At 36.3% G+C, this 234,250-nt stretch overlaps 1 protein-coding gene across 3 annotated transcripts; it reads left to right on the top strand.

Annotated features, from left to right (window-relative positions):
* Positions 1-6,381: 6,381 nt before the first annotated feature.
* LOC121414317 (testis-expressed protein 11-like) lies at positions 6,382-207,034 on the top strand. 3 transcript variants are annotated; one of them, XR_005969834.1, is made up of 32 exons: positions 6,383-6,644; positions 19,140-19,279; positions 19,814-19,898; positions 32,701-32,780; positions 36,325-36,355; positions 37,668-37,717; positions 42,792-42,923; positions 43,176-43,256; positions 46,068-46,153; positions 52,600-52,651; positions 57,213-57,308; positions 59,137-59,221; positions 74,568-74,649; positions 74,817-74,968; positions 80,280-80,359; positions 96,629-96,772; positions 98,011-98,113; positions 102,625-102,743; positions 104,221-104,306; positions 106,697-106,747; positions 111,001-111,038; positions 113,902-113,997; positions 142,850-142,920; positions 144,754-144,870; positions 146,545-146,617; positions 150,825-150,977; positions 154,977-155,085; positions 162,740-162,863; positions 177,824-177,894; positions 199,601-199,694; positions 201,660-201,864; positions 206,322-207,034. XR_005969834.1 is itself a non-coding variant. In XM_041607454.1 (31 exons), the coding sequence occupies exons 1-31, from the start codon at positions 6,605-6,607 to the stop codon at positions 201,729-201,731; spliced, it is 2,793 nt and encodes a 930-aa protein (XP_041463388.1). In that variant the 5' UTR covers positions 6,383-6,604; the 3' UTR covers positions 201,732-202,676. The 3 variants fall into 3 exon arrangements, 2 of the variants coding, with proteins under 2 accessions (XP_041463389.1, XP_041463388.1); XM_041607454.1 differs by lacking the exon at positions 206,322-207,034 and having other exon boundaries at positions 201,660-202,676; XM_041607455.1 differs by lacking the exons at positions 43,176-43,256; positions 206,322-207,034 and having other exon boundaries at positions 6,382-6,644; positions 201,660-202,676.
* The last annotated feature ends 27,216 nt before the right edge of the window (positions 207,035-234,250 follow it).

Here is a 234,250-nt window from a genome sequence, read left to right as displayed (position 1 = left end):
TTTCTTTTCTACTTCTCTTCTCCTTTCCTAGCCCTTCTTATCTTTGTATTGTATTTTTTGTTTTGTTTATATTTGTACCACAGGCGTATCTCGCCACAAGCATGTGCTTCTAGGGACATACGCCTTCCAAGTTCCTCTTTTCACATAAGTTGTTTATGTTTATATTCTTTATAGAAATTGATTTGAAGTGTATTCTTGTGAACAATAATGAAGTAATTTTGTAAAATGGAGGAAAATAAATGTTTATTTGAATTGAATTGAACATCATAATGGATCCAAATAGATATTGATATGATGCGTATAGTTAAATGTAAATGATAAAATAATAGCAACTAGTGTTAATTTTTTTTTAGAGTAATATCTCATTGCAGCTAGTCCAGTTGATATCAGGTTCCTTAACTAGTTCCTATATGGTAACTGAATTTTGAAATGTGTAGCGAATCAGGGATTTAAATTTATATAGGTGTTTCTTAGGTACCATTCTATCGACCTGTTTTGAAGGGGAAATTCACCCTGACAAAATGGTTTACTGTGAAAATACCAGAAAAAAATATACTGGTGAAGGTTTGCAGAAAACCCATCAAAGATTAAGAAATTCATTAGAAGTTTGAGCTTGTTTTATCTGTGACGCCAGATACAAGTAACTAACCCGTATTTTATGCACCAAACTGTCTACTTCATTTGTTTAATCAGTGGTTCATGATTGGTAATAAAAAAGCTTTCAGGAGGGGTATGTGAAATTATTTGTACGTGAATATACTTAAGGTACAATTAAAACCATTTTCATTTTTTTAAAATGACATTTCATTTATATTTTAATTACACCACATATATGGGAAAACTGCTCGCAAATGACGTCCCCATTAACGTAAAATTTTGTAGCTTTTACAATCTTTAATGGATTCCCTAAAACCCTCACCAATATCATTTTAATAAACTTTATGTCAGTGTGAATTTCCCCTTTAATGAATTAAGGGGGAAAATACCAACTCAAGTGTTATCGTTTTTACCTCTGCCATTATTACCGCTGCTATTTATTCTTTACCATTTTTACCTCTGCCATTTTTACCTCTGCCCTTTTTACCTTTTCCATTTTTACCTCTGCCATTTTTACCTCTGCCATCTTTACCTCTGCCATTTTTACCTCTTCCATTCTTATACCGAGCCGCGATGCAGGTGCAGGTGCGGGTGCTGTAAATAAGCAGTATAATTATTTATTATTTTCAATTTATAAGTTTATAGTTGATAATGAGGATAAATTTGAAGTATGGGATGAAGATTGAATGATATTACTTTAAAGAGTTGATTCTAAGGAGTATAATGTGGAACAAGATTTAATATTGTCTGCAAGATTATTCCAAATGTTGGACCATGATGTCGAATTGATTTTATAGGTAATTAACAGTCTCGGGTTTGTGAGATGAAAGTTTCCAGATGTACGAGTTGGGTAGGTATGGACAGAACTATCAAACTTAAACATGTCATCAAAAGACGATGGGGGTAGATTATTAATATACTTAACATAATGATCGATAGCTACTTGAAGAGTGTAAAAGTCGGCAACTTTTATTTTTTTTTCTGTTTGAAAAATAAAGGATCAGTGTGAGCCAAGTAATGCGATCCTGTACAAATGCGAATAACTCTCTAGAAGCCAGCTTTGTAGAGCCAAGTTAGCCCAAACAACGTTAAAATAGGTTATGTACGGGTGTACTAAGAAATTATACAATAGGAATAAAGTTTTAAGAGGCAAGATAAATTTTAACTTAGAAATAATTCCAAAGCTTCTTGAAATACACATTGTAATATGGTGCAGATGCTCATAAACATGCAGCTCATTCCAAGATAAAGCTTCATCTATGATAACCCCTTAAATCTGGAGTGTGTTTTACGTTCTAATGACTTGCCGTCTATCTGTAAGTGAATTCGAGTGTTAGAAATATGAGAATGATGCTGAAAATATATGCAATGAGTTTTTTGTATGTTCAGAGATAATTTGTTAGCTTTGAACCACTGTGATACTTTATTTATTTCATGATTTAAAATATTGTAAAAGGAAGTGAGATTTTTATGAGAAACAAAATGTGTGTCGACAGCGAATAATACAAAGATTAAATGGATGATGTATTAATAATGTCATTTACATATATTAAAAAATATATAGTGTATTTTCTTCTAAAATTTGAACATTCTGGGCATTGTTTGTTTCCCTGAAAAGATGTGTATGCAACTAAATAATTACTACGAACGCGAAGCACGGGCACAAATGAACTGATGGAAAAGGTACCTGTTAAAGACTGCATGCACTGAGTTAGCCATGAAGACGTCACGTATTTCAAAACTCAAATAATGCGAGCGTGAAGTGCGAGCTGAAATGTTTGACATTTATACCTAAAGAATTGTAATTCTAAGCACTTTTTGTAACTTATAACAGAATTAGTAAGAAACTAAACAATTGACGCGAGCGCGAATCGCGAGAGGAAAATTTCGAGATTTAGACCTACTGAACAAGACACTCTGTTCATGTTTTGTAAATCATTAAAAGGATGAGTAAATGGGGATATTCCTTACATTAAAAATGCGAGCTTAAAGCGCGAGCAGAATTTTTTATGTACGTTTTGAGCTGATCGAAAAAGTATACCTATTAATGACTGCTTGCACTTAGCCATGAAGACGTTACATTTTCAACAATCGAATAATGCGAGCGCGAAGCGTGAGCTGAAAATTTTTGACATTTCTACGTAAAGAATGTAAAATGTTAATCATTTTTTTAATAGTGAACATGATAGCTAAATAACTAAACGATTGATAATTTGATGCGAGAGCAAAGCGCGAGCGGAAAAAAACGAGATTTAGACCTAATAACGGGACTCTCTATTCACGTTTTGTGAATCGTGAAAAGGATGAGTAATAGGGGATCTTCAAAAATATCAAAATGCGAGCACAAAGCGTGAACAAAAGATATTGATATTGTGATCTGGAATTGGAAAATGATTAAAATTAAGAGAACAAGTTGAGTATCTGTATAAACATACGCGCGCATGTTTCATATTTAGAACTAGAACTAGGCATTCTAAATAATCTCTCTTCATGAAATCAAAGTGAGCGTGAAGCGCGAGCTTAACTATTTGATATTCCGATCTGAAAAAAAGTTTCGACATATGACGGGAATCCTTAGGACGTGTTATCTTATGAATTAAATGACTATCTTCCTATTCTTCTTACTAAGCGCGAGATGAAACGAAAGGGACAATTTAGTTATTAAATCAATATCTTATCCATTAATGCCTATACTGAGGGCGCGAAATCTGATGATATGATGGCCAGAAACTGGACATTTCAAGCACTTTTGTAATTATAAATAGGATGTATCAGTTAACATATTTAAACCATTACTGAAGCGAGCGCAAATTGCGAGCCTAGATTTGCACTGTCATGAAAAGGGGATTTTAAGTAATTTGTTGTATAATCAATATTGAGACATACTTATCTCGCCAATCAAAATGCGAGCATGCAGCGCTAGCTGATTACAATCAGACCTGAAAAGGCATATTTTGAAATTTTAAAGGAATCCACGAAAATAAAAGGTACTTGATAAATCAAAATTTGTCAGCGCGCAGCGCGAGCAGAAAATGTTAATGTTCAGACCATAAAACTAACATTTTTACTGAGCACTTTTTAAAAATCAATTTTTAAATCACACAAAATAATGAAAATTCGATTTCCGAGATGAAATATGCTTTGTATAATGAACAAGATATGAAAATCACCTAACAGGCAATGTGGACGCGAAGCGCGAGCGAAAATCTTAAATAGATCATGAAAGATTCTTTTTATTTTCACAGTCCTCCCTCGTCTTGTTTTATTTGCTCGTCTTTCTCTTCTTCTTTTTCTCCTCTAATTTCCCTCCTTTTTCTTTTCTTTCTTTCTTTTTTCTTTTCCAGGTGGGTGGGGCCCCCACCTGGATCCGCCTATGAACACTGGCGTAAATCCGTGTTGATGGGTGGGGGGGGGGATGACTGGCATTTTTTTTTGCAATCATGCTTTTAGATATGCAATGATTGTCATTGATATGTCCACAGTGGCCTACCGTGGGTCACGGCATGGGGGGGGGGGCACAAAAATTTTTAAATCACTGCACGAGCGCGCTCAGTTGCCAGGTATACTAACATAATAGAGACATTTTAAGGACAATGTCATTAAAGGGATATGCATCTCACTGATCATAATAATGCGAGCGCGAAGCGCGAGCTGATTTTTTATATTAAACCTGAAAAGGGACATTATAATCAAATTTGTGTAATCATGATAGGTACCTGTCTCACTAAACAGATCAACAGAAACAATGCGAGCGCGAGCTGAAGTTTTCGTATATTTTTACCCCAAACAGCGAGATTTTAAGGAATACATTTTGGGAATCCATTAAGAGTATGTATATCTCACCATAGTCATCTAATGCGAGTGCCAAGCGCTTGCTGATTTTATTAAGATATCTGAACACATGACACACTTTTTGTAGTCATTGCAATCATGATTATCACACCATCTCACTAATCAAATATTGCGAGCGCGAAGCGCGAGCTGAAAATTTAGATAATTCAGACCTGAAGTGGGGCATTTTGAGGACTGATTTTAGGAATTCATGAAGAGCAGACATATCTCACCAATCCATTAATGCGAACGTAATCACGGACAGGAAATGTTTCATATGTATATACGAAGACCTTAACACGGGGCAATCACTTTTGAGCCCATGAAAAAGAAGCATATGTCACTACATAAAACAATGATAACTCAAGTGCTAGGAAATATATTTGGTTTATATTGACTTGAAAACGGGATGTTTTAGTACAACGGGATTATATATCTCATAAACAGAAAATGCGAGCACCAGGAACAATGAAGACGTAGGCCCTGGGCAAATTATGTTTCATGAAGTTATGATAAAAATGTCTCTTATGTAATGCAACATAACATAATTATAATATAATATAACATTATATTAGATAGCCAAGACAGATATCCAAGCGCGATTGTTCCATAGCGCGTCACGTGATGTGATCGAAATCAATGTATTTTCCCAGCCGGTCCACCTTCGATGAATATATTGACCAACCGGTCCATGAATATATTTTTCTACGTGTATGGTGCCCTCTTGTGGATTAGATGTTACCATGCATTATAGGCCTGCCTAGGGTCCCGAACCTGGACTGGGCTCGAACTTAGATTTAGATCTAGGGCTAGGCCTAAACAAAGTTGATTTGATTAGAAAAGGGTCATTCACTGCGTAAGACTAACGTTACTTAGATATCTATAGATCAAGATAACGTTAGATCTATACCAGTTCAATCAATCACTGTGAATATCATAAACATGCTGCGCGCATCGTTAGGCCTTATCTTCATCATTAGAGGCTATCTAATATAACAGATATTGACTGATGGGATGTGTGAAAAAAAAATTCTTTGGACCACCTAAAGGATTAATATTTCCCCTCGTGATCATATTTTCCCTCAGCACTGCGCGCTTCTGGAAAATATAACCCCTCGGAAAAATACAAATCCGGAATGTTACAGTTACGCCACTGTATGTCCATATGACAAATAACCCTGCAATATTATTGTCTTTTTTACCCATGATGGTTTAATGGTTTTATTAGAGATTACATAAAAAAGTTGACATTCCATCTTAACCCCTTCCCAACATTGATGAATGGGAAGAAAAGGGGTTTCTCTTTAATGTTATAAAGGACATAAGTATTTCGTTTGGAAATGGTGAACTGCCTGGCTCTTTATTTGCATTGTATGATTCAATAATATACTTTTATTTGTTAAGCGGTATTTCAGGACGAATTTTCACCAATTAAACAATTATCTCTTTGATTTTTTTTCATTTCTTTCGTAAAAACTGGGGGGATGATTGTACAGGCCACCCCCCCCCCCCCCCTCCTCGAAAAGTGGGGCCATCCCCCTCCCCGAGATTTACGCCAGTGCCTATGAACTTCGAGTCATAAACATCTCTATGCTTCGAGTCTACTCGTAGTTGGCAATTAACGTACGCACTTTGATTGATGAAAGTTTAGCAGTTGTTGCATTGTTGTCTTTGAATCAGCCGCCTTTAGTATAACTTTTCTTTCTAAAACATTCCTTCTATGTTTAAATCGAAATGTTATTCTCATATTACATTATCTACATTGTATAGTAGTTTTAAAGGTTTCCTGACTGATATGCTGCTATAAAAAAAGAAAAAAAATTGTACGTTGCGTCGCGCTCTAATGCGAGACTAGATAGCCAGACTCGACCGATCGATAATATTTCGCGATATAATATCGAAGATTTTATGGCGCGCTAGCGGTATCATGCTGTGCATGCATGCGATGCATTTTCAGTTCAGTGAGAGCGAGCTGAGAGGCCTAGCTCCGCGGCATATCGCGGCAAGCTCGCGATAGCGATCGAGCTTGCCGCGCCGTTGCACGCGCAGCTTAGCAGCGCGCGCAGCAGTAGAGTAGGCCGGCGGCCAGACACTGAACTCGCAAACCAAACTATCCTGGTACTAGGCCTCGATCTACATGTAGAATATATTACATACGGTACCGGGAACTGCAAGCATGGTGATGGGATCGACAGATGCGGTCCATGAATTAGAAAGTAAGTCTTATTTTTAAGTTGTTATACCATGTATACGGTATTAAATCTAAACCCAGGCCCCAGGGACATGGAGCTCCCGCGGACCCGGTCCGTGAAGCGGGCCGGAGGCGGAGCCCTGGGAGCCGTTTCATAAAGCTGTTCGTAAATAAGAGCGACTCTAAGTCTAAGAACGACTGGTGATCCTTTCTTACGCGCTAAAACCATCACCTATGGTGTATACCATTATACACCTATCAATTGTAAGACGCACCCCTTGACCCCGGGGATGGTGCGTCACTTGTCAGATGTGAGTCGGATTTCCATGTACCATGGCATGACGCACCTGTGTGTCTCGACTGTGACGGACCTTTTCTTACGATGACTGTGCCTGGACGAAAAAATATGACGCACCAGTGCCAGATTTTGACTGACCATCGACTGTCTCCATGACGCACTCCGTCAAGTAAATCTCCGGCTCCGCGGGCCGGGCCGCACCAACGTGCCGCCGCTGTACTGTATACGATACGACATCCGCGTACATCTCTCGCGAAGGAACCTTGCAAAGTACTATGGAATAATAATACCCATTCAGGGGCGAATGCACGAGAGGGTCTTTGAAAGGACCGTCTTTGGTATCGCCCATTTTATGAGGCGCATTTTAATCATGAACTACCGTATTTGCCGGCGTATAGGCAGCACTATCTTTTGATGAGAAAAAGAAGCAAATTCGGGGTACGGCCTAAAGCGCGAACGCTGAATATGCGGTCAAAAACAGCACGTATGCGTACGTTTGGGACTACATACAGTGACGCTTCCATTGTAATGGTAGTTAAAACAGCGCAATTATAGGATGAAATAGTAAAAAGCACGACTTAACTAAGAAAACATTTCAGTACCGGTACGTGATAACTTACTTTTCAAATTAAATTCTATTTGGGACTAAATTTGTTTCCATAGAACGTAACAGAGCTCAGAGACCGTGCAACTCACTGACTCTGTCTGGGGCCGGCATTCCCGGCAATAGCATGTGTAATAAGTACGTTTGCAATATGTTGGTAGACTTTTGTCAACACAACCTAATTGTAATGAATGTCATTACTTTTCATGAAATTATGTGGAACATTGATTTAACACGTTATCATTTTTATCTTCCTTGCAGGAGCCAGGAAGATTAACAGCACCTCGCTCTAGATTTTTGAATTTATTTTTTACATCATCATCGATCGTAATGGAAAATAAAATGAAAATATTTACCTTTTGATCTTTTCTTTTGTTTTGCATCTCCAAGTCTCATCTCGGCCAATAAATAATAATAAAAACCTACCTTGCGATGTGTGCTGTGGTCTGCTGCGGGAAATGGCGGCAGTGGTGATGATTGGCTGGTTGGTTGTGAATACAAATTATTTTGGATGAATTATGTGATGATAATGGTGACAATAATGATATAAGTACGATTGTGTCAATGAATTGCCATAAAATGATAATTAAAGTTACAACATTGAGATGAGTGATTTAGATTTACTTGTTAGGCATTATGGATTATTATGATGGCGACGAGGATGATGATGATAGAGCACGTTTATGTTGACAATAGTAAATGATGATGCACGATTTGCGTGCGACGATAAAGATGACAAGGTGATACACGAAGTTTGCATGAAATTTGATATTCTATTGCAGGTGGAAAAATAGCGTAAGTATTAAAAAGAATCATGCCGCCTTCAATATTTTCCCGCTGAAAGAGACCGAGGGAACATGACAAGGTATGTCAATTAAAATTGCTTTGTGCGTGAATTAATAACGGTCTTTTTCAAGACCACAAACTTCCAAGAAAGATTCAGTGTTCATCTCCGGGGGGGGGGGCACTTCCATTCATGAGTGGATACCATGCGCGACCATGGGGTTTCGAAAAGCACCCTAAACACGTAATTTCCATATTCTGAAAATGCACCCCTTAACAAGTATTGGCGTGTGAAACCCTACCCTTAACAAGTATTGGAAAACGATACTCTTGGCAAATATTCCCTTAAACAATTAAGTACAGGAATGTTTTATTGTTACAGGTCCTTTGGTCGTCGGCTTTACCTAATTTGGTTTAGTACGACCCCACCTCCTACACCTCAGATCAGACTCTAAACACGAAGTGTTGGGGCAAAAAGGACATCCTTTACAAAGCATTTTAATTTTGTTTTTATCATCCCGCAAATTCGACCCTAAACACGTAATTTTCCTAGCGAAATAGATACCCTTTTTTCTTATTTTTTTGTGTTTTTGACACCCTTGTACGTAACGTGCCCTATCGTGAAAAAGACATCCTTTTTACATGTTTTTTTTTGGTCGCGCATGGTATCTACTCGTCAATGTAAGTGCCCCCCCCCCGGCTTCATCTTTATTCATAGGCGGCGGGGGGGGGGGCAGGTCCCCCCAAAAAATTGAGATGGTGGGACGATCCCCCCTAAATTTTTATTGATAACTTTTTTTATTGCTTGTCAATTTTGTTTCCTGCATCCCCCTCCCCTAAATTCTGGTGGACCCCCCTAAAATGTCTCTTGTCCCCCCCCCCTAAAATTTAGGTTGATGACCTTTTTTTTTGCTTGTCAAATTATTTTACTTACATTTGTCCATCACTAAGGTAGACACCCTCTAATTCTTTGGGCTTCCGCCGCCAATGTCTTTATTCACTTGGTCTTTACCTCTCTCTCACTCTTTATTTTTTCAATTCAATTCAATTTTGGTTTTATTGTGAAAATGATACATGACAAAAGTCCGAAGAAGCATCATATTTACAAAGTAAAAATGTACATGTATATTATTAAAAGATTACAATATATCACAATTCTAGTGCTTGACAAATAACAAAGCCAGAAAAATTAATTTGGACAATCTCAAAAAAAAGATTATTGATTGAAATTATAACATTGTAAAACTATCATCGTCAAAATCACATCAGCAAGGTTGCGAGTATTAAAAACATATATAAATAAACATTTACACTTTTAAAATATCATATTTAAAACAAGAAAAATAGGCATGTATACAAAAAAATTGTAAATAGCAAGACAAATAATAATAATATAAGTCCTATAAAAATATAAAACAAATCAATGTTGTGAATAATTGCAATTTCAAATTAGTTTGAGCCTTGTATGACAGTCATAAAACTAAAGCGATATAAATACGATGTTACAAGATTGGTATGAAGTCTGGAATTAACCATGTGATCTACTGTAGATAGTACACCACCAGTCACAATCCCAATTGACCACCCGTTTACCTGCCTAAACCAGAGAATAGCAAATTCAGTGCACTGAATCCAATGTTCTCCGGCCGAAACAGGCAAATAGGTAGTCAAAGAAATGTGACTGGTACATTATATGCTTTATAGTAAAAAAATAAATAAACGAACCAAAAAATATTGAAGCCTGTGGGCAGAATTACATATCGAATAGTCGTATTAGGTGGAACTCAAGTAAGTAAAAAAAGAACATTGGAATAAAAAGGTGACAAACCTAACATAAAATCAATAAGATTAAAGATAAACAATAAAGGGGAGTACAAAAAGTGCCCGGGGGGCCACTTCCATTCACGAGTGGATACCATGCGCGACCATGGGGTCTCGAAAAGCACCCTAAACACGTAAATTCCATTTTCTGAAAATGCACCCCTTAACAAGTATTGGCGTGTGAAAACCTACCCTTAACAAGTATTGGAAACAAAACGGCACTCTTGGCAAATATTCCCTGAAATGAACCCTAAACAAGTATATGAATGTTTATTGTTACGGGTCCTTCGGTCGTCGGCTTTACCTTATTTCGTTTAGTACGACCCCAACTTCTACACCTCGCTCAAATCGGACTCTAAACACGAAGTTTTGGGGCAAAAAGGACATCCTTTGTAAAACATTTTAATTTTGTTTTATCATCCCACATATTCGACCCTAAACACGTAATTTTCCTAGCGAAATAGATACCCTTTTTTCATTATTTATGTGTTTTTGACACCCTTATCACGTTACGTACGTAACGTGCCCTATCGTGAAAAAGACATCCTTTTTACGTGTTTTTTTTGGTCGCGCATGGTATCCACTCTCCAATGTAAGTGGCCCCCCCGGGAAAAAGTGTTACAGTTGCTAAAAAAATAAAGCTGCATATAAAATTACATTATATTACAGAGTTCAACAATTGCACAAAGTGGGGGATTAGCGACTGTTGGTATCTTTTTGTTCTAGTCCGAGGAATCTCAAGATGATGTGCATTTCTTAGGGAAAGACCAATTCTAATCCTACGGGTTTCAGGCAAGAAGTGGTGATGTCGTTTCGATTTTAGCAACGAGCGTGCAAATCCTTCAACAAGTTCACTCCGTCTGTCTTTAAGAGATGTCACATTCATACTTTGTAGAAGTTCAATGTATGTCAAGACATTTGGCCAGGCAGTGATACGCAGAGCCCTCTCCTGAACCCACTCAATGCTAGCGGATGTTGGCAGGTAATGCTAAATGCCCAAACAGGCACGGCAAACTCAATCAATGGCCTGATGTACATCTTGTAGATTATTTTATCTCATGAGACATCACCGACTTCAATAAAAAAAAAAACATTGAAACACTGCCCGTGCTTTTGTATTTATTTAAAGGACAAGTCCACCCCAACAAAAACTTGATTTGAATAAAAAAAATTCAACAAGCATAACACTGAAAATTTCATCAAAATCGGATGTAAAATAAGAAAGTTATGGCATTTCAAAGATTCGCTTCATTTCACAAAAAAGTTATATGAACGAGCCAGCTACATCCAAATGAGAGAGTCGATGATGTTATTCACTCACTATTTCTTTTGTTTTTTAGTGTTTGAAATATGAAATATTTTGATTTTCTCGTCATTAATGTGAAATGAAGTTTCATTCCTCCCTGAACACGTGGAATTCCATTATTTTAACATTTTGTGCTTCAGGTAAGGAAGTCCTAATCGTCAAATTCGTAAAAATTGAAATATTGTATAATTCAAACAATACAAAAGAAATGGTGACTGAGTGACATCATCAACTCTCTCATTTGGATGTAAGTGGCTCGTTCATATACATGTAACTGTTTTGTTAAAAATAAGCGAAACTTTGAAATGTCACAACTTTCTTATTTTTACATCCAATTTTGATGAAATCTTCAGCATTGTGCTTGTCTGATTTTTTCTCTATTGATTAAAATCAACATTTTCTGAGGTGGACTTGACCTTCAACTTTATTTGTACGAAAAGAAGACGTTAATTGAAAGAAATAAAATATATTCGCCGCGATTGTTTACCGTCGCAGCGCTTGTTTATCTCCGCCACTCTTGTTTACCTCCGCAGCGCTTGTTTACCTCCGCAGCTCTTGTTTTCATCCGCAGCGCTTGATTACCTCGATCGGCCGTTTCTTCACGTCGATGGTGGATTATTTTCTTGCGTCGCCTTGGCGAAAAAGATGAAATAGTAAGAATTACAGCATGTGTGTTTATTATTTCCCATTCCGCGGCGATTGTTGAACAATATTCCAACCAAGATTTTTCCGACTTCGCGGGAATTCTGTCATGCATTTTTTTTTTAAAAGATGATTCGCAAAATGGGGGTGCGGCCTTTACGCCGGCAAATATGGTATTATTAAGCAACGGTTTTTGTTCACCAACAAATGAATAAAATATGTTGGCAGGCATTAAAGAAAACAATGTCCTACGGCGCATCATAAATAAATCCGCAACACGAAAGACGTCCTTTGCAAAGAACACCCCCCCCCCATGAGAATCAGTTTTTGATCTGAGAGGAACGACGTACGAGACGCGCGCTGCAAGAAAAACTTGTTTTTCATCTTGAGCCATCGTGCGGGCTTGCGGGCTAGATATATAAAAATGGATCTAAAGAAAAGTGAAATAACTTCTTATGCAAGGTGACAGAAAATTCAAGACAAGATTTTAATCCAAGGATGAGCATGCAGGGTTTAAATAATTATGAACGCCCGACGACGTGAGTAAAGTGCGTGGACAGACCCGTTCGTACCATGCTGAGGCTTTATGACGCACCCCGGTAAAATGACCGACTACGACGCACCTATTCTCCGTGCTCTGACTGACCAATTGCCTCCATGACGGTACCCTGAGTCACGAATTTGTTGGTAAATGACCCACCCATGACGCACCATTCCCGGGGGTCAAGGGGTGCGTCTTACAATTGATAGGTGTATTACCAAAAGAAAGGATCACCAGTCGTTCTTAAAGTCGCTCTTATCTTACGAACATCTTTATGAAGCACCCACCAGGACTCGTCCGTGTATAGGCAGATAGTCTCCAAAATGGGGTAGAATGGGGTCGCAATAGATAGGCCTAATAGCACCCCAAATAAAAGGGAAAAAATAAATTATGCTCTTACCTCGATTACATGTCATGGATGAAGGTCTAACGTGACTCAGAATCCTGACATTGAGGCACAAACTGGACCCTGGCCTGGGCCGGCCTCAAAAAAGAGAGGAAAGTTCTGTCTCGTTCTTTCTCCTTTCAAAATTGAAAATGGTCGATCAGAACGAACGTGACATGTAGGTTGTTTTGAGGGTCCAGTTTGTGCCTCAATGTTAGGATTCTGATTCACGTCTCACGATGTTAGACCTTCATCCATCTGTCCATAGCAAAGGCCTAGATCTATTCTAGGCCTAGATCCTATTCTAGGTAAGTGCATTTAGGCCTATTTTTCCCCCTTTTCTTTGAATTGGAGTGCTATTGCGACCCCATTCCACCCTATAATTTTAGAGAGTACCCATGTCTGCCTAGACAGGAATAACCATTGTTTCTGGGGATTTATTCAACAATTTCTGACATTTTAGTCATCCCCATTCACCGACGGTAAAGTGTTAGTGTGAGCTCGCATGTGTTATCACGCCTGCCCTTTTGTCAATTGACTCCAGATTTCGATGTGATTTTTATACATCGAATTTACACTAAGGATATATCAACTAGGCCTACAAGATATCAATTCATAATTTCTAATCAATGAAAAAATGACAAAAATATATATCAAAAGGTATGAAAATGGTACTTTACCGATGTTTTCTTGAGACTTGGACGTCAGAATCTCTCCCAAAATAGCAGCCAAAATTACAAACGAACGGAGAGTGCATCGACAAGTTACGAATGTGATATCGACATTGCTTTCGATATTAATTATAATACGATCTGCTCCACATGCGAGCTAAACCCGCGCTACGATCACAGGTAGCAGACAACATTTGATATATCGAGATATTAATGATAATGACGTCATTCAAGATGGCAATTAACTTGCGAGAAAAACCGTCAGCTCAGGTGAAAATGTCTTAGATGAAAGGTGTCTAGATCATCCAGAGGATTTTTATCAATAACTCCGGTCCAAGTTACGCAATTACTTATTTCCCTGATAATGGAAACCATGAAACTGTAAATTTCGCTTAAAAAACAGTTTTAAATCCAACCTATAAAACGTTAGTTACTATACGTTGTCTGTACATACGGGCCTCCAAGCTGTTCAGTCTATGTACTATTGGTGAGTGGTAGTTCAGCGGAACAACCAAATTACAGAGACTGAAGCTTTTGGTCTATACATGGACGAGTCCTGGGCTCCGGCCCGCGAAGCAGGCTGGAGCTCTCTGGGCTAGTATAGATCTAGATCTAATGTTAACTTAGATCTGAGTATGCAGATACCTCAAGTGATGTTCGTGTAGGCTCCACTTTACTACCACTACACTGACTTAAGTTCGGGTAGGTTGAATGTAGTGTAGCGGTACTACCAGTCTTGTAGTCGAGTCACCATGGTCCGAGTCCTAGTCAACAAATTCAAATTTCATATTTTTAATTTTACTCTAAAAGCTTTAATTTAAAGTAAACAAATTAAAATACGACATACAAATCAAAATAATATATTTTAATACGTAAACAACATATTGAAGTATGACATTATTTCAATTTGTTGTTAACTTTAAAAGGTTTAAGTACACAAATTAAAATGTCATAAGTAAACAACAAATTAAAGAAGAAACATTGAGAAAAGAGGAAATGTATCGATACCATAAAGGCGACTACCAGGCAATAAATGACGCCATCATTGACATAGATTGGGATAGTGAACTGAAATCTATGAATGTAAATGAATCATGGAACTTCTTCTCAACCATCTATCAAGCAAAAATAGACCAACACATCCCTAAAACCACAGGGGTTAGGCTAAAGAAGAAGAAACTCTGGATGACAAAGGAAGCTGTCAGACAACAGAAGAAGAAACACAGATCTTGGAAAAGATTTCGTGACAGTGGAGATGATGTCGACTATCAGCGATCAAGAAAAGAGGCCATCAAACTTCGTAAAATGACGAGAAATCTACGCAGGAAATTTGAAAAGGACATTGCCAACAATATCAAGTCAAACCCCAAAGCCTTCTGGAGATATGCAAATAGCTCAAGAAGATGCAGAGCTAATTTTGGGGTCATGAAAAATGAACATGGAATCACTGCTGAGAATGACGAGGACAAAGCAGAACTCTTTAACCTCTTCTTCAACAGTGTATTTACAGACGAAGATGTGCAGCAGATTCCAACTTTGGAAGATAGACATAGGGGTAATCTCCTAACTGATCTGGACATTACCACAAGTAATGTAAAGAACAAACTGAAATTGCTGAAGAGTTCAAAATCAGCTGGACCTGATGGATTTCACCCGAGAGTTCTAAAAGAAACTGCTGAAACGATTTGCACACCTCTTGCACTTATATTCAGAAAGTCCTTGAAAGAAGGGTATCTTCCACAGTCATGGAAAGATGCAAATATCACACCAATACATAAGAAAGGAAAGAAGGATGCTGTTGAAAACTACAGACCAATAAGCCTGACTTCAGTTATTGGATAGATCATGGAATCTGTTGTGCGAGATGCCATTCTCAATCACCTTATTCAGAATGACTAATTGTGTGATGCACCACATGGATTTCTACCAGGAAGGTCTTGTGTCACACAACTGCTTGAAGTCATGGAATTGTGGACTGCCTCTCTTGATGAAGGATGTGAAGTTGATAACATCTACCTTGATTTCTGTAAGGCCTTCGATTCTGTCCCCCATGAGCAACTGATGAAGAAACTCAGATCCTGTGGTATAACAGGTTGTCTGGGAAAATGGCTTTACAGTTTCTTAACCCACCGGAGGCAGAGAGTCGACATGAATGGTAAACTTCACAGTGGTTACCTGTGAGAAGTGGAGTGCCTCAGGGTAGTGTCCTCGGACCGACAGTTTTTGTGGTATTCATCAACGATCTCCCTGACGTAGTAAGCAGTATCGTGAAGATATACGCCGATGACACCAAACTCTTCAGAGAGATCAGAATGGAGGATGACTGCGACAGGCTACAAGCTGACTTAGACAACTTAAAGGGAAATCCAACCCAAATAAAAACTTGTTTTTATAAGGAAAAGAAAAATCAGACAAGTTGATAGGTGAAAATTTGAACAATATTGGACAAACAACAAGAAAGTTATGAATTTTTAAAAGTTGTAAATATTGGTAATCACAATACCCATGGAGACTTCAAATTGGCCGCATATGGGATGTCAAGTGATGTAAGGCAAGGACTACTCTTCCATGTACTCCAATACATATTATGGCTAAAATGTCATTTTTCCCAAAAGTTTAATTTCAAATTATATTTTTCTTTCATGAGGACATACTACAATATACTACCTGGGTTATATTTAGATTACTGCCCCAGGGGAATGGGTACTTAGGAGAAAACCACAAATCCCTGATAATGAATTACATGGCCTATGGGAAAGTTGTCCTTTCCCCTTGTCATAATTTACTTACACAGTTGCCAATTTGAAATCTACATAGTATAGTGATCTCAATTTTAAAGCAGCTATAACTTTCTCATTGCTTGTCCGATTTCTTTCAAACTTTCACCATTCTGTTTAATTTATTTTTCTCCTTCCCAACATAACATTTTATGGCCAAGGCTGGATTCCCCTTTAACTGAGTGGTCCAAGAAGTGGCAGCTCCAGTTTAATACAACGAAGTGTAGCTCCCTCCATGTAGGTCATCAGAATACCCATCATCAGTATCATCTAGATGGAGATGTGCTAGAGGAAGTTTCAGAGGAAAGAGACTTGGGAGTCATTATGGACTCTCAACTGAAATTCCATTCCCAAGTAGCCAATGCAGTCTTGAAAGCTAATCGTGTGCTTGCTATGATTCGCCGCACTTTCTTGCATAGAGACAAAGAAAACATCAAAAGGTTGTACAAGTCACTTGTGAGACCAATACTTGATTATGCGAATGGAATATGGTACCCAAGATATGCTTCTGACTTGAAGGCTATCGAGAAAGTCCAGCGACGAGCGACCAAGCTGGTACCAGCCCTGAAAGATATGGACTATGGTAGAAGACTGCATGAAATGAAATTACCCTCCATCAAGTACAGACTACGAAGAGGTGACATGATACAAGTCTAGAAGATAATCCACGGCATTGATGATGTGAATAGAGACCTATTCTTCACATCAGCTACCACTCAATCAATGCGTGGCCACCCTTACAAGCTATTTTTTAAAAGGAGTAGACTGGCAGTGAGACAAAACACCTTCAGTGTTAGAGTGGTCAATGACTGGAACTCTTAGCCTGCTGAGGTACCCACAGCATCAACAATCAATGGCTTCAAGACAAAGTTAGACAAGTTTTGGTCTGTGTGGCATTATGTTCATGCATGGGAATAGTGCCTTTTTCATTTCAACACATTGGCACAGCACATTGCACAAATAGCACAGAGTCAGTTTCAAACTTATCCAAGCTAAGAAGACAACAAGTTAGACCTGGAAACTTAACTTATCCAAGCTAGGAAGACAAGTTAGACCTGGAAACTTGACTGCAGGAACAACTGTATTTTTCCAGTAGATGCGGCATAAAGGTATAAAAGGATTAAAATGTCATATTATAGTTGGTTTACTTTAAACCTTTAAAATTACTTTGACATCATACAATCAATAAAAAACAATCACTCACCCAATCAACAATTGATTCAAATCAACAAATACTTTATCAATTACAATTGAAGAGAAAAAACTAGAACTGCAATCGTTTTAGAGCGATGTACATGCATTGACGCGCGTGCTTTGATAGAGGGCAAAAAACAGAAGGAGATAGAGAGAAAACTAGATGATCATGATATATATTTTCAAATATTAGAGTGCGCTATTTCATAAAGGAATGGTCACTGATGCGGATTATGTGAAATGATACAATTGCCAAACCCTGAAAATACGAGATCAAAATAGATTAAAACAAGGAAGTATTTTCAAACTTTGCAATAGAGGGCGATATTTTTAAAGGTAATGGTCACTGATGCATAACAAACCAGTGAATTATGGAGGATATTACCAGAAGCAAAGTCTAGAAAAAAAAAGAGACCAAAATCAATGAAAACGAGGAATTTAAGACTTTTCAATAGAGGGTGCTATTTCAAAAGTTAATGGATGCATTAAACTGGATTTTACTATGGCTATATATATAGGCACGACATGCAGGCTACGGCTTTGTGGCTTGCGCCTGTAATCCAAGCTATTTGGGGATGTTACAAATTGATGCAGAGGTTTGAGCCCTGGTCACGTCTTTCGGATGGTGACGTTAAAGGTCGGTCCCAGACGTAAATAATCATATCACGTCTGACAAAACTCAAATACACACTCAGGCTACGCAGCTACGCTCGTTCATTTATTCACGTAGTGGCCGAATTCGGCTGTGCCTAGGGAAAATTGCGCAAATAATTCAGTTACCGTAATTGCAATATGCTCGTGTTAAAAACACAAATTTATAAACACTTTAATTTAATATTATTTGATATTACCGTGTTAAATATCAATGAAAATATTTTGAAAACTTCAAGATGTAAGAATCTCCGAAACAAGGATTTTACATCTTAAAAGAGAGAAAGAAACAGTTCAACTGAAGTGTGATTTATAGACTGCCGAGTTTGCCCTACGATACGGCCGAGTTACCCATGCAATCGTATACACAAAACATGCAGCTGCACAATGCAATGCGCTGTGTAGTCCGCTGCCCGTGCGCCCTGCTATAGCACAAAACTGATGTGCGCAGCTTTTAGCGTTGAGGCAAGTCATGGGCAACTCAACTTTATTATCAAGATATACATTTTCCATTAAATATTATTGGAAAATACTTTAAAATAGTGAATAATACTGACTCTTAAATTCCCTAGATTAGTATTTAGTATTAAATCTTCGGCCTCGAGCCAAGGCATCGAGGCCGCATGCTACGAGGACGAGTCCATATCACGGCATACGAGGCCGAGGACTGGCAAAGCCGGCCTCGAGACCTCCAAGACTGGGTACTACTGGTGGTGAAGACGTTGAGTGGAGCCTGCACAAACATCGCAAGTTGAGGTAGATCTTACACTAACGTTAGAGCGTAGTGTGTAGCGGTAGTGAAGTGGAGTGCAGTCAGTCGCCAGTGACACTCTTGTTTTTCATCCAGGTCTAGTTGATGTACTTTGTAAAGAAGATGAAGAAGAAAGGTGTGAGGGAATTGCTGACCAGCTAATGGAATTGTCTCATTCTCTTCATAAACTGGGTTGTGAAGTCCTTCATCAGCTTGTCAAGGAAAGAGGAGCTCAGGTATGCATCTATAACAAAATGTTGATTCGAAATATGAAAATAAAAAAAATCAAATACCAGTAATCAAACCAGTGAAAACTTTGAATCGCTATTGGATAACTATTTAGGATTTGCTTGCTTTCACTGTAACATAATATGCAAATGAGAATCATTGATTTTTATATCTTTGTTTTCTGCTTCATTGTTTTCATTAATTCAATTTTTGTAGATTTTAACAATAAAGGAGACTTTTCATCAAATAACAATGGCAATTTCATATTTTTTTATATATGATATTATTAATATGAAATTAAAAAATAATTTATATTTCTTATAAATAAGACACCACACAAATATTGAGTGGGTGACCCGTTAGTTCCCTCAGCACATAGTCATAACGACTAACTGTGAAACGGGCTTACATGATCATAAAATGCAAATTGGGAAATTTGAAAATTAAAGTCAATAAAAAAGTAACTGTACTCAGATAGGACTTGGATGTTACTGTTTTGTTCAGGACCTGTAGGCTAGGATTTTGATTTTATTTTTCTATAGATTGAGCAGTGTGCTGTTATGTTATGGAATGTAGCTGTATCCAAGAACACTGGAAATGCTATTGGAGATGTCCTCAATGCTAAAAGTAAGTCATTCATCCTATCGAATTATGTGACTCCAATGAGTGGTCATGGGGTTCGAAGTGTTAATGGGATAACAGTAAGATGAAGGGTTCAGTTTACAACATATAGGATCAGTAAAATTCTCATAGGGGCCCTATTTCGTACAACCCACACCACAGAAAAGATTTGACACCATAGGGTTGTAGTATGGACCCTCTAGATTACTGCTAGGTAGGTAGTAGTATCAAATTGTATTGCTTTTTTCTACAGTCGTACTTCAAGAGCAATGTAAAATAGCGAAAAAATTGAAAAATGCTATAACCTTTATAGCGCAAGGTGAAATGTAAGTTGCCATATCTCCGCTTGTATATATCATCAATTTGCCGTTGATGTACCAAATTAACGTTTAACGTTACATGTTACAGTAACATTTAAAAGTGAAGTTAAGATATCAAACCTTCAAAATAGGAATACCTTATACTCATGGCAAATATCCACTTTCATCACAAGTAGATATGAAAAAAATTGATAAAGTGATTTTGTGTTGTACAATGCCTACTTAGCTTGTTGCGATCAAATGGGAGGCTGAATGTCACATTTGAACTGTTGCACGTACAAGACGTACCATCCAAAATGTACCATTGCACGGCTATAAGAGGTGACGTCACAGTGCGATTTCATTGAATAAGGTGACAATGCGCGTACAGCCCGCTGGCTAAATGCGCAATGCTGCCCAAGATCATGTGCGCTTGTGGGCCCGGCTTGTGGGATTTTGCTTTTCGCTCTCAATATTTTTGCTCCCTTTTCATAGATTACTGGAGGGAAAAACTTTTTTTTCTTCATATTTTCTCTAGATTCCGAGGCGTTGTACAACACAAATAGCAAATATCCTTATTCGTGCAATGGTGCGAGATTTCGCATTCGGTGAAAGAAACCTCATGGGAAATCTCGCACCATCACACTCATGCCTATTCGCTATTTGTATATTGTTAAACATGAGGTGCTTTATAAAACTACACTGGGACTATTCGTAATAAAGTGAAATTTTAGCAATGTTTTTGAGCATTTCAGTTATGTTTTAACTACCATATATATATAGTATATGGGCTGCTATTCACAATCTTGTAGTACCGTTAGTTTGAGATCCAACGCTGCATGAATTGATTAGAATGTCTTTTTTACCTGGGATATAATCTGATCCCAACCATATTCCATTTCTTTCTTCAAACTCAATTTTTTTTTAGAATTCTTTAAATTGTGAATTATTTTTATAGCCTGGTTCATTGCCTGATAAGCCTCCGGGGGGGGGGGGGGGGGGGGTGGTGATGTGTAATAGTAAAATATATTCTTGAACATGATTTCTAACTCAATACATCACATATTAGTCGAGAAGTTGATAAATGCCTTACTTTGAAATTCAAAATGGCTGCCATAGGACCCCGAAGTAATATGTACATTCTAACTGGGAACAGATAATTTTTACAGAATTTTTACTGTAAAAATTCCTAAATTTTGATGTAAGTGTAAAGTATTGTAAAACCCAATGATTTCTAGCAAAATATATCACAGCTTGCGTCATAAAGGTGATGAATGCTTTCCACAAAAAGCATATTGCAGCCATTTTGAATTTCTAAATATAGCATATTTAACAAAGAAATTATCTATTGTCAAGGTTAAGTGTATGAATCTTACTTATTTAGAGCTTTTCTTAAAGACTGGACATCACGTCTAGGCGAAGCGCATACGTATATGTAAATTACTCGTAAAACTTTTGTTAGGCAAATGAACTACGCCCTAAAACCCGATCTGAAGGCGTCGTGTACTGTAGGCCTATTAATTTTGGTCATTACGTTTTATTGGTTTGAATGGAGCTGACATGATTTATCTCGATTTGTTTTTGCCTTAGGGGCAATATCAACTTCATTGTTTTTATTCATTTTGCTATAATTTTAGCAGACACATAATATGGATTTGTCTTATCGATGAGCTAATCGTATTTTATGCCAGGAAGGAGTTTTAGATGATTTCTATGATAGGCAGGACAACAAGAATTTCAAAATGTGTTTGTTGTCCCCAAGAATGATATCTAAAAATTTCTTAATATCTAATTTGTCATGTGAAACCACTTAAAACTTACGTAAAATTCATTTAAACTGCAAAAAAGAGCAATTTCATAGCACCAACATGGGTCGAAAAAGTCATAGACATCGCGGGTCCCTGTTAATGCACTGTCCTTACTATCGATAGTTTAAACGATCACGATGTGCTCGCTAAATGCGCGCGCCCGTCGGCGTCTGCTAGCCGTCCTCTGCTGTGACTCTCAAATAGCCCCGCATGTGCGATTTTAAGTCAGATCGTCCCATATGCTGTTTTTCATGTTAGTACATAGATGCGTGCGCGTTTTTTGCGGACGCAGATCATGCACCCATCTCCGTCGTCTGGTACGGCTCTCTATATCAGTCCCAACTTGTGAAATGTGTTTTCTGGTGTATTTTCATTTGGTCTACATGCAGTTTGCCCACTTGTCATTTGGTCTAATGCCAAATGGGCTAAACCCATTTGGTCAACTAAATTGCCATTTGGTCTACACTTGGTCTAATTCTCATTTAGTGAAATGTCCAGTTGGTCTAATTTCAGCATAACCTACATAATTATATATTTTTTTACTTTGTCAAATACTGGTACATAAAATTGGCTTTATATCATGGAGTTCCACATTGTAAATATGTATATTCATTTGGTTCACATGCAATTTGCCCACTTCTCATTTAGTCTAATGCCGAATGGGCTAAACCCATTTGGTCTACACTTGGTCTAATTCTCATTTTGTGAAATGTCCAGTTGGTCTAATTTCAGCACAACCTAGGCTACTTAATTATATTTTTTTAACTTATATACATATATTTAGTCTTTATACATATACCAAATGGGCTTGACCCATTTGGTTTTAAAAAAAAATCTAATTGCCATTTGGTCTACACTTTGTCTAATTTACATTTGGTCTACACTACACTTGATCTAATTTTGAGTCCAGTCCAGGGTCTAATTTCAACATGACCTACATCATTATGATTTTATACTTTGTGAAATATATATTTTTTCTTTATATAATTTCATTTCACCTTATAATTTTAGCATTGGTTTCCAAATAAATAATACTTGAACAGTGGCATAATCATGATAATGGAGCCAAAAGTTTTGAAAGGTGTATCGGGTAAATTTATAAAGTTGTAAGCAGAAGCAAACAACAAAAAAATGTTGAAGCGGGGGGGGGGGGGGGGGGGGGGGGGGGGGGCGGGGGGGTGTTAATTAATTTCCTTTTATTTTCCAATGCCAGATCAATCTTTGTTTTTGCTTGCTAAATTTTTTAAAAATGATATGTTCTGTTCTATCTTCAATTTTTACTAATGATCCTTTTTTTACTTTTTTTTTCAGACACATTCGCACCCGAACCGACTCTACAAGGGAAGAGAAGGAATTATTGAACCCCTTGAGAATATACAGGTCAAGGGCTGTAATAGTATACAGGGGCACTTCCTGGGAGTTTAATTTCATTTTAATTATGTGTTTTCAGGATTTTTTTTAGGATATCTAACATTGCAGTGAAAATTATTGCCCCTGCTGATAGTTTTTCAGCTGTGCATGCCCCTCCTTAATTTCAGTGAATAAGGTGTGGCACTGCCCTCTATGATTCATTTTGAATTTTAATGGGCTCCAAAATGCAGTAATTTGTAAATGATAGCATAATCTTATTTTGATAAAGCATTTTACTTAACGGGGGGGGGGGGGGGGGTGAATTTGACTACTAAACCAGCCCCCCCATGTCAAGGATTAAATTTTTGGAAAAAAAGCATATATAAAATAGATATAGTTATTGCATATCAGAATATTATTTTTTCTTGATGTTTTCTCAATAACTCTAAGCTGTTATTGATGAATTCTTTCTTGAAACAAAAATACGCAATTTATCCAAACATGTCAGTTTCATTTTGTAGACATATGCATTGAATTTACCAATTCAGAATATAAGGTATGCAATCTTTCATAAATGTTGATTTTTATCACTGGTGGATCTGGGGGAGGGCACATCTAGCTCACCCCCCCCCCTTTGAGAGCTAGAGTCAAGATGTAATGAAAATATGCAATTTTCATCAAAGAATGCCCTCCCCCGTAAGGCCCTTTTTTGCTTGACAAATTTTCATCCTGAAAATGTGCCCCCCCCCAGGATAAATCCTGGATCCACCACCCTGGTTTTGATTAAGTTTACATGTATTTTCATTTTGAAAAAAAAAATTCCTAGAGATTTATAAACAGCATGATTTACACTGAGCATTTCATACAATTTGTGCAGAAGAAATATTATCTTGAGAAATTATGGAAGATATCTTTTGGAAATGAAATTACTTTATTGCAGTTATGTCTTACATTGTATTGTCATTTTACTTGATAGAAATTCATTATTTTTTATAACCATGACAGTGTTATAAATTCATATTTGCTAAATTGTAATAATCATTTTGATGTTCCTTCATCTTCATGAAAGTATGAATTCTAGTCATCTGCTTCAGTCTGCCCAATGAAATGGTTACAAAGGGCCTAAGCATCCCTTGTCATTTTTCAATAACTAGTTAAGTCAGTAGTCAAGTAAGGGGTCAGACAGTTTGGCTGTATTATATTTGTTTAATTGTCTTACTAGTATCAATTTACTAAACTTTTTCTGCTTGTGATTGAACCACCAAATTGCCAGATAGTACCATTTTGTTGGGCAGACATTAATATTGACTAGAGGACTTACTTTCCAAACCAACCTAAAGATAATATGATACTTCATGTATTACAGGGGTATATTGCCTCCATTCCATTGTTGGGATGTATGCTATGGGCTGGGTTAATATCATCTAACTTGTCCTGGAATAATCATTCTCTATAACAAGTTCACAGACAAACGGAGATTCCACTTCAGCAACTCTCAGTTGAACATCAACATTCCTGGCATTGGTGGGGGAAGCCAAAAATTTTAGGGGGGAACCGCCAAAATCTTTTGACCCCCCCCGAAAAAAAAGATAGTGACCAAATAATATCATGGGGGGGACACAGGAAACAAAATTTAAAATTGACAAGCCAAAAAAAATTAAAAAATAAGGTTATCAACAAAAAATCGAAGGGGGATGGAATCGTCCCTCCCCACCTCAAATTTAGGGGGATACTCCCCCCCCACTTCCGCCGCCTATGATTCCTGGTGCTTGGAGATCTGCGAAAGGCATGCTATAACATCCACGTAAGTTCCATTTCCTTTCATGTTTTTTCCTCTTCTTAGTGAGCATCTCCAAGTGTTCATATTTTTTCAGTGTCCTTTTTTTAGATTTATCAAACTCAGTTTTATTACCTGATAAAATTCTATCCCAAGAATTGAACACTTTGATCAAATTTGGAAGTTCAACTTAATGTAACTGACAATATATAACTGAAATTATATAATAAAAGGCAAAATAATAATTATGAGAAAAATAATAAAGAAAAACAGTTACTCAAATCAAATTCACTCAAAACCATACACTAATGTACTCTCCTCAAAAATCAGTTCTCACTTTTAGGTATTGATCATTCATTCAGTCAATAAAATAATAAAAACAGAGTCAGGAGGTCCTCCTCAAAATAAACACAAACACAGTGTCTCACATACACACTACACATTAAGAGTAAAATCAGTTTGTATCTTTCGTGGGATTTGTTTTTATGTAAATCTGGATTCTTCTCGTTAGTAGGGCTTAGGTCACTCTGACTTGAACTTAAAACTTCCAATCTCAAGAAGGCAAGATATCTCAGTAGATAGTCATTGTCAAGATGTTTAGGAGTTCAATCTGGAGGTGAGGTTATTCATGATGGCATCTGATATTCTGGCAGAAAGAATGAGAAATAAAAAAGTGCATAAATACAATTATTTATTTTTTCAATGCAAATTAAATAAACGAGTCATTCAAGATAGTGTGTATTTTTTAGAGGGGGGGGGGGGGGGGGGGGGGGGGGGTGATGGCATATTTTTAGTCCAAATTATTTTTTATCTTCATTTTTTTCCACTTTGTATTACCATTTATTCAAAAATTGCAATAAACATATTAATAAATGAGTTTTAATCTAGTTTGCAAAAGAAAAACCAGTGGCGGCGGCAGTGCAAAGAAAATGCCAGTAAAAGGCAGTAAAGCACTGTGTCTGAGTGACTGACACCACGGCACTGACAGTGAGGTGAATGTACTTCATTTTCCAGTGCATGCACATTATTGCCCCATCATATTCACTCGTTTTCAGAAAATATTTAGTTATTCCTCATATGACCATGATTATCTCCTTCATGTCATTACTCTGGTGTTTATTCATGATTTTAAATTCAGGAAATCATTTAGCAAACAAAGAAAACAAAGCATTTCTTGACTGTGATTCCGTGTGATTCAAGTTCTATTTCATTTCTGTCTATCACACGTACGCACGTACGTGACGTAATCTTGATCTCTAATCTGCTAATTGTTATGTTAATTAATCATCCCGTGCGCGCGATTAAAATGGCTCGAAATTCGACCAAATTCAAGGGCAGCTCAGCTTGTAAACCTCACTGAGAAGGGCTTCCACAGCCCTTGCGATTCCCCGCGCTGCAATTTAACTGCAAGACACAGAAAGGAAATCAATTCAAGTTTCACAATCAACGGAAAATCCAGAACCCTTCGAGACCCATTTTGCAAGAAATACAACTAAATAAGGTAAGAATTGAGAGCAACTCACGACACTTTTGACTTACCGACACTTTCATGGTTATTTTTGGAAGATTTCATGGAATTTGGGGCACAAAAATTGCTTCGGTAGCTCGCGAAAGTCCTATGCATTACGATGACATATTTTTCATCGCACGGGAGGACAATCACAAAGAGAAAATATATTCATCCGCGCTGACAGGGGCTTAATTTTGACGATATCGCATCGCTATGCGATTTCACTCATTGACAAGCGGACGAAGCTTACGTACAAATTTTGAGCACTTCCGCGACAGCGCCATCTAGTGACTACGGCCGTGCCTATCTATGATGTATTTCTTAACCCACATACGTGGTAAGTAAAAATTACTTCATACAAGGATATTTTGATAATCTTTAAAACTAAGACGGAAATTTGCACGAAATATGGTGTTAACTTAATTGCAGATTATGTGGAACTTATTTAATGTTGAATCTTGCAAATTAAAACAATTTAAAGGATTTTCGACATTACATCCGTTTAATGGGGTTGTTTACATACTATACCTGTACATGGTTGCATGTTTGACAATTATGAAGTTTATTCTATAAGGGATTGGCATAACTAATTTGTAATGCATTTGTAAGATTGAACGTATTTTGGAAGATTACTTTATGGATATTTTGAAATGAATTTCCATCAATCAAACGTGGACACTTATTGACAACTAATTATGCAAAGTTAATTAATGAATCAATTGCGTGATTAGATCAATGTATTAGAAGTGTGGTTCCATGTTTACTATTTATCGTAGGGTTTTTAGTACTGAGATTCCAAAGGCAGAGCCGTAGCAACAGTGAGTACTGAGGGTGCGTACGGGAACTCCGGACGGGACAGAAGTCTCGGGAATCGCCCTCCAGTGTGACGTCATAGTGATGAGTCATCGACGTTCGGATTCTCCACTGATCGCGATACACAGTTTTCTTCGATGGGCCCAAAGAAATGATAACAGCTAAGGACTTTATGTTATTCGAATTTAACTTTCATTATTAATTTATTCTTTGATGCTATGCCATATTACTGACAGATGTGAACGTGTTGAATTTGATTATAATTAAAGATATTTCATTTGATTGTAATTCCAATCCATTTTCTTTTTCGTGATTTGTTGTGTAAACAGTACATAGGCAATTATCTTTTCTCTAGAGTATTTTTGTCCTTTGCTTTTGCACTGGGCCTGTGACATCTATTTCATTAGAAATCATATTTTCAGACAATATTTCACTCATTCATGCAACAATATTTAGTCAAGCAAAGCCAAATTCTGTTATTAGTAGTACATAATAGGCTTTTATACCGTTAGGGCCTGTAGCGGCCATTTTGACTTCCAAAATATATTATTTATCACCTACCTGGCAGAATAAATTATCTTGGTAGAAATTATGTTTTCAGACAATATTTTACTCTTAGATCACAATTATATGCATTTTATGGTGCTTACTCCTGTGAAAATTGGTTTCCCAGACCGATTGTACATAATACAGTCAATGTCTTTGATAGCCATTTTGAAAGTCAAAATAGTAAGACTCTATATATGACGAAAAATTCAGCAAAATTGATTCAGCCAATTCTGAGAGAAATTGGCAACAAACATACATGTAGGTGCGAAAAATAAAGAAATAAAGAAAAACAGACCACCTAAAAAGGTGCTTCACTAAAATATGCATTAAATCTTCTGTGCATCATAAGTTCATTCCCTTATCCTACTTGCTTGCTCGCCTCTCTATGCTCTTTTCTTCTCTCTTCCATTCCTTTTTTATCTCGCCAACCAGAGGTGAAGGCGAGACTTAGGGATCCAAATGTTGTCCGTCCGTCTTCCTTCCGTCACAAACCTTATGACACATAACTCCACAAACATAAGTTACTTTTTAACCAAACTTGGATGGTAGATGGACTTGGCGGACCTGAATGTTATGCTGTAGTCAGAGATCACATGGTAAGGTCAAAGGTCATTTTCAGGTTAATGTTAAAGTTTACATGCAACACTCTCTTATGACACCTAACTCCGCAACCGTAAGTCACTTTTCAACCAAACTTGAATGGTAGATGGACTTGGGGAACCTGCATGTTATGCTGCAGTCGGAGGTAACATGGTGAGGTCAAAGGTCATTTTTAGGTCAATGTTAAATTTTACGTGCAAGACTCTCTTATGACACACAACTCCGCAACTGAAAGTCACTATTCACCCCAACTTTGGTTAATGTACTTGGGGGACCTGCATGTTATGCTGCAGTCAGAGGTCATATGGTAAGGTGAAAGGTCATTTTCAGGTCAACATTAAAGTTTACATGCAAGACTCTTAATATGACAAATGTTATTCCATCCCAGTCATTTCACAATTAAGTTTTTATACAGTTCTGTTGCGTGCCCTTGCAAATCACAATATTTCTGGTGATTTCCATTAGTGGGCGAAACGCAAAATCGCTTATGCCTAGCGCCTTGTTTAATTGTCTGTGTGTTATGTCAATGGGAGCTCAAGTGGGGTATTTATCACCCCACTTTCAAAATTTGGGAGAGTTTTTATTTCTCTGGTTTAAACTAGGGATGGGTGGACTGACAGCTGATAAGAGCTGATAACACACTGCAACCACCAGCAACAGGCTGATGACCACAGCAGTGAAGTTGGATTGCAGCTGTCCATCTTACGTAATACTACAAACAAACTTTTGAGAGTTTCCTTGCAACACGCTTTCCGTTTCGTGATTCTGTTTTCGGACATTCGCATTGCAAACATCAAAATTGACATTGGCTCTCTGATTTCTGATTTGCTTTTCGTTCATCAATATTAAAGAGTGCCATCTACATCAACAAAATGTTTAAAGGGCCATATTTTTAATAATTATCTTGATATAATTCAAAGTGAATCACCGTTCTAGCATACATGAATAAACTGGCAAGCTACGGTTGTCGTTCTAGTCATCCTTGGGGACTGTTTCGTTCTCTTGTGAGGGATCTTTTTGTATTTTATTATTTTTGATAGCCTTCATTTTATTATTTTTTAGTCTGGGTGGAAGTCAGTGGCATAATGGGTCTAAAGTTTTTGAGGCAAGACATGACAAATTGGCAAAATTAATCATAAATTTAGTGAGCAAGGGAAGCGAGCAAGCCAAGAATAGCTTTTTGATACATAAATCAATTTGTTATGATGAATTTTGTCATGATGTTTAAAACTTATATCAAAATCTGTTGCAAAAATTTGATTTAATTATTTAAAAGGCCATTTTTGGCTCAGTCGCTTCCCTCGCTTATGGCATTTGAAATTACTTTAGCCCTGTATGCCATGTCTTGCCCCCAAAACTTAAGTATAATTACGCCACTGACCTCTGCCCAAACTAAAAAAAAACAAAAGCTATAGAAATAAAAAAAGATCCCTCACAAGAGGACAAAGCAGCCCCCAACCATGAATACAGATCGACACCCATAGCTTGCCAGTATGTATGCTAGAACGGTGGTTTACTTTGAATTATATCAAGATAATCATGTATGGCCCTTTAACTTTTTTGGGAGTAGATGACGCTCTTTAGTATTGTTGAACGAAAAGCAAATCAGAAATCAGAGAGCCGACATCAAGTTTGATGATTTTGGTGCGATTGTCTGAAAACAGAATCACGGAGAGGAAAACGTGTTGCGATTTGCTTTTTGTGTTTTTGCAAACAGAACCACGGAGCTAAAACCATATTCTGATTTTGTTTTTGAGATATAAAAACAAAAATTTAGAATGAGAAATCAGCAAAAGCCCAAAAGTATTTAATTTCAATTTTCTGTTTTTGATCTACAAAAATAAAATCACAACATGTTTTTGTCGTTGTGATTTTGTTTTTGTGTTTTCAAAATCCAAACCATGGGGCTGATTTCTGTTTTCGCTTCTTCATGATTGGAACAGAGAAAACAAATTATCCATTAGAACCTTGATTCTGCAGTCCTTGTAAACATGATAACTTCAGTTAAACTTAACCAAGGCTATAATTTGGTGTGTATGATACTAGCATGGATCACAGGGAAGCCTATTGATTTTGAGGTCAAAAGGTCAAAGGTCAAGATCACAGAGACATGTTTTTACCTTACCTTACCCTTCTGCAGTCCTTGTTAACACAATAACATTAGTTGAACTTAACCTAGGTCACATTGACATATTTTCATCTTGCCGTTCTGCAGTCCTTGTAAACGCGATAAATTCAGTTTAACTTAACCTAGGCTCATATAATTTGGTGTGTATGATACCAGCACAGATCCCAGGAAGCCTTTTTTTTAGTTTGAGGTCAAAAGGACAAAGGTCAAGGTCACACTGACATGTTTTCATTGTACCCTTTTGAAAGCCTTGTAAATGCAAAAACTTTAAACCTAGGCACATATAATTTGATATGTATGATACTAGCATGGATCCCAGGAAGCCTATTGATTTTGAGGTCAAGGTCACAGTGACATATTTTAATCTTACCCTTCTGCAGTCCTTGTAAACGCGATAAATTCAGTTTAACTTAACCTAAGCTCATATAATTTAGTGTGTGTGATACTGGCATGGATCACAGGGAAGCCTATTGATTTTGAGGTCAACAGGTCAAGATCACAGAGACATGTTTTCACCTTACCCTTCTGAAGTCGTTAACACAATAACATTAGTTGAACTTAACCTAGGCTCATATAATTTGGTGTGTATGATACTAGCATAGATCTCAGCAATTCTATTGATTTTGAGTTCAGAAGGTCAAAGGTGAAGTCGCCACCTTCCTCTTTTCTTGCTTGACCAATAACTCCATTTTCTATGTTACAGGTGGGCGTATTATGTTCTCACCTTAGCAACGCTATTGTTGCTATTTTATAAATTCAACGGTAGAAAAAAGTGATACCAGAATTTGAGATTACTACCTACATGTATATGTATCTAGCAGTGATCTAGAGGGTCCTATGGTGTCAAACCTTCTCTGTGGTATGGGTTGTACCATGGACCTATCACAAATGGACATTCAACGAATCCCCTCCTTTGGGCCAAAGACCATCACCGCTAATACTTTTATAAAGAGAGCGCTGGGAGCTGACGCCAATCAAGCCGGTCGTAAAACACGCTATTACTAAAGGACAGGGAAATCAATTGCAATGTTGTTTGTTCACTTTATCGAAAGTAACGCACAGCAGCGAACGTTAGCGCTATGAAAATGATTGCAGAGACAAGAAAACGCATGCATAAACATATTTCTTACGTACATCACAAATAACCGCACATAAAATGCATTGACATCACCTTGCAGATCAGTATATTTACGGCAAAGATCCAGTTGAAATTTGACAGAGAAATGTGCGGAAAATTTTTTTAAAAATGCATCTATTTTGGACAATATTGGTGTGGATAGTAGCGCTTACCTTCGGTCAGAAGTTGATTTTCATTTGGGCGTAAAATTCCACAGGATTTATGAAATTTAACGGGATTTTATTTTGATGGTCAGACGACAATCGCACATTATAGACAGCCTAAAATCATGTACTGAAAAACCGGATATGAATTGCGCATTGCATTCTAGGTAATGTAGGGACTTTCCCTTTTGGCAATCGGGGCTAAAACATGACCGTCTTTGGTCGAAAGAGGACCAGTGATTGATCGGGGACAATCAATGGCCGAAAGGTAAACAATCGCCCAGGGGCAGTCGTCGTAAAAAACGCATAAAGAGAAAGTTAAGGGTTAGACAGCGATTTTGACAGCTGGAAACAGGTGGTGGTCATAAAATGCTCTTGTTGAATGTCCATTCGTAATAGGTCCATGGTTGTACCAACTCATTTTTCACAGGTCCTTGCTCCCTGACTATTAGAGCTTTATTAAACTGATCCTGCAGGATCACAAATTTGTGTCTCTGTAAAATCTTCTCTTTCAGATTCAATGATATTCACGTACTTGATGATTGTGTCAATATTGTCTTGTGATTGTAGTTTACATTTACCCAGAGGTTAGCATGTTGAATATCCCATAGCAGCCTTACACTTCAAATTACTAGTTTGATCATCTTCATTCAGTCTTGGAACAAATAAAATTTTTGCCATTCATTTCCTCAGTACGCCATCTAGCCAGTAACCTTGCATTTACCAGTGGACTATCAGCGAAGAACTTCACAGTACAGAAACGCCATGTGATGGTAATTCTGAGCATTTTTTTTGTATAAATCTAAAAAATAGCAATTTATGTTTTATGTATATAAACACAACAAAAAAATAAAGGCCCCCCTTAAACAAACATCCATAATTTCTGAACTACTGGGAGTTGTTAATATATTGTTACATGAGAGTGTAGGTAATTTGATAGCCTACCCTCTTAGTGAATGTTATGGACATATTTTATGTTATGCTTTAGTGAGCACAGGTAGAAGGCAAAATTGTCACTTTTTAAAAGTCACACGCAAAATATCATGACTTTGATTCCAGTTTATAGGAACGAATTCCACATTCTCATCATGAAAAATTGTCAGAAGGCTTGTAAAAGGTACTTTCTTTAAGGACGATGCAGCTTTTTTTGCTAAATTTCAGGGTTGAATAAACACAGTCAAAATTTTCGATTAATGGAATTTTTACACATTTCTATCAATGAAAATGATTGAATATGATGACAAGTATTTTTGGGAAGAGTATCTTCAACAATATTCATCATTTCACGGCTCAATGAGCATAAGTAATGCTTCAATTTGGTAACTGAAATTATATTTTCTTAACCTTTTTCGTGATGTTCATGACCAATTGACATGTTTCAATGATTCAAATGCGTTTAGTTAAGCATTTACGCTTGAATAAACATCTGGAATGTAATAAGCTCTTTTTTACGTTATTGGAAAAAATGAAATTGCTAACTATGGATATCTGTCACAAACCTTCTTGCAAAGTTAATTTGATTGGATTTTTATGAAAATCCCAATATTTAATGCTTCAGTGAGCACACAATATTCGAAAATTATGCAAATAAGAAGAAAGTTCTAGGCCTTGGCCCCTCTCTGTGCCATATCGATTGTTATTTGAATGTGCGAGCCCTTTGGATAGTGTCACTCTGAAGCCATTTGCAAAGTTTCATGAGAAAATTATTGCCAGAAATAAAAAAAAACATCTATGAAACAAACCCTTATTTCACTTTAGATTAAATTTTGACTTCCCCTCTCATAGACATTGTGTACACCATGTGTGCAGATTTAAGTAACCCCTTATTCAATATGGTGGAACTGTTTTTTAAAGCTATCTTTAGCACTATCATTTGGCAGTAATGTTTATCAGCCTATGGGCAGAATTCTATGCAAAAATGAAATTGATTTGTTTGTTTATGAATGAGTGAGCACGCCTCAAAGTGGGAAAAGGGGCATGTTTAATGTCACAGACTCATTTTGAGGGGTTATAAAGTGAATAATGGGGGCAAATTCGGTTTCAGATGTGATAATTGATGTTGTTTTTATCATTTATCATTTTTATCACCACACACTTTCTGAACTTTTACACTGTCATGGTGGAGTGAGCACACTCAAACTTGGGAATTAATTCTAAATTTACTGCATAAATGTATTCTTTTTCCTAACAATTTTTCAGGATCAGTTAAATTAATGGACAAATAAGTGGTGGATCCAGAATTTTAAAGTGGGGAGGTGTTGAGATATTGGGGGAGAGGAACCATTAACATCTTCCAATTTTAATATGTTTAACAAGTTACAGAGGATACTACCATAAACCCGTATGAGAGGATTCGTCATCACAAAACAATGTGCTCACTCAACCATGAACATATGTTATCAGGATTTTGTGTGGAATGGGTAAATGATGGATGGTAAAACGACATTTATTGCCATAAAATTCACCCCAAAACAATCTTTGCCCAACTTTGTATTTACACAATCTGAAAAACTACTCTTGTGACTTTCAAAATTGGTCATTTTGTCTCACCTGCATAGCAGAGTGAGACTATAGGCGCCGCTTTTTCGACGGCGGTGGCGTCAACATCAAATCTTAACCTGAGGTTAAGTTTTTGAAATGACATCATAACTTAGAAAGTATATGGACCTAGTTAGTAAAAATTGGCCATAAGGTTAATCAAGTATTACTGAACATCCTATCAGAGTTTCATGTCACATGACCAAGGTCAAAGGTCATTTAGGGTCAATGAACTTAGACCATGTTGGAGGAATCAACATCGAAATCTTAACCTGAGGTTAAGTTTTTGAAATGTCATCATAACTTAGAAAATATATGGACCTAGTTCATGAAACTTGGACATAAGGTTAATCAAGTATCACTGAACATTCTGCATGAGTTTCACGTCACATGACCAAGGTCAAAGGTCATTTAGGGTCAATGAAGTTTGGCCGAATTGGGGATATCTGTTGAATTCCCATCATAACTTTGAAATTTTATGGATCTGATTCATGAAACTTGGACATAATAGTAATAAAGCATCACTGAACATTTTGTGCAAGTTTCAGGTCTCATGATTAAGGTCAAAGGTCATTTAGGGTCAATGAACTTTGGCCGAATCGGGGGTATCTGTTGAATTACCAGCATGACTTTGAAAGTTTATTGGTCTAGTTCATTAAGCTTGGACATTAGAGTAATCAAGTATCACTGAACATCCTTTGCACGTTTCAGGTCACATGACCAAGGTCAAAGGTCAATGAACTTTGGCCGCATTGGGTGTATCTGTTGAATTATCATCATAACTTTGAAAGTTTATGGATCTGATTCATGAAACTTGTAATAAAAGAGTAATCAAGTATCACTTAACATCCTGTACGAGTTTCAGGTCACATGATCAAGGTCAAAGGTCATGTAAGGTCAATGAACTTTGGCCATGTTGGGGTTTTTTGTTGAATAACCATCATATCTCTGTAAGTTTATTGGTCTAGTTCATAAAAAGTGGACATAAGAGTAACCATGTATCACTGAACATCTTGTGCGAGAGTAGTATTCAAAGTCAGCACTGCTGCTATATTGAACCGCGTGATGCAGGTGAGACGGCCAGAGGCATTCCACTTGTTAATTTAATCTTTGATTACTCATGCATGACCCAACGGATCTCATTTTCCCCAGGAGTTGCCCAATGAGTGTAAGAAACCACCTACAGAATATTATGTCTCAAAATTATTCCGTTCGAAAGCTACAGCAATTTGATTTAGGAAGGACTTACTTTTTTTGTTGTGTATAGATGAAAGAAGAACCCCTATTGTTGAATAAAACAAAAACTCTTTGAAATAGAATCTTTGTTTTCAAGATCCCGATAATTTCACTTCAGATTTCATGGCATACCCACCCCCCCCAAAAAAAAAAGAAACAGAAATAAGGAGAACTGAGATATTTTGGTCAAAGATTCGTATGGATTTGGCTCTTTATAATTTGGGTTTGAATGTATTGGTTTATTTTATTTCTACATTTACAGTACATACAATATAAATAAATCATTATTATTATGATGATGATTCTTTTCAATGCATGCATTTTTTGTAGTGCATGTGCACATTTGGGTCAGAAATTAATGAATCTGTTACATACCATTAAAAAATCATGGGCTCATTATTAGTATATACATGCACATGTAGCTTTATGAAATGTTCAAACAATTGCCCATTGTATCTTCTTATTTCTACTGATGCCATATTTTCATTTAACTATTTAAGTGCATTCATGCTGTGGATAAAGACTACAATTTGTTTTTTACAGATGGCAAGTAAAGCAGCAAGTGCTTGGATAGGTGAGATGCTTAATTTATGTTAAATTTATTTTGGTATGATTCAATACATGACCTAGGTGAATGATCTGATAACTTCAATTATATTTCAATTTGAAAGTTCCCCTCCATGTCCCCATTTTTGTCTCACCTACGTAGCAGAGCGAGACTGTTTAGGTGCCACTTTTTCAACAGCATCGACGGCGGCGTCAACATCAAATCTTAATCCATGGTGAAGATTTCGAAATGTCATCTTAAAAAGTATATAGGCTTAGTTCATGATACTTTAACATAATGGTTATCATCTATCACATCTTGCTAGAATTTGATGTAACATGACCAATTTCAAAGGTCATTTAGGGTCAATGTACTTAGACCATGTTTGGAGAATCAATATCAAAATCTTAACGGAAGGTGAGGTTTTTGAAATGTCATTGTAACTATTATGGGCCTATTTCATGAAACTCGAATATAAGGGTAATGAAGTATTACTTAACAATCTGACAAAATGAAAGGACATTTACTGTCAATGAACTTTGGCCATATTGGGGTGTTTTTTAATTTCCATCATAATAAAGTTTATGAATCTGGTTCATTACACTTGGACATAAGAGTTATCAAGCGTCAGTGAACATTCTGCATGAGTTTTAGGTCATACGACCAAGTTCAATAAACTTTGCCGGTGTTGGGGTATTCGTTGAATTGCCATCATAACTTTGAAAGTTTATGGATCTATGATGTGGTAGAGGTTCATCATGGTGTTGTCTCACGATATATCAAACATAGTTGGAAAGTGACGTTCCATCTGCAAGCTGCTAAACTTCATCAGGTGATGAGCAAAGACAAAAGACGCTGCTGTGCATGGGTTATATAGCATCGGCGAGGGGCCAGCGTGCCTGGCTGCATGCTATTGTCTGGCTCCACTCGGTTGTGAGTCCAGCTGTGATTGGATCTAGTTCATGAAATGTGTACATTAGGATAATCAAATATCACTGATCGTTTTGGACAAATCATTGGTCACATGATCAAGGTCAAATGTCAGTGAACGTAGTATTTTATCATCATATGAATGGTGTTTTGTGAATGATTATTCTGCAGTCGTTTTCAAAGTCAGCACTGCTGCCATATTGAATGGCATAATGCAGTTGAGACTGCAAGAGGTTCTCCACTTGTCCAATTATGTTAGGCTACCTTTGTATTGAGTCTATGTTACCTTCCAGGTTCCTTTCTCTACTACATAATGAATTTCTTGTTGATTATTTGTGTCATGTCACTGTATAGAAGAAGGAATTCTAACTGAACTTCGTAATCTGGTAATTTTCATATTCTATTCCAGATTGCTGTCAGTTTTCAATGGCGGAGCAATGCCTTAGCCTTGCATTAGAGGTAAGATCATTACATTTACTGAAGACAAATCAATCTATACATATCTACGCACTACTTACTTTGAATTTTAGAGGAGATTATGACATTTAGACTATGAATTATACAATATCAAAGAACTTTCTAGGAAGTTTGCAAAGGAATGTGCAATCAGTAGCAAATATTCATCTTGTACAACAATTAATTACAACTTGATATTGATTATAGCTGATGTGCACGAATGAATGAATGAATATAGAAATTCAATTTGAATTCAATTCAGAATTGATATTATTCATGGGCGTCAATCCTAGGGAGGGGGGGGGGGGGCAGGGTTGGCACGTTTTAAACGGTGTGTTTTAAAACACATGTTTTTTTTTTACAAAAAAACATGTTTTAAAACACCCCATAGGCTTGTGTGTTGTAAATTTGCATGGATGTGATTTTAGCTGAATGTTTTTTTTTCATACTTTTATTTCTGAGGTGGTGTACTATTTTCTTCTAACTAATGAAAACTCTTTCTCAACACCACTCTTTTTCTCTTTCCCTTTATTCTCCCTTTCTCCATTGCTTTGTCATGTTACTTTCTTCCCTGTTCAATTGTGTACATCAATCCATATGAAGAATATTCTCATTTCAACAAAAATATCTGAGTGTTGTGCTCACTTTTTGGACAGAGAAAGAAACACTTTTTAAAGCTCAAATACATAGTAGTACTTGAAAGAAATAAAAATGTTGCACAAGAATAATATATTTTACAAACCGCCGCCTTCCCACATAAGGGCCGTTAGCGCAGAATGCGCACCGCCTTTCTGTTGGAAATTCAGTAACAAAAATTGCAGTCTTCTCTTACTTCAAAAATGTATTTAAAACATCAAGAGCTTAAACCAGACTGTATAATTTAATTGATTTATGGAAAATTGCATAATTCGATGGAAAAAAAGTTTAAAAACAATTTTAAATGTTTTAAAACAATAAAAAAATGTTTTTTTTAAATAAAAAAACATTTTTTATAACAACCGGGGGGGGGGGGGAGGGGGATGCGACCCCCACAAATTTTCAGCAAGTGAAATGTCCCCCATGATTTTGGTGTTACATGTAAATTATGTTTATTTTTCTTTCTTTCTTTCTTTCATTCCGTGTTTTCTCTTTGGATTTGCTCAATGAAACCTATGATAGACATTTAACTCGCTTTGTCTACTTGAATTGCGTTGGATCATAGAGGTGGATTATATCCACCTCTATGCACTGGACTCTGCATGCCAGCCACGATCCAGCATTCAGTGCCGCTCTGCGTGCCAGCTGGCCAAATTCCGAGTTTTTCCCTGTTATTTGTCTTATTCCGGGTTTCAGCTTTTTGATGTTTTCTGTATAAAAGAAAAAGCTGGAATATCCTCCTTTCTATCCCCTCACTCTCTCTCTCTTAATTGCTCTGTATGTTGATTGACTGAATGAGAGATGTATACATGCAGATCAATGGACGTACGCATGCTTAAATTTCCTCTCCAAACCAACTGGCACCATCTGCCATCCCTGCCATGTGCCGGGGCAGCGATGTAGTTTGCTCAGCATCGCGCTAACTTGCTGCGCTGGCCATGTGACTTTCGACCGTATTCGGTACGTCGTAAGTGCAGGTTATACAGGGCTCGGGCTAATTTTTCTGACTGGATATTTTTTGTGAACTATCATCAAACTTTGGATTGAATTTGACATATTCGTGGGAAAATGCTTGTGACCATCATCAACAGAGTCTTTGAATTAAAATTCTTTGCCTCTGCACCGCGTATAAACAGCCAAGATGAATACAAAAGTGATAAAGAGGACGGACAATATCAAGGCAGCCATTGGAACTATAGTCAGTCTTTCAAACCTTGTCTTCAAAATCATTGATAATCACGAGGTAAGAAGCCAGTTTTGAAAAACACACAAACATAAAAATGAAGAACTAAAACAGTGCGATTGTCCGAGGGATCTATCTAGTCTCAAGATGGGTTATTATCCCCACTGCCTCTCCACTATCCACTGTATGCTGCCATGTGATGTCCCCTGCTAAGAATTCCAGGGTTTTTGAAGGACACCTAGTGGCACCCTTTTGATATGTGCCGCTCATGCACATTGGTCAAAAGGTTAGTAAAAGCTAAGACCGTAACTAAAATTACAAATTTTCTCTTGTTATCTAAGATTAAATTTCCTCTTCTTATTTTGACTACGAATGTCAAAAATGGTGTTGGAAGAATTTATACACAATTGATCTTCACTTTTAAGTTTTAGTTGCAAATTTAATGGATTGAAGTAGACCTCGAACTATAGATCAAAGTAGTAAAGTTAAAGCAAATCACTTTATAGATGTACTTCCTTCTCTGAGGACTATATTTCATTAGATGATTTGTGTCTTTTTGAGTAATATTCTGCTTTATCAGGATAAAAAAATAATCAGGGGCATGTTGCATAAAGAGTCACAACTGTTCAACGTTGCCATTATGGCAACTACCATGGAAACAGGGTTCAGCAGCCAATCAAATACAAGGATACCATGGTAGTTACCATAATGGCAAAGTTACAACAGTTGCAACTCTTCATGAAACGGGCCCTACAATGCATTGGGGTTTTTTTGCGGATGTTTTCATTTCACTGGATAATCTTTTTAAGTATCGCTTGATATTCTGCATTATCAGGATATCAAAATCATCACAATGCATTGCTGTGCCTATCAAAGTCACAAGTGTTTGTTTTTAGCCTTTCGTGAATTCTTACAGGTCTTTAAAGGGGTTAATAGAACTCTATTCTGAGTTTCTTTCAATTAAGATAACCCATGCTGTCAAATCCCCTTTGGCAGAATGTTATTAAGGATGTACAAGGATAGATAAAGGAATAGAAGGAAAGACATACAGTATGTAGAGAGAGATAGAGGGAGAAAGACAGAGTTTAAAGAGAAAGAGAGGGAGATATAGAGTGAGAGATACAAGTAAATGGAAGATAAAATATTGGTGAGAGATAGACATAAAGATATACAGAGACGGAGAGATAGATGGATAGAATAGAAGGAGAGTGATATATATATTTGAGATCAAGAGTATGGAGAGGGCCGTAGCAAGGTCAATACCCGTCTTCATCAAGCTTTCGGGCACAAGCCCTTCATCAGGATCTAAACCAATATATAAATACAAAATATCAGCCTAACAATGATAGATACAATACAGTGCAATATACTACAGAGATAAGTAATCCATAAATATTTATATATGGTTATGGTGAGTCAATATGTAACAAAGAATATATAGTTACCGTAAGGTCTGTAAGTATAGTGTATTGTTGACAGTAAAGTTAAGTGTGAAGTGAGGTCAGGTGTGTGGGGATGAGTTCATTAAAAGGTGAAGAGGGTCATTTATTGGTCGGCGTTTATACCATGTGGTCTTAATGTTTTGAGTTTGTGTATCCAATGAGATTTCCTTTTCATGATGATGTCGTGTTTCTTGTTTTTACTATTTCGATGGCAGTGTCTGTTAATGTTTACTGTATGCCCGGGAAGGTTTAAATGTATCACCTTGATGTTATGTTGCGTATATTATCTTGAATGCAGAAATAAATAAAATCAAATCAAATCTGTTGCCTTGTTGTATATTTCTGTATGAAGTGTGCCATCTTTGTTTTGAAGGAGTGTGTCCAGAAAGCAGACTTCTGAATTTGAGGATTCGATTGTGTAATTATAGTGGAATGTCAAGTGTTGATGGTGTCCTGGAATACTCTTGATCTCAAATATAATTATGAAGGAGACCCGTTCACCTACATCACCAAGATATAGAGGAAGACGTACGTCCACTCCATTATTTTCTCAAAATGTATTGATGAAACAGCTGAACGGGTCTGTTGTGACGGGTTCTTATGAAACCAAGATGAACAGGCTTTGCGGTCCTAGCTTTCTTACCTTTTGGATAAAAAATATTTAGATATGGATATTCTGATGAAGTAAGTTGTGCATTATTGAACATTTTCGCTTTTTAGGAAACAATGCAAACATTTAACCTTTTGTTTACTCTTGTTTCATTCAGCCTTTTATTTCTGATATTTGATGTATATTGGGAGGGTTGGGATATTATGCCACACACCTTGTAAACACTGCTCATCCTCGCTGAACTTGTGTCCCCCCATTTCGGATTGATGCCCATGATATCAGTTATGATTGATATTTTAATCCCTCACAATGTATGATGTCCTAATAGGTATTTATTTTCTCATGTCTCTTTCCTCCAGAGTAAAAATCTTCCTGTGTATTTCATATACTACTTGTTAAATTATTTCATGTTGATATTTATTACAAATATATACTTCACGCACACATTTTCTTGTTTGCTAATAAAATTTACAACGAGTATCCCACACTGCATATCATATTCCTTTCACCTTCATCTTGAATGACATTAATAGTCATGACTTTGTTCAAAATTATAATGTATAATATACATAATCATATTTAATGTGATGTGTCAATAAAAAGATGAATATTACATTTGATTAAAGGGTTTATCTTTCATTATTTAAAACTGGAACATACATGTACATATTTGTTGGGTTATGATGCAAAATGTTGTGTAATACCCCTTTCATAAACCTATCTTCCAATTAGCTGCCTAAGAGTAATGCGGATAATTCAATAAAAATTGCGTTCATAAACTCCGAAAATAATCCACACTATTTTTACGAGCGCCCGTCCTGAAAAAGGAGGATAATCATCATGGCAACCGCACACACCCCCTCCGATGCAATTGCGTTGGAAAAGGGTGACCTTGTGACCGCTCCATGGCAATTATCCGCATTACTTTCTGGTCCCGATGCTGCTATTATGCAGATAATTGCAGCAGATCAAAATAATGCAGATAACTCTGGTCCTCCTCCGATTTTACGACCAAATTATGCTGCTATTAGCCGCATCATTGGGTTTATGAAAGGGTTATAAGTTTCTTATGCAATGTTGGGAAAAAAATTCTGCTTGCGACTGTATATCTTGTATAAACATGCAAACTAATATTTTTACTCATTATATTGTCATTTTAATAAAAAGCTGATTTAAAGTGAATACACAAAACTTAATTCAAATTAGGGTCTTGAGAAACTGAGGAACCAAGTCCAAGCTCCAATCAACTCTCTTCCTGAGAAGAAAGATTGGGCAGATGAAAAGAAAAAAGAAGTCGATAGAGAAGCATTCAAGATATTTTGCTTCAAAGCAAAAGCAGTAAGTTTTTTAAATAGGTTTTATCTCTTTGCATGCTGGATCAAAGATAATTTACTTAAAATTATGATTACTTTTAATAGACAAGAATTGGTATTTGAACTTCACCTGAAATGATTAATTTGTGTATTAGACAGGGCTGCTTTCAATGTAAAACCAATGTGATATCATGCATAATTGATCTGTTTGGTTTAAATCACTGAATTGATTAGCCAGTGGCTTAACATTCAGATTATCTTTGATTTTGTTGTAAAGGCTGTTGGCCAGAAGCAGCATACACATGGCCTACAATGGGTTGAGAGAGCTAGACCACTTCTTAATACACTTATCACAGAGGTAAGATACACAATTATATTACAGTATTAACCCACTTTTATATCTAATTACTGACCTGTCTCAAATCTTCCATTTTTGTTCAGAATATATATACTTAAAAGAATTGTATTCTCTAGGTTTTGGATATGTATTGATGACTTACTTGACCCAATCGGCATAACGCCCTCAGCATAGAGTAGCCCCTCTTCATAATGGATGTGGGTTCTATTCTCCCTGGAATGGATGCGGGTTCCATTCTCAATGGAATTGATGTGGGGTCTATTCTCAATGGAATTGATGTGGGGTCTATTCTCCATGAAACGGATGTAGGTTCCATTTTCGGTTACACTTCATAATCCCGAGGCTCGTAATTCCGAAAGACATAAATTGCCTATACCTTGATGTTCGTTAATACGAAAACGTAAAAGGGTTCATTAATCGGAACATTTGTGGCGTTATTCCATGGAGAATGGCGCATGCATTCGTAATTCCGAAGCTTCGTTATACCAAAGGTTCGGATATTCCGAAGGTTCATTATTCCGAAGGTTCGATGTTCTGAAGGATCGTTAGTCTGAAAACGAAATAAGGTTCGTTAATCATTACGTTTTCGGACTAACGAACCTTTGGAATTACAAACCTCACTTTGTTTTTGGACGAACGAACCTTCGGAATTACGAACCTCCTTTCGTTTTCGGACTTACGAACCTTTGGAATAATGAAGCTTTGGAATTACGAATGCATGCGCCATTCTCCATGAAATGGCCATAATGTTGATTAAGTATTACTGAACATAATAATAATAGGCATTTATAAAGTGCCATCTATCTAGAAATATTCTATTCCGAGGTGCGTTGTTATTATTATTATTACCCCGGCTTTAGCTCGAGCTGCCTTTCAGCGCTCATGCATTCAAAGAATTAATCCTGCCTGGTACCCATTCATCTCACCTGGGTCGAATGCAGCACAATGTGGATAAATCTCTTGCTGAAGGAAGTTACGCCATGGCTGGGATTCGAACCCATGACCCTCTGTTTCAAAGTCTGAAGACTTATCAACTGGGCCACAACGCTCCACAACATCCTGCCTTAGTTCCATGTCACATGGCCAAAATCAAAGGTCAATGAACTCAGACAACTTTTTTGGGCACCAACATCAAAATCTTAACCTAAGGTTAAGTTTTTGAAATGTCATCATAACTTAAAAACTATATGGACCTACTTCATTAAACTTAGACATAAGGTTAATCAAGTATCACTAAACATCCTTCATGAGTTTCACGTCACATGACCAAGATCAAAGGTCATTTAGGGTCAATGAACTTTGGCCTAATTGGGGGTATCTGTTGAATTACCATCATAACTTTGAAAGTTTATGGATCTGATTCATGAACTTGGACATGATAGTATAAATCAAGTATCACTGAACAACCTGTGAAAGTTGTAGGTCACATGATTAAGGTCAAAGGGTATTTAGGGTCAATGAACTTTGGCCAAATTGGGGGTATTTGTTGAATTACCATCATAACTTTGATAGTCCGTTGGTCTAGTTCATAAAACTTGGACATAAGAGTAATCAAGTATCACTGAACATCCTGTGCGAGTTTCAGGTCACATGATTGAGGTCAAAGGTCATGTAAGGTCAATGAACTTTGGCCATGTTCGGGGTCTTTGTTGAATTACCATCATACATGTACCCCTGTAAGTGTATTGGTCTAGTTCATAAAACATGGACATAAAAGTATCACCAAGTATCAATGAACATCTGTGCGAGTTATAGTACTTCTTAAAGTCAGCACTGCTGCTATATTGAATCGCGTGATGCAGGTGAGACCGCCAGAGGCATTCCACTTGTTATTATTATTATATCTATGCCGGTGACATTCAGATTTGTACATCCTTCAAACCCAATTCAGATACAGCTGCTATCAGCAATCTGGAGGATGGATGTACATATGAGTGTTTTCTTAAATTATTTAATAGCTGTTTTTAAAGTCAGCACTGCTGCTGTAATGAATTGTGTAATGCAGGCGAGACTGCCAGAGGTACTCCGCTTGCTAATGTTCACATCTCGTCATTTTACCTTTTTCTATAACCATGCAAAAGTTGGTGCAAATGACAAATTCTCAAATTTGTTATATGAATTTCCAATTTTTAGATAAGTTTAATTCATTTTATGTATTTATTTATTCTTATATTCACATTCCACAAATTCTCAAAGCTCAATTCATAATAAATCATTTACGTTAGCTTGTATGATTTAGACCCCCTATCGAAATTTTATAAGGGTAATATATGATATGAATCTTGTAAAATAATCAGCAAAATTCTATAAATTAAGATAGATATAAATACTGTAACATGAATGTATATACACTATATACAAAATTATATAATAACTTTAAAATATTCAACGCTACCGTGGATAGGATTAAATCAGTATGAATTCAGAAGAAATTTTTTTGTAAACGTACTTAAAAAAGTTCCTTCGGAATTCATACTGATTTAATCCTATCCACGGTTCTTGTCACCTTATGATTAGAATTGAAAGTGCTAGTAAGAGCAAACAAATAGCAATATGAGTGGTTTCTTTATCTTAAGTATGTAATTTAGAACTATAATGTAAAATTTTGTGAAATTTAGATGGATTTTGACTAAGTTATAGAGGTTTACACCCAACGTTGTGATCTTGTGCAAACATTACATGAGCTCAGCAGGTTCAAACAAATGATTTGCAAATTAATGTTTAATTGTCTATATATAAAACTGTAATCACATTATACACTTTATTATCAACAGGACTTAATGATATTATTTACGTGTGTCAATTTGTCAGGTGTCTGTGCTTGCAAGAATGTGCTACAACTTTGGTGTGGATGCTGTCAAGAGTAAATTACCACAACATGCTGTAGAATGGTTAAGGTCAGAGTTTAATTTTCATTTTTTTTTCAAGGAGAAGTAAAAGAATTGCTTTGGTTCAAAAACTTGGTATTTTTTAATGATAATAATAAGAATGATTGGGTAATAAAACAAACATACATGTACACTTACCAGACCTGCCAACCAGTACGTTTTTGGTGTATTAAGTATGTTTTTTTGTGAGATATGGCAATGCACATGTTTAAATGTTTTTTTTGTTTCATCTGCAAGAGCAGTGCGCATTTTAGCTTGCATGCAACTTGAGCGTCACAAAGAGCGAGTGCGCCATGCATTTTATTATAGTCCAGTGACGGTCTCATAGGCCATGTACAAGACCTGGAAAAGTTTTTAAGTACAAGGTTTTTTTGTTGATTCGTGTTCTAGATGGGAATTGAAGTAAATTCAGCTTGGTTGCCACCTTGGCAACCTTGAGCATTTTTTTTAATTAGCCTAATTAGCATATGTACGATATGTAATATACTAGCTCTCTTAAATCAGAAAGACTAAAAACATAAACAATATTATTTTTCTAAGAGGTCCTCTGACATTGAATCCATGCATGATAATATTTTAAGTATCTAAGTTATGCAATTATCGTAATCAACCTAATTAGCATAATGAGCTAATTAGCATAAGTGTCATACACTATATATGTATTTGTGGATGTCTATCCAGAAAATTCCCAATACGTAAATAATACAACCCTTTTATGGTTTTCTATAGCAAGGAGGAATTCATTTATGACATTATTTTTCAATTTTTACCAATGTAATATCGCTGTAATTAGCATAATTAGCATAATGCACTAATTAACATATATGTGTGTAATATTTATAAAATACATATTTCTTTGTCATTTCATATCGAGAATGCCCGAAAAATGAATAATACAGCTATTCTATGGTTTTTCTATGACGAGGAATTCATTTATGGCATTATTTTTCACATTTTAACCAATGCAGTCCCTGTAATTAGCATAATTAGCATAATCAACCTAATGCACTATACATATAGATATATTTTGTCAAAGTACTACAACAGCCTGAAAACATAAATAATACAGCTATCCTATGGTATTATTCTATGAGGAAATCTTTTGTGAAATTATTTTTCCCGTTTAACAAATGGTATTTCTAATTAGGGTAATTAGCATAATCCGCTAATTAACTTATGAGCAATATTCTACATATGAATATATATATTCCTTTGTCATTTTTTATCAAGAATGCCCGAGAACATGAATAATACAGCTCTCCGATGATTAAATTCACTTATGACATTATTTCTACCTTTTATTAATGTAATTTTCGTAATTAGCATAATGCGCTAATTAACATATATGTGCAATATATATATATATATATATATTCCTTTGTCATTTTATATTGAGAAAGCCTGGAAACATAAACAATTACAGCTATCCAATGGTTTTCTATGATGAAGAATTCTTTTGTGACATTATTTTCCGCGTTTAACAAATGTTGTTGTGTAATTAGTGCAATCAGTATACTGCGCTAATTAACATAATAAACAATATAATTACATATATATATATATATTCTTTTGTGATTTTATATTTAAAAAATGCCAGAAAAGATGAATAATACAGCTATTTCATAGTTTTCTATGACGGGGAATTCATTTATGATATCGTATTTCACTTTGTTAATGGTGTAATTTGCTTAATTGGCATGAGCTAATCAAAGTGGAACGCCTCTGGCAGTCTCGCCTGCATTGCGCGATTTTATATAGCAGCAGTTTTTACTTTGAAAACAGCTATTGCATAAAATATTCAGGTAAGAACAACTCATATGATGTCCATTGATCCAAAATGGTCTTAGACCATGATCAAATGACCTACTATGTGTGCAAAACAATCCTTCATCCTTGATTACCCATATGTTTATGTTTCATGAACTAGATCCATAAACTTCTAAGATATGATGCCAAGTTAAAAAAATACCCCTAACATGGCCAAAGTTCATTGACCTTACATTACCTTTGATCTTGGTCATTTGACCTGACATGCGCACAGGATATACAGGGATAGGCCTACATGGTTGCATTTATGTCCAAGTTTCATGAACTGCATGTGGATTCATTAACTTTTAAAGTTATGACAATTCCACAAATACCCCCAACATGGCCAAAGTTCATTGACGCTAAGTGACCTTTGACCTAGGTCATGTGACCTGAAACTCCAACAGAATATTCAGTATTACTTGATTACCCTTATGTTTAAGTTTCGTGAACTAGGTCCATACACTTTCTATGTTATGACGACATTTCAAAAACTTATCCTTGGTTAAGATTTCGATATGTATTCCCCCAACAAGGTCCCCCAATAGTTCATTGGCTGTAAATGATCATTGACCGTAGTCATGGGACCTGAAACTAAGGCAACATGTAAGTAATGCTTGATTACTTTTATGTCCCAGTTTCATGAACTAGCTTCATATACTTCCTAAGTTATGACATTGACATTGCATGGTTTATGATATCAATGTTGACGACGCTGCCATCGCTGCCACCGTCGGAAAAGCGGCGCCTATAGTTTCCCTCTGCTATGCAGGCGAGACAATAACTGCAGTGACAACGAAATATATGTATTGCACCTGTATTTTAATTACCACTAACCATAGGATAGCTGTATTATTAATGTTTTCAGGCACACTCGATATAAACTAACATAGAAAAAAAATGAAAATCCATAATTTAATTGTTCGAAATAGACATGAAATGAAATACTCTGAAAATTTGCTTTGCCCAATTGACCGTGGGCCCGGCAGCCGCTGAGCAGGGCCAGATCGACGAGGCTCTATCCCTTTAATCGTTGAACGTCAAACAGGGTAGCAGCAACTCCCATCTTTTAACGTCTTTTGGTCTGACGCGGCCGGGGTTTGAACCCCCGACCTCCCGGTTGTGAGACGGACGCTCTACCAATGAGCCAACACACTGGTCATAGGAATATACTTGATATATTGCACATAGATGTTAATTAGTGCATTGGGCCAGTAATTCTAATTAAGGCATTGACATTGGTTAAAATGGAAAATTACTGTCATAAATGAATTCATCAACATAGAAAATATTAGAAGAGCTGTATTATATATGTTTTCAGGCCGATGTAGACAGTACTTTGACACAGAAATCAATTTCTTGCAAATATATATTAATAAGCGCATTTTTCTTATTAAGCTAATTATAACAATATCATCATTTAAAGGAAAAAGATAATGTCACAAAAGAATTCCTCATCGAAAAACTATAGGATAGCTGTATTATTTTAGGGAATTCTCACTCAGTATAAAATGACAAAGGAATATATATATTGCACATATATGTTAATTAGCGCATTATGCTAATTTTACTAATTACGACAATTACATTGGTAAAAAGGGGAAAAATAATGTCATAGAAAACCATGTGATAGCTGTATTATTTATGTATTCCGACATTTTTTATATAAAATGACAAATGAATATATGTATTGCACATATATGTTAATTAGCGCATTATGCTAATTATACTAATTACATTGGCAAAAAGGGGAAAAAATAATGTCAGAAATTAATTCCTCGTCATAGAAAACCATCGGATAGCTGTTTTATTTATGTATTTGGCATTTTTTATATAAAGTGACAAAGGAATGTATATATTGCACATATATGGTACTTAGCGCATTATGCTAATTACGACAATTACATTGGTAAGAAGGGAAAATAATGTCATTAATGAATTCCTCGCCATAGAAAATAAGCATAGGGTAGCTGTATTAATCATGATTCCAGACATTCTCAATATGAAATGACAAAGAAATAAATATTTATATATGTATTACACATATACACGTATATGTGTTAATTTGTGCATTATGCTAATTATGTTAATGTCAGTATAAAATGACAAAGGAATATATATATTGCACATATATGTTAATTAGCGCATTATGCTAATTTTACTAATTACGACAATTACATTGGTAAAAAGGGGAAAAATATGTCAGAAATTGATTCCTCGTCATAGAAAACCATGTGATAGCTGTATTATTTATGTATTCCGGCATTTTTTATATAAAATGACAAATGAATATATGTATTGCACATATATGTTAATTAGCGCATTATGCTAATTACGACAATTACATTGGTAAGAAGGAAAAAAATAATGTCATTAATGAATTCCTCGCCATAGAAAATAAGCATAGGGTAGCTGTATTAATCATGATTTCAGACATTCTCAATATGAAATGACAAAGAAATAAATATTTATATATGTATTACACATATACACGTATATGTGTTAATTAGTGCATTATGCTAATTATGTTAATTACAGCAATTACATTGGTTAAAATTGAAAAATAATGTCATAAATGAATTCCTCGCTAAAGAAAACCCTAAAAAGATGCATTATCTACATATTGGGCATTTTTGGGATAGACATCCACAAATCCGTATATATTACACTTATGCTAATTAGCTCATTATGCTAATTAGGCTGATTACGATAATTGCATAACTTAAATATTTAAATTATTGGTATTAATTGATTCCTCGTCACAGGACCTCTTAGTAAAATGACATTATTTATGTTTTTTAATCCTTCTGGTTTAAGAGAAGTAGCATATTACATATCGTAATATGCTAATTAGGCTGATTTAAAAAAATGCTCAAGGTTGCCAAAGTGGCAACCAAGCTAAATTTACTTCGATACCCATCTAGAACGCAAATAAAAAAAAAAAACCTTGTACTTAACGACTTTTCCAGGTATGTAAAATATCTACTGGACTATTATGAAATCCACTTTTGGGGGAAAAATACACTTTTTTATCACAGAAAACACTTTTTCATTCCCAGAGGTTGGCAGGTCTGCACTTCAGTAATTAAACAATTTCTGATGTACTTTTTTATGCCTCTCTCCTAAGACCAGAGGAGGAAGACCTTTAAATTTTGTTGATTTTGTTGAATTAAATTCTTGCATTTCTGCTTTGGTTGCAAAGTAGTATTTTTGTCTCACCTGTATAGCAGAGTGAGACTATAGGCGCCGCTTTTCCGACAGCGGAGGCGTCAACATCAAATCTTAACCTGAGGTTAAGTTTTTGAAATGACGTCATAACTTAGGAAGTGTATGAACCTAGTTAATAAAACTTGGCCATAAGGTTAATCAAGTATTACTGAACATCCTATCAGAGTTTCATGTCACATGACCAAGGTAAAAGGTCATTTAGGGTCAATGAACTTAGACCATGTTGGAGGAATCAACATCGAAATCTTAACCTGAGGTTAAGTTTTTGAAATGTCATCATAACTTAGAAAATATATGGACCTAGTTCATGAAACTTGGACATAAGGTTAATCAAGTATCACTAAACATCCTGCATGAGTTTCACGTCACATGACCAAGGTCAAAGGTAATTTAGGGTCAATGAACTTTGGCCGAATTGGGGATATCTGTTGAATTCCCATCATAACTTTGAAAGTTTATGGATCTGATTCATGAAACTTGGACATAATAGTAATCAAGCATCACTGAAAATTTTGTGCAAGTTTCAGGTCTCATGATTAAGGTCAAAGGTCATTTAGGGTCAATGAACTTTGGCCGAATCGGAGTATCTGTTGAATTACCATCATAACTTGGAAAGTTTATTGGTCTAGTTCATTAAGCTTGGACATTAGAGTAATCAAGTATCACTGAACATCCTGTCACATTTCAGGTCACATGACCAAGGTCAAAGGTCAATGAACTTTGGCCGAATTGGGTGTATCTGTTGAATTACCATCATAACTTTGAAAGTTTATGGATCTGATTCATGAAACTTGTAATAAAAGAGTAATCAAGTATCACTGAACATCCTGTTCGAGTTTCAGGTCACATGATCAAGGTCAAAGGTCATGTAAGGTCAATGAACTTTGGCCATGTTGGGTTTTTTTGTTGAATAACCATATCTCTGTAAGTTTATTGGTCTAGTTCATAAAAAGTGGACATAAGAGTAACCATGTATCACTGAACATCTTGTGCGAGAGTAGTATTCAAAGTCAGCACTGCTGCTATATTGAACCGCGTGATGCAGGTGAGACGGCCAGAGGCATTCCACTTGTTTTTTTTAGATATTTCTATCAATCATTAGATACTAATACACCAATTAAACTTATTAAATACAAAGTTATCATATAATTTGTGAAATATTTGTTATTGCTTTAATTTGAGGGCCATGCTATTAATTATACCTTGATCGCAAATCATACATTTTTTTATTCAAGTGATGCATATTTTAATTATATCCAATTCATGTATGTTAGGGTGAATAGTTAAAAAAAAATGGAAGGTAAGTTGGGTACTGTATGCTAAAAAGACTTTCAGTGAAGTCTCAAAAATTTTCTTTTTGTAATCGACGGCAAAATTTAATTGTATCATTGAAAAGAGTATCTTGTTCTGTTTCCTTTTAGGACAAGCTTTGAGCTGGGGAAAGAATGCCATGATTTTGACAACAAGTTACAGGTAGTGAGAATAATCTACTTTGTCTTGTTTAAGGAAAAAAAAGGGTTTGAAATGGAGACTAATGCTGTTATTTATCACTGTTATTGTTGTTTGAGTATTTGTCCTAAAATCATGAAGAATTTGAATATTTCCACGGAGGGAGCATTTTGGATATGAGTTGGGAGTTTATTCCACAGGGTGGGAGGAATAATGAATGATCACCATATCGGGTCTTAGTGCGAGGGCCATGAAATAAATTATTGGTATGATGAATGTAGGGATCTGACCGAAGAGGAAGAACAGAGGTAAATAGGGTCCTTGGAGATATTTGGGTGACATATTATGGGTAATTTTGTATACAAAATGCGAGAGTGAACCGGAAGCCAATGAAGTGATTGGAGAATAGGTGTGATGTGTTCATGTTTCTTGCTCAAGTTCACAAGGAGTACTATATACAATTATGAAGGAAGTTGCATTCCCATTGTGCAAAAAAATTACTATGATATTGTTTTGTACATGCACTTACCAAGTACCTAATTGTTGGTATCAGACAATTTTTTGTTTGGCTTTCAGAGGGGGGGGGGGGGGGGGGGGGTAGGGGGTACTTTTCCCAACCTATTCCCTAAATCTGCAACATTTGATAAGATTAACATTGTGATGAATGGGGGTTTCTAGGGCCCCTTTTTAGTTTCTAGGATTCTTTTGAGCATTGCCAGGCTAAAAGTATATTCCTGGTTTTTCTGTTAACTAGTAGTGTAGATGTGTGATACGTTTTTTGTTGTCTCACCTGCATAGCAGAGTGAGACTATAGGCGCCGCTTTTCCGACGGCGGCAGCGGCGTCAACATCAAATCTTAAAGCTAAATGAACGTAATTGCAGTAAAACACTAATTTCGTGACAAAGTCTGTAAAACCAAGGTTAAGTATAACTATATCATCGTGGATCTAGATCTGGTACAGTTACATAAACTGAACTTTGTGAAATTATAAAATCTAAGCTGAAATACGATCACACTGAAGATCGCCAACACAGATAGCCACACGTGGGACAGTGTATTATTATTGCCGGAAAAAAGACCCGACGGAAGTGACCGAATCCGCGCTTATTTTGCTTATTTCTCAGCAATCACACAATTTCTTCCAGAATCCTTCGGGACATATTTTTTATTTCATACAAACAGACACTTTGGTGGTCATTATATTAGATTCTGTAAAAAGTCATTTTCAGATCGTAACCAGAACTGGAATTTATCTTTAACCTGAGGTTAAGTTTTTGAAATGACATAATAACTTAGAAAGTATATGGACCTAGTTCATGAAACTTGGCCATAAGGTTAATCAAGTATTACTGAACATCCTATTAGAGTTTCATGTCACATGACCAAGGTCAGAAGTCATTTAGGGTCAATGAACTTAGACCATGTTGGAGGAATCAGCATCGAAATCTTAACCTGAGGTTAAGTTTTTGAAATGTCATCATAACTTAAAAAATATATGGACCTAGTTCATGAAACTTGGACATAAGGTTAATCAATTATCACTGAACATCCTGCATGAGTTTTATGTCACATGACCAAGGTCAAAGGTAATTTAGGGTCAATGAACTTTGGCCGAATTGGGGGTATCTGTTGAATTCCCATCATAACTTTGACAGTTTATGGATCTGATTCATGAAACATGGACATAATAGTAATCAAGCATCACTGAACATTTTGTGCAAGTTTCAGATCTCATGATTAAGGTCAAAGGTCATTAGGGTCAATGAACTTTGACCGAATTGGGGGTATCTGTTGAATTACCATCATAACTTTGACAGTTCATTGGTCTAGTTCGTTAAACTTGGACATTAGAGTAATCAAGTATCACTGAACATCCTGTGCGCATTTCATGTCACATGACCAAGGTCAAAAGTCAATGAACTTTGGCCGAATTGGGTGTATCTGTTGAATTACCATCATAACTTTGAAACTTTATGGATCTGATTCATGAATCTTTAACATAAGAGTAATCAAGTATCACTGAACATCATGTGTGAGTTTCAAGTCACATGATCAAGGTCAAAGGTCATGTAAGGTCAATGAACTTTGGCCATGTTGGGTTTTTTTGTTGAATAACCATCATATCTCTGTAAGTTTATTGGTCTAGTTCATAAAAAGTGGACATAAAAGTAACCATGTATCACTGAACATCTTGTGCGAGTTAGAGTAGTTTTCAAAAGTCAACACTGATGCTATATTGAACCGCGTGATGCAGGTGAGACGGCCAGAGGCATTCCACTTGTTTTTGTTTACAAGTATAGATGAAAATTTAAATTTGACAGTGCTGATCAATGTTGCAGTTCTAAAACTATGTCTTTTTTCCAATTAACAAATAGTTCAATTTCAGTTTAGAAGCTGAATTTTATTTTTGTTGACAACAAAAAAAATTAGCAAAGAGAATGATTATTATAACTTATGAAAAACAATTTAAATCCAACAGATATGAACAAGCATTGCTTGCACTGACCAGAATAGAAATATATATATCTGCATGGGTGCATGAGATTCGGGGGAGGGGTAGCCTAAGGGAGGAGACCCTTATTCAATGTGCCTTTTTTTTAAGGGAGGGGGAGTTTGGAGAAGGAAAAGGTTTAAAAAGTCAATATAGAACTGATGAATATATGTAAATGGGTGTATAGTCAAGAAAAATCCATGTGTACAGTCAATGCAATATTAAATTATTATAGGAACACATGTAGCTGCAATGACCCCCCCACGAGTAATTAAAAACATACATTGTTTATTTTTTTATAATTTAAAATGTGAAATATTATATAACTTTTATGATTTTAAAAAGCCTTACATATAAGTATCAAGAAAGTTGTGCCTTTGAAAATCATATAGCACTGGTAAATGTTAATGTGTATTGTCAGTTACCAACAAGTAATAAAATGTTCAAATGAAAGAAAAGGAATTAAGAAAAAGATTTTTTTTTTCATTTAAATGTTCCTAGAAACTCAGATATACTTCCACATCAAGCTCACTTTCATGTGAAGCCCTGCACAGAAGATACAATGCAATGAGTCCATACATTTGACTTTCATTTGTTATCTCTAAGGCAATTTAAATTTAATGTCAGTTACCAAAAGACGAAAACAAATTATTTGATATTTGACACATTTTAACCTAGTAATGAAGGTACTTGTATATTTTCATATTCAAATTATTAATCTACATGTATCTACTCAGGGACATGAGATATTTCAATTTTGCTGAACACCCTGAAATTCTATGTCCTTTTTGCGTAATGTCAGTTATCAACACATTTTTGCATGTATTTAGAAAAGTTTTTCACATAAAATATATATATGTAGGCCTTTGAAATAAGATTACCATCTTAAACAATATCAAAAGAAATAGGGACGATATAAAAAAGCCAAAATTAGAGTTTGTCAAGAAATGTGTGCATTAATCAGTCGGTGAGCCCCCCAAAAAGTAGCTTCTTTTATCCAAGTGATATTCACGATTAAAGGGTTTTTGCATTGTTATGAAGTTGGTGTGGACGAAAACAACTCTTTTTATTCGGCCTTTGCTGCTCTAAATATTGACCAAATTTCATTTTTTGGGAACCATTATGAAGAAGAAATATTCCTTCAGGTCATGTGTCTGGATTTTTAAAAAGATTATGTAACATAGGTGAGACATTAGATCTAAAACATGAAACAAAATAATTATCTTCATGCAACAAAACTTGTTTGTTTTTACACATAATTTCTGGTTGGGCCAAAATGATTTAAGATTATAATAAAGCTGAAGATCTAAGCTTTAATGTATAATTGTTAGAAGAAGAGATATCTTAGATGGGTCAGCAGCTAGCCTTTTATAGGAAAAGTACATTTAGCAGATGGAAAACAAGAATACTGCGCTCTGATTGGTCATAGAGACCACACACCCACGCAAATTCCAATGTTTTAATACTGGGCCTCTGCAAGGTGGCACTCACCATGTGGTAATCTCTTAAAATTACCCGCACCTGTTGTTTTGAAAACACTATTCAACCAATCAGAACTCCTGATTTTATGCTACTCAGAAAATTCAGAAATCTCATCTTGCATTTTGTTGGAAAAAGCTGGCTGCTGACCCATCTAAAAGGTGCCACATAGTCGAAAAGTATTGAGTTTGAGATTTCTGATGATATAAATAATGTTTGTGCCTAAAACACAAGATTTCGCACAATTTGCAAGAGAAACAAGCGGAAGAAAATTTTGTTTGAGGCATCTATTCATGCCTAAAATTCACTTAATTATCAAAATATTTTATTCAAAAGAAATAATCAGTATAAAATAGTAACATGTACTCTTTCATATGGTACAGAATGAAGGAGAAAGTGGTTAAATTCTTTGAGAAACAAAGTCTCGCAATTCACGAGATTTTGCAAGGACATGAATTCAGCCACGAGAGGACTTGGATAAATCTTGCTCATTTGCTCATTAACACAGGGGCTTGCAGACTGACTGTAATAGCATTTTTAAATGACTTTTATTTTTTTAGTCTGACCTAACTCTTTGTAAACACTTGTCTGATTTACTATTTGCTTTGTTGAAGGCAAAAAGCCTACGTCTTCTGGCCGCTGCCTACTTAGATTGGGATGCTGTTGAGTACTGTCAGAAAGCACTGAATGCTGTCAGTTTGGCTAATGCGGTAAGTATATCATATTGATAGTTACATATTTACACATGTATATTGCGCTTGAAAATTGGTGCTTTTACCTGATCATCGAATCATGACACATCCGCACATACCAACTACTAGTTGCAAGACTCAGTACATGTAGCTAGGCATACTACATGCATTCTACCGGGTTCCCTTTAACACCAACGTGGAGAGTGGCGAAGTGTGGGTTGATGCCTTGGTGTGATTCACACACACTACAGCACACCAAAATACTTCTACCTCTATGCTTTATTTGAATAAGGCCCAGTCACATTGTTTTGTGAAAGATCAAGTAAGTATAAAATCAAGTGAGTATTAGATCAAGTGAGTGTTAGATCAGGTGAGTATTAGATCAGATGAGCATTAGATCAGGTGAGCATTAGATCAGGTGAGTATTAGATCAGGTGAGTATTAGATCAAGTAAGTATAAGATCAAGTGAGTGTTAGATCAAGTAAGTATAAAATCAAGTGAGTGTTAGATCAAGTGAGTATTAGATCAGGTGAGTATTAGATCAAGTAAGTATAAAATCAAGTGAGTGTTAGATCAAGTAAGTATAAAATTAAGTGAGTGTTAGATCAAGTGAGTATTAGATCAGGTGAGTATTAGATCAGGTGAGTATTAGATCAAGTGAGTATTAGATCAGGTGAGTATTAGATCAAGTAAGTATAAAATCAAGTGAGTGTTGGATCAAGTGAGTATTAGATCAAGTAAGTATAAAATCAAGTGAGTGTTAGATCAAGTAAGTATAAAATCAAGTGAGTGTTATATCAAGTGAGTATTAGATCAGGTGAGTATTAGATCAAGTAAGTATAAAATCAAGTGAGTGTTGGATCAAGTGTGTATTAGATCAGGTGAGTATAAAATCAAGTGAGTGTTAGATCAAGTGAGTGTTAGATCAGGTGAGTATAAAATCAAGTGAGTGTTAGATCAAGTGAGTATTAGATCAGGTGAGTATTAGATCAAGTAAGTATTAGATCAAGTAAGTATAAAATCAAGTGAGTTTAGATCAAGTGAGTATTAGATCAGGTGAGTATTAGATCAAGTAAGTATAAAATCAAGTGAGTGTTAGATCAAGCCAATATTAGATGAGGTGAGTATTATTTCATGTGAGTAGTCAAGTGAGTATTAGATCAAGTCAATATTTGTTCAAGATCAAGTATGTATTAGTACAAGTATTAAATCAAATGAGTACTTTATTAGATAAAGTAAGTATTAGATCATATGATTATTAGATCAAGCGAGTATTAGATAAAGTGAGTATTATATAAAGTGAGTTTCAGTTCAAGTGAGTAGTAGATCAAGTAAGTATTAGATCATATGAGTATTAGATCAAGCGAGTATTAGATAAAATGAGTATTCGATAAAGTGAGTTTCAGTTCAAGTGAGTAGTAGATCTAGTAAGTATTAGATCAAGTGAGCATTAGATCAAGCAAATATTAGATCAAGTGAGTATTAGGTCAAGTAAGTATTAGATCAAGTGAGTATTAGATCAAGTAAGTATTAGATCAAGTAAGTATTAGATTAAGTGAGGAGATCAAGTGAGTATTAGATCAAGTGAGTATTAGATCAAGTAAGTATTAGATCAAGTAAGTATTAGATTAAGTGAGGAGATCAAGTGAGTATTAGATCAAGTATTAGTTCAAGTGAGGATAAGACAAAGTTTTAGATCAAGTGTAGTAAAGATTTAATCAGAAAATGTTTATTTATATCAAAGCCCATGTGGTATATTAAGATTATCTGAGAACTAGACCAACTGTTTTAAGACCCAGTGAATGTAAACCAAAATTTTTATTTTTTTTAATTATTTCTTTCTAGGAACACACTCACCCCTTCGGACTTCACCTCAAAGTCAAGATTCTTTTGCTTGGAGACAGTGCTGACCACAAAATATTGCAAGCAGGTATGTCGTAAGCACAGGGATGCCAAGAATTCCAGGTTGCCAGTACTTAATACGCTTTCATGCGCCGTTTTCCTTGGAAAAGCTAAAACACAGGAAGTGTTCTGGTCAATACTGTACAAGCTGTTAATTTGAGTACAGAAGTTTTCGCGAATCACGGGGGTCCTGACATTTTTGCAGGTTGTTGACTTCGCCGCTGATCTGCAATAACAGCTTGTACAGTGATCATTCTACATTATGCTAGCATTGTAAATGCTAGCATTTATTTATTTATCCTACATATAGATTGGTACATTTGCAAACTCGCTAATCACCTTAGTCACGGATGCCATGTCTACTGCATACAAAAACATGTGGTTGCTGTCAGTCTTTTTCCTTTTTTCTGAATTTTGGGGTTAACCATATATGAGGTTTGCGCAATACACAAGAAGATAAAACATCATCTGTTCACCGAATGAAATTGAAGTGCTAGACAGTGCATACCTATTGTATCCCCCGGGCAAAGTGGCCCGGGGCCTGGTCACCTTAGTGTGTTGGTTTATTCGTTGTGCATGAATGTAGCTATGTTGGTAGTGTTATAACTTGAATATTTGAACCTGTGGTGTATTTGATTTTTAATAGGTTCGTTCAAAAGAGCGTGTACTAGAGATGGATCTGGTCATTCAAAAAAAAAATTAAATTTAAATGGGTACTCCAGGCTGATACAGAAAAATAAAAAAAAATGAAAAATTGATTAAAATCAGAGTTATGACATTTTAATGATTGCATTATTCTGTGACACAGTTTATGCATGTCTTCATATATATTGAATGAGCAAATCAATTATGTAATATCTTGTCTTGTTCTTTTGTAGTTTATTATATGACATTTTGTTCAAATTTTGTCATCCAAGAATTATATTATATTGGATGGCTCAGAATGGAATACCAGAAATATTCCCAGACCAATAGTTTGTGGAAATATTCCACAAATTGTAGATGAGCAAACTCATCTACAATTTGTGGAATATTTCCACAAACTCTTGGTCTGGGAATATTTCTGGTATTCCATTCTGAGCCATCCAATATAATTTAATTCTTGGATGACAAAATTTGAACAAAATGTCATATAATAAAACTACAAAAGCCTTGGTCTTGTGTTTTCTTATTGGATTTATCTTGGATACACATAAGTACCATAGGAGAGGATGATTCTGATTCTGGGCCCGTATTCCATAAACAAGATAAGCTTTTTGCTTAAGTCTTAGCAATTTGTCTTAGCATTTTGCTTGTCTAAGAAATCTTCCCTAACAATATTCTATAAACTTTAAGACATTTGTCTAAAGTTAGGCGATATGGCTAAGCCAAAGTCTCAAATTCTATGACCTTCAGTGACCTTCTTAATGATGAATTGCTGCAAAGGTCACTGCAACAAACTTGCAAAAATGTGACTAAAGTTGATTTTTCTTAAAAATTTGGATTTTATTGAAACTAATTACAACTATTATAGTAAGAGAAGAGCATTCATCACACATATATGGTAAGAATGTTTAATTCAAATTATCTATATATTTGTTAATTACCCAAACATTTCAATCCCAAACCGAGTGACTTGCACAGTTTTTTTGTGTATCAGTCCCATATATTACTTTTCATGTATTGTTTGTCAAAATATAAATTGAATATATTCCTCTCGACATCTTTACTCTAACTTCAGTTTAAGTAGACCTAGGCCCTTTTGTAACTTTTGAGACTAGTCTTGGGTCTAACATTAGGCCTAGATCTAGCCCCAATTAGATCTATAATATTCGTCTGTTTGCAGGAGTATTAAACATTGTCATTGTTTTTTACTTTTTTTACTAGTTTCATGAAGGCTGCAAAACGTAACTTTGTTAGTCTAGTAGTGGCATGCCATAGTGGAACGAGCAACCGAGACTGAATCTATATAAATTATAATAGTATATATCATATAGACCTATATTAGTATTGGTCTAGGCCTAGAACAACATTCAGGACTTAGCCTGGCTTAGCCTTACTTCAGAGATGCCAAGTTCAAAGACCAGCTATGCGTGAGATTTTCTGTGAATCTGGGTGAGATCCCAGACATTGTGTACAATGTATATGGGGATAGGCTGTGATAGTTGCGTGAGACAGAGATTTGAGGGGATGAACAAGAGTCCAAAATGCTTGAGTATCACGCATAATGCGTGAGACTTGGTAGCTCTGTTACTTAGGACAGAGATAGATTTACATGTAGGGCCTAGGACTAGAATAGATCTGACTTAGAGTTACTAGTTAGGCCTAGATCTAGCCCTAGACCAAAAGCTTCTGTCTCCGACTGTATTTTGGTTTTTCTGCTAAACTACGAGTACGACACTCGACAGTCTAACAACATTACGTTGGACTAGACCCTAATCTCACCAATGTGATATGACAGTAAATGTCAGAAATTTTTAAATAAATTCCCAGAAACGACGGTTATTCCTGTCTACAGTGCTACTGCTAGGCCTATCGCTATGGCATATGCATTGCTTGCCAACTACGGTCTACGCCTAAAGTTAGATCTAGGCCTAGTCCTGACCTAGACATCTAGGCCTATGTAGATTCTAAGTAGATCTAGGCCTAGGTCTACTTCTCTTTTAGGCTAGGTCCATATGTTTGTTTGGAGGAGTTCTTAATTTATACATTTTGGGGAGTTTAGATCTAGGTTTCTAGAAAACAGGCCTAAAGTAAAGCCTAGACCAACAGCTCAGTCTAGACTGGGGCCTACATTTATATAAAAATTTACTTTAGGTCTAGGTAGCCTAGCTTATAGTATTATGGATATAGGCCTACTTTCTTCTATTCATTCTAGATTCTATTTCTAGCCTAGCCGGTAGCCCAAACGTTAGGACTGGCTGATCTAGTCAGACTAGTCTGTTTGATCTAGAATCTCTAACGTAGGCCTAGTCAAATCTAGAAGAAAAATAAGACTAAAAGCTAGACCCTATCTAGATCTAGTAGAAGTAGAACTATAACAATCTAGGTGTTAATAATTATAGGTCGAGATCTAAAGTAGAGACTTGTAGACTCTATCAAAATATAGATTCTAGTTCTAAAAAATAGTAAATGTAGGATAGTCTAGATCTATTCATCTTACAGTAGGCCTGAAAAAGGAAGCAGGCTAGGGATCTAGCATTAAGTTGAATCCAGCCAAATGTGAATTTCTTCTTTCTAGCTCCAAAGTACTGGTACATCTTACTCTTAGTAAAATCCACATCGACTCAATCTCATTTTCTGGCCTCACTGTAAATCTGTCAAGTTCTTGTCGCAATCTCGGTATAGTTTTTGATTCTCACATGTCTAATCACATTTCTTTTATTTGTAGATCAGTTCGCTACCAATTGCGAAATATTGGTTTTATTAGGAAATACTTGTCTCGACCGGCCACAGAAAAATTGGTTCATGTAACAAATTTTCCAATATAGACTATGTCTTGCAGATCTATACCTCAAAATCAATGTGTGAGCCAACTTTTATAAGAATTGGTTGAAAACTAAAAAGGGTTTCAGACCACAAGATTTTCACCTAATTATAATATGTTGTTACCTTGGCAACATGATTTCTGATACAGACAAAAAATATTCTTGCACATTTTCAACTCAAGACTGATGTGTGTGCCAAATTTCATGAGCATTGGTTGAAAAAGATGAAAGAGTTTGAACTACAAGATTTTCGTTATATAATATTTCGTTACCATGGCAACACGATTTTTGATATAGGCAAAAATTTGTCTTAGACAGCTTCAACTCAAGACTAATGTGTATGCCAAGTTTTTAGGAGAATAGACCAGTTGAAAACTGATAAAGTATTTCAATTACAAGATTTTCATTTATTTTTGTATTTTTTTTGTTACCATGGCAACACAATTTTTGTCTCACCTGCGAAGCAAGTGAGACTATAGGCGCCGCTTTTCCGACGGCGGCGGCGGCGGCGGCGGCGTCAACATCAAATCTTAACCTGAGGTTAAGTTTTTGAAATGACATCATAACTTAGAAAGTATATGGACCTAGTTAATAAAACTTGGCCATAAGGTTAATCAAGTATTACTGAACATCCTATTAGAGTTTCATGTCACATGACCAAGGTCAAAGGTCATTTAGGGTCAATGAACTTAGACCATGTTGGAGGAATCAACATCGCAATCTTAACCTGAGGTTAAGTTTTTGAAATGTCATCATAACTTAGAAAATATATGGACCTAGTTCATGAAACTTGGACATAAGGTTAATCAAGTATCAATGAACATCCTGCATGAGTTTCACGTCACATGACCAAGGTCAAAGGTCATTTAGGGTCAATGAACTTTGGACGAATTGGGGATATCTGTTGAATTCCCATCATAACTTTGAAAGTTTATGGATCTGATTCATGAAACTTGGACATAATAGTAATCAAGCATCACTGAACATTTTGTGCAAGTTTCAGGTCACATGATCAAGGTCAAAGGTCATTTAGGGTCAATTAACTTTGGCCGAATTGGGGATATCTGTTGAATTCCCATCATAACTTTGAAAGTTTATGGATCTGATTCATGAAACTTGGACATAATAGTAATCAAGCATCACTGAACATTTTGTGCAAGTTTCAGGTCTCATGATTAAGGTCAAAGGTCATTTAGGGTCAATGAACTTTGGCCGAATCGGGGATATCTGTTGAATTACCATCATAACTTTGAAAGTTTATTGGTCTAGTTCGTTAAACTTGGACATTAGAGTAATCAAGTATCACTGAACATCCTGTGCGTGTTTCAGGTCACATGTCCAAGGTCAAAGGTCAATGAACTTTAGCCGAATTGGGTGTATCTGTTGAATTACCATCATAACTTTGAAAGTTTATGGATCTGATTCATGAAACTTGTACATAAGAGTAATCAAGTATCACTGAACATCCTGTTCCAGTTTCAGGTCACATGATCAAGGTCAAAGGTCATGTAAGGTCAATGAACTTTGGCCATGTTGGGGTTTTTTGTTGAATAACCATCATATCTCTGTAAGTTTATTGGTCTAGTTCATAAAAAGAGGACGTAAGAGTAACCATGTATCACTGAACATCTTGTGCGAGTCAGAGTAGTATGCAAAGTCAGCACTGCTGCTATATTGAACCGCGTGATGCAGGTGAGACGGCCAGAGGCATTCCACTTGTTTATGTAGGCATAAAATATGTTTTGCACATCTTCACATCAAGAATAATGTTTGTGCCACATTTAATGAAAATTGGTTAAAAACTGAGGAAGTAGTTAGAACAGCAAGATTTATACATAATTTTTGCCAATATATACCGTTACCATGGAAACACAATTTCCGACACTTGCATAAATGTGTCTTGCACATCTTTTCCTCAAATCCAATGTGTGAGCCATCTTTCATGAGAATTGGTAGAAAATTAATGAAGTATTTTTAACGGCAAAATTTTGGCCATAATATACTGTTACCATGGCAACACAATTTCTGAAAAAGAAAAACATCTTCCACCTCCTTACCTTAAGACCAATGTGTGTTCAAATTTTCATGAAAATCGGTTTAAAAAATGAGGCAGGAGCTCGAAATGCAATATAGGTATAAATTCTAAAATTTTGTTGGCTGAATTACCTTGAAACTAATACAATTAAGACAACTCACAGCTGTCTTAAAGTTAGGGCTAAATTCTTAGCCATGTTGTATTTATGGAATACAGAATCTGCATTTTTAAGAAAAGTTACTTAGCCATTCATCCTATATCTGTCTTAGTTGCGCAAAACCTCTTAGCCAAATTCTAAGACAAAATTCTTAGCCAATTCTTTATGGAATACGCGTTTTGGCTAAGAATTTTATCTTAGACAGAAAATAAGACAAAATGCTTAGATTTTTTGACTTAAGCATGCTTATCTCGTTTATGGAATACGGGCCCAGGTCCTTAAATGAAGGGAAAATCCAATATAAATTGAGGTTATTCAGCAGAATGGCTTGTGTTGATACCAATCTTTAAAGCAAGTTTATATACGTATATACCATAACAAGTAGCTCTACTTTGATCATGTCCTGATTTTTTTTCTTAATAAGATTGAAGACAAAAGAAGGATGGTGTACTCTGATGATGGGAAGATTAATTTTTGTAAAGGTTGTATGTGATTTAAATATCTGAACATTTTCACATTGTGTCAAATTGAAAGTTGATATTAGGGATCAACTTTAATGACATAAAACTTGACAATGATACAGATCCTTTGAGTCTGCAAACATCTTTATTTTTAAACATGTCTTTAGTGCAAATCTTTATCTTGAAATCAGTCAAAAGTTTGTAATGCCCCCATCTCACTAGGATGGCGATCATGGCGACCATGGCGATCTGTCTAAATCCCGCAAAGCGTAGCAGAATCGTCCTCGAATTCTATTTTTAGCCTGCGAGGCGATTGCACTACAACTTCACTGCGACGGACCTGCGCTGAAGGCGATGGTAATATGCTGGTAGTACGACGCTGCCACTCTCTTGCCACGAGGTAGATGTGATGCGCTGCTTCTGCGATCAAAGCGACCGTACAACGAGGACCATACGCTAATTAGGACCTCGGTACGGTGGTGCTACGAATGGAACGATTGTGTTACGTTCATGATGGGCTCTTGAAACGATTTCAAGCAATCGGCATATTGATCGCGGCACATGAGACATTTTTCAGTCGATTGCCAACCTCCGACCAAGATGGATGTCCAGAATTTGGTTGGACTTATACATCTTAGCATTATACAACAACTTCAATTAGAAGTTGAATACGAGGACCTGATACGAGGACAGTAGAAGGAGGAGGCCAAAAAGATACTGGGTCCGATTCTGGCTGTCACTTAAGTCATAATATACAATATATATAAAAATTTCACTCAAAAGATGTCGATGAGCCTAATAGTTAATATGAGGGATGCATCCAGAATTTCATAAAAGAGCATAAAAATGTTTTATATTTTGTTTCTTTTTTCCACAAAAGTTTGTCACTCAAAATTGTTAGGTAAATTCCTTTCAAATTTGCTTTCAAGAAGTAGTCTACTGATGTGAGAGCACTCATAAGGGGGGGGGGGGGCACAATGCCAGAATCCCCATAAAGTGTGCTTTCCCGATCAATACATCAGTGATCGAATCATTAAAATTTTAATATTGTTTACTGTAGTTAGAATTCATTCTATTTTTAAAACATATTCAATTTATATATTTTTGCGGAGGTAACCCATTTCGTCATCAAGACATGCGAACGTCTTTTTTTGTCTCACCTGCGAAGCAGAGTGAGACTATAGGCGCCGCTTTTCCGACGGCGGCGGCGGCGTCAACATCAAATCTTAACCTGAGGTTAAGTTTTTGAAATGACATCATAACTTAGAAAGTATATGGACCTAGTTCATGAAACTTGGCCATAAGGTTAATCAAGTATTACTGAACATCCTATTAAAGTTTCATGTCACATGACCAAGGTCAAAGGTCATTTAGGGTCAATGAACTTAGACCATGTTGGAGGAATCAACATCGAAATCTTAACCTGAGGTTAAGTTTTTGAAATGTCATCATAACTTAGAAAATATATGGACCTAGTTCATGAAACTTGGTCATAAGGTTAATCAAGTATCACTGAACATCCTGCATGAGTTTCACGTCACATGACCAAGGTCAAAGGTCATTTAGGGTCAATGAACTTTGGCCGAATTGGGGATATCTGTTGAATTCCCATCATAACTTTGAAAGTTTATGGATCTGATTCATGAAACTTGGACATAATAGTAATCAAGCATCACTGAATATTTTGTGCAAGTTTCAGGTCTCATGAGTAAGGTCAAAGGTCATTTAGGGTCAATGAACTTTGGCCGAATCGGGGGTATCTGTTGAATTACCATCATAACTTTGAAAGTTTATTAGTCTAGTTCATTAAACTTGGACATATGAGTAATCAAATATCACTGAATATCCTGTGCACGTTTCAGGTCACATGACCAAGGTCAAAGGTCAATGAACTTTGGCCGAATTGGGTGTTCTGTTGAATTACCATCAAAACTTTGAAAGTTTATGGATCTGATTCATGAAACTTGTACATAAGAGTAATCAAGTATCACTGAACATCCTGTGCGAGTTTCAGGTCACATGATCAAGGTCAAAGGTCATGTAAGGTCAATGAACTTTGGCCATGTTGGGGTTTTTGTTGAATAACCATCATATCTCTGTAAGTTTATTGGTCTCGTTCATAAAAAGTGGACATAAGAGTAACCATGTATCACTGAACATCTTGTGCGAGTTAGAGTAGTATTCAAAGTCAGCACTGCTGCTATATTGAACCGCGTGATGCAGGTGAGACGGCCAGAGGCATTCCACTTGTTTCTCTCTTTCAAGCTGGCTCAGCAGTTAGATTTTCATCCTCCTACTATACCTCCTCCTCTTCCTCCTCCTCCTCTACCACCACCATAACCTCTTGTTTGCTTCCTCTTGGACCGCCGGCATAACAGATTGGGCAGCTTCCCTGTTTGGTCCTTTTTCTGGGAAGTATATTTGAAAACGTCGTGGTGTCGCCTTGTAATCTGTTGAAAATGTGATAATCCGCTACCATCAGCACGTTGTTTCATTGCAGCGCAGACGGTCGCTGGCCAGTCATCAGCGGCGCAGCAAAAGCGCAATGCGAATGCCTGCAGCGGGCTGAGAACGTGTGCCACATGCCACCCAAAGGGAAATCGTCGAGGTGGAAACGGTGTGAAGCGTGTCGAGCGCAAGGCAGTCGCCTCGTAAACGGAAGCAGCGTAGCAGAATTGTCTTGGGAACGGGCCTGAAAAACACGGGCGATCGGTGCCGCTTTTAATGCGCTTCTACTACGCTTTGTGCGTTGGAGCTTCGTTACAGCTACGAATATGTCGTTTGTAATACGCTCTTGACTCGATTATGATGCGCTTTAGCACCTCCGCGATCTCGCTACGTAAGTTTTGAACATGTTCAAAATTTTGTGGCGACCAGGAAGATGGTGGCGATCCTTGCCGCTTCAGAAAAGATCAAGGTACGACGGAGAAGATTGAAAAGATCAAGCCACGTTCAAGCTACGATGTACCACGCTTTGTCGATTTTTGACGATCGCAGCGGAATCGCCATCTAGTGAGATGGGGGTATTATGGAGTAATAAGAATAATGAAATGTTTATGAGTATTTTGCCCCAGATTATGCTTTATTGTACAACGCCTACTTAGCTTGTTGTACGCGAGCAAATGAGAGGCTCAATGTCACACATTCGTATCGTTGCACCCAAGACGTACCATCCAAAATGTACCATTGCACGGCTTTAGGAGGGGATGTCACAATACGATATAATTCATTGCGCTCAATGTATTGTAGGTGCAGTACGCGTATAAGTCTGCTGGACAAATGCGCAATGCTGCCCAAGGTCATGTGCGCTTGTGGGATTTTGTTTTTCGCTTTCAATTTTTTGCTCTCTTTTCATGAATTACTGCAGGGAAAAAATCTTTTTGCTAAATTCTGAAGCATTGTACAAAAAAATAGCAAATATTGTAAAACGCCTACTTAGCTTGTTGTACGCGATCAAATGGGAGGCTGAATGTCACACATTCGTACCGTTGCATACAAGACGTACCATCCCAAATGTACCATTGCATGGCTTTAAGAGGTGACGTCACAGTGCGATTTTATTGAATAAGGTGACAATGCGCGTACAGCCCGCTGGCTAAATGCGCAATGTTGTCCCAGATCATGTGTGCTTGTGGGATTTTGCTTTTCGCTTTCAATATTTTTGCTCCCTTTTCATAGATTACTGGAGGGAAAAACTTGTTTTTTTCATATTTTCGCTAGATTCCGAGGCGTTGTACAACACAAATAGTGAATATTCTTATTCGTGTAATGGTGCAAGATTTCGCATTCGATGAAAGAAAGAAACGCTCTATTCAACTCGGCTAAGGCCTTGTTGAATAGAGCATCTTTCTTTCACCTCATGCGAAATCTCGCACCATCGCACTCATGCCTATTCGCTATTTGTATATTCTTATTTGTGCAATGGTACGAGATTTTGCATTCGGTGAAAGAAAGAAACACTCTATTCAACTCGGCTAACGCCTTGTTGAATAGAGCATCTTTCTTTCACCTCATGTGAAATCTCGCACCATTGCACTCATGCCTATTCGCTATTTGTATAATGTTGCTATGTGTTCCTGAAAATCCCCCATTTGTTACTGAAAAATGTTGTAGTATTTTCCAAATTTCACCTCCTTCATTTCTCAACTTTGCCTTCTATTACTCATGATCACCTTGAAGAGGACATTGCCCTTAGATACCAGTTACTTCCACTCCCTGGTAATAAACATGTCAACAAGTGGTCAAGAATGACCCTCAGCACAGCACATTCACCTGTGACTCACCATAAATTCTCTGAATTGGTACCTCTCTCTCCCCTCTCTTTGTTTACACCCTACATCATTTTTGGGATGAAAACTACTTCTTTCTTTTCTGACACACTTCTCAAAGTTTTCTTATTCAGTAAACACGCGTTTTTGAGAAAGTCATCAAATCACTTAATACTTGTGTGGATCTCCTTCTTTTCACTTGGAGCGAATTCATCCATTTCATCTTCCACCGCATATCATTTCAAATTTGTGTACTACCCTTTTTTCTCCGTCATTTACACTAAGAGAAAATCCAAATACCGCTTGTGCTAGCCAAGTTATTTTTGTGATATAATCTTGTGTGATTTTGTGTCATTGGGATCGTGCAATATTTGAAACACTTTGTTATATTGGAGGATTGTCTGTCGGACCTCTACACGCATAAAGTCGGTAAGTGGAGATTGGATTATTCCCATTGCATCTTATAAACCAGCCCCCGCTTCAATGCCAATGTTCCAAAACCATCCTGTAGGGTTGGCATGTCTGCAAGCATGTATTTGCTATTTGCAAATTTCAAAATTATAATTACACAAAGCCCTTACAATAATTTGTAAGACACAATTTAGATGACATACAGATCATTATTCTCAGCCATTCCATTGTAACTCGCATGATATTTACACAAAATTTCAACATCTTAACCACGGTTACGGAGTGACATTCAGAAATCACTTTTTTTGCATTCAAACAAAGATATCCATATTTGAATAGTTATTTGCAAACAAATGGTACTTGACAGTAGTTGATGAAACCCACTTTTCAAAGTTATAAAATTCATTATTTTGATCCACTGAATTAATGAGAAATGAATATTCATAATCATGGTTACGGAGTGACGTAAAATTGACATGCATATTTGAGGAGAAAACATATTGCTCAAACTCCATGAATTTTGAATTGCTATCATAGTTTTTATCTATTGATTGGATTCTATGTTGTTCTAGCTTTAATATGCTGCATTACTTTAAAAAATTGGTGAATTAATTGATTACGAATTAAAACGTAAACCCATTCCCGGTTACGGAGTGACATGAGAAATATCCACTCAATAAAAAATATAAAATAAACTTATATTTTAAATTTTTTGTTTGATATGATGTAAATTGATGTCCTTCAAATTATCCCCCCCCCAAATATCACAAAACAAGCAATAGTTTTCCGTTGAATTGAAATTAAGTAAAAAACAATATAGGGCCTATGTAGTCCCATGTATATAATTTCTTGTATGGTTCGGATTCTCCTATAAGGAGACGCGCAAGAAAAAAAATGTGGCTAAATATGCTCCCCTTTTGTATTTATGAAATTCCATATGAGTATTGATGGAAAAATTTGATCCAGATTTGAAATAGAGCCAATATAAATTTTTGGAAAATGTCCACTTTTGCTTGGAATTGCCCTTAGGTTAATTACTTGAAAATTGTATATTGCAGACTTGTTTTCCTCTTTATTTCAATTAAGTATTGATAACACACATCGTCCAACAAAAATTTTGAATTTACAGTAGTTTTTGTAGTAGGTCTTTCATTTGTTTATTGTGACTAAATGTGACACGACACAATTGATGATTTCTTTATTTGTTTTTAATTTCCTCAAGAGTATTTTGGAACAACTTAGAATAATATGTTAAATAATCATTAACATCTGACTTTTTGGGGGGTCGATTACCATTTAGAAATGTGACTCGCGTGACACAGGAGTGCAACTCACGTGACAAGTAACATTTTGGATTATAAGTTGAACAAATGGTCATGATTTTATACAGTAAAATGGGCAAAATTTCATTCAAACAGAACATTTATGGTCATTTGCATCCCATTATGTAAAACAAAGGAATTTTAAAGTCGAGCTCTGATACATCTTATTACATGAAAGGTTGCATGTGGGACTCGCGTGACATACCTTAAAAAGCCTTAATATGACTCGTGACAGCACTTTAGGGTGTTTTTAGGATCCAAATAGTGTCTGTTACAAACATTATGACACATAACTCCGCAACCATATGTCACTCTTCAACCAAATTTGGATGGTAGATGAACTTTCAGGACCTGCATGCAATTCTGCATTCGGAGGTTGTATGGTATAAAGGTCAAAGCTCATTTTCAGGTCAACGCTAAAGTCTATGTGCACGAATCTCTTATGACATAACTTCGCAGCTGTAAGTCACTTTTTACCCCAACTTGTAGTTGTACTTAGGAGACCTGTATATTGTGGCGCAGTCAGAGGTCACTTTGTATTTTTTTGTGAATAATTTATTTTACAGTAGTTTTCAATGTCAGCACTGCTGCTATATTGAATCGTGTGATGCAGGTGAGACTGCCAGAGGCGCTCTACTTGTCGCACTGAATGTTGTATTTTATTTTTGACTAAAGTTTTGTAATATTTTTTTGTAATGTGTCAACAAGGTCATAGTTATAGTCTCTGTTGCAAGAAGTACATGTACATGTAGAAGTAATTTGATATTATTTGTGAGATTTATTGTAAAAGAATTTGTTGAGTTTGAGATTTTTAAAATGTGATTTGCGATTGATTGGAAGTTCCTTGGTGTTATTGTTACTCTGTTTTTATAGCCAGAAGAGTGTTATCTTTTTTATATTAGACTTTACCTATAAGTTAAGTTTCAACTGTATGGGCAATTCCACCCAACAGAAAGTTTTAAGAAAAATCTACAGCAATCAAAGAGCTCTAACTGAGTTTGACATATATTTAGCATTGATGTTTGTAAAGAAAATAAGAGTAATATACTGCATGAAAAGTCATGTCTATCACACAACAAAAATTTAAAGGGTTACAAGGTATAAAGTCACAGCATTCATTGTTTAGAAGCTAGGTAAACATTTTCCTGATCTAGTGGCAGCATAGATTTTGAGATAGTTTGACAATACAGCTTAGATTATAATTGCGATAGATGTTAAACCATAGGGCGATTCCACACTAGAACTGCAAAAATATCATAAATTTCAACATGCTTTCAATAAGTCATAAGTAGTGTAATATTTTACTATGATACCTACATTTTATGAGTTTTAACCAAAAGTGAAGACAGATATAGTTTTAATTGGGGGAACAATGGAATATTAAATTTTCAATAATTTTGCTAATTGAATAGTCAAGTACAAACACCGCCTGAAACAATTATTTGCAAAGCACGAGAAGATTGAAAGTATTGCAGGTCAATAGAATAATTTATCATTGAATGTTCCAAATAATATCTACAACATTTTCATGATCCATAATAGGGGCAGCCCTGATTTTTCCGAACCTATTTTTGGCAATGTCCCGTACGACACATGACAATGCAAAAGTTTCTACAATTTTATTTTTGATGATGCAATTTCACAATATCAGTTTCTCTTCTTTGACTCATGGGTGATCAATTTATCCCATAAGGATCTAATTACTGCCCTTCATTTTTTAATTATTGTTTTATTGAAAATTGTCCCGCACGACACACAATATATGATGCATTTAATTGCAGCTTGAGTAGTAGAGCTGATGAGGAGATGCTGGCTTGCGTCGGCGAGTAGAGATGATGAGTAGTAGAGAGACTCGACGTTTCGGACAGGTTGACTGTCCGTCTTCAGGAGACGGACAGTCAACCTGTCCGAAACGTCGAGTCTCTCTACAGGTTAACTGTCCGTCTTCAGGAGACGGACAGTCAACCTGTCCGAAACGTCGAGTCTCTCTACTACTCATCATCTCTACTCGCCGACGCAAGCCAGCATCTCCTCATCAGCTCTACTACTCAAGCTGTTCTCACTCAACATTCCTTCTGGTTTACAGTCCTTTTCAGGACTATTCTCAAGAAAGAATACTCTATTCTCAAATCTCCACTTTCTCGCCTATCCACTTCCTCTCTTCTTCTATCCACTGCTTCTATAACACTCCACATGTTGTACCGTAAACCACATCAGCAATTGTACATGCCACCATGCAAACCTTCAAACAACATCATATATCATGTAGATATACATTTTATATAAAAAATTATGACATTTTAGCCCCATAATTTACACAAAGTTTCATTCATTCATTGTTTAAATAGTGTTTGGAAATCAACAATTAATTCACTAAAATATAACTTTACACAAAACCTCAAGTTTTTCAGCTCGTAAAAATGCTGTGAACACTTGTACATTTCTCATCATGAAAAAATTATAACATATTGCTCCCGATTGTATATATTGAGGTTTCTTAATTATATTGTCCTGAATGACTACTTTTTAAAAGATTTTTCATTATTAAATTTAGGGGCAATGCTCTGTTTGATAAAAAGTTCATTTTTTTTATTCAGGTTGCCCAGTACAACAGGCAAGTGCCTGTACAACACACAAGTGTCCCATACGACATATTATTTTGTTTATGATATATTGACAGAAATATTCAGCTAATAGCGGTTTCTAACCTAATGAATGTCTTAGTTTGATAGGATTATCATCATCAGCCAAATAATGTGATTGAAGAAGTCAAAGAGACAAAGTAAGAAGTTTGGCTTCACTCTAGAGATGTCCCGTACGACACATTTTGAATGTCCCTAACGCCACAATGTTCTCGAAAATCATAATTTGCTTTATGTATTCATGAATGTTTATTTTACTTTGTATTATAGATGTGTTTGTTCTTAGGGGTAATTGAAGGTCAATTTGAGTTCAGTTTCTGTGAAATTTATCTGTCCAACTCACAGACTTTGAGTACAAAGTTGAGGTTTCTAAAAAGCAACTTTTTGTGCATCCGTACGACACATTACTATTTTAAATCTGTATTATACAGGATGTGAATTCAACTTATGTTAAGTATTGGTTTTTCTAACACTCTGGTAACTAGTACTTGATGATCACCTATAGTTACTGGAATATTTTTAGTTTTTTCTTGTAAAAAAAACTGTCAAATGTTCTCTAAATGTCCCGTACGACACGTATGGAATCACCCAATATCTTCTTTTCATTCCAGCGGTTGAGGAAGCTATACTCCATCAGAGTCTGTCTGTTGATCTTGCTGTGGAAACTGTCAAATTGTTAGCAAAGCATGACAAGTAAGTTCAATTATGAAGTTGTTATATCTTTTTGTACTATTGTGTACCATTTTGTACAATATTCTGACATGGCAGAACAAAGTGACATACTGTTGATCATGAATCCATATCAGAGCAAGGTATAACATGTCACTGTGACTATTTGTTTCTGCTATTTCACATTGAAGAACTGATATTGCCCAGACAGCATGCCGTCGGCTGACTAGTCGTTTCATGGAAGCACCTGATGTTGGCAAACTGCTTGTCCTTCAGCTGGAGCTCCTAACTAGAAACAACAAACATCAACAAGCCAGGAACCTGGTGGATGAAATCATTGCAGGTCTGTATATACTGTGATCAGTTCTAGGTACCTATGCTGTGTGATTGGTTCTAACAGGCTAATCCTGTATATGATGTGATTGGATTTAGCCCTTGTATATACATGCACTGTGGTTGGTGTGGCCTGTGTTAACACTCTCTACCCATCTGTACAATTTAAGTAGCCTTTGTGAATGTCCTCTACCCATCTCTACAGTTTAAGTGACCTGTGTGAACACCCTCTACCCATCTGTACAGTTTAAGTGGCTTGTGTGAATGTCCTCTACCCATCTTTACAGTGTAAGTGGCCTGTGTGAATGTCCTCTACTCATCTTTACAGTTTAAGTGGCCTGTGTGAACACCCTATACAAATCTGTACAATTTAAGTGGCTTGTGTGAATGTCCTCTACCCATCTTTACAGTGTAAGTGGCCTGTGTGAACACCCTCTACCAATCTGTACAATTTGAGTGACCTGTGTTAATGTCCTTTACCATCTTTACAGTGGAAGTGACCTGTGTGAACACCCTCTACCCACAGGGGCGTCGATCCATTTTTCAGATTGGGGGGGCAAAATCATGAATCAATTTTCCAAATGCGCTCGATCACACAAACACACACATATGCCTATATATATATGTGTGTACATATATATATACACACTCACACCCACACACACACACACATATATATATATATATATATATACATATCTCACCAGCAGATTAATGCGAGCGCGAAGCGCGAGCTGAATATTTTGATATTTCTACTTGAAAAAAAAAATTGAGTTTAATGGACGTTGTTAATAAAGAACAAGATATATAATAATAATAATAATGCTCAATTCTTGTATAGCGCATCACACATAGCATTGCATGTCCCTATGCGCTTAAAGAAGAAATAGTGAAAGGTATATAAGAATAAAGCAATCGAGATATTTAGATTGGACCATTAGTTCAAAGTTAGTTTTTTTATGCATTGAAAAGATATGTTTTGAGGGATCTCCTGAATGTACATAAATCACTTTGATATCTCATTGAATTCGGTAAAGCATTCCAGAGGACAGCAGAGGCATGAGTAAAAGCACGCTCACCATATGACTTTGTAAAGACAGAGGGAACAACAAATAATGCTTTTGAGCTTGATCTAAGATTTCGGGATGGCTGGTAATATGAAACTAAATCGAGTAAATAGGACGGGGCAATTTTATAAAAACAGTTGTGTGCAAAAACTAGAAGTTTGAATACAATCCGGGAACGGACAGGGAGCCAGTGTAATTCTCTGAGAACTGGAGTAATTGCTTCATACTTGCGTGTTCGTGTTACTAATCTCGCAGCTGAATTTTGAATGGTTTGCAGTTTTTTAATTTGTTTAATAGGTAATCCTGAAAGGAGACTATTGCAGAAATCAATGTGACATAGAACAAAAGCATGTACCAATTTTTCAGTGGTGGGTTTATCCAAGAATTCACGAAGTTTACCAATTTTGTATAAGGCATATGATGCAGAGCGACATTTTTGGGATATAAATTCATCGAATGTCAATTTATCATCAAATATAACTCCTAGATTTCTACAAGAAGTACTTGCGCGTATGTCCATTCCACCAAGTTTTAACATCTGGATTGATTCTGTTTCTCGGAAACGTGAGGAAATGTGTAAAAACTCTGTTTTTTCACCGTTTAGTTTGAGGCTATTGATCTGTGACCATTCTTTAATCTCTTGAATACAGTGTGTAATTTCAGCAGTGGGGTCAGAATCCTTAAACTTTTTAAGGGTAACATACAGTTGTGTGTCATCCGCTTAAAACATTTTTTGTATTTTGAACTTATCAATGATTGACTCAAGTGGGGAAGTGTAAATAAGATCGGCCCCAGTACAGATCCCTGAGGAACACCTTGAGTTAAAGAGTGGAAAGTTGATTTCTCACTTCCAATGACGACACGATGGCTTCGACCTAAAAGATATGAATGAAACCATTGTAGAGCCAGATCACGTATCCCAAATATATACTCTAAACGTTTAAGGAGAATGTCGTGTTTAATGGTGTCAAAAGCTGACGAAAAGTCTAGTAATATAAGAATAACTTCTTCACCTCTGTCTAATGATATCAAAATATTGTTTGTTACCCTAAGAAGAGCTGTTTCTACACCATAGTATTGGCGATAACCTGACTGAAATTTGGCATGTAAATCATATTCGTTAAGATAAGCTTGTAATTGAGAAGCAGCTAATTTTTCCAAGATCTTGGCAAAGAATCTTAGATTTGAAATAGGGCGGTAGTTTTTAAGCTCTTCCTTGTTCAGAGAATTTCCTTTTAATTTGGGAATGATGTTAGCACACTTAAATTTACTAGGGAAGCAACCAGATATAAATGATTCATTAATGATTTCTGTCATTATAGGAACAAGCTCAGGTAGTAATTGCTTAAGAAATGATGTTGGAATGGGGTCAAGATCACAAGTTGATGTAGAGGACTGCATGATTACCCTACGTAGATATATATACCCAACAAAAGATTATTGCAAATCGAAGTGGGAGTTCTTTTGAGGTTTAGAACTGAAAACGGCACCATATTCACCTATTTCATCATGGAAAGTATGGGTTTTTGTTACAAAAATGATGCGAGCGCGAAGCGCGAGCTGAAATTTTTTGATATTTCAGTCTGAAAAGTGGACATTTTGAGCACGATTTTAGACGAAGAACGAGTTGTGTATCGCAATCTAGGTTGCTGATTTCTGTGTAACATTACAATCTTATTTTATTTTTAGCTTATGCGGAATTATTGGGGGGGGGGGGGCAAAATGATATGTTTGCCCCCCCAATATTTTCATTGGTGGGGCGATCGCCCCCCCCCCTGCCCCCCCATAATCGACGCCTCTGTCTACCCATCTCTACAATTTAAGTGGCCTGTGTGAATGTCCTCTACCCATCTTTACAGTTTAAGTGGCCTGTGTGAATGTCCTCTACTCATCTTTACAGTTTAAGTGGCCTGTGTGAACACCCTATACCAATCTGTACAATTTAAGTGGCTTGTGTGAATGTCCTCTACCCATCTTTACAGTTTAAGTGGCATGTGTGAACACCCTCTTCCAATCTGTACAATTTAAGTGGCCTGTGTGAATGACCTCTACTCATCTTTACAGTTTAAGTGGCATGTGTGAACACCCTCTACCAATCTGTACAATTTAAGTGGCTTGTGTGAATGTCCTCTACCCATCTCTACATTTTAGGTGCCTGTGTGAATGTTCTCTACCATCTTTACAGTGTAAGTGGCCTGTGTGATTGTCCTCTATCCATCCTACAGTTAGTGTGAAAGACTAGGAGTGGTGCTACAGTGAGTGCCCCATGATTTTAAAAGTAGTGAAAATCTGGGGCCCATCTTACAAAGAGTTGCAATTGATCTGATTAATCACAACTACGGATGGCCAGCAACATCAAAATATAAAATTCATGTTTGTTCAAAAATATTCTAGATATGATGTATATTCTTGATTTCATTGATTTCTTGACAATCTGGTTGTGTTTTCCTTTGCTTACAAAGTACATTTTGCAAATTTTCTGCAGAAACAATTGATCCAATCAATCGTAACTCTTTGTAAAATTGGGCCCAGATGACTTAAAAGTAGGAAGAGGATGAAAGTTGATGAAAAGCATAGTTTGTGTTACTCTATAGCTCTCTTACCAGTTTCCAATTAAGAATAAAAATGGCAGCGTTAGGTAGTCCTCTCTCATTTAAACTATTCTGGTGCTGCCAATGTGAATTTCAAGATCATTAAAAATGACATTTGATATATCATTAATTGATGGGTTTTTACCCCCCCCCCAACAAAAAAATATATATATTTTTATGTAGCAAATCATCGGTCCATGAATATCCATATTCCAATTTAATCAAACCCAAGCGCAAGTCTTTTGTACGCGTTAAGTGTGTGTGCGCGCTAGGCTTGATTGATGCATACCTGCGATTGTATACACTATATGTCACAATTACTTTGTTAAGTTCACAAATAACCAGAAATCAGAGGCAGTCCTAACAACAGGCAAGTGTAGATAACTTGTTTGAATCACAAAAAAATATAGCTGTAGGTAATAATAATCATATTGACTGGCTTAAATGTTTTTTAGATACCACATTATTTTTCTCAATAGACCCATATTGCCCTCATCAAGACTTTGGACTGCTATGTGAGACGACTTTGGGAAATATATATGGTATCTCCTTCAAAGCCAATCAATATTATATAACTATGTGATCATCTTTTACATGGATCTTTCAATTGAATAAAGACAGCCTATTATTGAGAGAAAATTAAAAAGTTGATTAAAAGAGTTATGGACATGGAAGGTCATCAAATGAAAATTTTTTTAAAATGCATTAATGAATAAAATGGATGATTTATTCACTTTTTGTCTCACCTGCATAGCAGAGGGAGACTATAGGCACCGCTTTTCTGAAGGCGGTGGCAATGGCGGCATCAACATCAAATATTAACAGAAGTTTAAGTTTTTTGAAGTGACAGCATAACTAAAAAAAGTATATAGACCTAGTTCATGAAACTTGGACATTAGGTTAATCAAGTATTGCTGAACATTCTGCTTGAGTTTCAGGTCACATGACCAAGGTCAAAGGTCATTTATGGTCAGCGAACTTAGACCATGTTGGGGGAATCAACATGAAAATCGTAACCTTAAGTTAAGTTTTTGAAATGTCATCCTAGCCTAATAGAGAAGGTATATGGACCTAGTATTTTATGGAACTTGGACATAAGACTAATCAAGTATTACAGAACATCCTGTGCGAGTTTCAGGTCACAAGATCAAGGTCAAAGGTCATTTAAGGTTAATGAACTTTGGCCAAGTTGGGGGTATTTCTTGAATTTTTATAACTATGAAAGCATATAGATCTAGGTCATAAAGCTTTGACATAATAGTCAAGTATCACTGAACATCCATTGCGATTTTCAGGTCACATGATCAAAGTCAAAGGTCATTTAAGGTCAGTGAACTTTGTCCATATTGGGGTATATGTTGAATTGCCACATTACTTTGAATGTTTATGGATATACTTTATGAAATCTGTACAAAAGAGTAATCAAGTATCACTGACATGTCTTAGGTCACATGGTCAGTGTCAAATGTCATTTAGGGTTATTGAATGTAGTATTATGTTATATGAATGGTGTTTTTTGTGAATAATTATTTATTGTAGTTTTCAAAGTCAGCACTACTGCTATATCGAATTGTTGATTGCAGGCAAGACTGCCAGAGGGGCTCTACTTGTTTCATAAAAAAGGGAAACACTTTAAGAACTAGTTAACCTATGTTCGTTTCAGATCACCGGAGCAAGCTCGAAAGCTCAGAACTAAGGCATCTTCATACTCTGATTTGGGAACAAGCTGCTGCAGCTTTTGAGGTTTGTTGAATAGAAGATATATTTACAAATTCTAACTTAAGTAAGCTTCTCTGAATCATTTTGTGATCAGGGGTCCGTTGCAGAAAGAATTGCGTTTAAACGCAAGTCAAAAAATCAATCGCAAGTCCCAAATGCGTGCTGTTGATTGGGTGAAAATCAAGTTGCTCATGATTTTTAGAGTTGTGATTGATTGCAACTTTTTCTGCAACAGGCCCCTGGTTAAAAAGTTTTGTGGAAGGATTATCCACAGGAAACATGGAAGTGATATAATTGCAACAATTTGAGAAGTAATCACATCTTAATTAGACATCCTCTCATCCTAGAGATTTTCTCATCTTACTAAGATACTTTTACATTGTCATAAGTATTTGTACATCTTACTAGGATATATTCATATCTTTCTAAAATATGTATGTTCATGTTCACAACATCATTAACCCTTCTTATGGGCTTTCCACAGAAGCCCAACGAGGAGTTCACTTAGCTATGACATGCTTCTACAGAAGCCAAGATTTTTTTAATGAAGTTTTTCAGCTTTTTTCATCTGGGAAGGGTGTGGCTATACATGCATGAACAAACGTCCATCTATTATGTTCGCTATTATATGCATGGGTTAATTTCAATCTAGCTTACCAATAACATTAGCTTGTTAAATATGTTAATTTTAACTTGTGTGTCTCCCGACACCCTTGCACATGCGTTGTTTGATCAGAGAAGGCGGGCTTTTTTATGCATGATTAATGCACACCTATTTTTGCTTTTAAATCACTAAAACGCCCAACGGGTCAGGTATTTAAATACTGATTGATGTGGGCGTTACACCCGGCTTTAATTCATTTCATCATGTTTTTCCAAATCAGCCCGACATTCATGTGTATTATTAACCCGCGCATGTTCAACCCCGTGTCTGATCAGAGAAGGCGTGGCAACTCCATCATGCATGGTTATCAAAATACCCACCATAACAGGAATAAAGTGACTGTTCAATGGGCCTACACTGCATGGGCATGAATCTGCAATTCAAAATTGATTGATACAATCTGATTTTTTTTTAATCGTTCGCTAGACTTGTACCTAACTTTTGTATTAAACATCCCCACATCATCTTAAGGCATATTTCTGGGTATACTCTTAATTCATTTTCATCTGACGTTTATTTTATTTTTTTAAGTGTAATGATTTCAAATCTTATATGTACTTGGGTGGTTGAGCTCTGCTCTACTGCTTCCAATGATATTTTCTTGCTGACCAAGATGGGTCTTGTTCTTTTTGTACATGTAATTTATATTGATATTGACTGCACATTTGCACCACAGACATACATGAACACCCGTTCAATCACTAGCAAACGTACCTACACCCCAAGCACCCTTGCAGTTGACCCCTTACTTAGTTTATGGTACTTTACATTTTATCAATTTTGATGGAGTCCCTCACTTTTATTCTTGATAATTACATAGACAATTTTCATGACAGCAAATACTACAGTATACACCTCAAGAATTTAATAATATGTTTGATAGTAATTCCCATCATATTTCCCTTTTACATGCAAATTTAAGAAGTCTCAATAGAAACTTCAAATATTTTGAAAATCTCTTACACACATTAAATAATTTCAAATTTTCTGTTATAGGTATTAGCGAGACATGGTTGCATGATAATTCCCCAAATTTGTTTAATTTACCAAATTATAAGTTGATAAGGGCAGACCGCAAAGGAAAAAAGAGGCGGAGGCGTGGCCTTCTATATTATTGATAAGCTGAAATTTAAGATCCGTTCCGATGTGAAACTCTTACATGCAGTGTCCTTGTTCATTGAAATTGAAAACACAGGATTTAAAAATATCATCATAGGTTTGATTTATAGACCACCGGGCTCTAATCTTGATTTGTTTAATGAGGAGCTAGAGCAATATTTATATGCAATAGGTAATGAAAATAAACATTTATTTTTGGTGATTTTAATATAAATTTCCAGTCGACAATAATCAATCAATTTTGTGAAACTAATGTACTCATTCGGCTTCCATTCATTCATCAATAAATCCACTAGAATCAACCCAAATTCATCTACTCAAATTGACAATATTTTTCCAACGTACATAGCAACATGAATAATAAAATGATAGGAGGAATTCTATGCTCTCAGGCCTGCCAACTTCTCCGGGTTTTCCGGAGTTTCTCCGTTTTTCAGAATTTATAGCGGCCCAAAAGCGGAGAACTCCGTTTTCTTTGTATTTCAGATGATTTTCTTTGGGAAATGACGCACTTTCCGTCTGCCTACGGCTCTCTTTCTCTCTGAGTCCTCTCAATGTGACATTTACGTACGTACGCACGTGTGTCGGATCGTACCATAGAGTTATATAAACCTAACTCTATGGATCGTACCTATATACCGTGCGTTACGTTAATTAAACGCATGCACTACGCGCGCGTACGTGGAGTTCAGAGTTCAATGGATAAGAACGCGTGATGGGCCTGTGCCCCGTGTGTGCATATACGAAGCGCAACAAGCCACGGCCAGCGCGCTATTTATCCGACAGTGATCGTGTGTATTGACATTGACGAGGATTCATAGCGAATGTAACTCTATGCATACGATGCAGCGCAGCGCTTGCATGCCTCCGCTACTATACTACTGCCGTTCTGGAATACCGTGTGGGAAATGGATTGTTTTGCCAGCTGAGGGTTTAGAAACGGTAACATTTTAAACTAATATGTTTTCCTGATATTCTTATATGTGCTTTGTGCTTAGTGAGCTAAATGCTTTGGATTTTACAAGTCTGCCGTTTCAGTGCCGATTCTTGGAAACTTTTATACCCCTGCTGTATTTTTTTTTAGTCTGTTAAAGGCACACAGTGACAGAGACACCCTCCTAATCCCCTTGACCCCCGCCGTTGGGAGTTCGGCTTTCCGCGCGATTCGTGGACTCCTTTTTTCCATTTTCAAATGTTGGCAGGTCTGTGCTCTGAAGTTTCAAACCACCTACCAATATTTTTAACTTGTGAATTGAAATTACCGTGCTCCAAATCAATTAACCAACGCTCATATCGAAAATAATCTAAACGTAATATTGAATTAATGAAGCAAGACTTATTGAGGGGTGGGAGGATGTCTATAATGAAACTGTCGCAAACACATCATATAATCTCTTAAATAATAAATTACAACATTATTATGAAAAGAATATTCCCGTAGGAAAGGTAAAAAATAATCGAAAAACACCCAAACAACCATGGATAACAAAAGGTTTATTAAAATCAATACACACACGTAATTGCCTTTACAAGTCACATTTAGGCAATCCTACTGAAGCCAATTTTAAAAATACAAAGTATATCGCAACAAGTTAACAAAATTAATTCGTTTATCACGTAAAATGTATTATACTAATAGAATAAAAGATGCCAGTTCAAACACTTAAACTACCTGGAAAATCATCAAAAAACTAATGGGAACAAATGCAGATCCCCAACTACTGATGATATGACTTTAAATGGTTCCAAAGTTGACTCTTCCCTTCATGCAAACTCATTCAATTCATTTTTCACAAATATCGGACCCAAACTTGCAAGCAAGATCAATAGCCAAAATGCGCATTTCACGGATTATCTCCCCGAACCTAATCCACATTCATTTTTCTTGAACCCTATGAACCCCACAGAAATTCTCAACATTACACGGTCTCTTAATAGCTCCAAATCTCATGGGCATGATAAAATTAGTATGTCTCTTTTAAAAGAAATAATTCACCCGCTTGCGAACCCTCTTAGTCATGTTTTTAATAAATCTCTATCACAAGGTATATTTCCTGACTTATTCAAAATCGCCAAAGTCAATCCAATTTTCAAAAAAGACAATCCTCATGAAATAAGCAATTATTGCCCTATATCTCTTCTCCTTAGTATATCCGAAATCCTCGAGAAAATAGTTTATAAAAGACTATGAATTTATCAACAAACACAATTTATTAATTTCTAATCAATATGGCTTTAGAAAAAATTATTCAACAAACTCCAAATTTACGATAAAATAACAAACGCCATAGCCAACAAAGAGCATGTCATTGGTATATTTTGTGACCTCAGTAAGGCGTTTGATACACTTAATCATAATATTTTACTTTCAAATCTTAATTATTATGGTATTCGAGGTCAATCACTCATTTGGTTTAAAAATTATTTCATAAACCGAAAACAATATGTCACATTTAATGGCAACGATTCTAGTTTACTTCCAGTTCAATGTGGTGTCCCTCAAGGTTCCATTCTAGGCCCGCTTTTATTTTTATTATATGTCAATGATATTATTAATACATCTTCCATTTTATCATTTTTATTATTTGCTGACGACACAAATATATTTTTTTCTCATAAAAATATAACTTCCTTAAACAACATCTTAAATCTTGAATTAATTAAAGTTTCACAGTGGTTTAAAGCTAATGAACTATCCTTGAACTCAAAACAGACCCACTTCATCCATTTTAAACATTCTCGTATTACAGATTCTCCAATTCACTTACAGATTGACGGCACACCATTAGAGCGGAAGACTCAATCTAGATTCTTAGGCGTCATCATAGATCAAGCTTTGTCTTGGAATGAACATCTGCACCATGTCATTATATGTATCTCGAGAAATATTGGAATAATTTCCAAGTTGAAATTTATTTTACCACACAAAACTTTATTTCTATTGTATAATTCGTTAATACTCCCGTACATAACATATTGTAACGTTGTTTGGGCTGATTGTGGTTCCACAAAACTTCTATTTCTAAATTACAAAAAAGAGCAATTCGCATTTGTACAGGATCACATTATTTGGCTCACACCGATCCTTTATTTTTTAAACTGAAGACATTAAAAATTGCCGACTTATATACTATTCAAACAACTATAATTACGTTTAAATATATTAACAATCTGCTCCCTTCGTCTTTTGATAACATGTTCAAATTTAATAGTTCTGTCCATACTTACCCAATGCGCATTTCCGGAAATTTTTATCTCTCTAACCCCAGACTGTTAATTGCCTTTAAATCAATTCGACACCATGGTCCTGACATTTGGAATGGTCTTCCGAACAATATTAAAACGTGTTTTCTTAAAAGCCACTCTTAAGAAAACTATCATTCAATCTTATCAACCCCACGCTCCAAATTAAAACATTCACTCAAATATCCACATTCGCTTTGTAATCTGAATTTACTCAACTGCTATACACAGCACCAGTACCTGCAATTGCAATGCACCCACTTGGCCATTAAATATCAATTTTAGTCACGAATCTTTTATGAGGCCGCCATCATTTCAAGCCTAACCGCTCACGGTGGCGGTCTCCTGTGTTCATTTATTGCATTATATATATATATGTTTACATTTATAAAAGATTAATTTATACTCACTTCCTTATTTGTATTTATTATGTACTATGACCACATTGCTTATATTGTGAATTATTTTGTATATTGTAATTATAAATAATTTTGTATTGTGTTTTTGAACACGGAAATAAATGCAAACAAACAAACAAGCTTTTATGTAATTGTTATGTACTAAAAACCCTGCCATTATTTTCTACATGTATATAAACCTATTTCGATAACAGTTTGATAAAAATATTCAGCTACATGGAAAAAATCGCAAATATGGAATATAATTTCAACTTTACCCGGATTTCTTGTTGGAGTCAGAAGTGGAGAGAAAATTTTGTTAAGAGCACATCCGTGTGCCCACAAGGCCTGATCACATAATTGGTTCTTCGGATCCATATTGTTCTGACAGATACGCTAACATCTTTTCTGCAAGATCATCACGTTTTAAGTTATGATTTTATTCACCTTTTATGTCTTTATTATTTGTTTCATGAAAGAGATATCACTCTAGACTGATATTTTCTTGGTTTTACTGATTGCGTTTTCAGTAACCACCAAGCAATGACTTAGTACTTTGAGCTGATCTCCCTGTCATCCCTCTTCTTGTATTATTATACTCTTCTGAAAAAGGGAGAAAAGAAAGCAGTTTGGCACACCATTCACCTTATGCTTATTTTGAAAGGGAAACGTCCATGTAGTTCTTGATCTTGGTACTACCTGAACAAAAGATTGTCATGGCGGCCTCTCAAACAAATTCCTTACGAAAATAGCAGGATACAGATGGTTAATGCCCTGAACAAAGAAAGATTAGTGTCTATCGTCAGGATGACTTGTTGAATGCTTTTCAAACTAAATAAAATAAGCTCTTATGAATACTCTATTTATTCTTTTGAATTTGAAACTATACCATATCTTAAGAAATATCTCTATTATTACAGGTTCATATTTATAGAATAGATAGACATGAACTATATTACAAGGATAAATTATTCAATTAATCCATGTGGTCAAAAATTAAGAGACTCGCTTGGTAGATTACACGCGATTGACATTCAAATAGCACGTTGACACAATGAAACCATCGGAATCCCCCCATTATAGTTTTAGATTCAACCTTTTCTTACAATAATTAGGTAGCACATGTATGACATTTTCACTTCTTTGACGAAGATATAAATTCCTTGTATAATCATGGAAATCACAACCGAATTCAACATCGCTGTTGTCTCTCCGCGATTGCACGTGCCCTATTGACCATTCTTAACGTGGCGGTTGAAGCCTTATTGGTTTATTATTTTACCTTTTTGGCAAGTGGTTGCTTGGGCATTTCAGTTAGCATAGCGGTGACAAAGAATTTTTTCCTGGCGTAGAGTTAATACTGAAGTCAAACTTCGCACATGTTTTCTCTCGATTTTGATTTCTAAGAGCCCAATTCTCGCATTCAAAGGCTAATATTTCCACTTACATTTACTCTTACGGGTCGAGTTATATATCATATTAAAGGTAATAAAACGGAACAATTATCACCAATAATAGTGGATTTAAAAAATTCTGACTTGTCTCTAATTTCGGTGTGATGCATCCCAGTATAATTTATGCAAAATTTATTCATAAGTCACAGAAATGTTCTTCTCTGTCATTTGTTCATCAATTTCAATTCTGTTTCCTCAATTTATGTTACCAATATAATTCACTACAATTCTAACTGGGCTAAAATTAAAATTGTGTTAAATTTTGTTGCGAGATGAACTGAAAAGTCCAAGGCCTACAATGATCTGAAAGTAACGAGTTCATCAGTTTCAAAATAAGATTTTGGACTCAGGTCATTGATCACCTTACATCATCAGATATCAAACCTGTTCTTCCGGAACATCACTGTGCAAGTGAACTTGCAAACAAATTGGCTGATTTCTTCTTGCAAAAGATAAGAAATCTGAAGAGTCATCTGGACACTGAGAGAAATGAAAGACTGTCTGCCGATATTTCCAAACACATTGGTCCGAAATTCAATGAGTTTGATTTGGTTCAAGAGGACCTTGATGCTCTGCCTACATCTCTCATTAGAAGATGAAATCGTTCCTTCAGTCATAAAGATTGAACCTTCAGTCTGGTATTGTACCATTGGATATGAAGAAGTCCATCACGGTCCCACAACTGAAAAAGTCTTCTCTGCCTGCTGAGCACCTCTCATGCTACAAGCCAATTTCAAACATCAGCTATATGTGCAAGATAGCTGAAAGGGCAGTCGTTACGCAGATTCAAGATCATCTACTTGCGTATGGACCACATCACAGCGTTGAAACAGCCCTCATCCACATATAGAATGATATCCTCATGGCACTTGATCAAAAGAAGGAAGCCATACTAGTCATATTGGACTATTCGTCTGCTTTTGCTACTATAGACCATGCAACCCTTATTGATCAACTACCTCAACACTTTGGATTTTCAGAAAGTATCCTTGGCTGGTTGCATCTTATCTGAATGGCCGCAGTCATACCGTAAAAATTGGAAATGCTGTATCAAAACAAGTTGATAATGAATGTGGAGTCCCACAGGGATCGTTGATTGGCCCCCTCCTCTTCACTCGCTATATCGCTCCAATCCAGGACATTTATCCGTGCCCATAACATGGAATCCATGTTTTACTCAGATGATACCCTAATTTACAACATCTTTAATTCTGATGAGAGAGATACCGCCATTGCCAGATTCAATATCTGTCTCTCGTGTATCCAAGCATGGTCTGCAAATAACAAGCTGACTATGAATGATGAGAAAACAGGTAATATATTTCACCAAAAAGTTCTATTTGGTGTGTGGTGTAGATATCAGCATTCACATAGGAGGAGAAGAGATACCCAGTAGAGCAGTTGTCCGAAACCTTGGAGCCATGATTGATGATCATTTTACCATGAAGGTCCATGTGAATAGAATTTGCATTTCAACAATGGAAGCCCTTCGGAAGATAGGGGGCATTTGTGACTATTTTGATCAGCACACGGCAGAAATGCTTGTGCATGCATTTGTGACTTCGAGGTTTGACTCATCCATTGCACTGCTTGGAAATTTACCTTAAACATGGATAAAGAAACTTCAGCGAGTTCAGAATATTGTCGCAAGGATAGTCGTAAAGGCCCGCAAGCATGAGCACATTACACCTTTTCTTCTCTCTCTCCATGGGCTTCCTATTCATCTACGTATCCTTCATTTAGTCTTCAAAACATCTCGCACCACATCAATTACTATGTATCTCACAGAAATATCCAGTCGGCCAACCTACCCGTAAACCTATAAGCTCCTAGAGCTACGGTGAACGTGCCTTCACCAATCTCGCATCACATTTCTGGAACTCTTCTGGATTTCCTTCCCAACTACATGTAGCAATCTCAATAGCCAATTTCAAGAAATGCATCAAAACCTATCTATTCTCACTTCTGTAGTTTTCATTGTTGCATTTGGCATAGTTTGATAGTGTAGTGTAGTTTAATTCAATAGTATTATACCTTGTATTGATAAGTGATGCACCACGCCGTACCCCGGGGTACCGTAGTTCCCCGGGGTACGGCGTTGTACAGCGCCATCTCGTGTTGTAATAGGGTACAGTTACATTGTTGTCATGGTGATCACGGTCGTACGATCGGTGCGACAATCATGACAATGATGGGGACAATGATCACAACGCCTATTTCCTTTCTTTGATACAATCTTACGCCAATAATAGTAAACAAATAGAATAAAGTTATGATTTGCATGCATTAATTGTTACATAAGATCATTAAGAAGAAAAAAAAAATCTGTACAAAACATTAAAATATACTTGTACACATTTTTGTTAACCCAGGGTACAGCGCAAAAAATAAAGTAAATAATTCAACAAAATGGCGGATTATTATTTGGTACCCCTGGGTACCAAATACTGCATCATGTCATGAAATGTATATACAGTGCGTCCCAGAAAAAACAAAACCAAGATTTAGCGATGACTAATCATAACTTGATCACAAATACAAGAGACAAATGACCTACCAATGTTTCGTTTTTATGGGACCCACTGTATAATGTAAAGTGCTAAGAGATCTTGATATTAAGTGCTCTACAGTGCGTATCAAAAAAAGTTTACACTTTGAAAAAGCCCTGGGAATTAAATAGTAGACAACATTTGGGTTATTTTTAGACATATATTCTTGGGTTTGGGTCTCATCTATCCAATGAGAGTAAAAGTTTTTACAGAATGTTACACTTGAGTGAAGATCGTCCATATTTTTAAAGGCAAAAAGAAGCTGCTGTAAACTGCTTATCTAAAAAAAAAGAGAGCCAATGGAGTAAATAAGAGAGTCAAAAGGGGCCTAAGCTTTCGATCCTAGCAGAATCTTCTTCGGAGGAAGATTCTGCTAGGATCGAAAGCTTAGGCCCCTTTTGACTCATTTTTTTAAAGCTCGCAGAAATCTGTTTGCGCAGAAATGCCCGTTTTCATGCTGTGTCAAGGGGAAAGTGCAAAATCAAACTGACTCTGCAAAACAATTCTCATACATGTCCCTTGAACTTTTAGTCAATTGAAATAAAACAGATACATTCAAGCATTATGTAACAATTTTGCCACCCAAATTGAAATTTCAACATTTGGTAAACACAACTTTTACCCTTTTTGTGCCAGCTGGATCTGAGGACATAACTGAATCTGAACAAAAGTTTATATCTGACATCTCCAGCATCTTTTCACTGTTTTTATTATATAAAGTGGGTTTACATTTCATTTTTCATTTAATACTTGTTTCTCCACACCTTTCCCAAGCTTGACAATGATTAACAAAATGAAAATTAAGCCTAAGCCATTTCATGTAAATCATACATGTAGCTCAGTGTAAAACAAATATTGTCACAATGTCCTCGGATATGGGGGAATAGGGTGGGGTGCAATGCACTCTTCGAAGTGTTTTGGGCAAGGAAACAAGTTGAAAAAGGCTTATAAGTGGTTTGAGTCTTATCTCTCATTCCACTCTCAGATTGTTTGTATTAACGGTTGTAAATCTGATGTTTTGCCTCTCTCTTGTGGAGTACCACAGGGTTCTGTGGGTGGGCCAACTCTCTTTTCGATTTATTCATCTGGATTGCGACAAGTTCTGTTGAAACATAACATAAAATACCATATTTATGCAGACGACATCCAACTCATGATTTCTTTTAATTCGGATCAACTAGCTGCAGAAAGTTCCATCCATCGTCTTGAATGTTGCATGGTTGATGTTCACAATTGGCTGACTTCTCACTCTCTTAAGTTGAATCTAGCCAAATGTGAATTTCTTCTTTTTGGCTCCAAAGTACAGCTTAGTAAAATCCACATCGACTCCATCTCATTTTCTGGCCTCACTGTAAATTTGTCAAGTTCTTGTCGCAATCTCGGTATAGTTTTTGATTCTCACATGACAATGTCGAATCACATTTCTTTTATTTGTAGATCAGTTCGCTACCAATTGCGAAATATTGGTTTTATTAGGAAATACTTGTCTCGACCGGCCACAGAAAAATTGGTTTACGCTTTAATTTTGTCCCGTCTCGATTTTGGAAACTCCCTTTTGTTTAATCTACCCCAGAATCAGTTAGTCAAAGTTCAGAAACTTCAAAATGCTGCCGCTCGCATTGTTTCTCTATCCACCAGGCGCACTCACATTACTCCTATTTTAAGATCCTTACATTGGCTCCCTGTAAAACAGCGTATTATGTTCAAGATTTTGTTGTTGACTTTCCATTGTGTTCATGGCTCATCTCCCCAGAACCTAATTTCACTGATCAAAAGTTATACCCCTTCAAGATCCTTACCTGCCTCCCTTTCCAATTCTCTTGTTACCCCCAAAGTTTCCAAAACCTGGGGTGAAAGATCATTTATTTACTCATCCTCGAAGCTATTGAATAGCCTCCCTCATAACATCAAACAGTGCTTAACTTCTGAAACTTTCTAAAATTACCTCAAAACATTTCTGTTCAATTCTTCTTAATTTCTTTTATAATTTCCTAAAAAGCGCCTTAACCACTTGACTGCTACTGGGCTTATTACACAGTGATAGCCTCTATGCTACAGCACTTTTTGGGTATTACAGCATTTTCACATTTTGTATGTTTTTTTTTAGTTCTATCATAACAATTTAGTCTCGAAAGTTTTACATGTGCTCTGCGCATTCTTGGATGCTTGGGACGTGGTGTTTGATTGTGTTCATCCTCATCATCACTATCTGTCAAATTATCTCCATCACCATCGTCTCTGGCAGGAGGAGGAAAACAACTACGTCTCCGTTTTCTATGACGATGAGCGGGTGAAGGTGTATGTCTGCTTGGACTCTATGAGTGGGACCACAGTATCACTGTTGTTACCGTCATTTTCACTTTCACCGTCAAAATCACTCCCAAAATCCATCAAATCATCTCCCTCATCTTCTGAAATATCCATTGAATTATCACTGACATCACTTTCACTCTTGTCGTCAAAAGTATCATCCAAATTATTCCCTGAAACAGTGCTGTCTGAACGCCGAAGTGAATGTCTGGGGGCCGCCATCTTGACTTTTTCTTGAAGAAAGTAACCCGCAAAAAACTTTCTTTCTTCAGTTGCAAATCGGTCAAATTACGGGGGGGAAAAATGAAAGAGCGCCAGCTATAGTTCAAACCCTGTATATCATTATCATAGTGCTACAGGCATAAGGAGGCAACGCAATTGGCAGTGCTATTGTTCTGAAAGAGCAATGGTCTAAGCACGTATATATACGTGGCACGCACAGAGCGGCGAGATTGAAAGCACGTATATATACGTGGCACGCAGTCAAGTGGTTAAGCACTCTACAGAGTGGATTTGGCGCGATATAAGTCTAATTATTATTATTAAAAAGGTAAAAGATATCTTCAAATCAATTTTACTAGCTTAAATTCCATGTGTTCTTCATGATTAAGGTCTTTTATTCGCATAATTATTTCAAAGTTCTGCGCAAATCATTTTTCACTATCTTTTCAAAAGTAAGTGGTGCTCACTCAAGCGGAAATATTTTTTTACAGTTATATCGTCATTTGCTTAATTGGGTCTGCACCAATGTTTAAATGTGGAAAAATCTTCAGGATATTACAAATGTATATTTTTACAGGATATTTAGCTCATCCGGCCCAAAGGGCAAGATGAGCTTTATGCTGTGGCGTCCGTCGTCCGTCCACAATTTCAAAATGCTACTACTTTGCCATTTCAAGTCCGATTTCAATTCTGTTTGCTTTATATGATAGCACTAGCTGGGGCATTCAAAACTTCTACACAGAATTTTGAAATTCATTAAATTTGCTAATTTATGCACATTTTTCAAAATTCACAAAAATTGCTACTTCTTTATTTGTTGACCGATTTTGATTTTTTTGCTTCCATCTGGTAGAGCTTCATGAGGTACACCAAACTTCTACACAGAATTTTGAAATTGTGACCAGAACAATTTTTATGCTAATTTATGCGAAATTTATGCATATTTTTAAAAATTCACATAAAATGCTTCTTCTTTATTTGTTGACCCATTTTGATTTTTTTTTCTTCCATCTGGTAGAGCTTCATGAGGTTCACCAATCTTGTACACAGAATTTTGAAATTTTGATTAGAATAATTTTTATGCTAATATATGTGCATTTTTCAAAATTCACAAAAAAATGCTACTACTTCTTTATTTGTTTACCGATTTTGATTCTTTTTGCTTCCATCTGGTAGAACTTCATGAGGTTCACCAAGCTTCCACACAGAATTTTGAAATTTTGACTAGAATAATTTTTATGCTAATTTATTTGAAATTAAGTTATTCATATTTTTAAAATTTCACATAAAATGCTTTTTCTTCTTTAATTGTTGACCGATTTTTTCTTCTTCCATCTTGTAGAACTTTATGAGGTTTACCAAACTTCTACACAGATTTTTGAAATTGTCAGTAGAAAATTACTTATGCTAATTTATGCGAAATTTATTCAGAAATCACAGATAATGCCTCTTCTTCTTTATTTGTTGACAGATTTTGATATTTTTTTCCATCCAGTAGAACTTCATGAGGCCCACTAAACTACACAGAATTTTGAAAATTTTCAGTAGAAATTTATTTGTGCTAATTTATGCAAAATGTATTCATAAATCACAGAAAATTCATCTTCTTTATTTGTTGACAGATTTTGATTGTTTTTCTTCCATCTGGTAGAGCTGCATGAGGTTCACCAATCTTGTACACAAAATTTTGAAATTGTCTGGAAAATTATTCTAATTTATGGAAACATTCATAAATCAAAAAAAATGTTTTTTCTTCTTTATTTGTTGATCAATTTCAGTTTTGTTTGCTTTATACGATAGCTCGAGGTGGTGATACAAAATTTAAACATAGAATTTTGAAACTCATTGAATCTGCTATTTATTCATATATTTTCAAAACTCACAAAAATTGCTTACTTATTTGTTGATTGATTTTGGTTATTTTTGTTCCATCTGAGAGCTACATTAGGTTCACCAAGGTTCTACACAGAGTTAAGAAACTTTGACTAGATAATAATACTTAATTCATATGAAATTTATTCATAGATCACAAAAAATGCTTCTATGTCATTTCTTCATAAATTTCAATTCTATATCTTCAATTTATGTCACCAATATAATTCACTACAGTGTCAACTGGGCTGAAATTAAAATTGTGTTAAATTGTGTTGCAAGATGCCGGATGAGCTCCACATCATTGATGTGCTAGTTTCTAAGTGTAAACTTTTTTATACGCACTGTATAAATGCAATATTGTTATTGTTATGTGCTAGTTTCACAATTTCCTCTATATTCTCACATGTACATCATTAAGTATTTTCCCATTTCTATATGTTCACATTGTCATTAAAAGTATTTTCACACCTTATGAAGATATATTCATATCTTATGAAGATATATTCATATCTTTCTAAGATCATTAAGGATTTTCATGTTTTCTTTATGTTCACATCTTTCTTTATATGATTATGTACACAACATTATTAAGTATTCTAACGTAATATTTTCTTCCATCTGTTCATATCATCATTAAGTATTTTCACATCTTACAAAGATAAATTCATATTCTCCTACAATATAAACATCAACTATTTTCGTATTTTAATCTATATGTTCACATTGCCATTAAGTATTTTGGCATCTTACCCTAAGATATACAGTATTTGTTCACAACATCATTAAGTATTTTTATATTCTCCTCTATGTGTTCACATCATCATTAAAGGGATGGTCCAGGCTGGAAGTATTTATATCTCAATAAAAAGAGTAAAATTCACAAAGCAAAATGCTGAAAATTTGATAAAAATCGGATAACAAATAGCGAAGTTATTGAATTTCAAAGATTGCATTATACCGGTGAAACAGTTCTGGGCATGTATTTATGAATATTAATTAGGTTGGCAGATGATGTCATATCTCCACTTGTTCTTTTGTATTTTGAAATTAGGTTTATTTAAAAATTTTCTACCAAGAACTAAAACAATTGGATGGACAACTGATTGAGTGCATTTGTTATTTACTGTCGCAACTTATTTCATCGTAATGGAGACACATCATTTGCACATGTTTTGAAAAATGAAACATTTATGATTTCATGTAATAACATATAAAGATTAGGGAAAGGGGAAATGTGACATCATCAGCCCACCTAATGAATATTCATGACAATGTGCATATAAGTTATAACTGTTTTTACAAAATATTGAAAAACTTTAGAATTACATAACGTTGTTATTTGTTATATGATTTTGATGAAACTTTTGGCATTTGGCTCAGTAAATTTATTTAGATATAAATATTTCCAGCCCAGACCACCCCTTTAAGTATTTTGACATTTTTGGAAGATATATTCATAATTTCCTATATGTTTACAACATCATTAGTTATTTTAATATTTCTCTCTATATGCTCATACCTTGTAATTAAATATTTTTGTATCTTACTAAATTATATTCATATCTTCCTAAGATTTTCATATTTTCCTTTATTCTTTCACTTCTTCAGCAAGTATTTTCACATCTTACTATTAAAGATATGGGTAAGAATACATACACTGTATGTTTGGGGCATTCATAGACTTTAAACATGCCTGGGTACATGGTTACTGGAAAAATATCATTATCTGTGAGCTTTGACCTTGGCTCTTGTATCTTAACATGTATTGTATTAAGTATGGAGCACAAATGTTTCCTTTTTGTCTCGCCCACCAGAGGTGAAGACGAGAGTTAGGGATCCAAATGTCATCCATCCATCGTCTTTCGTCCGTCCGTCACGAACCTAATGACACATAACTCCACAACTGTAAGTTGCTTTTCAGCCAAACTTGGATGGTAGATGGACTTGGAGGACCTGCATGTTATGCTTCAGTCGAAGGTCACATGGTAAGGTCAAAGGTCATTTTCAGGTCAACGTTAAAGTTTACATGCAAGACTCTCTTATGACACCTAACTCCGCAACCGTAGGTCACTTTTCAACCAAACTTGGATAGTAGATGGACTTACATGTAGGTGACCTGCATGTCACGCTGCAGTCGGAGGTCACATGGTAAGGTCAAAGGTCATTTTAAGGTCAACATTAAAGTTTACCATGCAAGGCTTTTATGAGTGTTATTCCACCCCAGTCATTTCACAATGAAGTTTGGATACAATTCTGTTGCTTGCCCTTGCAAATCACGATATTTCTGGTTATTTTCATAAGTGGGTGAGACACAAAATCGCTTTTGCCTTGTTTAAGGAAAAATACATCAAGAACCTCTCAGAAAATATTTTTACAAATGTTTTGTAGTTTTGTGTGAGGAGTAATACATGTATGTAATCAGTCTGACAGTCCTTTCTCATTTCATTGTTTCCACATAGAATAGCGATTTCTCAGAAGCTATCTTATGGTACAACTTCTCCTTGAGTCTATTAACAGAGAATGCAGAGATGGAAAAACCAAACATCGCTAAACTGCAGCGCAACAGAGCATCTTCTTACATCAACCTGCGACAATATCAAAAGGTATCTCAGAAGTTCCGATGCGAATGAAGCATCAACATCAAGTTATTTGAGTGTATGAGGTTTCCTGTTTCATTCACCTAACAGTGTCTTGGATGTTGAAATGGAAGTTTACCCAAGATATTCTTGATATAATGGAACCATATTTATAAGAACTGGATGAAAATACTTCTAAACATAACATAATGGGTTCTGTTATTAATGCTCTCCGATATATTGTTTAATATATATCAAATTATTTGAGTTTATATTTTGGATTTTTAATGGTTTTCAATGAATTTTTCTTTTCAACAAAGCATGTATGAATAATATCTCAAAATACATTTAGTGATCATGTTATATCCAATTGCTCATCTTTTTTATCAGAGAAAGCACTTTATTTTAAATTAAGGCAGTTTTTGTCTCGACTGCTACTATAGGCGCCGCTTTTCCAACGGCATCATCAAAGTCAAATCTTAACCTAAGGTTAAGTTTTTGACATGACATCATAACTTAGAAAGTATATGGACGTAGTTAATGTATCTCAAACGTAGTATCAAGTATTATTGAACATCCTGCCTTGATGGCAGGTCACATGACCAAGATCAAAGGTCATTTAGGAACTTAGACCAAAGCAGTATATCAAAATCTTAACCTATGTTTTAGAAAGGCCATCATAACTTACAAAGTATGTAGACCTAGTTCATGAAAATTACACATACATTAAGTGTAATGAAGCATTTAATTACTAAACATCCTGTTTGAGTTTGAATTCACATGATCAAGGTTGAAGGTCATCTAAGGTCAATGAACTTTGGCCATGTTGTAGGTAATTGTTAAAATGCCATCATAACTTTGGAAGTTTATAGAGATACCTGAAGTTAATGAAATTTGGACATAGGGGTAATGCAGTATCATTTTTGTCTTGCACAAGTCGTAGGTTACTTGATCAAGCTCAAATGTCATTTAGGGTCAATGAACGTAGTAGTTAATGATTATATGAATGGTGTTGTCTGTTAATGATTATTTTATAGTAGTTTTCAAAGTCAGCACAGCTGCTATATTCAAGCGTTTAATGCAGGCAAGACTGCCAGAGGCGCTCCACTTGTTTAGAATTGAGTTGGTATGATCACATGATAGCCACTGGTAGCCATTGTTTGTTAATAACATTTCTATTATAAGGGACTGTAGGTAGAAAATCTTACTAAAGATAAACAGTGGAAAGATGTAAGTATTGATATTTGACTTAATCTTTTTGGTAGGCTGAAGAAGCTATGAGAGAAGCTGAAAGAAATGACCCTACCAACCTGTACACCTACTTCCTTTGGTTTAAAGTTGCTATATACAAGGAAGATAACAATGGTGGTAAGCAAGTAATTCTGCTATCATTCTGAATACCATGAATAAGAGGTTTAAAGAAGAATGTTGAAAGTTGGTGGTGAAATGAATTAATTGAAGTTGTTGAATATCGGACCTGTATGCACGAAGACTGGGGGACAGCATAATCCACTTGTGTGCTGGAGCAACTGAAGAGTGAAAGATATAGTCAGGGGCCTTAGGCCCGAAATTTGAAGTTTTGGGGACAGAGTTTACAAAAGCACCAAACTTTCCCTATGTTACTATTAGGTCAATAGCTTTATTTTTTCCCACAGAACATGGTGCTGAAAATTGCATCTTCATGCAAAAATATGCTAATTTATGTAAATTAGCAGTAATTTATGCATGAAAGCCATATGCCAATAGGAATTAATTAATAAAAGTTAATAAAAAGAAACCAAACTTTAGGAAAATGTCTATCAGGTCAATAGCTTTAATTTTTCCCACAAAACATGGTGCTGAAAATTGCATCTTCATGCAAAAATATGCTAATTTATGTAAATTAGCAGTAATTTATGCATGATAGCCATATGCCAATAGGAATTAATTAATAAGTTAATAAAAAGAAACCAAACTTTAGGAAAATGTCTATCAGGTCAATAGCTTTAATTTTTCCACAGAACATGGTGTTAAAAATTGCATCTTCATGCAAAAATATGCTAATTTATGTTAATTAGCAGTAATTTATGCATGAAGCCATAATGCCAATAGGATTTGATTAATAAAAGTAAACAAAGAGATACCAAAATTTAAGAAAGTCTCTTTTAGGTCAATAGCTTTAAATTTCCTTATCAAACATGATATTGAAAATTGTGTCTTCATGCTAAAATATGTTAATTTATGTAAATTGGAAGTCGATTTATGCATGAATAGTAAAAATTAGTAAAAAGGAATAAAAGGAAACCAAACTTAAAGAAATCTCTATCAGATCGAAAGCTTTATTTTTTCTTATCAAACGTGCTATTGAAAATCCCGTTTTCATACAAAATATGCTAATTTATGTAAATTAGCAATTATTTTATATGTATAAATTAGTCCCATTCCAATGGGTATAAACAGTGGAAAAGGGGCCAAACTTTTGAAGTACCTTTATTAGCTCAAAAGTTTCAATTTTACCAGCGAAACATGCTATTGTAAATCCTATTTTCATGCAAAAGTGTGTTATATTATGTAAATTAAAAATAATATATGTATGAAGCTGTATACTAATCATTAAACAAATATTACATAAAGCATATAGCCGAATGCCAACCCAAACAGTAGCAAAAATCGAGCCAGAGCAGGCAAGAATCGAGTCAGAGCAGCCAGAATCGAGTCGAATCAGTAGCCCGAATCCTCTGATTATTGCCAAATGACGATGTGAATAACGACCCTAATCGAACGACTCTGCCCGAATTCGCCAAGTACGCCACCGAATTTCCCGAAAATGCGCCAGATTCTTTCGAAATGGGCTTACCGATTCGGCAGCTATTCGGATGCCATTTTTTCTAATTTCTGGTCAATTCGTCTCGTCTATTTTCTTCTTTGTATTCGATTAATGATTCGTACGATATGGGGAGGCAAGAGTCGGACCTTTACTCTACGACTGATACGAATAGGTCTTAATCTTCCCAGAGTACCCCCAAATGCCTCCCAAAATCCAATCGAATTCCATCGGAATACATCCCGATGTGGCCCGAATGGAATTTGTCGTAGCCACATTCGGGAGTATTTTGGAGGTATTCGGCTGGTTTTGACCATTTTCATAACGAGCCGAATTCCTCCAAGAATATCTCCTAATCCCTCCTGAACTTTCCTGCATTCGGGGAGAACAAAGTGCTCCAAAGTCCATCCTTATGTGTATTCGGATTGATTTGCTGATTTGGTTCCGGTTTAACCCATGTTTTAAGTAGGCAATCCATTTCTAGATGACAAACCAGAATAGGATGCAACTGTGGTAAACAGTCTCTGCAAACATTCAGATGATAACCAAAGTACAGTCGCAAGAATACATTACGTCAGTCCTGGTTTAAGCTAGGTTTACACCAAAATCTAATTCTCCCGAATAAATTCGGACTGATTCTGCCTGATTCACATGGATGAGAGAAGTTCCCCCAAATAGAGAAGAATGGGTCCTGAATATGTCGCGATTCAGCGTAGAATCGCCAGGAATTGACCAAATCAATTTTGGCCATCCCCCAAAAAGCAGAATGCCAACACGAATAGTGGAAGACAGTGGTTCGGGACAGTTATGTCCAGAAATAAAACAAATCGTCCGAATCTGTCCAGACTCCAAATGCCTCCCCGAATCCAACCGAATGTCACCCGAATACATCTCAAATGTGGCCCGAATGAAATTTGTTTTGGTCACATTCGGGAATATTCTGGAGGGTATTCGGCTGGTTTTGAACATTTCAAAATGAGCTGAATTTCTTAACGAACGTTCCCGAATTTTCTCGCATTTACGAAGGCAAAACAGAATATTTCTGAAACCACCAAAATACGTGTATATGGATGGATTCGCAACTGATTCGGTTCCGTTCTAACCCTAGCTTTAAGCAAAGGGTTACACCAAAACCAAATTCGGATCAATTCTGCTCAAAATGGCCTGGATTCAATACTTATTCATCTCGGATTCGGGGAGCTCCCGGAATCGATTCGGAAGGATCCGGGACTATTCTGTTCTCCCTCAACATCGGGAACATTCGTGGAGGGATTCAGCTTGTCTTGAAATGTTTAAAACCAGCCGAATATCCTCCAAAATTCTCCCGAATGTAGCCATGACACATTTTATTCCAGCCACATTCGGGATGTATTCGGATGGAATTCGGTTGAATTAAATTTGGGGAGGCATTTGGACAATTATTTTAAGGAAGTCAGTAGCTCTGATTCGGGAACTATTCCAGACCGAATTGACTCTGATTCGGTCTAAAATTGATTGGGAGAATTTGTTTTTGGTGTTACTTAGTTTTAGAGATAGAGATCAATTCATTAGCCAATAAAGAAATATCACTGAAATTATTCAGGTCACCATCAAGCGACGACAGAAAAAGAAAAAGGATCAGGTCTCTTTATCTCAAATCTGATGTGTCCCTGTTCTAAAAAAAAATGTACATTGTTGTCAGAGGGAAGACTTGGACAGCTTTTTCTGACATGAGAATCATCCATATACCCTCCTCTTTCTGACAGGGGAAAACTCTACTTGGGAAAGAAATCTGACCTCTTGATTTGCTTTGTAAAGAAAGATGAAATACTGTTTATCTTTTCCATATGATTTCGGGGTTTTTTTTTTGTGAAAGGGGTATGCACAAGATTTATAATTTGCATAAATTTGCATTTTAAACATGATACCCTCCTCTGGTTGCATGGAAAGTCACCATAATGAATGAATTGTGTTACAGTGTCTCATATGCATGGTGTTGTGCTCGTCCCTCGGTTCAAAACCTCAAAATATGATAGTTGATGAATTTTACACATATTTGCATAAATTTTGCATAAATTTGCATTAATTAACATTGAAAATTGATTCTTATTCTGGAACTGTATAGAATCAATCTAGATTTGATGCCCCATCAAAATAAATCCAAAATACCCCCCCCCCAAAAAAAAGAAATAGGCTTCTTTAGAAATGTTCAAGTCTGTACTATACACATACAGTAATTTACGGTGAATAGTGTGATTTTGCATAATTTTGCATAAATTAGCACTATGAAATATGATTCCAGTCATTGATATCGAGGCATCCTATCAAGAATTAATGCTTTTGATACCGGTGACACATATGGAAAAAAATGTGATTTTGACAATTCTATATGTCGACATATGATAAAATATGTGTTTTTACATATCATTTGCATAAAATTTGCATAAATTAACCTTAAGAATTGATTGATATTCACCAATGTTTTAAAAATCGACCTGCAGTTGAATATTTAGCAAAAGAAGACCCAAATACACAAAAATTGGGCATTCAAAAATTATTTTTAGTGAGAAATGGCGAATTATGAGTTTTTTGCATAAAATTTGCATAAATTAGCATTTAAAAATAGGGTTAAAAAAAAAAATAGGGTGCCCTTTACCGATTTGGGGGCACCCTATCTATTAGAATTAATGCTTTTGATACCAGGTACCCACATGCAAAAAATGGCGCTTTTGTAAATCCTGTCCCCAAAATTTTGCTAAGGCCCCTGACTAATAAGCTGGCTTCAAAGATCAAAGCAGAGCATCAACTCTAGCTGCGTAGGTAACAGACGAGAGGCTGAAAGGTGACATGCAACGAGCAAAGATAAAGGAAGAAAGCGACCTGAAAACCAAAAGGCAGCATATCATCCACTTGATGAATATTGCCACTCAATAAAAAGGTACAAGTAGGCTGTTATTGAAAAGAGTTTTGAGGCAAGAGTCTACAAATTAAACTGGGAGTTATTCAGAACATATCAAATTACATGTTAGATGTTGGTGAGTTACTCATAAAATCCCACTATTTTAAAATAGCATGCTTTGTTTTGCCTGTTCAATAGCTGTAGCAGCTCTGCAAAAGTTGGGATCTGTTGCATCGGTGGAGGCTGGCTCTTGTAATGAGGAGAACATAGAGGAAATCCACAGTCTCATCTCTTTGGCAGCACAACTAGCATTTGAGGTATGAATTTAATTACTATCCCCTCCTTGTCCATGATGAGACTAGATATTTTTGTATTTGTAAGAAAAAGTAGGGGGGGGGATTACATGTAACTATAATTTTATGAAGAGCCGAGTCCTCTGAAAATTTACATTCCAAAATATAAATGGCATCTTACAGTTCAGAATCTAGTATTTGATAGGATGTCAACAGCAAAAATCTAAGCATGGATTTTTGTCTTCCCAACAACTGAAACTCTCCATATAAATGTAAATAATGTCATGAACAAAATTGTTTTAGAGACCTTTATTAATGACGTGGGGATGAGTATTTGCCGTTTTATTTTAAATGATGCTGACATTGGATGCACCAACTTCCTCACAGACGCCAGTTTGCAAATCAAAATTATCATCACTTGCATAGATATTGCTTGTGCCCACTGCAGCCAGAAAAGAGTAGATTGATGAGCATGTATTATTGATACATGAAAAGAAAGCCCAAAACAAACACTACAAGTTCACAACATTTCCTTTCTAAATGTTCAGATAAAAGTTGTAGCTTTCTGAATAACAGAGTATTATACCACGTGGAAGGGTTCTCTTCTAAAATAATGCAATACACAGGGTTAACAAGTCAAAGCATGAAGAGTTCATTCTTATTTATCCAGTCTTGTTTCAATTAAGAAATTAATCAACTCGCTGTTGCAACGTTTCGCCAGTTATCAATTGGCCTCTGAATGATGGAACAGAATATCCAACAAAAGAGGCTTCAAATTGTCACATGCGTGGGCAATTAAAAAGACTCCAAGCCGTATTTCGCAGGCTGTTTGGTGCAGACAGAATGTGCACAATCTCAAACAGGGCATCTCCTTCTTCGGGATCGTCATTCTCTCAAAGAAGGCAGTCGATATTGACAAAACTTTGCAATTTAGTGAGTTGATTTCCAGTTCTTCGTCATATTGAACATGACCGCATGAATGAGACAAATTTACAGTTTATTGTGAATGATTTGAAGATGAAGTCTTGTGCTATTTCAATTCAATTCAAAATTTATTTCAATCAATCATTAAAATACAGGTATATACAAATCAGATAAAAACATGGGATTGGGAGCCCCTGAAAGTTTTCATTTAAAAAACTTGTGGGTGGAGCACCACCATGATACAATTAAATACAAATAAATATAAAAGATACTTAAAGAGTGAACAACAAATAACATTGAAATACAATTCAAAATAGAGAAAAAAAAACATGGGCTAATATAGCAAACTAGAAGTAAAACAAGCAAACTAGAAGTAATAATTATAAATCATAGAGACCTACAGTGCGCTATTGGCAGGAGTTTTTATACTGAGAGAAAATTTAACTTTCAATAGTTTTTCAAACTTATTTAGAGTTTACTTTGTTTAACATTTTTTTTAATCATTCTACAGCTTGATTCCTCTACAACGTAGAGAATATTAGGTAATTTTGGTTAAATCTATTTATTTTGTCCCTAGTGGAGTAATCGCAAGGTTGCCATATCTGCTCTGGAGAGCCTCGTTAAGTGTTCTTCTGATATACAACAGATCCTTACATGTTACAGGTATGTCCTATTTGAAATAAGAAATGCTTTATTTCATTTTAGTCACTTATGCCAATTTTTGTTACCTTTTTCTTAATTTTTCAATTGAGGAATTCAGATCGAATGCATATAGGAAAAAAATCAGTATAAAAAGTTTTTTTACTTCTTTTTTAATATTGTTTTAAATGGAAATTATTAGCAATAATTTTAATCAACAACAGGAGTATCACTAAGTAGAAAACATAATACGCCCACATGTAACACGGAAAATGGAGGTATTGGTCAAGCAAGAAAAGTGGAAGGTGATGACTTCACCTTTGCCCTTCTGACCTGAAAATCAATAGAATTGCCAGGATCTATGCTGGTATCATACACACCAAATTATGAGTCTAGGTTAAGTTCAACTATTAAGTTATCAACAAGGACTTCAGACGGGTAAGATGAAAACATGTCACTGTGATCTTGACCTTTTGACCTCAAAGTCATTAGGCTTCCTGGTATCCATGCTAGTATCATACACACCAAGTTATGTGAGCCTAAGTTGAGTCAAACTGAAGTTATTATGTTTACAAGAAAAAGTTAACGGACGGACAAACAGATGGACGGACACCAAGCGTGATACCATAATACGTCCCATCTAGGGCTGGCATATAAAAAGTACAAATAATGATACAGATTTTGGCGAGAATTTACAATTGGCTTTATACAGAATCATGTGTTTGAGCAAGTCAGGGCCTGACATGCACTTGTTGAATAATATCATAATCGCATACTCATGTTGCATCCCATAACGATATGGCTTGGCCCTCCCATGTTTATAAACCTCTCAAAAAAAGTTTGGAAATCTGAGTTTGCCCATTTATTCCTCCCAACTCCCAATTTTACACAATGCATTTTTTATATCATTCAAAAGATCATTGAATTTTCTTTAAAGTTATACCCTACTTGTTATGATCATGCCATCATGAAAAGAGCAGGACTCAAAAGAGTTGGATGAGGTCTGAATTGAAAAGCTGCAAAAGGAGCAGAAATAGTCATGATAGGTCAATACAGAACATGATTCTTTTGTCTGTGTCAATGCAGATGAAAATCCATTCAAATCAAGTCCCTGCTTCATTTTTGATGTTTTGCTGTGGTTTATGTACTGATGGTCCTGTGAGATGACATGGTTTGAGTCATGCTTTGAAATACCCATGCATGTTTGTTTGTTTGTTATGTGTTTACTTGTGTAGAGGTGTGTTTGATTCCATGTTAATGTGGGTGTTTAGGTGCATGAAAACAATTAAAAAGAAACCGCTGAGAAACTCACTAATCACCACAGAAAAAAGAACAGTGACTTTCAATATTGTATCATTTTGCAACTTTTGAATTTTGACCTTGCCTCACATTTCAAGGCACTGCACATCCATATGAATGATAATCATATGTAGGGTATCATTTTAAAGAGGATTAAATGATCTATTCATTGAGATTAATTACTTATTGATATTTACTAAAACTGAAGAGGGATTATCGATTAAAGTCAGATTTCCAAACTTTTTTTGAGGAGTTTAGATTTATCATAGAAAATTGTGAGGTGGGCATTGAGGTCCCCTGAGATTGTTAAGGTTTGCTAGCTGATTATCTTATACTGTTTAAAGTACTTTTCTTCATCTTTACAAAGTGCAAAGTTTGACCTGCTTTTGTGTGTACCTCAAGAGTATGATGTCAGTTATTACAGTCTAAGCCTTTTTGTGAAATATTATTATGCTTGGGCAACACTTCCATTTCATTCAAGTACTGTATTTGAGCTTATTTTAAATAGTGTTTCTTTCCTAAAAGGGAGCACAACTTTCAAATGTTGACATAAGAATATTCTTAAAATGGATTGATGTGCACAATTGAACTGGGAAGAAAGGAACATGACAAAGCAGTGGAGTAGGGGAGAATAAAGGGAAAAGAGAAAGAGGAGAAATGGAGTGGTGTTGAGAAAGAGTTTGTATTAGAAGAAAATTGTACACAACTTCAGAAATAAAAGTATGAAAAAAAACATCTAAAATCACTTCCATGCAAATTTACAACACGCAAATCTATGCGGTGTTTTAAAACAGGTTTTTTTTGTAAAAAAAACCCGGGTGTTTCAAAACACACCGTTTAAAACGTGCCAACCCTGCAGCTAATCAAGGTGTCTAATGCTGAGAAGATGTAGCAATGTTATTTACACACTGGGTAACGTCCCAATGCAAGGGTTTATTATGTTAATAATAAAATTATCAGAAGAATGATAAAATGATGAAGTTTGTATGCATTTATTTCATGTTTTATGCATTCATATTATCTTGTATATTGCCACATGTGTTTGTAGTGTCTTTGGTCATGTTAATGTTTTATCATCTTTTATTGTGTTAATGTTATTGTGTTTATATTTTCAGATGCCTTACAAGATTGAGATTAACAATATCTGGAGAGAAGTTAGATCCAATGTAAGTTCACATTTGATATGAATTCATGAACAAATACAGTCCGATCTCTGTTATCCGGCCTCCCCTTATCCAGATCTCTATTATCTGGACTCACACTTGCCGAGATTTTTTTTGGTTTTTTTTATTCAATCTAGTACGTAAGGAAATGAGATTTCAATCTAAATTCAATCCTATACGTAAACTCACTTTGATTACATATATTTCCCAAAATTGTCAACCTACAACAAAATTATTTTTCATGAAAATGTCTCACCAATAGAACTTAGGCATGATAATTTCCAGTAAATCAGGATGCAGAGCAAACATTTCATCAAGTTTCTCTTTTTGCTTCATGGGAAAAACTACACATGTCTCGCCAGCTAACGTTAGGCCTCAATACGGACAGTGCCATCTATCATGTTTGAGCCTAAAGTCAGTGTAACAATGGCTGACATTGCGAAGCTGCGATACCCACCGCGATGATCTAATTGTAAGACTTGATTTCATCGAGTCATTCTCTTTTGTTCGAGGTATGGTCGATTTATACCTCAGTCATTTTAGCACTTACAGCAGGTAAAATATCCAAGAGTTTTGGCCATCGATCGATTTCATTTCCGTAAAAACACTGCCTATAATTTGCACTGACAATGCAGTAAATACTGTCTGTACGCCCACTACAATATTGTAGCTACCTAGTCTTGAGGACTCTGTGAGCATATTTCTTATGATTTTGATATTGTCATTTACTCACGGAGTCTTGACAAGGCAGGCTATCTGAGTGTGGAGAAGATCCTAGTCCAGAAGGGAATTCCCTTCATATTTAACATTAGAACTAGTGGTCCATTTATAGACCAAAAATTTATTTAATTGCATACCCTTATACTCCTAATGTGTGTAAATGGATCATAGTTCCCCCCCCCAAAAAAAAAAGAAGAAAAATTAAGAGTTTTCTTACCAGACCGATGTCATGTATCCATATTGTAAACACTGCTATACAATAGCCTGACCCTTGAACCTGCTTTGATATGACGTACACTTACGTAGCGGCATTAGGAAGTGACGTTTTTGAAGAATAATAATAATATTCCGCATTTATATAGCGCTTAATACATCGGAACGACGTCTCTAAGCGCTTTACAGACATATTACCCTGGTCATTGGATCCTTGCATGGCCGCATACAATGTATGCACCTTCTCCACTCCCTGGGGAGCATTCCAACAAGAGTTCCAAGACTCAATTGCTAGGCATACTACATATAGGCTTTCACATCCTACCAGGTACCCATTTAACACCTGGGTGGAGAGTTGCAAAGTGTGGATTAACGCCTTGCCAAAGGACGCTAGGCCATGGTTGGGATTCAAACACACAACCCTCTGATTACAAGTTGAGAGTCAGAACCGCTACACCATGACGCTTCCACTTCAAGAAAATGTTTTTTATTAAATAATAAAATGTACATATTGATTGTAAATAATTATTCTTATAATAAAATTATTTACAATCAATATTCACATTTTATTATTAAATAACAAACATTTTTAATCTATGAATTTTCTTCAAAACGGCACTTCCTGATGCTGCTACGTACATGTACGTCATATCAAAGCAGGTTCAAGGGTCAGGCTATTGTAAGCAGTGTTTACAATATGGATACATGACATCGGTCTGGTAAGAAAACTCTTAATTTTTTTTTTTTTTGGGGGGGGGGGAACTATGATCCATTTACACACATTAGGAGTATAAGGGTATGCAATTAAATAAATTTTTGGTCTATAAATGGACCACTAGTTCTAATGTTAAATATGAAGGGAATTCCCTTCTGGACTAGGATCTTCTCCACACTCAGATAGCCTGCCTTGTCAAGACTCCGTGAGTAAATGACAATATCAAAATCATAAGAAATATGCTCACGGAGTCCTCAAGACTAGTAGCTACAGCCGTTGGCCTGGAGAGGCAGCCAGCAGAGCAGCTGTGTGTACTTAATATTGGGTCTCTCAGATCCAGATAAATCCGGATTGACATGATTGGTGCTGGTCCCAACGTGTCCAGATAAGAGAGGTCGGACTGTACAATGCAAATATTGTTGTTAGCCTAAATTAATAAAATAAGTCATTAAACTCAATTAGATTTTTTCATGTTTGTGATCAGATTAAAGTCGCTGACAATCTTCATTAAAAAAATACAAGAGTTAGCAATCAGAGCGATATAAATACGAAATTAAAGAAAATAGATTACAAAAAGAAATATGATTCTGAGTAAAAACAGTTATAAAAACATATAACTCATGGAAATTATAATTTGGTATACTCCGGGGGGGGGGGGGGGCACTTTCATGGACGAGTGCCTACCAAGCATGACCATGGGGTCTCAAAAAGCACCCTAAACAAGTATTTTCCATACATGTATTTTGAAACCCCACCCTAAACCAATATTTTCCATGCATGTATTTTGAAACCCCACCCTTAACAAGAATTGCAAACGAAATATTACCCTTGGCAAGTATTCCCTGAAATGTCCCACTAACTAGTACAGCGATATTTTAATTGTGATATCAAGGACATTGGTTGTCAGTTTACCTTTGCCTACATTGGGTTAAGTACAGCCCCATCTCTAAATCGTGACCTAAACACATTGTTTTGGGGCAAAAATGTGTTCTATATAGTCTTTTTTACCCTGGCAAATTTGACCATAAACATGTAGCTTTCGTAGCAAAATATATACCTTTCTTTTGTTATTTTAGTGTTTTTGAAACCCTTTTGTGTTGCGTATGTAACATGCCCAATGTAAAAGACTTCCTTTTCACATGTTTCTTTAGTGGTGCCATTTACCACTTGTCATATAAGCGCCCCCCTCCCCAAACTCATGATATATTGAATTGTAGCTGTTCTGCACTTCAGCCGATGCCTTATTTTTAAACAAGCAGCTAATAAAAAGTGATCATAAATTAAAAGATTTGAAGTTGTGGGGTTCACACAAGTGTGAGATGTGCAGACTGACATTTTTAGGAAACAGCCTTGCCAAAAACTTGTGTGAATAAAACTCTTGTATCTTTTTTACTTTTCGATAATATTATTTCTTTATACCAATTAACTCAATTAACTTTGTCTTCTGTCTTCTTTTTGTTGAGAATTATAAAATCATCAATAATTTTCATTAAAATAAATATCACGGTTGTTAAAATTATTTACATCTGATTTCCTAAGTTATTAAGGCTTTTTTTATGTCAGATTTAATACTGATTCTGGGGTGGGGGGATACTCGACCAAAAGTGGTAGGTATGTGCAGTGGGCGAGACCAAATACGGACTCTGGAGCAGGCTTATTGTTGAAAGGAGGGTCCTCGGAACTACAAATTTTTGTGAAAATGGGGGTCCTTGGAACGGGTCGCTTGCGTGTGAGTGCATATGCATCCCAATGGAACGGGCGTGCATGCAAGTAGCCCGGCAGAGTGGCACGGACGCTGGGTGTGCTCCCACAGAGGCGATGGTCGAACAGCGCTCTGCGGCCGCTTTTAACCAAAATTGCAGCTCATTGTAGCGGATCAATGCGGCCGGAACAGCTGCGTAACAAAAAATATACAAAGCTTTGGAGCGGATTTCTTTCTTTTTTTCTTGATAAGAAGAAAATGCTTTGGAGCAGCTTTCATTGTTCTTTTTCCCAATAAGATAAAAATGCCATGCCTTGGAATGGAAAATGGAGGTCCCCTCCGCGGCACTACTCTTTATATACTGAGTGCCCCCCCCCCACCCCCGGTACTGATTTACCCAACCTTTAAAAATAGATAGTTAAACCAGGTGTATAGCATGTCTGATACATACAAGGGCAGACATAATTTATTAATGACTGCATGAATGTCGCAGCATTTGGAAATGACTGGTTTGAACGTATTTACGCTTTGAAAAATCAAATGTTTTGTGATCTCTAGTGATTTCATGTTAATGTAAGTACTTAAGTAAAAAAAAAATGAAGTTACGGGTGCAGGACAGGAACCATGCTGAACGTGTCAGGCAGGGCCATGTGTGTTAGGGAATCAGGCATTATGTTTTTTAATTTGACATAAATTTCACAAGCAAGGAAAGCTATGATGCTTCTTGAATATAGCCAGTGGTTTTATTGCATGGCAAGATTTAAATCCATGTTAGGTACCTGATGGGATGCACTGATATCAGGAACTTGAGCTAAGACCAGGGTAATCTGTATTTGTGCTAGATGGCATTTTAAAATACCTTTTGATATCATTATCAAATAAGTTATCATGACTTTGTATTTGCAGAATGGAAGCAGATGGAGTAGCTTCATACTTAGAGTCAGGTTTGCTAGCTTTACATATTGATGTGTTATCAGTGTTTTTTTTAATGAAATTGATAGTTGAAATGTTTTAGCAGTTTTTTCGGGCATAATAAGGGATTAATTTTAGTTTTTAAATTTCAGATAGTGTTTATCTTATTTTCTTTTGAATACTTTTCTTAACCTATTTCATACTCATTTTTATTGTCTCACCTGCATAGCAGAGTGAGACTATAGGCGCCGCTTTTCCGACGGTGGAGGCGTCAACATCAAATCTTAACCTGAGGTTAAGTTTTTGAAATGACATCATAACTTAGAAAGTATATGGACCTAGTTCATGAAACTTGGCCATAAGGTAATCAAGTATTACTAAATATCCTATAAGAGTTTCATGTCACATGACCAAGGTCAAAGGTCATTTAGGGTATGTATGTATGTATGTTTTATTTATTTAAATACGGGATAAAAAACCTGCTTTCAGCCGCAAGGCTGTTTTTCAGCAAGTCCGTACATAAAAAGTTGAAAACATATAAGAATAAATTATAAATCATGAATGAACTTAGACCATGTTGGGGGGAATCAACATCAAAATCTTAATCTGAGGTTAAGTTTTTGAAATGTCATCATAACTTAGAAAATATATGGACCTAGTTCATTAAACTTGGACATAAGGTTAATCAAGTATCACCAAACATCCTGCATGAGTTTCATGTCACATGACCGAGGTCAAAGGTCATTTAGGGTCAATGAACTTTGGCCGATTGGGGGTATCTGTTGAAGTACGATCAAAACTTTTTGGATCTGATTCATGAAACTTGGACATAATAGTAATCAAGTATCACTGAACATCCTGTGCGAGTTTCAGGTCACATGATCAAGGTCAAAGGTCATTCAGGGTCAATGAACTTTGGCCGAATTAGGGGTATTTGTTGAATTACCATGATAAATTTTAAAAGTTAGTTGGTCTAGTTCATTAAACTTGGACATAAGAGTAATCAAGTATCACTGAACATCATGTGTGCATTTTAGGTCACATGACCAAGGTCAAAGAACTTTGGCCATAATGGGGGTATCTGTTGAATTACCATCATAACTTTGCATGTTTATTGATCTGACTTTTGAAACTTGGACATAAGAGTAATCAAGTATCACTGAATATCCTGTGCAAGTTTCAGGTCACATGGTCAAGGTCAAAGGTCATGTGATTTCAATGAATTTTGGCCACATTGGTGGTATTTGTTGAATTACCATCCTATCTCTGTAAGTGTACTTGTCTAGTTTATAAAACGTGGAAATAAGAGTAACCAAGTATCACTGAACATCTTGTGCGAGTTATATTAGTTTTCAAGTCAGCAATGCTGCTATGTTGAATCGCGTGTTGCAGGTGAGACCGCCACAGGCATTTCACTTGTTTTTATTTTCTTTCTTCCTTCACTCACGTTTCCACTCTTCCATCCCTCTTTCTCTTAACTCTCTTTATCTTTCTTAAATTTCTCTCTCCCTGTTTTCTTCTCTCTCCCTCTACACAATTTCCCAATCTTCATATTTCCCCTTCTCATCCATCCATGCTATCTTGTCAGTTTTCTAGTCTTCTGGATGTATAAGGAGGTAGATGATTTTTGTAAAGAAGTAAATTATATGCCAATGATGTAATATCTCTTTCAAAAACTTTGTATTGCACTCCCTTACTTCTTATTCCTCTTTTTCTTCATTCTCCTCTGCCTCCTCATTTTATCCTGTTTTTCCCCTTCTTTTCACTCGTCACACTTTTTCCACCTATTTTTCTTCATAAAGTTCACTCTTTCTATCCTCTCTTCATTTCAGTTGTAAGGATGTGTGCTTGATCTATTTCAATTTTGTTTCTGCAATCACCAATGTTTAATCGTTTTATGTAAATTTGATTGTCATATGTTATGTATTGTGTATCTGTAGGTTGTTTTTATTAGCCCTGTACTTCATCCTAAGAAAACAAGTAACCTGGGCTCCGTAACACAAAGATTATCAATCGCTAAATGAACTGACTAATCAAGATCAATGTTACACCCGCATTTGGCGCAAAATACTGACTAAGAACCAATCAGAAGTGTTCTTTCATATTTGCTATTCATCACAAACCTTTGTGTTACGGAGCCCTGGACTTATTTTCATTGCTTGTAACTTCCCTTTGTTTTGTTTTTAATAAAGGTGAAATTAAAACAAGTATCTTTTTACATGTACATTTTTTTGTCTCACCTGCATAGCAGTGTGAGACTATAGGCGCCGCTTTTCTGACGGTGGCGGCGGCGGGTCAACACCAAATCTTAACCAAAGGTTAAGTTTTTGAAATGACATCATAATTTAGAAAGTATATAGACCTAGTTCATGAAACTTGGCCATCAGGTTAATGAAGTAATACTGAACAATCAAGTATCACCAAACATCCTGCATGAGTTTCATGTCACATGACCGAGGTCAAAGGTCATTTAGGGTCAATGAACTTTGGCCGAATTGGGAGCTTCTGTTGAATTACCAACATATATTTGTAAGTGTATTGGTCTAGTTCATAAAACATGGAAATAAGGGTAACCAAGTATCACTGAACATCTTGTGCGAGTTATAGTAGTTTTCAAATTCAGCACTGCTGCTATATTGAATCGCGTGATGCACATGAGACCGCCAGATGCATTCCACTTGTTTGCTATTATGTATTTCTGTTTTTCAAACCTTTGTTTTTTATTGTTTCTTTTGTGAACTTTGTTGGGAACTCTTTGTGATCATAAATAGCATAAAATGAACATTCCTTGATTGCGTAGACCACAATGAACAATCATTGGTTGATTGCATATTGTCAGTACCGAAACCAATTCAATGCTCTTGTATCTTTTTTATGTGTTTCTAATGTCCTCAGTTTTAGTTGAGCTGAATAGCATTGCTGTGAGAGAACCAAAGTCACCCAGTGAGACAGATGTACTTAAGAATGAAGCAGCTTGGTTTATGAAAGTTGGTAAGAACAAGATATTCACCCTTTGCCCTCTTTGTTCAACTAGAGTATTATTCTGTGGACTGCCAACTTCGGCCAAGTCACATTTCTTCCACAATACACATCGAGTGCATTAAAGGTATTGTACTTACACACAAACACAAAAGTGATGTGCACATCACACTGTGCAGTGTTTACAAATAGCATGCAGTTTTTTATTTATTTACAATAAACCAATGGTTTTGAGTTACTCAGCATAGTCCATAGAACCCTTAGAAGGTTGCACCCAAAAATTTATGTGGCACAAGAGTAATTATGCCTGTTACGACCAAAGAGATGGGGAGAACTAAAGACATTTATTTTTTCCATACATGTAGCTGTGTCAACCGTCATGTCCCTTTCTAGTAAATATTATTATGAATCCAATTACATGTAATCTCATCTAGATGGAAAAGTAACAGCACCTTTGTCTGTAAGCACATACACATGTATTAGCCCTTTTGTAAATGATGAAGGATCATGATATTAACCCTAACACCAGGGATTAGCCCCCCAGCCTCACACCCCCCCCCTCCCACTCAACACTTTTCAAGATTAATCTGCTGCACAGGTTTTTTACTACACGTCCCCTGAAGACGAAGATGATGATAAACACTTGATTTTAGCAATTCATGGGTTGACAAAAGTACTGTGAATTCCTCTTTCAAAATAACTGAAAACAGTTCATTGATGTTAATTGTCAAAATAATTCCTTAGAAGTTAATTGTTGTATTCCTGTTGGATATAAACTAAGCTCTGACATAAAGTCTGGTGTGAAACTCTTTTTGAGTTCTGATGTGATGAACGTGAAGAAACTGCTAGCTTGTATGTTTAAATTTTCACTTTTCTGGAAGGAAAGAGTGAGTGGATGACATCAGTCTCATTTGCATACCGACCAGGCACGTAGCCAGGGGGGTGGTTGGGGCGGTCGTCCCCAAAAAACGTCCCCAAAAAGAAAAAAAAGAAAGGAAAAAAGAGGGGGAAAAGGGTAGGGAGGAAAGGTAGCTTTGTGTTTTTTCTTTTTATTTATTTTTTTTCTCAAAAGAGAAACTCCTTCACTCTTCTTGCTCTAAATTTATATATGAATTTTGCTTCCGCTCTGTGCGCGGTTAAATGACAATATTGAAGTTCTCCATTGTTTCCCCCACCTTTTCTCTAACCCTGTCTTTCCACCTCAGCTATGTGCTTCTTGCCAGTTAAAGTTAAAATTGTATACATTAGGGCATGGATTTGAGTAAGGTTAGGCCGAAGTAAATATATGAAGTTATCTTTTTTTCAATTGATCGTGCAACTTCTGGTCTGATCGGCTCCGAGCGGGTAAAATCTTTATATCATTTTCTGCCGTCACCTCCATAAAGTCAGCTTCTCCCGCTTTTCAGCTCATTACTATTAACAACCATGACAGGTTCCTAAATATAAAAAGAGGAAGGTATGAAATTTGTGTCGTATTAAATAAAAAAGTACAATATTTTTCATCAAATTGTATTAAACTTCATGTCATTTCCCTGTATACATTCACCTCCTGTCCTGTTTTGCACCCTCAGTTTGAAATTTTGAATGACACTTAAGTTTCTTTATATTCAAAATGAAGCGCTTCAGGATAAGTGAAAAAAAATAGGCATCCTTTTTCATATAGATAGATAATTTCAACAAATCACAGAAGTTTCAACTTTTTGCACACTATTTTCCTTGTAATGAAGTTCAAAAATCTTAGAAAATCAATTGAATTAGAGCCGATTGGGTATTAGAGATGTCTACATTTGATGAAACGTCCGCCCTTTGAAATTTCAGAGTTTCATTGCTCTGTGCGCGGAGGTATCTTCCTCTACCAATCTTCTCCTCTCTTTTGCGAGTTAAAAATATGCACTGTTGCTAAATTGTTTGTAATCAAATCTGATCTTTCCTAAGAAAGTATTCAATATATCTTTGAAAATACCCTTTTTTCGGTAAGCTATTTATGGCAAGAAAAATTGATAAAACGCTTTAGCTTCCGTGCTTTGCGCGGAGTTATCATTTTAATTTCCTCCATTGTATACCTCTTTTGTGCGTTCACAATCACTTTTGAAAACAAGGTTCAAAATCGCAATACAGTGCATCCCAGAATAAACGAAACCAAGATTTAGCGATCATTTATCATAACTTAATCATAAATAGAATAGACAAATGACCTACCAATTTAGAGCTTAGAATCTCCTCTTTCATCTGATATTACTTAGGTTATTTCTTATTCACGCATGAGTGAGCAAAAACGATTTGAAGAAAGGATACCAAAAACTCATTTGGCGGGGGGTATCTGGGTTTATTCAAGCCAGCCTGGAGAACCTCTTCATTTTATGAAATTTTTGAAATTCAACCCTTATTTCAAATGACCAGAACTTTGTTATTTCGTGACCATTTTCTGCAATTTAGGTATCAAATTAAAGAGGAGATATTGAACTTTTCAAAAATGTGGTTTTCTTTTTGAAACCCAGATACCCCCCGCCAAATGAGCTTTTGATATTCTTTCTTCAAATTGCATTTGCTCACTCATGCGTGAATGAGAAATAATCTAAGTAATATCAGATGAAAGGAGGGGATTCTAAGCTTTAAATTGGTAGGTCATTTGTCTATTTTATTTATGATTAAGTAATGATAAATGATTGCTAAATCTCGGTTTCGTTTTTTCTGGGACGCACTGTATAGTCAACCGAAATGGAGGTACTAGAGACAAGAGAAACGGCTCCTTTTCATTTTAATTTATGAAACACTAAAGGCTTCGCGCGGGAGGGGGAAGCTCCCCCTCCTTGCACCCACCCTTTTGGGAGCGTGCTTGGTGCGCTCTGTAAGTGTTGGCACGCTTCGCGTGCATTTACCGCCCCCTCCAAAATTAAATCCTGGCTACGCGGTTGATACCAACCAGGATGTGAGTATAACTGTTGTGAAAATAAGCAAAACTTTAAAATGTCATAACTTTCTTATTTTACGTCCGATTTTGATGAAGTTTTCAGTATTTTGCTTGTTTGATTTTCCTCTTTTTATTCGAATCAAATTTTTGATGGGGTGGACTTGTCCTTTAAAAAGAACATTCTCGTTCTTTCTCGAACACTCCCATTTCTGTTTCTGTTTGTGGTAACTCCCGTAGGAACTCGGCAGGACAGCATCTTGCTGGTAAACACCAAGCTGGTATATGACCAATTACCTATGAAACATTTTACGTCTAGGTTAATCAGTCATAGTTGCTGACATTATAGATGACAGATATCACTCTCGGGCCTTTTTATCAAAGTGGAGACAATGGCAGAGTTGGTATTCGAACTCACAACCTTGCGATTATGAGTCCAATGCTCTAACCACTGGACCACACGACCCGTGTGGTCCAGTGTGACCTTAGTGAAATAAACAATGTAAACATCGTAGCTATTAAATCCTATTGTCCTTTTCTTTGACTGGCTGCCTTTGCGCATTCGAGAAATGCCAAACATAGCTCTGCTTGAGGTAAAACTGTTGTAGAATGCAAACCCCGATTACGAACCATGGAAAACCTCAATCACCAGTTATTTAAGTATCTAAACGTGTGTTTCTTGACCTCAATAGGTCTGAGAAAAAACTAATTCAAGCAAACTCCGTCGCCCATCGCATGCAGTCAGTTTTGTCTCGCCCACCAGAGGTGAAGGCGAGACTTAGCCGGGATCCAAATGTCGTCCGTCCGTCACAAATCTAATGACACATAACTCCGCAACCATAAGTCGCTTTTCAACCAAACTTGGATGGTATCGGTAGATGGACTTTGGGGACCTGCATGATATGCTGCAGTCGGAGGTCACATCGTAAGGTCAAAGGTCATTTTCAGGTCAACGTTAAAGTTTACATGCAAGACTCTTATGACACTAACTCCGCAACCGTTAGTCGCTTTTCAACCAAAGTTGGATAATAGATGGACTTGGGGGACCTGCATGTTAGGCTGCAGTCGGAGGTCACATGGTTAGGTCAAAGGTCATTTTCAGGTCAACGTTAAAGTTTACATGCAAGACTCTCTTATGACACCTAACTCTGCAACCGTTAGTCACTTTTCAACCAAACATGGATGGTGGATGGACTTTGGGGACCTGCATGATATGCTGCAGTCGAGGGTCACACAATAAGGTCAAAGGTCATTTTCAGGTCAACCTTACCTAACTCCGCAACTTTAAGGTTCTTTTCAACCAAACTTGGATGGTAGATGGACTTGGGGGACCTGCATGTTATGCTGCAGTTGGAGGTCACATGATAAGGTCAAAGGTCATTTTCAGGTCGACCTTACCTAACTCCACAACTTTAAGGTGCTTTTCAACCAAATTTGGATGGTAGATGGACTTGGGGGACCTGCATGTTATGCTGTAGTCGGAGGTCACACGATAAGGTCAAAGCTCATTTTCAGGTCAACCTTACCTAACTCCGCAACCGTATGGTGCTTTTCAACCAAACTTGGATGGTAGATTGACTTGGGGGACCTGCATGTTATGCTGCAGTCGGAGGTCATATGATAATGTCAAAGGTCATTTTCAGGTCAACATTAAAATTTACGTGCAAGGCTCTTAAGGCAAGTGTTATTCCATCACAGTCATATTACATTGAAGTTTCGATACAATTCTGTTGCATGCCCTCGCGAATCACGATATTTCTGGTTATTTTCATACGTGGGCGAGACACAAAATCGCTTGTGCCTTGTTATTTCACTTTGATAGTTTCCTTATTTTGGGGCCGATTTTCAAAAATGAAAACAGTATACACTGTAACATTGGATTTCAAATACAATATGCCTTTGAAAACTTGATTAAATATCAAGATAATTTAATTCTGAAAGCCCTAGTACAAGCAGAGCTTCAACCTTAGGGTTGCAAAGGGCTGGAAACTTTCCGGGAATTTTGGAAAATTTCCATGGAAAGTTTCGGGAATTTTCAACTGCTGGGAATTTTCGGGAATTTTCATTTTTTTACAAAAAGTGATAAATTGTCTTTTTAAATACAAGATTATAAATTGATATCCTCAAATATTATATTTTAATTTGTATTTAATCATTCTTCATTCTTGAAATTGCCCAGGGTAAAAAATATACATATATATATCCAGTAACATGATGGAGCATAATGTACAAAATGAAGCTTTTCAATTCAACATTAAAAAAATGAAACTTTACATGACACTATTTTTTCAGCTTTTTTAATGTCAAGGCTTTTTGTTATGTAAGATCCTGCCTTCCATTTACCATTACATAATAACATATTAATAGAACAGTGCCCCTACATGTGTCTTCACGCACAGTCCCTTATTGAAACTTTGATCCACAAGTGGGTCTTCACACAAGACTAGCCCAAATACAACTTTCTGTTGAACACATGAATCATCTGTACACAAGTCATTGGCAGAACTTTCTAAAAGGCTTGCATATTCAGACCACTTTCCTCGAGTGAAGGGTTTTTCACTAGTATAAAAGCTGTTGTTTTCGCGTATAGAATTTTTCGCGAATCTCGGGGGTCCTGACATTTTCGCCTGTTCAGAAGATGTACGAAACATTTCCACAGCATTTCAAAGGAAGCAAAACTAGTGCAATTCATGTGCAAGTCTGTACTCCTCAAAGCCACCATTCTGATATGTCTTTTGTACATAAATATGTCCCTGTAAAACACAGTTACAAATTGTGGAAAAAGGTGGCTTAGATTTCACTTTTTTAACCTTTAGATCTAAAAATTCATCATGCCACAGGATCTATAGGGTTAAGCAATCTTTGGAATTTGTGTTTTGTTCGATTCATTTTTCTAAAAGTTGGTAAAAATGCAAAATTGTGGAATTTTGTGAACAGAATCTTCACCTAAAAAATTCTGGTCATATGACTTATGAATATTAATGAGTATGCAAATAGCTACCAATACATGTATATATTCAGATGACAAAAAAAATCAAATTATTTCATGGAAAATACATTTTGATATTACAGTGAGTGTATAAATATTGATAAAATAATGTTAGAAAATAGTTTAGGCTCTGATTTTGTTTGAGAAATAAAAAAAAAGTGAAATTCTAGCTAACTTTTTGAATCACTAACTGTACTTTCTAAGCCTTATTTTTTGTACATATAGAGGTGCATATCTCCATTTTGTCACTATGCAGATGTCTTCCATAGCAAATCTTTGCTGTTGGGGGCATTGGCACTGACTAAGAAAAGCGTCAATATTTTTGCATGTTAAATTCGCGGCTGATCGGCAATCTGCGAAAATAACAGCTTATACAGTAGTCTGTCTGTGCAAGCCTTCAATCGAGTTAAGGGTCTTAATGTGCAGCCTACTCATGCCTTGTGTACTGAAGGCTGTCACAAACAGGAAACAGCAAGATGTGAATGTAGTAGACTTGTTAACTGCAAAAAGGGTGAACGCTGCATTTTTTAGTACAAATGTCCCACTTGGCACAAATGTTCCGTGAGTCAAAAGAAATAGATTCATCCAAAGAGACACGCTGTATCTATGCAAATAAGCAGGTTTTTTGCATATTATGTCGATATAGCGAAAACAAGTATTTAAGAATACATATGTAACAAGAACTGCCCTAAAATTGGAAATAAAGACTTAGGGTAAGAAAGGGAAGAAAATTGTCATAAAATGATTGGGATATCCTTGTTTATTATTACCTAATTTACATGAATTATACAAATTATAATTTAAAACAAAGTGTTTTTTCATGAATCCTAAACTGTTTTATAAATAACAGCAATTAATACACAATGTCAACATTCTTCATGAAAGAAAATATATTAGCAAAAAATTGATATGCTTCATGACAGTATTAGTGTCTTAATTTGCTTAGAAAGAGGGCAAATATGTCAAAATGTAAGACGTGATATTGCGCTAAAACGAGACCAAAACAACCTCTATGTCACACTCACACTCATGAATCGGACAATAAAGCGACCAATGGTATGTCATTCGAGATAACACAATACCAATACAATAGCTTCCATCGGCTTCTCGTATCGCTTTTTTGGTGTGTCTGCCACACCGTGATCTATGGTACATACGGGCAAATGCATTTCGGTATCGGTAAAACACCATTTGTTTTATTTGTTTCTCTTGGAAAATTTACAGGAGACATTGCTTTGCAGGTTGCTGCTTTAATAAATCTCTGGCACATTAATAATGACGAATGTACCCCACCTCAATACATATTTTGAATTTATTAAAATATATATCTTTTGGAGACCGTGAAGTGGCAAAACTGCATTCCCCGCGGCATTCCCGCTACTTTACAAAACCAGTTTGACTTGTATTATCGACTTGGAAAAGACAGATGTATGAGACATCAGTTAACATGATTCCTGAAGAAAGTTTTTTTTTTGTTTATTTAAGCACACGGGAGCCCTCTGAATTTACCCCATCCCCTCCGTATTTTGACACTGAATACAAAAATATTGTGTTTTAAAGCCACCGGCAAGGCAAATTGCACATTTTTGTATAATAAAGCAACTTTTATATCTATTTTACATATTTATCAATATTAATATTATCATTATTATTATTATTGTTCTGCAGTTTGTAATAATGCTCTAGCACAGTGAAGGCTATAACCCAACAGGAGTGTGCCTAGGATAGCCTTTCCCCTTTTGGTTTTATGTATTCAAAAATAGTTTATTGTCTTTAGAACTCTGAAAAGATTACTTTTGTTTGTATTGATATCTTGGAATAGATTGAAGAGAAAATAGTCTACAATTGACATGTAGAAGAGCTGTGGTACATTAAAGAACAGCCACATGTAAGCTCCGAAATACTCAAACCCTTTTATTGATTTCACTCTGTTAAATTCAACTATTTTTAGAGCCCAATCGAAAGAAAGATGCATTTCTACTACACACAGTAAAGCCTCTTTAGGTTTTCCTCTTGAAAAAAACAAACAAACAAAGAAACATAGAAGGCAGCGTGTCTCTTTGGATAAATCTTTTTCTTTTGACTCAAGGAACATTTGTACTAAAAAATGCAGCGTTCAACCTCGTCAACAAGTCTATTAATGTGCTAGTCTTTATGGGGACCCACTTGTTGATCAAGGTTTCATTCAGGGTCTTTGCTTGCAGACTAGGTTTGCATTGCTCACTAATCCCATCAGCAGCTATGGCACTGGCTTGAGTCTTTAAATAGGAAAACTCAGGTCCAGAAATGAACAATGTTTAATTGCTAATTTATTTCTGTGATGCCCCCTCCCCCCCAAAAAAAAAAAGGGGGGAGTAATAAAGTAATGGCTGACTGAAAAAAATCAAAATGAATAATTTTTCACAAAGGGGGGGGGGGAACATGCACTAAGTTTGTTGACCTCAAATGAACTTTGACCTTGATTGAGATTGACTTAGTAATTTCATATCTTTTTGTGATATTAAATCAGTCTCATATCAGTTTCATTTGATCTAGTATTTTGAAAATAATGAACAGAACATTTATTTCTAAGAGGGTTAATTGAAGTGAAATAAACTTTGAGCTTGAACCAGCAATACCGCCACAAACATCAAGTTCTCACTTCTGCTATGCAGAAATAAATGAGGAATATAGTAATGATGATAAAATGATATGAATGCTTAATGTTATAATTATTATTAATAATGATTCTCATTATCTGCAAAAAGATCAGAATACCTAATAGGTATCAATCGAAGAACAATGTGTATCCTTATGTAAAGCATGCAGTGTACATGTATATACTGCCATCACACATACAGTAAATCAACTGTTGTGTGAGATTCATTAAATTCTGCCTTGTTTCACTGTCTTAGCATAAGATTTGGCTTGAAACTTGCTGACAAAGCACAATTAAGCATTATCTGAGAGGGTACTCCTTTCAATTTCTGCATATAAATTATAATAATATATCATTCTGATTTTTGTCTCGCCCACTAGAGGTGAAGGCAAGACTTAGGGATCCAAATGTCGTCCGTCCGTCACAAACATGTAATGACACATAACTCCCAAACCTTAAGTTGCTTTTCAACCAAACTTGGATGGTAGATGGACTTGAGGAACCTGCATGTTATTCTGCAGTCTGAGGTCACATGGTAAGGTCAAAAGTCATTTTCAGGTTAATGTTAAAGTTTACATGCAAGACTCTTATGACACCTAACTCCGTAACCATAAGTCACTTTTTAACCAAACTTCAATGGTAGATGGACTTGGGGAACCTGCATGTTATGCTGCAGTCTGAGGTCATATGGTAAGGTCAAAGGTCATTTTCAGGTCAACATTAAAGTTTACATGCAAGACTTTTATGACACCTAACTCCGCAACCATAAGTCACTTTTTAACCAAACTTCAATGGTAGATGGACTTGGGGAATCTGCATGTTATGCTGCAGTCTTAGGTCATATGGTAAGGTCAAAGGTCATTTTCAGGTCAACATTAAAGTTTACTTGCAAGACTCTTATGACGCCTAACTCCACAACTGTTTGCTGCTTTTCAACTAAACTTGGATGGTAGATGTAATAGGCGACCTGCATTGTATGCTGCAGTTGGAGGTCACATGGTAAGGTCAAAGGTCATATTCAGGTCAACATTAAAGTTTACGTGCAAGGCTCTTATGACAAGTGTTATTCCATACCAGTCATTTCACAATGAAGTTTTAATATAATTCTCTTGCATGCCCTCGCAAATCACAATATTTCTGGTTATTTTCATACCGTAAGTGGGCGAGACACAAAATTGCTTTTGCCTTGTTTGTATAAATATGTTAATTGAAATTGTGAGAGCTTTGGGCCATTTGGGAAAAGCGTGTTATAAATATTGAGTATTATCATTATTATTATAAATATCAGAAAATTGCTACTTCTTGAAAATTCCTAAAATTCCCAATAAATTCCTGTTTGTTCCCATGGAAAGTTTCCACCTCGAAAATTCTCGGTAAATTTGCAACCCTAAACCTGCTCACTGATCATATAAGCCTGATAAACACTCTTCACTCTTCTGTCATCATGTCTAACATAAGGTACATTCAAACAAGGAATAGAATTCTCTCTCACATCACTACTACTGGAGCACTGAGGCGGTAACCGTACCCCTTCGCGAGGGACCGGTGCTCCTTGCTGCGGTGGACATTGCATCCCGATGTATCTTCATGCTATTGTTACAGCACATGACTTATATACCAATTGATGGAACTACAACACACACTATAAATATTAAGAATCCAAGACCTATATCACCAATGAGTGCCTGATTCATAGAATCTGGATTAGGTTTATAGGACTATTTGAATAACTGGCTTTGCTCAGACCCAATAGCTGCCACAACGCCAAGACGATAATGAATTAAAGGCAACAATCAAGCAGAGTATTAGGTTATGTGTGGTTTATTGAGATCGTTGCGGCCAAGAGGCCGATCACATTTAAGGACGTTCCACAGTTAAAGTGAAATCCATGTCACTTTCACCAACCCTTGCACATAGATACTTTAGAACCTTATTATTCGAAATATGCAAAAATTAACATAGGTCCATTTGCTTGATTTTTTTGCTATAGAGCTTCAAAGTTCACCCAAATTGATGTTCTTAAGAATTGCGCTTTCAAAAGAATTTGGCATTTCTAGACCGCCCAAGATTACTCCAATGAGTTTAAACTTCTATTACTCAGTCAAAATACATGAAAAAGTCATCAAATTTCGAAAGAGAATTAATAATTGTATTGTTAGAATGGAGAATCTATTTATAGTGCTATTTGTTCGCAATTTTAAGTTCTTAAAAATGGCGTAAAAGATAACAAAATCCCAATCTAAAAAAATTCAGTAGCAAACCTCTTAAATACAATATATGCTGCACTTTATTTAAAATCCATGTCTTTTTCACAAAAATTTGCAGAGTTGTAGAGGAAGGTCTACCTAAGAGGTACAAACATTAAAATAATAGGGGTTCATGTTCTTGTTTTTAAACTATCAGCATTTTGATTAGAGCAAGTGTGCTTTTTAAAACACCAAAATGCACCGAATGCTTTGTATCTATGTGAAGAAAAAATTGAAACCACTCTACCATTTATTCAAACTCGGGGTAATATTCGTGATTCTTGGCAGCACTGCATAGTAAGTATTTTGAAATTGTAAAGAATTTTTTTGAATGGTCCATGGGATAATTCAATTTTTTAGCTTCATGAAATAACACATCGGATCTGCAGTTGATGAGAAAAATCAGCTCATACCCGCAGCTAATTAATCACCTGTTCATCAATTGTGACGTCAGCGCGCAGTGTTTAAACTATGCGCAGGACATAATGCGCACAAACATAACTGTGGAACGTCCTTAAGTATCCATATCACATACATGTAGTTTACAACACAATTACTTAACAATATAACACATTGACTTTGGAGGTTTGAAGGAGACAAGTCTCAATTTATTTTACCTACAAATATATAAAAAAAATCATCCAACTATCAATATTAAACAATTTTGGCACTTTTTAGTGACAACTCATGAGATAATTTTTGATTAATTTATAAAATGCATGGATTTTAATTGAATAAAATGATGTACAGTACACTTTTACTTTTCTTTCTATTCTGATGAAGAATAAAAGGCTGTAGAATCTGATTTTTATACCATTTCCTCTAGGCTTAGGCCCTAATTTTACTGTGATAAACATTAAAAAAACATTATGCAAAATTACATCTGAAGCTATTGTCATGGCAACAAACTGATATCTAATTTACGAAAAATAAAAATTTGGATGACAAGATTATGGAAAGGTGGAAAATACAATAACAGATGACTCAATATGCAAAAGGTTTGGCCAGTCATTTAATTTTGAACAAAAATGTCAATAAGTGTTCTGCATGACTTCATTAGAATAATAAAATAATGTTATTAGTTATTACCTTGGTAATACTTAAATTTAGTGATAAATATTAGTGATTGTTACCATGGCAACAGCTCATTTCTCCCCATAAAAGTATCATCTTTATTTTATTATTATTATTTTATTTGGCAGAATATCAAACAAGTCAAATACAATGATAAAAAATAATTGTTACAATAATACAATAACACAAAAATAATAAAACACTGGATTCACCTGGATGAGCTGCAAGGCATTGGGCAAAGTTAACCAAATAACTGTAGTCCGCGGACCGCCCTAACCCATACCCCATCCAGGTGAATCCACTGTAGTATTTTCATGCGAAATAAACATAAAATTAAAAGTAAAACATAAAATTTCGTTCAAAGTTACATAATATAACAAAATGTTCAATTACTCAGAATCAAATCATAAAATCATACAAACGAGTATCAATAAATACACTGCATTAAAAGGTAAGAAATTAAATAACAGAAAGGGAATATGCTGACCAATTGTCTTAATTGATTTTGGTTGGCTTTGTCGTGCATTGTATAAATTGCAATAAATAATTGAAAATTGAGAGTACTGTGGTATCTTGGCAAGAATACAGCATATATTTATTCAATTTCATTCATTATATTGCACTTAACATGTTGAATACAACCCCCTGATATTTAAACTTGAATTAATGAAAATGCTATTGGAATATTGAAAAATTTAATTATTGAAATATTGAAACACAATTGGATATAGATAATGGCCAGTAGTTGATAATAAGAATATATAAATAGAAACAGTTAAATACATAAGAATAAAAGGAGATAATTTTTAAAATACATAAATATGGTGTAATATCAAATTTGGACACTTAATTAGAATCAACAAGATAGGAATTTAGGTTATTGCACCATGTTGAAAGGGATACAGTAAGAATAGAGTTTCTCAGGTCACAAGTTCCAGAGTCTGGGGAACTCATGAATTGGGCTGAAATGCAAACCATCTTTTCGTGCAAGGAGATGCTTGAATCTCAGGTCATCTGAATGGCGTGTGTTAACCACTACAAAAGCGTTCACAACAGGGCATTTGATAAGTTTGAACAAACACTTTGCAATGAAAACCAGGGTCAAGTAAGTTCTTAACTTGAGAGATTTCCAATTCAGCCTTTGAAGTCGCTGCAAGTAGGGCATTTGTCCCCGCCGTTGCTTCAAAGCAAGGCGTGTTGCACGACGTTGGATAGACTCGAGTCTGTTGATAGAGCCTATTTTGTGAGGTGTCCAAACGGGAAGGCCATATTCAAGGATTGGTAGGACCAAACTCTGGTATAAGGTGAACACGGCCAAAGAAGATAGGCCTGAGGCCAAGTTAGTTATCAGACCAAGTAACCGATTTGCCCTAGAGATAACATATGTAACATGGCTGTCCCAGATCAAGCGATTGTTCATGATCACATTAAGTATTTGATTTCAGACACTTCCTCTAGTTGAGTATCATTGAGATAGTACTAAGCTTGGCCTGGATGCCTTTTCCAAGGTATTCTCATCACTTTGGTTTTAGACGTATTCAGACTCATTTTGTTTCTGTCACACCAACTAGCAAGGGCATTGACCTCATCTTGAAGAATCTGTTGATCTGCAGGGCCATAGATCGGACGAGAGATAACAGTGTCGTCTGCAAACAATGCACTATTTGACATAACAGCCTCAGGAAGGTCATTGATGAATAAGTTGAAAAGGCAAGGCCCTAGGATGCTCCCTTGCGGTATTTCTGAGGTAGGCATTGACCACTCAGAATGATGTCTTTTGTACTGAACACGTTGCAATCTGCCAGATAGAAATTAATGAATCCAGAACCAGATGTCGCCTGAGATGTTATATAAAGCTAACTTCTGCAGAAGGACGTCATGAGGCATGCGATCAAACGCCTTGGCGAAGTCGAAGAATATTGCATCGATGGAAGGAAGTCTACGCTTGTCCAGGTCCTGGAGCCAAGAGTGGGCCAAGGTCGTCAACTGAGTAACACATGACTTTTGATTAACAAACCATGTTGGACTGAAGTAAGGAGACAATTTGATTCCATGTGGTGAAAGATTGCTTTTGAAATCAATGACTCCATCAGCTTGATAACAAAAGATGTTAGTGCGATTGAGCGATAATTTGATACAAGTGATTTATCGCCAGCTTTAAACACAGGAACAATATGTGCAGATTTCCATTATTCTGGCAGAGAATGTTGCTTTAGTGATATATCAAACAGACGCTGCAAGACCGGAGATATAACACCCGCTGATTTCTTGAGAAGGATGGGAGTAATTAAATCAGGGCTTTTCTTGTCCTCCAACTTCATGATGCCCCTGTGAACCTCATCAGCTGAAATTGATATGGAGCAAAGTTGAGGTAATGGATGATTACACACACTTGGACCATCTGGTAGCACACATGGAGGAGGTTATATTGACTGGAAAAAATTTTCCAAAGCTCTCTGCTATGTCACAAGGCTTATTGATGACTTTCCCATCAGCAAGTAGGATTGGAGGAGATGTACTCTTCTTCCTTGATCTGACGTATGCAAAAAATCGCTTCCTGTTGTCAGGGAGAGCGAACAGGGTATTAACATACATCCAATAGCTCGCGTTGATCTCATTCTTTGTATCGTTGCGGATGGCCTTGAATTTTTCCCAGTCTCCTATGTTATTTGAAGACTTTGCATGCCTGAATAAATTGTGCTTTTTTGTGATCATCTTTATTTCTTTCGTTATCCAAGGTTTTGACTTTGATTTACTAAGTGTACAGGGAATCGCATCATGTGAAGCCGCATGGAAAATGTCAAGAAAACCTTCCCAACTGGCATTGATGTCTCTGACATCGAAAAAGAGATCCCATGGAGCTAACTCAAAGAAGACGATTGAAGTGGTCAAAGTCGGCTGCCTTATACAAGAAAAAGTCACATAAATTATTCCTGCATGTGTAGGGTTTCAGTGATCTCAGTTTGAAGGCAACAGCAAAGTGGTCACTTCATACAGGATTTGGCTCCGTTGAAACAGACACAAGTAAATCTGGTCGATTCGAGTAAAGATGGTCAATGATGGAGCCTCTTGTGGGGTCATGTGATGATGGCCAAGTAAAGAAAGATACCTGCTGTGATAGATCTACTGCATCCATCATAGAAAGTAATCTGGTGGCATTGGCATTACGATCTGAGACATCAGTGTCGAAGTCTCCCGTGAGTAAGATTCCCCTGTAATTCGATGATCAATACAGACTGAATCTGGTCGATGTTGTCCTGCAGACGGTCCCAAAAATCTGCCAGATTGTTTGGTGGTCGATATAGGGTTGCAACAACCCATTTGGAGCCATTGACACATATCTCATCTGCAACATTCTCCAATTCAGGGTGCTGGAGATTAGGTAGGTGTTGAGGGCACAAGGACGATTTGATACACAGGAGAACGCCACCACCGGTATTTCCAATGCGCCGATGATTGTCAGGTTGCTCTCGATCCCGTCGAAAAATAGCCTAATCGTTTGGAATCAAAAGTTCAGAGATTTCACAATTGGAGTCAAGCCAAGTTTCAGTAATACTGATGATATCTGGTTGCTTGCAATCAATGTATGCTTCTAGATCAGCAAATTTCCTACGGATGCTACGAGCATTGAATGATACCCCAGTGATACACCTGTTGGAGTTCATTAAGAATGAGCTGTGTGAATCAACTGTGTTAAGGAGAAAGATGAACCAGAAGACACACAACTGGTGAAACAAACCCATGCTTAAATTTTATTACACATTTCTACACTTCCACTCATCATCTACAGGTACAGGCCTGTGAATATCCAGTCAAAGGAAAGTCAGCAGCGAAAATGTTTCATACAGTACTTGAAATTGACTGAGTGGGGCTGGATATTATCAAAGGGTTACCAACAACATAGATGCCCTCTCACACACATCTGTCTAAATCACACAAATTCTGCACCATCCAGTGTCAATCCAACACACATTTGAATCACTAAGAATCAAAAGCAAGGAAATTGCACTCGAATGATCCAGACTGCGTCCTCAAAAGAAGGATTTTAGATGCGAAATTTTTATCAACATAAGAAATTTAATCAATGTCTAAGCCATGCATAGCACCATCTTTAATTTCCAGCTAAACAAAAACGTAAAATTTTATTTTCTTTCATTTCCCCTAATTTGCTGTTAATATATGATATCTTTAGCCATTTCCCCTAATTTGCTGTTAATATATGATATCCTTAGCCATTGCCATGGCAACCAATTAAGATATAATTTCTTTTAAACAAAAAATAGTACAGTGGAAATGATAATGGACAGGTGGAATGTAAAGTAAACATCTACTTTAATAATCTACATAAGTTTTGACAAGTCATTAAGTTTTGAACAAAAATTACAGTAAGTGTTCTGCATGGGTTCATTAGCATGATAAAAACTGATGTTGGCTTGGTAATGCTTGAATTTAATGACATCAATGTTTGCAAATGTGTGTTCTGATACCATGGCAACGGATCATTTTATTCCCCAGAAAATATCATCTTTGATAAAAAAGAATACCTTGTAGAATCTTATTTTTCATTCATTTCCACCAAGTTTAGGGTGCCAAACATACATGTACATGTTTCTTGTTCAATGTATAAACAACATTGCCATTACAATAAAATAACATTTAATTTACCCCAAAAATCACATGGCTGACAAGTATTATAATGGACAGGTGGAAAATACAACAAAATTAACTTAGTATGCATAAGGTTTGACCAACTTTTAATTTTGAATAAAAGTTACTTTAAGTGTTATGCATGATTTCATTAGGATGTTGATTTGGTAATGCTTAAACATAATAAATGTCAATGTTGCCAATGGCCCCGGAAAAGTACGAATTTTGATAAAAATATGTATATTTTATTTCCTTTCCCTTTATTTGAGAGTGCTGAACACAATATGCTAAATGATAAGCACCATCTTATTTCATTAGATATCCCATCAAAATGAGACCTGCAAAAATCTTATCAGATTTTTTTGCGCTCAAATAAATTCCTGAAACTCTCATTTTGATGCTGGACGAATTTGTTCAAAGTATTCGCAGGCGGCCATTTTGAAGAAAGTGTCTTGTGGTGATTTGTGTTTTAAAGCTGTTCATCATATCAATACAGTGCGTCCCAGAAAAAAACGAAACCGAAATTAAGCGATGAATTATCATAACTTAATCAACTTTTTTTACTTCTTGACCATTTTCTGTAATTGAGGTATGAAATTACAGAGCAGATATTGAATGTTTTAAAAATGTGGTCTTTTTGAAACCCAGATACAGCCTGCCAAATGACTTTTTGGTATACACTCTTCAAATTGTTTTTGCTCACTCATGCCTGAATGAGAAATAGTCTAATTTCAGATGAAAGAAGAGATTCTAAGCTTTACAATGATAGGTCATTTGACTATTTTATTTCGTTTTTTGTGGGATGCACTGTATATAAGGGGATTATAGGGGTTGATAAATCAAAATCTTAAATCTATTTGAGGAGTTGACATGGTCTTGAACTCCTAATCAAAGTAAATAGAGTAAATCAAACTTTAAAATTGAAATCATTAAAATTATGCCTTGTCTGACTTTTTTAGCATAATACTTGGCTTGAAAGTTGATGGCAAAGCACTATCAAGCATCATCTGCCAGGATATGTCTTTCAATTCCTGCATATAAATACAAAGAAATTGTTAATTTTTAAAATTCCCATCATTTTTTAAATTCCTGAAAATTGCTGAAAATTACAAAAATTCCCACAAAATTCCTGTTTATTCCATATAGGTTCCATCAAGAAAATTTAGCAACCAAAATATCTTTTTTTCAGCACTCGAAAATTAGGGGAAATTAAATAAAGAAATTATATTCTACAATGTTTTTTTATCAAGATTTCTATTTTTCTGGGGAAAAACATGCTGTTGCCATGGCAACGGACCAATTGGAACTATCTTGTTGATCTTGTATATTTCTAAATTTCATATGTATTCAATTGGGAGCCTGAAAATTATCATTTTAGTCATCTATATCATGTTTATTTACCATTTACATGGGAATGGATGTTATTTTGATAAATTAATCCATTGCCATGGCAACGGCCGAAAATAGCATTTATCAATTTACCTCCCATATTTAAAATAAATAATAATAGGCATTTATATAGCGCCATCTATCTAGAAATATTCTATTCCGACGCGCGTTATTATTACCCCGGCTTTAGCTTGAGCTGCCTCTCAGCGCTCATGCATTCAAGGAATTAATCCTGCCGGGTGCCCATTCACCTCACCTGGGTCGAGTGCAGCACAATGTGGATAAATTTCTTGCTGAAGGAAATTACGCCATGGATGGGATCTTACGGCATATATTAATACTTCTGAAAGTTTCATGCTTTAGTCAAAATTTGCACAATTGTCATTTTGGAGCTTATCCTTTCTACTATTGGGTGTGCTGGGGAGGGTGGGGTTTAGTGTGGGGAACGGGTGTCCAGCCTTGACAAGGAGGTTGTGCAGGGTGCACCCTCTGCGGTAGGAGTTGGTTGGGTGGTTTGGGAAGATGTTGGCTGTTGCTGTCGATTGTTGTAAGATAGGGAAATGTTTTTTAATTATTTGGGATACCTTGGCTGTTACGGGAGAAGTCACAGGTAATTTGGGGTACACGGGAAAGAAGGTCAGGACGAATTTGGGGTACATGGAAAGAAGTATATTCTTTATGATGTTTGTTTTTAGATTTTCATAAGGTGGCTGTCATTCTTATTGACTTCAACGACTTGAAATTATGACCTAAATTAGCTTTACTTAAGTTGTAGTAACCTTCTATGTGTACATCTTCCACAAATTTGTTTGTCCATTATGGCCACTTGTTTCTCTTGTACTTTAGATACCTGAAGAAGGACCAATTATGGGCAAAAGCTTGTGAATAAACTTGATGAACTGAACTCCCGCTACGTGTCATTGCTTTATTCTCGCTGTATCTACATATAGCTTCCTCTCAAATATATATACAGTGCGTATAAAAAAAACCACAGTTTTGAAAAGTCTATACAAAATTAGTTTCAAGTTTTTCTATATTTTGATGTTAATAGATGCTCTGATATCCTATCTTTGAGAAATGCAATTTAAAAATATATATTTTGTTCATGCTTGAGCGAACATGGGACGTTTTTGTCGGGGGTTCAAAAAGAGGCTTGTGCCAAAATTTCAGAAATTAGAAATTTGATGATTAGACTTTTGTCCAATCAGCAGACTTCCTCTTAATCTTTTCATTATCTTTGCCATAATTGTCAAATTATACTGTCAAATTTCATTTACAAATTTATTTATTTACCTGAATTATTTGTTTTTCATTTAAATTTCTTTTACTTTTGAATTTTCCTTCATAAGTAAGAAAAGAAGACTTTTTGTCGGTGCCAGGTAAATATGGCAGAGGTAATAATGGCAAAGGTAAAAATGGCAAAGGTATAAATGGCAGAGGTAAATATGGCAGAGGTAAAAATGGCAGAGGTAAAAATTGCAGAGGTAAAAATGGCAGAGGTAATAATGGCAGAGGTAATAATGGCAGAGGTAAAAATGGCAGAGGTAAAAATGGCAAATGTAAAAATGGCAGAGGTAAAAATGGCAGAGGTAAAAATGACAGAGGTAATAATGGCAGAGGTAAAAATGATAAAGATAGGCTACATCATAATAATTATCATCCATGACCGGATCGACTCTTGCCGACGAAATAGGCTATAAAAACTGATTAAATATTATGTTGTTTTTCGTCATTTAAGATCTATACTCTGTCGTTTATATGACTAAACTCAAGCATTTTCTTGCCAAAATGATTTCAATTAGTGACTGCATGATGAAAGGATCTTAAGCTCGTAAGCAGACAACGCTTTACATACAAACCCAACGATTTTTTTTTAAATGTAAACTCCAATGTGTGCAGCCACTAACCCTCTGAAACGAACAAGTTCGGGTCTATTTCGAACTACTTTCATAATTAACCTGGATAAAAAAAAATAACTGAACATTCTGTAATAAAAGTATTTTTTATTTCCACATCATGATGGATCGTGATGAATAGATATTGATGTCACTGGCGGATCCATGGGGCACAGCTGGCCCGTGCCAGCGCCCTTGAGAGGTACAATTGAAATCTTAGCAAAAATATGCTAACTCAAGTGTGCCCCCTTTTTAAAGCGAGACCCTTTTTCTGCTTGCTAATTATTTTTGTGGACAAGTTAGTAGGCGGAAAACTTTTTCGCGTGCCATTTTTGTCTCACCTGCATAGCAGAGTGAGACTATAGGCGCCGCTTTTCTGACGGCGACGGCGGCGGCAACATCAAATCTTAACCTGAGGTTAAGTTTTTGAAATGACATCATAACTTAGAAAGTATATGGACCTAGTTCATGAAACTTGGCCATAAGGTTAATCAAGTATTGCTGAACATCCTATTAGAGTTTCATGTCACATGACCAAGGTCAAAGGTCATTTAGGGTCAATGAACTTTGGCCAAATGGGGTATCTGTTGAATTCCCATCATAACTTTGAAAGTTTATGGATCTGATTCATGAAACTAAATTTTTTTATATTCCAATCTGAAAAGTGGACATTTTGAGCACGATTTTAGACGAAGAACGAGTTGTGTATCTCAATCTCGCTGTTGATTTCTGTGTAACATTACAATCTGATTTTATTTTTAGCACATGCGGAATTATTGGGGGGGCAAAACGTTATGTTTGCCCCCCAAATATTTTCATTGGTGGGGCGATCGCCCCCCCTGCCCCCCCATAATCGATGCCTCTGTTTGACATCATATATGGGAAGCTGCCCCATGACATTTTATGCACTACAAAATGGTTCGTAATTTTTTTAAAAAATATTTCAGGAGCATCAGTGAAATGATTTGTCTCTTGATACATACTGAAGATAAAACAAACAAAAATTTCTAGAAAATTATATTTCATTAATATTTTCTATACACCAAATATGGGAAAGCTGCTCGCAAATGACGTCATCACTAAAATATAAAAGTATAGCTTCTTATATCTTTGCTAAAACCCTCACCAATATCATTTTATTTTTTCTGCTATTTTACAATGACTTTTAACTGAGGTTGAACTTCCCCTTTAATGAATCAAGTACAATTGCAATCAAGAGTGTGCTTCAAATTTGAATTTTAATACAGCGATTTGACATGAGAAGGCCGTCCATGAGAGTCCAGAAAAATAAGATATTCCAGCCAAAATATTATTTGGTGCAGACGATCTATCTATGATTTTAAAAATGTCACTGTTTCCATATATTTTTATTTTCTTAGAACCTTTCTTTGTTAATCTATGTAGGGCTTACATGCGGGGGCTTTTTGATTTTTTTTTGCATGGGGGATTAAGACCCTTTTTACCTATACCATCATGACCTCTGCCATTATGCCCTCTGCCATTTTTAACCTCTGCCATTTTTACCTCTGCCATTTTTACCTCTGCCATTATTACCTCTGCCATTTTTACCTCTGCCATTATTACCTCTGCCATTTTTACCTCTGCCATTTTTACCTCTGCCATTTTTACCTTTGCCATTTTTACCTCTGCTATTTTTACCTTTGCCATTTTTACCTTTGCCATTATTACCTCTGCCATTTTTACCTCTGCCATTTTTACCTCTGCCATTATTACCTCTGCCATTTTTACACCGAGCCTTTTTGTCAACCCAAGTAAGAAGATATGCATTATTAATTGGGGGAATTTGTAATTACGTTGCAGTATGTACCTATAAAAGACATGAATCCTATTTTCAAGGGGTCATTTAATCCTTCAAGTTTAATTATGTGCTTGACAGGACAAACAGGAAAGGATTCATGTCTTTCAATGGCAATTGTGTAGCCTATTGAGTCGATTTTGAAGGAGCAAGATAAGGCAGATCGGGTAAAATGTATTAAAATGTTATGAAGCAAGCAAAACATTTCAACTTTTTTTATCAAAATATCAAATTTTGTGATTTTGACATGAACAGAAAGTGATATCAAAATGCACTTTCTGTTTTCTGTGATTTTCCTTTCACTTTTTTCTTGGTCATGATTTCTATTTTTTTAATTTTTATTTTGTTTATTTATTTAATATTATTATTTTTTTTTTTGGGGGGGGGGGGTCGGGCACCCCGATCCCCCACCATTCAGTATGCCACTGTTCAAAGGCACCATAACCTTTGTAAAGGATTTGAACAAAAAAATGATGCTCTCCCATACTTCCATGGAAAAAAATTGTTTTTGCTTAGAGAAGGAATATTCAAAGCTGAAAGAACATTTTTAAAACGAACAACAACAATTATTCAAGCAAATATTGTAGATTTGGAAACGAATTTTGACCGCATAATTAGAAAATTATGGCAAAGATAAATGAAAAGGTTAAGAAAAAGTCTGCTGATTAACAAGAAGTCCGACCGCCATATTTATCATTTTGTGCCATTTTGCGCAAGCCTCCTTTTTAACCCCAGACAAAAACAATTCGTGTTCACTCAAGCATGAACAAAACTGAATTATGTTGATGGCATTTGAAGTATAAGACCTCAGAGTACCTATTGACACCAAAATGTAGAGATCATAATTTGAAAAAAAATTAGGGACTTTTCAAATCTGTCCCGGTGTTGTCTCACCTGCATAGCAGTGTGAGACTACAGTGTATAGGCGCCGCTTTTCTGACGGTGGCGCATCAACACTTAATATTAACCAAAGGTTAAGTTTCTTAAATGACAGCATAACTTAGAAAGTAAATGGACCTAGTTCATGAAACTTGGCCATAAGGTTAATCAAGTATTACTAAACATCTTGCCTGAGTTTCAGGTCACATGACCAAGGTCAAAGGTTATTTAGGGTCAATGAACTTAGACCATGTTGGGGAATCAACATCAAAATCTTAACCTAAATTTTTTGAAATGTCATTGTATCTTAGAAAACATATGGACCTAGTTCATGAAACTTGGACATAAGATTAATCAAGTATCACTGAACATCCTGCATGAGTTTAATGTCACATGACCAAGGTCAAACGTCATTTAGGGCCAATGAACTTTGGCCGAATTGGGGGTATTAGTTTAATTACCATCATAACTTTGAAAGTATATCAGTCTACATTGCATATCAAAAAAAAGTTTACACTTTGTAAAAATCTTGTAAAATGACATATATGTAATATCCTGAAGATTTTTCCACATTTTAACATTGGTACAGATCTATTTAAGCAAATGACGGTATAACTGTCGAAAAATATATCCGCTTGAGTGAGCACCACTGACTTTTGAAAAGTTAGTGAAAAATGATTTGCGCAGAACTTTGAAATAGTTATGCAAATAAAAGTAGACCTTAATCATGAAGAACACGTGGAATTTAGCTAGTAAAATTGATTTGAAAATATCTTTTACCTTTTAAAACTTGTTTCCTTGCCCAAAACACTTCGAAGAGTACATTGCGCCCCACCCCACTCCCCCACACACCAAAGCCTTCGAGACGTTTTTTGCTTTACAATGAGCAGTGATTTACATGAAATGGCTTAGGCTTGATTTTTATTTGGTTAATCATTGTCAAGCATGGGAAAAGTGTGGAGAAATGAGTATTAAACCAAAAATGTAATGTAAACCCACTTTAAATGATAAAAAATAGTGACAAAAATGCTGGAGATGTCTGATATAAACTTTTGTTCAGCTTTAGTTATGTCCTCAGATCCAGCTGGCACAAAAAGGGTAAAGATTGTGCTTACTAAATGTTAAAATTTCAATTTGGGTGGCAAAATTGTTACAAAATGCTTGAATATATCCGTTTTATTTCAATTGACCAAAAGTGCAAGGGAAATGTATGAGAATGTTTTGCAGGGTAAGTTTGATTTCGCCCTTTCCCCTTGACACAACGTGAAAACAAGCATTTCTGCGCAAACAGATTTCTACGAGCTTTACAAAAAGGACAGTGCTCACTCAAGCGTAACTTTGTCAAAACTTTTACTTTTATTGGATAGATGAGACCCAAACGCAAGATTATAAGTGAAAAAAATACCAACATGTATATTTTTTAATTCCCAGGACTTTTTCAAAGTGTAAACTTTTTTGGATACGCACTGTAGTTCATTAAACCTGGACATAAGAGTAATCAAGTATCACTGAACATCCTGTGCGAGTTTCAGGTCACATGATCAAGGTCAAAGGCCATGTAAGGTCAATGGCCATGTAAGGTCAATGAACTTTGGCCATGTTGGGGGTATTTGTTGAATTACAATCATATCTCTGTAAGTGTATTGGTCTACTTCATAAAACGTGGAAATACGAGTAACCAAGTATCACTGAACATCTTGTGCGAGTTATAGTAGTTTTCAAAGTCAGCAAAGCTGCTATATTGAATCGTGTGATGCAGGTGAGACCACCAGAGGCATTCCACTTGTTTTTTATATGCACTGTATGTACACAACAAAAAAAGTAAGTCCCCCCTTAATCGAATTGCTGTTAACCTTTGAACCAAATTATTTTGAGTTATTATATTTCATAGGTGGTTTTCTTCAGTCATTAAGCAACTCCTGGGGAAAGGTGAGATTGATCGATTGAGTCATGCATGAGTAATTAAAGATTGAATTAAAAAATGACCATTTTGAAAGTCACAAGAGTCGTTTTTCAGATTGTTCAAATACAAAGTTGGGCCAGAGTCGTTTTAAGGTGAAATTTATGGTGTTATGGTGTTTTACTATCAAATTATTTAACCATTTCTGACCAGAGTTTGATAGCATATTCATGGACCACAATGTATTGCAGGGGCTGCATAAGCGGAGGAGGGGGGGGCTTCAGCCCCCACTTTTCTCCAAAAGCATGTACAAAAATGTAATATTGACCAAACAATTGTGATTTTTTGCATGGTCGCCCCATCCGCCCCCCCCCCCCCCCCCCCCCCCCCCGTCTTTAAAAACTGTTCTGCGGCCCCTGTATTGTGACGTATCATAATAGGGGTTTATGGTAGTATCTTTTACAACTTGTTAGATCATGTTACAAATTTGAAAATGTTGATGGCTCCCCCGATTATAGGCCCCTCCCCAATTTCAAATTCTGGATCCACCACTGATCTGTCCATACATTCAACTGATCCTGAGAAATTGTTAGGAAAAGAATATATTTATGCAGTGTAAAGAGTATTCATTCCTAATTTTTCGAATTTGCTCGCTCAACCATGAAAATATTTAAGGTTCGGAAAGTGTGTGGTGATATAAATGATGGATGATAAAGACAACAACAATCAAAGTCACATTTGAAACAGAATTTGCCCCCAATTTTCACTTAATTACCCTTTAAAATGAGTCTGTGACATGAAAAATACCAATTTTCCCACTTTGATGCGTGCTCACTCATCCATAAATAAACAAATCGATAATATTTTTACACAATATTTTGTCCATAGGTTGATAAACATTACTGCCAAACGACATTGCTAAAGACAGCCTTGAAAAAAAAGTTCCATCATATTGAATAAGGGGTTACTTATTCTTAAACATATGCACCGTAATGTACACAAGTCTATGAGAGTCGAAGTCAAAATTTTAACAAAATATGAAATGAGGGTTTGTTTAATGGATGGTTTTTGTTACTTCTGCCAACAGTTATTTCATGAAACTTCGCACATGGCCTCAGAATAACACTATCCAAAAGGCGCTTACACCAAAATAACCATTTGATATGGCAAAGAGTGGGGCCAAGGCCTTGAACTTTCCTCTTTTTTGCATAATTTTTTAATATTGTGTGCTCACTGAAGCTTAAACATCGAGATTTTCATAAAAATCAAATCAAATGAACTATGCAAGGAGGTTTGTGTCAGATATCCATAGTTACAAATTGCATTTTTTTCCAATAACGTAAAAAACAGCTAATCACATTCCACATGTTCATTCAAGCGGGAATGTTTAATTAAACGCTTTTGAATCATTGAAACATGTTAATTGGTCATGAACATAACAAAAAAGTTGAGAAAAGATCATTTTCAGTTACCAAAATGAAACAATACATGTATATGCCTATGATATTTGAAAATCCTTTTTTTTGTTTTCAATAAATGTTCATTGAACCGTGAAATGAATATTGTTGAAGATACTCTTCCCCAAAATAACTGTACCCATATTCTATTATTTTTGTTGATAGAAACATGTAAAAAATCAAATTACATCAAATTTTGGCTTGTGTTTATTCAACCGTGAAATTTAGCCAAAAAAGTTTAGTCTATTAGAAAGTACCTTTTACAAGCCTTCTGACTATATTTCATGGTGGAATTAGTTCCAATAAAATGGAATCAAAGTCATGATGTTTGGCTTGTGATTTTTGAAAAGTAACATTTTTGCATTCTGAGGGTGCTCACTGAAGCATGACGTGAACTACATGTACGTCCATAACATTTACTCAGAGGGTAGCTTATAAAATTACCTACACGCTCATTTAGAAATATACACAACAAAAAAAGTAAGTCCCCCCTTAAACAAACATCAATAATTTCCAAACCAATTCGAGTTTTTAATATATTTTTACATGAGCGTATAGGTAATTTTATAAGCTACCCTCTGAGTAAATGTTATGGACGTATTTTACGTCATGCTTCAGTGAGCACCGTCAGAAGGCAAAAATGTCACTTTTCAAAAGTCACGAGCCAAATATCGTGACTTTGATTCCATTTAATTGGAACTAATTCCACATTCTCATCATGAAAAATAGTCAGATGGCTCACAAAAGGTACTTTCTAAAAGACGATAAAACTTTTTGGCTAAATTTCACGGTTGAATAAACACCAGTCCGAATTTGCTATAAATGGATATTTTACAGGTTTCTATCAATAAAAATGATAGAATATGATGACAGTCATTTTTGGGAAGAGTGTCTTCAACAGTATTCATCGTTTCACGGTTCAATGAACATTTATTGAAAACAAAAAATACGATTTTCAAATATCATAGGCAAGTATTGTTTCATTTTGGTAACTTAAAATGATCTTTTCTCAACTTTTTCGTTGTGTTCATGACCAATTAACATGCTTCAATGATTCAAAGGTGTTTAATTAAACATTCACGCTTGAATGAACATGTGGAATGTGATTAGCTCATTTTTACGTTATTGGAAAAAACGCAATTTGTAACTATGGATATTTGTCACAAACCTTGCATAGTTCATTTGATTTAATTTTTGTGAAAATCCCGATGTTTAATGCATCAGTGAGCACACAATACTCAAAAATTATGCAAATGAGAAGAAAGTTCAAGGCCTTGGCCCCACTCTGTGCCGCATCGAATTGTTATTTTGGTGTGCGCACCTTTTGGATAGTGTTACTCTGAAGCCATGTGCGAAGTTTCATGAAATAACTGTTGGCAGAAGTAACAAAAATCGTCCATTAAACAAACCCTCATTTCAAAATTTTGACTTCCTCTCTCATAGACTTGTGTACATTATGGGTGCATATGTTTACGAATAAGTAATCCCTTATTCAATATGGTGGAACTGTTTTTAAAGGTTGTCTTTAGCAATGTCGTTTGGCAGTAATGTTTATCAACCTATGGGCAAAATTCTGTGCAAAAATGAAATCGATTCGTTTATTCATGGATGAGTGAACACGCATCAAAGTGGGAAAATTGGTATTTTCAATGTCACAGACCCATTTTAAAGGATGATAAAGTGATTATTGGGGGCAAATTCGGTTTCAAATGTGACTTTAATTGCTGTTGTTTTTATCATCCATCATTTCTATCACCACATACTTTCCGAATTTTAAACATTTTCATGGTTGAGCGAGCACAATCGAAAACTTAAGAATTAATACTCTTTATACTGCATAAATGTATTCTTTTCCTAACAATTTCTCAGGATCAGTTGAATGTATGGACAAATCAGTGGTAGATCCAGAATTTTACAATAGGGGAAGGGGCCTATAATCGGGGAAGCCACCAACATTTTCAAATTTTAACATGATCTAACAAGTTGTAGAGGATACAACCATAAACCCCTATGTATGATGATACGTCACAATTCAGGGACCGCTGAACGGTTTTCAAAGTGGGGGGGGGGAGACTGGGCCAAAAGTGATGGGGGGGAGGCTGATCATGCAAAAAATCAAAATCGTGTGGTTATTTTTACATTTTTGTACATGCTTTTGGAAAAAAGTTGGGGCTGAAACCCACCCCCCCCCCACTTCCGCAGCCCCTGCAATACATTGTGTTCACTCAACCCGAACATACGATATCAAAATCTGGTCTGAAGTGGTTGAATGATGGATAGTAAAACAGTATAACCTCATAAAATTCACCTGAAAACAACTTTTGCCCAACTTTGTATTTCAACAAACTGAAAAACGACTCTTGTGACTTTTAAAAATGGTCATTTTTAATTCAATCTTTAATTACTCATGCGTGACTCAACTGATCGATCTCATTTTGCCCCAGGAGTTGCTTAATGAGTGCAGAAAACCACCTATGAAATATCATATCTCAAACTAATTCGGTTCAAAAGTTACAGCAATTTGATTAGGGGGGACTTACTTTTTTTGTTGTGTATATATTAAAAACTCGCATTGGTTTGGAAATTAGTGATGTTTGTTTAAGGGGGACTTACTTTTTTTGTTGTGTATATATATATATATATATATGTGTGTGTGTGTGTGAAATTATACATATACAACAGCTTTGGCAACTCTTATATATAAATATTTTGTCTTGCATATCTGGCAGATAGCTCTGGGGAACCTTGATTTAAGCTACACCTACCATTGTTCTCTTCATCTATTTCTTTCACTATAAATGTATATAATGAACAATTTAATTTGAGAAAAGTTGAAGAAAATTTCACTTTAGTTGGTTTCAATGTATTCGCCCGAACTAGAAGTCGAAACTAATTGAAGTGAAATTCTCTTTAACTTTTCTTCAATTATTTAGTTCATTATATTTATTCTTTGACAGAGAACATATTTCATTATTTTGAAAATACGTATGTATTATACTAATAAACTTTTTTTCTTTCTCTTATAGCATGGAATATGGCAATAGAGCATTCCACATTGAGCAGACTAGCACATCTTTTCTTTGTCAAGTGTAGTAAGGTAAGGCAGTTATCACAAATCATGATCAGAGATATCACTTACCTACAAAAATACAATTTATGCATTTTCTTCTGAGAGAAAACACTTTTTCAAACATTTAGGCTGATGACCTTCATGTATTCTAGATTTTTTTTCAATTCAGTTGTTAGGGATTCTACAAAGAAAATTTACAATATTCTTCATTGTGGTTGTTTATTCTAGGAGATTTAGTTTGTGAATTAGAGCAAATATTATGCTTTCTGCCTTAAAGGTCAAGTCCACCCCAGCAAAATGTTGATTTGAATAAGTAGAGAAAAATCAAACTACCATAACACTGAAAATTTCATCAAAATCGGATGTAAAATAAGAAAGTTATGACATTTTAAAGTTTTGTTTATTTTTAACAAAATATTTATATGAACGAGCCAGTTACATCCAAATAAGAGAGTCAATGATGTCACTCACTCACTATTTCTTTTGTGTTTTATTGTTTGAATTATACATTATTTCAATTTTTACGAATTTGACAATTAGAGCCTCCTTGCCTGAAGCGCAAAATGTTAAAATAATGGAATTCCATTTGTTCAGGGAGAAATGAAGCTTCATTTCACATGACAATGACGAGAAAATAAAAATATTTCATATTATAAAATACAAAAGAACTAGTGAGTGATGTCATTAGCTCCTCATTTGCATACCGACCGAGATGTGCATATAACTGTTTTGTGAAATGAAGCAAAACTTTAAAATGCCATAACTTTCTTATTTTACATCTGATTTTGATGAAAATTTCAGTGTTATGCTTGTTTAATTTTTCTCTTATTATTCAAATCAAGTTTTTGTTGGGGTGGACTTGTCCTTTTAGCTTGTAATAATTGCTCCCCATTACCCGCGGCTCATACCCCTCTAAACGACATTGCCCTGGGCAGCTACGCCCGGTCACTAGATGTGTTGTGAACTGGCAGACGTCTTACCTGTTAGGGAGGGGTTTCGCACCCCCGACTTTTGCTTCTATCCCACCAAGAGAAAGGTGCGGTTAATAGACTGTTACTTAGGGTAATTCATAGTGTTTTTTTCTTTCTCTCTGTCTCCCTGCGTTTCTTGCCTTTAGTCACATGCATCAATGCATGCACATCTTCTGATATGATTTGATTTTTGTCTCGCCCACCAGAGGTGAAGGCAAGACTTAGGGATCCAAATTTCGTCCGTCTGTCACAAACCTGTAATGACATCTAACTCCATAACCGTAAGTCGCTTTTCAACCAAACTTGGATAGTAGATGGACTTGGGGGACCTGCATGTTATGCTGCAGTCCGAGGTCACATGGTAAGGTCATTTTCAGGTCAGCGTTAAAGTTTACATGCAAGACTCTCTTATGACACCTAACTCCGCAACCGTAAGTCGCTTTTCATTCAAACTTGGATGGTAGATGGACTTGGGGAACCTGCATGTTATGCTGCAGTCGGAGGTCACATTGTTAGGTCAACATTAAAGTTTACATGCAAGACTCTCTTATGACACCTAACTCCACAACTGTAAGTTACTTTTCAACAAAACTTGGATGGTAGATGTACTTAGGCGACCTGCATGTTATGCTGCAGTTGGAGGTCACAAAGTAAGGTCAAAGGTCATTTTCAGGTCAACATTAAAGTTTACGTGCAAGGCTCTTATGACAAGTGTCATTCAATCCCAGTCATTTCACAATGAAGTTTCGATATAATTCTCTTGCAAATCACAATATTTCTGGTTATTTTCATAAGTGGGCGAGACACAAAATTGCTTTTGCCTTGTTAGTATATAGTTGTTATGGCCTTTGCTTACCTTTATTTCTCTTCATCCTTCCCCCTCCCTCAGTTTTGTGAGCTATTGTCTAATGATTCAAGTAATCTTGGAAGGCAGAAGACTTGTCTTATTATGGCTGCTGCTGCTAGTCTTCAGATGGCTAGAGAGGCTCAGGACAACAATGATAAGGTAGGAAAAAATGTTAGGATTGATATTAAAATCATATGGGGACATTAACAGTCTTTAAAGGGACTGTCTTTTATCTTGCTAATTCATTATGTTCCACTGTTGAAGATGGCATTATGTACTTAATAATAAACAATAATAATGTGACTTATAAATCGGCAAATCCACTCTGTAGAGTGCTCAAGGCGCATAAATAGCTAAGAGTTAAATAAAATATTTTTTCGATGATTTTTGAAAGTTTCGACAGAGGTACATTTTTTATGTCTGCAGGAAGGCTATTCCACAAAGTGGGGCATGCAAAAGCAAATGATCTTTCCCCCAATTCTATTTCCAGCCCTAGGGGTCCTTCTTCCGGGTGAAGTACAGACCTCTGGGTAGAGTATTTTCTTACTTTGTGCAGTTCTGAAAAACTAGTGTGCCATGTTGCATTGTCAAACCTCAGTAATATGCATATGAGGTTAAAGGTGTATGTACATATAAGGTAAAAGTGCTGCTTGTCCCGGGACAAGGCAGGTCTTTGGGGACAATCTTTTATGATAGTGGGGACTTGTGCCATGATGTACAAAATATCAAAATGTTAATAGCAACTCATTTGTTCATTAATCTCAGATGTTTTTTACTTTATTGTATAATTATATTATTTCCTTTCTGTCTTTGTCGGAATAATGTATCATTTATATTTCTTCTTCAAGAATGGGATTCCAAAATGAAAGCTATTCAAAATATACATTTGAACTTGTTAGCACCTTAAAACAAGTTTAAAATATGTCCTGATTAGGGAAGGCTGGCAAGATCAGGGGGGCTGGTGGTGCACTGGGATTAGATGGGGCTATCCGATTACACTGAGTGCATCCTGCACATAAAGCACTGATCACCGGGGGATGCCAGGCCAGAAGACATGCGTCAGCATGAGCAGTCATCAAGCTAAACCCTTGATAAGCATCATGCAGGTGTTGTCATCACTCGCTGTAGCAGAACGTACTCTATACCATGTAACTGATTTGAGATGAATAGAGTCCAGGGCACACATGGCAGAGGATAGTGTGCAGAGGACAGAATCAGCGTAAGGGTCCATAGTCCGAAGGCCCCTCATCAGCATCGGTTAGTGGAGGAATGAAAGTGGGACGACATCTCTCACGGCTACGTCATCTTGGAAGTGCAATTTCTAAGGCAATTTGTAGCTTGGTTATGGATGTATTAAGATTCTGCAAGTGTGAATTAGGCATCCCCTCCAATTCCCTATCGCCAAAGATCTTAGTAGTGGTCAACAGCAATGATGAGATCCTCGCATCCCAAGATAAAGTACCATGCCTTGTCAAGGGTGTTTACTACTGCTAGTGCCTTGCCTTCCTCTGGGGCATTCAGCGGCATGAGTGAACCGACTCCCCACAAGTGTTACTTTCCCCACCTGTGACACAGCAGAAGGGAATAGTGTCATCACAGGTGCAGTGTTTCTTCAAAGGCCAATGCCACCCTTTGACCAGTCCATTGGCAGACAGGTAGGCTTGCTGGGTTCCTCACACCACCCTCATATACATTAGAGTGCCTCACAGGCAGCACTTGTATTTTGTTCTGCAAGTTTTGGTTCATTTGTACACATTTTTTTTATAATATGGGCTCCTTCAATAAATGTACATCTGAAATTACAAACATATGATTTATGCATTTTTCTCATAGTGTGCTGCTTTCAAGAAAGTTTTGGAGCATGTATATTCCTGCCAGAATATTTGCACTCAGCTGGACTCTGGAGGTAAATATTTCATTTCAGTTTCTGAATGTTTCAAGTGTGTTTCAATTTTTTTTTTTTTGTAAGCAGATAATCTTACACTTGTCTTCAATAAGTCTTGCTCTCTGATTATTAGAATACTTTTCATGTAAATGAGTATTTTTATGATAGTCTAGAGATTTTCCAACAGTTTTTTTAATGTGTCATATATTTCCAATATTTTAATGTCAAATATCTTCATTTTTCAAGGAATCCTTATGATGTTTTGATAGTACATAAATGAAATTCATAATTATAAACTGATTTTCCAACTTGTGAAACTTTTTTTTATGGTAGACACAGATCATATTGAAACAAAGTTTGAAGGGTTATACATGTATAGTAATAAGTGTACGGTTGGTCACTTGGTCCATTTCAAGTCGTATCCATCAAATTACTTCCTCAGTTTTAACCAATTCTCATGATATTTGGCACATACATTGTTCTTGAGGTAAAGATGTGCAAGACACATTTTTTTGTGTTTCCAAAATCATGTTGCAATGGTAATGGCATATAGTGGGGTTATAATTACCTTAAGTGATAGTTCCAGTTGACTCCTTAGTGTGTTCAGAAAAATTATATTTTTAGAAATCTGACGTCACACTTTCCCTCTCAAGTATTGTAACATTACAATGTACTTGTGTGATTTACAGTTCCATCTTTAAGGTTTTAGAAATGCATCGTAAATTCAGAAAATAATACAAAGGAAAAATCTTTTTGGCAATTTTTTTGTGAATATTTGATAGAAATGTGAAAATGGATACTTTTACCAAAAAATATATTAGCTTTTTATGGAGAATTTAAAGGCAAACAGCAGCGTCGGAATTACACGGGGGCGACGGGCAATTTCGTCCCCATGACAGCCCAAATCGCCCCTAAAAATTTTCAAAACCCAATGCTTTGGGGAGACTATTTATTTTAGAATCGCCCCAATAAAATACCATCGACAATGTGAAAAATACTTCACACAATTACGTTCTCCGGCGGCGGAGCAAGCGCATCTTTTATATCGCCCTTGCCAGCTTTAAGTTGGAACGGTCGATGCAATATCCGAGCCTTCCGCAACACCGGAAGCTTCGCGACTGTAAATAAACGCGCAATGCAATATGGGATGCGTAGTACGCATAGTCTTTAGCACAGGCTTTTTAGAATTGTTGACGCACTTGCCGCATGGCTTATGTATATGTACACGTGCACGATTAGACTGCTTAGCTGGTAACGAGACCACATGCATCTTACGGTATGTGTACTACTACTAGGCATGCACAGAATTGTAAGCGATCATCTGGTGATTGTGACAGCTCTGCTTATCAACATCGTTGAGTCGGAGTGCGAGATGGATAAGCAGCGAAGCCATATCGTACATGTATAAATTTAAATATCTGGAAAGCTAAAATCAAGTAACTTTCAATTTACGATAAGCACAGTTTCAAATTGCCAAGTGCGTATCTTTTTCAATACCATGTTTTTTCCATACTTCACCATGTGCAATATCTAATGCACACATTTCCCATTTGGGATATCACAATTCTGTGATATAGTCATTCGAATTGCTCAGGAAATAAATCCTTGTTCACAGCACATACGATGTGCGAGTCTTTTATCCTCACAGTCGCTGTCTTTGCTTGTCAAAACGGAGCCTTAATAATCCAAAATCACTTCGTTTATAGTTGTGAATTATAACTTTTTAATTTCTGTCTTGAAGAGGGGTAAAAATCAGACAATAAATCATCAAACAAGGCTCAATCTAAAAAAATAGGAGGACGTCGTGCATAGGCGGCGGAAGCGGGGGGACGTGTCCCCCCCTAAATTTTAGTTGGGGGGACGGTCCCCCCCTAAATTTAGTTTTGATAACCTTTTTTTTTTTTATGTTTGTCAACTTTTTTTCCTGCGTCCCCCCTAAAATCACGTGGACCCCCCCTGAAACGTGTGTTGTCCCCCCCTAAAATTTACGTTGATGACCTTTTTGAAAACTGTCAAAACACTTTATTATTTCTTCATTGTGATTAATATTTAAGTTCTTAATGAATACATTTTCACCAAATTTAGACTCCCAGAATGAAAGGCATTTTCTGTGGAGATTTGCGTTTTCAAAATAACTTGTGAAAAACTTAAGGTACATGAACCTACAATACATGTACATAGCCTGTGGCTATGTGTTGGAATTTGAATAGACTGAGTAAGATATTGATTTCATTTCTTTAACATAATTTATATGCAATCCAAGTGCACCTCATAGTCACAATCACACACAAACACCTACCAACACCCGTGATTCTAACCATGAAAAAAAAACTTTTTTTTTTAATTCATTATTTGATCTGAATTCTCTCTTTCTCCATTTCTCCCTCTTTTATGTTTGTTTTATTCATTAATTTTATTTAGATTTTTTTTTTTTTTGGGGGGGATCATTGTTCATGGTTCATTAGAGATGAAAAATAAATAAGCCCATGTGTGTATGGTTGTAATAGGGATGTGGAGTGAGGGTGTCAAAACACACTTAAACATTTAAATCTGATTTCTTAAATGTTTGAATAAGCCAATAAAGTCTTGGGGCCTAGATTGGCTCAAATCTGAAGTGTGTGAAGCTGAAGGCGACTCTGGTGGGATCACTGTTGATTATTGTAAGGCCTGTAGGGCATTCCCCCACCACCAGGAGCTAAAAAAAATGTTCTGAGCTGTTAGGCGTCACAATGAGTCTCGTAATGTTAAAAGGTAATTGCTGATATGCTATAAAAAAAAAGTAGCCCCATGAATTAGAAAATAGCCCCAAGATATTCAGTGGTAGCCCCAATGTAAAAAAAAAGGAGCCCCTAAAAAAAATTAATTCCTACGCTGGCAAACAGATATTTGTTTAAAAATATTCTTAAAATACATTTAAAAAATTGCTTTAGATTTTAGTCCGTATTTTTATAGCCAGTAAATTTAATCCTAGTCTGAAGTTAACCCTACATTAACTAAACCTCTTCTTAAACTCACTTCTGATATAATAAGTGTAGATTATTGGTAATCTTATAGCATAGTGTATTACTAAACCCCTATACCAATGTGTGTTCAAAATTTCATGAGAATCTGTTAAAAACTGAGGAAATAGTTTGAACTGCAATATGTGCACCAAGTCGTAACAATTTGTTGGGCATGATTTGTTTGATATCATATTAAAATGACAAGTTATGTTCGGGTTATCATCACCCTTAGACTAGAGTTAAAGCAGGCTATCTGGCCCTTGTAATAGGCTCTATGCTGTGCAAAATGGTCTGAAGAAGCCCAGTTAAAATATGGTTAAGATCATTTCCAAAACTGCGAGCTTTGATTGTTTTTTAACTAAACCTGTTTTTATTTAACTACTTTAGATGAGTGTCCTTTTCACCTGACTGGAAGTATAAGGTTGAATTGCAATGTGAATTTACTTTTGCATTACAGCCCAGGGTCGATCAAGAAGGTCTTATGAGCAGTAGTTGGATTTACTGCAGTCATGAAGCATGTTGGCTTTAATGATTTCACTAAAATCATATGTTTTGATTGGCTGAATGCACTATGGTAACATTTTGTCATTGCTAATAAAATTTAACGAAATTATGATCTCAGCCGTCGATCGCGCGATCGCGACAAAAATTGGCATGCACGTTACCCATAGCATTATCTACAAAACTATATCAAATTCTGCGAAAAATCTCATTGCTCATTAATTATGCTAATTAATGTGTAAAATCATAGGTTTGCTCTAATTAATAAAATAATGCCCCTGAAATGCTAATTTTGGTTTCACATACTCTAGATAGGCATCTGATCAAATTTATTTTTCAAAAATTTCAAAAAAAAACATTTTTTTTCTTATGTATTCTATTGTTTTCTAAATTTCTTATGTAAGGAAATATAATGATACATTTATGAATTTTAGCTAAAAACACTATTAGCATTGGATTGTACACAAATTCACGTTTTTGATTATTTTGGGGTCTGCATGCAATTACGAAATGTTGCATAATTTCGGAACCGCGTACCTGGGGAACACAATTTTGGTCTCAAAAGTTGCACGAGACTTAAAGTAAAAATTCAGCGAGCGAGGCGGTCAAAATATTTCGAGCGGCGGATTTATTCTGAAAAATGTCAAGGGGGGCTGAATCAGCCCCCCCCCCTCCCCGTCTTCTTAGGGTTAAAGAATAAGTCTGTTCTTTTTATCAATGTTCAGTTAGTGGAAAGGGTGACAGGGCCCATATGATGCTGCTCCTCTATGAGTTTGAGGCCTTGGCTAAACTTGGAAGGGTCTCGGAACTAGATCAAATTTTGAAGAAAGTTCTGTCATCATCCGCCTATGACGTCAAGACGATCAAAACACTGGCAGGTACCTACATTGATATCTAGTGCTGATTAGAAAAAATGTTTTTCAAGACTTTTTAGATTAACTCTAACTTAATGTATAATAATGATATTGATATTTGTAAGTATTGTAGAAATATCTAACATGAGTAGTTGGCACACTAAGGTAAAGAAATAAAAACCTAAGAAAATAGGACAATTTAATAGTAGGCCTACCTGAATTGCCAGACATTTATATATATACTCTGAAAGTGATAAGGGAGGAAACCTCTTGGAGGATTATACCATAGGACTGACCCAACATATTGAAATGGTTGATTTTAGAGTATGGAGTTGATTTCTAATTCATGTAAATGAGTTCCCTTACAAACATTGTTGATGATGATTACTTCACTGTTTATTAAACCATTCTACTTGGGCTGTGCACAATGTACAGGGACCCAGAGTTGGCAAATTTTGAATTTAAATCAGACTTTTTTTTAATTTGTTTTAGTTTTGAAAATGTGCAAACACCAAAATATATGATCCTTTACCCTGACATAAACTTTGAAATCACACATTTACTACTAAAATCATTCTTAGATTTTCATTTCATAATTGAATCCAGTCAGAATGAAATTTATATAAAATATCATGAAGATGCTGACAATTTCTGCTGTGTCTGCTTCCTTTGATGTAGAGAGCTACTACTGACTGGTTCAATCTAAGTTGAGGAACTGTCTTTGAGTACAGCTAATGCTGCTTAGTTGGTGTTCCTATTTAAAGCTCTAACATGAAATTAGGATCAGTTTCTTTGGAAGAATTCCATGAATCTGAGACTCACATTCTCCAAGAGAAACGTTCAATATTTTCAAGCCAAGGACTGAAGATCATATCTTAAAGAAAACTGCACTTGCTTTTGTCTCACCTGCATAGCAGAGTGAGACTTTCGGCGCTGCTTTTCCGACGGCGGCGGTGTCAACACCAAATCTTAACCGAAGGTTAAGTTTTTGAAATGACACCGTAACTAATAAAATATATGGACCTAGTTCATGAAACTTGGCCATAAATTTATCAAGTATTACTGAACATCCTGCCAGAGTTTCAGGTCACATGACCAAGGTCAAAGGTCATTTAGGGTCAATGAACTTAGACCATAACAGTCAAAAATTGAATCATCTACTGGAATTTGTTGAAAATTGAAAGTATTAACTTACAATTCTCTGTCGTCGCGACGTTTCACCAACCGCTGTTGGCTTCATCAGGCGAATGAACGCCAATCACGTCTTTCCAAGTGACTCCGCGCCAGAGTCAGCCGACCGTAGCGTCACTTGGTTCCCCAGGGGCGGAAGTTAATCCCGTGAGAGACGGCTTTGAACTTCCCGTAGGATTCGGTCCCAGGCGTGTGACAGCTGGAACCGCAAACCACCTCTCCGATTCAATGTTGGCTTTTCCACTCTTTCCCAAATAGCTTCTTTTACTCCTCTCTCGAACCACCTGCTTTCTTTGTCCAGGATCACCACGTCCTTGTTGTTGAAAGTGTGTCCCGTCGCGTTCAAGTGGGTGAAAACCGCCGATTCAGGAATGGCTGCGAGAACAGTAGATTTACGGTGTTGGTACATCCGTGCTCTCAGTGATTGTTGAGTTTCACCGATGTAGGAATCCTGACATTCCCTTTGTTCACATCTAATACCATACACCACGTTTCGCTTCTTATCCTTGACCGGTTGGTCTTTCACGTGCACAAGCAATTGTCTCAGTGTTCTATGCGGCTTATGTGAGGTGGAGATTCCGAACCTACCAAAGGTGCGACTGATCCTTTCTGATAGACCCGCAACGTAGGGAATAGTAACAAGGGTCCTATTCCGGCGAGGTTGGGCTGTCGCAGCTTCAGACTGGTTATCCGGAGTATTCGACTGTTCTTCCGAAGGTCTTACAGGTCGAGGTTGCTTCGGACGTGTGGCTTTCTGGAACGCCCAGCTGGGATATCCGCACTTTCCAAGAGAGTTCGTAATGATTTTCTTTTCAGCCGAGTTGTCCTCCGGTTTACTCACAACGCTGTCCGCTTGATGGAACAGCGTCCTTATCACCGAGAGTTTATGCACCAGGGGGTGGTGAGAGTTGAAGTGTAAGTACTGGTTGGTATGAGTCGGTTTCCTATATACTCGGAAATCCAAACTGCCTCCTTCCACTATTTGTACTTTGCAGTCAAGGAACGCAAGTTTGTTGTCCTTACAGGCTTCCTGAGTGAACTTGATATTCACGTCTTGGTTGTTGATGTGTTTGAAGAAGTCGTGCAACTCTGACTTGTGGATGATAACGAAGGTGTCATCCACGTATCTCAACCAAGTTCTAGGTTTTCTGCCTGGGTAGCTCGAAATTGCCTTCTGTACGAAGTCTTGCATATACATATAAAGAGTGGAAAAGCCAACATTGAATCGGAGAGGTGGTTTGCGGTTCCAGCTGTCACACGCCTGGGACCGAATCCTACGGGAAGTTCAAAGCCGTCTCTCACGGGATTAACTTCCGCCCCTGGGGAACCAAGTGACGCTACGGTCGGCTGACTCTGGCGCGGAGTCACTTGGAAAGACGTGATTGGCGTTCATTCGCCTGATGAAGCCAACAGCGGTTGGTGAAACGTCGCGACGACAGAGAATTGTAAGTTAATACTTTCAATTTTCAACAAATTCCAGTAGATGATTCAATTTTTGACTGTTATTTCAAGATTACTGGATGAATCATAATATTCATGAACTTAGACATAAGGTTGATCAAGTATTACTGAACATCCTGCCTGAGTTTCATGTCACATGACCAAGGTCAAAGGTCATTTAGGGTGAATGAACTTTGGCCAAATTGGGGGTATTTGCTGAATTACCATCATAACTTTGAAAATTTATTGGTCTAGTTCATAAAACTTGAACAAAAGAGTAATCAAGTATCACTGAACATCCGGTGCACATTTCAGATCAGATGACCAAGGTCAGAGGTCAATGAACTTTGGCCATAATGGGGGTATTTGTTGAATTACCATCATAACTTTGAAAGTTTATGGATCTGATTCATGAAACTTGGACATAAGAGTAATCAAGTATCTTTGAAGATCCTGTTGAAGTTTCAGGTCATTTCACTTCATTGAACTTTGGCCATATTAGAGGTAATCATTAGATTGCTGTCATAACTTTCAAAGTTTAGAGATATAGTGTATAAAATGTTGATATAGGGGTAATCAAGTAACACTAACAAGTTTTAGGTCACATGATCAAGGCCAAATGTTAGTATTGTATTCTATGAATGGTGTTTTTCGTGAATAATTATTTCATAGTACTTAGTAGTTTTCAAAGTCAGCACTGCTAATATTTTGAATCATCTGATGCCGGTGAGATCGCCAGAGGCATTCCACTTGTTTGTTAGTTTAAACCTCTGTTGTTTTTTTGAGCCATTATTGGAACTGTTTGAAAGCACTGACTTGCAAAGCTATGACTGATTGGGAAAAAATGCAAGTTGATCTGAATTATTTCTTTTACAATAAAAAGCCAAAAAGTAGTATTTGGCATTTTCTTCGCATTTTTCCTGAAAATGAGAAAATGGGTTCCTACAGCTACAATATTACTTTAGTGTATGTATTTAAATCCTTGTAAAAGAATATAATGTTAAACTTTTGTTACAAGGGACAATGTAGAGGTTATCTATTATTGCACACAAAACAAATGCTCACTTTGGCATTGGTTGTTGCCATGATTTAGTCTCACTTACATAGAGTAGTGTACATTTAAGGATTAATGAACCTTTCTCAGTATATCTGGTGAATGAAGCACAGTCATATGCAGAAAGTCAGGCCTTGGTTCAAACTCAGCCTGGTAAAAATGTTCTTATGGATTTCAGCCTAATATAAGTCAATGGTTTCTTTTTAAATACTGAGCTGTAAATTAGTATGTATATTTTCTTGTTCTGATGTGCTATTGCTATGGATCTGTGACCAAATTGTTAGTGTTAGAGATGAATTTGTAGTAATTTATGACAGGTTTATTGCTTTTATTTGCAGATCTTGCCATGGAGCCTCCAGCCAATCACAAACAGTTGAGTAAGAGACTCCTTCATGCTGCTATTAACAAACACATGAGCTCAAATGATATCGATATCAAAATATGCAGGTAAGTCGGTATATATTTCAGCTAAAAAGGCGATTGACTATCTGCTGAACTGTGAGGTTGGGTACTTGAACACTTCAACCGTAACATTTTGTAATCAATATTTTTAAAGTATCAAAGAAGATTGATTTTCAAATTATAACCAAAATAGCATTTTGCATCTCAATCTTTGAACACGCCATTTAATTTCCTTGTCATCACAACGGGTACGTTCAAACCAGTGTTTTAATATGTCATCCAGTACAGGGCCATTTTGATGTCTAACAAGAATTTAGCTTCCATAGTGACAAAGAAATATACATGTACATGTATATCTTAAGTCTGCTTCTATGCTCATACATTTATATTAGGAGTGGGCTATGAATGGGTGATTTTTTGTTTTACTGTTCCAACAGATTTCTTGTATTCCTTTTACCTTATCTCAACATGAAATGACAATATTTTTTTTCACGGGTCCGAGAAAAAGTGTGCCGGGCCAAAAGCCAAAATGGCCACCAAAATCCCCTAAAATTACAGTTTTGGCCACAGCTTCTTTATTTAGTGGTCTTTTTTTCTGGTTTTGGTGTCTTTTCATATGTTTTCAAGGGCATGCAATTTTTTTCCCTAAAATCAGTACTTTTAAACTATTATTTGTTGAGTTATAAGGGGATTTTACTTGAATTTACTAATTTTTAGACCACCTTTCCGGCTAAAAATTAGGTTTCATTGTCTCATGATTCTTGGATATTAGACGATACCAGTTGAACAGTAGCAAGCACCTTCATATAGATATAGAGCTTTCATACCTTTAAATTGGGGTTGACAGATATTTTCGAAATATATCTTATCAAATTGAAGACAAAAATAAAGAATAGAACATAACATTTTAATAAACGGAACACGTTTCGAGGTGTCGCACCTCATCCTCAGCCTGAAAATTATTAACAGAGTCATTGATATTTATACAGTTGAGATGTCAAGTAAAAATTTCAAGAATTTAGTTACACAGGATTTCAAGGAATGCAATTGTTGAATGGAATGAAGTAAAAAGTTACAAAGTCTATGGATTTATCAGATAGGGGTGGGTTTAAATTAAATGGATAACATTATTTGGTAATTGTACACCTGTTGGTTTAGTTAAGGTTGTTTCCATTTGATGAAAAGCCCTTCTTTTTTTTTAGTTGAAAATCTGTTTGAGCAGTATCGAGAATTTTGAAACAGTGGGTATTGCATTCTAACAAGCACTGGGGTGACAATTGCAAGTGTCTCCAGACATGGGAGTTTTTGTCCTTCCCCAGATGCTCCTGTACTCGTGTCTTATAATGACGCTTGGTTTGACCAATATAGCGAGCTTTACATCTCGCACATGTAAATTGATATATGACACGAGCACGGAGCTCCTGGGGAATGGAGTCTTTCACAGAAAGTAAAGAACTGAGCTTGAAAGATGAGAAAGAAAGAGTAATATGAAGATCTTGGCAATATTGTTTAACCATAGTGTTGATTCTCTTTTCAAGTTCCTTTGATGCTTTACCAATATATGGTAACTTAAAAAATCTTGTAGTCTTTTTCTCCTGACCATTGTTTGGGTTTTGGATGTTTTGAATGTATTGGTTCAATGACCTTTCGATTAACCAACCTGGGTACATGTTTCTGTTCAACACTTCTTTCAAATTCTCGATACAAGTATCAAAGAGATGAGAGTGACTGCAAATTTTGTAAGCCCTATCTATCAATGTTCTAATCAATCCAGTTTTGTATTTGTAACAAGTGAAGCTAAGAAAATTTGTATACAACCCAGTGTAATTCTTCTGATGAAAGACTGAAGTAGTATAAACATCTGTGCTATTGTTGATTAAAATATCTAAAAAGGGCAACTGTCCACGTTCTTCCTTTTCATCAGTGAAATTTATATTGGGATGCCTGGAGTTCAAATAGTCATGAAAGGTTTGAACCTCATCTTCATTGTTAAAAATACAAAACACATCGTCTACATATCTGCGATAGAATGGAACATTGGGTCCTTCAAACTCTTCCAACCATTTCTTTTCATGATGACCCATAAATAGGTTTGCCAGTGTAGGGGCAAGAGGAGAGCCCATAGCAACTCCATCAACCTGGTCATACATTTCACCATTGAATAGGAATTGGGTCTGTTTGGTAGCATATTTGAACAATTCAATCAGTTCATCTTTACTAAAACATACATCATTGTTATACTTCAGAATAGTATCAGCAGCAAGTTCAATAGTCTCATCTAAAGGAATATTTGTGAATAAACTAGTGACATCAAATGACACTAAAAACTTTCCTTGTAGGTTCTTGGTTTTAAGCTCCTCTATAAAAGAAAATGAATCTTGTGTACAGAATTCATCAGGTATATGAGGTGTCATGAGGAGTGATCCCAAATACTTAGCCAAATTATAATTGTACGTCCCAATAGATGATACTATAGGCCGAAAAGGTGGTACATCATTGTTATTGTTGATTTTATGTGTTTTCGGTAGCCCGTATATTCTTGCTGGTTTCTTCATATTACTCTTTCTTTCTCAGCTTTCAAGCTCAGTTCTTTACTTTCTGTGAAAGACTCCATTCCCCAGGAGCTCCGTGCTCGTGTCATATATCAATTTACATGTGCGAGATGTAAAGCTCGCTATATTGGTCAAACCAAGCGTCATTATAAGACACGAGTACAGGAGCATCTGGGGAAGGACAAAAACTCCTATGTCTGGGGACACTTGCAATCGGCACCCCAGTGCTTGTTAGAATGCAATACCCACTGTTTCAAAATTCTCGATACTGCTCAAACAGATTTTCAACTAAAAATAAAAGAAGGGCTTTTCATCAAATGGAAACAACCTCAACTAAACCAACAGGTGTACAATTACCAAATAATGTTATCCATTTAATTTAAACCCACCCCTATCTGATAAATCCATAGACTTTGTAACTTTTTACTTCATTCCATTCAACAATTGCATTCCTTGTAATCCTGTGTAACTACATTCTTGAAATTTTTACTTGACATCTCAACTGTATAAATACCAATGACTCTGTTAATAATTTTCAGGCTGAGGATGAGGTGCGACACCTCGAAACATGTTCCGTTTATTAAAATGTTATGTTCTATTCTTTATTTTTGTCTTCAATTTAGTATCGTGTCGTTCTTTTGGAAGTATCTTATCAAATAAATGAAATGTCATTTGTCCATAGGGGCTGTATGGTATACAATGTACTGTATATACTACACTGCACATATCCATGCACTGACCACCATGACATATATGAACAAGTCCTGTATATAAACTATAGTGTCGTAGAAGTGAGCTCCTGATGTTTAGAATTTGATTGCTTGTTAGCTGATATACATGATGGAAATATGTAACCCAATGATAAACATAAATTGCACATACAGTGTTAACATCATGTACATGTACGCATATCACATTTTTAGCCATATCTTCATTTGGAGGCTTGTTTTTACCTGGTTGTGTCTAACCTTATGTTTATGTTGTCTCTTAACTACCATGATAACGCTTATCAACGGCCAATCAGAATCAAGGATTCCATGCAAGTTACTGGCCAAGTTACCATAATAGTAACAGAATAGCCAGTGTGTAAATGCCATAATGTGGGGTTGACTATAGTCCATTGTTAATGATATTTTCCCTCTATGTCCCCTGAATGAGCATATTTGACAAAACATTTCTTCAATTTCTGAGACAAAAATGTAGTATCTTCAATTTCTGAGGCATCTAATTCAACTTAAGAAGTCATTTCTATGACACTATAGTTTATATAGATCTACCTGTGTACCAGGGTTGGCGGATTTAAATCACGTTGATTTAAATCGTGATTTAAATCGCGATTTAAATCAACATGATTTGAAAAAAAAATAATTGATTTAAATCACTTCCATTGAAAAATGTATAAATCATGGACAAAGTATTTGTTCAATGCAGTTTTAATTCTTCAAGTCAACTGAAAAACTTTGAATAACTTTATATCAACAAAAGATCAACAAAGTCTTCATATCTAATTAAAACAAATTAAATCAAATGAATAAAATTAGGTAATTCCTTAAAAACTACAGATGTATGTTTTCAATAGGTACTCATTTTTGTCTCACCTGCGAAGCAGAGTGAGACTATAGGCGCCGCTTTTCCGACGGCGGCGGCGGCGGCGTCAACATCAAATCTTAACCTGAGGTTAAGTTTTTGAAATGACATCATAACTTAGAAAGTATATGGACCTAGTTCATGAAACTTGGCCATAAGGTTAATCAAGTATTACTGAACATCCTATTAAAGTTTCATGTCACATGACCAAGGTCAAAGGTCATTTAGGGTCAATGAACTTAGACCATGTTGGAGGAATCAACATTGAAATCTTAACCTGAGGTTAAGTTTTTGAAATGTCATCATAACTTAGAAAATATATGGACCTAGTTCATGAAACTTGGACATATGGTTTATCAAGTATCACTGAACATCCTGCATGAGTTTCACGTCACGTGACCAAGGTCAAAGGTCATTTAGGGTCAATGAACTTTGGCCGAATTGGGGATATCTGTTGAATTCCCATCATAACTTTGAAAGTTTATGGATCTGATTCATGAAACTTGGACATAATAGTAATCAAGCATCACTGAATATTTTGTGCAAGTTTCAGGTCTCATGATTAAGGTCAAAGGTCATTTAGGGTCAATGAACTTTGGCCAAATCGGGGGTATCTGTTGAATTACCATCATAACTTTGAAAGTTTATTAGTCTAGTTCATTAAACTTGGACATATGAGTAATCAAATATCACTGAACATCCTGTGCGCGTTTCAGGTCACATGACCAAGGTCAAAGGTCAATGAACTTTGGCCGAAGTGGGTGTATCAGTTGAATTACCATCAAAACTTTGAAAGTTTATGGATCTGATTCATGAAACTTGTACATAAGAGTAATCAAGTATCACTGAACATCCTGTGCGAGTTTCAGGTCACATGATCAAGGTCAAATGTCATGTAAGGTCAATGAACTTTGGCCATGTTGGGGTTTTTTGTTGAATAACCATCATATCTCTGTAAGTTTATTGGTCTAGTTCATAAAAAGTGGACATAAGAGTAACCATGTATCACTGAACATCTTGTGCGAGTTAGAGTAGTATTCAAAGTCAGCACTGCTGCTATATTGAACCGCGTGATGCAGGTGAGACGGCCAGAGGCATTCCACTTGTTTGTAAATTATGTCGAGTTTTTCTTCTGAAATTTTACATTCTTTGTTAGTTATTATTAGTCAATTTCTTTCTTAACATAAAGTTTTCACATAATCTAAAGACTTTTCAGAGAGCAGTTTGTAAAAAAAATATAATATATAAAAGTCAATGAGAAAAGGTTTGTTGGTAGTTTTTCAGTTTTGATCCCTCGCCTACACATAACTACTTCTGACATGTAAAATAAAAAATGATACCTGCATGTAATCAACATATTTAACATTTCCCTTTTTTCGTATTGTTACATTTATCATACATTTGAAGTTTTAAGTAACATAATTGTAAAAATCACATTAACATAATGTAGTACAGTCATAATTTGACTGTTGAGTAAAGCTTTCTCTTATAAACCTTTTAAGTCACTGCAGCCCATTTTATGTTCAGTGCTACAAATAATGGAAGTTTTGTATCTGCATGTAATAATGGAAAGAGCTCTATAACAACAATTTGCAAAACTCAGAATAAACATTTAACACTGCATTTAAATGTTAAGATGCAGGTACTTCAGTTACAATCATTGGCAGTTGTAAGCTGTGTCTCATTTAAAATAAAATACTTCTTTTTTGTAATACATATGTTGTAATTTAAGCAGTTTTTATCCTTAAAGTTAAAAGTAAGTAGATTTTTTTTCATACTTCATGGATCAAACAGATTTTTTTGTAGAGAATATGGGAATAAAAATTGTAGATTAATGTAAAAAAATCACAGTAACATAATGTAGTATAGTCACCCTATGACTAAGCTATCTCTTATATTGTTCTCCAAAATTGCGAGTTTTGCATCTATATCTGTAGCAAGAGAAGAGCTTTTTATCAAACTAAAAAGATCCTAAACATATACAGTTGTAGTCTCTCCTTGACTATTGTAAAGCTGTGACTAATTGAAAAAAAATCATTGATTTGAATTATTCTCTTACAATATACATGAATACTAGTAATTGGCAAAGGGTTTGTTGGCAGTTTTGATAAGGGATTTTTTTCTCTTGGATTTTTTTAAATATTTGAATGAAAAATCCCAGAGGGGAATTTTCTCTACTCACTGGGAATTCCCTATGGAATATTCCTTCATAGGCCTATGTATGATAGAATTAAGTTCAGATACGAGATTCCTCAAATTTATTTTTAATTGTCCATTTTTACTGGATTTTAATTACAAAATATGTGCTTAAGAACAATATTAGGGGTGAAATGTATAACATCAATATTGATGTCATTGTAAGAGTAAGGGGGGGGGATAATTACCCTTTTTTTTCGAAGGAACTTTTAAAAAATAAAAAAAATCTGATTTGAATAAAAAAAATCTGATTTAAATAAAAAAAATCGCCAACCCTGCCTGTACACCTTGCCATAGTGGTCAATGCATGGACATACATGTATGCAGTGCAGTATGTACAATACATTATATACTGTAAGGCCCCTATACATAAATAATATTTTTTTATTTAATAAGATATATTTCGAAAATATCTATAGAACCCGAAGGAGAGGAATAAGAGCAATATAGCTATATGAAACTACTTGCTATTGTGGAACTCGTACCGTCCAATATCCAAGAACCACAAGACGATGAAACCTAATTTTTGGCTGAAAAATGGGTCTAAACATGTGTAAATTTCGGCAAAGTAACCCTTTAACTGTACAAACAATGTTTTTTAAGTACTAATTTCAGGTAAAGCATTGCCTGATCCCAAAAACATATGAATAGACACCAAAACCAGACAAAAAAGACCACCAAATATTAAGAAGTTGTGGCCAAAACTGTGATGGGGGGGGGGTTGGCGGCCATTTTGGAATTTGGCCCGACACACTTTTTTCTCGGACCCGAGACAAAAAATATTGTCATTACATGTAGAGATACATTACAAGGAATAGATAAAAACTGTTGCCATATTAAATTGACAACAAAAGTATTTTTGACCCATTTATAGCCCACTCCTATTTATATGTTCTAACTGGATGTTTGGAATGCTCTTCAATATAACCTAAATCAATCTCATTTTAAATTTAGTTTACTGGGTTCTAGCTGGAACATTTAAATATCAACACATTTATTCAGTTCCTTAAAAAAGTTACACTGGTTGCTAATTTGGAAGTGTATAGAACTTTCTCACTTATATGACTTTGTCATGCCTTATACACCAGATCATCACAACAGCTTCTTTGACTCTCAAAACACAAGTATATTTTCGATGAGTGTGCTTTCTCTTCCGCATAACCTGCTGGTTTTAGTAATTTATTATTAGATTAATGAAATATATAATCTTTTGAATATAAACTGAAATCTTCTAGCAATATCAGTTCTCGGGACAAAGACTTTCATCTAATCGCCTCATATTTCTATTTTCTTGTGTGCCTTGGAATAGAATATTTATGTATAGATGGTAGATGACTTTTATTATCATTCTTTAAATATGACAGTAAAACCCTTCAAAATGCTATCAGACTGTGTTTAGGAGAGGGTCACAGTCCTGATACAACAGGGAGAGAAGAGGCATGGCATCTCTATCAAGTGGCAATCAAGCTATTGCAATCAGAAAAGAAAGTAAGTGTAAAACCCTTTCTCACAAAACCAATTATCAGTAACAACTTGTTGAGTTTTGTGACAATTTTACTCTCAATAAATTGAATGTCCATAGCATGCCTTCACCTGAATCATCTTTGATAAAAAGTTAGACATCTTGCTTCTTTGATAAAAAGTTAGACATCTTGCTTTTTAAACTGTAAAATTTCTAGCAGAGTTTGTACAGATCGCGCTTGTTTTGATCTTACAGAATTTAATAGTCCAGGTGAGGCCCCGTAGAAAATGAAGCAAACATTGTTTTTTTTAATATATACTACAATAACTATTATTTGTTACATACGCCATGGTCTTATTTTTTTTCAATGTTTGGTTTTTATCTAAAATGATTTTATCTACACGCCTATAATTACTTTAATTACAAACTAACTTGATGATTAACAGTTTATTATACTTTCACCGAATGTTCCATCTTATTTGGTATAACTGTAACATTATGTTAATCTGCCCTGCTTGTGTCAGTAATGTGACCATGTCCTGGGCTCTCTTTTATTCTGTAAATGTATATGTATTGTTGTCATTCTTACACTGTTCCTTTATTGCTTTTCGCACAATAAAGTGATGCAAAAAAAAAAAAAAAAAAACATCGGTCCTGATTTATAGACCCATTCATCTACATATTTAGATCTAGGTTTAGAATAAACCTTGACTGGTTCTGCAGTCTCACTTTTAACCTAACCTAGTGGTCACGCTTAGATAAAGCGTTGAACAGCTATAACATGCTTAATGTTCTTCTAATCTAGAAGTAGAACTGGTCCTGTTCAGTTTTGGACCTTATCTGGTAACGTTAGACTAGATTCTATAATCTGCTGATTCTGGTCATGTTTTAGACCGAGATCCAGGTCTATCTAAACTCTAACCAGACTAACGTTATTTAAGATTTAACGTTTCTAAGCTATGTCATTTAGATCTCTAGAAATCTAGATCAGACTGATTGACAGTATACATAGCACAATTGGATCATAACACACAATCATCACAACAATGTCAACAACCAACTATCAACCAAGTGATATAGCAGTATCAGTATCAAGAATTGGTATCGATAGAACAATGCAAAGTCAACGATATTGAGACATTAAAATGACATGAAAATGTGATTTGTGATTGAGTCCAATGTAGAACTGAGTTCAGGATTTAAAATTCAAATGATTTTCCATCTGATCTGTTCGTCAATGTCATTTGATTGATCTAAGTTCTCATCTCTTTTTCTCTCTGACGATAAGTTCTGCATTCATTTCACCATCAAGTTCGAGTTCAGTCACAAAAGCTTCATCACGATCACGTTGACAACCTTGCACTATCGCGATGATGATGATCGATCGTTGATCGGCGCTGTCACCCGTTCTGATCCTTCCGGTCATGTCAGCTCAGCAACGCACCAGCAACAGTTCTGTTTTGTCCCAGCAAAGTAACAGTTCTGAACTCCTGATCCCGGTCCTGGTCCAGTCGACACTCGACAACATTATCAATAACAGTGGTGATCTAATGTGTACCCCTAAGCGTTCATAAAACTCACACATATTCACCCATTCAGTAGCAAAACACAAACGACCCAGCAATTAATGTGTGCCGCTTGAGCGTTCATATAACTCACACATCTTGCCGTACCGGTAGACTACTCCTATCGTCTGCATCGCAGGTTCCGAGCGCTGATCGTTCAACCAAAATTAGCGTCGAGAGCAAACGACCGTAGCAATGTATGCTCCTTAGCGTCCATAAAACTTAAACATTGCTCACTTTCCCGTTCCAAGGAATGATCAAAACAACGACAGCATGACCGCTGCCACCATGAAGTATTATGTCCTCATTATATAGGGATGATCCAGACTCGTTAAGAGCTCAAAGACATAGTCGAGAATACAATCAGGCTTAGCAACTCGTAGCCATGTTTATTGCTATCCTGATATTCCTTCGCGCCGCATCACATCTTGCGCGTAGTAACAATATAGATCTTGGACATATCACAACAGCCATGAATAAATTGATTGCTCCTGACATTAAATTCGGACAACCAGACTACAGAAAATTTCATCTTATTTGCAATGATTTAAGATGTTAATCAGTCAAAGTATTTTTAATATGTTACATTTTGTAACCAGTTTTGCGTTCTTAATTGTTTTTAGAGAATTTAAATTTCAAGTTTAGTACCATTTTACTCAACATTCATGGCAATTAGTTGACATATCAAGTCACAACTGATCAAGCACTACCAGCATGGCTATCAGAACACAATACATTCATAAGGTTCTGAATCTCTTAGTTACACAAGATGTTTCAATTGCTATTTTAGCATCAAGTAATGCGTCCTCTCTGGAAAAGTTACTTGAAAATGAAGTTTAATGAAATACCAAAATAGGCATCAAATGTCCAATTTTCAACATATCCTCGTTATTTTTGGAGCATATAGAGAAATACACTTGTTAATTTAGCTGGTGTCCTCAAGTTGTATCACAAATGGCCTCGTTTTTTTGTAATGTAGAGTGAAATGCAGCACTATGTTGAGAATTTTAGGATGAGGATGTTTTGTTAGCCTTTTTTTTCATGTCACCTTATTGTAAAACTCATGTCACTTTTTTGTAATAATTGGCTCATGTGTGACATATGTAAGGTGTTTCATCTTCATATAATTCAGGGTTCCCCAGAAATTTGAAAACAGAATTCCATGACTTTTATGTGGAAGTTTTGTAGTAAAGGTGAATTCAGAATCCTAATTTCAATGTGCCTGGAAAATTTGACATTTACATGTATTGTATAATTCACTTTTGTGACAAGATCTGCATGCTATGCATGAAAAATTTGGAAATAGTTCATGGAAATCTGTCAGTTAAAGAAATTACATGAGTTTGTGTTCAAGACAACTTTGAATTTTGATGTTGGTGAAACGAAAATGGTACTGTACCCTGGTCAGAAACAGACCATATACCAATGATAATACATGTAGATGTACATGTCATGAGTAAGGCAGTGGGTGGAATGGATGGCTGTGAGGGGAGGTTATGGAGGCCATCATAATGTGTCTGATTTTGGAAACGGTTCCAGAAAGCAAGTCATGGAAAGCAGCAATTTAGTCATGGAAAAGTCAGGGAAAAGTCATGGAATTCAGTTTCAAATATCTGTGGGAACCCTGAAAAAGTTAGGAAATCTGAGTTTGGCCATTAATTTCTCCCAACTCCCAATTTTACACAATGCATATTTGACATCATTCAAAAGATCATTTTATTATCTTTAAAATGATACCATGCTTGTTATGGTCATGCCATCACAAAAAGAGTTGGATAAGGTCTGAATTGAAGAGCTGCAAAACGAGCAGAAATAGTCATGAAGGGTCAATACAGAACATGATTCTTTTGTCTGTGTCAATAGAGATGAAAATACTTTCAAATCAAGTGTATGGACCTAGTTCATGAAACTTGGACATAAGGGTGGTCAAGTATTACTGAACATCCTGCCTGAGTTTCAGGTAACATGACAGAGGTCAAAGGTCATTTAGGATCAATGAACTTAGCCCATGTTGGGGGAATCAATATCGAAATCTTAACCAAGGTTAAGTTTTTGAAATGTCATAACTTTGAAAGTATATGGACCTAGTTCATAAAACTTAGACATAAGGGTGATAGTGTATCACTGAAGATCCTGCCTGAGTTTCAGGTAACATGATTAAGGTCAAAGGCCACTTAGGGTCAACGAACTTTGGCCATGATGGGGTAATTTGAGGAATTGTCATAACTTTAAACTCTTATGGATCTAGTTCATGAAACTTGGACATAATAATAATGATGATAATGATAATAAGACTTATATCACGCCAAAAATCCACTCTTCAGAGTGCTCAAGGCGCTTTTAAGGAAATTATAATAAAAGAAATTAAGAAGAATTGAAGAGAAATGTTTTAAGGTAATGTTTAAAAGTATCAGAGGTCAAGCACTGTTTGATGTTTTCAGGGAGGCTATTCCATAACTTAGAGGATGAGTAAACAAATGATCTTTCCCCCAAGGTCTTGGAAACTTTGGGGGAAACAAGAGAATTGGAAAAGGAGGAACGTAAGGATCTTGAAGGGGTATAACTTTTGATCAGTGAAATGAGATGGGGAGAAGAGCCATGGACACAGTCGAAAGTTACGAACATAATCTAGAACATAATACGTTGTTTTACAGGGAGCCAATGTAAGGATCTTAAAATAGGAGTAATGTGAGTGTGCCTGGTGGATAGAGAAACAATGCGAGTGGCAGTATTTTGAAGTTTCTGAACTTTGACTAACTGATTCTGGGGTAGATTAAACAAAGGGAGTTTTCAAAATCGAGACGGGATGAAATTAAAGCGTGAACCAATTTTTCAGTAGCCAGTCGAGACAAGTATTTCGTAATAAAACCAATATTTTCCAATTGGTAGCGAACTGTGGTGGTAAGATCCATTTTATCTCAGATAAAATAAAAATATTTTATCTCCGTTAAAATCAGAAAGATGAAATACCCTTAAAATCTCTCCGAGTTGGTATTCTGAGAACAATTTTATCTTCATTTTATCTCTGTAAGACACACCTATTTTTAAATCAATATCCAATTAGAAACGCGCTTTTATAGCTCTCTCACATCACTCAACCAATGGAAATCCACTCCGCCAGGAGGTGTGGCAAAGGAGTGGGATTGCTTCAATTTATTGACTTCAAATACGCTTGCACAATACGCTTGCGTGTCTTTACAGAGATTTCTCTTTCAAAAATGACAATACTCTAATTTCTTTTTTTTCGAAGTCTTCATCGCATCTTTTCAAGCATTTCAAATACAATATAAGTCAAGAAAAGTCTTACGAAATACTTTCTGATTGACAGGAATACTGTTGAGGTGATATTCTCAATAAATATGTAATTTTTCTTCATTTTTATGTCAACATTTGGAGTTAATTCACGTAGAAATAATGATGAAATCAACGTCGCGGAGATAAAATAGCCCCTACCCTCTTTTAAGTTTATTTTATTTTTTCTTCAAAGTAACATGGGCGCAAGCACATCATCCGTGTTGCAATGGCCAGATACGCAATGAGTATGTCTACGCAGGCATTGTTCTGTTGCGTATCATCTGTAGATACGCAAGATAAAATTAAAAATTTTATCCGAGAGATAAAATGTCATCTCAGAATACCAATTTCATTTTAAGAGATAAAATAAAATATTTTAAAGATAAAATTACCTCAGAATACCGCCCCTGAACTACAAATAAAAGAAATATGATTCGACATTGTCATGTGAGAATCAAAAACTATACCGAGATTACGACAAGAACTTGACAAATTTACAGTGAGGCCAGAAAATGAGATGGAGTTGATGTGGATTTTACCAAGCTGTTCTTTGGGGCCAAAAAGAAGAAATTCACATTTGGCTGAATTCAACTTAAGAGAGTGAGAAGTCAGCCAATTGTGAACATCAACCATGGAACATTCAAGACGGTGGATGGAACTTTCTGCAGCTAGTTGATCCGAATTAAAGGAAATCATGAGTTGGATGTCGTCTGCACAAATATGGTAATATATGTCATGTTTCAACAGGACTTGTCGCAATCCAGATAAATCGAGAAGAGAGTTGGCCCGCCCACAGAACCCTGTGGTACTGACTTATAACCATTAATACAAACAATCTGAGAGTGGAATGAGAGATAAGACTCAAACCACTTATAAGCCCCACCCTTAACACCGAGTGAACTAAGTATGTTCAAAAGGATAGTGTGATTTACCGTGTCGAAGGTGGAGGACAAGTCTAACAGCAAAAGAGCTGTGGTGTTCCCTTTATCCATACTTTGTAAGATATAATTAGACGCGTCAAGAAGTAGTGTTTCTACACTATGATTAGACCTATAACCTGACTGGAAAGGATCGAGCAAATCATTATCCGAAAGGTATTCAGACAATTGAGAGAACACAATCCTTTCAAGAATCTAGAACAAAAAAGGTAAGTTTGAAACTGGGCAGTAGTTGTGGAGGGAGTTTTGGTCCAGGGAGGGTTTTTTTAACAGTGGGGTAAAGAGAGCAACTTTCAGAGAGAAAGGAACGTATGCCTCTTCTATACTCATTAATTAAATGTGAGAGAATTGGAGCAACTGAATGGGAACAATCCTTCAGTAACTTAATGGGAATGGGATCTGACTGACACGACTTAGGAGGAAGTTTACGTAAAAGTGACATGATCTCGTCAGAAGTGGTATGTTGGATAGTTTCAAAGGAAGAGGAAGTGAGCTGCTGGCTGTGTGGTGACTCATCTGGTGCTAAACTATCGCAGATCATCTTAACTTTGGTCTGGAAGCTAGCAGTGAAGGAAATTAGACGCCATTTGTGAGCTGTCCGAGTGGGAAGGAAGAGGTGATGACTGTCGACAATTCAGTAGCCGATTAGCCACAGAGAAGAGTTTTTTAGAGTCGTCGTGACAGTCTTCAATGATCGCCACATAATACGAACGCTTTGCTCTCTTCACAAGGGAATTGACCAAGTCACGCTGGGCAGAGAAGAGTTCCCGGTGGATATGAAATGAAGATTGCCGCCATTGCCTCTCCAGCCTTCTTCGTTTTTTCTTCTGAGTGCGGATGTTGTCATTATACCAAGGAGAATCAACATGAATCCGGATTTTTCCTTTCTTTTGGGGGTGCATTAATATCGAGAATCCTTCCCAGTTCAGAGTTATAACGATGTACGGCGGTGTCAACACAAAAGTCTGCACTCTCTGTCCTAAGAGCAATGATGTCACGTTAGGTGATGTCGTTCGCAAAAGTCACCGTTGATGTTGTTAAAGTTGCGACTGATTATAGTAGACTGGAACCAACTCGGCTTGGGAAAGTTGACCTTCCACAAGATGGCGGAGTGGTCAGAGATGCCAGGTATGACTCGAGGCTTTGATAAGAGAGCTCGATCATCAGAGTCCCTAACCATGACAACATCAAGGATGTGACCTCTGTCGTGTGTTGGAGTATCAACTAGCTGAGAGATGGCGTGACCGCTAATTAGATCATTAAACTTCTGTGTGTTGGGTGAGGAGTTTAATTGTCTAGGTGAATGTTCAGGTCGCCAGTGATGATAAAAGGTGGAGTTCGAAATATGCTTTTATCCAGGAAATCATGTTGGGGTAATTTGAGGAATTGTCATAATAACTTTGAAATTTTATGGATCTAGTTCATGAAACTTGGACATAAGAGCAACCATGTACCCTTGAATATCATGTGCCAGTTTCAGGTCACATGACCAAGGTCAAAGGTCATTTAGGGTCAACAAACTTTGGTTATGTTGGGGGTATTTGTGGAATTGTCATCATAAATTTGAAATTTTATGGATCTGATTCATGAAACTTGGACATAAGAGCAATGAAGTATCCTTGAACATCCTGTGCTAGTTTCAGGTCACATGTGTGCGTTTCAGGAACATGGCCAAGATCAAAGGTCATTTAAAGGTCAATGAACTCTGGCCGTGTTGGGAGTATTTGTTGAATTTGCATCACAAAAATAAGAAGTTCATGGATCTAGCTCATGAAACATAGACATAATGATAATCAAGTATGAATGGTTGTTTTGCACATGTCTTGGGTCACATGATCATGGTCAAAGGTCATTTTCCACTTGTTTATTTTTTGTTTTTAGTTGTGGTTCTGGGAGAAAAAATGGTTTGAGTCATGCATGTTTGTTTGTTTCTTATGTTCTTAGCAGAGGTGTGTTTGATTCCATGTTAAAGTTGATGTTAAGGTGCATAAAGACAAAAAAAATCGCTGAGTAACTCATCACTAAGGACAAAAGAACAGTGACTTTCAATATTGTGTCATTTAGCAACTTTTGAACTTTTACCTTGCCCCACATTTCAAAGCACTGCATCTCCATGTGAACTGTAATCAGATCATGTAGGGTATTGCTTTAAAGAGAATTAAATGATCTATCCACTGATATTAATTACACATTGATATTAACTAAAAACTGAGGAGGGATTATCGATGAAAGTCAGATTTCAAAAATATTTGTTTTGAGGAATTTGGTTGGATTTTAATTATCTTTCCATGGATTTATTTGAGTAACTATTAGTATTACTTTGGGTTATTGCATTGGCATATATGGTACCGGCCCAGTATAGCAGCGATATGCCCATGCCATGTTTCAGTCAGGCTGAATTGCAGCTTCATCATCACGCAGCAGTTATTGATGAACGCTTTATAATATTATATTTTATTAAGTCTTTGTTCCATTTCAGTTAATATGGATGCTGGCTCTGACTGTTTATATTATTAATTCATAACTCACAACTTTGTAACTATGGCTAACTTAAATCTGATGTAAACTTTAAGGGTGTGACACCTTTTATACATGAAGATATACATGTAGATATACATCTAACAAAAAGTTAGAGGTACATGTATAAGGATGATTCCATACGTGTCGTACAAGATATTTAGAGAACGTTTGACTGTTTTACGACAAGAAAAACAATAAAATATTCCAGTAACTAAAGCTGATCATCAAGTACTACCAGAGTGTTTGGAAAATCAATACTTAACATGACTTTAATTCACATCCTGTGTAATACATATTTAAAATTATAGTAATGTATCATACGGACGCAGAAAAAGTGACTTTTTTGGAAACCTCAAATTTGCACTCTAAAGTCTGTGAGTTGGACAGATAATTTTCATAAAAACTGAACTCAAATTGATATTCAATTACCCAAGAACAAACACATATATGAATGAATGCAAAATAAACATTCATGAATAAATAAATAAAGCAAAATAAAACTTGAGAACATTGTGGCGTAGGGGACACTCAAAATTTGTTGTACAGGACATTTCTAAATTGAAGCCAAACTTTCTTATGTCTCTTTGACTTCTTCACTCACTTTATTTGGCTGATGATAATGATAATCCTATCAAACTAAAGACATTCATTATGTTAGAAACCACATTTGGCCGAATATTTCTATTAATATGTCATAATCAAAATACTGTATCGTACGGTACACTTGTGTGTTGTACAGGCAGTAGCATGTTGTACTGGACAACCTGTATAAAACAATCAACTTTTTATCAATCAGAAAGGGAGCATTGCCCCTAAATTCTTCTGTTTTAATTAAATGCCTGAAGTAGTCATTCAGGACAATAACATTAGTATTCTCATTCTATCTGTTATATATAAAATTGGGTGCAATCATTTTTTCATAATGGGAATTGTACAATATGGTTCACAGCATTTTTAAGAGCTAAGAAACTTGATGTTTTGTGTGAAGTTATATTTAAGTGAATAAAGTTATGATTTCCATTCCTCCATTTAAGCTGTGTTTGTGTAAATTATGGGGCTAAAATGTTCAGATTTTTCATATAAAATTTATGTCACAACTGTCACTTGTACTTCCCCAAAATATTTTTTTTCTTAAGAAATGCGATTTTGCTTTTTAAAACTTTTTTGCATTTTATGAAACCATATGGTTTGTCTTATTTTCCAGATTTTTTTAACAACATGGTTTGTCTTTTTTTTCCAGATTTGTTTAACAATTTGAGAAAAGTGAGGAGTTTCAATACTGCATATCAAAAAATTAGTGATCATCAAAGGAGGTCCAAATATATTTTAGATATACATATTTATAAATGTTTTACATCCTGTAATAATTTCACGATAGCATGCAAGAGGAAATCTTCATCCATGCTAGGATGAATTAATTATAAAGGTTTTCTTTCATGCTCAGTGACAAAGAAATTAACCGGCTCTGACCATTGAAAATTGGCACGAAGTCGATTAATATGGTTAGAATCCCCTATTTCATGTTCAATGGAGATTTATAAAAAAATACCTATTCAGTTCAATTAATGTCAAATCAATAATACATGTACTTACATTAAAATGGGCCTTCTGTATAGTTTCTGAATCCAAATCCTGCAATGAAATGCAGTATATACTGTGTGTCGTACGGGACAACTTTTAATTGGACAATTATTCAAAAATGAAATGCAGTAGTTAGATCCTTATTCCCATGGTTCAATGATAGAGAAACTGATATTGTAAGATTGCATCATCAAAAATAAATGTGTAGGAAAAACTTTTGCATTTTCATGTGTCATATGGGACATTGCCGAAAATAGGTCCGCAAAATCAGGGCTGCCCCAATTAGGGATCATAAATTTGGAATCATCAATGATACATTATTCTATTGACCTGCAATATTTTCAATCTTCTTGTGCTTTTCCAATAATGGTTTCAGGCAGTGTTTGTACTTGACTATTTAATCAGCAAAATTTTTTTTAAATTCCATTGTTTTACCCCCATAAAAGCTTTCGGTTAAATCTCATAATTTTCATAAAATTTAGGTATCATAGTGAAATATTACACTACTTATGATTTATTGAAAGCATGTTGAAATTTATGATATTTTTGAAGTACTAGTGCCCATCAGCACAATTTCTTCTGCCAAAAAAATTTACGTAAAAATATATTTTTAAGAAATACATGTAAATAAGATTGAATCCAAATCTAGATTACCAATAGAAGACTTTACAAGAGATAGCATATGCCCCAAAATAACTCTCTCTTTTTAAGTTAAAAAAACATCAGTTTACTATGATATCAATCAATAGTACACTGAATGTGCTGCTACATGTACATTGAGCCAAAATCAGTAAATTTCACAATGTATTTAAGGGTTGTGATTATTTTTGTCAATATTTATTTATATTTTCTAAATTATTTTTATATTATCAATGGATAATTGTGAAAATGAAAAATTATAATTGCACAAACTGTCCTTTTATACTGCTTACTAGTGATAACTAGTAGAAAATGAAAGTACATGTAAAAGGGTAAATAAGATTTTTTTATGATGTCTAAATCTGTACAAAACTAGGCTTTTGTCTTGTTAAGGACAAAATTTTTGCTTGCTCACTGCTGTTTATAAATTTTGGTCTTTTTTGTCGGCATGGTAGTGACTATCTCAGAAAAAAGTTTGGAATCGCGTTATCAGAGTAGGATTTTCAATTTTTAAATGTTGGCAGGTATGTGTCTAGATTACAGGGACAAAGCTTTTCAATCTGGGTGTCCATGGTTTGATAGGAACACAAAAACAAGGACACTAAGAACAAGAAGAATATGCATCGAACCTAGAAGTAGAACTGATTGCTACAGGAACAGCCCAGTCCCCTTCTTTACGAGACTTTTAAACTCCCATGGACTGTGAAGAACTATGTCTATATACCTTTGTTCTTTTATTTGTAGCTTCTCTTAAACTGTAACTGACTTTTGAAGGATTATTCTAATTGTTGATTTCTGCAGTAATCATTCAACTTTCTCTTCCGAGAAATCACTGGCTAATAATGTTATAACCCACTTTACATTTATATTTATATCTTTGTTCAGATCATATTACTTCCACGTCCTCTTATTTTTGATTTAAATTCCTTTTGAGATACTTCATTCATTACTCCGATTCCTTCAACTATTATTGTTACCATCAACACAGTGTTTATTTAGAATCATTATAAAGCATATCGAGAACAATCCCAACCCAGATTACTGTTTCATTTATAATGTTTATACATGTTTTCCTTCTTCAATTTCACCAAAATTAATAGCTGTATTTATTTTTTTTCTACAAAGCAAGTATTATTCCATACAATCCACTCTTCAACCTTCATGTATTGTTATTCATTCAAAATTGGTTAAATATATATTTATGTTGAAATGTGCATTATGTTAAAGGTATATACATTTAGTCTACTCCTAACCTTTCCCCATTCCTGTATTTGACATTACTTCTCCCTCTGTATACTTTTCTTTCTGTATCCCCTTTCCAGTATTATACATTAGTATACTTTGTTGTTATTTTTTTTTTACTGTTTCGCTTGTTTGTTTACTAAAATTTTACTATGTACAAATTCATGTAATTCAGCCTTTGGCTGCTAATTGGATTTTTATCACAATAAATACCATTTATCCATCCATCCATCAATTGGACATCTTCAAAGTCCACATCATGGAAAATGTGTGTTTATCATGCAGACTATTGCATGCCATGTCAATAACAGTTCTCGCTGTAGCAGTTCCCACCGTGTCATGGCACTTTCACGTAGCGAGAACTGCATGGACATAGCATTTGTCCACGTTAGGGGGTTCTTTGCTTTCATGGGTAAATTTTTGTACCAATTCCTGTTCATGTTGTACTTCAATAATTTTCTCTTGCCTGCATATCAGAGCAAGACTATAGGCACTTCTTTTCTGACGGTGGCGGCATCGTCAACATTGAAATCTTAACGAATGATAAGTTTTGGAAATGTCATAACTTCAAAAGTGTATAGAGCTAGTGCATGCAACTTAGACATAAGGATGACAGTGTATCATTGAATATCCTGTCAAATTTTCAGATCACATGACAAAGGTCACTTAGGGTCAATGAACTTTGATAATGTTGGAGATATTTGTGGAATTGTCATGATAACTTGAAAATTTTATAGATCTATACACAACAAAAAAAAGTAAGTCCCCCCTTAAACAAACATCAATAATTTCCGAACCAATGCGAGTTTTTATATATTTTTACATGAGCGTTTAGGTAATTTTATAAGCTACCCTCCAAGAAAATGTTATTGAAGTATTTTACGTCATGCTTCAGTGAGCACCCTCAGAAGGCAAAAATGCCACTTTTCAAGTCACAAGCCAAATATGACTTTGATTCCATTTTATTGGAACTAATTCCACATTCTCATGAAAATAGTCAGAAGGCTTGTAAAAGGTACTTTCTAAAAAACGATGCAACTTTTTTTGGTAAATTTCACGGTTGAATAAACACCAGCCAAATTTGCTCTAATTGGATTTTTACACATTTCCATCAATAAAAATGAAAGAATATGATGACGGTTATTTTGGGGAATATTATCTTCAACAATATTCATCGTTTCATGGTTCAATGAACATTTATTGAAAACAAAAAATAGGATTTTCAAATATCATAGGCATATATTGTTTCATTTCGGTAACTGAAAATGATCTTTTCTCAACCTTTTTGTTATGTTCATAACCAATTAACATGCTTTAATGATTCAAAGGCATTTCATTAAACATTCACACTGAATGAACATGTGGCATGTGATTAGCTCTTCTTTACGTTATTGGAAAAAATGCACTTTGTAACTGATGGATATCTGTCACAAATCTCCTTGCATTGTTTATTTGATATGATTTTTATGAAAATCCTGATTAATGCATTAGTGAGCACACAATATTCGAAAATTATGCAAATGAGAAGAAAGTTCAAGGCCTTGGCCCCATTCTGTGCCATATCGAATGGTTATTTTGGTGTGCGCACCTTTTGGATAGTGTTACTCTGGAGCCATGTGCGAAGTTTCATGAAATAACTGTTGGCAGAAGTAACAAAAATCGTCCATGAAACAAACCCTCATTTCAAAATTTTGACTTCCTCTCATAGACTTGTGTGCCTCATGGGTGCATATGTTTAAGAATAAGGAACCCCTTATTCAATATGATAGAACTTTTTTTCAATGCTGTCTTTAGCAATGTCATTTGGCAGTAATGTTTATCAACCTATGGGCAGAATTCTGTGCTAAAATGAAGTCGATTTGTTTATTTATGGATGAGTGAGTACACATCAAAGTGGGAAAACTGGTATTTTCAATTTCACAGACTCATTTTAAAGGGTAATAAACTGAATATTTGGGGCTAATATGGTTTTAAATGTGACTTTTGTTGCTATTGTTTTTATCATCCATCATTTATATCACCAAACACTTTCTAAACTTTACACATTTTCATGGTTGAGCGAGCACATTCGAAAACTTAGGAATGAATATCCTTTATACTGCATAAATGTATTCTTTTCCTAACAATTTGTCATGATCAGTTTAATTCATGGACAAATCAGTGGTGGATCCAGAATTTTAAAATGGGCGAAGGGGCCCATAATCGGGGGAGCCAATGAACTTTGGCCATGTTGGGGGTATTGTTGAATTGGCATCGTAACTGAAAAAGTTTATGGATCTACACATGTAGCTCATAAAACAGACATAAGGGTAATCAAGTTGTTTTGCATATGTCTGAGGTCACATGATCATGGTCCAAGGGCATGTTGGGTATAAAATGGACATAGTATTTTATTATCACAGTGTTTTCTTTTTATAAATAATTATTTGAGAGTCTTTCATAATCAGCACTGCTGGTACATGTATATCAACTCGCATAACACAGGCGAGACTGCCAGAGGCGTTCCACTTTTTTTTTATATTTCTTAATATTATTGTACAATTATGTAATGCCACTAGAGGGAAGTTTATAATGTGGTCATCCGAATCTTAATTGACTTTCACTATTTGTAGTCCAAGTATCATTGCTGTTTCTTGTTGACTGATGACTTCACAAGACTGATAAAATTCTCATTCTGTAACAAATCTGTTATAGCCTCCAGACTTTTTCTATGTTTGAGATCTAGTAGCAATTGACCTATCATTATCTTCAGGAATCTGATCAGAGTTGGCAATCCAGTTGAAAGCCTGAGTTTATTACATCACATTCCAATCTGAATGTAATGAATTGTTATACTATGCAGGGTCAATCACAGGTAAAAAGCATAAAAAGGATTATTTCGATAGACTGCTTGAAACCTGTGTTGGTAGTCTCTGATGATGGTTAAATATGATAATAGGTCCAACTAAGATGCTAGCACATGAGACTAGACCATCCCAATGAAACTAAATATATTGTCCACAACTTTGCAGAGTAAGGCAAATTCACAGTATATGAAATATGTCTCCTGGTCAGTTCCAGTGATTATTACAATAAAATCTAGGACATCATTTTTTTTTTCAAAAGTCCAAAAAAAGAAAATAGATGTCAGATAGTTTGAGCTATGTCATCAGCTAGTTATGTCAGTTAAAGCAAATCATATTTTTTCAATTTCATTTTCTTCTTTAGGACTCTTATCCAGAAGTAGACATTGTTTGGTTGATGACAAAAGCATGGAACACAGGAATATATTCCTTCAGGTAATATGTCAACAGGACCATGTATATGTATTGAATATGCTTATCCTGTATAAATATTTTTAAATAAATAAATAATAACTAAATGTTCATGGTAAGATACCTTTAACTCTATGTAAGCATATCAACCTGCATTGTTTTTTCACCTGTATTAGAAATGAGACATTAGTGCAGCTTTAACAAGGTTAATAAGAAAAGATTAAGTAGAAAATATTTTGAAAACCTGTGCTACCGACCAAGACATACAATGGGTCCTGCTTAATTCTAACATCGATGCCAGAGAGGGAGGGGGGAATTTTCCTGGGGTATATGTCATCAGAGGTAATTGCGGGGGGGGGGGGGGGTTCTGGGGTGTATCTGTCCTTGGGGGTAAATGACCTCTCTCTTATTTTTGTCCATGCGTAATTGCTCTGGGAGGCAGCCTTCGCCAAAAGAGGGGGCCCCAGATTTTATTTTCAGCCATGTTTTTCCCGATCGGCTGCTCGAAGATGATTTATGGTTTATTTTGAAGGGGCCGGTAGTCCTTGTAGTCACGTCTTAGCTTTATTCTTATGAATAAACATAAATATATATATCATAATCCCTATTTATATAATGCGAGCGCGAAGCACGAGCCAAATTAAAAAAAAAATCTTATGTATTTTTCGTAAAATTTTGAACATTCTGGGCAATAATTTGTTAACAAATTTTCGGCATTACTCCTATTTGTTTAAGATCAGTATGCTCGATCTGTAATGAAAATCATAAGATCAGTATGCTCGATCTGTATGAAAATCATAAGATCAGTATGCTCGATCTGTAATGAAAATCATAAGATCAGTATGCTCGATCTGTAATGAAAATCATAAGATCAGTATGCTCGATCTGTAATGAAAATCATAAGATCAGTATGCTCGATCTGTAATGAAAATCATAAGATCAGTATGCTCGATCTGTAATGAAACTCATAAGATCAGTATGCTCGATCTCTAATGAAAATCATAAGATCAGTATGCTCGATCTGTAATGAAAATCATAAGATCAGTATGCTCGATCTCTAATGAAAATCATAAGATCAGTATGCTCGATCTCTAATGAAAATCATAAGATCAGTATGCTCGATCTGTAATGAAAATCATAAGATCAGTATGCTCGATCTGTAATGAAAATCATAAGATCAGTATGCTCGATCTCTAATGAAATTCATAAGATCAGTATGCTCGATCTGTATGAAAATCATAAGATCAGTATGCTCGATCTGTAATGAAAATCATAAGATCAGTATGCTGGATCTCTAATGAAAATCATAAGATCAGTATGCTCGATCTCTAATGAAAATCATAAGATCAGTATGCTCGATCTCTAATGAAAATCATAAGATCAGTATGCTCGATCTGTATGAAAATCATAAGATCAGTATGCTCGATCTGTAATGAAAATCATAAGATCAGTATGCTCGATCTCTAATGAAAATCATAAGATCAGTATGCTCGATCTCTAATGAAAATCATAAGTCAGAAAAAATGGAACCAGTGGGATTCGAACCTGCCATCTACTGCTTTCCGGGCAGCGACTCAACCACCAGGCTATTCTGGTTCACGGCTAAAGCCACGATGAACTGGAATTCAAATACCCTCGATCCTCATCTTTCTGACTCATTGATATTCAAATGCCGTCCGCCGTGGACAATAGATAAATAAATTAAGAGGCTTCTATAGGAGGAAATTATAATTTGTTAACAAATTTTTCTGCATTCTGATCTCAAACAAATAGGAGTAATGCCTGAAATTGGTAAAGAAATTATAATTTCCTCCCATAAAAGCCTTTAATTTACTATTCTGGGCAGTGTTTGTTATCCTGAAAAAGATGTGTAGGCAAATGAACAATTACTTCGAACGCAAAGCGCGAGCAGAAATGCACTGAAGGAAAGGTACCTGTTAAGACTGCTTGCAATTAGCCATAAAGACGTTACATGTTTGTGAGCGCAATTAAGTGCGAGCTTAAAGTTTGTAACATTTTTACCTAAATAATGGCCGATTCTAAGCACTTTTGTAACTCAAACAGAGTAGATATATAACTAAACAATTAATGCGAGTGCGAAGCGCGAGCTGAAATTTTTTTTAATTTCTACGTAAAGAATGTTTAATATTAATCAACTTTCATAATCGTGAACAGAATAGCTATTTTACTGAACAATTGATGCAATCGGAAAAATTCGAGATTTAGACCTAAAAATGGAACTTTCTATTCATGTTTTGTAAATCATGAAAAGAATGAGTAATGGGGAATCTTCCTACATTAATAATGCGAGCAGAAAATTTTGATATTGTGATGTGAAACTGGATAATGATTTAAATTGAGAACAAGTTAAGTATCTGAATAAACATGCATGCGCATGTTTCATATTTACACCTAGAATCTACATCTTTTATCATGAATATCAAAGCGAAGTACGAAGCGCGAGCTTAAATGAAGTCAATTTCAGCTCTATGTATTTCAAGCAGTTGGTTGAAAAAGTGTGAGGTGGATATGGATCGCACTTAATAAAGAGCTGGTATTTTTCCTTATTGTTACCTTTTGAGTTTTAACATAGGACCGGGACATCCTTATGACATGTCATCATCTATTCATCTTACTAAGCGCGAGATGAAACAAAATAGACAATTTAATGATTGAATTAATAATTAAATTAATGCCTAATGAAAATGCGAAATTTGATGATATTATGGTCTGACAACTGGGCATTTCAAGCACTTTTGTGATTATAAATAGGATGCATCAGTTATTATATTTTAACGATTAATGCTAGCGCAAATCGCGAGCGCAATTTTTTAATAAACTGCCATGAAAAGGGGATTTAAATACCTTGTATGATAAATATTGAGACATACATTACTCGCCAATCAAAATGCGAGCGCGCAGCACTAGCTGATACGTTTTGAAATCAGTTCTGAAAGGGATATTTTTAAAACTATGGAATACACAAAAATAATAGGTACCTGGTAAATCAAAATTTGCATGCACGCATCGCGAGCAGAAAATCTTAATATTCAGACTATAAAACTAACATTTTTATAGAGCACGTTTTAAAAATCAATTTGTAAATCACACAAAATAATGAAAGTTCTATTTCCGAGATGAAATATGTTTTGTATATTGAGTTCCAAACTTTATATTTAAGCTCCATATTGAACAAGATATGTATATAACCTATATCTAGTGATATGAAAGATTCTTTTTGTTGTCTTCCCCTCATATTTAATTCACTCGTCTTCCTCTCTTCTTTTTTTCTCCTCTCTTCCCTCCTTTTTTCCCTTTTTTCCCTTTTTTGCTCTGCCAATAGGGGAGGGGTGTGTGGGCCCCTCGGTGCCCACCCACCTGGATCCGCCTATGGGGGGGGGTATTTGTCTTAGAACCATTTTCCACGATTTAAATGATTTATCAGCTTCTGCTCATACAGTGAGTGCAATATTGATGTCTAATCATGAACTGCTTCTTCAACTCATGCCCCAATTAACGGCGGAACATGGTAGGATGAAAGTAGAAAATAGAAAAGATAATTTTAACATATGTTGGTGAATTCATTTTGCCTTGCAAGTGAAAACATGCCAAACAAAAACAAAATTTTTTTTAATTGTAGAATAAAGAATGTTTTATCATAACTTGAAAAGATATCCTCAAATATCCTCCTTTGACACAACTTAATATTAAATTGGATATCACCAAAAATAATCAGATGTGGGAGTGGGGGTCCATGTCCCACCTATCATTAAATTTCACAATTTTTTATTGATGTGATGTTCTATTATTTTTTAGTCCCATTCGTAACCCTAATTTTAACGATTGTGCAAATTAGGTGCCCCATATAAGCATCAAATTGCACATTATCAATTATTTCAAAAATGAAAATTTTAAATTCCACATTTCTTTCTTTACCACCAAAAATTACTTCATATAATGAAGATGAAATTTTGACTTCTAGGACCTTTACTTTGAATTGCATAGATGCATTTACATGTATGCTTATATTGTGTAAGTTCTCATAATTGTTTCTTTAATTAAATCTTGTTCTAAAGTTTTATTATGTATGTCATTTACCTGCCTAATTCTATATCTGTAAGTGATTTTTATATGTTTTTTTGTTATCATCTTTATTTATTTCTGAATAAGTCTCATATCTCTTCTTTTTTTATAAATGTATTTTACCCTGTCTTGTTCTGCTGCATTAACTTAATAACAAACAGATAGTGATAAATTTAGTGAAATATCTGTGTCAGAAAGGGAGGATGATTTTTCTGAATGGATATTGGAAATAGTGATGAGGAAAGTGATGTGATTATTTACAATTTTCTCCTGAAGTTGCTGTCGGTTGTAGTCACAAATAGATCTAACTTGTTAGTCCCATTCAGTAGCACCAGGGGGGGGGGTCAGTGCGCATTACAGCCTATAGCAGTCAAGTGGTTAAAACATGACGAAAATCTGTGTTTGAGAACACGTATACCCAAGTTTTTCCATGGACCTACTCCATAGTTTTTCTTAATCAATTACTGCCCCAATTGTATCAAAACACCTGTTTCTTGACCTCGGTCCGAAGATAATAGCCCGAGCGCGGTCCCCTGCAAAGCATGCAGCCATTTTTGTCTCACCTGCATAGCAGAGTGAGACTATAGGTGCTGCTTTTCCGACGGCGGCGGCGTCAACATCAAATCTTAACCTAAGGTTAAGTTTTTGAAATGACAACATGAAACTAGTTCATGAAACTTGGCCATAAGGCCCGGGGGGGCCACTTCCATTCACGAGTGGATACCATGCGCGACCATGGGGTCTCGAAAAGCACCCTAAACACGTAATTTCCATATTCTGAAAATGCACCCCTTAACAAGTATTGGCGTGTGAAACCCTACCCTTAACAAGTATTGGAAACAAAACGATACTCTTGGCAAATATTCCCTGAAATGAACCCCTAAACAAGTACAGGAATGTTTTATTGTTACGGGTCCTTTGATTGTCGGCTTTACCGGGGCTTTACCTTTTTGGTTTAGTACGACCCCACCTTCTACACCTCGTGCAAATAGGACTCTAAACACGTAGTGTTGGGGCAAAAAGGACATCCTTTATAAAACATTTTAATTTTGTTTTGGGGGGGCCACTTCCATTCACGAGTGGATACCATGCGCGACCATGGGGTCTCGAAAAGCACCCTAAACACGTAATTTCCATATTCTGAAAATGCACCCCTTAACAAGTATTGGCGTGTGAAACCCTACCCTTAACAAGTATTGGAAACAAAACGATACTCTTGGCAAATATTCCCTGAAATGAACCCCTAAACAAGTACAGGAATGTTTTATTGTTACGGGTCCTTTGATTGTCGGCTTTACCGGGGCTTTACCTTTTTGGTTTAGTACGACCCCACCTTCTACACCTCGTGCAAATAGGACTCTAAACACGTAGTGTTGGGGCAAAAAGGACATCCTTTATAAAACATTTTAATTTTGTTTTATCATCCCCGCAAATTCGACCCTAACCACGTAATTTTCCTAGCGAAATAGATACCCTTTTTTCCTTATTTTTGTGTTTTTGACACCCTTTTCACGTTACGTACGTAACGTGCCCTATCGTGAAAAGGACATCCTTTTTACGTGTTTTTTTGGTCGCGCATGGTATCCACTCGTCAATGTAAGTGGCCCCCCCGGGCAATAAGGTTAATCAAGTATTACTGAACATCCTATTAGAGTTTCATGTCACATGACCAAGGTCAAAGGTCATTTAGGGTCAATGAACTTAGACCATGTTGGAGGAATCAACATCAAAATCTTAACCTGAGGTTAAGTTTTTAAGGAAACAGAATATCGCATTGCCAAAAAGAAAGGTACTCTTGCACTTCACTTTAGGAAGTGGAATATGTGTTTTGATGTACAGTGTACTTGTGTAAGAAACTGCTTGTTACTTGTTTACTAGCTGAGCTCCTCTATTCCATGTAATACTGCTTTGTTCTGATTCATTATGATTATTTTATTAGGTGGTCTGTCGTTGACAGATCACCTCTTAATTTCGTCAGAATTTTCTTTTTATTATTTATTTTTACGGATTTTTCTTGTCGCAGGGTTATCTCAAAATGGACTTGGTCAATTTCATTGAATTTCATGTCATCTATAGGATCTGTCAAGGACACGTCAAAATAAGCTTTTCAAGGTCATCAGGTCATGATGACGTCATCTAGGCGCCATTTTGTAAAATCACATTATCAATCATATCTCCATTATCAATTATCAAAAATCAATCAAATTAACTTCAGGTCAAGGGTCATCAGGTCACATCATCAAAGGTCACCTGGAGGTCACGACGCACGCGTACGCGCGCGTCAAAATTTAAAAATGCTCAAAATCACTTTTTGACCAAACTAGAGCACGTTTCAGGTCATTCTAAGCATTTCAAAATTTGGGCGCGCGCACATGTGCGTGCGCGTTTCTGCGCGTAACGCCTTAACGAAACGCAGAAACACCGTTTTTTTTACATCATTGCATTGATAATAAAATTCTGATCAATTTGATACCCTGATCAACCTTCTACGACCATTAATGACAAAATCAACACCCGTTAAAATTGGCAGCACGTGTGCGTGCGAGCTCTCACTATAGGCCATATATGGGCAAAAACATGCCTATTGCAAATTCACTATAGCTCTTTAAATAGTCCATTGACCCCCAATTTTTTTTTCATATATCGATAGAGTATTAATTGTAGATTTGATTTCATGTCATCAATGTCCCTAAATTATATCATGACGTCATCAAAATGGCGCCTAAACTAAAAATTTCATTTTTTCAAAAATGATGTCATCAAATTTATGCAAATTTGGTTGTAACTTCTTGAATATAGATCGGTTTTCGCCCCAATTTTGATATGTTGTAGTTTAGAATGTACTCTTTCTCCTTAGTAAACATTAATTTTCGTTTTGAGAAACGCATCATTGCGTAAAACAGCGATGAATAAAGGCATGTAATTTTTCCTAATTTTGCGTGTAATCTCTATGGGACATGACTTTTTCTCAAAACTAGATTCGACATTCCGCTATTTCGTGAGCCATATTTCCATTTTTTCTTGTCGGTTTTCCGTGAGCTTTTAGTATGTTGTAGCTGAGATTCTGAGCTTTCGGAAGTTTGCCCTCTATTTTTTTATCAGATGCCGGGATCATGCCCGTATTTCGCTTGCAAAATTGGAATTGTAATTCTCAAATTTGCTTACGTGTAAAGTCTATGGGAAATATGCTAGCTCAATCGGTTAGGCGTCAGACTTGCATCTCATTCAATCATGCAGGCAGGGGTTCGAGTCCGCGAGTGAACATGATTTTTCTTCTTTTTTTTACCATCTTGCGCACGATCAATTATAACAATTCTAATAATTAATAGCTAAAATATTGCAAAATAAAACAGATTATAATTACTTTTTTTCGTATTATATCTTTCTAATCATATCCGTCCAGCCGCTATCTGTTATAAATCTATCTATCCATATATATGTCTGTCTATCTACCTACTTTGTATATGTATCTGTCTATCTATCTATCTCTCTGTCTAATATAACATTTATCTGTTTAGATATGTAGTTCAAGTTCAAGTTCATTTATTTCTTTCCACAACCAAAATACAATGCATACATGTACGATATCAATAATGTTAAAAGAAAAAACACAACAGGAATAAAAGCTTATGGACAATGAGCTAAAAAGATATCGAAAATATGGGAAAGAGGTGGTCTGTATAGAAGCAACGCTTGTTAAGCACAGACCAACTTTGATACAACAAAATATGTATGATACAATATAATTAAACGTCTGCATTGAAAAAAAAAAAAAGCAGATAAGAAGCAAGAAAAAAAAACAAGTGGAATGCCTCTGGCCGTCTCACCTGCACCACGCGGTTCAATATAGCAGCAGTGCTGACTTTGAATACTACTCTAACTCGCACAAGATGTTCAGTGATACATGGTTACTCTTATGTCCACTTTTTATGAACTAGACCAATAAACTTACAGAGATATGATGGTTATTCAACAAAAAAACCCAACATGGCCAAAGTTCATTGACCTTACATGACCTGTGACCTTGATCATGTGACCTGAAACTCGCACAGGATGTTCAGTGATACTTGATTACTCTTATGTACAAGTTTCATGAATCAGATCCATAAACTTTCAAAGTTATGATGGTAATTCAACAGATACACCCAGTTCGGCCAAAGTTCATTGACCTTTGACCTTGGTCATGTGACCTGAAATGCGCACAGGATGTTCAGAGATACTTGATTACTATAATATCCAAGTTTAATGAACTAGACCAATAAATTTTCAAAGTTATGATGGTAATTCAACAGATACCCCCAATTCGGCCAAAGTTCATTGACCCTAAATGACCTTTGACCTTAATCATGAGACCTGAAACTTGCACAAAATGTTCAGTGATGCTTGATTACTATTATGTCCAAGTTTCATGAGTCAGATCCATAAACTTTCAAAGTTATGATGGGAATTCAACAGATATCCGCAATTCGACCAAAGTTCATTGACCCTAAATGACCTTTGACCTTGGTCATGTGACGTGAAACTTGTGCAGGATGTTCAGTGATACTTGATAAACCTTATGTCCAAGTTTCATGAACTAGGTCCATATATTTTCTAAGTTATGATGACATTTCAAAAACTTAACCTCAGGTTAAGATTTCGATGTTGATCCCTCCAACATGGTCTAAGTTCATTGACCCTAAATGACCTTTGACCTTGGTCATGTGACATGAAACTCTAATAGGATGTTCAGTAATACTTGATTAACCTTATGGCCAAGTTTTATTAACTAGGTCCATATACTTTCTAAGTTATGACGTCATTTCAAAAACTTAACCTCAGGTTAAGATTTGATGTTGACGCCGCCGCCGTCGGAAAAGCGGCGCCTATAGTCTCACTCTGCTTCGCAGGTGAGACAAAAAAAAGTATATATACATATATATACAGTAGTAACATAAAAAAGAACAACTAACTAGAGTAGGGTAGAGGAAGGTAAGTACACACGACAAAACAGGGGCGGGGGGGGTACTAATCCAGTTGTCTGTAGTAAGTATAAATGAATAAATAACAGATCTAGCATTAATACTTAAATATCGCTATGAGGATTTTTTTTAGTTAGACACTCAGAATCAAGAGTTGAAGAGGAGTTTAGGCCTACAGATGTTATATATATAAGTCTAAAATTATACATTATTTACATTACATATATAAATCCAAGAAAAGAAAAAAAAACAGTCTATAGATAATCCATATACTTGTAGTAGGATATAGAAACAGAAGAAAAAGAAAATAATATCAATATGCAGCACGACATGTAGCACGAAATGTCACGTTTCAATGTAGGTGTACAATATACAAAATTTTAGTTTATGTTTAAAAACAGATAAGCTGACGCACAGCCTGATAGAATTGTCTAGAGAGTTCCAATATTTTGGTCTAGCATATGCAAGTGAATTAATTCTGAGCTGAGTTCTTACTGATGATACATGGTATAAAGCAGCTTGCCTCGTAGAGTATTTGTGTATTTGGTTATTCTTAACAAAAATAGATGCTATAGCCATGGGTACACCACCTTTCTCCAACTGATACATGAGGCATCCGAGATATAGACGATATATATCTTGGACCTTCAGCATTTTGTTTTCGTAAAAAAGCTTATCAGTGTGAGCGCGCATATCAGCCGCCGAGATAATTCTCACTGCTCTCTTCTGAATGAGCAGGATTTTTTCTAAGTAAGATTTGGCTGTGGTTCCCCAGGCAAGCACACCATAATTTAGGTAGGGCAAAATTAAGGAAGAGTACAATGTGCGAAGTACACTCCAAGGGAATATAAACTTCAGCTTGTTAATTACACCAACATTTCTGGAGAGTACTTTACATAAATGGGATGCATGCGCCTTCCAAGACAACTTATCATCAATGTAAAGACCTAGAAATTTAATAGATGATACCTTTTCAATATTTACCTGATCAAAGACTACATTAGCGGGCATAACTGTTTTACTGTTACTGAATAACATATATTTCGTTTTCAATAAATTAAGGGACAGTTTATTTGCGTGAATCCATTTCGTCAGCACACCAAGCTCTCTATTAGCAACACCTAAAAGAGTTTCTAAGTTTCTGTGAGAACAGAAAACACTTGTGTCATCTGCAAACAACAAAAAAGAAAACATCTATGAAGATTTAGGAAAATCATTTACATATAAAATAAAAAGCAAGGGACCCAGAAGGGAGCCTTGAGGTACTCCGCATGTGACGGGTCGCATAGATGAAGATGTTTCATTAAACTGCACAAATTGTTGCCTGTTATTAAGATAGCTTCTAAACCATTCCAGTGCAGTCCCTCTTACCCCATAATAGGAGAGTTTGTGCAACATAATATCATGGTTCACTGTATCAAAAGCTTTGGAATAATCCAAGTATATTCCAATCGTGTGAAGATGTTTATCTAGTGCAGAAGATATTTTATCTAACAGGCATAGAATGGCATGAGAAGTTGTGTGCTTCTCACGAAAACCAAATTGGGAACTTGAAAAAACTTGACAAGACTTCAAAAACTTAATCAATCTAATGTATACAAGTTTTTCCAAGATTTTAGAGAATACAGAGAGTAGAGAAATGGGTCTATAATTACCCATTTCTACAGGGTTTCCTTTTTTATATATAGGCACAACTTTAGCTATTTTCATTTTTGCAGGAACACTTCCATGCACTAAAGACAAGTTGAAAATGTGAGTGAGAGGTATAACTACAAATGAAATTACATCTTTTATCAAGTCATTAGTTATACCATCGAAACCTGGGCTCTTCTTCCTTTTCAAGCCACTTACAACATCTATAACCTCAGTATTGACAACAGGAACAAAAAATAGTTTTTTTTCATTTGGACTGTCCAAATAATTATCAAAGGTTTCTTGGATATTAGGTATAGTGCTAGATAGAGTAGTACCAATATTAGAAAAATAATCATTAAATGCTTCAAACATCAGTTTCTTATCTTCAATACAATCATCTTTCCAGACAAGTTTTGTAATAGTTTGTGGTCTAGGATTAGATTTCAAAACATTACGAATAACCTTCCATGTTCCTTTAACATCATTACATGCAGACTGCAGTTGAGAATGATAGTAGTCTTTCTTTGCTTGGCGCAGAGCAGAGGTCAGTACATTTTTGTATTGGGTATATTTTGACTTAGATTCAGTGGTCTGCTTTGCTTTATACCTACAAAACAAACGATTTTTCTTATTTATTGACCTAAGTAAAGATTTTGTAACCCATGGCATTCGAGGTATTTTATTATATTTTTGTCTACATTTCTGCACTATAGGAAAACATCTATCATAACATAACATAAACATGTCCATGAATTTATTGAAAGACTTATCAACATCTGTTTCATTAAGGACTTCACTCCATTCAGCTTTTTCCAATTCTCTCTTAAATTGTGAAATGTTATGTTGAGTAAAATTGCGTGTTAGCTTTTTACTGAGTGCATCGCCAGAGTTCCTTGATACTAAAGATGTTCTAGCAAAAATAGGGAAATGATCTGAAATATCAGTTACAATAATGCCAGCAGAGGGAATAGGGTGCAAGTTGGTGAAAATATTGTCGATTAAAGTTTGCGAGTTCTCTGCTACTCTAGTTGGTCTGTTAATCAATGGAATCAAGGAGAATGTGCCTAAAGTATCAACAAAGTGACTAACAGAGTTATCACTATCGTAACAAAATAAGTTCATATTGAAATCACCCATGATGACAATATTTTTGCTATTAAATGAAGCACTCGAAAGAGTTTTAGAAATTTCTTCAACAAATTCATATACGTCACCATTAGGTGGCCTATAGACAACTCCCACTAGCAAATTTTTTTTTCCAGGAATAATAATCTCAACAAAAATAGATTCTAACGAATTATTCATGACGCACAATTCAGCTTTTGTGTGGCACTCGAATGACATGGGAATATACATAGCTACACCACCACCAGTTCTGCTTTGTCGATTATTAAAGACTAATTGATAACTAGGAAGATTGTATATGGCAGTTGGATCACAAGAAAACCATGTTTCAGTGATTCCGATTACAGGGAAATTGTCCTGAAAACTGTCCAAAAACAAAGAAAGTCTGTCAAAATTTGCATTCATGCTGCGCACATTAAAGTGCAAAAAGGTTGTCTCATTGGCAGAACAGTTTTCCAGAAGATCCAAAAAAAGTTTTTCAGTATAATATCTATCTATCGTTCTATATATCCATTATCTTTCTGCCTGTCTCTATCTTTCTATATGTATGTCTGTCTGGCTATCTATCTATATCAATCTATTTGTCTCTATCTATCTATTTATCTATCTATATATCTGTCTGTCTGTCTATCTATGTTTTATTAATATAACCACCTACCATTTATCTCTCAATCGATCACTTGATCCATCCATCACTCCATCCATTTATATATATATTCATCTATCTTGTATGTATCTGTTTGAATATGTAGGTCTGACGATTGTCATCACCACATCAATAATCACATTTAGCAATGGTCAAAACTTATTCTTAGGATGTCTACGATCAAGATTATCAATTATATCTAAATGATTTATTTCATACATCAGCCGACACTGAACAAATCATGACAGACCACCTAATTCGTCCGCATGACGAATTAAATTCTACTTATTATTTATTTTTACAGATTTTCTTGTCGCCAAGTTATCTCAAAATGGACTAGGTCAATTTCATTGAATTTCATGACATCTATAGGATCTGTCGCGGACACGTCAAAATAAGCTTTTCAAGGTAATCAGGTCATGATGACGTCATCTAGGCGCCATTTTGTAAAATCACATTATCAACCATATCTCCATTATGAATTATCAAAAATTGATAATATTTACATCACATCAACTTCAGGTCAAGGGTCATCAAAGGTCACCTAAAGGTCACGACGCGCGCGTACGCGTGCGTCAAAATTTAAAAATGCTCAAAATCACTTTTTGACCAAAGAAGAGTACGTTTCAGGTCATTCTAAGCATTTCAAAATTTTGCGTGCGCGCGTTTCCGCGCGTAACGCCTTAACGCAACGCAGAAATGCCTTTTTTTTACATTTTTGCATTGATGATAAAATTCTGAACAATTTGATACCTTCATCAACCTTCTACGACCATTAATGACGAAATTAACACCCGTTAAATTTTGCAGCACGTGTGCGCGCGAGCTCTCACTATAGGCCATATATGGGCAAAAACATACCTATTGCAAATTCACTGTAGCTCTTTAAATAGTCCATTGACCCCCAACTTTTTTTTCATATATCGATAGAGTATGAATTGTAAATTTGATTTCATGTCATCAATGTCCCTAAATTATATCATGACGTCATCAAAATGGCGCCTAAACTAGAAATTTCATTTTTTTTAAATGACGTCATCAAATTTATGCAAATTTGGTGGTAACTTCTCGAATATAAATCGTTTTTCGCCCAGATTTCGATATGTTGTAGTTTAGAATGTCCTCTTTCTCCTCAGTAACATGAATTTTCGTTTTGAGAATCGCATCATTGCGTAAAACAGCAATGAAAAGAGGCATGTCATTTTTCCTCATTTTGCGTGTAATCTCTATGGGACATGACTTTTTCTCAAAACTAGATTCGACATTCCTCTATTTCGTGAGCCATATCTCCATTTTTTCTAGTCAGGTTACCCTGAGATTTTAGTATGTTGTAGCTGAGATTCTAAGCTTTCGGAAGTGTGCCCTCCATTTTTTGATCAGATGCCGGGATCATGCCCGTATTTCGCTTGCAAAATTGGAATTGTAATTCTCAAATTTGCTTACGTGTAAAGTCTATGGGAAATATGCTAGCTCAATCGGTTAGGCGTCAGACTTGCATCTCATTCAATCATGCGGGCAGGGGTTCGAGTCCGCGGGTGGACATGATTTTTTTTTTATTTTTTTTTTTACTATCTTGCGCACGATCAATTATAACAATTCTAATAATTAATAGCTAAAATATTGCAAAATAAAAACAGATTATAATTACTTTTTTTTGTATTATATCTATCTAATCATATCCGTCCATCCGCTATCATTCTCTTATAAATCTATCTATCCATATATATGTCTATCTGTCTATCTACCTACTCTGTATATGTATCTGTTTATCTCTCTCTCTGTCTAATATAACATATCTATTTGTTTAGATATGTATATCTATCTATCGTTCTATATATCAATCAATCTATCTGCCTGTCTCTATCTTTCTTTCTATATGTATGTCTGTCTGGCTATCTATCTATATCAATCTATTTGTCTCTATCTATCTCTCTATTTATCTATCTATATGTCTGTCTATCTATCTATGTTTTATTAATATAACCACCTATCATTTATCTCTCAATCGATCACTTGATCCATCCATCACTCCATCCATCTATATATATAATCATCTATCTTGTATGTATCTGTTTGAAGATGTATGTCTGACGATTGTCATCACCACATCAATAATCACATTTAGCAATGGTCAAAACTTATTCTTAGGATGTCTACGATCAAGATTATCAATGATATCTAAATGATTTATTTCATACATCAGCCGACACTGAACAAATCATGACAGACCACCTAATTCGTCCGCATGACGAATTAAATTCTAGTTTTTGTCTCACCTGCGAAGCAAAGTGAGACTATAGGCGCCGCTTTTCCGACGGCGGCGCCGGCGGTGGCGGCGTCAACATCAAATCTTAACCTGAGGTTAAGTTTTTGAAATGACGTCATAACTTAGAAAGTATGTGGACCTAGTTACTAAAACTTGGCCATAAGGTTAATCAAGTATTACTGAACATCCTATTAGAGTTTCATGTCACATGACCAAGGTCAAAGGTCATTTAGGGTCAATGAACTTAGACCATGTTGGAGGAATCAACATCGAAATCTTAACCTGAGGTTAAGTTTTTTGAAATGTCATCATAACTTAGAAAATATATGGACCTAGTTCATGAAACTTGGACATAAGGTTAATCAAGTATCACTGAACATCCTGCATGAGTTTCACGTCACATGACCAAGGTCAAAGGTCATTTAGGGTCAATGAACTTTGGCCGAATTGGGGATATCTGTTGAATTCCCATCATAACTTTGAAAGTTTATGGATCTGATTCATGAAACTTGTACATAAGAGTAATCAAGTATCACTGAACATCCTGTTCGAGTTTCAGGTCACATGATCAAGGTCAAAGGTCATGTAAGGTCAATGAACTTTGGCCATGTTGGGGTTTTTTGTTGAATAACCATCATATCTCTGTAAGTTTATTGGTCTAGTTCATAAAAAGTGGACATAGAGTAACCATGTATCACTGAACATCTTGTGCGAGTTAGAGTAGTATTCAAAGTCAGCACTGCTGCTATATTGAACCGCGTGATGCAGGTGAGACGGCCAGAGGCATTCCAATTGTTTTTTATTGTTTTTTATTTTGATTGTATTTTGATATTTGTGTAATCATTTTATCAATCAATAAAAACTTTAAAAAAAAGTTTTTGAAATGTCATAATTACTTAGAAAATATATGGACCTAGTTCATGAAACTGGGACATGAGGTTAATCAAGTATCACTGAACATCCTGCATGAGTTTTATGTCACATGACCAAGGTCAAAGGTCATTTAGGGTCAATGAACTTTGGCCGAATTGGGGGTATCTGTTGAATTCCCATCATAACTTTGAAAGTTTATGGATCTGATTCATGAAACTTGGACATAATAGTAATCAAGCATCAACTGAAATTTTTTTGCAAGTTTCAGGTCTCATGATCAAGGTCAAAGGTCATTTAGGGTCAATGAACTTTGGCCGAATTGGGGGTATCTGTTGAATTACCATAATAACTTTGAAAGTTTATTGGTCTAGTTCTTTAAACTTGGATATTAGAGTAATCAAGTATCACTGAACATCCTGTGCGCATTTCAGGTCACATGACCAAGGTCAAAGGTCAATGAACTTTGGCCGAATTGGGTGTATCTGTTGAATTACCATCATAACTTTGAAAGTTTATGGATCTGATTCATGAAACTTGGACATAAGAGTAATCAAGTATCATTGAACATCCTGCGCGTGTTTCAGGTCACATGATCAAGATCAAAGGTCATGTAAGGTCAATGAACTTTGGCCATGTTGGGGTTTTTTGTTGAATAACCATCATATCTCTGTAAGTTTATTGGTCTAGTTCATAAAAAGTGGACATAAGAGTATGTATCACTGAACATCTTGTGCGAGTTAGAGTAGTTTATAAAGTCAGCACTGCTGCTATATTGAATCGCGTGATGCAGGTTAGACGGCCAGAGGCATTCCACTTGTTTATTCACTTACTTTCCTTATTTCGAGGTCGATTTTCTTTGTTCGAAATTGAAAATGGACTAACATTGAATTTCTGAATACAATATGCCTTTGAAAATGTGATTAAATATCGAATAGAATAATTTCATTCCGAAGGTCCTACTACAGGCAGAGAAGTCTTACGTAATAGCACAGCTATTGTTTATCATTTCGTCCCTGGCCCAACGCTCATAATCTGGCTTGTGGAGACAGTGGGGATTACCTGGCCAAGTGGGGTTCATCAGACGGTGTTTCATGTTAAGAGTGACTGGTGATCCTGTCTTGCGGTAAATGGTACACACCATTGGCGATGATCACCAGTCTTTTTAAAGTTGCTCTTAACTTGCGAACAGCTTTGTGAAACGGCCCCATGATCTCAAACACGATTTGGGGTCTAATACCGCAGTTTGCACTCTGAACTGCAGTCTTTCTCCAAACGGGGGTTTGACGTAATGAAGTGATTTTTCTTTGCCACTTTCATTCATGTTTGTATTCGAATTTCAAATTGTCTTTGGTATCATCAGAGAGACTAAAAATTTAGAGGTTTAGGGACAAAAAATAAATTTATGACATATGGACCGAACCCCTTTTTACAAATAAATTCTTCTTAAGAGTTTAGTTGGAAAAGGGGTTAGGTCCAGTCGAAGAAAATTGTTTTTTTTTATTCTCCCATATGGCAATATTCTTATACAAATCTCAATTTTCATGATACCCTACCATGAAAACTTATAATTGGGTATAAGAGAAATCTACCTGTCTTCATATTTTTCAAGATATTCTTTTCCAAAAAAAAATCTGTGTAGACCTAATCCCTTTTGCAACTAAAGAGAAATGGACCTAACCCCTTTTGATAAAAGGTTACTTTTGTTTGCCATTTTAGTTCTTTTTTTAATAGGAATTTCAACTTTTCTTTGGTACCATTATATAGAGCTACTAAAAATCTGTACATTAAGACATAAAAATCAAATTTGATGAAAAATGGACCTAACCCCTTTTGCAAGAAAGCTTTATTGCACTATTAGGTTTTCGAGTACAGCATTGTATACATTTTTCTCACTTTTACTGAGTTTGGCAGAGACCTTATTGTAATGAGTTCTTAATTTTGTCTGTTACAAAAATGTTTTTGTTTAACTTGTTGTTGTTTGACTTGCTCTCTCAAGTTTTTGTTTAACTTTCCCTCATTTCTTTACTTCTTTATATACATGTATTGTGCTCTCATGTGAAGGCAGCGTCGCTCAGTCGGTTAGAGCGCATGTTTCGGATAAGATCGTAGATCTCAACGTGAGGGATTCGAGTCCCGCTCATGCCAGAACGCATCTAACCCCCCAAAAAATCTGATGCATTAGTGTATTAAGGGTGTCATACCACTGTATGTAGTGCAGGTGTGAATGCAGTTAGAAAACACTCCGTCCATCGGAAAGGATGCAGATATTGGTCCTGTGTATAGGAGAGTTACAACCTATGCACATTAAAACCAATACATTATTTTTAGGGTGTTAATTCACCCGGTGTATTTAGGGTAAGTCAATCTTAATATACATGATCAATATAATGATTGTGGGCATTAATGGAACGACAATACAAGACATATGATCCTTATGTAATACCATGTGTGTTCCAGGGTCAAAATTTTGATTAATATGAGGCCATGTGCATCATTTCTCACAATTTAAGCCTAGTAAATTACTCTGCATCAGTTGTATACTTTTTTATATGCCGTCCTAGACGGGACGTATTATGCTATCACACGTTTAATTTTTCCTAGGCTCATATTATTTGGTGTGTATAATACTAGCAAGAATTTGATTAAGCCTATTGATTTTGAGGTCAATAGGTCAAAGGTTAAGGTCACAGTGACATGTTTTCATTTTACCCTTCTGAAGTCCTTGTAAACGGGATAACTTCAGTGTAACTTAACCCTAAAAGAGCAGGGTTTTTTGGACCCACCTCACAGACGAGAGGAGTGCGGATTCCCCCCTCCTCCCTGAGATCTTGGCCGTCGATCGCACGAGCGCTGCAAAAATTGCAGTGGTAGTGTGCAATAAACTCTACAAGGCTGTATGATTAAGTTTTCTAAAAAGATAAGATTTTTTTTATGAATTAATTATGCTAATTTATGCATGAAATAAAAATTTGCTCTAATTAACTTATTATGGCCCCTGAATTGCTGTTTTATTATTCACAGACTCTTGTAAGATTCTGATCAAATGTACATAAAAAAAATTTGGTATCGCAAAATTTTTCTTATGTATTTTTTTTTCTTATTTCGTATGTATTTCTTTGTTTTTGTACTAATTGTTTTTATGGAAATTGTTGAAAACTTAATTCTGATCATAAAAAAGACAAAATTGATTAATTTCAATGATACATTTATGAATTTTGGCTAAATACACAATTTACATTGGACTTGTACATGATTTTTGAGCAATTTTAGGTCTGACATGCACTTACATAATGTTGCGTAATTTCTTAACCGCGTACGCGGGCATCGCAAATTTGGTCTCAAAAGTCGCGCAAGACTTAAAAGTCGGGGAAAAGCGCGGTCAAAAAATTTTGCGCGGTGGATTAATAACGAAAAAATTATGAGGGGGCGGATTCTGCCCCCCCCCCTGGCCTTTTAGGGTTAACCTTGGCTCATAGGGGTGTGTATGATACTAGCATGGTTCCTAGGAAGCCTATTGATTTTGAGGTCAAAAGGTCAAGGTCACAGTGACATGTTTTCATCTTGGCTTTCTTTAGTCCTTTTTAACAAGATAATTTCAGTTTTACTTAATCTAGGCTCATATAATTTGGTGTGTATGTAAATAGCATGTATCCCAGGAAGCACATTGGTTTATAGGTCAAGGTCACAGTGACATGTTTTAATCTTGGCTTTCTTTAGTCCTTTTTAACAAGATAATTTCAGTTTTACTTAATCTAGGCTCATATAATTTGGTGTGTATGTAACTAGCATGTAACCCAGGAAGCACATTGGTTTATAGGTCAAGGTCACAGTGACATGTTTTCATCTTACCCTTCTGAAGTCATTGTTAACACGTTAATTTTAATTTAACTTGACCTAGGCTCATGTAATTTTGTGTGTATGATACTAGCATAGATCCTAGCAAATCTATCGATTTTGAGGTCAGAAGGTCAAAAGTGAAGTTGCCATCTTCCACTTTTCTTGCTTGTTTCTCAGGGATGTAGCCAATTGTTTCATGTGAATATATTTTTTTTATTTTACAGGTTTTCATGTAAAACATTGTGATATTTTAATGAATCCTCTTTTCTTTAGTGGTACATAAATTTTATGTAAACTTTGAACAAATTCTTTTGTCACATGGTAGTCCAGGAAAGGCCTCAGAAAATTGACCAAATCTTGTTTTTTCATAAATACAATATTTAATGGTTTCTTGGTGATCCGAGGGTGATTATGAATCTGAATGATGCCCCTCATGAAACCTTGAGCATTTTCCGCAAATTGGCAAAATCCACTATGGCCACCAAAATATGCAAATTACCCATGTGAATCATAAAATTGCTCGCACATTGGTTATAAAAAATGTATTTGTGTTGCAGGAGTGAAATACTCTAAAAACAGATTTTTGACAAATAAATATTTTCTACACATTCAAAATGGCCGCCATAGACCCCTATATTTTGAACAATATGAATGGGGAAAACTAAATTTCACAAAATTAGCACTAATTGATTTTTTTGGTCCCCTTTCTCATTGTACATACTGTACATAATACTTTTAGGGCTTTTGGCGACCATTAGAATATGAAAATACAGCATTTATCCTATACATGGCATATTAAGTAATATATTTTGTTTGTAATCATGTTTTTTAGTCAGTATTCAGTATATGGCCCAGTGGCAGCTATTTCGAATACAACAATATCAAGAAATAAATATTTTGTCAAATTTTTTTTTTTTTTCAGAGTATTACACTCCTGCAACACAATTACGTACATTTTATAGCCAATTTGCTGGCAATTTTATGATTTTCATGGCCAATTTGCATTTTTTTTGCAGCCATATTGGATTTTGCCAATTTGAAGAAAATGCTCAAGGTTACAGGAGTGGCATCGTTCAGCTTCGTAATCAGCACCCTCGAATTGACAAAAAAAACCATAAAAAAATATTGTATATATACGAAAAAACAAGGTAATGCCTCTTCTATCCTGGACTATATATAATACCTACAAAGGATTAACGGGTAAAGGTCATATTTCACATTTTCACAAAATCATGTGAGAATCATGGTTCGCAAGCCACTTTTATTGAATAATCCAATTATTTTTGGTATGGAAATTATGACAGAGTACTAATACATTTCTTTGAAATACCATTCATGAGCATGCATGTATCCACTCTCTACTAACAGTGGTATGATCCTCCTCCATTTCAATTTATGTTTGATCTGGAATAAGTGGAGCTACATATTGGTATAAAATTTGTTGTGACGTTGGGAATCCATCTTGTAAATTACATGGAGTATGTTGGTGAACATGATTATGCCTTTCAAATTTCAACTCCGGGTGGATACCATGCGCGACCATGGGGTCTCGAAAAGCACCCTAAAAACATATTTTCCGTATTATGAACATGCACCCCTTAAGTATTAGGGTGTGACACCCTACCCTTAGCAAGTATTGGAAACAAAATGATACTATTGGCAAGTATACCCTGAATTGTACCCCTAAACAAGAACAGCGATATTTCAATTGTCATGGACATCGGTTTTACCTCCGGCTTTACCTACATCATTGGGTTTAGTACAGACCCACCTCCCACACCTCCTGCAAATCGTACTCTAAACATGTAGTGTTGACTCTTAATTGGGACAAACCTTTTATTCTTAATTTTTCGTACCCTTGCAAATTTGACCCTAAACATGTCTCTTTCCTAGCGAAAATTGATACCCTTTTTTCCTTATTTCAGTGTTTTCTACACCTTTATTACATTACATATATGTAACGTGCCCTATCTTGAAAAAGACATCCTTTTTACATGTTTTTTGGTTGCCCATGGTATCAGATACTATCCACTGGTCAATGGAAGTGCCCCCGCCCGTGGGGTAAGTGGCCCCCCTGGGTTTCAAACGGATAGTAAGAGGCGGAAGGTGGTAACAAAAAAGGCATTGAACAAATGGTAATAGGATGATAAAGATGCAAAGAATAGAGGGAAGTAAAAGAACATTCAATTGAAATTTCTGTACATCTGGCCAACTCTTTAATCAGGGACAGACTAGATTTGACACATGATAAAACTACCATATTTCTTTATCACTTTTAATGTTCATATACTTTTATAAATACAGCTCTGGTGAGTATAGCATTGCAGATGTGTGGTGTTGTTTGGGAATGGAACTGATGTCATATCTCTCAGCTCTCAAGGCGAACTATGAAGAAAAGGTCAGCTAAGTGCTTTTCAAGTTTATGTTTTGGGGTTGTTTCAGAAACCTGTTTCTAAGTTAAACATGACTATGTGATCAATTTGTTATAGTCTTACAAAGAGTTTTGAAAGATGAAATTGAATGATCTAGTATTCCTATCTGCTAGCAATTTGAGTTTGTTTTTATTTTTGTCACAACACTTATGACGTCGGAAAAAGGAATTTCTAAGGAAGCTGAAGTAGCATTCTTTATTGTTTATATTCCTACACTCAACTTTAAACTTCAGAAAAAATGCATATTATACTCAACATTTACGTATTCAAATCATGATATGTTACACATGATATTACTTATATTTGTCACCAGTTTGACCTTTTATGACCTTTTACCATAAAAGGACTGGGCTATTTGAGTTTTATCATTCTGATCTTGGCATGCACATTCTTTGCCACATAAATTACAAGCAAGTATAAAAAAAATCTGAAAATTATTTGTTTATTATTGCATGAATAAAATATGCAAATTTATTCATAAAAAATATTTGCAAATTTAACACCCAATTTCAGTTCAAATTTTCTTCTTTTTTCCAGATGTCATCTTTGTAATGTTATTTAAAGGTTTCCACCAGAAAAAATTGCAAGAGCCAAATTTGTCCTTATATCTTTCTTTGTTTTTAGAATTTCTTATGTATTTCTCTGTTATTTTTTTTTTCATCTTTCGTTTTTCTTTTTTTTTCAATGGAAATTATTACAGACCATTTAACAACGAAATTAATTAAGCAGACCAATTAAAACAAAAAAATAACACCCTTTTATGAATTTTATCTTCCATAGACTCTGTACACAAAGTGTGAAAATGAGTCATTTTTGGCATGACATTGTCTCGTATAAAGTCACGTGGCATCGCTATGCTATACCCGTATGTCGTGAATTTGGTCTCAAACGTTGCTTTTTAAATTTTGCGGCGCTATCTGTTTTCTTTTCGGAATATTGCGCGATCATGGCCCCCACATTACGTCAAACCCACGTTTGAAGAAAGACCGCAGTTTAGATTGCAAACTGCGGTGTTTTACCCCAATTTTCATTTGAAACTCTCAATAACATTTCCAAGCCCCGATAAACCCTTCTTGGCCAGGTAATCCCTGTTGTCTCAACTTCACCTCCACAGGCCAGTAAATGAGCGTTGAGCCAAGGACGAAATGATAAACAACAGCTGTGCTATTACGTGAGACCTCTCTGCCTGTAGTAGGACCTTCGGAATGAAATTATTGTATTCGATATTTAATCACGTTTTCAAAGGCATATTGTATTTAGAAATCCAATGTTAGCCCATTTTCAATTTTGAACAAAGAAAATCGACCTCCAAATAAGGAAAGTAAGTAAATAAAATGGCGGCATGCTTTGCGCTCGGGCTGTTGTGTTATCTTTGGACCGAGGTCAAGAAACAGGTGTTTTGATACTTAAACTTGGGGCAGTGGGTTTGTCGTACTTAGAGAAGAGAATTGATTGAGGAAAATTGGGGTATAGTATTCTCAAATGGAGGTTTTCGTCATGAGTAATTTTAGGGTAAAACATCGAGCACGTGGTTTAAATGCCTAGTGATCCACATATTTGCATTTTATTTCTCATTAGCTTTAATCTGATACCAAACATGATATGTTTATTATGTATATAGAAACGTCATAATTAAGTGGGCATGGCTTATGATGCTTAGGAACTGTGGTGGTACCCATTAGATTCTTGATTTACCTACCCACTTAACTATTTACATACCCACTTTCAGAAAAAAAATATGGCATACATACCCAACTTGATGGGCATACCATGATTTTGATCATATCTACCCAACTATTCATCCTATTTGATTTCAAAATTAGCACTGCTGGTATATTGCAATGTTAAATGCAGATGAGACTGTATTTGTTTTAGTGAGAATTGATTGCTCCCCCATCATGGTCTTTCTTTTATGTGTTTTCTATTTTCAGATGAACTCTTTGTTTGCAGAGATTCAGACCAAGATCAAGGATTCAAAGCATAAGGATAGCTTAGAGGAATGAAATACACACAGCAGCCAACATAACAGTATTTATCGTTTAGACTTCTTCTTGATGATACTCCTCAACGTCCCTATTAGAGGAACCACCCGAGGAGGAATTGAGAGTGCGCACTTTGTTTATAAGACCTTGTTATGTGAGTCTTTGTTGCGAAAGAATATAGTTGCCTGTGTTTTGAAATTGTCAGAGATTGGGATTGATTGGATGTCGGGGGGTAGGGAATTCCAGTCCTTGATGGCGCATGGAATATATGAGTTCTTAAAGCAGTTGGTGCGATTTGAGCACTGGATAAAAGATTTTCCTGACGTAGGTAGTCCGACACCGGCAGGGCCAAGTGCCCCCAAGGCCTTGTGCAGTATACCAACCCTCAAAACTATCCTTCTTGTCGAAAGTAGATCCCATCCTAACCCCTGCATTAGTTTTGTAGCATTGATGGTTTGCCTATAGTCACTACATACCATTCTGGCTGCCCTTTGCACCTTACCAATTTCATGAATATGTTCCTTTGTATATGGGTCCCAAACGCTAGAACTATACTCTAAGATTGGTCGGACTAAAGTTGTGTAAGCTGTAGCTTTTGTGTGTTTTGTGCATGATGACAAGTTACGTTTAATAAAGCCGTTGACTTTATTTCCAGAAGTTGTGATTTTGGAAATATGCTTGTCCCATTTAAGATCTTGAGAGATATTGACACCAAGGTATGAATGGTAGGTGGTTTTCTGTAGATCTACGCCATCCAAGTTATATTTGGTTGTGAAAGGTGATCTGGAAGAAGTTATCCGAAGAACAAAACATTTCTCTGGGTTAAGTTTCATTTACCACTTATTTTCCCATGCAGAAAGTTTGTCCAGGTCATTCTGTAGTCTAGTAGCATCATTTTTGTCTCACCTGCGAAGCAAAGTGAGACTATAGGCGCCGCTTTTCCGACGGCGGTGGCGACGGGGGTGGCGGCGGCGTCAACATCAAATCTTAACCTGAGGTTAAGTTTTTGAAATGACGTCATAACTTAGAAAGTATATGGACCTAGTTAATAAAACTTGGCCATAAGGTTAATCAAGTATTACTGAACATCCTATTAGAGTTTCATGTCACATGACCAAGGTCAAAGGTCATTTAGGGTCAATGAACTTAGACCATGTTGGAGGAATCAACATCGAAATCTTAACCTGAGGTTAAGTTTTTGAAATGTCATCATAACTTAGAAAATATATGGACCTAGTTCATGAAACTTGGACATAAGGTTAATCACTGAACATCCTGCTTGAGTTTCACGTCACATGACCAAGGTCAAAGGTCTTTAGGGTCAATGAACTTTGGCCGAATTGGGGATATCTGTTGAATTCCCATCATAACTTTGAAAGTTTATGGATCTGATTCATGAAACTTGGACATAATAGTAATCAAGCATCACTGAAAATTTTGTGCAAGTTTCAGGTCTCATGATTAAGGTCAAAGGTCATTTAGGGTCAATGAACTTTAGCTGAATCGGGGGTATCTGTTGAATTACCATCATAACTTTGAAAGTTTATTGGTCTAGTTCATTAAACTTGGACATTAGAGTAATCAAGTATCACTGAATATCCTGTGCGCGTTGCAGGTCACATGACCAAGGTCAAAGGTCAATGAACTTTGGCCGAATTGGGTGTATCTGTTGAATTACCATCATAACTTTGAAAGTTTATGGATCTGATTCATGAAACTTGTACATAAGAGTAATCAAGTATCACTGAACATCCTGTTCGAGTTTCAGGTCACATGATCAAGGTCAAAGGTCATGTACGGTCAATGAACTTTGGCCATGTTGGGGTTTTTTTTTTTGAATAACCATCATATTCAATTCAATTCAATTCATTTTATTTCCACAATTCAATAAAAAATTACATCAAAATTGCACAAAGTGATAAAAAAAAAAAAAAAAAAAAAAAAAATGAATAATACAATACATAGACTTACTTGGTACAAAACGAAAGGATAAACAAGTACGGAACATTAACAGAATATTAAAAAGTGGAGGGACAAACAAAGGCCTGGGGCCTATCAAAGGCTTGTCCCCAACATATAAACATATCTCTGTAAGTTTATTGGTCTAGTTCATAAAAAGGGAAATAACAGTAACCATGTATCACTGAACATCTTGTGCAAGTTAGAGTAGCATTCAAAGTGAGCACTGCTGCTATATTGAACCGCGTGATGCAGGTGAGACGGCCAGAGGCATTCCACTTGTTAGATTTGATGTTAGAGAATATGATGCAGTCTTCTGCGCAAAGTCGTATAGTAGAGGTCAGGTCGTCTGATAGGTCATTTACATAGATGATGAACAATAAGGGTCCGAGCACCATGCCCTGTGGAACTCCTGACTGTACTCTAACCCACTGTGAATATTCACCACCCAGTACTACTCTCTGGTATCTATTCCCTAAAAAAGATGAGATCCACTGATTAATCTTCCCATTGATACCCTATTGCTTGAGTTTGAGGAGAAGTCGTTGATGGGGCACAGTGTCGAAGGCCTTAGAAAAGTTGGTTATTATTATGTCAGTCTGAGTCCGTTTGTCAAAAGAAAGAGAGAAGTCATACATGGTTTGTATGAGCTGTGTTTCGCAGGAATGTAATTTTCTGAAACCATGCTGACATTTGTTAAGAATATTGTATGATTCAAGATGGCTCATTACATGGGTATGTACCACATGTTCTAATATCTTACAGCAAACTGAAGTGAGAGATATAGGCCTATAGTTGGATGTTTCATGAAATTTTAACTTAACCAATGATAATATTCTTTGCAATAAATGTGAAATGCAAAAAGATTAACATACCTGGTAAATACCTGCAAACCTACAGTCAAAAGCTAATGTGCAGCTTCCAAAAGAGTGAACAAGATGCGACAACTTCGTTTTGTGTTGTGTGCGGGATAATGTCACTGCCCAGCTACCGGCCTTGCCTCATATATTTCTGCATTAAGATATCAAAATATGATATGCTAGTGAATATAAATTTAAATCGACATTAATGTAAAATATATATATGTATATTTATATTCATGCATCTATGTCCAACAATTGTATCGTAATACATGTTTTAAATGTGACCCAAAAGTGATTAGGTTTCCAGGTCTGTGATTTAAATTTACCACACCCGAATTGGTCATAGTGTGGTAAAAAGTGGACAAAAAAAATAGAAAAATTAAGAAATTTGTTTGGTCACGACAAAATAAGCAAGTTATGGATGTTTAAAAAGTCTTGTTGTGCATTCTATGGGGATCTCAAATTGGCAAACATGCTTCAAAATGGCTGATTTGTGGACAACTCTCCATTTGTTTTGTACACAATTTTTCAGATTTTCTCTATTATCTTTAAAATTGCATGTTGCCTAATTCTGAGCATAACATATGTCATGGGAAAATATAATTCACACCACAGGTCAATTCAAACTTAGCCTGCATTTTGGTGTCATGTACCTACACACCAAAAATTTTGAAAATCTGTTTAATATTTTTTGAGTTATTGCACGGAAACCACCTCGCATATTTAATGAGCTGTTACCTTTTACCTGCAAACTCCAAATTCGAACTTAGCCAATATTTTGTGTCATCTACCTACACACCATATTTTTTTATATATTAAATATTTTTTGAATTATTGCGCAAATACCCAGTGGGGGGACGGATAAAGGCAACGCTCCGGACTTCATCTGTGGGGCATAAAAAAATTGAAACACATGACACTATTGAATTTCAAGTTTGTTGTTGTTGTTTATATTTTTGTTGGTGTTGATGTCAGTATTAACGTTTGGAGGGTGAATTAGAGGTAATTTTGGGGGTTCATTTTTTTTCTCGCCTGCATAGCAGAGTGAGACTATAGGCTTCTCTTTTACGAATGGCGTCATCAACATTTAAATCTTAACCAAGTTTAAGTTTTTGTCTCACCTGCATAGCAGAGTGAGACTATAGGCGCCGCTTTTCCGACGACGTCAACATCAAATCTTAAAGGCTAAGTTTTTTAAATGACATCATAACTTAGAAAGTATATGGACCTAGTTCATGAAACTTAGCCATAAGGTTAATCAAGTATTACTGAACATCCTAGTAGAGTTTCATGTCACATGACTAAGGTCAAAGGTCATTTAGGGTCAATGAACTTAGACCATGTTGGGGATATCTGTTGAATTACAATCAAAACTTTAAGTTTTTGGATCTGATTCATGAAACTTGGACATGATAGTAATCAAGTATCACTGAACATCCTGTGCAAGTTTCAGATCACATGATCAAGGTCAAAGGTCATTTAGGGTCAATGAACTTTGGCCGAATTGGGGGTATTTGTTGAATTAGCATCATAACTCTGTAAGTATAGTGGTCTAGTTCGTAAAACTTGAATATAAGAGTCATCAAGTATCACGGAACACCAAGGCAAACTCTGCATAGCCTCATCCAGCTAGTCTGAGAAGTGATAGATTACCCAACACCTTCACCAAGGGTGATTACTAACTGTTGAAAGGAATACCCCATTCCAAGGAAACAGGTATACATAATATTAAACAAGCCTATTGGGTACATAAGTTTCTGACCAATTTACTTCTTGTCTTAAATTACAGGTTAGTAATTGCAGTTGGTCCCGCAACAGTTTTGCTACTGGTCAAGCAGGAAAGGGTTGCCAAGTATTGTGATGGCTTCTGCCATGATTGTTTGTGAAAATTCTTGTCATACTTTTAATCACCCACTTGACATGTTTATGATTTGACCCTTTAAAATAAAATTCTTTAAAAGTTGTAAAGGTTGCGTGCCGTGTTGACTTATGGCAATTAGTTTGTCAGGTCACTGAGATATTATTACTAGTTTAATTCTTAATAAAATAGGAAATTTGTAAAAATTACATGGTATTTTTTTTTATTTCTGAACATATTGTGATGTTCTCTTCGATTATAAAATATTATAATTTGTTTACATGGTTGTGCATAGATTGGTTTCTGAGTAGCTTCTTTTAACATATGAAAAACATAGAGCAATTTTTTTTTTAAATAGTTTTATTTAGGAATATATATCCCGCATTCTTTTATTAGCATTGCTATTCTATTATTTTCAGTGTAAAATTCAATGAATTTGTATTATTTCACCATTCCAAAATATCAGTTTACTTTTATCACAATTCTACATCATTAAATCATTTTGGTTTGTGATTTTGAGTATTTTCTATTTTATATGTGTTATTATTCTTTGTGAATTAACATAAATCTGAACCTTGTTGTTATTGTTACATGTTTAATTTTAATTCATTAAAGATCATTTTTTGAGCTCAAGTCATTTGCTCGTCTTTTTTCCCTCCCCTACTTTTGTATTTAAAACAGTTTATACATCATCATAAGCTGATGATGAGATTTGTTTTTACGATTTTTGATCCTTTTGGTTTTAAGCAAATGCACTTTCCTTTATAATCATTTACTTGGTCTGTATTCATACCTTTTTTTTGTAAGGCTCGTTATGATCGTCTGCGTTCGCAGAGCGGTGTGGCCGTACCCTTTCGAGAAAACCGGGGAGCTTTTTTTCAAAAGGGTGGGTTGAGGGAGGGGAGTCAAAATAACGCACCTTTTCGAGACAACCGGGGAAGCTTTTCACGAAAGGCGGTGCTGAGTAGTCTCTTATACCAGTTGTTTATTTATGAGTCTGTGTAATTTTGTGTGAGGGTATGGAGGCCGCGTATGAGGTGAGGGTGTGTGTGGGCGAAGGTGTGTCATCTTTGGAACACTTAGACGGACATTTGCATTAAAAAAAGGAAAAACACAAATTTTGTGCATTTTCAAATAGGCTATTATTATTTTGTTTCCAATATATAGTCGTGGCGGTGCACGCGTCGACCGGGTACTGCCGTACATGTTAACTATTATATTAGTATAGAATAGAATAGAATTTATTGACTCTTACGACCCCCTTCTGGGGTATGAGAGTACAACACATTTACATGACATGATAATGATACAAAAGAAAATAATGTATACAAACATATGATAATAATACAGAATAAAAATACCGAATACAGTGTACAAAAAAAAAAAAAAAAAAAAAACAACAACAACACTAAAATACAAATGTATAACAGTATGAAGATGTTCTAAACCTAGGCTATGCTAAACATGAATTTACAGTATCATACAGTGTGGCAAGCATGCTTCAAAAGTGGTGAAAACCACATGAAAGATTATAAATACTTACAAAAACTATATAAATAGCCTTACTATCTAACAGGTCATAACTTCTATTTTGTACATTTACATAAGAGAAATGTAATTTGGCTTGTTAAAATTCATGCAGACTAACAAAGTGTGATGTAACTCAACTGTCATATATGAAATGCTTAACATACAGCAAGACTGTACTACGAATCAAGGATTCTCGGTTGCTTAACTGACCTACCACTTCGGGTTGTAACATTCCTGTTTATGAGCGTTATTTGATGGGATTGTTCAGATTTACATTTATATAGGCCAGCAAAATATGACATTATTTTCCTTAAAAATATTACCAATTTCTTTTAGCTGACCTAAGCTAGAATATAAGAATAAATTCAACATGTGTAATGAGCAAGGTCGTTTAACTCTTGCTTTATTACCTAAATACAGCTCTCTTTCCTTTCTGAAAAAGGGACATACAAAAACATAATGAAATTCATCACCAGACTCCTGCATATCACAGCATGGACAGATAATACTGGTTTCATTAAGGGCTTCCGTGAATCTGTTATTAATTGGTAAACGACCTACTTCTAAAACGACTCAGTGTTATTCTTTTTTACTCAGCTAAACTAAATACCTTTCAAACAGACAATCCTTTTTAAAGATCCTATAATTCAGGCATACACTGTTTGACCATATTTTTGCCATTACATCCTGTTTTGAAATATCGTTCAATCTCAACTTCAGAGTGCTCAGTATCCAACTGTTGCTAAATCCTTCTCCTTGCTTCAGCCAAACAATCCCAAGACCAGCATGATTCAATATCTCTTCAATACATGATAACCACTTGAATGTAGACCTTTCTGCATTCTGACTAATTAACCTTTGCAATAAATAAAATTTGACAGAGTATTTAGAGGGAGAACCTTTTACTATTCTTAACCAGAAGCTAATCATTCTATATTTAATACTGTTAGCTAACCATACCCTTCCAGTTTCACCATATACCATACAGTCTGGCGTAAATTTATTCACGCATAATGCTGACCTGGGAAATTTTCTATGAAATATTTCAATTTGGCTCAAATCTTCATATCCCCACACTTCGCATCCATAAATGAGTATTGGTAATACAAGTTGATCAAACAATTCACATTGAATATCCAATGGCAGTTTGAGTCTTTGAACCATTGAAGACATAGAGAAAAGAGCTTTCCTGGCCTGTGATACCTGCTTTGAAATAGCCTTTTTAAAACTTCCATTATAATTAAACCGAATACCAAGATATACAAAATCATCTACAACATCGATTTCATCTGCCCCAAATCTGAAAACAGGAAATTTACGCACTTTACCTCTAGAAAATATCAGTACTTTAGTTTTCATAGCATTCACACTTAATTTCCAAATTTTACAATATTGAGACAATGCATTCAGTGCCACCTGCAATTCCTCTGCTGAGTCAGCCAATATTAGGGTATCGTCTGCATACAACAATGTGTATAATTGTACAAAAAGATCACTATTTACTTCTTTATCTAAGATGTCTGCACATACATTTTCAACCGAAAACTTGAGACCTTTAAAATGATTACTGAGAAAATCCTCGAAATCATTAAGATATATAGCAAAGAGTAGCGGCGATAAGTTTTCACCCTGCCTAACACCAACATCACATTTAAAAGTCTCAGACATTTGACCATCTACTATCACACATGATTTTGCTTGAGAATATATATTCTTAATAACACCTTACCATCCACCCCTGACTTCAATAATTTGTGCCAAAGTGAAACCCTTTCGACCATATCAAAAGCTTTTCTATAATCTATGAAAGCACAGTAAATCCTCTTCCGCTTAGACAAGTAAATATCAAGCAAGGATTTCAAAACAAAAATGTGGTCTGTTGTAGAATAGCCAGCACGAAAGCCAGCCTGTTCTCCCAGCTTACATTCACTGTCGAAATAATTTGTTATTCTATAATTCAAGATAGAAGTGAATAATTTTCCCAAACAACTTAAAAGTGTTATCCCACGATAATTATCTGGATCTGTATCATCACCTCTATTTTTGAAAATGGGAACTATACTACCTAGACACCAGTCTTTTGGTACTAGACCACTCTCCAGTATTACATTGAAATAAGCAGTAATACAACCTATGAAAGCTGCTGAACAGTTTTTCAAAAACTCGTTTCTAACCAAATCTACACCACATGCCTTATTCTTTATTCTCTTGATATTCTTTATAACTTCATCAACAGAGATAGGGGCATTCAGCTCATCATTGCCCATGGACTGGGCAAAAGCCACACCTGTTACAGGTGCCTCACATTGGGCATCATTCAAACTGCTAAAATGACGAACAAAGTCACCTAAAGAGACCTTGGCTGGACAGGATCTACGCTTAGGGCCATCCAAAATTTTCCAATATTCTTGTGGACTAACCTTCTTAAGTGTATGAAGATTGTCATTTAAAAGCCTACTGTATGCCCTTTGCTTTCTACGCAGCAATTTCTTATAGTTTTTTTGCAACAGCGTTAGTTTCAGCCATCTTTTGTTCTTTGTCACTCAAAGCTAGACCTTTGCACTTTCGTCTAATTCTATTCTTTAAATTAAAGTAACTTGATCTAGCATGCTGGCACTCTGTATCAAACCATGGTTTCTTCTCCACAAAGGGTTCTCTTGAATGAACTTTCCTACAGACTTTATCCTCACATATACCAACTTCCTTTGCCGCATTCAAAAAAGAGTTTGCTAATGTTTTACTAAAATTATCTATATTACCTTGTGTTGTCGACTTCTCAACCAATTCCAATGCATTCATCAATACTGGAATACTCTGATCAAGATTCAACTTAAATTCAGATGCCTTCTCTTTAGAACACTTAAATGAAGTGAATTTTACTTTTTTGGAAGGATCAACCCTATTTTCAATTTTATTCAATTCAACACCTTCATTTGTAGGTATCACTTTATTTGAAAGCACCAGATTCAACGGACAGTGTACATCTGAAACACACTTATCAAAAATGTCAACCTCAAAATGAGTAATAAATTGAAACAAGCCAACAGATGCAATGACATAATCAACCACACTTTTCCCGCCATTCTTATTGTAACATGTAAAGCTACCAACACCCTTATCACTACCAAATCTCCCATTCACTATCTTCAAGTCAAAACTCTGACAAATGCCAATAAGCTATCTACCATTATTATTTATAGAAGAATCCATATTATGCCTCCTAGTATCATATCCATCATCTGTAAGTGAACTCTTAAAATCAATATTATCATTTGAAGAACAATAACCTGATAATTCAGAAACTACATCGTCAATTACCATAAAGTCATCAAGTGACCCAGTCCTCGAATTAAAATCTCCTACTAGGCAGAATGGCACATTATAGCGGCATTATAGAGGCCTTTTAAATATAATAGGTCCTGATAAAGGTGGTCAAAAACATCATTACTATGAAAAACTGAACCTTCACATGGCAAATAAACAGCTCCTAATATAAACTCAAACCCTAAACACAATTTATCAAAATGAATCCACATAACAGATTCTGAGGTAGTACCCAATATTCGGGATGTATGAGATGAAATAGGTTTTGAATGAGAATACAAATGCCATGAATACCACCATGTCTACCCACACCAGTCTTCTCTAAAATATAGCTTTGATAATTGTCAAAGTAAGAGTGAGAGAAATCAGGCCTTCAGTCTTAGTTTCAAGGAGACAAATCACTGAATAGTCTCTCAACATCAAATCAATAGGCGGTTTCAAACCGCCTCGATCACAAGAATCCCCGTTAAATTACGAGAACTTTTTAAGGCTAAAAAATACCCGTTAATTATTCCTGCATTCACACCGCCCCGAAACACATCCTTCGGGATAAGTTCCCGAAGTTACGAGCATGCGCAGTGTGGTCTGATAAGCAGGCAAGGCGGGAGATTCAAAATCTCTAGCCAAGCAGCCGGGTAAATTTCCCGATCAGAGAATACCTGGAACTGGCGAACTTCGAGGCGGTCTGAAACCGCCTATTAATACTGTATATGGTCAAGTTCTTGTCTCGAAGAAGAGGGTCGGAAATGTCCTAGAATTCCAAAAAAAGCCTAGAATTCTTCAGTTGATCCTCGCTCCAGCCTAGCAACCGGAAGAGGTCATCCGGGGAACTGATGGACTGCTTCCGTCCATCAGGGCCATCTCGCTTGAGAATACATATCACCCTCCCGTCAGTGATCCAGGCCTTCAACACGCCAGGGTCATCCTTTACAGCTTTCAGAAGCTTTACACGGCCGGGGGCTAGATGCTCGCCGACCATCACCTTGTCGTACTTTGTCCCTTTCAGCTTCCTCTTACTCCTGAGCAAGCGAACTCGATCGTCCATGGCAAACAAACCGCGCCAAGCAGCTAGCAGCTTGCGAAGGAAAGCCAGTTTCAAAGTAATTGCTTCAGTGGTGTACAGATGAGGGGGGGGGGCTGTTACACCCACAAATGTAATAATCGCCCACAAATGTAATAACGCCCACAAATGTAATAACACTTTACCCACAAATGTAATAACGCCCACAAATGTAATAACACTTTACCCACAAATGTAATAATTTTTGATCGCCCACAAATGTAATAACACTTTACCCACAAATGTAATAACGCCCACAAATGTAATAACACTTTACCCACAAATGTAATAATTTTTGATCGCCCACAAATGTAATGACTTTACTTACAAATGTAATCAATTTGAAGTGATTTTTGTCGAATTCGTTCTAAACTAATATCCTATAGTAATGCGTTCATATAGCACAAAAGTTCAAAGTCTTTTTTCCAGACCCGGTTAATGAAATATTACAGTACAAGTCCAAGTCTTTTTCCAGACCCGGTTTTTCAAAATTATAATATACGTCCAAAGTCTTTTTACCAGACTCGATTGTTTCAAAATTATAATATACGTCCAAAGTCTTTTTTCCAGACCCGGTTTATTCAAAAATTATAATGCAAGTCCAAAGTCTTTTTTTCAGACCCGGTCGTTTCAAAAGTTATAATATACGTCGGTGAGGGGTAAATACAACACTCTAAGCCCAAGCATTTTAAGTGGCTTTAATTTTGCAGATTGGTCTCAGCTGTCATTTTTTTCAATATTTCTTTATCTTTCAAATAACCGGGTCCAGACGAAAGACTAGCATAATACTCGTGTTATTCCACAAGAATAAGAATATGAGTCTTTTGTTTTTAGGATTGTTTAAATAATTTTTAAATCACCGGGTCTGGAATAAAGACAACGCTCTAAACATGTGTTTTTCTACATGCATTGTCTTAAATTGGAGGATTGTTGGTTCTTAGATTCGTTGTTGGGGGTTGAGTTTTATTGATTTTTTATTCCTGAAATAATTGTGTCTGGAGGAAAGTCGATCTTCGACAATCGGTCTTCATGTTGTTCCACAGTAATTAGATTATTGGGTATTCGTTTTAGAATATTTGTAAAAACTATTTTATTTTTCAAATAGTAACCAAGTCTGGAGAAAGGATGTCTGCTTTACCCACGCGTTATTACAATGTTTTGTAGGGGTAGTATTATTAAAAAAAGACATATTTTTACTGGGTGAAACTTTGGAAATTTGGTCTTAGATTCAAAGTTTTTCAGTTACATTTTTTAATAGCCGGGTCTGGAGGAAAGAGTACGTTTTAAAACTCGTATTAGTCCACGAGAATAAGAATATAAGGTCTTATGTTAGAAGATTTTTCTTCGTTACTGTTTTAGGTCTGGAATAAACCTCTTTTAAAACAGGTTCTTAGGTTGAAGGTTTGTTTGGTCTTAGACTTTGGTTTTTTCTAATTCTTACTATTAGCGTTTTTTTAAAGAAAAAAAATGGTCGGGCTGAAAGACTACGCTATATCCAGCATTAATAAGATTATGGGGTCTTTATACTGTTTTTAAACTGTTTTTCATAATGTTTAAATAACAGGGAACCGGGTCTGGAGAAAAGACTACGCTTGATTCTCAATTTACTCCTAGTGCATATATTCACAATATACACCGTATAAGTTGAAACAACAACAAAGACATTAATTCCACCAGTTTTAATTAACTGGGTGTTGAGAAAAGACTAAGCTCAATTTCCGTTTTTTTCCACAGGAAGATCATTATTTTTGAAATAACTGGGTCAGGAAAAAGACTTTGGACTTATTGAAATTCTTGAAACAACCGGGTCTGGAAAAAAAAGACTTTGGACTTTTATCATATTTTTTTTAAACAACCGGGTCTGGAAAAAAGACTTTGGATTTATATTATAATTTTTGAAACAACCGGGTCTGGAAGAAAGACTTTGGACTTGTACTTTGATGTTTTATTAACCCGGTCTGAAAAAAAGACTTTGCACTTTTGTGCTATATGAACGCATTACTATAGGATTTTAGCTTAGAACGGATTCGCCAAAAATCCCTTCAAATTTATTACATTTGTGGGTAAAGTCATTATTACATTTGTGGGCGATCCAAAATTATTACATTTGTGGGTAAAGTGTTATTACATTTGTGGGCGTTATTACATTTGTGGGTAAAGTGTTATTACATTTGTGGGCGTTATTACATTTGTGGGCGTTATTACATTTGTGGGTGCAACAGGGGCTTCGGGCGCTTGCCATCCCCCCCAAAAAAAAAATCACGACCAAGGAAAAAAAAGAAAGAGAGAAGGGTGAAACATATTTTTTCTGAATGTTGTGCCGTACAATATTCGAAATTTTTTAAAGATAAAAATGTCAAAATTTTCGCTCACTCACAACTTTTTAAAAAATTTAGCTCGAAATGCCATATCTGGCCCCCTCAAAATCTTTGGCTCATCCCACCAGTAAAATCTTTCATCACACTTCTATGCAAATTTATTCTGAATAGAATACGCTATTTCTCCTAATAATTCCATTGTTTTTTTGGGGGGTGGGCTTTGTGGAATTTTTGGTCTAGAATTACTTCAAAAATATACAATTTTATCAAAAAATCACAAAAAATGCACTGCAAGTTCTCTTCCTTTTCACCTAATCATCAGTGGTGTAATGAGCCAAAAAAATAGAGGGGGCAAGGTATGTCATATCGGGCAAAATCTACCAAAAGTTGTGAGCAAGAAAAAATATAATTTTTGTTTTTGTATGTTGACATAAAAATATTCCGAAAATGATATATTTCACCTGTCTCTTTTTTTGGGGGGAGCGCCCCAAGCCCCCCCCCCCCCTCATAGAAACGACTGGTTCAGAAAGTATTAAGCACAGCCTTTCGTAAAAAGATCCCTCGGTTGTCTCGAAGAGGTGCGTTATTTTGTCTCCCCTCCCTCAACCCAACCTTTCTAGAGAAGCTCCCCAGGTTTTCTCGAAAGGGTGCGGCCATCCCCACTCCGCGAACGCAGACGATCGTAACAAGCCTTTTGTTTTTTAAATATAGGATAGTCTTTTTTCTGAAGAAGTATGATAGGATGTAACATTTATGCAGTTATTGATGAAGAAAACGCACTAATGCTGTATTCATCCTTATCTCTGAAATATTTAACAACTAACTGAAATATTGAATAGACTCAAATTTAGACAAGTACGTAAATAACAACAAAGCTATATTACTGCATTTTCAATTCACATTTATTGCACTTATAGAAACATACATCCATATTTGCAAAGAAAAATTAATGAGTATACAATTACATTTTTTCTTGATGTTTCCTTGTATTTTACTGTCTATTTCATATGTGTTCTTTGTGTTCAATAAAATGGTTAGTATTGATAAGTTTATGGCTTTAGTGATTATTCATTTTACTTTTTCAAATAGTAATGGACAAATCGCTTGAGGGTATTCATTTGTCTCGCAATCTACTATGGTCAACAAGGAAACTCGTGATCACTCTCGCAAAAAGTGTTCACTAGCTTACAAGTTCATACGGTGGCTGATTTCCGCCACTTTTTTTTCTTCCTAAATTACGGCGTTATAACGCCCTCAATAAATAACGGCATTATAACGCCCTATTACGGCGTTATAACGCCCTAATTTACGGCGTTATAACGCCCTAATTTACGGCGTTATAACGCCCTATTACGGCGTTATAACTCCCTATTACGGCGTTATAACGCCCTATTACGGCGTTATAACGCCCTAAATTACTGCGTTGATTAAAAAAAGGATTTTTTTCAAGGGGCCCTCAGGGATATCCCGACGGCCTAGCCAGGGTAACCACCTATCCTAACTTGTAGAACTTGACTCGGGCAACAAGATAAACACCTGCTTGACCCGGCGCATGCACATTTAGAGAGCTCAAATTAACAAAATTAAGGGGGAAAGGGCTATTTAGACCATTTTTTAACTAAAAAAATGATTTTTTTTTTTCAAGGGGCCCTCAGGGATATCCCGACGGCCTAGCCAGTGTAACCACCTATCCTAACTTGTAGAACTCGACTCGAGCAACAAGATAAACACCTGCTTGACCCGGCGCATGGACATTTAGGGGGCTCAAATTAACAAAGTGAAAGGGAATAATGGGCTATTTAGACCATTTTTTTTTAATTAAAAAAAGTATTTTTTCCAAGGGGCCCCCAGGGGTATCCCGACGGCCTAGCCAGGGTAACCACCTATCCTAACTTGTAGAACTTGACTCAGGCAACAAGATAAACATCTGCTTGACCCGGCGCATGCCTATTTAGGGGGCTCAAATTAACAAAATTAAGGGGAATAAAGGGCTATTAAGACCATTTTTAAACTAAAAAAATGATTTTTGTCTCACCTGCGAAGCAAAGTGAGACTTTAGGCGCCGCTTTTCCGACGGCGGCGGCGGCGGCGTCAACATCAAATCTTAACCTGAGGTTAAGTTTTTGAAATGACATCATAACTTAGAAAGTATATGGACCTAGTTAATAAAACTTGGCCATAAGGTTAATCAAGTATTACTGAACATCCTATTAGAGTTTCATGTCACATGACCAAGGTCAAAGGTCATTTAGGGTCAATGAACTTAGACCATGTTGGAGGAATCAACATCGAAATCTTAACCTGAGGTTAAGTTTTTGAAATGTCATCATAACTTAGAAAATATATGGACCTAGTTCATGAAACTTGGACATAAGGTTAATCAAGTATCAATGAACATCCTGCATGAGTTTCACGTCACATGACCAAGGTCAAAGGTCATTTAGGGTCAATGAACTTTGGACGAATTGGGGATATCTGTTGAATTCCCATCATAACTTTGAAAGTTTATGGATCTGATTCATGAAACTTGGACATAATAGTAATCAAGCATCACTGAACATTTTGTGCAAGTTTCAGGTCACATGATCAAGGTCAAAGGTCATTTAGGGTCAATGAACTTTGGCCGAATTGGGGATATCTGTTGAATTCCCATCATAACTTTGAAAGTTTATGGATCTGATTCATGAAACTTGGACATAATAGTAATCAAGCATCACTGAACATTTTGTGCAAGTTTCAGGTCTCATGATTAAGGTCAAAGGTCATTTAGGGTCAATGAACTTTGGCCGAATCGGGGGTATCTGTTGAATTACCATCATAACTTTGAAAGTTTATTGGTCTAGTTCGTTAAACTTGGACATTAGAGTAACCAAGTATCACTGAACATCCTGTGCGTGTTTCAGGTCACATGTCCAAGGTCAAAGGTCAATGAACTTTAGCCGAATTGGGTGTATCTGTTGAATTACCATCATAACTTTGAAAGTTTATGGATCTGATTCATGAAACTTGTACATAAGAGTAATCAAGTATCACTGAACATCCAGTTTCAGGTCACATGATCAAGGTCAAAGGTCATGTAAGGTCAATGAACTTTGGCCATGTTGGGGTTTTTTGTTGAATAACCATCATATCTCTGTAAGTTTATTGGTCTAGTTCATAAAAAGAGGACATAAGAGTAACCATGTATCACTGAACATCTTGTGCGAGTTAAAGTAGTATGCAAAGTCAGCACTGCTGCTATATTGAACCGCGTGATGCAGGTGAGACGGCCAGAGGCATTCCACTTGTTTTTTCAAGGGGCCCTCAGGGATATCCCGACGGCCTAGCCAGTGTAACCACCTATCCTAACTTGTAGAACTTGACTCGGGTAACAAGATAAATACCTGCTTGACCCAGCGCATGCACATTTAGGGGGCTCAAATTAACAAAGTGAAAGGGAATAATGGGCTATTTAGACCATTTTTTTTTAATTAAAAAAAGTATTTTTTCCAAGGGTCCCCCAGGGATATCCCGACGGCCTAGCCAGGGTAACCACCTATCCTAACTTCTAGAACTTGACTCAGGCAACAAGATAAACACCTGGTTGACCCGGCGCATGCCTATTTAGGTGGCGCAAATTAACAAAATTAAGGGGAATAAAGGGCTATTTAGACCATTTTTTTAACTAAAAAAATGATTTTTTTTTTTTCAAGGGGCCCTCAGGGATATCCCGACGGCCTAGCCAGTGTAACCACCTATCCTAACTTGTAGAACTTGACTCGGGTAACAAGATAAATACCTGCTTGACCCGGCGCATGCACATTTAGGGGGCTCAAATTAACAAAGTGAAAGGGAATAATGGGCTATTTAGACCATTTTTTAAATTAAAAAAAAGATTTTTCAAGGGGCCCTCAGAGATATCCCGACGGCCTAGCCAGGGTAACCACCTATCCTAACTTGTAGAACTTGACTCGGGCAACAAGATAAACACCTGCTTGACCCGGCGCATGCACATTTAGGGAGCTCAAATTAACAAAATTAAGGGGAATAATGGGCTATTTAGACCATTTTTTTAATTAAAAAAAGAATTTTTTCAAGGGGCCCTCAGGGATATCCCGACGGCCTAGCCAGGGTAACCACCTATCCTAACTTGTAGAACTCGACTCGGGCAACAAGATAAACACCTGCTTGACTCGGCGCATGCACATTTAGGGGGCTCAAAGGGCTACTTAGACCATTTTTTTTAATTAAACAAATAATTTTTTCAAGGGGCCCTCAGGGATATCCCGACGACCTAGCCAGGGTAACCACCTATCCTAACTTGTAGAACTTGACTCAGGCAACAAGATAAACACCTGCTTGACCCGGCGCATGCCTATTTAGGGGGCTCAAATTAACAAAATTAAGGGGAATAAAGGGCTATTTAGACCATTTTTTTAACTAAAAAAATTATTTTTTTTTTCAAGGGGCCCTCAGGGATATCCCGACGGCCTAGCCAGTGTAACCACCTATCCTAACTTCTAGAACTTGACTCGGGTAACAAGATAAACACCTGCTTGACCCGGCGCATGCCTATTTAGGGGGCTCAAATTAACAAAATTAAGGGGAATAAAGGGCTATTTAGACCATTTTTTTAACTAAAAAAATGATTTTTTTTTCAAGGGGCCCTCAGGGATATCCCGACGGCCTAGCCAGTGTAACCACCTATCCAAACTTGTAGAACTTGACTCGGGTAACAAGATAAACACCTGCTTGACCCGGCGCATGCACATTTAGGGGGCTCAAATTAACAAAGTGAAAGGGAATAATGGGCTATTTAGACCATTTTTTTTTAATTAAAAAAATATTTTTTCCAAGGGGCCCCCAGGGATATCCCGACGGCCTAGCCAGGGTAACCACCTATCCTAACTTGTAGAACTTGACTCGGGCAACAAGATAAACACCTGCTTGACCCGGCGCATGCACATTTAGGGGGCTCAAATTAACAAAATTAAGGGGAATAATGGGCTATTTAGACCATTTTTTTAATTAAAAAAAATTTTTTGGGGCCCCTCAGGATATCCCGACGGCCTAGCCAGGGTAACCACCTATCCTAACTTGTAGAACTCGACTCGGGCAACAAGATAAACACCTGCTTGACTCGGCGCATGCACATTTAGGGGGCTCAAATTAAGGGGAATAAAGGGCTACTTAGACCATTTTTTTAATTAAAAAATAATTTTTTCAAGGGGCCCTCAGGGATATCCCGACGGCCTAGCCAGGGTAACCACCTATCCTAACTTGTAGAACTTGACTCGGGCAACAAGATAAACTCCTGCTTGACCCGGCGCATGCACATTTAGGGGGCTCAAATTAACAAAATTAAGTGGAATAAAGGGCTATTTAGACCATTTTTTAATTAAAAAAGGGATTTTTCAAGGGGCCCTCAGGGATATCCCGACAGCCTAGCCAGGGTAACCACCTATCCTAACTTGTAGAACTTGACTCGGGCAACAAGATAAACACCTGCTTGACCCGGCGCATGCACATTTAGGGGGCTCAAATTAACAAAATTAAGTGGAATAAAGGGCTATTTAGACCATTTTTTAATTAAAAAAGGGATTTTTCAAGGGGCCCTCAGGGATATCCCGACAGCCTAGCCAGGGTAACCACCTATCCTAACTTGTAGAACTTGACTCGGGCAACAAGATAAACACCTGCTTGACCCGGCGCATGCACATTTAGGGGGCTCAAATTAACAAAATTAAGGGGAATAATGGGCTATTTAGACCATTTTTTTAATTAAAAAAAGAATATTTTCAAGGGGCCCTCAGGGATATCCCGACGGCCTAGCCAGGGTAACCACCTATCCTAACTTGTAGAACTCGACTCGGGCAACAAGATAAACACCTGCTTGACCTGGCACATGCACATTTAGGGGGCAACTCAGTAAAGCATATCAGCAGATTTTATTCATTAATGACACTCAGTCCTAATTCCTCCGCCACTAACATAGTTCCGAAAGCCGAGTGATACATGTATTTTGTTTTATCCGCAAAAAGTTTGTTCAGTTGTTTCCCATTTTTTTCTAGAATCAGTCTAATCATTATACATACTTACTTTTTGTAATCAGATTACAAAGTAAGAAAAAATGAGAATGGGTTGGGTCGAATGAATATCTTTACCCTTCTGTTGTATATAGATCGGCATATCTGCATGCTCTCGGAGAAAATAGACATACCGAGAAAATATGGGGCCGTATGTCGATAGAAAACGTATTGTTGAAATATAAAATATGCGTTTAATGCTCCTGTAATCTTCAAATGATTCTCAGGAGACATTTTCTATTGCATGTGTAGCCTTCAATTCAATTAATCAACAAGGAGTTATACCCTTAAAAAATAATTGTATTATGAATTAACAGGTCTCTTTTATACGATATCATGTGACTAATTATTGATTGATTGATCGGGTGAATTCCCAATGCGACCATCACATAATTAGAATTTATATTTAAAATCTTTTTAAAAGGCCAAAATTTTCTGGCTCGCTGGCGACTTATACAAATTTTCCACTTTTGCTATGTTTTGCTGCCTTAATATATTTCGCTTATTATCCGCAACTGCTTTGAACTTAAATGGATGGTCCGGGCTGAAAATATTTATATTTTAATACATAGAGTAGTATTCACTGAGCAAAATGCCAAAAATTTCATTAAAATCGGATAAAAAATACTAAAGTATTTGTTATTAATTTACCCAAGCCAAATTCTAACAATTGTAAAATGACATTTTTCTATAGGGGGATATCAATTTATAATCAGTTGCCCAATGAAATTCATAACGCACCAACTTTAAGTTCCTTTCATACTCTATTATGATTATTTAGATTGAGCATTTGTATTTTTACTTCTTTCTTTTTGTTTCCATAGTTTTAGTAAGTTTTTTTAACACTTTTCTGTCGATGTATTTTACTTGGAAATGTTTTTCTTTTAGTATTTTTTAATGGTGTATATTACTTTGTTTGGTAAATGTAGGACCCCAAGGAAGAACAGCAGTATTTTGCAAACACAGCTGAATTGGGTGATCCTCCATTATTGTATGTATCTCTTATGTATATTGTATATTTTTTTATCTGATTTCGGAAATAAAACAAACAAACAATCAAGTTTAAAGTTTAGCAATATTTTGTGAAAACAGTCATCATGAATATTTATTAGATGGGCTGAGGATTATTTCGTACTTGTGTGAATAATTATGTCTTCCTTATAATGAAATGAGTTGCAGCAATAAATATCTAATGAACTAAATCAATTGACAATCCAATTTTTCTAGCTCTTGGAGGAAAAAATTTGAATAGACCTAATTTCATATAGTAAAATACAAACGAACAAGTGGAGATGTGACATCATCAGCCCAGCTGATGAATACTTATGACTACTGTTTTCACAAAATATTGCTAAAATTTAAACTTCAATAAACTTAGTATTTGTTATCCGATTTTGATGAAATTTTTGGCATTTTGCTAAGTGAATTTTACTCTATTTATTAAGCTATACATACTTTCAGCCCGGACCATCCCTTTAATATAATATGTGGTGTATATACCCGCGATATGAAATGTTGGCCATCTGCAAAGTTTAAAAATAACACGAGGTTCCGGGGGCTCCGCCCCAGACCAGGGGGGCACCAAAGGATGAGGCCCCCGAATTTTTGAAGAGAAAAATGTTTAGTAAACATTGTCATAATTCTCCCAAACTTTTTTTTTTGTTCTTTAAATTTTAAAAATTTTCTCATCCATTCACCGTTAGCATTTAGCTCCCGACAATTTTGGTCACTAACATAAATCTTTCAGGTCATTATATAAAATTCAAGATGTCGCTCGCGCTACGCGCTCGCAGTAACTAATAATTGAAATAAGTAAATTATCTATTTACATGGGTCTTAAAAATCCAATGTCATTAGAGTTTTAATTATTTGTTTTAGCGAGATACATATCCTGCGTGTTCATAATTTTCATAACTGAAATATTTTCAGCGAATTAGATTTAGAATTAGCCATTCAGTTCATAATGACAAAAAAGTGCTTAGAACGTCCTGGGGCCTGTTTCACTAAACAGTACTTAGTGTAACGGGACTTAGTGTCGCTGCGACGCGTCATACACTAAGACGGGTCTTACTGACGTCCTGTTGGTGCGTCAGTTCCACTAAACAGTTCTTTACTAAGTCCTGTGTGCGACGCGTCTTCAACAATAAAACGTCTGGATTTTGAGTCTACGAAGCCTAATTTCGTGTCCTTCGACCTTGTGTGAAAATGAAAAGTAGTAATTTCCCGCAAGTTTTCGTCTGCATCGTCTGCGACTAAAAAGTGATAGGAATTTTGTCACTTTAACATAATTTTGACTACTGTAGGAGGATAATGGGGAAGGTATGGTATTAACCTTTTTCTTAAGACAACATATAGAAGTAAAATATTGAAAGTGAAATGTATGCAGTATGATACAGGCCACTGGACAGTTAAGGAAAACTTCAGCTGTACGGATCTCCCGTATTTCCCGGGATTGTCCCGAATTTTGCTTCTTTATCCCGGAGTCCCGACAAACCCTTCCCGGGACGCCTATTTGTCCCGTATTTCAGAATATTGAACAAAATGTATTTAAAAGTGAGGAATTTTCATCCAAATAACCAACATAATATGACGAAGCAGAGACAACAATGAAATTGATAAATAAACTTATGCAAGTTCTGCGGTGATTTTCTTGCTAACCCCAATGCATCGCAAACGAACTGGCCTCCTGCCATTGTGTGGCAGGCTACTATAGCTAGGCATGTAGGATCGGAGCAGATTCTCTCCCCCAAACATGCGAAAATAATCACAAAATCGGCAGGAAATTTGTATAATGATATTATGGGTTCTCAGATTACTGATTTAGATGTGATCGGAGGAACAAGTTCTTGACTTTATATATCTAGTTGTTTAAGCCTCCGTTTTGAGTCTTGTGTATGATGCCTCGATGTTTCATCTAATTTTTAAATAAAGCGAAAATCACCTTGAAATTTTATTCATTTCTAAAACTTTTTTTTTTAGTTTTAAAAATATATTTGAAAAACACCAAATATCATTATGAATTTTTGTTACATGATTGGATTTTTTTGTTTGCTTGAAGTCTGAACTTTTTTCCTCTTTCTTACTTTTCTATCCTTTTTTCTTCATCCTTCTACCCTTCCTGCTTGTCCGTTTTTGTTCCATCTATCTTTCTTTCCTGATCCTTTCTGTCTCTGTGTTCATTTTCTCTTCTCCTTTTTCTTACCTGTCTTTATCAAATTTCCTTTTTTTTTCCTTCATTCTTTCTTTAAACTTTTTTTCTCCCCCTCCCTTCCTCTCCTTTTTCTTTTAATTCTTTCTCTTCTTCCATTATGTTTTCATTCCCTCCTCACTTCATTCTTTCTCCCTCTCGTTCCTCCTTTCTTTCATTCTTTATTTTATTTTCACTTCTAATTCTTTCCCTTATTCTTTCCCTTCCTCCCTCCCTTAATTCCTTCCTTCCCTCTGACACTTACTGTTTTCATTCTTTCTTAATTGTTCGTTTCTTTCTTTCAAAGAATGAAGGAAACATTTTTCTTTTCTTCCTCCTCCTTTTTCTTACTTTCTTTTTTCTATCCTTTATTTTGTCTTTCACACATGTATTCTTACATTCCTTCCTTTTTCTTTCTTTCTGTATTCCATTCAAAGAATGACAGAAACTTTTTTCGCTTTTTATTCTTTCTTTCATCGTTTTATTCTAACTTTCTTTTATTCGTTTTTTTTAATTTTTCCCTTCATTTTTTCTTTCCTTCTCAATTCATCTTTTTTCTTTCGTCTTTTCTTTCTCTCCTTCATTCTTTCGTTCACCCTCCCTTCTTATTCTTTATAATTTTTCACAGGTGTAACACTGTGTAGCCTTCTTTGTTGATCTTTTTTGTCGATTGTCCCGTATTTCATTTTGTGAAATCTGGTCACCCTGGTACGGATATTTATATCGACTAATTTGAGCGGGTGCGAGGTTGGATGAAGGGGAAAGGCGAGATGGGATAGAAGGGGGAGATTGCGAGAGGGGGTTGAAGGAAATAAAAGTGAGAGAGAGTGAAACTAAAGAGAAAGGAAAAGAGAGAGAGAGATGGAGGGGGGGGGGGGGTAGTGAGAACATCATGCAAGTGCGTTCATTCATGTTTCATAAATTAATTAACAGAGAGTACAAGAAAGAGTAAGGGGGAGAAACTAGAGAAAGGAAAAGATATTGAGATGGAGATTGGGGGAGAGATACAGAACTTTGCCATTTTCGAAAGAGCCAACGAGATTGGATGGAGGGGATGACGCGAAATTACGCTAGTCAATTCATTCATGATTCATAAAGAAACGGAGAGAGTGGTGTGCTAAGAGAGGGAGAGAGGGGAAGAGAGTCCATTCATTAGCCCCACCAATAGTACGGGGTTAAGGAAATTTTAGCCTGTCTAAAAAAGAGTGTGCTCGTCAATTCGTTCATGTACAAATTGATGAAGCCAGCGCCTGCGCACTTCCTTTTTTTAGCTGAACTTGTGAATTATTCATTAATCATAGCGTTCCAATATTCGCCGACGGTTGCGAGTGCCAGTTCCTTCCTGAAAAAAAATCATAAAGGACTCGTCCATTATACATAGGTATGGAATCGAGGAGGACTCGGTACGATACATTATATTTCGATTGCTCGTGATGCATCCCGGGCGCGTATTTTTTTTTACACCACTGCTCCGCCAAAATCCCCAGAAATACGAAAAAACGACTCGCGGCAAGTCTAATCTATGCGCTCTTAAAGCAAAGCTCTCGGATTCCCGCGTGAGATGTGTATTTGAACCCGGTGTATTATAATTTGAATGAATCATCCAAAACCACCTGAAATCATCGTTATCACTTATTTTCTTAAGTTATTGTTGATATTACGTAAAAGGTTCTTAAACCAAGGAGCTGATTTGTATTGAAAATGAAATGTAAAGGATATTGTCTATTTAAAGTCTTGTGCGAATTGAATTTTGCTGAAAGTGTGGTGAGGGCACTTAGGTATTTTTCCTACAGTAAAGGCCTCACTAGCGTCCCTACGGGGGGAGGGGGGCAGGGCATCTGCCCCCCCCCTGACGATCACAAACCATGCAAGGGACGTATCCCTGCCCCCCCCCCCCCTGACGAGCTTGAAGCCCTTTTTTTGCTTGTCAATTTTTTCTGGGACCGTGAAATCCTATATTTGTGGTTGAAGACCTTTTATTTTTTTTTAATTTTTGCTTGTCCAATTTTGGGCGGACGAATTTGCCCCCCCCCCCGCGAAAAAATCCTAGGTACGCCACTGATATAGCTAGGGCCGGCCTCTAGTATGACTTGTTCTGAGGTTTCCCATCTTAAATACTTTTCAAAATCACGTACAGAGTATACATTTGCAGCAATTTGTAAGTAGTGCACCTGTTGGATAAAGTTCAGTTGAGCGTGATCTGAGAAAGATGAAAAGAGCCCGAAAAGAGAGAGAAGCTATAGGGGTGGATGCGAAGGAATATAGAGATAAAGGGGGAGAGCTAGGAGATACAAGGAGATTGATTTGGAAAAAAATTATATTGTGAAAAAAAAATCGAAAGAAATGGGCCTTAAGCAAGTGGGGGAATAAAAGAAGAGTCTACCCAATTCAAGCAGAAAAATCAGATGAACAAAACAAAAACGTTCATTGGACAACTAAATATTTATGAAATTTTAATCACATGAAAATATGGGGAAATCACATGACAAATTGCTGATTTCATGAAGTCATGGATGCACCCATAACCATTCATTTTGTTTACAAATGTATTTATCATTATTTGACCAATCACATGAATTTTTTCAGAACTCGAATCAAGCCTTACATAAATTGTTATGTAGGCCTTCTTAAAATATAATGAACTCAAAATATTGAGCTTGACTATATTTTTATACCTTTAATCACTCAATTATTAAATATTGAATCATAAATTCATATTTTCAAGGTTGTTAAATAGAACTATAAAGTCTGTAATAATGGAAACATGAAAAGCATATCCATCATCTAGATATCCTGGAAAAAGTTTTGAGGAAATCAAAATTTCGGGAAAAAATTAAATTTTGTAGTAATGATTAGTGAACTATGGTTAGTCGTGCACCTATGATGTCAGCAAGTTGGTAATCGCCTATAGTGATATTCATTTCATTAAAAAAGTTTCCGATTTCCCTGATGCCTTTTCTGTTAATCTGATTTTTCTTGTCCCGTTGAAAAAAAAAAGTTTTTTGACGTAGACTTTCCTTTAAAAAATGAGAGAGAAAGAATTAATAGAAACCGTAGAGAGAAGATCTTATCTGCCAAATAAAAATAATAATAATATTGATCAAAATATGACTAATATAAATTCATATTCCTAGAGCGCATATCACTGCAGAAGCAGTCCCTATGTGCTTTGTAATTAACTAGAGAAAAGCAAAGGTATCAAGGTGTACTTATCAATAAATACAGACCAAATTTATCGACAAAGTGATTGGGCCTAATTTAATGACAAAAAATAAAGGTTTTTTGTATGGGCAAGACCACTGGCGCCCAAATACAGAACGGAGAATGCTGGAGAGAGAGAGATCGAGCTAGGGGAGTGCTGAAGATCAGAGAGGTGAAAATTTTAGTCGACGAAGAAAAGAAATCTAGTCTATCTGCAGTTAAGAACCCTCGCTAGTTCTTTGTTTCATGTATCGGAAGGTCTGGAGGTGCCATAAGTGCGATTAGGTCCCTATAAACTAAACGCTTTTAAAAAGCTATATATCTATATTGAAATCATAAGTTTGTTTTTGGTATGACTATTGACGAAATCAAGATGTGCACGACGAAACGTGTGTGGTCGCCGGGTAACTCTAGCGCGAGCCGTTTCTGTGGGGTTTTCAATATTTTGGCGGAGCAGTGGTGTAAAAAAAAATACGCATCCCGGGCAGGCGTATGAGAAATGACGTAGTAGTGTTAAAAGATATAGCAAAACTGTAGGGCAAGATATATCGAAGTGCCAACGGATACATCTTTCAACACGTTGCCGTCACTTCGCTATATAAGAATACAGCCATTTTGGGACATACGTCTTGGATAAGTTTAAAATGACGGCTGCTCTGGGGGGGTTTTGGGCAATTCTGGAAAAAAATAATTTTGCCCTCTTTGGCCAATTTTCCATGTCGCGGGTGGGGCGAGAGGGTCGAAAATTCAAACTCCCTGGATCTTCTTGATTCTCGCTATAATAATCGGTTAGGATGCCAAAACATCCCAGGGAGCGAAGACGGCTGCTCTGGGGGGGGGTTTCGGGGCAATTCTGGAAAAAAATAATTTTGCCCTCTTTTGGCCAATTTCCATGTCGCGGGTGGGGCGAGAGGGTCGAAAATTCAAACTCCCTGGATCTTCTTGATTCTCGCTATAATAATCGGTTAGGATGCCAAAACATCCCAGGGAGCGAAGACGGCTGCTCTGGGGGGGTTTCGGGGCAATTCTGGAAAAAAATAATTTTGCCCTCTTTTGGCCAATTTTCCATGTCGCGGGTGGGGCGAGAGGGTCGAAAATTCAAACTCCCTGGATCTTCTTGATTCTCGCTATAATAATCGGTTAGGATGCCAAAACATCCCAGGGAGCGAAGACGGCTGCTCTGGGGGGTTTCGGGGGCAATTCTGGAAAAAAATAATTTTGCCCTCTTTTGGCCAATTTTCCATGTCGCGGGTGGGGCGAGAGGGTCGAAAATTCAAACTCCCTGGATCTTCTTGATTCTCGCTATAATAATCGGTTAGGATGCCAAAACATCCCAGGGAGCGAAGACGGCTGCTCTGGGGGGGTTTCGGGGCAATTCTGGAAAAAAATAATTTTGCCCTCTTTTGGCCAATTTTCCATGTCGCGGGTGGGGCGAGAGGGTCGAAAATTCAAACTCCCTGGATCTTCTTGATTCTCGCTATAATAATCGGTTAGGATGCCAAAACATCCCAGGGAGCGAAGACGGCTGCTCTGGGGGGGTTTCGGGGGCAATTCTGGAAAAAAATAATTTTGCCCTCTTTTGGCCAATTTTCCATGTCGCGGGTGGGGCGAGAGGGTCGAAAATTCAAACTCCCTGGATCTTCTTGATTCTCGCTATAATAATCGGTTAGGATGCCAAAACATCCCAGGGAGCGAAGACGGCTGCTCTGGGGGGGTTTCGGGGGCAATTCTGGAAAAAAATAATTTGCCCTCTTTTGGCCAATTTTCCATGTCGCGGGTGGGGCGAGAGGGTCGAAAATTCAAACTCCCTGGATCTTCTTGATTCTCGCTATAATAATCGGTTAGGATGCCAAAACATCCCAGGGAGCGAAGACGGCTGCTCTGGGGGGGTTTCGGGGGCAATTCTGGAAAAAAAAATTTTGCCCTCTTTTGGCCAATTTTCCATGTCGCGGGTGGGGCGAGAGGGTCGAAAATTCAAACTCCCTGGATCTTCTTGATTCTCGCTATAATAATCGGTTAGGATGCCAAAACATCCCAGGGAGCGAAGACGGCTGCTCTGGGGGGTTTCGGGGGCAATTCTGGAAAAAAAATAATTTTGCCCTCTTTTGGCCAATTTTCCATGTCGCGGGTGGGGCGAGAGGGTCGAAAATTCAAACTCCCTGGATCTTCTTGATTCTCGCTATAATAATCGGTTAGGATGCCAAAACATCCCAGGGAGCGAAGACGGCTGCTCTGGGGGGGGTTTCGGGGGCAATTCTGGAAAAAAATAATTTTGCCCTCTTTTGGCCAATTTTCCATGTCGCGGGTGGGGCGAGAGGGTCGAAAATTCAAACTCCCTGGATCTTCTTGATTCTCGCTATAATAATCGGTTAGGATGCCAAAACATCCCAGGGAGCGAAGACGGCTGCTCTGGGGGGGTTTCGGGGGCAATTCTGGAAAAAATAATTTTGCCCTCTTTTGGCCAATTTTCCATGTCGCGGGTGGGGCGAGAGGGTCGAAAATTCAAACTCCCTGGATCTTCTTGATTCTCGCTATAATAATCGGTTAGGATGCCAAAACATCCCAGGGAGCGAAGACGGCTGCTCTGGGGGGGTTTCGGGGGCAATTCTGGAAAAAAATAATTTTGCCCTCTTTTGGCCAATTTTCCATGTCGCGGGTGGGCGAGAGGGTCGAAAATTCAAACTCCCTGGATCTTCTTGATTCTCGCTATAATAATCGGTAGGATGCCAAAACATCCCAGGGAGCGAAGACGGCTGCTCTGGGGGGGTTTCGGGGGCAATTCTGGAAAAAAATAATTTTGCCCTCTTTGGCCAATTTTCCATGTCGCGGGTGGGGCGAGAGGGTCGAAAATTCAAACTCCCTGGATCTTCTTGATTCTCGCTATAATAATCGGTTAGGATGCCAAAACATCCCAGGGAGCGAAGACGGCTGCTCTGGGGGGGTTTCGGGGGCAATTCTGGAAAAAAATAATTTTGCCCTCTTTTGGCCAATTTTCCATGTCGCGGGTGGGGCGAGAGGGTCGAAAATTCAAACTCCCTGGATCTTCTTGATTCTCGCTATAATAATCGGTTAGGATGCCAAAACATCCCAGGGAGCGAAGACGGCTGCTCTGGGGGGTTTCGGGGGCAATTCTGGAAAAAAATAATTTTGCCCTCTTTTGGCCAATTTTCCATGTCGCGGGTGGGGCGAGAGGGTCGAAAATTCAAACTCCCTGGATCTTCTTGATTCTCGCTATAATAATCGGTTAGGATGCCAAAACATCCCAGGGAGCGAAGACGGCTGCTCTGGGGGGGTTTCGGGGGCAATTCTGGAAAAAATAATTTTGCCCTCTTTGGCCAATTTTCCATGTCGCGGGTGGGGCGAGAGGGTCGAAAATTCAAACTCCCTGGATCTTCTTGATTCTCGCTATAATAATCGGTTAGGATGCCAAAACATCCCAGGGAGCGAAGACGGCTGCTCTGGGGGGGTTTCGGGGGCAATTCTGGAAAAAAAATAATTTTCCCTCTTTTGGCCAATTTTCCATGTCGCGGGTGGGGCGAGAGGGTCGAAAATTCAAACTCCCTGGATCTTCTTGATTCTCGCTATAATAATCGGTTAGGATGCCAAAACATCCCAGGGAGCGAAGACGGCTGCTCTGGGGGGTTTCGGGGGCAATTCTGGAAAAAAATAATTTTGCCCTCTTTTGGCCAATTTTCCATGTCGCGGTGGGGCGAGAGGGTCGAAAATTCAAACTCCCTGGATCTTCTTGATTCTCGCTATAATAATCGGTTAGGATGCCAAAACATCCCAGGGAGCGAAGACGGCTGCTCTGGGGGGGTTTCGGGGGCAATTCTGAAAAAAATAATTTTGCCCTCTTTTGGCCAATTTTCCATGTCGCGGGTGGGGCGAGAGGGTCGAAAATTCAAACTCCCTGGATCTTCTTGATTCTCGCTATAATAATCGGTTAGGATGCCAAAACATCCCAGGGAGCGAAGACGGCTGCTCTGGGGGGTTTCGGGGGCAATTCTGGAAAAAATAATTTTGCCCTCTTTGGCCAATTTTCCATGTCGCGGGTGGGGCGAGAGGGTCGAAAATTCAAACTCCCTGGATCTTCTTGATTCTCGCTATAATAATCGGTTAGGATGCCAAAACATCCCAGGGAGCGAAGACGGCTGCTCTGGGGGGGGTTCGGGGGCAATTCTGGAAAAAAAAAATTTGCCCTCTTTTGGCCAATTTTCCATGTCGCGGGTGGGGCGAGAGGGTCGAAAATTCAAACTCCCTGGATCTTCTTGATTCTCGCTATAATAATCGGTTAGGATGCCAAAACATCCCAGGGAGCGAAGACGGCTGCTCTGGGGGGGTTTCGGGGCAATTCTGGAAAAAAATAATTTTGCCCTCTTTTGGCCAATTTTCCATGTCGCGGGTGGGGCGAGAGGGTCGAAAATTCAAACTCCCTGGATCTTCTTGATTCTCGCTATAATAATCGGTTAGGATGCCAAAACATCCCAGGGCGAAGACGGCTGCTCTGGGGGGGTTTCGGGGGCAATTCTGGAAAAAAATAATTTTGCCCTCTTTTGGCCAATTTTCCATGTCGCGGGTGGGGCGAGAGGGTCGAAAATTCAAACTCCCTGGATCTTCTTGATTCTCGCTATAATAATCGGTTAGGATGCCAAAACATCCCAGGGAGCGAAGACGGCTGCTCTGGGGGGGGTTTCGGGGGCAATTCTGGAAAAAAATAATTTTTGCCCTCTTTTGGCCAATTTTCCATGTCGCGGGTGGGGCGAGAGGGTCGAAAATTCAAACTCCCTGGATCTTCTTGATTCTCGCTATAATAATCGGTTAGGATGCCAAAACATCCCAGGGAGCGAAGACGGCTGCTCTGGGGGGGTTTCGGGGGCAATTCTGGAAAAAAATAATTTTGCCCTCTTTTGGCCAATTTTCCATGTCGCGGGTGGGGCGAGAGGGTCGAAAATTCAAACTCCCTGGATCTTCTTGATTCTCGCTATAATAATCGGTTAGGATGCCAAAACATCCCAGGGAGCGAAGACGGCTGCTCTGGGGGGTTTCGGGGGCAATTCTGGAAAAAAATAATTTTGCCCTCTTTTGGCCAATTTTCCATGTCGCGGGTGGGGCGAGAGGGTCGAAAATTCAAACTCCCTGGATCTTCTTGATTCTCGCTATAATAATCGGTTAGGATGCCAAAACATCCCAGGGAGCGAAGACGGCTGCTCTGGGGGGGTTTTCGGGGGCAATTCTGAAAAAAATAATTTTGCCCTCTTTTGGCCAATTTTCCATGTCGCGGGTGGGGCGAGAGGGTCGAAAATTCAAACTCCCTGGATCTTCTTGATTCTCGCTATAATAATCGGTTAGGATGCCAAACATCCCAGGGAGCGAAGACGGCTGCTCTGGGGGGGTTTCGGGGGCAATTCTGGAAAAAAAATAATTTTGCCCTATTTGGCCAATTTTCCATGTCGCGGGTGGGGCGAGAGGGTCGAAATTCAAACTCCTGGATCTTCTTGATTCTCGCTATAATAATCGGTTAGGATGCCAAAACATCCCAGGGAGCGAAGACGGCTGCTCTGGGGGGGTTTCGGGGGCAATTCTGGAAAAAAATAATTTTGCCCTCTTTTGGCCAATTTTCCATGTCGCGGGTGGGGCGAGAGGGGTCGAAAATTCAAACTCCCTGGATCTTCTTGATTCTCGCTATAATAATCGGTTAGGATGCCAAAACATCCCAGGGAGCGAAGACGGCTGCTCTGGGGGGGTTTCGGGGGCAATTCTGGAAAAAAAAATTTTTTGCCCTCTTTTGGCCAATTTCCATGTCGCGGGTGGGGCGAGAGGGTCGAAAATTCAAACTCCCTGGATCTTCTTGATTCTCGCTATAATAATCGGTTAGGATGCCAAAACATCCCAGGGAGCGAAGACGGCTGCTCTGGGGGGGTTTCGGGGGCAATTCTGGAAAAAAAATTTTGCCCTCTTTTGGCCAATTTTCCATGTCGCGGGTGGGGCGAGAGGGTCGAAAATTCAAACTCCCTGGATCTTCTTGATTCTCGCTATAATAATCGGTTAGGATGCCAAAACATCCCAGGGAGCGAAGACGGCTGCTCTGGGGGGGTTTCGGGGGCAATTCTGGAAAAAAATAATTTTGCCCTCTTTTGGCCAATTTTCCATGTCGCGGGTGGGGCGAGAGGGTCGAAAATTCAAACTCCCTGGATCTTCTTGATTCTCGCTATAATAATCGGTTAGGATGCCAAAACATCCCAGGGAGCGAAGACGGCTGCTCTGGGGGGGTTTCGGGGGCAATTCTGGAAAAAAAATAATTTTGCCAATTTTGGCCAATTTTCCATGTCGCGGGTGGGGCGAGAGGGTCGAAAATTCAAACTCCCTGGATCTTCTTGATTCTCGCTATAATAATCGGTTAGGATGCCAAAACATCCCAGGGAGCGAAGACGGCTGCTCTGGGGGGGTTTTCGGGGGCAATTCTGAAAAAAATATTTTTGCCCTCTTTTGGCCAATTTTCCATGTCGCGGGTGGGGCGAGAGGGTCGAAAATTCAAACTCCCTGGATCTTCTTGATTCTCGCTATAATAATCGGTTAGGATGCCAAAACATCCCAGGGAGCGAAGACGGCTGCTCTGGGGGGGTTTCGGGGGCAATTCTGAAAAAAAATAATTTTGCCCTTTGGCCAATTTTCCATGTCGCGGGTGGGGCGAGAGGGTCGAAAATTCAAACTCCCTGGATCTTCTTGATTCTCGCTATAATAATCGGTTAGGATGCCAAAACATCCCAGGGAGCGAAGACGGCTGCTCTGGGGGGGTTTCGGGGCAATTTTGGAAAAAAATTATTTTGCCCTCTTTTGGCCAATTTTCCATGTCGCGGGTGGGGCGAGAGGGTCGAAAATTCAAACTCCCTGGATCTTCTTGATTCTCGCTATAATAATCGGTTAGGATGCCAAAACATCCCAGGGAGCGAAGACGGCTGCTCTGGGGGGGGGTTTCGGGGGCAATTTGGAAAAAAATTATTTTGCCCAATTTTGGCCAATTTTCCATGTCGCGGGTGGGGCGAGAGGGTCGAAAATTCAAACTCCCTGGATCTTCTTGATTCTCGCTATAATAATCGGTTAGGATGCCAAAACATCCCAGGGAGCGAAGACGGCTGCTCTGGGGGGGTTTTCGGGGGCAATTCTGGAAAAAATAA

The sequence above is a fragment of the Lytechinus variegatus genome, chromosome 4 (assembly GCF_018143015.1).
Source record: "Lytechinus variegatus isolate NC3 chromosome 4, Lvar_3.0, whole genome shotgun sequence".
NCBI lineage: Eukaryota > Metazoa > Echinodermata > Echinoidea > Temnopleuroida > Toxopneustidae > Lytechinus > Lytechinus variegatus.
This window is presented reverse-complemented; position numbering and strand designations above follow the sequence as displayed.

Excerpts from the sequence above, each read along its gene's own strand:
- LOC121414317 (XM_041607454.1), top strand. The coding sequence starts at position 6,605 with ATGGTGATGGGATCGACAGATGCGGTCCATGAATTAGAAA. Across the intron at positions 19,899-32,700 it reads AGATGTCCTCAATGCTAAAA|TACGCCATCTAGCCAGTAAC; the intron begins GTAAGTCATTCA and ends TCATTTCCTCAG. Across the intron at positions 37,718-42,791 it reads GCCTTAGCCTTGCATTAGAG|GGTCTTGAGAAACTGAGGAA; the intron begins GTAAGATCATTA and ends AATTCAAATTAG.